This window comes from Rhinopithecus roxellana, chromosome 20 (genome assembly GCF_007565055.1).
Source record: "Rhinopithecus roxellana isolate Shanxi Qingling chromosome 20, ASM756505v1, whole genome shotgun sequence".
Classification (NCBI taxonomy): Eukaryota; Metazoa; Chordata; class Mammalia; order Primates; family Cercopithecidae; genus Rhinopithecus; species Rhinopithecus roxellana.
This window is the reverse complement of record NC_044568.1, coordinates 20,147,925-20,394,699: the sequence shown is the minus strand read 5'-3', so window position 1 is coordinate 20,394,699 and position 246,775 is coordinate 20,147,925. Positions and strand designations below refer to the sequence as shown.

Below are 246,775 nucleotides of genomic sequence, written 5' to 3'. Positions count from 1 at the left end.
GAAAAAGATAAAAAAGTTGTGTCACTCTCACTCGAGCTGGTTGGGAGAATACTTTCTTTTCTTTTTTTTGAAACAAAGACTCGCTCTGTTGCCCAGGCTGGAGTGCAGTGGCGCAATCCGACTCACTGCAACCTCCACCTCCCAGGTTCAAGCGATTCTCCTGCCTCGGCCTCCTGAGTAGCTGGGATTACAGGCACCTGCCACCGCACCCAGCTAATTTTTGTATTTTTAGTGGAGACAGGGTTTCACCATGTTGGTCAGGCTGCTCTCAAACTCCTGACCTTGTGATCCGCCCACCTTGGCCTCCCAAAGTGCTGGGATTACAGACGTGAGCCACCACACGCAGTACTTTCTATAGAGGGAAATTTGGGAGTGTCTATCAAAAGCCTAATTCTCTTTGACTCAGCAATTCCACTTTTGAGATTTCTCTAAGGAAATAAGAATATATGCTGTGTTATTAGCCAGGCATGATGGCACATGCCTGTAATCCCAGCTACTTGGGAGGCTGAGGCAGGAGAATTGCCTGAATCCAGGAAGCGGAGGTTTCAGTGAGTTAAGACCGTGCCACTGCATTCCAGCCTGGCGACAAAGCGAGACTCGGAGACTCCATCTCAAAAAAAAAAGGAAAAAGAATATATGCTGTGTTTTGGCTACACAGTTGTTTACTATAGCTTTAAGAGATAATAACCAGTGCCGGGTGTGTGGTGGCTCACGCCTGTAATCCCAGCACCTGCGGAAGCCAAGGTGGGAGGATTGCTTCCTTCAGGAGTACAAGACCAGCCTGGGCAACATAGCAAGACTTTGTCTCTCCCAAAAATCAAAAAGATGAGCTGGGCGTGGTGGTGCGTGCCTGTAGTCTCAGCTACTCAGGAGGCTGAGGTGGGAGGATGGCGTGAGCTCAGGAGTTTGAGGCTGCAGTGAGCTGTGATGATGCCACTGCACTCTACTCTGGGTGACAGTGTGAGACACTGTCTCAAAAAAATGATAATAGCCAATATTGGAAATAAGCCAAACGTCCAGCAGATTTGTTTTGGTAAACACTGTGCATCCACATGGTGGAACAAAGTGTGTGTCACCGGTAATGATCACGGCGTGTATTTTTTGTTTGTTTTTGTTTTTACTTTTTGAGCCAGAGTCTCTCTCTGTAGCCCAGGCTGGAGTGCAGTGGCATGATCTTGGCTCACTCTAACCTCCGTCTCCCAGGTTCAAGCGATTCTCCTGCCTCAGCCTCCCAAATAGCTGGGACTACAGGCGCTTGCCACCACACTCGGCTAATTTTTTTTTTTTTTTTGTATTTTCAGTAGAGACGGGGTTTCACCATGTTAGCCCAGATGGTCTTGATCTCCTGACCTCATGATCCGCCCGCCTCGGCCTCCCAAAGTGCTGGGATTACAGGCTTGAGCTACTGTGCACGGTCCCCTTCAGGTCCTTCATAAGGCCGTGTGCAGCATAAATGAGATGAGGCATCTTCCGTCCCGCTCAGAGCACCAGCGTGGAGTTGAGCAGGCCACCCTCTCTCACTAGGCGAACCTGTCATTATTCTGTCATTTGGAGCAGCTGCAGGGGAGCAGCAAGGCTGCAGGGCGAGGAGAGGGAACCTGGGGGACAATCCTTCGTTTTCAGATTGTGAGGCGAGTCTCCCAGTGCAGGGATTTTGGTTTTCATCTCAGCAAAATGCAGGAGTGAGGGCCTGAGCAGATCCTTGCTCTTCCTTTCAACTCACTCTTTTTCCCAGGAAAACGACTTACCTGGTAAACCCTGTAAACCAAAAATAAAATTCTAAGGGATGCTCCAGCCATCTAAACAGATTTCCTCCTCAGCCAGGTCTCCTCACATTTAACCGGAAAGACTGGTTCGGGCCAGGAAGGGAAGTGGGGGTCAGAGACCTCTCCAGCACTAACACCAACACAGACTTGAAGTCTATCAGACTTAAAGATTGACATTTTACAGCCTGTTCTCTTTGAAGCCTGCTAGCTAAAAGCTTCATCTGCATGATACAACTTTCATCTCCACAGCCTCACCGTAACCCAAACATTCCTTTTTTTTTTTTTTTGAGACGAGTCTCGCTTATCACCCAGGCTGGAGTGCAGTGGAGTGATCTCGGCTCGCTGCAACCTCTGCCTCCCGGGTTCAAGCGATTCTCCTGCCTCAGCCTCCCGAGTATCTGGGACTATAGGCACGTGCCACCAAGCCCAGCTAATTTTTTGTATTTTTAGTAGAGATGGGGTTTCATGGTGTTAGCCAGGATGGTCTCTATCTCCTGACCTCATGATCCACCCGCCTCGGCCTCCCAGAGTGCTGGGATTATAGGCGTGAGCCACTGTGCCTGGCCCCCAAACATTCCTTACTACTGATCCCAGGTCTTTTGTGTTTTTTTTTTTTTTTTTTGAGACAGAGTCTCGCTCTGTTGCCCTGGCTGGAGTGCAATGGCACGATCTGGGTCACTTCAACCTCTGCCTCCCAGGATCTAGTGATTCTTCTGCCTCTGCCTCCTGTGATCAAGTGATTCTCCTGCCTCAGCCTCCCGAGTGGCTGAGATTACAGGTGCCCGCCACCACGCCCAGCTAATTTTTGTAGTTTTAGTAGAGGCCGGGTTCCACCATGTTGGCCAGGCTGGTCTCGAACTCCTGACCTCAGGTGATCCGCCCACCTCGGCCTCCCAAAGTGCTGGGATTACAGGCGTGAGCCACCGTGCCCAGCGATGATCCAGGTCTTTAGACAGACTCAACCAATTATCAACCAGAATATGTTTAAACTGACCAGGTGCGGTGGCTCACACCCATAATCCCAGCACTTTGGGAACTTTGGGAGGCCGAGGCGGGCGGATCGCGAGGTCATGAGTTCAAGACCAGCCTGGCCAATGTGGTAAAACCCCATCTCTACTCAAAATACAAAAATTAGTGGGGCATGGTGGCAGGTGCCTGTAATCCCAGCTACTTGGGAGGCTGAGGCAAGAGAATCGCTTGAAAGTGGGAGGCGGAGGTTGCAGTGAGCCAAGATCACGCCACTGCACTCTAGCCTGGGTGGAAGAGCGAAACTCTGTCTCAAAAAAAAAAAAAAAAAAAAAAGAAGAAGAAAATGTTTAAATTTACCTCTAGCCTGCGCTAGAGGTAAATTTACCTCCCGCTTTGAGTTGTCCCACCTTTCTGAACCAAACCAATGTATTTTTAAAATGTACTCGATTGATGTCTCCTGTCTCCTTAAAATGTATCCCAACCAGTTTGGGCCCATGTGGTCAGGACCTCCTGAGCCTGTGTCATGGGTGCGCCCTCAACCTTGGCAAAATACACTTTCTAAATTAATTGAGGCTCAGATTTGCTGGATTCACAGCCCTTAATTGAAGTCAGGCTTGCTGAGGCTGCCTCACACCTGTGAGTCCCCTGCCGGGCTGGTTCTCAGTTGTAGGGGAGAAATGTCTGCGTCTTTTAACATAACAAGGGTCCTTGCTTCTTCCAGAGGTTTGTTTTTGAAAGCCGTGCTTTTGCTATGCTCAGAGGTTAGCTTTCCCTGTCTGCATGCTTAACAAGGTGGGGCTGCCCTGAGTACAACCAGAAATTCCGTTCTGTTTCCTAGTAGACAGGTGTGTAGGGCAGCCACTCAGTGAGTGTTCGGCCTGTGCCAGGCCTTAAAGACTCTTGCCAGTCACGGAAGATGACTGAGGCAAGTCTCCATCATTTTAGGTTTAAATGCCAACATTAGGGACGCGCACCTGAGAGACTGGTCTGTGCCTTTATCTGAAGATGATTTTGAGGGCTTCAATATTGAAAGGGGGAAGGGCAGGATATTGGGAAATACACAATTTTCATGTAAGAGGGTGGAGGAAAATTCACATTTTTGTCTGGTTCAGTGACTCTGCGGTTTTACATAAGATACCCGAAGACAGGGCGGCGGAAACAATGAGATATGCATTTGCCTCAGGTAGGCGGAGGGACAACTCAGTTCTGCCCCTTGTCCCAGCACATGTGAAGATAAGCTATCAGCTCACATTGCCAGGGCGAACTTTAACAGAAGCGCTTTAGGGTGAAGATCTTGAAGCCCACAAGGAATTTCCTTATGGGCAAAATGTGAGGGAGGTGTGCAGCTTTTCATCTTTTTTGTTTTTTTTTTTGAGATGGAGTCTCACTCTGTCGCCAGGTTGGAGTGTAGTGTGTCAAGCTCCACCTCCCAGATTCAAGTGATTCTCCTGCCTCAGTCTCCCAAGTAGCTGGTTTCACAGGCACCCGCCACCACACCGGCTAAGTTTTGTAGTTTCAGTAGGGATGGGGTTTCATTATGTTGGCCAGGCGGGTCTGGAATTCCTAACCTCAAGTGATCCACCCGCCTCGGCCTCCCAAAGTGCTGGGATTACAAGTGTGAGCCACCAAGCCCAGCCAATCTTTTCATCTTTGTAGGTATTTGTTCCTCAGTAATTCGGAACCGAAACAGGAGGCCGGTTCCCATGACACAGTCGCTAGCTTCACTTTTCCCTTTGGTCAGCGAGTGTGAGGTCCCAGGATTTATGTTCCTTTCACGCTCTCTATGCCATTTAATTTTTGTAGCAACCGTAGTTAGTCCTCATTTGTGGTTGGAGAAAAAGGGCAGTTCAGTAAGTGACCAAGCCTGGCTTCAGACCCAGGGTGGGCCTTTAATCCTCGTGGCAATGCTGATGGCCACAATGACGGTGCCACTTACATAGGCAGCCAGATTCATAAGCATGTGAATTCTCCCAGTTAAAAGAGAACTTTGGCCGGGGGCGGTGGCTCATGCCTGTAATCCCAGCACTTTAGGAGGCTGAGGTGGGCGGATCACAAGGTCAGGAGTTCAAGACCAGCCTGGCCAACATGGTGAAGCCCCGTCTCTACTAAAAATACAAAAGTTAGCCAGGCGCGGTGGCAGGTGCCTATAATCCCAGCTACTCGGGAGGCTAAGGCAGGTGAATTGCTTGAACCCGGGAGGCAGAGGTTGCAGTGAGCCAAGATCGTGCCACTGCACTCCAGCCTGGGCAATAGAGTGAGACTCTGTCTAAAAAAAAAAAAAAAAGAGAGAACTTCATTTCAGCTGCTCCTGGTGGCACCTTGAAAGCCTCATTGCCTCTTCACTGGAAACATCCACCATTCTGGTTAGAGAAAAGACACTCATAACTTTCCTTCACCAAATCCTTCTAGCTTCTGAAGTTCGTATGGCGGAACGGTAAACAGTGGCTATGCCTGCAAGTAAAATCCGAAGCCCTGCGATTGCTCAGTAACAGTTAGAAGCAAGGTTAGAGATTGCAGGGCCAGATTTTTTGCTTAGGTTCAACTAGATAAAATAAAAATAGACTTTGTGTGCGTTTCAGGCACTGTACTGATGACCAGCCACCAGGGAGGGCTCCACCCCACTTCTCAGCTTTTGTCCTAAAGCTAGTCTTTTTTTTTTTTTTTTGAGGCAGAGTCTCGCTCTGTCGCCCGGGCTGGAGTGCAGTGGCCGGATCTCAGCTCACTGCAAGCTCCGCCTCCCGGGTTTATGCCATTCTCCTGCCTCAGCCTCCCCAGTAGCTGGGACTACAGGCGCCCGCCACCTCGCCCGGCTAGTTTTTGTATTTTTAGTAGAGACGAGGTTTCACCGTGTTAGCCAGGATGGTCTCGATCTCCTGACCTCGTGATCCGCCCGTCTTGGCCTCCCAAAGTGCTGGGATTACAGGCTTGAGCCACCGCGCCCGGCCTAAAGCTAGTCTTGTTGCTGCTCTCAGACGTGCTCAGACGTGCTGTGGCTCACGCCTGTAATGCCAGCCCTTTGGGAGACCAAAGTGGGAGGATCTCTTGAGCCCAGGAGTTCAAGACCAGCCTGGACAACATAGGGACCCCATCTCTACAAAAAAAAAAATACAAAAATTAACCCGTTGTGGTGGTGGTGCACCTGTAGTCCCAGTTGCTGGGGAGGCTGAAGTAGGAGGATTACCTGAGCTCGGGAAGGTTGAGGCTGCAGTGAGCTGAGATCACGCCACTGCACTCCAGCCTAGGCAACAGAGCGAGACCCGTCTTGGAAAAAAAAAAAAAAAAGATGACATGGAAGCAACAGTAGAAGTCGGGGTCAGAGTTCAGGCCCGTCCATCCGTGGATGATGGATAAACCCAGTGTAGTCCGCCATCCCTTGGAGCATCATTCAGCCGCACACAGGAAGAAGCACTGCAACGTGCAGGACCCCTGAAAACACTGGGCTGCGTGAAAGGGTCAGTGACCACGCGTTGTATGATTCCGAGTGCACGAATGTCCAGGACAGGTGGATCCAGAGAGACGTACGAGATTCGTGGCTGCTTAGGGCTGGGGGCAGGGGCAATGGAGAGTGAGGGCTGAGTGGATGGGGTCTCTCTTTGGGGTGATGAAATGTCTTGGAACTAGATGATGGGGATGGTTGCCCAACACTGGGAGTGACCACCACAGATCTGTACGTGTTTAAATTACTAACGATTAATGTTATGTTATGTGTGAACTTTACATCCAAAAACTAAAAGCAGTTCAGGCCTAGAATCGAAGGGTCCTGGGTTCAAATGTCACCTCTACCACTTGCTGATTAATGTGGCACCAGGCAAGTGACTCAGCTCAGCTTTCGAAGTCTCAGTTTCCTGTTCTGTGAAGCAGGGAGACACCTGTGCCTGCCTCCTGGGGACCAGCAGGTAGAAGACCCTGAGCCGCTGGCATTGCCATCACTGCAGAACTGTGCTACCAGGGCCAGCTAGTGGAGGACCCTGAGCTACTGCTGTGTCCCTGCCACTGCAGAACTGTGCTCCCGGGGCTGGTGGGTGGAGGACCCTGAGCTACTGCTGTCATCTTCACTGCAGAACTGTGCTCCCGGAGCCAGCAGGTGGAGGACCCTGAGCTGCTGGCATTGCCATCACTGCAGAACTGTGCTCCCGGCGCTGGCCGAATGCCCGGCTTCTACCCTCAGGCTTTCTTTCCAATGTGTGCGGAGGGGTTGGTGGGCACAGAGTTGGGGACGCAGCAGTGTATGGACAGCCCACCTCTCAGCAGGACAGACAAGTGTCAAAAAATGACAGCTCCATTACTTCTGGGCACCGCTGTGTGCCAGGTGCCATCTGGGGGCTCAGTTCAGGCTGAGGAAACAGGAGGAGCAGGTGTGGAGCAGGTGGTGTAGGGCCAGTGGGGAAGGGTGCCCTCAGGACCATCAGAACAGCCACGAGGGCCCTGGGGTGGGAGGGGGCCGATATCCTGGTCGGCACAGAGTGGGCTGCCAGGAGAGGGCGGGGGCGGGGGGACAGGAATGTGAATTCTGTCCCAACGGGGCAAGGCTGAGGGGATTTAGCTGGGCACATGGCCTGCTCTGAATTGAGCTTGGTTCTCTGGAAGGTCAATGGGAGGACGTGCTGGGGACGGGGAGGAAGCCGGGGAGGAAGCCAGGGAGGAGGAGGCGGCGGCTGGGAACAGGCGATGCTTCTCACACACGCGTATCTTTATTAAATGAGAAAATAACATAAAAGCAAAGGGAGGAAGCCTTGAACCTTAAAAGTTGGGCCAGAAATTCTATAATACAATTGGAAGCCGCAATCTGCTTGCAGGGCGAGTGTGTCCGGCACAGCCACAGACATTGGCTGCTGTCGCTGGGGCGGGAGGGAAGCCTCCTGTTTGTTTTTTGTCCCGTTGCTTTGAGGGTTGGAATCAATGTCTTTTCCTCTGGGTGTGTTTGTGGTTTCATCTCAGTGTGTCCAGGCTCGGCTGGCTTCCCGGGAGTATCTCCACATCTCAGGATTAGCACCAGTTTTTAAAAATAACGGACAAAGGCCATTTTTCGGGAGACAAAGATGTTCGTGCACGCAGAGGGCCCCCCGTGTTGATATGGAAAATGAAGGTCAGCCACTCCCTGCTTCTCTTGGTGTCTTGTTGGACACGATGTCAACGTGGGGCGGGTAGAACTGGAGCCCAGGGCCCCTCTGGCCTCTCGCACCTTTCTGTATCCCCAAGTCCCCATGGAAATGGGCGGCCCATGGAGAAAGGCTGTATAGCTGCTCTCTGCCCCCAACCCAAGCTCCAGATTCAGAGACCACCCCCTCCATTGACTGTGTCACCCCTTCCCCACCAGAGAAGCGGGCTGTTCTCATACTGCTGCAGGCAGCTCAGGCAAGTGCCTTCCTCTGGCCACTGCTTCCATCAGTGTGAACTGCCCAGCATTGTAGGATAAGCTTTCTCCTGGGTTTTAAAGTTCAGGACTTTCTCTCTTTGCTGCACTTTTTGCTTGACTAATTGCACAAACCAGAGAAGGCAAGAGTAAAATGCTGCCTATCCCTTGGCCTGGGGGGTCAGCGACAAGTTTCTCGACTTCTCAAGTGAGCCTCAGTTTCCTTATTAAAAACCAGGGATGATTTTGTAGAACTTGTCACAACTCAGTGGGAGTGCCGTGGCCCTTATGCCCAATGACACCATCCTGTCACTTTGGGAGCTTCCTAAAACACCGTTCCCCAGACCAACGGCGCTGCGAGCTTCTGGGGCGTGGGCTGGGCCCAGCATGTCAGCATGACCCACAGCGGGACTGGAGCTGCTGAATGCGCACAACACACTTCACCCCAGGCCTGGTTCAGGAGCGGGCGAGGCAGCTGTACACACTGTCCTTCAGCAGACTCCTCTGGATCTATGGATTCTAAGTCAGGAGCATCAGCTTAGAGGCAGAACTGAAATGTGCCCGTTTCCCAGCTTGGTGCTTTCCCACTTCCACTTTGACTCCTTCCACCCAGCCCTCCTTCACCCAGCATCACCACCAAATGTGACCTCCTATAAAGAGCCAGAAACTTTAATTTGGTGGGGGCAGGGGGTGGAGTCTCACTCTGTTGCCCAGGCTAGAGGGCAGTGGCACAATCTCAGCTCACTGCAACCTCCACCTCCCGGGTTCAAGAGATTTCTGGCTAGTTTTTGTATTTTATTATTATTATTTTTTCTTTTTGAGACAGTCTCGCTCTGTCTCCCAGGCTGGAGTGCGGTGGCCACCATCTCGACTCACAGCAACCTCTGCCTCCCAGGTTCAAGCAATTCTCCTGCCTCAGCCTCCACAGTAGCTGGGATTATAGGTGTGCGCCACCACGTCCGGCTAATTTTTCTTTGTATTTTTAGTAGAGACGAGGTTTTACAATATTGGCCAGGCTCATCTCAAACTCCTGACTTCATGATCTGCCCACCTCAGCCTCCCAAAGTGCTGGGATTACAGGCGTGAGCCACCGTGCCTAGCCTGAGTTTTTTTTTGTTTGTTTGTTTGTTTGTTTTGAGACAGAGTCTCACTCTGTTACCCAGGCTGCAGTGCGGTGGCTCAATCTCGGCTCACTGCAACCTCTACCTCCAGGGTTCAGGCATTTCTCCCTGACTCAGCCTCCCAAGTAGCTGGACTACAGGTATGTGCCACCACGCCCGGTTAATATTTTGTATTTTTTTAGTAGAGAAGGGGGTTTCACCATATCGGCCAGGCTGGTCTTGAACTCCTGACCTCGTGATCCACCCACCTCAGCCTCCCAAAGTGCTGGGATTACAGGCATGAGTCGCCGCACTTGACCTAATCTACTTATTCTTTATCTCCCCAGAATGAAATGGCCTTTATCACCTTTGGAAACAGATTAGCATCTGTTTTCTGTGCTTATTGATTGCAAAACTTTCTCTCTTCTGGCAGGAGTATTTTTTAATGCTATGAAAATAAAAATACTGGGCCAGGCCTCAGTGGCTCATCCCTGTAATCCCAGCACTTTGGGAGGCCAAGGTAGGCAGACCTGAAGTCAGGAGTTCGAGAACAGCCTGGCCAATATGGTGAACTCCATGCCTACTAAAAATACAAAAAAAAAAAAAAAAAAAAAAAAAAAAAAAAAAAATTAGCTGGGCGTGGTGATGGGCACCTGTAATCCCAGCTACTCAGGAGGTTGAGGCAGGAGAATCACTTGAACCCGGGAGGCAGAGGTTGCAGTGAGCCGAGATTGTGACATTGCACTCCAGCCTGGGCAACAGAGAGAGACTCTGTCTAAAAAAAGGAAAAGAAAAATACTGTACTGATTCAGATTTTTTTCCAAGCAAGTAATAGGTAAAAAGAAACCCAAACTGGCTTACAAGAAAGAGCACCTGTTGGCTTGCGAAACTGATCAGCTGCAGCCATTGGTATAAGCTTGATCCGGACCGGGCGCAGTGACCCCTGCCAGTAATTCCAGCACTTTGGGAGGACGAGGCAGGCGGATCACCTGAGGTCAGGAGTTGGAGGCCAGCCTGACCAACATGGAGAAACCCCGTCTACTAAAAATACAAAATTAGTCAGGCGTGGTGGCACACGCCTGTAATCCCAGCTACTTGTGAGGCTGAGGCAGCAGAACCGCCTGAACCCGGGAGGTGAAGGTTGCAGTGACTCCAGCCCAGGTGACAGAGCAAGACTCTGTCTAAAAAAGAAAAAAAAAGGGAAAAAAAAAGGGTGAAAGGCAGCCCCAGAGTGGGAGAAGAGATTTGTAAAATGGGCAAAGGCCTTATCATTGGAATATACAAAGAACTAAAAAATCAGTTAGAAAACCACAGACAGCCCAAGAGAAAAATGGGCAAATGTCTCAAGTAGGTATCTGGTGAAAGAGGAGATGCGGATGGCCAATGAATCTGCACACAATGCTCATCATGGTTAATCATTAGGAAAATGTAAATGAAATCCGCAGGAGACACCTGGGCACACCCTCCAGAATGCACACAGTGACCAAGTGGCAAGGACAGGAACGACCACTTTGGAAAACTCTAGCAGCACAGCCAAACCTAGCCTCCCCACTAAAAATGCCCTTTGCTCAGAACCCAGCAGCAGCTCCAAAGTCTCCACCCAGCCTGTGGTGCCCCAGTAACCACCCTTGCCTCCCAGGCCTCTCTCCTCACCCCTGCATTTGGCTGCCCTCACCCTCTGGCTGTACCTTGAACATCCGAAGGGCACTCCTGCCTCCAGCCTCTACCTGGAATTTTCTGCCCTCATGTAGCCATGTGGTTCTCTCCTCCCTTGGTCTCTGCCCAAATGGCCCCTGTAGAAGAGACCTCCCCACTCAGCCATGTCCTCTCCCTGTGACTTGCCACCCCAGACTTTCTGTGTTTATGCATCATTGTCTACCTCCTTTCATCAGAGTGTGAGCTCCGCAGGCAAAGGCTCTTCAGACCTGAGGCAGTCTAGGCTCCGTCCCCAGAGTCTAGAATAGAGCCTGCCACATAACTGGCGCTCAATAAATGTTATATAAATTAATGGAAACTGTCCTGGCGCCAGTGGTAGCTCTCTTTCCACCAAAGGAATGAGCTTGCCAAGAGAGAGACAACATCATGAGAGAAAGACAGAAAAGTCACGCTCAGGCCCATCATTGAGTTCTGGATCAAGTCTTTTTTTTTTTTTTTTTTTTTTTCAGACGGAGTTTCACTCTTGTTGCCCAGGCTGGAGTGCAATGGCGCGATCTTGGCTCACTGCAACCTCTGCCTCCCGGGTTTGAGTGATTCGCCTGCCTCAGCCTCCCAAGTAGCTGGGATTACAGGCATATGCCACCACACCCGGCTACTTTTGTATTTTTAGTAGAGACGGGATTTCTCCATGTTGGTCAGGCTGGTCTGGAACTCCCGACCTCAGGTGATCCAACCGCCTCGGCCTCCCAAAGTGCTGGGTTTACAGGTGCGAGCCATCATTTCCAGCTCCTATGTTATTTTTTAGGAGCTTTGTTGTTTTACTTTTCATGTTTAGATCTATGGTCAGTCAAAAATTAATTTTTGTGTGTGCTGTGAGGTAGGGGTGTGAGGTATGGTGAGAAAAAAGATTCATGGTTCCCCATTTGGATATCCAGTTGGCTGGGTGGGGTGAGTTATGCCTGTAATTGCAGCACTTTGGGAAGTCAAGGCAGGAGAACTGTTGGAGCCCAGGAGTTCAAGACCAATCTGGGCAACATAGTGAGACCCCATGGATCGACAGATGAATTGGTCGATCAATCGATAGATAGATACCCAAATTATCCAAAACTGTTCACAGAAAAGCCCATCCATTCCCTACAGCATGACTCAGGGATCACTAATTTGTGGAAGCTTCTAGACACACTATCCATTTCATTGGTTGATTTGTCCTTCTCTGACAGGTACCACATTATCTTAATTACTATAGCTTTTTATTTTTATTTATTTATTTATTTTTTGAGACGGAGTCTCACTCTGTCACCCAGGCTGGAGTGCAGTGGCATGATCTCAGCTCACTGCAACCTCCGCCTCCCGGGTTCAAGCGATTCTCCTGCCTCAGCCTCCCAAATAGCTGGGATTACAGACGTGCACCACCACACCCAGCTAATTTTTGTGTTTTTAGTAGAGATAAGGTTTCACCATATTGGCCAGGATGGTCTCGATCTCCTGACCTCGTGATCTACCCGCCTTGGCCTCCCAAAGTGCTGGGATTACAGGCGTGAGGCACCGTGCCCAGCCAGGAGTTCTCACAAGGAGGAGGCAGAAGCTGTAAAGGCAAGGAAAAGGATCCTCCCCTAGAGCCTCAGAAGGAAGCAGCCGTGCGGACATCTTGGCGTCAGGCTTCTGGCTCAATGAACCATAAGAGAATCAATCTCTGTTGTTTTAAGCCACCAAGTTTGTGGTGCTTTGTTACCGTGAAACTAAGCACCCTGCAGCTTCCTTGGGTGCCATGACACACCCTTCCATCCAGCGTTATGTTCCCCATGGTACTTACACATCTTTCTTTCACTTGCAGCTGAAAAGTGTATCAACTAAAGCAATAATCCCATTCTCTCTTTTTAATTTCAGAAGTCACGTACGATCACATTGTGAAACCTGGGGAACAATGCTTCCTTCTTTCAGAGTCAGTTCTGCTACTCATGTGGACCTAACGTCTCAAGGATCTTGTGCCCTCATTAGTGGTCTGGAAGGATGCCCAGACCTTCCGGTTCATCAGGGGTTGAAGAGGGCGATAGTTGTTCACCATCATCTTCTCCTCTTCACCAAGTGCAGAAAACAGGAGAGTACGAAATGCAGAGAGCTGGAATAGAGGGCAGCCAGGGTGAGCTTGGTATGAGTGCAGAGTGAGCCAGCCCCTGGGTGTCCCTCAGGCCTTGTGTGGTCCCCTCTCATGCTGAATCAGGATTGCCCGAAATGACCAGTAAACATGGTGTAAGTGACGGTGTGTGCAGAGCCAGGTTATAAGAGGCATTGCCGCTTCTGCCTTGGTCTTTAGGATCACTTGCTCTGGGGGGAAGCTGGTCGCCATATTGGGAGGGTACTCAAGCAGCCCCGAGAAGAGGCCCATGGGGAGAGGAACTGAGGCTCCCTGCCAACTGCCAGCACCAACTTGCCAGCCACTTGAGAGGGCCAACCTTGGAAATGAATCCTCTAGCCCTAGTTGAGCTTTCAGATAACTACAGTCCCAGCTGACATTGGGCTACAACTCATGAAAGATGGTAAGCCAGAGCCACCCAAATTCACAACCCATGGAAACTGTGGGAGAAAACAAACGAGTGGTTTGTTGTTGTTGTTGTTGTTGTTGTTGTTGTTTGATACAGTGTTTTGTTCTTGGTTTCCAGGCTGGAGTGCCTTTGGCGAGATCTCAGCTCACTGCAACCTCTGCCTCCTGGATTCAAGCGATTCTCGTGCCTCAGCCTCCTGAGTAGTTGGGATTATAGGCACGAGCCACCTTGCCCTGCTACTTTTTTTTTTTGAGACGGAGTTTCGCCCTTGTTGCCCAGGCTGGAGTGCAATGGTGTGATCTCAGCTCTCAGCAACCTCCGCCTCCCAGGTTCAAGCAATTCTCCTGCCTCATCCTCCCGAATAACTGGGATTACAGACATGTGCCACCATGCTTAGCTAATTTTGTATTTTTAGTAGAGATGGGGCTTCTCCATGTTGATCAGGCTGCTCTCAAACTCCTGACCTCAGGTTATCTGCCTGCCTTAGCCTACCAAAGTACTAGGATTATAGGTGTGAGCCACCGCGCCCAGCCTAATTTTGTATTTTTAGTGGAGACAGGGTTTCCCCATGTTGGTCAGGCTGGTCTAGAACTCCTAACCTCAGGTGTTCCACCCGCCTCGGCCCCCAATGTGCTGGGATTATAAGCATGAGCCACTGCACCTGGCCCAAATGATTGTTTTCTGAAGTCACTATGTTTTGGAGCTATTTGTTACACAGCAATAGATGACTGACACATATAATATAAATGCTAAAGTAACATTTGAATTTACTTTTCACTCAGGGAACTAAAAGACTACTTTTTATGACTGGGCACGGTGCCTCACCCCTGTAATCCCAGCACTTTGGGAGGCTGAGGTGGGTGAATCACCTGAGGTCAGGAGTTTGAGACCAGCCTGGCCAACATGGAGAAACCCCATCTCTACTAAAAATACAAAATTAGCTAGGTGTGGTGGTGCATGCCTGTAATGCCAGCTACTTGGGAGGCTGAGGCAGGAGAATCGCTTGAACCCAGGAGGCGGAGGTTGTGGTGAGCTGAGATCATGCCACTGCACTTCAACCTGGGCAATAAGAGGGAAACTCCATCTCCGAAGGGGGAAAAAAAAAAAAAGACTTTTTATGTATCATCTCACTTATTCACAGAATATACTTATGAACTCTGTGAGGTAACTCACGCATTCAATTAAATTCAGAAGTGAGATTATGTCTACATGCTGATAGCGTGAAGTGAGATTGTGTCTACATGCTGATAGCGTACTGAGCCAGTTAACCCTGCGCGATGATCACGTGCCCCCTAGAGTTGTGCTGTGCATGGTACATGTGGTCTTCTGGGCCCTGACCACGGTGTGCTCATCCACATTTGTGGTCTGCACATTTGTTGACTGTCTCAGAGAGGCAGCCTTTCTCCTCCCCTGGAAAACTCCCCGCCTTCCAGGACGTGTGTACCCTGCCTCCCTAGCTCCCTTGCTCAGGACAAGGGGCTCCTGCCCTGCATTTTTATATGACACCGGCCACCTTGGCTTAACACTATTGGCTTTGCTTCTACTTTCCTGCCAGACCGCAGTGTTCTGAGACGAAAGCTCTGTTCCTGTGCCACTCCTCCACACCTGCCCCCTCCCACCCTCTCCTGGTGGCACAGACCCAGAATGGGCACTCGTCACATATATGCTTGTTGAGTGGCATAAGGGTCTTGCTGACAAGGGGCCACCTTCAACCAAAGCCTTCCCCATGTCCGACGTCTCTGCTTCGGAGGCAGGCAGATATTCTGCATCCCACATCTCCAAGTGCAAATGACATCACGCCGTGATGAGTAAACGAGGGAATATTTTCGCAGACCCAGGACACTGAAAGACCCTCACCTGCAGCCCTCGGAAAGCGATGAACCAGAGATGCTAAGTCCTGCTGCGACTGCTGAGAAGCGTCTGCTGGGTGGGGGCGGGGCATGTAGGCAGCACACTTGTGGTTCTAAACTGCCTTGGACAGACAGCATTGTTACAGATTCTTAAGATTTCCAGAAAAAAATGATAGTATAAACTTTTATTTATTTTTGTTTATTTATTTTTTTTTTGAGACAGAGTCTCAGTCTGTCGCCCAAGTTGGAGTGCAGTGGTGCGATCTCAGCTCACTGCAACCTTCGCCTTCCAGGTTCAAGTGATTCTCCTACTTCAGCCTCCCAAGTAGCTGGGACTACAGGCGCCTGCCACCATGCCTGGCTAATTTTTGTATTTTTATTTATTTATTTATTTATTTGAGATGGAGTTTTTGCTCTTGTTGCCCAGGCTGGAGTGCAGTGGTGCAATCTTGGCTCACTGCAGCCTCCACCTCCCAGCTTCAGGTTATTCTCTTGCCCCAGCCTCCCAAGTTGCTGATATTACAGGCATGCACCACCATGCCTGGCTAATTTTGTATTTTTAGTAGAGACAGGGTTTCACCATGTTGGTCAGGCTGGTCTCGAACTCCTGGCCTCAAGTGATCTGCCTGCCTTGGCCTTCTAAAGTGCTAAGATTATAGGCATGAGCCATCACACCCAGCCCAACAGTATAACTTTAAAAAATGTATACAAGTATTATTAACTAATTTTTGGGAAAAAAAGCAATGAAACTATTTAGATAAGAAAAAGGAGGGCCGGACGCAGTGGCTCACGCCTGTAATCCCAGTACTTTGGGAGTTCAAGGCGGGCGGATCACGAGGTCAGGAGATCGAGACCATCCTGGCTAACACGGTGAAAACCCATCTCTACTAAAAAATAGAAAAAATTAGCCAGGCATGGTGGCGGCGCCTGTAGTCCCAGCTACTCAGGAGGCTGAGGCAGGAGAATGGTATGAACCCGGGAGGTGGAGCTGGCAGTGAGCCGAGAACGCGCCACTGCACTCCAGCCTGGGCGACAGAGCGAGATTCCATCTCAAAAAAAAAGAAGGCCGGGCTCGGTGGCTCATGCTTGGAATCCCAGCACTTTGGGAGGCCGAAGTGGGAGGATCACCCGAGGTCAGGAGTTCAAGACCAGCCTGGCCAACATGAGGAAACTGCGTCTCTACTAAAAATACAAAAACTGGCTGGGTGTGGTGGTAGGCGCCTGTAATCCCAGCTACTCGGGAGGCTGAGGCAGGAGAATCGCTTGAACCTAGGAGGTGAAGGTTGTAGTGAGTCGAGATTGTACCACTGCACTCCAGCCTGGGCGACAGAGTGAGACTCTGTCTCAAAAAAAAAAAAAAAAAAGAAAAAGAAAAAGGAAGAAAACAGAAACTATGCAGACCCTGGGACAACTCCCATGAACGCCTTGTGTCTGCGTGTGATAGATCCGGGCGCTGCTCAGAACACGCTCGCTGTGATCATTGGAACCCCTGTCCTCCTATGAACGCTTGTGTCTGTGTGTGATAGATCCGGGCGCTGCTCAGAACACGCTCGCTGTGATCATTGGAACCGCTGTCCTCCTATGAACGCCTTGTGTCTGAGTGTGATAGATCCGGGCGCTGCTCAGAACACGCTCGCTGTGATCATTGGAACCCCTGTCCTCCTATGAACGCCTTGTGTCTGTGTGTGATAGATCCGGGCGCTGCTCAGAACACGCTCGCTGTGATCATTGGAACCGCTGTCCAATCTCAACAAGCTCCTACTTCGATTGGAAATTTTTTCTTGTGTAAGAGCGTCCCAAAGGCATGAAAGAGTGTAACTCCACAATGCTCTTTTTTTTTTTTTTGAGATGGAGCCTCGCTCTGCCGCCCGGGCTGGAGTGCAGTGGCTGGATCTCAGCTCACTACAAGCTCTGCCTCCCCGGATTCACGCCATTCTCCTGGCTCAGCCTCCCGAGTAGCTGGAACTACAGGCGCCCGCCACCTTGCCCGGCTAGTTTTTTGTATTGTTAGTAGAGACGGGGTTTCACCAGGTTAGCCAGGATGGTCTCGATCTCCTGACCTCGTGATTCGCCCGTCTCGGCCTCCCAAAGTGCTGGGATTACAGGCTTGAGCCACCGTGCCCGGCCACAACGCTCTTATGCAGCATCTTAGTGATGCTGCCAAGCAAGAGAGACACCTTCCATGAAGTGCCATCATGCCAGTTACGGGCACAGCTCACCTGGCTTGGGGCCACTTCAACGGGCTCCTTCTGGATGATCCAGGTGACTGACTCGGTCAGCGGTGGGGTGGTGAGTGAGCCCGCGTAGGTCCAGTAATCCCGGCAGGCTGGCAGCAGACTGGAGGGGTCGAAGGGGCCCATGGCCGCCCGCGCGTCCTGAGAGACCGAGAAGCACAGGCCGTGTCAGTCCTCAGGCGAGACTAGGAGCTTCCATCTTATCTCAGCATGTGAGGCCTTCACGGCGCTTGGAAGGAAGTGCTTTCTCCGAGATAAGGCCACGAGGCCACTGCTGTCACACTTGGAAGCAGTGATGAGAAAATATGACCCTTCTCCCTTCTTTTTTTTTTTTTGAGACGGAGTCTCGCTCTGTCGCCCAGGCTGGAGTGCAGTGGCCGGATCTCAGCTCACTGCAAGCTCCGCCTCCCGGGTTCCCGCCATTCTCCTGCCTCAGCCTCCCGAGTAGCTGGGACTACAGGCGCCCGCCACCTCGCCCGGCTAGTTTTTTGTATTTTTTAGTAGAGACGGGGTTTCACCGTATTAGCCAGGATGGTCTCGATTTCCTGACCTCGTGATCTGCCCGTCTCGGCCTCCCAAAGTGCTGGGATTACAGGCTTGAGCCACCGCGCCCGGCCCGCATTGTTGCTTTTTAAAATTTTTTTTCTTTTGAGACAGAGTCTCGCTCTGTCACCCAGGCTGGAGTGCAGTGGCGTGATCTCGGTTCACTGCAAGTTCCGCCTCCTGGGTTCACGCCATTCTCCTGCCTCAGCCTCCCGAGTAGCTGGGTCTACATCCACTCGACATTGCGACTGGCTAATTTTTTATATTTTGAGTAGAGACGGGGTTTCACCATATTAGCCAGGATGGTCTCGATCTCCTGAGCTCGTGATCCACCCACCTTAGCCTCCCAAAGTGCTGGGATTACAGGCATGAGCCACTGCACCCGGCCTACCTGAAGACATTTCTACTGCTACCTTACCAATGAGGGTATCCAGTATCTCCATGATTACCTTCATCTGTCCCCAAAAACTGTGCCTGCCACCCTGCGCTGCAGCCATCCAGAGATTGGCAGCCCTCGGCCTAAAGGTCTGGAGGGTGACTGACCTGCAAGACTCACAAGAGGGGAGGCCGACAGAGGTACCTGCAGATGGAGCGCTGTGCTCCTGGTGCCGACAAGAAAGCCGAGGCTGGGGCTGGGTCAGCAACCGAATTCCAGTTTAGAGGCGGATTTGCTCGTGGATGTGGCCAGCCACCTCAGTAAAATTAGAGAGGATTATTTTGCATTGAATACACTTACGGCCAAAAAAAAAAACTTAAAAAAAAAAAGAGTCAGGGTCTTACTTTGTCACCCAGACGGGAGCGCAGTGACACCATCAGAGCTCACTGCAGGCGCTAATTCCTGGGCTCAAGCGATCCTCCTGCCTCAGCTTCCCAAGTAGCTACGACACCACACTAGGGTTTAAAATTAATTGTTGGTAGCCAGGGGGTCTTGCCAACTTGCCCAGGCTGTTCTCCAACTCCTGGGCTCAATCGATCCTCCTGCCTTGGCCTCTCAAAATATTGGGATTACAGGCATAAGCCACTGTGCCCAGCCAGCTCTTTTGGATATATACCCAGAGGAGTGTGATTGTTGAATCATAGGGTAGTTCTATTTATTATTTGTTTATTTGTTTATTTATTTTGAGGCAGAGTCTCACTCTGTCTTCCAGGCTGGAGTGCCGTGGTGTGATCTCGGCTCACGGTGGTTGGAACTGGCCGCAACACAGCCCTCATCAGTGTCCCAACCCAAACAAGCACAACTCTGCATCTGTCCCTGGCTGTGGGACAAGAGTCCAGCCAGAAGTGACAGAGTCTCTGTCCGCAAGGAAGACGGCCTCCCTGCTCAACCACAGCACATTGACTTTGTTGGGCCCTGGCCTTCCGAGGTGGAAGCCGGCAACCCAGATGTCTTGGGCTTGTCTCCTAACATCAAGCAGTGAGGGTCAGGGTCGGGAGAGGCGGCTGAGCTACCAGAAGGAAGCCCAGTAGTGTCCACGCTGACAGACACATGCATCAGTTCTGGACACACATGTTCACGTAATTATCCAGCTAATTTTTTAAAAACAGCATTATAGGCTGGACGCAGTGGCTTATGCCTGTAATCCCAGCACTTTGGGAGGCCAAGGCAGGCAGATCACCTGAGGTCAGGAGTCGAGACCAGCTTGACCAACATGGCAAAACCCCGTCTCTACTAAAAATACAAAAATTAGCCGGGCATGGTGGCAGGTGCCTGTAATCGCAGCTACTCGGTAGGCTGAGGCAGGAGAATCGCTTTAGCACAGGAAGCAGAGGTTGCAGTGAGCCAAGATCATGCCACTGCACTCCAGCCTGGGCAACAGAGAGAGACTGTCTCAAACTACAACAACAGCAATAAAACCCACAGCATTATTGTGATAGAATTCACATACCATGCAACTCTCCCATCTAAAGTGTACAACCTGGTTGGACACAACGTCTCATGCCTGTAATCCCAGCACTTTGGGAGGCTGAGGTGGGAGGACTGCTTGAGGCCAGGAGTTTGAGACTAGCCTGAGCAACATAACAAGACCCTGACTCTACAGAAAATACAAAAACTAGCCAGGTGTGGTGGCACACGCCTGTGGTCCCAGGTAGTTGGGAGGCTGAGGTGGGAGGATGGCTTGAGCTCAGGAGGTCGAGGCTGCAGTGAGCTGTGATCATGCCACTGCACTCTAGCCTGGGTGACAAAGTGAGATCCTTTCTTAAAGTAAGTACATAAAAATTGAAGTGTACAGTTCTATGGTTTTGGGTATATTCATGGTTGTGCAGCCATCCCAAGTCAATTTTAGAACATTTTCAACACCTCAAGGAGGAAGTTTGGTACTTTTTAGCTCTCGTCCCCACCCCCGCCCTGCTGCTTCTGTCTCTGTGGGTTTCATAGGAACTGAGTCATGTAACATGTGGAACATTTGTGTCTTGCGTCTCTCACTTAGCATGGTGCTTTTGAGGCTCACCCACACCACAGCGTGAGTTAGACCTGTGTCCTTTCTGACTGCCAAATAACATCCCGTTGCACAGTCTAGCGGCGTTGACATCCCATTGCACGGTCTAGCTGGGCTGCGAAGGAGCAGGCTGCTTGTGCACATGGGTAACAGGCGGGTGTGCAGTGAGATGGTCTGTGCCCATGGGTAACAGGTGGGTGTGTAGTGAGGCGCTGGTCTATGCACATGGGTAACAGATGGGTGTGTCCTGAGATGTCCGTCTCCTTCTGCCTGCCACACGTCCTCGCTCCCAGGGCATAGATGTGCCAGTCACTTTCTGAGCAACTACTTCAAATCTTCAGAACAACCCTTCGAGAAGTATTTCTAGTTTACTGATGAAGACAGACAGACAGATATAAACAACTTGCCCAAAGCCATGTTGCCAGTCAGGGCCACTGAGGCCTGGCCCGTTCCGAGGTGTGGGCTCTTCCCTCCCTCCCCAGGGCTGCAGGAATCAGTCAGGGGAGCGGCAGGCCCCAGACATTCCTCTGTGTGCAGGTTTCTTGCCAATTAAGCTTTCTAGTCTTAGGCTGGGAAGAGGATGTCTGTGTGTTGCATCATCATCCCCAGGAGCTCCTGTCTTGTCTGTAAGATGCATGAGGGCTGCCGCAGCTATGTGGTTACAGAAAGTTGCTCTCTCGGCCGGGCACGGTGGCTCAAGCCTGTAATCCCAGCACTTTGGGAGGCCGAGATGGGTGGATCACGAGGTCAGGAAATCGAGACTATCCTGGCTAACACAGTGAAACCCCGTCTCTACTAAAAATACAAAAAACTAGCCGGGCGTGGTGGCGGGCGCCTGTAGTCCCAGCTACTTGGGAGGCTGAGGCAGGAGAATGGCGTGAACCCGGGAGGCGGAGCTTGCAGTGAGCTGAAGTGAGCTGAGATCCGGCCACTGCACTCCAGCCCGGGCGGCAGAGCGAGACTCCATCTTAAAAAAAAAAAAGAAAGTTGCTCTCCCCCGGGGCCCCCAGAGCGAGTCAGGGCCCTTCCTTTATGTGTGTGGTGAGCCCAGTTGGCTAGGATGGGACACTGGTGAGCACACCAATGAGCCTGAGACCATCACATCTATTATCTGAGCACGGATGGACCAGCTACCCGTGGAAAGCACCACAGCCTTTGCTGGTGGAAGTGGGTTGGTGACTTGTTCCACTTTTCTTTTATTTCTTTCTTTTTTTTTTTTTTTTTTGAGACGGGGTTTCGCTTTTGTTGCCCAGGATGGAGTGCAATGGCATGATCTCGGCTCACCACAACCTCCGCCTCCCGGGTTCAAGTGATTCTTCTGCCTTAGCCTCCCGAGTAGTTGGGATCACAGGCATACGCCACTACACCTGGCTAATTTTGTATTTTTAGTAGAAATGGGGTTTCTCTGTATTGGTCAGGCTGGTCTCAAACTCCCGACCTCAGGTGATCTGCCTGACTCAGCCTCCCAAAGTGCTGGGATTATAGGCATGAGCCACTGCGCCCGCCCTATTCCTTGTTTTGTCTTCTTTCTCTTAAACAGGACCCCACATCTTAGGAGCGTCAAGCCCCACCCAGCGTAACTCCATCCTTGCGTTGTCCTTAGAGCCTCAGTTTCCCCAGGTGTATGATGGGCGCATGGTGGCTGTAACGGGCTTCCGTCAGTCCCTGCCACACGGGTGTGGGGCTCAGTAGGTGCTGCCCCTGCTGCTGCCAAAGCTGAAAGAGCCTCCACAAGGGCATAGAGCCGTTCCCTGGATCCCCTGGACCTGGTGAGCTGTTTCCAGCTCCACAAGGCAGCCAATTCCCCTGTAGCCCTGACTCTTGTGAAGGCAGGGACGAGGGGTTCCCCAGCAGCCTGAGGAGCTTGCAGCTTGTCCAGGCATGGAGAGTGGGGATCCTCTGTGGGCAGTTTTGGCCAAAACTTCTGACTACGGAGAGAGGGTCAAAGGTGAAGCCTCGAGGTCTCCATTCTGGGATTGTCTGTCTAGGGTCACCATGGCCACACTGGGGCTGTGCCTGCATGCTGGGAGCTGAGTGCACAGTGACAGGTGGGCACTGGTAGGGGCCTATGCAGATGGGATGGCGCTGGGAGTGGGGGGTCCGGGCTTCCGGGCAGCACCTGATGTGGTTTTGGTTACAGACTCTGCCCGTGTTTCCCTCTAAGCTGCTAAAAAGTTCAGAAATGTGCAGCAGGGGCTGGAGCTCAGCCTGAGTTCTGACTGAATGTGGGAGGTGGGCACTGGGACGGTTGGGAGTTCAGGCTGCATGAACCCACTTCCTGGGTTTAAAAACGGGCTCTTCAGCCGGGCGCGGTGGCTCAAGCCTGTAATCCCAGCACTTTGGGAGGCTGAGACGGGTGGATCACGAGGTCAGGAGATCGAGACCATCCTGGCTAACACGGTGAAACCCCGTCTCTACTAAAAATAAAAAAAAAAAAAAAAAAAAAAAACTAGCCGGGCGAGGTGGCGGCGCCTGTAGTCCCAGCTACTCGGGAGGCTGAGGCAGGAGAATGGCGTAAACTCGGGAGGCGGAGCTTGCAGTGAGCTGAGATCTGGTCACTGCACTCCAGCCTGGGTGACAGAGCGAGACTCCGTCTCAAAAAAAAAAAAAAAAAAAAAAAAAAAAAAAAAAAAAAAAAAAAAAACGGGCTCTTCACCTGCCAGCTGTGTGCCCGGGGCAAGGCCTTCTTTGCCTCTCTGAGCTTTTTTTTTTGAGACAAGTTCCAGACCAGCCTGGAACCAGGAGAGATGAGGGGGACTACGTGACTCTGGTCTTTCCTGCCCTAGTTCAGGACAGTTTGTTCCTTAACTGCAGGAAACCAGGAAAGTAGCCCAGAAGCTGCAGTGAGCCTGTCCCTGGGTGAGGACTGCTGAGTTCTTGCGGGTGAGTGGCAGAGCTGGGATTTGAAGCCAAGGCCATCTGTCCTTGAGCCTGAGGCCACCACAGCCCCGTCCTGCCCTGCACTGTCCTCCAATAAGGAGTTAGATTCGACCACGCTTCTAGCATTTTCCATCACAAGGCCATCATTCTAAAGTTTCATGGACTCCCAAAAGGTAATAGCTCTCTCTGGGAATCAGCTGACTGAAAGCACCCGTAGCAACAAAAAGCGATTTTAACCTGGTGGATTTTCGTTTCGTGACGGGCGGCAGCAGCCTGTGTATTCCACAGCAGATGTATGTGTGTGAGTGCTGGCCACAGCTGGGCCTTGAACTCAACTGCACGTTTAACCAAGAACCAGACATGATTCTTATTCCATTACATTGTGAGAATGCTTCTCTAGTGTGGATTTTTTTAATTTTAATTTTAATTTTTATTTTATTTTATCTATTTTTTTTGAGGCGGAGTCTCGCTCTGTCACCCAGGCTGGAGTGCAGTGGCCGGATCTCAGCTCACTGCAAGCTCCGCCTCCCGGGTTTACGCCATTCTCCTGCCTCAGCCTCCCGAGTAGCTGGGACTACAGGTGCCCGCCACCACGCCCGGCTAGTTTTTTGTATTTTTTAGTAGAGACAGGGTTTCACCGTGTTAGCCAGGATGGTCTCGATCTCCTGACCTCGTGTTCCGCCCGTCTCGGCCTCCCAAAGTGCTGGGATTACAGGCTTGAGCCACCGCGCCCAGCCTTTTTTTTTTTTTTGAGACGGATTCTCGAGCTGTCACCCAGGCTGGAGTGTAGTGGCGCCATCTCGGCTCACTGCAACCTCCGTCTCCCGGGTTCAAGCAAATATCCTGCCTCAGCCTCCTGAGTAGCTGGGATTACAGGCATGTGCCACCATGCCCAGCTAATTTGTGTATTTTTAGCAGAGATGGGGTTTTGCTATGTTGGCCAGGCTGGTCTTGAACTCCTGACCTCAGGTGATCTGCCCACCTCAGCCTCCCTAAGTGCTGGGATTACAGGTGTGAGCCACCACGCCCGAGCTACTGTGGATGTTTAATATCTCCATTTCACAGGTGAGGAAGCTGAGGCTCAGAGGTGCACAGCTCAGCAGTGGTGGATCAGGGCTCTGGACCCGGGAGTCCAACTGTAGGGCTCTCTGATACACTGTGCTATGGGAGAAGCTCCCAGAAGTCCTAGGCTGGGAGCCTCTAGACAAGAGCGTTGTTCAAGTCTCTTCCCACTCCCTGACCCATGAAGAAAAGACTCTTTCCCCCCAGGCTGGGCCTTTTACCTCCTAAGGTCTTTTTTTTTTGAGACAAGTCTCGCTATGTCACTCAGCCTGGAGTGTAGTGGCACAATCTCGGCTCACTGCAACCTCCACCTCCCAGATTCAAGCAATTCTCCTGCCTCAGCCTCCCAAGTAGCTGAGATTACAGGCACCCGCCATCATGTCTGGCTAATTTTTGTATTTTTAGTAGAGATGGGCTTTCACCAAGTTGGCCAGGCTGCTCTGGAACTCCTGACCTAAGGTGGTCTGCCTGCCTTGGCCTCCCAAAGCGTTGGGATTACAGGCGTGAGCCACGGCACCCAGCCTCTTAAGGTCTTTTAATTTATCAAGGGTCTAACTCGGCCAGGTGCGGTGGTTCATGCCTGTAATCCCAGCAATTTGGGAGGCCAAGGCAGGCAACTCACTTGAGGTCAGGAGTTCAAGACCAACCTGTCCAACATGGTGAAACCCCGTCTCTACTAAAAATACAAAAATTAGGCACATGGTGGTGGGCACTGGTACTTCCAGCTACTCGGGAGATTGAGGTAGGAGAATCGCTTGAACTGGGAGGGCGGAGGTTGCAGTGAGCCGAGATTGCGCCATTGCACTCTAGCCTAGGCGACAGAGAGAGACTCCATCTAAAAAAATAAAATAAAATAAACAGTCTAACTCTTTATTTTCAGCTGAGGAGATGAGCCCAGAGATCAGCATCAGGACCAGAGCTGAGTCCCCAGTGGCACTTCCTCCCCTGTCCCTGACATCATTCCTCCCCTGCGGTTTGCCTAAAAAATTCCGACTTACCCCATGGGGAAGAAATGCTCCAGAACCTTCCCCGGGAGGAACACAGCCCTTGGGTAAAGGGTCCTTCACAGCCAACTCTTTTCTTTCCCATCAAGAGGTGGGACCACCTGGAGTGGGAGGTGGCTGCTGGCTGGGAAAACATCCCCTCACCAGGTTTCCTCCGGCTGTGGAGCCGCGCAGAGGAAGAGGATGGGGCGTCAGAGCTCTCAGAGCCGTGGCCTTGTGGAGTTCCTGAGCAGGCAGATGGGGCGGCAGGGGGTGATCTTGTCCCAGTCCCAGGAGGCCGCCCCAAAGCCAGCATCAAGGCGAAGGCCACGCACAGATCAAAAGCCTCCTTGAACCGCGAGGAAGGGCTGGCCCCAGCTCCAACTGGACCAGCCCGCACCATTGTTAACACAGGTTGAGGCCTCATCCGTCCGCACATCTGAGGCTTGCGTTGACTCCCTCTGCCCTGGAATTCTTTTGTTTGCTGCTGAATAAATAAACTACGTTTCTTTGGAATTTCCCCTTCTCCCTCAAAGCCTTTTCTCAGCAGATCTTGGAGAAACGCAACACTCTTGTCCCAGCCATCTTTTCGAGCTGTGCTGGATGCCGGGAAGCATATGGAGAGATGGACGGAGAGCTCTGGTTTGGGCAGGTTTCTCTCTGCCCTTGGGCTTGGAGTGGGATAAGGACTGTTTTAAGTTCCTTCCCAAGGAGAGCCTGGGTGGTACACGGGTCAGCATTCGCATGTGACCACTTAGAGATTTGTTCCAATATGTTTTACAACAAATTTTATCATTAGTGAATATCATTACCCAGAACAAGGCTAAAAAATTTTCGAGCTAATCAATTTAAAGAAAAATATAGGACCGGGTGCGGTGGCTCAAGCCTGTAATCCCAGCACTTTGGGAGGCCGAGGTGGGTGGATCATGAGGTCAGGAGTTCAAGACCAGCCTGGCCAAGATGGTGAAACCCCGTCTCTACTCAAAATACAAAACTTAGCTGGATGTGATGGTAGGCACCTGTAATCCCAGCTACTCGGGAGGCTGAGGCAGAGAACTGCTTGAACCCGGGAGGTGGAGGTTGTAGTGAGCTGAGATCACGCCACTGCACTCCAGCCTGGGTGACAGAGTAAGACTCCATCTCAAAAGAAAAAAGAAAAAAAGAAAGGAAGAAAGAAAGAAAGAAAAATATTAAATAGATAGGCCGGGCACAGTGGTTCACGCCTATAATCCCAGCACTTTGGGAGGCCAAGGCAGGTGGATTATCTGAGGTCAGCAGTTTGAGATCAGCCTGGCCAACATGGTGAAACCCCATCTCTGCTAAAAAATACAAAAAGTAGTCAGGTGTGGTGGCACACGCCTGTAGTCCCAGCTACGTGCGAGGCTGAGACAGAATTGCTTGAAACTGGGAGGCAGAGGTTGCAGTCAGCCAAGCTCACACCACTGCACTCCAGTCTGGGTAACAGAGGGAGACTCCTGAAAGAGAGAGAGAGAGAGAGAGAGAGAGAGAGAAAGAGAAAGAGAGAAAGAGAGAAAGAGAGAAAGAGAGAAAGAAAGAAAGAAAGAAAGAAAGAAAGAAAGAAAGAAAGAAAGAAAGAAAGAAAGAAAGAAAGAAAGAAAGAAAGAAAGAGAAAGAAAGAAAGAAAAATATTCAGTAGAGAGTAGTCCCATCGGCAGGTAGATATGTCAAACGTTTTCAGTATCCTGCCTGCATGGCTGAATTTTGGGAACTTCTATCGAGCCCAACACCCTTATTTTTTGAAGACGGAAACAGGGTCCCAGAGCAGTGGTGATGCATTCGAAGTCAGAGAGAGCCAGCTGTTGACACACGAGCATCAGCCCCGTGGAATCATGTTTCCAGAACTGGAATCACGGCCCCTCGGCGGGGCTCTTTCCACTGCGCCATTTCTTTTTCCTTGTAAATGAATCACTGCACTAAACAATTTTGCTTGTCACATGATGCTGATTTCTTTCTTTTTTTTTCTTTTTTTTTTGAGACGGGGTTTCACTCTTGTTGCCCAGGCTGGAGTGCAATGGCGCGATCTCAGCTCACTGCAACCTCCACCTCCGGATTCAAACGATTCTGCTACCTCAGCCTCCTGAGTAGCTGGGATTGCAGGCATGCGCCACCACGCCTGGCTAATTTAGTATTTTTAGTGGAGACAGGGTTTCTCCATGTTGGTCAGGTTGGTCTCAAACTCCCGACCTCAAGTGATCCACCCGCCTCAGCCTCCCAAAGTGTTGGGATTACAGGCGTGAGCCACCGCGCCTGGCCTGCTGATTTCAGATATGCAGCTTACCTTATGTTTTATTTTCGGCAAGATGTCCACCAGGCTCTGCAGCGTCTGATGATGGACCCCGAGCTGTGTGGCAGACACAAGAGGTGTTAGCTGAAAAGGCAGTGGATGTGGGGGAAGCTCAATCCACTGTAAATATACCACAATTTAAAAGCAATCCTTGGCCAGGCATGGTGGCTCACACCTGTGATCCTAGCACTTTGGGAGGTCGAGGTGGGCAGATCATCTAAGGTCAAGAGTTCGAGACCAGCCTCCCCAGTATGGTGAAACCCTGTCTCTATTGAATATACAAAAATTAGCTGGGTGTGGTGGCGCACTCCTGTAGTCCCAGCTACTGGGGAGGCTGAGGCAGGAGAATCACTTGAACCCAGGAGGTGGAGGTTGCAATGAGCCGAGACCGTGCCACTACGCTCTAGACTGTGTGACGCAGCGAGATTCTCTCTCTCTCAAAAAAAAAAAAAAGCAATCCTAATGATGGATCACCACTGTTTTCATTAGGAGAACTACACCACAGCAAACGATTACCTTTAAAAACACACCTATCACAGCCAAGCCGTTCTCTCCCACGACAGCTTCCTTGTAATTTCGGTATTTCACAGAATTCCAGTGAACCAAATGCAGCTGAAACACAGTGGAAAGAGAACTTAAATCGATCAGCAAGAAGTAAGACGGTCCCTTCCCTTTCTGAATGGCTGCCCTATGTGCCCACTTAATCATAATGAAAGGGCCGGGCGCGGTGGCTCACGCCTGTAATCCCAGCACTTTAGGAGGCCGAGGTGGGAGGATTACGAGGTCAGGAGTTCGAGACCAGCCTGGCCAACATGGTGAAACCCCGTCTCCACTAAAAATATAAAGATTAGGCCAGGCACGGTGGCTCATGCCTGTAATCCCAGCACTTTGGGAGGCCGAGGTGGGCGGATCACAAGGTCAGGAGATTGAGACCATCCTGGCTAACATGGTGAAACCCCATTTCTACTAAAATACTATATATATATGTGTGTGTGTGTGTGTGTGTGTGTGTGTGTATATATATATATATATATAGAAAGAGAGAGAGCTAGGCATGGTGGCAGATGCCTGTAGTCCCAGTTACTTGGGAGGCTGAGGCAGGAGAATGGCATGAACCCGGGAGGTGGAGCTTGCAGTGAGCCGAGATCGCGCCAATGCACACCAGCCTGGGCGATAGAGCGAGACTCCATCTCAAAAAAAACAAAACAAAACAAAACAAAAACAAAGATTAGCTGGGCATGGTGGTAGGTGCCTGTAATCCCAGCTACTCAGGGGGCTGAGGTAGGAGAATCACTTGAACCTGAGGGGCGGAGGTTGCAGTGAGCTGAGATGACACCACTGCACTCCAGCCTGGGCAACAGAGTGAGACTCCGTCTTGGAAAACAAAAAAACAAAACCAGAGGCCTCCAGTTAAGTTTGAATTTCAGATAAGCAGTGAATAACTTTGTAGTGCAAATATGTCCCAAATATTGCATCTTCCTGATGTCAAGGCACTCGACCTTGACCCTCATCCATGTCTGCATTTGACACTCTGCCTTTGGTTTTCCTGTGGTGGAAACATGGATCTGGAATCGTGTTCTAGTCTCTGTGTCAAAATTGGCCAGGTGACAGGGATTTAAATCGGGGTCAGCACAGGCTGGGGAAGGGGCTTTCTGAGTTGCTGGCAAGCAAGAGGCAGAACTGTGATCTGGGTCCGGTTCCCCGGCTGGGCGTTCCTGTGGTGAGAGCGTGGTCTTGCCTAGAAGGGGCCTGGGCACCTGTCCATGTTTCCTTATAAGCACAGGGGATGTGGGGCAGCCTTTTATAATGGGTGCTCCAAGCCCCAAGTCCACCAGGATGGGGCACAGCAAGCCGTTGGGCTTCTTGTCCACCATTCACCACACTGCTGGGGCTCTGGGACCAGGGGCCCCGTGGAGGGCATTGGGGCCAGTGAGAACCACACAGCACCTCGATGCCAGCAGGTTCACGTGCTTCCAGATGCATCTGGGCCAGTGAAGGTGGGTGTGGGCTCTTCCTGCCACCTGTGGCTCCCCTGGAATGCCACACCTGAGGCCCCACCGTAGACCCCCCTCCCCCTCCCCCTCCCCCCTCCCCCCCAGGAAACCACACACTGCAGCATGGGCCAGACACTCAGCCAGGATGGGGGCCCCAGCCCTTGCTCAGCCCGAGTCAGGGAGGTCCCTGGGGGCCCAAGCTTACTGGTCTCCTTTCTCTAGGAATACATTGCAACAACCTTCCTCCTTTAAAATATCTGCTCATCGGCCTGGTGCGGTGGTTCACACCTGTAATTCCAGCACTTTGGGATGCCAAGGCAGGTGGATCATGAGGTCAGGAGTTCAAGGCCAGCCTGGCCAAGATGGTGAAACCCAATCTCTACTAAAACTACAAAAATTAGCCGGGCACGGTGGCAGGCGCCTGTAATCCCAGCTACTCGGGAAGCTGAGGCAGGAGAATCACTTGAACCTGGGCGGCAGACGTTGTAGTGAGCTGAGATCACACCACAGTACTCCAGCTTGGGTGACAGAGTGAGACTCAGTCTCAAAAATAAATAAATAAATAAATAAATAAATAAATAAATAAATAAATAAAATATCTGTTCATCAAAAACAAAGTTGCAGATAGACACATACTAAAATAAAAGGCATGTTGTTAAATGAAGAGAAACACACGGAAGCCATTGTTGCGCTCATTCTTGGAGCTATATATAAATATGTGTACAATTATGATAATAGATATCACTCCCTATTTAAAAAACGGCCCAAGGTCACCTCTGGGTGTGTGGTTAAAAGCAATTTTCATTTTCTGGTTTGGGTGGACTCTAGTTCCATATTAACTGCAGTGTTACTTTCTTTTTTTTTTTTTTTTTTGAGATGGAGTCTTGCTCTGTCGCCCGGGCTGGAGTGCAGTGGCCGGATCTCAGCTCACTGCAAGCTCCGCCTCCCGGGTTTACGCCATTCTCCTGCCTCAGCCTCCTGAGTAGCTGGGACTACAGGCGCCCGCCTCGTCGCCCGGCTAGTTTTTTGTATTTTTTAGTAGAGACGGGGTTTCACCGTGTTAGCCAGGATGGTCTCGATCTCCTGACCTCATGATCCGCCCGTCTCGGCCTCCCAAAGTGCTGGGACTACAGGCGCCGCCACCTCGCCCGGCTAGTTTTTTGTATTTTTTAGTAGAGACAGGGTTTCACTGTGTTAGCCAGGATGGTCTCGATCTCCTGACCTCGTGATCCGCCCGTCTCGGCCTCCCAAAGTGCTGGGATGACAGGTGCGAGCCACCGCGCCCGGCTGCAGTGTTACTTTCATAACAACAAGTTCGAAAAACAGAAAGAGTCCTCAACTTGAAAAAGCGTCAAAAGTCAGGTGGGCGGGTGAGCAGAGGTGTGATAAAGTAAACATGGCAGAAATGGTCGCCACAGGATTGAGACGTCAAACGCGTGGATTCTTCTCGTTCATTTCTTTTCATTTTTTTGTATGTTGCAAAAATTTCATAATAAAATATTTGGGGAAATCTATAAGGCATCACCAAAATGGTGGTTTTTATCACCCAAAAAAACTACAAAAACCAATTCCCAACATTGATCCACACTCATTTTCTCTACTGACTCCCACTTTGGAATGTTGAAAATAAGACTGTTTTAAGAAGATGATCTCGGCCAGTGCCGTGGCTCACGCCTATAATCCCAGCACCTTGGGAGGCTGAGGCAGGTGGATCACTTGAGGTCAGGAGTTTGAGACCAGCCTGGCCAACATGGCGAAACCCCATCTCTGCTAAAAATACAAAAATTAGTAGGGCCTGGTGGCAACCACCTGTAATCCCAGCTACTCGGGAGGCTGAGGCAGGAGAATGGCTTGAGCCTGGGAGACGGAAGTTATGGTGAGCCAAGATGGCACCAATGCACTCCAGCCTGGGTGACAGAGTGAACCCTGTTTCAAAACAAACAAACAAACAAACAAACAAAAGAAGATGATCTTTACTGCAAAGATGTGCAAAGATGTTCAGCTTCTCAGCAGAGGGCCTTGTGGATCTGCTAGTCCCTACAGCTGCAAGCACACAGCTGAGTGAAGCACGGCAAAGAGCTGAGGCTCTGACCTTGATCCCAGCTGTCTGACTTCGGCAAGTTCCATAACCATTCAGAACCTCAGTCTCTTCTTCCGTTGAATGAGAGTGCTTACAGTGCCTTCTTCATAAGAGCAGGGTGTGAGTAAATGGGTGGGGTGGCCGACTGTTCTGGTATGAGTACTGACAGTCCCAGGTCCCAGAAGACCCTTCACATCTGAGCAGCAGGCATGGCTTGTTCACCCCCCACCATACAGCCAGAGACATAGAAAGTGTATAGATACGTGCCGTTAGGCCACGTCTACAAACCTCGGCGGGGTACGCGTGGCCATCCACTGTGTGCTCCGAGCCCCCCTCGTTCACTGCTCCCCAGTGGAAGTGAAATTGCTTCAGTCTGTAGTGGTTTTCCAAGGGCCCACCACTAATTCCTGGAAATAAAGGCAGCAAGACATGTGTGTCATTTTGTCTGTTTGTCAAGCTGTGGTGTTACCTGAGGCATTGTCTACGCTAGGGTTGTATAAGCTCACTCACAAGGGGTTGCTATATGGTTGACGTGACAAGCCAAGGTGGGCTCCGTGAAAGGTGGGCTCTGTCTGTCCCATTCGCTCTGCCCCACCACCAGCCCAGCGCCTGCCCAGAGGTTCACAGTAAATGCCGAATGAGGGCAGGGTCCCAGTGCTGCCACTGGGTGCTGGTGGGGGCCTCAACTCCTTGCAGACAGAAATCGGTAAAGAATGTTTCTGAGATGCCTGCCTGTCCTATAAGATTTCCTGATTTCAACTAAAAAAAAAAAAAGATGTCTTCCAAGTATTTTTTAAAAGCAGCTTAAATCCTATCACCAAATAATGTTATAAAATAACACACAATGAGCAATGTTTTTGTTTTGTTTTATTTTATTTTGAGACAGAATCTCACTCTATCGCCCAGGCTGGAGTGCAGTGGCATGATCTTGGCTCACTGCAACCTCTACCTCCAGGTTCCAGTGATTCTCCTGCCCCAGCCTCCCAAGTAGCTGGGATTATAGGCATGTGGCACCATGCCCAGCTAATTTTTGTATTTTAAGTAGAGACGGGGTTTCACCATGTTAGCCAGGCTGGTCTCGAACTCCTGGCCTCAGGTGATCCACCCGCCTCTGCCTCCCAAAGTACCGGGATTACAGGTGTGAACCACTGCACCTGCGTGAGAAGGTTTTTAAATAAGCAGACTCTGGCTAGCGTCAGTCCTGATCTCTGGCAGTCCCTGCTTAATCTAGGCCCACCACAGGGCCAGCTTTTATTGGAACACTCCTTCCTTCCTTAGTCACCCTGAACACTGACCTTGGAGTCAGCGCTCTCCACCTGCAGGCCTCGGGGTGCCCTTCTCCATGGCACAGTGCCAGGTGTGGCCTCCCAGGAGCTTGGTTCACCTGACATGAGGGACTCAGCCATGAGCATTGCTCACCGAGGCCTCTGGCTCTGCCCTGCAGAGTCATGGCTGCCGTTCCCAGGTCCGAGTAGTGCTGGGAGTCTGCCTTTTAGTGAGCTCCCCCGGGGGGTTCTGATGTGGGTGGCTTCTCCTGTGCCTAAGCACTTTGTCACTAACAGATTTCCATCAACAACTGCATCAAATGTGGTACCTGTTCCACACGTTGTTTTCACTGAAAGGAGCACAGTATGCTCCCGGGATGGCTGGGCAAGGCTGGAAGGCACTGGCAGAGCTAGAGCACTGGTCACAAATTCGGGGTGGCCCGAGTGCCTCCCATAGCTGTGGAGGAGCCTCGTGTCACCTGCCTTGCTCATGTCACCTCCTGCTGTGGCAAAAGCCAGGAAAGCACTGGGCGCGCGATGAATGCCCTGGGGAGCTTGACACTGCTGACTCCTGGTGGTTTCCCGACACCAAAAGTATGTATAGTTGGGCTGGATGCGGTGGCTCACACCTGTAATCCCAGCACTTTGAGAGGTCTAGGCGGGTGGATCACTTGAGGTCATGAGTTCGAGACCAGCCTGGCCAATGTGGTGAAACCTTGTCTCTACTAAAAATACAAAAATTAGCTGGGCGTGGTGGTGTACGCCTGCAATCCCAGCCACTCAGGAGGCTGAGGCAGGAGAATCACTTGAACCTGGGAGGTGGAGGTTGCAGTGAGTTGAGAACGCGCCACTGCACTCCAGCCTGGACAACAGAGTGAGACTCAGTCTCAAACAAACAAACAAAAAAAGTACTCATAGTTGGAGGCATCAAGGTGTAAACTGGAAATGGAAAATGGATTCGGCTCTGGTCCAGTCAGGGGCTAGGCAAGTGGTGGACCAAGCCACAGAGTTGCTCACTGCCCCTCTTCACTCAAAATCTCAGTGTTGGTCTGGAGCAACCTCGGAGTCACACCTAGCTTTAGAATTCTACCATTATGAGCAAGTCTTCTAAGCTGCTTAAATATGCACAGATGAATTACATCTCAATTTGTTTAAAGACACAGAAAGAGTCCTTCCCACAATAAGCACACAAAATCACTTTGTTAGGCCAGCCGCAGTGGTTCACACCTGTAATCCTAGCACTTTGGGAGGCCAAGGTGGACATATCACTTGAGGTCAGGTGTTCGAAACCAGCCTGGCCAACATGGTAAAACCTCATCGCTACTAAAAATACAAAAAATTAGCCAGGTGTGGTGGTGGTTGCCTGTAATCCAAGCTACTTGGGAGGCTGAGGCAGGAGAATCGCTTGAACCCGGGAGGTGGAGGTTGCAGTGAGCCGAGATCGCACCAATGCACTCCAGCCTGGGCGATAGAGTGAGACTCTATCTCAAAAACAAAACAAAAAAACACTTTGTTGCTAACAATCAGGTCTTGTTCTATGGTGGCCCACAGTGCTGTGAATGAGAGGGAGAGGTGGGGAAGCCGAGGCATGAGGAAAACCTCCCCGCTGGGTCACATTGCAAGAGTTTCATGGTGATTTTCTGGCTTTGAAATTACAAGAGAGATGAGTTTTTTTTTCCTTTGAGAGGGAAGAGTATAAGAGTCAATCGGCCTTTGTGGTTTTCTGTTCTATTTTAATTTCCAGGGAGAGGTTAAGCAGGTTGCCAGCGGTGCCTGAGGTATGCCAGTGGGAACCAGGATTCAAATCCAGGTTTGACACCAAAACCCACGCCTTTTCCACTTTGTCCTTCAAAGTACAAAACACAATCTTTTTTTTTTTTTTTTTTGAGACCGAGTCTTGCTCTGTTGCCCAGGCTGGAGTGCAGGAGTCCGATCTCGGCTCCCTACAACCTCTGCCTCCTGGGTTCAAGAGATTCTCCTGCCTCAGCCTCCAGAGTAGCTGGGATTAAGGCACCTGCCACCAAGCCTGGCTTTTTTTTCTTTTCCTTTTTTGTATTTGTATTTTTTTTTTTTTTTTTGAGACAGAGTCTCACTCTGTCGCCCAGGCTGGAGTGCAGTGGCCGGATCTCAGCTCACTGCAAGCTCCGCCTCCCAGGTTCACGCCATTCTCCTGCCTCAGCCTCCCGAGTAGCTGGAACTACAGGCGCCCACCACCTCGCCCGGCTAGTTTTTTTTGTATTTTTTTAGTAGAGACGGGGTTTCACCGTGTTAGCCAGGATGATCTCGATCTCCTGACCTCGTGATCCGCTGGTCTTGGCCTCCCAAAGTGCTGGGATTACAGGCTTGAGCCACCGCGCCAGGCCCCTTTTTTGTATTTTTAGTAGAGATGGGGTTTCCCCCTCTTGGCCAGGCTCATCTTAAACTCCTGATCTCAGGTGATCAGCCTGTCTCAGCCTCCCAAAGTGCTGGGATTACAGGTGTGAGCCACTGTGCCTGGCCTCCAAAACACAATCTAAGGAATTTACAGAACCACAAAATGCAAGCACGGTGAGCTCTGTGCTCGCTTCTGCCTCAGCCTGTGTCCGAGGTGGAAAGGGGGTTTGTAGCTGACTAGCCCCAGGGGCACCAAAGTACATTGATTGGTGGCTGAGGGTGGAGCCTGCCAGGGGGTCTGCCTCTTGCTCTTGGGATGGGTTCACTCATGATGAGTTTACTGTATGGAAATTCATGCATGTCTGTATCATCTCTTCTAGAATAGAAATGCCTAGAAGGCAGGGATGTTGGATGCTTCATGGACAAATTAGACTGGACCCAACCTGGTAGATGCCATTTGTAAGACTCTGAGTTAAGTCCTACCCAGTTGCACTCTTAGGACAGAAGGTGTTTCTAGGCTGGGCATGGTGGTTCATGCCAGTAATCCCAGCACTTTGGGAGGCCAAGGTGGGCAGATCACCCAAGGTCAGGAGTTCAAGACCAGCCTGACCAACATGGTGAAACCCCATCTCTACTAAAAATACAAAAAATTAGCCAGGCATGGTGGCAGGTGTCTGTAATCCTAGCTACTTGGGAGGTTGAGGCAGGAGAATTGCTTGAACCTGGGAGGCGGAGGTTGCAGTGAGCTGAGATCATGCTACTGCATTCTAACCTGGGCAACAAGAGTGAAACTCCGTCTCAAAACAAAAGCAAAAACAAACAAAAAAAGAGGCTGTTGGGCCGGGCGCGGTGGCTCAAGCCTGTAATCCCAGCACTTTGGGAGGCCGAGACGGGCGGATCATGAGGTCAGGAGATCGAGACCATCCTGGCTAACACGGTGAAACCCCGTCTCTACTAAAAAATACAAAAAACTAGCCGGGCGACGAGGCGGGCGCCTGTAGTCCCAGCTACTCGGGAGGCTGAGACAGGAGAATGGCGTGAACCCGGGAGGCGGAGCTTGCAGTGAGCTGAGAGCCGGCCACTGCACTCCAGCCTGGGCGGCAGAGCAAGACTCCGCCTCAAAAAAAAAAAAAAAAAAAAAAAAAAAAAAAAAAAAAAAAAAAAAAGAGGCTGTTTCCATCTGGACCATCACTGTATCAACTTGACTTAGTGCAGGAAAGGGTCATTGAAGGCACTCAATGAACCCTCACGGGATGAATGAATACAGGAACGAATGGGATTAGTCAGTTCATTGATTTATTCATTGAATCACTCGATTGGTAAGCAGCTCTGTGTGTTGCAGTGGAATCTAGCCTTTCCCACAGCAGTTTGGGAACCGCTGGGGATTTCTAGGAAAGTCCACGGAACATAGAAATAGTTAAAGACCTGGATTTGCAACTTAGCTCTGCTTCTAACTTGCTCTGTGACCCTGGGCAAGTACCTTAGCCTCTCTGAGCCTAAGCCTCTCTACCTGTCAAATGAGAAGAGCGGGCAGGATGAATAGAGACAAGGCAGGAAGCATTTTGTAAAATGTCTGATGATGGCGGTGGTGGTGATTGTGCGTTGCACACCATTTGGGGGGCTCTGCAGCTTCATTTGTGTAAAGTGAGTTACTACACATTTCTCTTGGTCCCAGCTCAAGCACCCTAGGGTTCTACATAGGCACATAAATAGGGTCCCAAAGAGAGCAATGCCAACTGCGTAAGTCCACTGACAGCTGGATGCCTGCCGGACCTCCACCCACAAAACCTAGTAGAAAAGTCACCCTCCAGACTGTGGTTAACTAACGAGGGCCAGGAACGGGAGCTGCTGGGTCCAGAAGGGACTTGTGAGCCCTGAGCCTCTGCAGGGTAAGGTGCTATGCTAACTCTGAGGCTAGAAGACTTTCCCAAGGCCACCTTCCCAGCAGGGCTGGAGCTCCTCACCCTTCCTGACCCCGAGCTGTTCCAGAAGTCTTTTATTTTTTTTGAGACGGAGTCTTACTCTGTCGCCCAGGCTGGAGTGCAGTGGTATGATCTTGGTTCACTGCAACCTCCGCCTCCTGGGTCAAGTGATTCTCCTGCCTCAGCCTCCCAAGTAGCTGGGATTACAGGCGCACACCACCACACCCGGCTATTTTTTTTTTTTTTTTTTTTGTATTTTTAGTAGAGACGGGGTTTCACCATATTGCCCAGGATGGTCTTGATCTCTTGACCTCATTATCCACCCACCTTGGCTTCACAAAGTGCTGGGATTACAGGCGTGAGCCACTGTGCCCAACCTGTCCCAGGATTCTTTACTGCAGCAGCCTGATGGGCTGGATCCCCCGCCTCTCTACCCATGGGAGTAAGAGAAGTCAGCCCTTTCCAATCTGCCCCTGAGGGGAACCACGAAGCCCTCGGAACACGCGGCGCCTCCTCAGGCTGGCTCGGGGCATCTGCACGCCTGTACCTGAACAAGGGACTTGCTTGAAACGGCGACCACCCTGGGCTGGGGACCAAGCACGCTCAGGGGAAAACCCGAAGAGGCTACTGTGTCTCACTGGCTCTGTGATACGCAAATAAGGAGGGAAGCCAAACGTTCGTTCTTCTAAGAGGGTAACCGCAAAGGCAGGCTGGGCCGCTGCGTTTTCGGGAACGGCAGGTGCAGGGGCCGATGGAAAACTCGGGCTGGGCTGGAGCGGCCCCTGGTGGCAGGTCGGTGGAGAGACACCCGGCGCCTGGCCACGTGGCCCTCGCGGGGCGCGCGCATTTCAGGAAGACACAGAGGCGGAAGGAAAAGCTTGGCCTTTTCATTGAAAGTACAGTGCGCATGGATTCCACAGGAGCCTCTTCAGCATCAGTCTAGTGTGGGATTCATACACTTTGAGCCGCTTTCAAGGTGAAACACAGAATCTCACTGCACATTTTAAATCCCACTGTAAATTCCAAAATTAGACCTGCCCGGCGAAGACCGCCCACCAGCAAAATGCCAAGCGTCTTTCTTGAAAAACTGGAAAGCCGTGTTTCGTTGCTCTTCCTGTAGACAACACAGCATGGGGTCAGGAGTGGGGTCTGGAGTCGGACGCACGTTCAGGGGCTGGGGCCACCGCTCCCAAACTGTGTGCTCTAGGTCCAGCTTTTGCACCCCTCCTAGCCTCAGTTTCCCCATCTGTAAAGTGGGGATTATCCTTTAACCCCCACCATAGGACTGTTGTTACCATTAAGTCACATGGGAAATATGAAGTCCTTAGCACAGTGCTTGAAGTAAAGGAAGCACTCTAAAACAAATAATCGAACAAAAACAACCAACCGGAAGTCACTGAAGCCTTCATGGGGTGAAACAGCGGATTAAGGGGCAAAGGCTCTCGCTGGCCAGGTTCTGGCGTGTCCCGGGCACCACGCATCCTGTCCATGAGCTCATGTCGTTGTCGTGATGGGGAAGGCTTGGTGCACGCCAGGAGTACGGCAGAGGAGCTGGTGTTCACTGGGCACCTGTTCCTGCTGGGCATTGTGAGGTAACTTTATGTTCCCACCAGGATGAACTCCTCACAACGGCCCTACAGAGCAGGTCCTGTGAGCCCAACTTTGAGATGAGGAAATTGAGACGCAGAGAGGTTCGGTCACCTGCCCCAGTTTAGCCGGCAACCTCCCCCAGGTCTGATGGTCCAAGACCTCAGCTTTTGGAGCAGGGCTCAGGCCAAACTCTGCTACTTGCCTTGCCAGTAAACTTAGGGACCCAATTTAAGGCTGCAGACCTGGATAAAATAATCTCAAAGTGACCTTTATTTTTTAGGTGGAGTCTCACTCTGTCATCCAGGCTGGAGTGCAGTGGTGTGCTCTCAGCTCACTGCAACCTCTGCCTCCCAGGTTCCAGTGATTCTCCTGCCTCAGCCTCCTGAGTTCCTGGGACTACAGACGCGTGTTACCAAACCCAGCTAATTTTTGGTTTTGTTTTTGTTTTTTCTGAGATGAGCCTCGCTCTGTCACCTAGGCTGGAGTGCAATGGCTCGATCTTGGCTCACTGCAACCTCCGCCTCCTGAGTTTAAGGGATTCTCTCACCTCTGCCTCCCGAGTAGCTGGGATTATGGGCACCCACCAGCATGTCCAGCTAATTTTTGTATTTTTAGTAGAGATGGGATTTCACCGTGTTGGCCAAGAGTCAAGAGGTCTTGAACTCTTGACCTCAAGTGATCTGCCGCCTCAGCCTCCCAAAGTACTGGGATTACAAGCATGAGCCACTGTGCCCAGCCTACAGTGACTTTTTATAATGACAATACAATGTCAGGGTATTCTCCTTAATTAAAAAAAAAAAAAAGGCAAGCCCCATTCACAAAAAGGGGTCTTTAAGCTGCCGGCCCTCATCCCCCAGACTCTGCTATCAGCAGGGCTGGTCCACCGGGCAGCAATGGCCACTGTTGCCTCAGCATCCTGTGCAAGCAGGTGCGTCAGAACCGGCTTATGGAGATATAATTGAATGATTGCCTCTGCGCGTGCCAGACCCTGCAAACATAATAACAGATGACGTTTGGGGCCGGCTCCAGGCTGTGACGTGCTGGCCCCAGAGAATATTGTCTCTGCTATTACAACAGATGCTGTTAATAGCCATCTATTTGTAGTTCCGGGCTTTTACCAAGATAAGCAGGCTTTTGGCAGGCATGGGTTGTTCGTAGGCTTAAAATTAGTACAAGAGAAGTTTGAGATGTTCTAATTACTTGTAACTTCAAATAACACAATGCTGCAAGGGACCAGCCTGCTTCCGGTGCCATTCTGGGAGGTGATGCAGGTTCCCAAGCTGTAAAGGGTGATGGCTGAGGGCTTCTGTGTGCCACCTCCCCAGGTAGGCAGGGGCCGCAGCCACTGCAAGCCCCTGCCCACAGAACTCCGTGACGACAGAACCTAGACTGCTCCCTGGAAGTTAGCCTCTGAGACCATCACATATTGGCACTCGTTTGAAAGCTAGGCAAACGTGGGCTCCAATCATGGCTTCACACGGTGGGGCTTTGCAAGTTGTTTTATAGGTCTGTGGCCCAGACTAGATGTTTGTAAAAGGATAATGATGCCTACTTTAGGGGCCCATGGCAAGGACTGAGTACTGTGATGCTTACAAAGTACCTCCCTAATAGTCCCTGGCATGCAGTGAGAGCTCAAATAATGATAGCCACTTACTTTTATTATGACTGGTGTTATTGTTATTATTAAAATTACTATCATCACCCAGGCGCGGTGGCTTACGAATCCCAGCACTTTGGGAGGCTGAGGTGAGCAGTCACTTGAGGTCAGACGTTTGAGACCAGCCTGGGCAACATGGTGAAACCCCGTCTCTACTAAAAATACAAAAATTAGCTGGGCGAGGTGGCATGCGAATGTAGTCCCAGCTACTTGGGAGGTGGAGGTTAGAGAATTGCTTGAACCCAGGAGGTGAAGGTTGCAGTGAGCCGAGATCGCGTCACTGCACTCCAGCCTGGGCGACAGAGTGAGACTCCATCTCAATAAATAAATAAACAGTAAAATAAAATAAAATCGCTATCATCATTGCCATCGCCATCATCTCATCATGGCAGAGATCTGCAGTCCCCGGAAACAGATACCATGAGTTTCAAGGTAAGACCTGCACATAAAGATGTCGAAAGATAAATATGTCTGGAGAAGACATGTCTTCTCATGTCCATGAGAAGGGGCTTTGCCAGCCATGCAAGCACAAAAGAAGAAAAGTCCCTCATTCATCCGACAACATCCACTGAGTTTCTCCCGTGTGCCAGGCACCACGCTCAGTATGGGGGACAGAGGGAGGAGGCTGTGGGCTCAGACTTGCCCTTGCAGAGCCTGGAATCCAGGAGGGTCACACGGTGGTGGAGATAAAAAGCTGTGTGTCTGGGAGGTGAAGGCACGGGCTTTGGGGCCGTAAACTTGCTGGGGACACCCCTATGGAAGCGGCATTTCAGCCCTGAAGATGAGTTTTTCTGATTGTCAGGTGAAGATAATGGCGGTTGCAGGCAGAAAGGGATGACCAGTGGAAAGGACCCTGGTGACAGCAGCCACCACGACAGAATAGGTGGAAGCACCAGCCAGCAGAGATGTTGTCAGGGACAGCGGGAGATGGGATTGGAGGGGCAACGGGGTCAGCGCTGGTGGTGGTGAAAGGAAGGGGGGCCTTTGCCAACAAACACCAACGGGGTTTTTGTTTAGTTTTGTTTTTTTGAGACAAAGTCTCACTCTGCACCCAGGCTGGATGCAGTGGTACAATCTTGGCTCATTGCCTCCTAGTTTCAAGCAATTCTCCTGCCTCAGCCTCCCGCATAGCTGGGATTACAGGCATGCACCACTACAACTGGCTAATTTTTGTGTGTTTAGTAGAGACAGGGCTTCGCCATGTTGACCAGGCTGGTCTCAAACTCCTGACCTCAGGTGATCTGCCTGCCTTGGCCTTCCAAAGTGCTGGAATTATAGGTGTGAGCCACCACACCTGGCCCATCAACAGGTTTTGAATGTTCCAGTCTTTTTTTTTTTTTTTTTTTTTTTTTTTTTTTTTTTTTTTTTTTGAGACAGGATCTCATTCTGTCACCCAGGCTGGAGTGCAGTGGTGCGATCATGGCTCACTGCAGTCTCAACCTCCTGGGCGCAAGCCATCCTCCCCTCTCTGCCTCCTGAGTAGCTGGGACCACTATGCCCAGCTAATTTTTTTTACAAGACCACTGTTAAAAGCCCGGAAGAATCCTGCAGCTTGCCGTGGTGGGGTGTTCTGCATGTACCAGAGTCTGTTCAGCATTTCAGACAGAAAAACCTCAGCATTCCTCTTCTGTGGGTCTCCACCGTAGCTCCTTTGAAATCTCTGTTCTTTCTCTGCACCATGGCCCTCCCTTCCTCTCCAATACAAAGAGTCCACACTCAGCTCCCCTCCCTCCTCCTCCACCCCACACTGCCCTAGCACCTCACCCTCCCGGTGACTGACTCGTGCCCGGTTTTGCACACACCTGGGAAGCGTAGCTGGCCTGTCCTGCACACCAGCCTTGCAGGCTTGGTGAGTAGATCATCCTTGTTTGCTCTTGCCAGGTGCAGCTGTGTGTAGTAGCCCAAGAGGGGTCATCTGGGAGGGCACCAGGAAGCGTGACATCCACTACGAGAGGCGTGGGGAGCTACGGCAGCACGTTCATCCACTGTGCTTGATGTCGTTTTTCTCCCCAGTGACCTTTTCCTGGACTTCCTAGCTGGATCTCCGTGAGTGCCAGGGCTGCTTCTGGGAAGGTTTTTGGACCCAGCACATCACCTGGCACAGTCAGGGTTTGCTCAATATTTGCCGAGAGAAAACGGCAGCCACGTCACAGATTCACAATAGGAGCTTCTTGTATGGAGCAGAAATGTCCATTTGTTGCCTGTGGCTTTGCAGGAGCTCCGAGCAGTGGCGAGAGGAAGTCATGGGTGACCACGGTGGGCGTTACCACCTCATGGGGTTGCCGGCTGGTCCTGAGCTCATCACTGTCTATCTCCTCCGTCCACAGTGATTTCTATTAAGTGCAGCGTTTCATCAGGCAACCGCCCACGGCACTGAGGGGTGGGGCGATGGCAAATTGACCCAGATGCTCAGTGGGTGCTAACCACGCGGCAGGTGCAGATGCGGACCCCCAGCCCCACGAGCTTGGAGTGCCGTTCAGCCCCACGGCACACCCGTCTGTCTCCAAGGCTGAGGAACTGGGGTGGGAGGAGGAGGCACAGAGCCGTCTGAACACAGCTAGGGCCACTCACTGGCCCCTGCAGGGGAGCAACGCAGCAGGGAAGCCAGGAGGGAGGGAAGGTGCAGTTGCAGTGGGTGGGCACGGGGGCTCAGCTGCTGGCACAGAGCAACACGAGGGAACCAGGGAAGAGCAGGAGGGAGGACGCGGGGGTGGGTGTGGGGCTGGAGGACCGGGCGGTCCACAAGGTGGTCAGGACCTCAGCGTGGCTGGTGGCTGGGCATGGGAGGGGCTGGGATGGAGTCGCGGGCCACCGTCCCCAGAGTGTTTCCCCAGGCAGGGTTCTCATTCCCCTTGTCAGGGGAGGGGACGGGCACAGAGAAGCACAGCAATGAGCCGGGAACAGACCTGAGATGAAACCTCGGCCTCCCTTGTCCTCAGAACGAGAATTAATCCACAGAGGAGCCAAGGAAAATGCAGGGCACCGAGGTGACGGTGCGGGGTGTGAGCGACGTGGCCAGTGTGGCCGCCCCACCACCAGCTCCATCCTGAGCGCTTCACAGACGTGGCCCCCTTCATCCGCACAACTGCCCCGGGAGCCACTGAAGGAGGCTCAATGAAACCTCAACTCGCACTGCAGCACACATCCGACCACAGTCACCTTTGATCACTTTTGTCATCCGGGGTCCCGCAGTCAGGGCTTTGTGTCTGCAGCGGTCCCTGGGAAACAATCTAAAATTCGAAGCTCCACCAGACTCACTCAGAGTCACAAAATTTCTATCACTGACTGCTTTCCTCCGAGGCCCAAACTGGATTTATCAACTTCCAAAGAAAACTTCATATTGAAAAAGTGATGTACCCACAGTACTGTAGAATGACATTTACCGAGGAAAAACGGGGCTGGGTGTGGTGGAGTGAGCCTGTAGTCCCAGCTACTTGAGAGGCTAAGGTGAGAGGATGGTTTGAGCTCAGGAGAAGCTTGCAGTGAGCCCAGATGCATGTCAGCCTGGGCAACAGGGCCAGATCCTGTGCCAAAAATAATTTTTTTTTTTTTGGTAGCTCATACCTGTAGACACAGCTACTCAAGAGGCTGAGCTGGGAGGATCAATTGAGCTCAGGAAGTCGAGGCTGCAGTGGGCTGTGATTGCACCACTGACTGCAGCCTGGGTGACAGAGCAAGATCCTGTCTCCAAAAAAAAAAAAAAAAAAAAAAAGGTAAAACTATTGTTTATGCCATCACCACCCAGTAAACATAGTTACTGATATTTTTACTCCCAGTGTAACTTTCTGGTCCCTTCCCATAACCACATGTATTTGGCAAGCTTTTCTTTTTTTTTTTTTTTTTTCAAAATAAGCCAGTAACATTTAATAAGTAACAACAGTGTATTAGTCTGTTTTCATGTTGCTGATAAAGCCATACCCAAGACTAGGATATTTACAAAGAAAAAGAGGTTGAATGGACTTACAGTCCCACGTGGCTGGGGAGGCCTCACAATCATGGCAGAAGGTGAAAGTCATGTCTTGCATGGCGGCAGGTGAGAGAGAGTGAGAACTAAGAGAAAGGGGTTACTCGGGAGGCTGAGGCAGGAGAATGGCGTGAACCCAGGAGGCGGAGTTTGCAGCGAACTGAGATTGCACCACTGCACTCCAGCCTGGGTGACAGAGCGAGACTCCGTCTCAAAAAAAAAAAAAAAAATCAGATTGGCAGGGTGCAGTGGCTCACACCTGTAATCCCGGCATTTTGGGAGGCTGAGGTGGGTGGATAGCTTGAGGTCGGGAGTTCAAGACTAACCTGGCACACATGGTGAAACCCCATCTCTACTAAAAATACAAAAATTAGCCAGGCATGGTAGCACACACCTGTAATCCCAGCTACTCAGGAGGCTGAGGCGGGAGAATCGCTCGTACCTCGGAGGCAGAGGTTGCAGTGAGCCGGGATCACACCACTGCACTCCAGCCTGGGCGACAGAGTGAGACTCTGTCACAAAAAACAAACAAACAACAAACAAACAAACAAAAAACCCATCAGATCTTGTGAGACTTAATCACTACGATGAGAACGGTATGGGGGAACTGCTACAATTCAAGATGAGATTTGCTGGGGACACAGACAAACCATATAAAACAGCTACTTGCTAAATTACATCCCTAGGCCACGCATGGTGGCTCACACCTGTAATCCCAACACTTTGGGAGGCCAAGGTGGGCGGATCACCTGAGCTTAGGAGTTTGAGACCAGCCTGGCCAACACGGCAAAACCCTGTCTCTACTAAAAATACAAAAATTAGCTGGGCATGGTGGCAGATGCCTGTAATCCCAGCTACTTGGGAGGCTGAGGCAGGAGAGTCATTCGAATCCGGGAGGTGGAGGCTGCAGTGAGCTGAGATCACGACACTGTGCTTCAGCTTGGGCCACAGAGCAAGGCCTCATCTCAAAAATAAATAAATAAATAAATAAATTACATCCCTGGCCTGTGAATATTACCACAAAGACTGACCCGCTGGCATAAGCCCTCTCGGCATCCTCAGTCCACTCCCTCCACACTCTCCTACACTCAGCCACTCTGCCTGTTTCCTGAACCTGCCAGGCTTGTTTCTGCCCAGGCCCTTGGACTTGCAGCTGCAGTTAGAGAATAGTCCTCAGAGAAGACACAGGACTTCCAGTTAAGTTTGAATTGCCAAGAAAGCAACACATTTTAGTGTAGATCCCAAATATTTAGCATAAGTATGGTTTGTGTAATATTTAGGATGCTCGTATTTTAAAACGGTGATGCGGGAATGCTTCTCCCCACTGTCATGAAGCTGACACTTTCTTACCAGCTGGGACTTGGGTCCAGCGGGGTCTTTTCTGACCATGTTGTGTAACGCTCACAACCTCCCTCAGTGGAGTCATCTCTGGCCCATCACCTGGTTTCATTTTCATCATAGCACTTACTGCTATCCAAAACCATCTTCTTTCTTATGTACATATTTGTTTATTTTTCTGTAAACTTGCATAGAGAAGTACCTATTTACTAATTAATGTTTATTAATTTTCTTATCCCACAAGAACACAAGCTCCTTGGGAGCAGGGGTTTCCCTGTCTTGATTGATCCTTTGTTCCTATAAAAGACCACACAGCACACAGGGGTCACCGTGCACCTGGGAAGCATCCGGGAAGCTGGACGATTAGAAACGGGCTTTTGGATCCAAATGATAACAATAGTGGCTCCACTGCCTGACATTTCGTCCAACATGATCCCACCCCTGGCCACAGTTGATTGGACAGGGATGGGCACTCAAACCATGCTGGACCAATCGGAGCCCCTTCCTCAGTCCTGCTCCTAATTAGTGCAGGGCTGGGCCAATCAGAGTCACTGCCCTGGGAATTTGGAATTGGAATTGAGCAAGAACAGGAACAGTGGCTCCCCAGTGGCCAAATCTCTAACAGGTAAACTTTGGAAGCTGTTGGGTACATTTTCATTTTTCAGTCTCAAGGACCAAAAAAGCACAGAAAACATCTGCAGAGAGAGACTGGACACTGACTTCTACCTAACTTCCCCCAAAATATTCACACCCAGGCCTGAGGGAAGGAACAGGAGCTACATATAGAATGGAGATGAAAACACACGTGTGCACACATGCACACGACACATGTGCACACACGAACACACATGCACACATGTATATACACGTGCTCACACAGTGCACATGTGCACACACGCACACAAACACACATACACACAAGAACACATACACACACATGCACACATGCACAGGAACACACACGCACACATGTATACACACATGTATGCACACAGTGCACACATGCACAGGAAAACACACACAAACACACATGCACACACACATGCACACACGTAGTCGTTTTAGGAGCTAGACTGCCAGTTTATGAATTTGCAATGACAAATAACTTTCCCAGGTTATAAGCATGATGGTCACATCCTTTCATCTCAGTCCAGGGGTCGTCCTTGAACCGCACAGCCACAGTCCCAGTCCTGACAGTGCCAGGATTCCCCTCCAAGGAATTCACTCTTCCCCTGCCTCTCATCTTGGAGCTGCCAATTTGTGTCCCACCAGAGGAGCCAAAATGTTCCTAGAGCCTCCTCCTCTCACGGGGACAGCCCGGCAGGCACCCACCCCCCAACCCCGGGCTCTCAGGCCTCGTTTGGATTTATTTTGAAGGAAGCTATTGTCTACTAAATGCTTAATTCTCCCAGAACAGTGCCAAGCACTTCACACAGCCCTGCCCAATGAGCTGGGCCCTCCCGCACCTTTAGGGAATGAGCTGAGCTCTCTGCGAGGGCACTCGAGGTGGGACAGGCACAGTGTGGCAGCACGTGGATCCAGCTGCTGTTTTCCTTTGCGACTGGCACCTCTCCTCTCCCCCTTCCTTCCTCCACCCGCTTTGCTCCTCCCCACCCCCTGTCCCCCACAGCTTTTCCTCCTTGGCCTTCAAGGCCATACACATTCCCTGGAAAGAGCCTTTGCCGCCACCTCTGTTACTCATCGTCCTTGGCCTGTGCTGACTCCAAGTGCTGGCACCCCCAGCTCCTAGGAAAACTGCTGGCAGTGTCCGCAGACGGAAATTTCCTTGGCCTCCCCATTTATTCCGCTTTGTTTCTGGCCCTGCCACGGTGTGGTCCAGGCCTCCGGAGCCTGTCTGTGCACAGCTGTCTGCACCTCGTCTGCTCCCTTCCTTTCCTCTCACCGGCACTGCCCCTCCTTCCATCCAGGGTTTGCTGTGTTTTCGTCTTATTCTTCTCTGTTTCTCTCTGAAAACCTTTCTCTAGCCCTACCTGTCCTTCATCTGAGGTTCTCATTCCCTCTGTCCCCGTAGGCTCCTGATTCCCAATCGGGGTGAACAAAGAGGACAGAAAATCTGCGAAGCAGAGGACCGAGAACCTGGAAAAATCGGCTGCAGAGATGCGGAGGGGACCGGGAGCATGTGAAGCTGAGTAGGAGAGAAAGCAAAAGGAAACTGGGTTTCGGAGAAAATGACAAATAAAGTGAAACCAGATTGGCCCGTGTGGACGGGAGCCAAGGGAGGGATGACCCAGCTCATTTCCATGGCCTGGGAGAGACACCGGATCCTTCTTTTGGTCTGTGGCAGGAAGCGGCGAGATCCTTTGAGCAGATGTGAAGCCGGTGGAGAAGCCAAAAGTGAGGTCGGGACAAGGTCAGAGGCTGACCCTGGGAGACAGACAGTGGCAGTGGCCTTGGACCTGAGAGCTACCGAGTCAGGGAGGGGCCGAGGTCAGCTTGGGGTCCACAGCAAGGGCGCACGTCCAGTGAGGAGGGTGCCCCATCCTCACTCTGGGAACAGCATCCTCAGCTGTCCTGCGGGAGTGCTGCTGTCCACTCTCCGAACACACCTTGCTCCGGGCAGGGTCGCCCTCGGGCTGGGCAGACAAGCGGCCAAAGCCGGGCCCCTGAGAATCAGCCCTGGGATGGTGGCTGGAACTGCCGGGAAAGAGGAGACATCGCTCCACTGGAGGCCAAGTCATAGCCTCGGGCGGCTGCCTTCACCCCATCGGGGAACACCCATGAGTGTCCCCTGGGGAAAGCAGAGCCTGGGGGAGCCCTCAGAGGAAAGCAGGGACTGGGGGAGCGCTCAGGAAAGCAGGGTCTGGGGAGCACTCGGAGGAGGAAAGGGGAGCCTGAGGGAGCACTCGGAGGAAAGCGGAGCCTGGGGGAGCACTCGGAGGACAGCGGAGCCTGGGGGAGCACTCGGAGGACAGCAGAGCCTGGGGGAGCACTCGGAGGACAGCAGAGCCTGGGGGAGCACTCGGAGGACAGCGGAGCCTGGGGGAGCACTCGGAGGAAAGCAGAGCCTGGGGGAGCACTCGGAGGACAGCGGAGCCTGGGGGAGCACTCGGAGGAAAGCAGAGACTGGGGGAGCACTCAGAGCCCTGGCAGTCATCGACCCGGGCACCCGGTTGCAGCCCAGACTCTTTAGGATCAGAGCCGGCAAATCTCCCCCTTCTTTGCTTATGCCAGTTTGAGGTGGGGTTCTGCCAGGTACAACCAAAAAGAAGTCTTAAGAAGTCTTCATGGAATTCCTCACTTGGAGAGCAGCAGTGAGATCCCAGGCTGCAGGGACAAGAGGGAGGAAGGCAGCGGGCAGTGGCGAGTGGGAGATGGCTCATGCTGACTCTGGAGCTGACTGTGCAAATCTCTTCCCAACTCCACCATCAGTGACTGTACCTTGGAATCTTGAACTCGGCCGTGCAGGAGTGTTTGTACCACGGAAAGTGGCGAACACCACACATGACCGCTTTTGTCCTACCCAGCCCCGGAAAGCCAGCTGCTAGGCCTGTACCAGCATTCCCCACCCATGGACTCAGGAGGGCCGGGCTTACCTGGGAACACTTCTGAAAGCTGCACCAGGCCCAGCTTCCCCAAGGACAAGGCTGACTCCCGGAGCGAGGACAAGGCTGACTCACAGAGTGAGGACAAGGCTGAGCTGCAGTCGGCACAGGTGGAGTTAAACAGGCCATAGCCAACTCACCCCTCGCCCAGGGTCTGCATAGACCCCACCTGCAGCCAAATTACATTTGAGCACACAGTAAAAGGATTAAAACTGATGATCCTCCTGTTCTCTCCTTTCCATTTCTTTGCTCTCAGTTTAGTCACTGTTTTTTTTTGTTGTTGTTTGTTTTGTTTTTTGTTTTTTGAGACAATGTCTCACTCTGTCGCCCAGGCTGGAGTGCAGTGGTGCGATCTCAGCTCACTGCAACCTCCGCCTCCTGGGTCCAAGCAATTCTCCTGCCTCAGCCTCCCCAGTAGCTGGGACTACAGGTGTGCACCACCACACTCGGTTAATTTTTGTATTTTTAGTAGAGACAAGGTTTACCCATGTTGGCCAGGTTGGTCTCAAACTCCCGACCTCAGGTGATGCACCCGCCTCTGCCTCCCAAAGTGCTGGGATTACAGGTGTGAGCTACTGCGCCTGGCCAATTTAGTCACTTTTATTTTATTTTATTTTTGAGACTAAGTCTCACTTTGTTGCTCAGGCTAGAGTGTAGTGGCGTGATCTCGACTCACAACGTCCACCTCCCAGGTTCAAGTGATTCTCCTGTCTCAGCCTCCCCAGTATCTGGGATTACAGGTGCTTGCCACCACACCTAGCTAATTTTTGTATTTTTACTTTTTTTTTGAGACTGGGTTTCACTCTTGTCACCCAGACTGGAGTGTGAAGGCACAATCTCGGCTCACTGCAACCTCCGCCTACCAGGTTCAAGCAATTCTCCTGCCTCAGCCTTCCGAGTAGCTGGGATTACAGGCATGCACCACCACGCCTGGCTACTTTTGTATTTTTAGTAGAGATGGGGTTTCTCCATGTTGGTCAGACTGATCTCGATCTCCTGACCTCAGGTGATCCACCCGCCTCGGCCTCCCAAAGTGCTGGGATTACAGGCATGAGCCACCGCACCTGGCCACTTTTATTTGTTTGCTTGTATCAGGACTCTTGGAAGCAAGTGATAGGAACTTAAACTGATTTTAAAAAGAGGCTTATTAGTACAGGGGTTAACTGGGTTTCAGGTACAGCTACATTCAGAGGCCCTGAAATTGGCTTGGGCCTTGATTTCTCCCCTTCTTGGCTTTGCCTTCCCGCGTGGACACTTTCTCAGGACGGCCCTCACCTGCTGTGGGGCACAGCTGACCTTTGCCCAGCCACGGAAATAATCTCTTTAAATACGTCCTAGAAAAAAAACTCCTTGGCTCTCATTGGCTGGTCTTGAGTCACGTGCCCATGCCTGGACCAATTGCTGCAGCCAGTGACAAGGCTGTTGAGAGGCCACACCCAGGTCCCCACCCACTCCTGTCTCTGGACCCCCTGAATGGGAGTTGGAGATGGGCTCCCAAGGAAAACAAGAACGTTGGACCCAGGAGGCAGGAGGATGGAGGCCAAGCCAGCAACACAGCAGATGCCCTTACAAAACCATGGACTGTCGGGATCAGCGGCACCTGGGAGCCTGCTGGCATGAGATTCTTGGCTCTGCCTTGCACCTGCCAAGTCAGAATGTCTAGAGGAAGCACAGGTTGTGTTCTTTTGTGTGTGTGTGCATGTGTTTTGAGAGACAGGATCTCGCTGTGTTGCCCAGGCTGGAGTTAAGTGGCACAATCCCAGGTTACTGCAGCCTCAACCTCTTGGGCTTAAGCCTCCTGCCTCAGCCTCCCGAGTAGCTGGGACCACAGGCATGCACCACCACGTCCGACTAATTTATTTTTATTTTTATTTTTGTAGAGATGCAGTCTCGTGACCCTCCCGCCTTGGCCTATCACAGTGCTGGGGTTACAGGTGTGAGCCGCGGGCTGGGCTGACAGGAGTGTGTGCTCTAACACACTCTCCAGGAGATGTTGATGCAACTGGTGTGTGAGAACTGTCTGTCAGCCCCCCACTAAAATTAGCATTTTATTCACTGATGTGAATATCCTCGCCAGGACCAGGTGCAGTGGGGAAGGGGAGGTCCCAGGGAAAGTTGCGAGGCTGTTTCTGGAGAGGGTGTGCCACACAGACAGGCACGAAGGTGGAGATTCTTGACCTAAAGCAGGCTTTGACTTGTGATCCTGGGGGATAATTACCATCTGCGGTTTTCTTGTTTTCCAGCCTAAAACCTGAGCCTGAGTTCCCTTGGGAATACAGAAACATCTAGATTCCAAGGCACACATGCTGCCACTAGCTAAACAAAAAATAACAAGTGTGCCCTTAAAGCACCGCAGAGATGTCCCTGCACCACTGCCAACAGTTCTTGTTCTTGCCCTGGGGGGTGAGGGACGGGCCTCCTGCGCAGACCTCAAGGCCTACTGGACACAGCCTCTGCTGGGCTTGAGCCAGAGGCCCATCTGGGCCCTTGGCCGGCTGCCGGCTCTCCTGGGGACCGACTGTGACCTTGGCCTCACTCACCCAGGGTGCTGGTGCTTCCTCTCTGTGTGGAGCTCAGCTCCTGGTGGCCTCCTGCTGGATTTTTGTGGATGTTGGATGCAGATTTTTTAAGGGTGCCTGCTCCCCAGATTCCCTTCTTTGCAGAGCACAGAGTCCCATTGGGAGGCCTCTGTGGCCTCTGACCAAGGAGTTCCCCAAGCCTCCTTTTTCACATCTGTAAAATGGGGACTGGTTTGTGTCTCCCACGACCGTTGAAAGACTGTAGTTTTGCAGGTGAAGCCCTTGGCGAGAAGTGAGTTGGTGACAGGCTAGAATCTGCAGTCAGAACGGAAGCCAGCTCCTCGCACTGGGTCACTCACCCTTGGCAGTCGCCCCTTCTCTAAGCCTCCATTTCTTCTTACATAAAATGAGGGTCCCACAATACTCTCTCTAGTGGCTTCTGTTTTGTGCCATGCTGCTATTCATGGATGGCAGCGCTTTTTTTTTTTTTTTTTTTTTGAGATGGAGTCTCACTCTGTCGCCCAAGCTGGAGTGCAGTGGCTCAGTCTCTGCTCACTGCAAACTCCACCTCCTGGGTTCTAGCGATTCTTCTGCCTCAGCCCCTCCAGTAACTGGAACCTCAGCTGTGTGCCACCGGCTAATTTTTGTATTTTTAGTAGAGATGGGGTTTCACCATGTTGGCCAGGCTGGTCTTGAACTTCTGACCTCAGGTGATCCACACACCTCGGCTTCCCAAAGTGCTGGGATTACAGGCATGAGCCAGCTCGCCCAGCCTGGCAGTGCTTTTAAAGGGGGTCCATCCACATACCTTCCTCCTCCTAGTAGTATCAGGATTCCCCTGGCGCCTCCTGCTCCCCACTGCATGAGGTCTTGGTGAGGACATTAGCCGGGTGCCTGATGCTCCAGCAACTGAGGGCTGGGTATTGGCTCAAAGTAAGATCCCCAGGCATGTGGGACTCACCTGGGAGGAGGCAGATGGGATGCCTGCTGGAGAGGACGTGGGGCTGCGGCTGCGTCGGGGCCCCCTGGGTTTGATGATTCCCCAGGAAGAGTCACCGGGTCCAGCACAGAGCCACCCTCAGAGCTAAGCTACATTCAGCAGAAGGACGCAGAGCGAGATCAGCCACGCGAAGAGGTGCCTGGGCTGTATCTGGAGGACTCCAGGCAGGAGCTTCTGGAGTCCTCACCAGGGGAGACACACAGGACAGACTTAATTCTCCCCTAAACCAGCAGCGACAACACATGTGACGTGTTCTGTACCAGGGCAGTTCACTAGCGACTCAATGCCCAAAGGTTTATTGGGAGCTGTTCACATAGGCACCTGATACCCAGCACGTGGCCCAATTCCAGACTCGCAGCAGGAGGGAGAGCAGGTGTTCGGCATGAAGGCGGCTTATAGTGCCACCAGCCGGTGCTGGGAAAACACCAGGTAGGACCTGACAGCCACCCTGATAAAAATGCAAACATAATAGGCATAGAGAGAACCTTCTCAAACCTCAGAGCATCCTCCTGGAACTTCCGAGAATCATGGTGAAGGTTTGATGAGATGATCTGCAGAAGCCCTTGGCCAAGCGCTGGAACCCAGTAAGGGCTTGGTGGCTTCCAGGACCTCTCAAGTCACCTCCCAGCCCACCCTGTTCCTCCACCACCGTCTCCCACCTGCAACTCCCCGGACCGCCTCCTATTTAACCCCTGCTCCTCTCCAGGCACCTCCTCAGTCTGTCCTTCACAGCAGCTGGGGGGTCCATTTAAAAGGTCAGCCAGGGCTGGGCGTGGTGGCTCATGCTTGCAAGTCCAGCACTTTGGGAGGCCAAGGTGGGCAGATCACCTGAGGTCAGGAGTTCGAGAGTAGCATGGCCAACATGGTGAAATCCCATTTCTGCTAAAAAATACAGAAATTAGCCGGGCGTGGTGGCAGCCACCCGTAATCCCAGATGCTCCGGAGGCTGAGGCAGAAGAATCACTTGAACCCAGGAGACAGAGGTTGCAGCGAGCTGAGATTGCGCCACACACTCCATCCTGAAGGACAGAGCAAGACTATCTCAATAAATAAAATAAAGGTTGGCCAGGTCACCACCTGCTCAAGCCTGCAGTGGTCTCATTTCCAGGCTCCCGACACCCCGGCCCTGCTGTGGGCCCAACTCCCTTGCAGGCCTCTGCCTAGATTATCAAGGCCAGTGTGGGTGTCACAGCCACCACTGCTTTCTGTCCTCCACCCCGTTCTGAGTTCCTCTTCCGACGTGCAAAGTGTTCGCATTTCGCTTCGCTTGTCTCTTCCAACCCCTGCAGAGCGAGCCCTGCGGGACGGGGTTTTTCTTTGCTAGGTGCACCTGTGTGCGTGCAGGTGCTGGCGGCATTCTCATCTGTAAAGTGAGCACCAGGCTCCGGTCCCCTCGAGAACCTTCGCACCATCCCCCGGATGTGTCCTCCCCCTTCCTGCTCTCCTCCCTCTACTCCGCGAAGACCCCGATCCTGCTCCCAGAACAACAGGAGAGGAGAAAGGCCTCGAGCCCCAGCTGGCACTTACCTGATGCCTCGGTGACATCGTCAAATTCCACCTGGAAGAGGTAGCCAGTGTTCCAGACGTACAGGCAGGATACTGCGTCATAGGAGACCCTGAGTGGCTTTAGCCGGGGGTCGTAGATGCTGTCCTTCCACTGGATGTTGATGGGAGACTGCCGGGTGCCCCCTGGCACGGAGACTGGGCCCGTCCGGAGTGGGTGCACTGCAGGGAGAGAGGAGACCCTGAGTGAGGCATCAGCTTCATCCTGTGTTTTGGACGGACAGGGCAGAAACCCGGCCGCACGAGACCCCACAGGTCTCGGCTCACGGGAAACTGGCACGTGGGGGCCCCTGGGCAGCTGGACATGCACCCGCAGGGTGTTCGCCTTCTCCTCTCTTTTCCGCACCACCTGGGGACTTTCTTTCCCACCCGGAAGCAACTCCCTCTCGGCCCGTGCTGCCCGTGTTGATGGGTTTTTGACTTCTGTGTTGCCGTCGTCGTCACAGAGTGGCCAGAAGTACGGAGAGACCTTGGGGAGGGCAGGTGGACGGAGGAGGGCGCTGTCCAGAAGGTAGGCTGAGTGCAGTGGGGCTCTTGTCTCTCCAGAAGGGTTTGAAACCTCCCTTCCTACTCACAGGAATCCCACCTAATGGGTCCTGTGGAAACTGGAGCTGCTTTGGAAGTCTTACCCTCCAAGCCCTCTGGCAAGGAGGAAATGAAACCTCGGCGTGGAGAAAATTAAGCAGAGTGGCAGCCCCTCTACCCACTTCCTCGAGGCTCGTTTCAAACTGCTTCGATTGTCCTTTTTAAAGTAAGAACCACTAATCAAAAACAGTTGAGAGGCCAGGAACAGTGGCACACGCCTGTAATCCCACCACTTTGGGAGGCAAGGCGGGCGGGTCACCTGAGCTCAGGAGTTTGAAACCAGCCTGACCAACATGGTGAAATCCCATCTTCACTGAAAATATAAAAATTAGCTGGGTGTGGTGGCAGGTGCCTGTAATCCCAGCTACTCGGGAGGCTGAGGCAGGAGAATGGCTTGAACTCAGGAGATGGAGGTTGCAGTGAGCCGAGATCACGCCACTGCACTCCAGCCTGGGGGACAGAGACTCTGTCTCCAAAAAGAAAAGCAGAAAAGTTTATGAGTGAAGCAGCAGCTGTCCATGATCGCACCCCATGGTGTGTGTCTGCCCCGCCTATTCTCTGTGCAAAGCTTCATTCGAAGACAGAGCTGGATTTTTTTTTTTTTTTCTTTAAGAGACAGGGTCTGAAGGCTCCTTGGGATATCCTGCTCTCGAAACCTGAGAGCAGCTTCCAAATACAGAGTCTACAGGGTCCCCTTGTCTGTGGATGTCACCCCAGAGGCCTGGCGTGCCCTGCGGCTCCTGTCCTCACCTTCACAGGCCTGAGCTAAACCGGCTCAGGTTCTTAAAGGGAATTAAATGGAATGGTCTTTTTTTTTTTTTTTTGAGACAGAGTCTTGCTCTGTCACCCAGGCTGGAGTGCAGTGGCGCGATCTCGGCTCACTGCAAGCTCCGCCTCCCGGGTTTACGCCATTCTCCTGCCTCAGCCTCCCGAGTAGCTGGGACTACAGGCACCCGCCACCTTGCCCGGCTAGTTTTTTGTATATTTTAGTAGGGATGGGGTTTCACCGTGTTAGCCAGGATGGTCTCGATCGCCTGACCTCGTGATCCGCCCGTCTCGGCCTCCCAAAGTGCTGGGATGACAGGCTTGAGCCACCGTGCGCGGCCCTGGAATAGTCTTTTTTTGAGATCAGGTCTCGCTATGCCACCCAGGCTGGAGTGCAGTGGTGGCAATCACAACAGCCTCGAACACCCAGGCTGAAGTGATCCTCCCACCTCAGCCTCCCGAGCAGCTGGGACTACAGGTAAACACCACCATGCCTGGCTAACTTTTTCATTTTTTGTAGAGACAATGTCCCACTATGTTGCCCAGGCTGGTCTCAAACTCCTGGCCTCAAGCGATTCTCCTGCCTCTCCCAAAGTGAGTCAGGCATCTCCCAAAGTGCTGGGGTTAGAGGTGTGTACCACCACACCAGGCGAGGATTTTTTATTTTAATGAACAAGGTTTTTACTATGTATATTATCTTGTAAATTGCCTTTTTTCATTTAATATTGTGAACTCATTTTGTCAGTGAAAAATATATATATACAATTCTTTTTAATGGTGATACATTTACATTGTACAATTATGACACAATTTTTAAAATCCATTATTTGGTGATGATATTTAGGTTATTTCCAAGTTCTTGCAGTTAAAGCTGTGATGAAGTTGCTGTTCTTTCTCTGTATCTCATCTGGATTATTTTTTTCTTACAAACTCCTAACCACAGAATTGCTGGGTCAAAGGGTGTGGCCAGCAGAAGTCTAGAAAACAAGGATAAAGATGGATAGCTCTGGCTGGGCGCCGTGGCTCACGCCTATAATCCCAGCACTTTGGGAGGCCGAGGTGGGTGGATCACCTGAGGTCAGGAGTTTGAGACCAACCTGGCCAACATGCTAAAACCCTGTCTCTACTAATAATGCAAAAATTAGCCAGGTGCAGTGGCTCATGCCTGTAATCTCAGCTACCTGGGAGGCTGAGGCAGGAGAATGACTTGAACCTGGGAGGCGGAGATTGCAGTGAGCAGAGATGGCACCATTGCACTCCAGCCTGGATGACAAAAGCAAATTCAATCTCAAAAAAAAAAAAAAAAAACTATATAGCCCTGATGGAAATGCTTCCCCAGCCGAGTCGAATGGTTAGCGCACTGCTGTGTTTTGTTCTTTGATGAACTTGAAAAATTTTTAAACTGTTATTTAATAAGTAAACCATCAGAGGTCAGTACAATGTATAATACATGTTTAAGTTAAAAAGTGCAGAATCAGCCAGGCGCAGTGGCTCCCGCCTGTAATCTCAGCACTTTGGGAGGCTAAGGCAGGAGGATCGCGAGTTTAGGAGATCAAGACCATCTTGGCTAACACTGTGAAACCCTGTCTCTACTAAAAACACAAAAAATTTGCCAGGCTTGGTGGCGGGCGCCTGTAGTCCCAGCTACTTGGGAGGCTGAGGCAGGAGAATGGCGTGAACCCAGGGAGGTGGAGCTTGCAGTGGGCCAAGATCGTGCCACTGCACTCCAGCCTGGGTGACAGAGCGAGACTCCGTCTCCAAAACAAAACAAAACAAAACAAAACAAAATTGCAGAATCACAGAAGAATGTTTGTTCTAAAATCGCATCTTTTCTACTCATCAGTGTTAAAAAGTCCTATGGGAGATAATGGTGATAATAGATAGTAGGTTGGTTGTGTGCCTGTTTATTTTAATTTTCTCTCTTGGTTTTTCTCTCCTCGGTCAACATGCTTGGTAACATCTGCTAGGGGTCTGCTGTCTGTGTCGTCAACCAGAATCTAAGAGGGGCTTGGTCATTTTGCTGGCCTGTGCATTCCCATGCTTTGACGGCATCTGGCACTATGAATGTTTGTTGAATGAATAATCCCTAGTGTGGATTAACTGGCCCTGCCCCTTACAGATGAGAAAGCAGAGGGCCAGGGGCTGGAGTCACTTTTCCAAGACGTCCAGCAAGCTCACTGCAGTCTGAACTAAGATCCTGGCCTCTGGGAGTCTCCACTAGAGCTTCTGGCTGCTCCAGGCTGTTGCCCAGGTCTCCAGAGTGTTCCTGTTTTTTGTAGATCAGTGGGGAGGACACCCCTAAGCCCTTCCCCAGTGGAACCTGAAGCCTGAAATCCCATCAACATCAGACCTGGACGCCTGGCTTCCCTATTAAGGTGGACGTGTTGTGAGGGCAGCTATGGGCGACGGGCCCTCCCTGGCAGGCTGGGCGGGCAGGAGGGAGCGGTGGGGACTGTGGCATGTGGAGAGCACAGGGTGACTCTGACAGGGTCTGCTGCTACCCCGCTGGGCAGGAGAGGGAGGGGAGGGAGCCCTCCGCTACCAGATCTTTGAATTTCTCTCTTTTTCTTTTGAGACAGTCTCCCTCTGTCGCCAGGCTGGAGTGCAGTGGTGCAATCTCGGCTCACTGCAACCTCCAACTCCCTGGTTCAGGCGATTCTCCTACCTCAGCCTCCCAAGTAGCTGGGGTTACAGGCACACACCACCATGTCTGGGGAATTTTTGTACTTTTAGTAGAGACAGGGTTTCATCACGTTGGCTAGGATGGTCTCAATATCCTGACCTCGTGATCCGCCCGCCTTGGCCTCCCAAAGTGCTGGGATTACAGGCGTGAGCCACCGTGCCTGTGGTGGATACTTAAAGAGAAGCTAGAAATACAGATGTACAGGTAGAGTATCCCAATGTTCAGGTGTTGTCAAGTAGTTTTTTTTTTTTTTTTTTTTTGAGATAGAGTCTTGTGCTGTTGCCCAGGCTGGAATACAATGGCGTGATCTCAGTTCACTGCGACCTCTGCCTCCTGGGTTCAAGTGATTCTCCTGCCTCAGTCTCCTGAGTAACTGGGATTACAGGCACCTGCCACCACGCCTGGCTAATTTTTGTATTTTTAGTAAAGACGAGGTTTCACCATGTTGGCCAGGCTGGTCTAGAACTCCTGACTTCAGGTGATCCACCTGCCCCAGCCTCCCTCCCAAAGTGCTGGGATTACAGGCATAAACCACTGCGCCTGGCCTTGCCAAGTCATTTTTTAAGTTTTACTCATTGTGCAGCGGGGAAGACACATCAGTGGGCCAAAACCCCAGCTCTCCCCACTCACTCTCCGAGTTACCTGGCATGTTATTTACCACCTTCCCCCAGTCTCAGTCTCTGCATCTGCAGGAAGGAGAATAAGGGAGTAGAATCACAGCAGCTTTGCTGAGAAGATAAGCTCGCTGGCACCCGCGAAGGCCTGGAATGCCTTCCCACATGTTATAGACAGGGAAGATGCGTTTTCCTGCCCCTGCTTTACAGCCACAACGCCGTGGTCACACACGTAACTCGCTAAGTGCTCGAAAGCCGGCGCTGGGAAGCAGTGGGCCCTGCAGGGTCCTGCAGATGCGTTCTGTTCTCTCTCACGTGATGGACAACTACGGACGCGGGAGCCGGCGGGCTCTCTCCAAAGAGCCTTTCTTTGGAGAGGCCGGGTGTGGTGGTGCACTGCCTGTCATCCCAGCTACTCAGTTACTCGGGAGGCTGAGGCAGGAGAATCCCTTGAACCCAGGAGGTGGAGGTTGGAGTGAGCCGAGATTGCGCTATTGCACCCCAGCCTGAGCAACAAGAGGGAGACTCCATCTAAAAAAAAAAAAAAAAAAAGCCCCTTTGAGGCCTCACACATCTCCCTTGCGTCCAACGGGAAGCAGGATTCAGCGCACTCTACCACCGTCCCACGGCCGCTGCCTCCGTTCCTCCCTGCTGGGCAAGGGGAGTTTAACACAGCAGCACAGGCCTGAATGTAGACAGAACCCAAAAGCCACTGATGCCACAGAGGAGGCGCTCATCTAGGCAGGAGACGCAGGCTTCCCTGGCTCACAGAGACACAGGACGCGGGAAGAGCGGGTATTTTTAGGTTCTGTTTGCTGAGCTGCACCAACGGGCCCACTAACAATGAAACACCCGCGGTGAACTCTGTGTGTGTCACCCAACAAAGGGATGGTGCTCATTGCCACCTGCATGGAGGTGACGCCACCTGAATGCTAAATCGGCTTCCAATCTCCGCACAGCCAATCCTGGTGCACAGCAACGTGGGTTCTATGCTAATTCAACTAGGGCTCCGATGGGAGGTAATACAAACATTATCCTCTTTTTCAATCAGTCAACAAATATTTACAGAGGTGCTCCTATGGGTCAAGCCCTGGCCCCAGTGCAGGAGACATGGAATCAAAGACCCAGGGGGCCAGGGTTTGCTCCTAATTCACATGGGGGCAGTTTGGAAGGAGACCCTCTCTCTCCGATGCATTCTCAGTCTCCAGGTTTGACAATGGTTCAGCAAATCTCCAATTCCTTCCCCCTTGACCTCCAAGGGAGGAGCTATCACCTCCCCTGTTGTCACTAGGCTTGGCCACCTGGTGACCTGCTTTGACCACCAGGACATGAGCAGACGTGATGTGAGCAGTAGCTTGGAATACACGGGCACCACTGGCCTCACCCTGTGAGTGCCTGCCCTCCGCTGTGAGAAGAACAGGTCTCAGGTGGCTGCGGAGGGAGGATGAGAGATGCAGTGAGCAGGCCTGGACCCACCAGAGTGGGGAGTCCAGCCCAGCCACACTCAGCCAGGGGGAGCCAAACCCAAGAAGACTTACACACACCTGAGCAGGAAATACTCGGTAAAATGTCCAAGAATGTGCAGCGGTGTGCTGGTTGGGGTTTAATAAGCCATTCTCCCAGGAAATTAGAATCTTTGATTTCTAGTGTTTGCCAATTACTGTGGTGTAAATACTTTCACCACGGCCAATTTTAAGTTACCAATGTAATGTTGCTGATCACACACTTAGGAATAGATGGGCACTGCCAGTGCACACCCTGAAACGTGACTGGAAAACATGATTAAATGATTCCTAAAATTATTATTATTATTTTTTCTTAGGGTCTTGGTGTGTAACCCAGGCTGGAGTGCAGTGGCCTGATCAGGGCTCACTGCAGCCTCCAATTCCTGGGATCAGTGATCTTCCTACCTCAGCCTCCCAAGTAGCTGGGATGACAGGTGAGCGCTACCATGTCCAGTTAATTTTGTAATTTTTTTTTTTTTAAGAGATGGGTACTTGCTGTTTTGCCCAGGCTGATCTTGAACTCCTGGCCTTGAGCCATCCTCCCACATCAGCCTCCCAAAGTAGTGCTGGGATTACAGGTGTGAGCCCCTATGCCTGGTTCTAAAATTATCACTGAACGTTTTGTAACTCTTTGACTTGTCTCTCAAGGCCAAACCACCAGTGATTTTTCAATCATTTTTAATAACAATATTCTTTTCCGAAATGAAATAACCTTCAGAATGCCCATAAATAAGATACCAACATAGAAGGATGAATTCCTTATGATGTTCCAATCTTCCCCGCTTGGCAGAATATTCTGCTCTTTGTGGAACTCTGAAATGATTTGGCAGAGCCCTCTGTTCACTGGGAACAGATTGAGGACCACTGGGGTAAATGGATTTAGGTGCTAATACAGAATATGACTCTCTAACACAAGACGTAAGAGGACATGTTGCCATAGTAAGAAATGGGATGCTACCTGTTGCCCACTGACAGGGCAATGCTTAAATAGACACAGGGCGCCCACCGCTGCCTGTGTTAGCAACAGCAGCAGCTGGCGTCGAGCGAGGGCTTCCTGAAGCCATGTGCTGTCCCCAGCCTTTGCAGGTCCCACCTTGGACCCTTCTCCCAACGACACCGTGCAGTAAGCACCATTATCAACCCCCTGTTACAGACGACAAAACCAAGGCTGGGGGAAGTTAAGAAAGTCACAGAGGGGACAGCCAGGCACGGTGGCTCACGCCTGCAATCCCAGCACTTTGGGAGGCCAAGGCGGGTGGATCACCTGAGGCTCGGAGTTCAAGACCACCCTGACCAACATGGAGAAACCCTGTCTCTACTAAAAATACAAAATTAGCCGGGTGTGGTGGCACATGCCTATAATCCCAGCTACTTGGGAGGCTGAGGCAGGAGAATCGCTTGAACCCAGGAGGCGGAGGTTGTGGTGAGCTGGAGATCGCACCATTGCACTCCAGCCTGGGCAACAAGACTGAAATTAGTCTCAAAAAAAAAAAAAAAAAAAAAAAAGAAAAGAAGAAAAAAAGGAAAAGTCACAGAGGGGCAACAGCCATAGGGCAGTGGGGTCAAGATTCCAATCGAGGCAGCCTAGCACTCTTAACGGTCATTAAGAATAAAAGACGGGGGCGGGCGCGGTGGCTCATGCCTGTAATCCTAGCACTTTGGGAGGCCGAGGCAGGTAGATCACTTGAGGTTGGGAGTTTGAGACCAGCCCGGCTGACATGGCGAAATCCCATCTCTACTAAAAATACAAAAATTAGCTGGGCGTGGCGGTGCACACCTGTAGTCCCAGCTACTCGGGAGGGTGAGTCAAGAGGATCGCTGGAACCCAGGAGGCAGAGGCCACAGTGAGCCGAGATGCACCACTGCACTCCAGTCCACAGGTGTGGACCCCAACAGAGGGAATGAGTGCAGCTCACTGAGAATCTGGAGAGGGCCAGGCTTTCTACATGCATCACGTCATCCTTCCATGGCCCTGGAAAGCCTGGCCACCCCCATCTCGAGATGAGGACATGGAGGCTCGGGGGTGAAGACTTGCCGAGGTTCCACCTCGGCCAGTGTCAGTGGCACCGCATGCCTGGGGTCCGGCTCCTAAGCCCATCCTCTTTTGATGGCCCAAACACAGAACGTGTGGAAGATCTGAGTTAGAAGAGAACTTGGCAGCTGCCAAAGCAGGCTCTCATTCTGCAGAGGAAGCACCTGAGACCCAGAAAGAGGAAGGGACTCGTCCGAGGTCACAAGGTACTGACCATGCAGCCAGGAGGGGCTGGCACGGGGCAGTTTCTTGGCAGAGCTGGCTGAGTGGTTTATTTGTTACAGGTTTGCTTGAAAGCGTTCTTTGCCGAAAAGTTTAGGAGTGATCGTGACTGGTTAGTGCAGCCCATTCCACCGGGTCTGGATGGTGAGTCATGCCGGTATGTCCTGTGGGAACACGGACTACCCGCCTGCTCCCAGCATCTCACCCTCCCCAGGACCCCTGAAATGGAGGCTAAATGATTCACCCAAGGTCACCAAATACAAGAGAAACGGAGTGTGGTCGGGCATGGTGGCTCATGCTTGCAATCCTAGCACTTTGGGAGGCTGAGGTGGGTGGATCACCTGAGGTCAGGGGTTCGACACCAGCCTGGCCAACATGGTGAAACCCTGTCTCTACCAAAATACAAAAAATTAGCCGGGTGCGGTGGCGGGTGCCTGTAGTCCCAGTTACTTGGGAGGCTGAGACAGGAGAACCACTTGAACCTGGGGTCAGAGGATGCAGTGAGTCGAGATCGTGACATTGCACTCCAGCCTGGGCAAAAGAGCAAAACTTCATCAAAAAAAGAAAAAAGAGAGCCGGGCGCTGTGGCTCACGCCTGTAATCCCAGCACTTTGGGAGGCTGAGACAGGCGGATCACGAGGTCAGGAGTTTGAGACCAGCTTGGCCAACACGGTGAAACCCCATCTCTGCTAAAAATACAAAAAATTAGCTGGATGTGGTGCATGGGCGCCTGTAGTCCCAGCTACTCAGGAGGCTGAGGCAGGATAATTGCTTGAACCTGGGAGGCAGAGCTTGCAGTGAGCTGAGATTGCACCACTGCACTCCAGCCTGGGCCACAGAGCAAGACTCCATCTCAAAAAAAAAAAAAAAAAAAAAAAAAAAAAAAAAAAAGAGAGAGAGAGAAAAGAAAAAAAAAATAGAAACAGAGTGGAAATCTGAATCCATCTGGCTCAGACGGTCTCTCCTCTCCCATCTCGAAAGACCCCATTAGCTAAGACAAAGATCCAGTTGCATCTTGGGAAATTTGAGGCTCTACTTACAAGTGTTAGTGCTGGTTTGCCGTGCACAGGACTGCTGAGAACACCATCGCTCTGGCTTCATCGGACGGCTCCAGAGGGGGGCCCACATCTGCTCCACCAAAGAGAAAGCTAAGGTCTTCCAAGCATTCCTCCCCGACATCTTGGGTCTGTTCCCACTGACTCCAGCCCGAAGAGGGTGATATTCCCTGCTGTCCTCTTGGTTGATCAGGACCTCTGTGGACTGGCGTGTACCCACCTCTTTTTGTAGAAACTCATCCCAACCCCTGAGCCGAATGGTTAAAGTTCAACCCATGCCTTTCCCAACGGGATGGGTCCACAGGGACAAGTGGCCTCTGCTGGGGACAGGCCACTCAGGTCACTGGGCTTTGATCTGGCAAACAGCGGCACAAGTCTGCCAGGGAGCTAGAAAAACTTTATGGTGGGGCTGTGTGAGCACCAGGGGATTACGCGAGGGGCAGGGGCGAGCGGATGAGAGCAGAGTCCCTGTTTCTCTCGTGGTGTTGACCCTGTGGTTTGGGGCTCCGGGACACTCAATAGCAGACACAAAGCCATGGTGTGCATGTGAGGAGGGACTGGCAGGCTCAGACGTACAGGAATGGGACTGGCCAAAGTGCTGCTGGGTGGACGGGCTGGGGGAAGAGTCAGCTTCTGTCCACCCACCAGGGCACCTGAAGTCACAGAGCACTTGCATGCTACAAAATAAGTGCGATTTCATTCATCCTATCTGGAAGCAAGATGCTCTGTGGCTTGGCACACTTCCAGGTCTTGCCTGCTGTCTTGGCATAAATATTAACGGGGCTACCTTTCTCTCTGTTTTTTTTTTAGATAGAGTTTCACTTTTGTTGCCCAGGTTGGAGTGCAATGGTGTGATCTCGGCTCACCATAACTTCACCTCCCAGGTTCAAGCAATTCTCCTGCCTCAGCCTCCCAAGTAGCTGGGATTACAGGCACCCACCACCACGCCCAGCTAATTTTTTGTATTTTTAGTAGAGATGGGGTTTCACCATGTTGGCCAGGCTGGTCTTGAACTCCTGACCTCAGGTGATCTGCCTGCCTTGGCCTCCCAAAGTGCTGGGATTACAAGCGTGAGCCACCACACCCGGCCTCTTTTCTTTTTTCTTTCTTTCTTTTTTTTTGAGATGGAGTCTCGTTCTGCTGCACAGACTGGAGTGCAATGGCGTGATCTTGGCTCATTGCAACCACCGCCTCCCAGGTTCAAGCGATTCTCCTGTTTCAGCCTCCTGAGTAGCTGGGATTACAGGCACACACCGTCACAACCGGCTAATTTTTTCCATTTTTTGTAGAGACGGGGTTTCACTATGTTCCCCAGGCTGGTCTCGAACTCCTGAGCTCAGGCAATCCACCCACCTCAGCCTCCCAAAGTGCTAGGATTACAGGTGTGAGCCTCTGCGTCCAGCCTCTTTTCTTTTCTTTCTTTCTTTCTTTCTTTTTTTTTTTTTTTTGAGGTGGGGTCTTGCTCTGTCACCCAGGGTGGAGTGCAGTGGTGCCATCATGGCTCACTGCAGTCTCAATCACCCAGGCTCAAGTGATCCTCCCTCCTCAGCCTCCCAAGTAGCTGGGACTATAGGTGCATGCCATTATGTCCAGCTAATTTTAAAAATTATTTGTAGAGGCAGGTTCTTGCCATGTTGCCCAGACTGGTCTTGAACTCCTGGGCTCAAGCAATCCTCCCAGCTTGGCCTCCCAAAGTGCTCGGATTACAGGCATGAGCCACTGCTAATGGCCTGGTACCTCCCTTCATGCCCAGGGTCCACATGGGGACAGTATGTTAGCTGGTGATATTTGCGGATGCCAACCCACGAAGAACCCTTCTTTGGGTTCTTTGAGCGGCACGGTGGTTTATTCACCCAGACACCTTTTACCTGTGAGATGGAACCTACGGGATTGGGATGCACCAGTTTGTGACTTCTTGTTGTTGTTTAAACTTATAATCTTTTAGGGGGCAGGGATATCATAACTTTTCATAGAATCCTAGAATCTTAGATCTAGAAAAGCCTACAGAACACAGGTGTTGAAATGTGAGTCCACTTGTAGGCTCCCAAAAGCCCAAGAATCCCACCGAAATCCCGCATACAATGGATGGGGTCTGCGGCTTTCGGCCATTGCTCTGATCGGCCCAAGAGTTTGCTTGCATTTGTTTTGAGCAACAAAAACCAAGTCTGGATGATATGTTCTCTCCTTCCCACACAGTCATGGTGGAAATGCACCCACCCTTGAGAAGTCTGATTCATTCACTCACTCATTGATTCACTCACTCACTCATTCACTCACTCACTCACTCACTCATTCACTCACTCATTCATTCACTCACTCATTCATTCACTCACTCATTCATTCACTCATTCACTAACTCATTCATTCACTCAATCATTCATTCACTCACTCATTCATTCCCTCATTCATTCATTTGCTCACTCATTCAGTCACTCATTCACTCGTTCACTCATTCATTCACTCATGCACTCATTCATTCACTCATTCATTCATTCACTCATTCATTTACTCATTCATTCATTGGCTTTTGCCTTCATTTCCTTATCTGTAAAGTAGGGAAGATTCTAGGATTCCATCATACATGATAATGGCACTTCCATTGCTGCAGGCCAAGCTCCCACCCCAGGCCTTGCCAGCCCCATGTGAGCTGTGGCATCTCCTGGGGATGCTCACCTGGGCAACTGATGATGCCCCACAGGCTCCTGGGGCATGTCCTCTGCCATCCTCAGCTGTCCTGCCCTCTTCAGCCTGCCTAGTTTAGGTTGACTGTGTTGCAGCGGTACCCATGGGCTGGGGGTCTCCCTCTCTTCCTTATCTCCCTGCTGCCCCATGGCAGGACTCTGCTTTACTTACAGAATATCACCAGCCCCAGTGTATTAGTCAGGGTTCTCCAGAGAGACAGAACCAATGGGACAGACAGACAGATAGATAAATTAGAGAAAGAGAGAGAAGAGAGAAAGAGATGATAGATAGATAGATAGATAGATAGATAGATAGATAGATGATAGATTAGAGATAGATGATAGCTAGATAGGTAGGCAGATGATAGACAATAGATAGATAGGTAGATACATAGCTAGATAGATGATAGATAAAGTATAGAGGAAGAAAGATGATTGGTAGGTGGATGGTAGGTAGATGGATGGTAGGTAGATGATAGCTAGATGACAGATGATAGACAGATGATAGATGAAAGAGACATGTTACCACATGGAAAGTCTTAATTTTGAGTGGTCCAGGTTCTTGGCATGTTAAAGAATTGAGCAAAACACACAAACAAAGCAACAAAAGAACAAGCAAGTGACTCAAGAGCCCTGATGACAATGTTCTGATGACAATGTTCAGGCCAGCCAGAAATCTCTCACATATGTATTCTCTTTTTAAATACAGGAAAGAATTATGTATAGAGGACATGCACATATAGATACGCATATGTATGCCACCTACTAATTTATCTGGAATAATTTTTATATCAGTGTATATAGCTCTTCTCTTCTTTTAGAGAAATAACTACAAAATATTCCACTGAAGGCCGGGCACCGTGGCTCATGCCTGTCATCCCAGCACTTTGGGAGGCCGAGACGGGCGGATCACGAGGTCAGGAGATCGAGACCATCCTGGCTAACATGGTGAAACCCCGTCTCTACTAAAAATACAAAAAACTAGCCGGGCGAGGTGGTGGGCGCCTGTAGTCCCAGCTACTCGGGAGGCTGAGGGAGGAGAATGGCGCAAACCCGGGAGGCGGAGCTTGCAGTGAGCCTGAGATCGCGCCACTGCACTCCAGCCTGGGCAGCAGAGCAAGACTCCATCTCAAAAAAAAAAAAAAAATTCCACTGAAATACGTATCATAATTTATTAAATTAGTTCTCTTATAGATGGTGTACATAGCTCTTCTTTTAAAGAAATAACTACAGAATGTTCCACTAAAATAAGTATCAGCTGGGTGTGGTGGCTCACGCCTGTAATCCCAGCACTTTGGGAGGCCAAAGTGGGTGGATCACTTGAGGCCAGGGGTTTGAGACCAGCTTGGGCAACATGGTGAAACCCCGCCTTTACTAAAAATACAAAAATGAGCCGGGTGTGGTGCCGCACACCTGTGATCCCAGCTACTTAGGAGGCTGAGGCAGGAGAATCACTTGAGCCCGGGAGGCGGAGGTTGCAGTGAGCCCAGATCGCACCACTGCACTCCAGCCTGGGTGACAGAGCAAGACCCTGTATAAAAAAAAAAAAAAAAATATATATATATATATGTGTGTGTGTGTGTATCATAATTTATTAAATTAATTATAGTGTTTTTCCTTTTTTTTTTTTTTCCTGAGACAGTCTTGCTCTGTCACCCAGGCTGGAGTGCAGTGGTGTGATCTGGGTTCAGTGCAACCTCCGCCTCCCGGGTTCAAGCGATTCTCCTGCCTCAGTCTCCCAAGTAGCTGGGATTACAGGCGTCCCCCACCACACCTGGCTCATTTTTGTATTTTTAGTAGAGACAGGGTTTCACCATGTTGCCCAGGCTGGTATCAAACCCCTGGCCTCAAGTGATCTGCCCGCCTCGGCCTCCCAACATGCTGGGATTACAGGCATGAGCCATTGTGCCGAGCCTGTTTTTCTAGTTTTTCTGTTTTTTGGTTTTTTTTGGTCTTATAATTAACACTGCACTGAACATCCTTGAATGAAATTCCTAGATTTGACAGACATAGGTCAAAGGGTAAATCCATTGAACTGCTGATAGATGTGCCAAGTTACTCAATCAAGGAATTGTGTTCTCACCTGCTTACCTTGTATTCTGGGCCAAAATGTCTCATATGTATCCAACCCAACACTTTTTTTTTTTTGAGACGGAGTCTCGCTCTATTGCCCAGGCTGGAGTGTAGTGACCGGATCTCAGCTCACTGCAAGCTCCGCCTCCCGGGTTTACGCCATTCTCCTGCCTCAGCCTCCCAAGTAGCTGGGCCTACAGGTGCCCGCCACCTCGCCTGGCTAGTTTTTTTGTATTTTTTAGTAGTGACGGGGTTTCACCGTGTTAGCCAGGATGGTCTCGATCTCCTGACCTCGTGATCCACCTGTCTCGGCCTCCCCAAGTGCTGGGATCAACCCAACACTTTCTTTTTTTTTTTTTTTGAGAAGGAGTCTCGCTCTGTCACCCAGGCTGGAGTGCAGTGGCCAGATCTCAGCTCACTGCAAACTCCGCCTCCCGGGTTTACGCCATTCTCCTGCCTCAGCCTCCCGAGTAGCTGGGACTACAGGCGCCCGCCACCTCGCCCGGCTAGTTTTTTGTATTTTTTTAGTAGAGACGGGGTTTCACTGTGTTAGCCAGGATGGTCTCGATCTCCTGACCTCGTGATCCGCCCGCCTTGGCCTCCCAAAGTGCTGGGATTACAGGCTTGAGCCACCGCGCCCGGCCCACTTTCTAATTTCTTAGTTTCTACCTCCCACAGAAAACACCAATCGGTGGGCTTCCTATGGTCTGTAACTTTCCGCCAGAGTTGAAAATGTCTGATGCGGAGTCATGATGGTTACTTTTGTCAACCTGGCTGGGCCATGTGCCCAGATATTTGGTGGACCATTATTTTTTTTATTTTTTTTTTTTTTTGAGGCGGAGTCTCGCTCTGTCGCCCAGGCTGGAGTGCAGTGGCGGGATCTCAGCTCACTGCAAGCTCCGCCTCCCGGGTTCACGCCATTCTCCTGCCTCAGCCTCCCGAGTAGCTGGGACTACAGGCGCCGCCACCTCGCCCAGCTAGTTTTTGTACTTTTAGTAGAGACGGGATTTCACTGTGTTAGCCAGGATGGTCTTGATCTCCTGACCTCGTGATCCGCCCGTCTCGGCCTCCCAAAGTGCTGGGATTACAGGCTTGAGCCACCGCGCCCGGCCTTTGGTGGACCATTATTCTAGATGTTTCCATGAATGAGTTTTTTTGAATGTGATTAACATTTATACCTCAGTGAACATGGAATAAAGCAGATGGCTCTCCACAGTGTTGGTGGCTCCCATCTGATCAGCTGAAGGCCTTAATAGAAGAGACTGACCTCCCTCCCTATTCCCCAAACCCCCTCCTGCCCCCCAGTGAGAAGGAATTCTGCCAGCAGGTGCCCTTTGGACTTGAATCGCGACTCTTCCTTGAGTCTCCAACCTGCTGGCCACCTCGTCAGATTTTGGGCTTGTCAAGCCTCCCCAGTTGCATAGGGTAATTCCTCAAGATACATGTGACAAATCTCCCTCTCTCTCCCAATGTATAGATAGATAGGTAGCTAGCTGTAGGTTTACTTACACACACACACATTCACACACATCCTGTTGGCCTGTTTCTGTGGAGAACCTTAAGTAATACAGGAGTTAATAAAAATTCATAACTAAAGGAGATTTTTTCATTCTTTTTTTTTCTTTTCTTTTTGAGATGGAGTCTCACTCTGTAGCCCAGGCTGGAGTGCAGTGGTGTGATCTCGGCTTACTGCAACCTCCGCCTCTCGGGTTCTGGTTCAAGCAATTCTCCTGCCTCAGTCTCCCGAGTAGCTGGGATTACAGGTGCCCGCCACCATGCCCAGCTGATTTTTGTATTTTTAGTAGAGACGGGGTTTCACCCTGTTGGCCAGGCTGGTCTTGAACTCCTGACCTCATGACCCACCTGCCTCAGCCTCCCAAAGTGCTGGGATTACAGGCGTGAGCCACTGCACCCGGCCTTCATTTCTTAAATTAGAAGGTAAGAGATCAAGAAACTGCTCCTCTGTCTGTTTACAAACATTCTTCATATTTGAACCCAAAATGTTTAAGTCAAACCTTCTTTAATTGATTTTTTCTAAAATGGACCCTGTGTACACAGATAACCCTTCCATGTGCAGAAGATTGAAATTTCTATTCTTATTTTTTCTCACCTGTTAAGATTTTCTATTTTTCATATGTTCCGCAGAGCACACACTACATTAGTACCTAACACACAGATATAAATTTACATATATGTATGTTCATGGCAAGTGTGTGTGAAAGGCTTTTTACTGGAGTGAGTGAGAGAAGCCTGGAGCCCACCATTCTCTGAGAACCCTCAAATTTCTCTGCATCACTTTTTGAAATAGGGCTTTATTCTCATGTGATAGAAATTGAAAGTCATTTCTTTTTTTTTCTTTTTTTTGAGACAGAATTTCGCTCTTGTTGCCCAGGCTAGAGTACAGTGGTGTGATCTCGGCTCACTGCAACCTCCTCCTCCTGGGTTCAAGTGATTCTCCTGCCTCAGCCTCCCAAGTAGCTGGGATTACAAGCATGAGCCACCACACCAGGCTAATTTTGTATTTTCAGTAGAGACGGGGTTTCTCCATGTTGGTCAGTCTGGTCGTGAACTCCCGACCTCAGGTGACCTGCCCACCTTGGTCTCCCAAAGTGCTGGGATTATAGGTGTGAGCCACTGCGCCCAGCCAGAAATTGAAAGTCATTTATAAATGCACTGACTGCTCTCCATAGTACTCCGTGATGTCAAAATGATACACTGTCCATGAATAAATGCTATTTTAGGTGAAAAAATCAAATAGGAAAAACTTGCAATGGACAAAATCCTTGAAAACACATGAAAGTTTCTGCACAAGTTTTGTTCACAGTAATTTCTTTTGCTGAGCCACTGGACTTTTTTTTTTCTTCATGGTTTGTGTTTTACTCTTTGAAGAATGCTTCTAAAACATCACACTAAGTCAATCTGAAAGGTAAAGTTTAAAATCTTTTTACAGGATAAGTTATATGTAATGACTGTTCACTCTACAAAATCTTACTCTTAGCGCTTATGATACACCCAGCCGGCAGGACCACCCAGGTTTTCCAAATAGCCAGTTACCACTTCTCTCTTGTCTGCACAGATTTCTCATTAGCTGTCTTCTGTTTTGTTGTATGATCTCAGAGCCCCCTGCTGTCTCTGAGCGGTGGTCAAGCTATCCTCTGTTCTTCTTCCCTGCTAATTTCCTGGGTTTTCTTCGTGTTTTCTGGCAGGCAAGTTCTCATTGATTTCCACGGGCCATGCCGACCACTGACAGAGCCTGGAAGAGAGCGAGTTGGAAAAGCAAGGGCTCCCTGGCACGCTGGGCTACTGTCACTGCCACTGGATTTTTTTATGGGTCCATTTCCTGCAGGTGTTTTTACTGATTGCATGGATTTGTACACCTGTTTCCCCCACCTGCTTCATAGCAGCAACTTCTCATTAATAAGGACTCGAATGCCCAGTAGCCCCCGTTGAGATGCTAATCAGCTGTCTGGCTTGGGCGACCTGGATTCATTGCACCATACGCAGCCTCTCCTGGGGAGTTTGCATCAACAGCTGCTCCCATTCTCAGACAGGACAGAGCTGCCGCCCGACAGAACGTCATTGCTGACGTCAGCATTCACGCAGGCAGGAGGAGAGCCCTGGGGGACCCCGCTGGGGACCGATGCTGTTTCTGCTTGCACACACCCAGCTCTTCTCCCTGGCAGCTGCTGGGTTTGCTCTGGGAGACCAGCCCTCCCCACCCGCCCTCCATGAGGCTGGACCAGGCTGACCCTTCCCCCGGACATGTCTCAGGACTGGCCACTCGGAGTGATGGTCATTGCGGGGTACACAGGCTGGCCAGTAAGCGTTGCCCCGGGAGTCTTGCTGGAATGATGAGGAAAGAGATCCTCTCTCTCCCAGGGGATGGCTGAACTGGAAAAACCTGTTGGTAGTTGCTGGGACCCCTTCGGGAGATCCCGCTCAAGAATGGAGAAAAACCAGCCAGGCGAGGTGGTTCATGCCTATAATCCCAGCACTTTGGTATGCCGAGGTGGGAGAATCACTTGAGCCCAGGAGTTCTAGACCAGCCTGGCCAATATGGTGAAACCCTGTCTCTACTAAAAAAATACGAAAATTATAGCCAGGCTTGGCGGCAGGCGCCTGTAATCCCAGCAACTCGGGAGGCTGAGGAAGGAGAATCGCTTGAACTCGGGAGGCGGAGGTGGCAGTGAGCCAAGATCGCGCCATTGCACTCCAGCCTGGGTGACACAGCGAGACTCTGCTTTAAAAAAAACAAAAATGGGGAAAAACCAAGCCCAAAGATGAGAAGGGCGGGGTGGAGAGAGAATCAGAGAGAGTCAGAGACAGAGATGAGGGAGTCTGTGCTGTGGACTCCCGGGGGTTTCTGGAGCCGGTGAACCTGGCCCCAGTCCTGGAGGGGCAGGCTTTGGTGTTTTCAGAGGGTCTCACATCAGCCCAGATTGAGAACCGACCACGAAGGCTGCTTGGCCGTATGTTTGTCTGGACAAGACAAGTCAGTCAAAGTGCTAGGCCAAAGCAAGGTCTCGGTCTCTCGGTCTCTCTCTCTCTCTCTCTCTCTCTCTCTCTCTCTCTCTCTCTCTCTCTCTCTCTCTCTCTCTCTCTCTCTCTCTCTCTCATGCATGTTACTACGCAGAGAGTAAGGGCCTCTGTGACCTTTGCAAATGGCCTAGCGCACACACGTGTAAGTGGCCCCCATATCTGAGCCTTGCTGACCCCACTCTACAAGGGAGGAAGGCACAGGAAGCCTAGGGTGTTTCTCCAGTTTCAGAGGGCACCATATCCACACAGCAGTGACTGGGTAGGGCCCTGGTCTCTCTCGACAGCCCGGAGTGTGTGGCCTGTCCCTGGAGCAGGTGGGATCCATGCCAGGTGGGGCTGAGTGCTGCTGATGGCCACCCCCTCCTGTCACCTCTGGATCATCATGTTTCCCAATGGGGTCTCCTTTCAGGGCTCTAGTTCACCCCAAAGCTGACCTCTTCCGGTGAGACCTTCAAACCCTTACGGTGCCCCTGCATGAAGTGGCAAAGTTGGGGGGATGGGGAGAGTGGAGGGCGAATTACAGAAGGAGCCCCCCCGAGGAACAATTGCAAAGATGTTTTTTCAGGGACAGTCCCCACGACCATGGGCGGTGGCCATGATGTCTGGTTTCCCACTTCCAGGAGCTGTGCGTCCACCATCCAGTATGGCACCTGGACACCCCCTCTCCCTTGGCCGTCCCCAGCACTGGACTCATGGGCAAGTCCTGTGGATTTCACCCCGTGGAACCTCTCCAATCTGTCCATTTCTCTTCATCCCGTCCGCACTGCAGCAAGCCTCTGTCTCTCTCCGTCTCACTTGGAGCCTGCCACAGTGTTCTCCACTGCTCTCCCCAAATTCATGCAGGATAATATATTCCCTCCCCGCATTCCTTTTCCAGGGCTCCAGCCAGACAGGCTTTTGTTTTTTTTTTTTGAGACAGAGTCTTACTCTTGTTGCCGAGGCTGGAGTGCAGTGGTGTGATCTTGGCTCACCGCAACCTCCACCTCCCGGGTTCAAGCGATTCTCCTGCCTTAGCCTCCCAAGTAGCTGGGATGACAGCCGTGCGCCACCACACCCAGCTAATTTTGTATTTTTAGTAGAGATGGGGTGTCACCATGTTGGTTGGGCTGGTTGCATACTCCCGACCTCAGGCGATCTGCCCACCTCGGCCTCCCAAAGTGCTAGGATTACAGGTGTGAGCCACCGCGCCTGGCCGCCAGATGGACTCCTCAAAACACAAATCTGATCCTACCCACTCTGGCCCCAAACTTTGCGAAGTCTTCCCCGTTGCCGCAGGAACAAGACGACACCCCTTCCTCGCTGACAAGGACGCAGTTGCACCTTCACTCCCTTTGCTGCCACATCTCAGCACCTGCCTCCTCTCCTCTCTACCCCCACTATGGCTGTGTGACCCCAGGTGTACCACTCAACCACTCTTATCTTCCCGTTCTTCACAAAGAACCGGGACTACAGTGATATGTGCCCAGCTCGTGGCCACTCAGCCCGTGGTAACATGAGCACATCTGGAATCAGACCCTCTACTAAACGCTTCGTCACCTCCATGCCATGGACCCCTCCCAACATCCCTGTGAGCTGTGAGATCTGAACACCAGTTCCCAGAGTGGGAAGCCGAGGCTTGAGAGCCTCAGCAACTTGCCAAGAGAAGGCTGAGACTCTAAGCCCTGGCCGGGCAAACTGCAAGTTCTCACACTTAAGGGCAGCCAGGCTCAGCGTCCCAGCATTCCACTCGGCCTCCTAGGCTTTTCCTGGGCCACTGAGTGCATCGTGGATAATTTCTCTTTCTCCACCCTAGTGACATTTTCAGAGACAGGAACCGTCGGAAGGTTTCAGAGTTTTCTTGACGTGGGTGTTTTGAGGTGTTGACGAAAAGACCTCTGTGACCTTTACGAATGGCCTAGTGCACACATGTTAAGTGGCCCCCATAGCTGGTGCCACACAGGCCAGAGCGCACTTCCCGCTCCTCTTATAACGCCCTCACTAATGTGACTGTAACTGCATTAACTCCAGGGGACCAGATTGGATCCTTGTACCGACTGGTAAGTGAACCTTCACTATACACAGCTGTCTTTGCTGATGACTAGCTACTTCATTTTTAAAAAATTACAGTGAATCAACTATATGCCAATATGGAACAGTGTCTTCCTCTATTTTAGCTTCCCGAGCAGCAAAATAAAAACTAAATCAAAACCATCAAAAACAAAAACGTGTAGTAGCTCATGCCTGTAACCCTAACATTTTGGGAGGCTAAGGTGGGAGGATCACTTGAGTCCAGGAGTTCAAGACCAGCCTGGACAACGTATTGAGACCTCTAACTCTACAAAAAACAAAAAAATTAGGCAATGATAGTGGTGCGTGCCTGTAGTCCTGGCTACTCCAGAGGCTCAGGTGGGAAGCTCACTTAAGCCCGAGAGGTGGAGGCTGCAGTGAACTATGATTGTACCACCACACCCCAGCCTGGATGACAGAGCAAGACCCTGATGCAAACAAAACAAAACAAAACAAAACAAAACAAAGCAATCAACAACTGCAGCATAGGCACAATTATAGTTTTGATTGGCTTCATTTCTGATCATGACCTAGTCAGCAGTGGCCTTCAACAAATCTCACTGTAGCTTGTTGGATGGTCACAGATAGATTCACCTTTGCCCCCAGGTTCCTTCTCTCGTCCACTCACACCTGTTCATGACGCTGGGCCCAGCATTGCACAAGGCCTGGGGATAGGGAAAAGGCAGCTCCAGACACAGACTTGGGGATGTTTTGAAATAATACGAACAACATCACCCTAAGTTGGTCTGTTTTCGAGCCAGATATTCAGGCATGGATGCTAAGAATTCTTTTTTTTTTTTTTTAGACGGAGTCTCGCTCTGCCGCCCAGGCTGGAGTGCAGTGGCGCCATCTCGGCTCACTGCAAGCTCTGCCTCCCAGGTTCATGCCATTCTCCTGCCTCAGCCTCCCAAGTAGCTGGGACTACAGGCGCCCACTGCCATGCCCGGCTAATTTTTTGTATTTTTAGTAGAGACGGGGTTTCACCGTGTTAGCCAGGATGGTCTCGATCTCCTGACCTCGTGATCCGCCCGTCTCGGCCTCCCAAAGTGTTGGGATTACAGGCGTGAGCCACCGCGCCCTGCCTAAGAATTCTTACATGGGCAAGTATTAATATTTGAATGCAGCCGTGATTGAGGTGGAGGTGGAGGTGGAGACAAAAGGCGTGTCTCCCTAGAACATGTTTTGTCCCCACTGCCGGAGGGAATATTCCGTGGCAGCTCCCGCATGCACCCTTTCCCTCCATGTGAGTGGACTCCACACTCTAAGCAAGGTGTTCTGTATTGCAAACTCAGCTTGTGCCTCTCTCCAGCCCTGTGGCCTCGCTGGGCAATTTTTCTAATCTCTTTGGAGCCGATCTTCATGTTGAAAAAGGACAGGTCCTATCTTCAGATAGACACCTGTCCCAGTGCCGCCATTCTGTCAAGGCTCCTCCTTGGAGTGTCTGTAAGTCACTTTTACTGCGAAGTAACCCAGCCACCGGCCTCAGTGGAACCTCCGAGCCTAATTCTAGAGGAGACTTTAACTCGGTAAGGTTGCCCAAGGTCGCATAGCCCATGACTGCGCCAAATCCTGTTTTTATTATTGGCAAAAGGGAGTTGGGCAGGAAATTCAAGGTAAAGCATTTTGTTTTTCCCAGTGAAAATAGCTCCCTTGCCCTGTGTTTGGGAGATCAAAGGCTTTCTTGCTCATTGCAAATAATTCAGAAAACAGAGGGAGTATAAAGAAGAAAATGAAAGGCAAGGTAATTCTAGATAAGCAGAGGGAGATAACCAGGAATGACATTTCTGGGAATTGCCCTATAGTTTGGGAATTTTTTCCTATGATTAACCAAAAATGCACATTTATTCTACATAAACGATAACGTGTGCACATTCACGCCATCACTTTTTTTTTTGAGACAGAGTCTCGCTCCGTCGCCAGACTGGAGTGCTGTGGCGCGATCTCGGCTCACTGCAACCTCCGACTCCCGGGCTCAAGCGATTCTCCTGCCTCAGCCTCCTGAGTAGTTGGGATTACAAGGTGCGCGCCACCAGGCCAGGCATAATTTTTGTATTTTTAGTGGGGGGGGGGGGGGGTTCGCCATGTTGGCCAGGCTGGTCTCGAACCTCTACCTCAGGTGATCCACCCGCCTCGGCCTCCCAAAGGGCTGGGATTACTGGCGCGAGCCACCGTGCCCGGCCGCCATCACTTATTTATATTATGTGTTACCTGTAGGACACATCTAAGACCATAGTCACTGCTGCGCGTGCTAACTCCTGCGCGCGTGCACTCAGGCCCCTCTCGACAGACGCTGGGGACCCCTGACCACTTATGTCTGGGAAAACGCCACCAAGCGCTCCGGAACCTCAGGGCAGGATCCGCCGCAGCAGCAGGCAGGACCCGCTGGGGGCGCACAGCCCACCTGAGACATTGTAACTACAAGTCCCAGCAACCCTTGGTGCGGGGACAGGACGGACTACCGGAGTCCGGAGAGACTACAAGTCCCGGCAGGCATGGCCCAGACGAAGGGACTACGAGTCCCCGAATGCATGGCTCCTCGCCTGCGCAGGGCACCCTGGGAGGTGTAGTCGTTGAGGGAGCTAATGCCTATTCATTCCGTCTCAAAGAAGATGCAAATTCCTCACACGGTCCACTGAGGCGATTTTTCTCAGGCAGGCCAGGGGCCTGGGCGAAAAACGGGGAGAAAAAGCCCTGGGAAGCCGGTACCGTTGCGGAAGAAGGCCGCCTGCGCATGCTCACCGGGAGGCCGAGCGGGGAAAGCGCGCGCAGCTGGCCTCGCTGCCCGCAGGGGGGCCTCGCCCCAGCCCCGCCCCCGGCCCCGCGCGCCCGGTGAGCCTGCGCGGAGGGCGGGGGCAGAGCGTCGCGGGGAGGGGCTCGCGGCGCCTGCGCAGAGCGGCGGCTTCTCTCGCGAGGACGGACGCCATTATCGCATCTCCCCGACAAACACCACGAGAATTCCGCAGCCCACACGGTAATTGCAGCTCCCGCAGCCGGTCGCGCCTCCGCCTCCCCCTTCCCGCGGGGCGAGAGCGAGAGCGAGATCTCCCTCCTCCCTCCTCCTCCCGCTCGCCGGGCCGCCCGCGCCGCAGCCCCGCCGCCTCCAACCACCCGGGCCGGGCGAGCGCCCCCCAGGCCCCGCTCCCCGTCCCCGGCCGCGCCCCGGAAGAGGGGCTCCCGCTTCCTCGCTTCTGCACCCCCGGCCCCGCCGCGCCCCGGCGTCCGTTGAGCCGCGGCTGCCGCAGCCCGGCCCGGGGGCCTCGCGCTCCCGACCTCTGCCCCGGGCCTCGTCCCGCGGGAAGGACCCGGGGCCACGGCGGGGAGACTGGAAAGGCCTAGAACCGCGCCCGGGCTCCTCTGGGGACCGAGTCTCCCAAGGGGTCGCTCCTGCCAGCCAGCCAGGAGCGACAGGCACCGTTTTTGTGCCTCCTCCGTGGCTGTGGACTGGAGCCCCATAGCCCGGGACTCGCACACGCAAGTCTCTGGCGAGGCAGCGGAAGGGACGATCCCGGGGCGACCGCCGACCCCGGCGAGGACCCCAGCCCGTTCCCCTAGGGGCCCCGATGAGCGAGGACTTCGGGGTGCCCCCTCCCCAGCACGTTTGTGCGATTTCTGTGATCTAGTCCTTAAGAAAGGTGGCCGTTTTTTTTTTCCCCCTAGGATGCAGAAAGTAGATGACATTCCATCCACACTGTGTGAGCAAATTGGAGAGAGTACCTTGATAGAGGACTGATGTTTTTCACTGATGAGATAGTAGGGGTTGCCTTGCTGTTGGAGAAATACGTCATCCCTGAAGAACTGTGAGCAAGTGGAGCGAGTGTGGGCTTTGAAGGGTAGCGAGCTTGCACCCTGACCGGAGAGGGCACGGGTCACACAGTTGTTGATGTGGAACAGGTAATTGCCCTGTTTGGAGTTGCCTGTTCTGCTCGGGAATGTACTCCAGGGCCTGATGGCGATGGCAGAACTATAGTAAATAAAAAGAGGAGGCAGTCGTAGGGGCCACTTTTAGCTGGAAGTTCTTGGGGGACAGAAAAATAACTTGGGAGTAGTGAGTGGTTCTGAGTAAGCTTAGGAAACATCAAAGAAAAACTGGATCTGGTCATTTAACACGCAGCTTGCAAATATCCAGTGCTAGAAGAAAACAGCAAAACGCGGTAAAATTCTGTATGTAGGTCCACTTCGCGTGTCTGGCAATTAAAAGAAGAATATATTCTTGCGATGTTGGATTCTGTCATCATTGGCTTTAGTATTTTTATTTTTTGGAGATAGAGGTTTCACTCTGTCCCCCAGGCTGGAATGCAGTGTGGTGATCTTGGCTCACTGCAGCCTCGGCCTCCCTGGCTCAAGTGATCCTCCCACCGCAGCCTCCCGAGTAGCTGGGACCACAGGCACCACCACCCCTGGCTAATTTTTGTATTTTTGCATTTTAGAGGGGGTTTCACTTGTTGCCCAGGCTGGGGCTTTAACCTTTTTTAAAAAGAGCTTCCATTTGTGATTCCACGCTGCGCGGGGGCAGCTCAACATCTCCGGTGCTTCACCATGACCCAGGAGGCAGAGGCTGCCCCCACTTTATAGATGAGGTGGCCAGGCCCGCAGACACTAAGGGACCTGCTCAGATGTACAGAGCCAGGGTTCAAATTCATTCTGTTTGAAGCCTATAGATTTAGTATTTTAATTAATATAATGTATACAATAGGAACATCAATTAAAGACTTAACAGTGAAAAGCAGTGGTCCCCTGCCCCACCTCTCAGCCCCATTCTTCAAAGAGGTTTACATCTTGAATGGTTTCTTTAGGTCATTCTCCATAGCTCTAAGTAAGCTGATCTTTCTCCTTTTTTTCCTGAGATAGGATCCCCAGATGTTGGCCAGGCTGTACTTGAACTCCTGAGTTCAAGTGATCCTCAGCCTCCTTAGTAGCTGTTAATACAAGTGTGAGCGACTGCACCTAGTTCTAAGCTGATACTTGGTTTTACACAGCCTTGACTTTCTGTTATGATGGGGTGATGGAGCCCTTCTGTCATGTCCCACCTCTTCTATCCCTTGGACTGTCTGTGTCAGGCCTATGTAAATACTGTTCTCTTCACAGACAAATTGTTTCTCTTCCTGTACAGCGTATTTTTTTTCCGTTAGTCATGGCTTTTCTCTTGGCACTTTCTGTTCCCATCGACTCCTTACATTGTTTTAAATGATCTCAAGGATAGTGTCAGGTCCCCTTCCTCCTTCAGCCCCTAACCTTTTTCTCATCTGGATGGGTTATTCTTTAGCCTGCAGACGAGCCAACCTGATACTTTCCTTTCTTCTACGGCTGGGTGTGTTCGGGAATATTTTCATCTCGGCTTTGTTCATTTCCACAGGACCCTCTGGCAGGTGCTCTTCCTCTGTGGAGAGCCTTCTCCCTCCCTGAATGCTCTTGGATCCTCTCTTTGGTGTTCGTGACATTTTACCATGTGCTGAGGTGTGTGGATTCCTACTCCGGGGACTCTTTGACTCTGGTGCCTTGTCCTTCAGCTCTGGGCAGTTCCCTTGTTCTGTCTGAGAAGTTCTTCCTCTCCAGCTCTGCTCTTCTGTCTTAGGAGTTCCTGTTAGTTTGTGATGGGCGTTCTAGATGGACCCCGGAGTTGCGTCTTTATCCTTCCTTCTGTGCCTTGTTCACTCTCACTTCTGGGAGAGGGCTTTAATATGTCTTCACAATCAAATTTTTAATTTCCAAGCATGTATTTGTTGTTCCTTTTTCATAGTAGCTTATTGTTTTACAAACGCCTCATCTCCATGACTCTAAGGAAACTAATAAGGATTCTTTCCAGTCCTCTTTGTTCTGATTTCTTGTTTCCACTAATGTCACTTAAAAAAGACTGTTGGCTTCTTGCTCTGTATGGCAGGTCCTCCTCAAATACTGATATTTACTGTTGTCTGAGGCAGGAGGAAGCTGGCGGAGAGCCCCGGGTCTGTGGGGTGCTTTTGAAAGAGTCCAGTTTTCCCTTGCGTGATTGGGAACCTGTCACTGTGGGACCTGGAGTGCCAACTTGCAGATACTTTCTCTGGGCTGCTCCGCTTCTTTGGGAAGCCCCTTTGCTGGCCGTGGGGGAGTTCTCTCTCCTGTGTGGGACCGACTTGGCAGGTGCAGGTTTGGCCTGTCCGCAGGGCTCTGTGAGGCCTGGAGCCCCACGCCTGTGCCCCCAGTGCTTTCCCTTTGCCCTAATTGGGTTCTCTGCATCTGTCAGGAGTGTGTTCTTTCTTGTGGGTTTATAACACTCTATTAAAGATGATGTTAATGCGGTGGGAGGAGGTCACCCGTGTGGCCAGTCACTCCCCTTGAGCAGCAGTTTGAAAGCCCGTTCTATTCACCCCACCTTCCCGCTGCCTCGTGGCCTTGGTAATTGCTCACAGTCGATGGGATGAGGTGCCAAGCCACTGTTCCACAGCTGCCTGCGAATTGAGGCGTGGGCTGGTGGCTGTGGCCCTGTGGCCTTGGAGGGCTGCCAGCGTACCTGGGCAAGGCCTGGCAGACCCGTATGGTAGCAGAGATCCTGACTTTGGCTCCTCGCTGGGTCAGTGTGCCAAGCGGGCTGTCTGCCCTGCTGGTTTCCAGGAGGGCCTGCAGTGAAGCAGTGGCGAGCGTACTGGGAGCATGATCTTGCTGCCTGGTAGCTGACTGTCACTGGGAAGTTGTGAGTGGTGAGGTGGGCTCTGTCTTCTGTCTGCCAGAGCCTTGCTAGCAGAGCGGTCCAGGGGCCGGCAGCATCCATCAGTGTCACTTGGGTATTGGTGAGAAACACAGACTTTTCAGACCCCACCCAGGTTCTCATGCAGAATCAGACTGCAGCTTGGTTAGCTTTTAATTTTCAGGTAGTTTTTGACTTTACAGAAAAGATGGAAAAAATATTTCACTGAGCTTCCCTGTTCTCTTCATCTGCTTCCCCTAATGTTGACATCTTATGTAACCAGGCGTCCATATAAATACCAGAAAGTTCACAGCTTTATTGCCTAAATGACAGACCTTATTCGAACTTCGGTTTTGCACCAGTGTCCTCTTGCTGTTTTGGGATCCCCTCCGGGACCCCACACAATGTCCTTCTGTCTGTGATATTTACATAGTCACAAAGTATCTCCCCCAGGATGTACATCACAAAGGGAGAAATAAAATTGTAGCCTCTCGGTGGAAAAACCCAGCAGATATTGCATGAAGCAAGTGATCAGGGTAACACCATCAGTCATAAGATGTTGACACCAAGGACCCAGTGAGACACATCGCTTCTCTGGCAGTGTTGCCAGAAATGCAGTCTCATCATGAGAAAATGCTGCACTCAAACCGAGGGGTGCTCACCACAGTCCTTGCCAGTGCCTCTCAAGTGTCCGGGGCTCGGAAGACAGGGAGGCTCCGAATGTCTTGCGGGCAGGTGGCTAGGTGATGTGTGCACCCTGGTCCACACGGAGGGGCTCCCTCAGCCTTGAGGGAGGTGAAGGAGTAGGGGTTGGGGGCTCCAGGCACAGGTGCTGGGCGGTGGGCCTCAGTGGTCTTGTAGCTCCCCTGTCACGCTTGTTAGCCTTTGGGTTCCTTGTTGTCTTCGTTGATACTGTACAAATCCCAAAAACTCTGGTTATATGATTAAGTGATTTGCATGACATGGCGTCGCAAGGCTGACTTGAAAATGTCCGTGTAACTCACAGCACCAGTTTAGCACTGAAATCTAGAGAAACTAAACATTTCCTCATTTGGAAGGAAAGCCTTCTGGGGGAAAGTAAATTCGAGGGTCTCAATGAGAATGTCTGAGATGAAAGCTTTAGAAAGCCCTCCCTGTGCCTGAGGTAGATAAACATCTATGTTTTCTCTTCACACGGGTGATGGGGGTGAAAGGATGACATCATTTGGCTTGGTCAGCAGAAGTGCTCTGAACCATCCGGAACTTCGGGGGCTGTGGGAAGGAGTTTCAGGAAGTTGAAAACATGATTGGGTGGAATTGCACTGTTGCGGTTTGCTCTGAAAAAGCTACACTTGTTTTGTTCGTCAGCTGCACCTGGGGCCCATCAGACCTGGCAGGAGAAGAATGGGGCCAGCGATTGGTACACGGCCTTCCCGGCCGCAGAGCTGCCTGCGTTGGTTGTAATCGTAGGCAAGCTCAGGTTGCCGCGTCTGCACGTCCCGGTGGGCTCGCCTGGGACTCCCCTTTGTCTGCTGTACAAGACTCGACTCTGCACGCCCCTTTGGGAGACAGGATGCCTCCATCCTCAAGGAGTAGAGAAACACTCTCCCCCATCCTCCATCCTGACCCCCATGCAGGGGATGAAGCGCGTTCCAGACGCCCTCTCTCGCGGGTGCCATAAGTCTCAGAGAGGAGCACCCCGGGGCCTCTGTGACAGGAGCCTGTGAGTGTCTTTGGTTAAAATGTGTAGGAAGTGTTAACTCCTAAGCTGCCAGCAGATGGCGTGCCGAGATACTGTGAGGTCACATGAACTTGATGCCTGTTGTGAAAGAGCCGCTCTGCCTCTTTTGCGACTACACTCAGTCAAGAACTGTCCAATTTGATGAAACGTTTTGGATTGTCACCGTCCATGGTGGAGCAGGCTCCAGGACTCGCTGCTCCCATGTGAGGTGTCTCTCTGGGGAGGGGGTCAGTGGTGATGGAAGATGCCGCAGTGCTCCAGTCGGAACCCACAGGTTACCAGCTTACAGCGTGGGAGCTGTGGAAGGATACATGGAGAGGAGGCTCCAGTGAAATACCTGGGAAAGCTGGGCAGAATGGAGTGGGGGTGGATATTGGCCATGGTCACCTCCCCTCTGCTCGTCTGTGTCCACGTTCTGTCGTCGTTGAGACCAGATCCTGTGTGGACCGGGTGGGCCGGTGTGGAGTCCTGTCAGGCGACCTGGGGCGGTTTTGAACCAAGCCCACGGAGGCCTGCAGCAGGGCCCTGCACTAACAAACTTTTCGCTAATAACCAGTTGCCTTCTGTGTCTGAGAGAAGGCCGTTGTGGCCTGTAGTGATTTTCCTTTTCCCTCGAGATGAAAAGTCATCAACTATCTGGAAGCAAAACTTAATCTTTCTGAAAGTAGAAACGTGTTTGCATGGAGCCGGGAGGGAGAACTTGGTGCGTGCTTGGCATTTCCTTGCTGGTGTGAATGCACTTCCCGTAAATGTGACAGAACGTCTTCACCGTTCACCAAAAGACGCGGCAGGGGGGAATTGGGCCATGGTCCCTACTGTCATCATGGCACGCTACAAGCTCCGTGGGTGGTGGTGGCCAGGGTGCGGACAACCACTGCCAACGCGTATCCTCATGTGAGCTCAGCTCTTGTGTCGGTGAGAGCTGGGGTTGGGTCCCTGAGCAGAGTGTCGCCACCGCCAGCCTGCATTTTGTGCTGGAACGCTTCCCTAAGATTCAAAAAGTTCACACCCTACGCGTTTTCAGACTGAATCTGACACAGAAGACTGGGTGCCCTGTTTCCCAGCTAACAGTTGTTGTGGCTGTCAGTGGGCAAACACAGTTTGCAATAATTGCCCTGTTGTCTCATAATTTCTGGTTCTCCTCTTTGTGGTGTAGGTCATGTTAGGTGGTGGTCCTTGGTCACTTGTGCCACATGCCCTCGTGTTCTTGAATTCTGAGTCCCTAGAAACAGGCACTGGTCTTTGAGTGCATTATTTTTCAAACTTTGGGTCTGAACCCAAATCAATTGAGTGGGCCATGGCCAGCATTAAGAATACTGGGTAAAAAGGAACGTGTCTTGGATAAAAAGGAGCGTGACTCGGAGTGGCTAAGGGGTAGGTATCGACTCAGGAAACTTGCAGTGATGAGTGTATGAACTTATCGTAGCCCCAGTCGAGAGCGTGGAAACCACTCTTCTGTGATGTGTGTCTACTAGCGGATAGTTACGCACAGCATTTGACTGAATTTGGGTAACTCTGGATGTAGTGTATAAAGTATTTTTTAAAAGACCATTCACTGGGCCAGGCGTGGTGGCTTATGCCTGTAATCCCAGTGCTTTGGAAGGCGGAAGCTGGAGGATCACTTGAGCCCAGGAATTGGAGGCTGCAGGGCTGCAGTGAGCCGTGATTGTGCCACTGCACTCCCGCCTGGGTAGCAGAGTGAGACCCTGTCTCAAGAAAAAAACGAACAAAAGCTATTCCCCTGAAGCCACTGGCTTAGGGCTGGCTGTAATTGAACATGTGGCCTCTCATCCAAGTTCATTTTAATCTGTGGTGATCAGACTAGGAACCTCGCAGTAGAAAACCCACCAGCGAGCTCAGCGGCACACACTCACAGCCCAGCAGTGTTTGCAGAGGGGAACTCACAGCCCAGCAGTGTTTGCAGAGGGGAACTCACAGCCCAGCAGTGTTTGCAGAGGGGAAGGCCCAGAATGCTTGGGGGCTTCGGGATCCATCCTTTGCCGAGAGAATTCTCACAGGGGAGGGAGAACCTTGCGGCTCCTTGGGAGTGAGAGGAGCAACCTCAGCATGATGTTCGCACGTACCCCGGGGACTGGGTGGTGACACCATGCATGCCCACGAGGGTGGGGATCTTTGTGGAGTTCACGGATGGATCCCAAAGGCCCAGAACGGTATGGCACCCTTTTCTGCGAGGGGTCAGAGTGTGTTTCTGGCCGTGTGGGGCGTGGGATGTCTCATGCCGCTGTGAAGCCGCTCGCTCTGCTGTCGTGCTGAAAAGCAGGCATCTTATTTGTGGACACTGACATTTGAGTTTTATGTAATTTTCTCATCATGAAATGTTGTTCTTTTGTTATTTTTCTGTTTTAAAATGTAAAACCCATTCTTGGCTCACAGGCTGCATAGAAGCAGGTGGAGAGCTGGGCTGGGTTGTGGGCCCTTGCGTGCCACCCCCTGACCTAGAGCGTGTTTGCCCTGGGAAGGAATAAAACGAGGTTGTGTAGCGAGGCAGTGGCTGAATGGGGAGAGGCCTGGGCCCTGCACAGAGGAGCTGAGGTGTGAGGCTGCCTGCAAGGGAGGTGGCTGACCAGGCTTGGTACTAGCAGGCTGTCTGGGGAGGAGGCCCTGTGGGGGAACAGCGCTGGCCTCAGCCGCAGGAGGGCTTGGCAGCTATGGTCTTCCTGCTGCAGTCTGTGTGATTTTGGGAGGGATGCACAGAGCACTGGGGGACAAAGAGACGGCCAGATCGGAGTGTGTGTGGCAGAGGGGTGATGCCTCCCTTCAGAGCCATGAGCGTCAGGGTACTTGGTGAGAGGCCAGGTCCCAGGTGAGGGGGTGGGCCGAGGGCGAGTCAGGGAGGGAGAAGCCTTGGGATGCGGAAGGGCAAGAGGAGAGCAGGGTGATGAGGGCGGGGCCGCAGGGAGGTGCCCTGGTGGGACTTCTGGTGGTATTCTTGGGGAGAAAGATCGCGGAAGTGAGGAGGGTTCAGCTGTGGAGGTGCTGGGATGACTGATCCGAGTGACCATGGCCTAGATGGGGTTTTAACCCTGGACTGAAGAAAGTGCCGGTGAGAGGTCAAGGCAGGAGATGAAGACCTGGGGGTGACAGGTGCCCCTGGCACTTCCTACCCCCAACCTGGGAGATGGTCCCCAGGGGCACCTTCACTGCGGGCTGGCCCTCATGCACGTCAGCCAAAACCGCTGCCCACCTTCTGGGGGCTTCTGGAGCAGAGCAGAGGCCCCGGGGACCATGAGGATGGCTGCAGGGAGGGGAGGTGTGAAACACTTGCCAAGTGCAGTTGCCCACGCAGCCAGGAGCTTGCCTGTAGGGCTCGTGTCTGACACCTGGGAGATGAATTTCCGTCTGACGGTGGATCTGGATCTAGATGGCTTGCTTGGGATTCAGCAGTGAGTGGGAAGAGACCGCACTTGAGGTTGGGCTTAGGTGAGGGTTTGGAACATGCCTGAAGAGTTTGGCAGGCAAGGATTTGGTCGTAGCAGGTGGCTCACATCGTGTATTGGGAGGGTTTTGCTGTTTTTATCCTAAAGACATACTTATTTGCAAACCTTTTATTTTGGAACAGTTTGAGATGTGTACATATGTGGCAGAGAGAGCGTAGGGAGTAGCCCAGTTTCTCCTGTTGTTGACAAGACGCCTGACCGCAGTTCCCGGCACAGCGTTGGGCATGCCCAGCTGACTCAGCAGGTGAGCTGTGTCACGAAGCCAGTGATTCTGCTCTGATAAAACGGAAAGTCCACGGAAAGCACTTTCGTTGTATTTTGAAGTTGGTGATTGTTGAGGGATTATTTGAGTTGCTAGTGGAACTAGCTGCTTTTTTCATGCAACACTGTAAGAGAATAATTGACGAATTATTGACGTCTCTTACTAAATGAATGAAGTTAGCCTGTGACCTCAAAGAAGTCAACTAACAGTGTTTGTTGCCAGTGATAAAGTTTGAGCTGTCAAGTAAAGTTGGAATTTTGGAAAGTTTGTCTCTGCCACCATGAGCCCGAGAGCTCCCAGTAAAGAGGATGCCAGTGCTAGTGCTGACGGACTCTATGCCTTTGGTATTAGAGACTGAACAGAATTCGCAAGAGCTGCCTAATTCGGTGAACCAGCATTTTCCAGACGATTGATGCAGGATCATGCCTGGGTAAAAGAACCGTTTACACTACAAGTCAAGCCAATGGATTTTAAAGCCATAAAGTGCAGAAGCTCATGGATACAGTTCAGATTCCACATTGCAAACAGCCTTTAAGGAAAAATAAAACACACTTGTTGCGTTTTGGTGTGGTGTTAAAGAAGAATCTCCACAATTATTTGAAGAGGCTGTTAAAATACTTTTCCCTTGTCAAACTGCATCTCCTTGTGAGGCTGCATTTTATTTTGTTTTATTTTGTACTTTTTGTAGAGACAGGGTTTTGCCATGTTGCCCAGATTGGTCTTGAACTCCTGGACTCATAGAATCTGCCCCCCGGGCCTCTCAAAGTGCTGGGATTACAGGCATGAGCCACTTTGCCCGGCGAGGCTGCATTTTTGTCATACGCGTCGACCAAAACAAGGTATCACAGCAGACCACAAGTGGAAGCAGATCGGAAACTCTAGTTGTTTTCAATTAAGCCGGGCATTAGAGATTTGTAAACATGTAAAACAGTGTCCCTCTTCTCACTACGGTTTTGTTGTTGTTCTTTGGAAGCTATAGTTATTTTTCATAAAACTTGTTTTGTATGTCTTATGATTGTTTGTCCCCTTTCAAACTTGTGTTCAAAGTTGGTCCCCAGTGTCACAGTGTTAAGAGGTGGGTCTGTTAAGAGGTGATTGGATCCCGGGGGCTCAGCCCTCAGGAATGCGTTAGTGCAATTATAGACTAATGAGCTCTCCTTGTGGTGGGTTAGTGATCATGAGAGGGGGTCTGTAATAAAAGCCAGTTTGGGTGTCTCTTGTATCTCCACCAGCAGGAAGGCACCCCAGATGGGGCCCTGGGAGCTTGGACTTCCCAGCCTCCTGAACTATAAGAAATACATTTCTTAGGCCGGGCACAGTGGCTCATGCCTGTAATCCCAGCAGTTTGGGAGGACGAGGCGGGCGTATTAGCTGAGGTCGGGAGTTCGAGACCAGCCTGACCAACATGGTGAAACCCTGTCTCTACTAAAAATAAAAAAATTAACCTGGTGCAGTCACATGCACCCGTAATCCCAGCTACTCTGGAGGCTGAGGCAGGAGAATCACTTGAACCCGGGAGGTGGAGGTTGCAGTGAGCTGAGATCATGCCATTGCACTCCAGTCTGGGCTGCAGAGCGAGACTTGATCTCACAAAAAAAAAAAATAAATTTCCTTCTTTTATGTAATAAATTACCAGTCTCAGATATTCAGTTATAGCAACAGAAAATGGACTAAGGCAGCGTTGATATGTAATGTGTTGATTTGTATGATTTTTAAATGAATTAACAAATATTCAAACATTTTTTGTTCTAATTTCAAATATGGCAAATATTGATAGGTATAATTTATACAAGTACAAGCTCTTCGGGACCCTCAGTAGCTTTAGGATGGTGAAGAGGACCCTGAGGCCGGAAAGTCAGAACTACTGCCTTAGAGCCTACACGTTTCTTAAGATGTATCCCTAGAAATTATGCATGCTCAGGTGAAGTTATGCATGCTAATATGTTCAGGTTTGGAATTTGACCACTCACTTACACATTTGAATTTTTCTCCCCTTTCCCCCGCAAGCACACGTTCGGAGGGCCGTCTTAAAGAAACAGCCACGCTGCCCGAATGATGCCAAGAATAAGTGGAAGCCGTCGGGAGAAATGTTCTTGCTTCTTTCTGATTGCCTGCTTACCTAGTATCTAATCGGCCATTTCCAGTCTTCTTTCCTGTTATTTCCCATCTCATTCTTGTACGTTCCACTTCAGACTGATTTAGGGCAAAAGAAGTAAGCTGAGACTTTTTCACGTATCTCGGTTTAATAAAAATTGACTTCTTCGTGTCAGTTCATCCTGCCTTTCTCATTATTTCTTTGTTTCTAGACTTACATCCCAAGAGGATTTGACTAAATGGAATGATTAATGTCTTGGCAGTTTCCTCGTTTCTGGAGATTTAGCTTTTTACCAGGTACTGCTCAGTCTCGTCTTTAAATGGGAGTTCCTGTCCTGATTTTTATGGCTCTTTGGACTTGCCATTCCAACTCAGGTGGCCTGGGAGTCTCCACACGGGAGCCATCCGAGGAGAAGGGCGGTAGGACGAGCTGGGGACGCGCTGGGAGCTTGGTGGCTGTGGTCCCTCCTTGTCACTTTACTGTGGTCCCTCCTTGTCACTTTACTGTCTCAGGCATCTTCCCTCCCCGGTCGCAGGCACTGTGACTGCTTAGGATGGCGCCTCACTCGTGCATGTTCCTGGGCGTTCCCCACTCAGTTCCTGAGTGCAGTGCGGGCCCTGTGCTAACTTTTTGCCAGCAGGGAATATACTCAGTTCATATTTTTGTCATCCATAAAGTGAGGTAGGTCCCTTTAAGACATGTAAGGAGTATCAATGGCTGTGGAATGCATCTTTTTAGACTGGCTGCTCTGCTTGGATCTGGTGACGGTAGGTACTGTGATTCACACCACGTCAGAGCCCCGCTCTGGGAGGTGACACATCTGGGCTATATTGTTCCACTTCCTGTGGAAATAACTGCGTCCAAGTCAGATGCAGCCTTAGGGCTTTTCTGAAGGGTTGATAGAAGAAACAGCTCTATGAAGAATGTCTGCTCTAAAAGTACTGATGGGAACAAACCCGTTACATTATAAGAGCCCCTAATGATGCCTGTGATGTGGCTTAGACAGCGGCGGAGGAGATCCTGGTGTTGAAGGAGGCCCCGGTGTGGAACACAGGGAGCCTTGCTTGACTTTCCTTGCCGCTGTTTTTCATGTGATACTGATAATCTATAGCAGTTTGTTTTTAACTTTTACTGTTAAAGCCAAGTTTTATGCCCAGTTACAGTGGGTTTCCTTTTATTCCTCTTCTAATGGCTTTGTGGTTTTGTTTTATGGGTGTCCAATATTTTTGAAATAGTAATAGCAAAATTCAATACCTTTGCAGCTGTGTGTTTCACCAAATGACCAGCTGCCGTTAGCCTTCGCTGACAGTGGATGGGCACTGTCAGGTGTGTCAGTCACACTGATTCCACGTTCATGAACTGAGCAGTTAGATTTGTCACTTAATTATAGCACAGTCCTTACTGAAATCAGGACATGGGCACAACACACTTTGAAAACCTTAATCCTTGGTTTTTAAATAGAATTTCTGACATTCATCATTGTGCGTTGGGGAATGACGTCAGTGGTGCGTTCTCACTGGACTCATCACAGACATATTCACTGGGTGTGGTGCAGGCCGGGCCCGGTGCCCGGCCGTGAACACAGCCATGCCGATTCCTGTCCTCGTGAAGCTCACCTTCTAGCAGGAGACACTAAGCAAGAGAAACCTTTCAGATGTGTAGTAAGTCAGACAGTAGAGCCGGAAAGGCTGTTTGTGCACATCAGTGTTGCCGAGGCATCCAGGAGGCGTGCAGGGGCAGCCAGCCCCGTGGTAGGGCCCTGAGCTGGGTGTGTCCCTGAGAAGCACGGTTCGGAGGCCCAAATGCAGGCGCCGAACGTGGCGGGGAGGAGAGCCCGAGGCACTGCAGAGGGCCCATGAGATGGGAAACCCTCAGAGGGCTTGGAGCAGATAAGGGACGTAGCCTGGCGTGTGTTTTTATTTTTATATGACGCCTTGAGCACTCTTTATTGTGATCACAGCAGAGGTGCAGGTGACAGTGAGATGGCCGCGTGTGAGCCAGGGGCTGGCCTGGGTCTAGGTTAGGAGTGCTGGGCTGGGAAGACGAGGCCGGATCAGGGTGAGGGAGAGGAGAACCCAGGAGGACTGAAGTTTTGGCCTGAACATCTGGGAAGTGGGTGTTGCTTTAAATTGAGGTGGAAAGTGTGGGAGAAGCAGGTTGGTTTGGGGTGGGTGCCAGGAGTTCAGTTTGGACATGTTAGAATGGAGACGACCCCCTAGGGGAGACGCCTAGTAAGTGGTATGCTGTGTGGCTTGGAGTTCACGTGCGAGGTCTGAGCCGTATGCGCCATTGGCGTGGAGATGTATCTGAAGCCACAGGTTGATGAGCCGCTGGGTCAGTGCTGACTGAGCAGAGGTCCCAGGGCCATGCCCTGGGTATCCTCAAGTTAGGAAGTGGATGTGGGACCAGCAGAGAGAGTAGAGGAGTGGGGGCCAGGCAGGGAGGACAGCATGGGGAGGAGCTGGAATGAGACCCTCAGGCCTTGGGGTGGGAGAGTACGGGCAGCATTTGGCCTGGAGCAGTGTTTGGGGAGTAACTGAGTGACAGCCCGAAGCGGGGGATCTTGAGGGGATGTGAGCACCGAAAATGGAGACCGCAAGTACAGGTGGGGGGTGTCTGAGGAATTTTATCTGAAAAGGAACAGCGAAATGGGGCCGCGGCTGGAGGGGCAGGAAGGAGGGCGGCAGGCAACGTGGGGGAAGGGTGTGTGAAGGTGATGCTGAGGGACCAGGGGGAGGGGTGCTGACTGGGTGCGGGGCACATGCCGGAGGAGCGTTCTTGGGAACTGAGAGGGAGAAGAGCAGGATCACCCACTGAGCCTGAGGCGCAGAGGGGTCCAGGAGCAGGGAGAGTTTGCAGGGCTGGGCAGGGCTGGGCAGGCTGGGCGGGGCTCGTGGCATCAGGCACACCTGAGGTTGATTGGCTGTGGATTCTCTCCCTATCCCTGCCCGGATGTGTGGGTCCCCATGCCTTGGTGGCTGAGAGGTGGATTTAAGGCCAGGTTAAAGGTGGTTCTGTAAAGTTTATCAGGATTTGATGTCGTTGACCTTGTCTGTAGACACATCACTTTGTTTTAGAAACAGTTTCACAGGTAATAAATAAATAAGGCCTATGGAAAGCTCAGCAGTCCAGGAGGGCGGAGTGGACAGGAGAGTGAGGCTCGCGCGGTTGGAGCTTCCCTGCTGTGGGTAGCCTGAGGTTTGCTGTTCGTCATCCCCGACTGTCTTGTACGTGTTTGCACACATGGACAGATGACCACACGTGGACACCATGTTTTGGAAGCAGAGTTGGGATCATATCGTCTGCACTGCTGTGCAACTTTCCACTTGTATGCCTTCCTGTCGCTGTCATATTCTGGAGACCTTTCCTTTTGTTTCACGTGATGACATCGGTCTCATCCATATGAATGACTCTGTGGAGTCTGGCAGTCTGGGTGGGCATGGGTTCTTCACCACTCCCGTTCTACTGGACATTCAGGGTGTTACTCTGGGCTGTAGGCCCTGCTTTTCCATATGTGCCCTGAGCCCTGCACCTTTTGGTGGACTTGGTAGGGTTCTGAATAGTCGTCACAGTAAGAGGCTTGCTTGAGCATTAGTCTCAGTCCAGCTGTTTTATTGTATTAAGACTGGACTATCCCCAGGACTTCTGAGAAATGGCAAATTTAATTTGCCAAAATAGCAACCACAGGCATTGCTGTGTTCCAGTTTTCTTGGGCTTGTTGCCCTAGTTTTTTCTATTGAAATCTTTACTGTTAGCAGAATTTTAAATGACTCGATCCTGGCAACAGAGGCGTTCTGAGTAAACAACTTGAATAGTGTGTGGTGTCCTCATTTGGAAGAGGTTAGGATTCAGGATTTTATGGTGAATGCAGAGTAGTTTCTGAAGCTACTTGCAGAGCTTTTAGAAACTAGAAAAAAGCTTGAATTGGACATTTAAAGCTATTTCCACCAGCCCCTTAAGGGAGGCAGGACTTTAACCTGGACTCTGGGGACCCAGGGCCAAATGTTTGTGGAAGTGCCTCAGGGCATATCCTTGGCTTTAGTCTGGCTGCGTGTGGTGGGCTCCAGAATACCCTGTTTTGAACCAGGTGGTTGGTTGGTTTCCCGTGCTTTGAGGAAGTCCAAGGCAGACAGCCTGGGCCTGTGTGGCAGCTCCCTGGATGGGAGAGGCCTGGGCTCCTTCCTTCCAGGGCTTTGCTCCTCGGTGCCAGCTCCTGCTGTCTCTTTCCGTGCCTGGCACCAGTGGGAGGAGGAGCAAGGAAGAAGGGGCAAGGCCAGAGGCCAGGGCCCCTGAAGGAGGTTTCCCGGGGGCTTCCGTGTGCCGCTTCCAGGCTTGTGTCGCAGCCTGCTGTGGGACAGGCTGGCAAGGGAAGCCCATGTCTGATGCCCCGCACACCTAGATGTCAAGTGCTCTTCCATGCGCTCTGGGGAGAGCAGTTACTGGCACCAGCAGCCAGGAGTCTCTGGGATTAGGGGAGCCTCTGAAACTGCAAAGTTTTGTCTGTACTTTTTCCTGGAAAAGGTTCTTTTTTTTTTTGTATTTTAAGTAGAGATGGGGTTTCACTGTTAGCCAGGCTGCTCTCCAACTCCGACCTCAGGTGATCCGCCCACCTCCTCCTCCTAAAGTGCTGGGATTACAGATGTGAGCCACTGCACTCGGCTGGCAATAATAATATAATTGTACATTTTATTTTATTTTATTTTAATTTTATTGTTTTTTGGTTTTTGTTTTGGTTTTTTTGAGACAGATCTCGCTCTGTCAACGAGGCTGGAGTGCAGGGGCACGATCTCGGCTCACTGCACCGTCTGCCTCCTGGGTTCAAGTGATTCTCCTGCCTTGGCCTCCCGAGTAGCTGGGATTACAGGAGTGCGCCATCACGCCCAGCTAATTTTTGTGTTTTTAGTAGAGACGGGGTTTCACCATGTTGGTCAGGCTGGTCTTGAACTCTTGACCTCATGATCTGCCTGCCTGAGTCCCCCAAAGTGCTGGGATTACAGGTGTGAGCCTCCGCGCCTGGCTTTTTTTTTTCTTTTTTTTTTTTTTTTTTTTAGTAGAGATAGGTTCACCATGTTGGTCAGGCTGGTCTTGAACTACGACCTCAGGTGATCTGCCCACCTTGGCCTCCCAAAGTGCTGGGATTACAGGCGTGAGTCAGCACACCTGGCCCGAAAAGGTTCTGTAGTGTTTTTTTTTTTTTTTTTTTTTAAGGTTCTGAAAGCAATCTGTGACCCCAAAATGTTTTAAATGCACCAATGCCAAGGTTGGTTGGGTGGTTTTTGACTGAGGACTACTGGTTTCATTAAGAAGTTTAGTTGGCTGGGTACGGCGGCTCATTCCTATAATCCCAGCACTTTGGGAGGCCGAGGTGGGCGACTCACCTGAGGCTGGGAGTTCGAGACCAGCCTGATCAACGTGGTGAAACCCCGTCTCTACTAAAAATACAAAATTAGCCAGGCGTGGTGACGCGTGCCTGTAATCCCAGCTACTCGGGAGACTGAGGCAGGAGAATTTCTTAAACCCAGGAGGCGGAGGTTGCGGTGAGCCGAGATCTTGCCATTGCACTCCAGCCTGGGCAACAAGAGTGAAATTCTGTCTCAAAAAAAAAAAAAAAAAAAAGGTTTAGTTTTATCCCTTTAATAATCTTTGCTTCTGGTTCTTAATTTGGAAAAAAGGCAGCTGTGTTGGTGACATGTAGCTTTGATCTTCAAGCTGACTACCAGCGACTCTGAGCTGAAAGGTCCTCTTCAGAGGACACAGGTGTAGCGTCACCACATAAGTTTCACGCTAGTTGCGCCTGCCAGGGCACCTCAGTCAGGCCGTGCGGCTTCTGCTTCCCTGGAGCAGCTCCGAAGGCTGAGCACGACCCCAGTGTTGATCTTAGCACCAGTGTTTGAAGAACGTGAGCGTGCGTAGGTGGAGTTGGAATGGACCCTACCCCCACAGCTTAGATCTGTATATTTTCCTGTCCGATCCTTTTTTAGAAGTATACTTCTTTTTCTTTTTGAAAAGGTAATAAATGCACATGATAAAAATGGAAACATTATTAAAGGATGAAAAGTGAAAAATAATTTCCTTTCACCCATGTCCCAGGCTGTTGTTGGTCTTGTATATCTTAACCCAGAAATACTCTGTGCATATCTAACATACTTCTTAAAAATAAAGCATGTCATCTGCACTGCCCTCGTCCACACTGCCCTGCCCTGTTGATATTCACAGGATCCTGCACCTTGGGAGCCACTTCTCAGGGGCTCTTGTTGACACCTGAAGATGTGCGTGGTATGTTCCTCCTTAGCTGTGCAATGCTGACATCCATTCTTTTGCTGCTAAAAACAATGCCTTAAGTTGTTCTGTCATGGCTTTTTGGATGTAGGTCTTTGCACACGTATGTGTCTGTCATGGCTTTTTGGATGTAGGTCTTTGCACACGTATGTGTCTGTCATGGCTTTTTGGATGTAGGTCTTTGCACACGTATGTGTCTGTCATGGCTTTTTGGATGTAGGTCTTTGCACACGTATGTGTCTGTCATGGCTTTTTGGATGTAGGTCTTTGCACACGTATGTGTCTGTCATGGCTTTTTGGATGTAGGTCTTTGCACACGTATGTGTCTGTCATGGCTTTTTGGATGTAGGTCTTTGCACACGTATGTGTCTGTCATGGCTTTTTGGATGTAGGTCTTTGCACACGTATGTGTCTGTCATGGCTTTTTGGATGTAGGTCTTTGCACACGTATGTGTCTGTCATGGCTTTTTGGATGTAGGTCTTTGCACACGTATGTGTCTGTCATGGCTTTTTGGATGTAGGTCTTTGCACACGTATGTGTCTGTCATGGCTTTTTGGATGTAGGTCTTTGCACACGTATGTGTCTGTCATGGCTTTTTGGATGTAGGTCTTTGCACACGTATGTGTCTGTCGTGGCTTTTTGGATGTAGGTCTTTGCACACGTATGTGTCTGTCGTGGCTTTTTGGATGTAGGTCTTTGCACACGTATGTGTCTGTCGTGGCTTTTTGGATGTAGGTCTTTGCACACGTATGTGTCTGTCGTGGCTTTTTGGATGTAGGTCTTTGCACACGTATGTGTCTGTCGTGGCTTTTTGGATGTAGGTCTTTGCACACGTATGTGTCTGTCGTGGCTTTTTGGATGTAGGTCTTTGCACACGTATGTGTCTGTCGTGGCTTTTTGGATGTAGGTCTTTGCACACGTATGTGTCTGTCGTGGCTTTTTGGATGTAGGTCTTTGCACACGTATGTGTCTGTCGTGGCTTTTTGGATGTAGGTCTTTGCACACGTATGTGTCTGTCGTGGCTTTTTGGATGTAGGTCTTTGCACACGTATGTGTCTGTCGTGGCTTTTTGGATGTAGGTCTTTGCACACGTATGTGTCTGTCGTGGCTTTTTGGATGTAGGTCTTTGCACACGTATGTGTCTGTCGTGGCTTTTTGGATGTAGGTCTTTGCACACGTATGTGTCTGTCGTGGCTTTTTGGATGTAGGTCTTTGCACACGTATGTGTCTGTCGTGGCTTTTTGGGATGTAGGTCTTTGCACACGTATGTGTCTGTCGTGGCTTTTTGGATGTAGGTCTTTGCACACGTATGTGTCTGTCGTGGCTTTTTGGATGTAGGTCTTTGCACACGTATGTGTCTGTCGTGGCTTTTTGGATGTAGGTCTTTGCACACGTATGTGTCTGTCGTGGCTTTTTGGATGTAGGTCTTTGCACACGTATGTGTCTGTCATGGCTTTTTGGATGTAGGTCTTTGCACACGTATGTGGATGTATGTGCTGAATGCTGTGTGGGGCGTGACCAGGTTAAGGGCTGTGGCCATTTAGCGCTTTGATAGCTATTGCACTTCAAAGAGGTCGCACCATCTACACCCCCAGCAGAAGTGCAACAGCCATGTTTTCTGATATCCTCTGGCTAAGTGTATCATACTTTGTGGTTTTTGCCAGTCTGATTGGTGAAAAATGGTGTCTTATTTAAATTTTTTTAAAAAAATTACACAACAGATTGACTTTCTTTTTTTTTTCTTTTCTTTTTTGAGACGGAGTCTCATCCTGTTACCCAGTCTGGAGTGCAGTGGTGCGATCTCAGCTCACTGCAACCTCCGCCTCCACGGTTCAAGTGATTCTCCTGCCTCAGCCTCCCGAGTAGCTAGGACTACAAGTGCGCGCTGCCACTCCCGTCTAATTTTTTGTATCTTTAGTAGAGATGGGGTTTCACCATGTTGGCCAGGCTGGTCTCGAACTCCTGACCTCGTGATCCGCCTACCTTGGCCTCCCACAGTGCTGGATTACAGGCGTGAGCCACCATGCCCGGCCTGACTAAATTTACATAACTTCTTTTTCTGGAATTTCATTTTCATTTCGTTATGCTTATTTTTGATTAGGTTGATTTTTTTTTTTTTTTTTTTTTTTTACGGAGTCTCGCTGTGTTGCCCAGGCTGGAGTGCAGTGGTGCGATCTCAGCTCACTGCAACCTCCGCCTCCTAGATTTAAGCAATTCTCCTTTCTCAGCCTCCCTAGTAGCTGGGATTACAGGCGTGTACCACCATGCCCTGCTAATTTTTGTATTTTTAGTAGAGACAGGGTTTCGCCATGTTGGCCAGGCTGATCTTGAACTCCTGACCTCAGGTGATCCACCCGCCTTGACCTCCCAAAGTGCTGGCATGACAGATGTGAGCCACCATGCCTGGCCGAGTTTCCTAGTTTTGATTTTGATTGTCATATTTGCATTTCTGTGGTGTAGTTTAGCATGTTCTTCTGGCCTCTGTATTTCCTGTCACTTAGAAGTATTAGGATTCTAGAAGCTTAATTAGATTGAGCATTTTTGTTTGTTAGTTTGGTAGGGGAACCTCCCACATAGATGGTGTTGAATTCTTCATTAATGAAGGCAGGGTAGTGTGTGTTTTTCTTTTTCTGATGGTAACAGCTGCCTCTGTTACCTAGATTCTTGATTCATCAGGGATTGCAAAATGATGACTGTTCTTTTGTTGGAATACTTTTATACAGAGAAACATTCTGTTGCTTATGATTTGGTTTTTCAGTGATATGATTTGTATAGAAAGGCAGAATAAATGCTTGATTTTATTACCATTAAAAAATTAAAGGCTTAATAATATTGTGAGCTCATGATTTTAAAAATATTTCCCTTTCAATCCAGTGAAGTTGTTACCGTTATTGATAGTCTGCTTTCCTTGTTCACAAGGGCATCAGGGATGACAGAATTGCACACAAGGCAAGGTGTTCTCAGAAAGAACTCTACCGGCCGGGCACAGTGACTCACGCCTGTCATCCCCATCCCAGCACTTTGGGAGGCTGAGGTGGGCGGATCACCTGAGGTTGGGAGTTTGAGACCACCCTGGCCACATAGTGAAACCCCATCTCTACTAAGATACAAAAAGTAGCCAGGTGTGCTGTTGGGCACCTTTAATCACAGCTATTCGGGAGGCTGAGGCTGGAGAATCACTTGAACCCGGGAGAGGTTTCCTTGAGCTGAGATCCTGCCACTGCACTCCAGCCTGGGCAACAGAGTGAGACTCTTATCTAAAAAAAAAAAAAAAAAAAGAAAGAACTCTACCTTTTGGTATGGCCACTGAATGAACATTGTAACATTGGTTTTTGTTAGTTTTTGAAAGTTGTTACATTTGTTTTTTATATGTACTCCCAGTTCCTCCCAGTTTCAAGCAGTTACCTTGTGTCTGCGTTTAGCACATAGCCTTGCATACCGCTCCTTCATCTCCTCTGTCTCAGTTCTGTCTGGAGATAGGGCGCTCCGCTAGCCGCTCTTCCTGATGCCTCTCCAGTGGTTTGGTTTTCCGAAGCTTGTTTGTTGCTAGTGCCTTCACGAGGGGATTTTGGGAATATTGTCCTCTGAGGACTGGATGCTGCCTTTATACTTGAAAGTAGTTTTGTCTGGATATAAAATTTTTGGCTCACATTTCTTTCCTTGTGTGTCTTAAATATGTTAATTCTTTTTTCTGTTGGAGTTTGATAATCTAATTTTCTTTCCATTGTAAGTCACCTAATCTTTTGCTTGAATGGCTAAAGGAATTTTTCTTTAAATAATGTTTTGTTGGGCTGGATCTTGGTGTTGGTGATTCTGTTTTTGTTTTTTCCCCTAGGTTGTGGTGTATCCTTTTTTTTTTTTTTTTTTTTTTTGAGACTGAGTCTCGCTCTGTCACCCAGGCTGGAGTGCAGTGGCGCGATCTCTGCTCACTGCAAGTCCGCCTCCCGGGTTTACGCCGTTCTTCTGGCTCAGCCTCCTGAGTAGCTGGGACTACGGGCACCCGCCACCTCGCCTGGCTAGTTTTTCGTATTTTTTAGTAGAGACGGGGTTTCACAGTGTTAGCCAGGATGGTCTCGATCTCCTGACCTCGTGATCCGCCCGTCTCGGCCTCCCAAAGTGCTGGAATTACAGGCTTGAGCCACCGCGCCCGGCCGGTGTATCCTTTTAATGCGTAGTTTCAAGTGCCTTCCCTCCTGTTTCCTGGAGAGTTTTCTGGAATTACAGTTTTTAGTATTCCATTTCACTGCTTAGTTTTCGCCTGTTTTCGAGACAGGGTCTTGGTCTGTTGTCCAGGGTGGAGTCAGCCTTGCCCTCCCAGACTCAAGTGACTTTCCCGCCTTAGCCTCCTGAGTAGCTGGGACCACAGGCACGTGCCATTGTACCTAGTTAATTTAAAAAATATGTTGTAGAGTCAGGGCCTCAGTACATGTCCAGGCTGATCTTGAATTACTGACCTCAAATAATCCTCCTGCCTCAGCCTCCCAAAGTATTGGGATTACAGGCGTGAGGCACTGTGCTTGGCCAGTTTTCATCGTTAGCATCTCCTATTATACATGTGTTGGGTCTTCTTTTCCTGTCTTATGTGCTACTTTTTCTTGAGCTTTTTTCATCTCTTTCACTTCTTTTTTATTCTTGAAAATTTTGTCATTTTGTTTTTCTTAAGGCACCATTGTGTTTATTTGTTCTAAGGTTCTTCTAGTTTAGGCTTCATTTCTGAAGTTATTTTTTCTTTTCTTTCTAATATATTCTGAGTTCTAGCACCTTGTTTCTGAGTTTTTCTAATGCTGGTTTCTGGTTAATGGTATGTTATGTGTTTAATGTATTTCAGTTTGTTTTGAATTATCAGGATTTTTTTTTTTTTTTTTTTTTTTTAGTTTTCATCTTTTTGGGGGACATATGTTTCTAGAATGTTTTCATTGTCTGCAGTGATGTTATTTTGCTTCTTATTCTTTTAAGAAATATGTTATTTTTGCATGATATTTGGCCTCAGTACTTTCTGTTGCTCATTTTTATATGACTTTTTCTTTTCTGAATGCTCAGAACGGAGGCTTGGTTTAGAATCGTTTCTGTAATTTCAGTGTTTTGGGGTTCTTTCCTGTGTTGTTTTTTGAAAGTTTTAAAAATGCAGCAACTTATTTTCTCAGCTCCTAGGCTCCATTCTCCCCTCCCACCTTTCATTAGCTTTCATGTTCCTTGGTCTCTAGTTTCCATGCCCTGCACATTTTGTATTCAATTCCAGGCCGTTTCTTTTCAATGTGTTTGGCCTAAAAGGGAGCTTTGGATAATGAGTTTTGAGAGGGCTTGGGGTCCAGAACACTTGGGCCTCTGGGTCAGCCCCGCAGGCCCCTGTGTGGGTCTCCTGGTGGATCCAACAGCTGCTGCTCTCAGCCCGGCTCCTGCTTCCCTCTGCTTCCTCCGTCCTACGCCCGTGTGCCATGCTGACCTTGTGGCTTCCAATGTCCCCATCTGCTTGTGTTTGGGGTTCTTGAGGAATATCCTGTAACCTCGTTCTGTTGGCAGTATTGACCTGGATTTTGGTTTTGCTATCCTTGGAGCTCTGTGTGTCTGTATGGGAGGATTTAGGGAGATTAAACATCTGTCTCATTCCGTCTTTCTCAGCTGGACTTTTTAGAGGTTCAGCGCTGGTCCCTCTGAGGCTTTGTGTCTCCCCCTCCAGTTATTTGTCATCAGCTCTTTTTTTTTTGTTAAGGACAATTAATTTATGTTTCCTCAGTTCATCTAATCTTGTGTAAAGTTATAAGGTGGGAATAACAATACCTTTGTTATTTTATAGATCTTGTATTTGATCACACATTTGTGAAAAAATTGCCTTTACTAATAAAGGAAGATTTAAGACAGCACTTGGCTCCTTCTTCCACGAATTGTTATCCCCAAGAAATTCTAGAACTGAGGTCAGGTACAGTGACTCACACCTGTAATCCCAGCACCTTGGGAGGCCGAGGCAGGTGGATCACCTGAGCTCGGGAGTTCAAGACTAGCCTGACCAACATGGAGAAACCCTGACTCTGCTAAAAATACAAAATTAGCTGGGTGTGGTGGTGCATGCCTGTAATCACAGCTACTCAGGAAGCTGAGGCAGGCAAATCACTTGAATCCAGGAGGCGGAGGTTGTGTGGTAAGCCGAGATCGTGCCATTGCACTCCAGCCTGGACAACAAAAACAAAACTCCATCTCAAAAAAAAAAAAAAAAAAAAAAAAAAAAAAAAAAAAAGAGGCCGGGTGCGGTGGCTCAAGCCTGTAATCCCAGCACTTTGGGAGGCCGAGACGGGCGGATCACGAGGTCAGGAGATCGAAACCATCCTGGCTAACACGGTGAAACCCCGTCTCTACTAAAAATACAAAAAACTAGCCGGGCGAGGTGGCGGCGCCTGTAGTCCCAGCTACTCGGGAGGCTGAGGCAGGAGAATGGCGTGAACCCGGGAGGCGGAGCTTGCAGTGAGCTGAGATCTGGCCACTGCACTCCAGCCTGGGTGACAGAGCGAGACTCCGTCTCAAAAAAAAAAAAGAAAAAAAAAGAAAAGAAAAGAAAAGAAAAAAGAAATTCTAGAGCTGTTGCCATTTAAGCTGTAAAATTTAAACCTAGACAAAGGAGAGGAGAAATTGCATTTTTTATTGGATTTAAGGACACGAGTGAGGCCTGCGTTTGTGATTTCATTCCTGTTGGGACTCATCCATTAACAGAAGTTGTGAATAGACTCGAGTTGAAACCGTGTGACCTAAAAACCCCACTTTTCCTTCTGCAATGGGGTTTGGTTAGGGACAGTGAACAGACTCTTCCTGATGAAAGGAGCTGTGCTGTACAGAGCTGGGCACAGGGTTTCTGCGCTTAAGAAGTGTATAGTGTAGTTCAGGGAAGACAGTTTACTTTATACCATTTATGTGTCAATAATTAAAATATAAAGTATAATCTGATAAAAAAATATGGTCACATTCATTCCTCATTTCAACGACATCATATATTTGGAGTCCTATATTTGAATCTGTGTGTCCATAGACCATAGTTTGAATGATGCAGCCTCATTTTTACTTTGGAAAATAAGTTCTCTTGAGGCCTAATCAGAGTCACAGGAGCTGGGGGAAAGCCCCGACTGTGTTTCAGACACTGTGCCAGGCTCGGGGATAGCCCCACCCTGGACAGCACAGTTGTGGACAGGACAGATGGTTCCCCCTTGGACATGGTGGCACGATGCTGCTTGGGTTCAGGACAGAACCTGAGAGCAGAAAGAAAGCAGAACAGAGGTGCTGCCACTCCGCCGGCCTGTGGGGTAGCAGAAACGGAGTATGGGTTATAGTCTAGATGGAAGCGTGCAGTTGGGAGAGATTTGGGAGGAGAGATGACGTATCACCATGGAGACCAGTGGGGTCAGTTGGGAGAGATTTGGGAGGAGAGATGGTATATCACCATGGAGACCAGTGGTGTGGTGTGGGTGGGATGCTGCTTTCTGGGGTGTGGTGAGTGTAGCAGGGCTGAGGCCCCACGGGAGCAGGAAGTGACAGGACGTTTGCTGTAGGCAGTCAGGCCCCACTGGAGACTTGGGCTGAGGGAGAGGATGTTTCCCAGCCAGTGTTGGGAAGGTGGCTTTGGAAGGGCATGAGGAACGCACTGGAAATGGAGAGGCCCTGGTGACTTGTCCAGTGGTTAAGGAATGAGGCAGCAGGTGGCGTTTTCAACTATTTGTTAATTTTCAAAGAAACTAACCTTTTGGTGGTTTGAGGCAAGAAGAACCCTGCATGTAAAAATCCACAGACATTCACGGCCTTTTGCATACATGTGCACGGCTCGTGGTTTTCATCATTTCACATGTGGTGATGGTTAATGTCCTCTCCTCCTCCTTTGCTTCTGTTTCGTAGGTGACCAAAAGCCAGCCCCTCTTGGAGTTGAACTCTTGCGTGTTGACCAGCCACTCTCCTGTGCTCTGGATGATGTCTGAACACGACCTGGCGGATGTGGTTCAGATTGCAGTGGAAGACCTGAGCCCTGACCACCCAGGTACAGAGCTGTGGGACAGTAGGTGAAATATTATTCTCATTATTCTTGAAAAACCAAAAGCTGCTCCAGTTATTTTCTTTTCTTTAAGCAGAAGTCAAAGTAATGCATGCTGTATATGAAAAGTTTGAATCCTAGAGATGTGAACACTGTCGGCCCCTCCCTTCCCTGGCCCCTGCAGCCTCAGCCCCACGTCCCTTCTGGAGGGGGCCCCTGTGACACTTGGTCTCGAGGGCTGTCTCTGCTCCTGCTCCTTGGGTGTGTGTGTGTGTTCTACACCCTCTCCCCTGCACCATCCCTGTGTGCGGCATCATGGACCCTTACCATGTTGTGTGTGTAATCCCCTGTGTGCGGCGTCGTGGACCCTTACCATGTTGTGTGTGTAATCCCCTGTGTGCGGCGTCGTGGACCCTTACCATGTTGTGTGTGTAATCCCCTGTGTGCGGCGTCGTGGACCCTTACCATGATGTGTGTGTAATCCCCTGTGTGCGGCGTCGTGGACCCTTACCATGTTGTGTGTGTAATCCCCTGTGTGCGGCGTCGTGGACCCTTACCATGATGTGTGTGTAATCCCCTGTGTGCGGCGTCGTGGACCCTTACCATGTTGTGTGTGTAAGTCTGCTCTGTTAGCAACTCCACAGAATTCATTCACAGGTGCCCCCTCCACAGTTGACTTTTCCCTTCCATGGGGCTCCTGGCATAGTCTGTCTGATTTTTCCTTTATACACAACCCTATAGGGAAGATCCTTGCATATGTATCTTGGCAAATAGAGAAGTTCCCAGAAGTAAAATTGCTACGTGTGTTTAAAATTTTGTTAAGACACTGAGAGGTTCTCTAGAAATGTTTTACTAATTCTTCCACTGACAGTGCTTGAGAACACGTTTTTTTCTACACCTTTGCTAAGGCTGGTAATTTTTAAAAATGATGTTAAAGGCACATGTCTACTTTGAAATCATAAACTTGTTTAAAGGAGACCCTTGAGAAATGAAACCCTAAATATCAGGAACTTCATCTCTTCATCTGTGAAAACACTTTGTCCACACTTACTGTTTTAAAGAGATTTCTTCTTCTTCTTTCTTCTTCCTCCGCTTCTTCTTCCTCCTCCTCCTCCTCCTCCTCCTCCTCCTCCTCCTCCTCCTCCTCCTCCTCCTCCTCCTCCCTCCTCCTCCCTCCTCCTCCTCCTCCTCCTCCTCCTCCTCCTCCTCCTCCTCCTCTTCCTCCTCCTCCTCCCTCCTCCCTCCTCCCTCCTCCTCCTCCTCCTCCTCCTCCTCCTCCTCCTCCTCCTCCTCCTCCTCCCTCCTCCTCCTCCCTCCTCCTCCTTCCTCCTCCTCCCTCCTCCTCCTCCTTCCTCCTCCTCCTTCCTCCTCCTCCTCCTCCTCCTCCTCCTCCTCCGTCCTCCTGCCTCCTCCTCCTCCTCCTCCTTCCTCCTTCCTCCTCCTCCCTCCTCCTCCTCCTCCTTCCTCCTCCTCCCTCCTCCTCCTCCCTCCTCCTCCTCCTCCTCCTCCTCCTCCTCCCTCCCTCCTCCTCCCTCCTCCTCCTCCCTCCTCCTCCTTCCTCCTCCTTCCTCCTTCCTCCCTCCTCCTCCTCCCTCCTCCTCCTTCCTCCTCCTCCTTCCTCCTCCTTCCTCCTCCTCCTCCTTCCTCCTTCCTCCTCCTCCTTCCTCCTCCTCCTCCTCCTCCTCCTCCTCCTCCTTCCTTCCTCTCCTTCCTCCTCCTCCTCCTCCTCCTCCTCCTCCTCCTCCTTCTCCTCCTCCTTCTTCTCCTCCTTCCTCCTCCTCCTCCTTCCTCCTCCTTCTTTCTCCTCCTTCCTCCTCCTCCTTCCTCCTCCTCCTTCCTCCTCCTCCTTCCTCCTCCTCCTTCCTCCCCCTTCTTCTTCCTCTTCTTCCTCTTCTTCTTCCTCTTCCATAAAGTGGCATTACGTGTTTTACTGTTCTGTGAAGTTTGAAGTGACAAACCCACCACAGTGAAGTCACTGAGTGTTTCGGTTGCCTGGTTATTCTTTCAGGAATGTTCCAATCGAAATGCTGACAATTTCTTCCTCCAGAAGAGAGAATTTCCAGAAATCTCAAAAGGAAGTCTGATGTCCGTTCCTATGATCTGTTTGCTCTGTTAGTCGAGAAAACTACCTTTGGAGACTAGTTGTAGTCTGAAAGGGGAGGGAAATAGAAATAGTTTTGGGGTGAGGTGAGCAGTCCCAGGGGAACATGAAGGCAGCGTTTCAGGGAGTGCTGTTGGTTAGTTTTCCACATGATCACTGCACATTATTTTACAAATCCCTGTTTCTAGTTTAGAGGGCAAATGACAGTGTCTTTAGAAAACATACACTTAATCTTGTAAAAGAAAAGTGTTCCAGTTACATCATTTCCAGTGATTTCAGAACCATTAAAGTTCTGACAGCCTACTTCCCCAATAAATCTCTCTTTGTAGACTGTGGCCCAAAAAAAGCTTAGAGAAATAATTTCGAATCTTGATTTTATTCCATCTCTGTTCCTTAAATGCCTGAGAACTATGATTTCTTGAGTATTTGTTAAAAGCCTACTGTGCACAGAGCTCCTTGGCCTGCCCCAGTACAAAGCCTGCAGTCTCTGACCCGGGAGAAGGTGTGCACAGCTGCAGGCACCTTGGTGTGCCACGCATGTTTGCATTCATTGTGGCTTTAAAGTACTTTCCTCGTCTCGAAAGTATACAACTAATACAGTTTAACAGGATAGTCAAGAAAGTAGAAGAAATAAAAATTTTCCATAATCGTACTGGTTGTAGCAGCTTTTAAATTGTTGTTGTGTATGTCTTTCCAATTTCTCCTTATTTTTATTTAAAAGAAAGACTTCTAGGATCATCTGACTTGGTGTGTACCGACCATGGCTTGTGCTAACTCTACCTGTCTGAATGCAAAAATTGTGACTTGCATCAGGCCTGTCATTGCAGTTGATTGATTGTGATATCTTTATTTATTTATTTAAGACAGAGTTTTGCTCTGTCGCCATGGCTTGTGCTAACTCTACCTGTCTGAATGCAAAAATTGTGACTTGCATCAGGCCTGTCATTGCAGTTGATTGATTGTGATATCTTTATTTATTTATTTAAGACAGAGTTTTGCTCTGTCGCCAGGCTGGAGTACAGTGGTGTGATCTCGGCTCACTGCAACCTCTGTCTCCTGGATTCAAGCGATTCTCCTGCCTCAGCTTCCCGAGTAGCTGGGATTACAGGCGCCTGCCACCATGACCGGCTAATTTTTGCATTTTCAGTAGAGACAGGGGTTTCACCATGTTGGCCAGGCTGGTCTCGAACTCCTGACCTCAGGTAATCCACTCACCTCGGCCTCCCAAAGTGCTGGGATTATAGGCGTGAGCCACTGCACCCAGCCTGATTGTGATATTTTAAAAATGAACAAGGAGTTCTTTTAATTCTAAAAGCAATGCATACAAAATTATAAAAAGCAACACATACAAAAAGCAGCGAAGTACAAAGAAGAAAATCAATGTCACTTGCTGTCCCATTACCTGTGGAGTCATTACTGAAGTTACTGCACGCCTGTCTGCTGCCCTTATGACGAAACTAGCTCTGTGACCCCAGAGAAGTTTTGTAACCTTTCTGGATTTGTTTTCTTCTCAACAAACTAAAAGGTTAGAGTAATAAGTGCGAGGGTCTCTCTCTGTTCTTCCAGGCCTGGTGTGATGACCAGTTTTCAGTGAGAGTAAAGAGCCTTTGACTGAGGTCCTGAGAACCTTTGACTAACCACAGGCACTTGCGGGCATGGAGTTTGAAAAGTTTCATTACGTGAGAATTCATCTGCAGAGGCTTAGGTGGTGATGGTTGACACGCTCCCTGCCTCTGAGGAATCATGAGGCCGAAGGCAGGGCCATGTGCTGCTTGTGAGCCAACAATAGTCCTTGGCTTCGGATAATTTCCCACTGGGTAGATCAGATTTGGCTGCTTTTGCCTAGGACCTGTGAGAGGTTCCTGTTAGAACTGTGGGACAATTCTGCATCTTTAAGTTTCAGAGTTTTGAGCAGAATTATCTAGTGTGTACAGGCTTAAAGGCATGGGCATTCTTTTTTGTTTTCCTGTTAAGATCTTCTTCGGAATGTCAATCAATGTAATTCCGAGGGGAGTTGCTTTGGTGGAGGTGGAGGCAGGGACCAGAGAGGCCTCTGCACTTGGCTTTCCTCTAGCACCCGGAGAATCTGAACGCCAGCCAGGAGTGCTTCGCCCACATCTGTGGGCAGCCTTGCGTGTAAGGTGCTGGGAGGGTGGTCTGCTCCGGGGTGGGTGCTGTCACCTCGGTGGTGTCACGGTATAAAAGTATAAACAGGTGTGAGCTGAGGCTCTTCCAGGAATGGCTTCCCGAACAAGGTGGCATTTGAGTGGGGCTGGACAGAAGGTGGTTAGATTTCCCTGGTGGAGACGGCTGGAGGGTTGGTAGTATGGGAAGGGCTGGGGCACAGTCCACACCAGCAGAGTGGGGCGGGTGTCATCTGGCCACAGTGAGGTCATCCTGCTTGGCTGTGGCGTGGGTGCCTTGAAAGCAGATGGTGTGCCAAAGGTGTGCATGTGCTCAAGGGTATTCCCAGTGGCCTCATTCAGATATCGGATTTTTTTCTACCAGGAGCGTTACAGGAAACATGCTCATATGTATGCACGTATATAGCATCTATTCGTATATACTGGCATTCATTTTTGTAAATAGTCACACACTGGTATTACTGTTAAAAACTTAAAGCTATTAATATTATAACCTGGATAGTTCCAGCTACTCAGGGGCTGAGGTGGAGGGTCCCTTGAGTACAGGAGTTTGAGTCCAGCCTGGGTGACATAGCAAGACCTCATCTCTTAAAAAACAAAAACAAACAAAACAAACAAACCAAAAAGAAAGATTACTATTAACCCCGAGTCCATGTTTGTTGCTCAGTGAGGAGGAAGGCTGCAGACAGACCTGTTGATGAGGTAGATGGTCTCGCACCTCCCGCATGTGCCCTTTGTTTATCTCAATGTGAGAGTGTGTAGACTAGAGCGTGGTAGGAATGCACTAGACAGTTCACACTGTCATTTCAGGCAAGGAAATGAGAAGAAAAAACACTCAAGGCACAATGTACAATCTTTAGCAAGAACTGTTGACCTTAAACTTCTGTCTATAACTGCAAATATGTCAAGTTTTTAAAATTGACTAGGTGAAAGGAAAAGAGAGGACTAGAAGGGTGACAGACAGATAGACATGTGGTTTGCAGAGGTGAGGCAGTTGTGGCCGATTTTGGTCTTTGATTTTTGAGGTTATCTTTGACTTTTTGTAGTCAATTTTAGACAAAAGGAAGGAGGTTGGGACCGGACTGTGGCCACCCTGAGCTGGGGCCGAGTTGCTTATCCTGTGGGAAGCCGTGGTGATCACCTGAGGCTGGCTGTGTGATGGGGGCAGCTGGTCTCAGCTGTGCCGGGAGGGTTGGGGTTCTGTCACTTAGTGTGTTCAGGTTGAGACTGGTTTGATTATTAGCACCTATGACGATGTGACATTCAGTGTTGTTTTTCCTCTTTCAGTTCTGGACCTGCAGTTAGAGTGGCTTTGATTTTGGAATGAGGTGACCAACAGATACAGCTTTATTTTAAAGTGGGGAAGAAATCATTATTATCGATTGGGTTTTATCAAACCAAACAGGGCAGCCCCATAGAGCATTGAGTCAGAAGCTTGCAGATTTGGAATTAGGATTGGACTCAGTGGCACATTAATTGCCCAGTGTCTGGGCTTTTCTTGGGATTAAGGAGTTATCCTATTTTCTGCCTGATTGAGAATAAGTTTAAAAAGGTAAAATATGAAATAGGTCCTGCTATTTCTCATTCAACCTTAAGGTGTCAGCGCTGTTTACTATCTTAATGTTAAAATAATTCTGTACAGCTTTTCATGTTAAACATTTTTTTCTCTGTCACCGATTTCAGTTGTTTTGGAGAATCATGTAGTGACAGATGAAGATGAACCTGCTTTGAAACGCCAGCGACTAGAAATCAATTGCCAGGATCCGTCTATAAAGGTAAAAATCTGACTCTGTTCTGTAATGTGTAGTGCACTGCAGATTTCAAGGGCTGCTATAACAAATCACCATCAACGGGATGGCCTAAAAATGTAGCCTCTCAGCTGTGGAGGCCAGAGATCCAAAACCAAGATGCGGGCAAGGTCTGGCTCCCTCCAAAGGTTCTAGAAGGTGGATCCTTCCTGCCTCTTCCAGCTTCTAGTGGCTCCGGGCCTTCCTCACCTTGTGGGGCACCTTCCAGCTTCTGCCTTCCGCTTCATGTTGCTGCTGCCTTTGTGTGTCTGTGACTGTTTCCCCTTCTTCCTCTAGTAAGGGCTTGTCGTTGAATTTAAGGCCCACCCTAATCCAGGTTGATCTCATTGACTAAATTACATCTGCACAGACCCAGAGAGTTTACATCCAAATTACATCTGCACAGATTCCGAAGAGACCACATGGGTAGATTCTAGCGGTTAGGATGTGGATATACATTTTAGGATGTGGCTGTATCACCAGGCAGCCCACTACAGAAGAGTGTGAGCCATTTTTTTTTCTCTTGAGGAGCATGAAGAGTAAGAATTGTTTACCTTGAGATACTGCTGAAGGAGCCATCTTCCCACACACCTGCAGGCCCATTTTGGATGGAAGGAAAGTGAACTTTCTACCAGTGATGAATGACTTCTGTGTCTGCCATTTAAGTCACTTAGATTCTAAAGTTTACTGGATGGGGTTCTTCAGAACCCCTCATTCAGTTAATTATTTTTGGATCTTTGAATTTGCTTGATTGGTTCTAGTATTTGCAGAGTCACAGAGGTAAACACCAGCACATGTGAGAAGTTTATGAGCGCAACACAAAACCAAAGTCACTTTTCATATAATTCCTCTACTTACACAGGGTTTCTACTTGGTCATATTTAATTTGTTTTATTAACAAGGAGAAGCAGTGTAAATGTGTATGAAAAACTTAAAAATAAGTTCACAGTAAAATGCCCATTTCCAACCAGTCGATACGATAAGACTCTGTTAGTAAACACTGCGTTTTCATCCCCTAAATAAATGCAGTTGTAATTTTATCGCAGAAGACACACCTGTTACGCACAGCACAGAAATATATAAAGTGGGCAGGAAGCGGCCCCGCCTTTGTCCTTGTCCCACTGTTGAGAAGAGGTTGGGCCCCTGGTTGAATGCGACCTGCGTAGAGTCGTGTGTGGCTCTAGGTTGTTTTATTAGCATATAAGAGAGATTTTCCCCCAAACCCCAGGCAGAATCATTTGTAGTTCAGAATTAAAATAATGTGGGCGCACTGTTCAAAGAATTTGAGAGCCGAACATTTGATGTTCTCCACTTGGTGAAAATAGTGGGGTTGTCAGTGGCCATTCAGGGATTCAGCCACCCATTGTTGCTTTTCAAGACGACGCATGTTTGTCATGCCATGGACCGTGCTCATTTGTAGGTAAGCTGACTGAGCGTCATCCGTGGGCTTGGGTCCACCTGACACCGAGGCTCCTTCCCTCTGTCACATGAGCCTTCAGTGTCACATTCCAACAGAGAGTAGTCAGTCAGGGAGGGTGAATTTCACTTGGTTTCTTTAGCTCCTGTCTATATCAGCGCCTAGTGGTGGTGAATGTTGCCAGGAGAGGTGGTGACCTGAGAAAAGGTGAGTTGTTGGCCAATATGTGGATTTTCCCTCCTGCAGTGCTGTCCCTGCCACTATGTACACCAGGTTTCCATGCCAGCTTACATGATGTTTGATATCACTGTAATTTTGATACTCTGCAGATTCCCTTTAGATCAGAAAGGAGAGTGGGCGTAAGCAGTGCTGTAGGTCAGCCGCAGTTAGTGGGAAAGCCGTTCCAGCTCCAGTGTGGGCCGGCCTCCCACTCCCCTGCGAATGTGGGCCGGCCTCCCGCTCCCCAGTGAATGTGGGCCTGCCTCCTGCTCCCCTGTGTGCAAGCTCCACAGCCAGCTCTCAGTGGCTTCCGCAGTGCCGCCCCTGCTCTCCCGCGCCTACCTCCCCCTTCCTTCTGATGTTGTGCACTTTGGGCCCCACACTCTTTAGGCCGTGGGCAGAAAAGGAGAGAGAAAAGACGAAACACAAATTCTGTGCTATTTTTAGCTGTTGATTCTTAAGACAAGTGCCAGCCTTCCTGACTACTAAGCAGGGCTGGTGGGCACTCCCCCAACTTGCCCCTCCCTAGCCCCGAAGGAGTGTCCTTCTGTCTGCTGGTGAGACCTGGTGGAGGGTGTCTCTTTTGCCCAGTGAATTCCTGCGTGATTAACACGTTTCCACATGTGGTCCTGGCAGCTTCTGGCTGGGACAGCCGTTGGGGAAATGAAGTTCTTCCCTTTCTGCTTTGTGTGTTTCTCTGTTCCTTGGGTTTGGAGTCTGACACATCACTGCTCACTGGGGTTACTTGGAGTTAGGAATCTGGAGGAGACTCAGCCGGAAAGGTCAGACGTGGAGCCCGGCTTTGCCGACCACTAGGTGGCAAGCTTGCCGCTCAGGAGCCCCACGGGAGCCTCAGGACCGAATCCGTCAGGGCCACAGGGGATCCAATCACCGTTTCCGATTAGGCAGCTTCCGATCAGGCAGCGGGGTGTGATGTGAATGTGCATGGCCTGTGGCTTTTATGCTGTTTTGATGTTAGGTGTAATCTGTTTTTATTGAGAAGATTTGACTAGTTTTTGTGTAAATTTACTGGTTAATAATAACATATTAAAGTACATACTTTTTAAAAATTAAGTGGACTTAACTAAGAATTGCAACTGCACATAGAAGTGAAACCATGATTAAATCCTCACATCTCAAACAGGACGTGTGACTCGTGTGTAAAGTGGGAAATCGTTACTCTCATGCTTCTGGCTCATAGCTAACGAGCCAGTTCCAGTGTGGAGATCGTCCTGTCCGAATCGATGGAGTTGAGATCAGGAAATAGCTGTTCGGTGTTTCTTGGGGTTGTCTTCTTACAGTTCAGGAGATCCTTCCTAAAGCCGGTCTTTTTTCACTTCCAGTCATTCCTGTATTCCATCAACCAGACAATCTGCTTGCGGCTGGATAGCATTGAAGCCAAGTTGCAGGCCCTGGAGGCCACTTGTAAATCCTTAGAGGAAAAGCTGGATCTGGTCACGAACAAGCAGCACAGCCCCATCCAGGTTCCCATGGTGGCCGGCTCCCCTCTCGGGGCAACCCAGACGTGCAACAAAGTGCGATGGTAAGAACAGACCAGGGTGCCGGGGCCTTCAGGTCACTTGGGGAGAAGCGGGTCACCTCCTCGCCCAGGCCCGCAGCTTAGTAGCTCAGTTTGCTGGAGATGCGCGGTGTCTGCCTCAGCAGTCTCGGCAGTTTCTAACTAAAGCTGAGTTTAGTTAGACCGAAACCGAACATGTGGCATCCTGCCAGGACGACCTGAAGTCATCCTCACGTGTCCCTTCCACAAAAAGCAGACCCATGCACCTTTTCTTTGGAACTAACCCACCCAGTCTTAGAAGATGTTTATGTGCTTCTTTCCTTTTTCCTACTCTACCTGGCTAGTCTTTAGATATGTTTTTCTTCATATGTGGTGTTTATACATTTCACGTGACTATACCAAACTTTCCATTCAAGCCTGCAGTTTTTATTTTGCTTATTTTTAAAAAGTAGAGTCTAATCTTAGAAAGCTGTGTGGTAGTTTGTGAACTGCTTGAGTAGAACCTTTATGATGTCTTAGAAAGTCTCAGAGCTGCTTGGTGTCCGCTCATCCAAGGCTTCTTGTCAGATGCTCCAGCTGGCAACTTGTGCTGACGCTCAGGCTCTGGCGTTGCTAGCCTTCCCCACACCTGGCCAGAAAGAAGTCCTGCTTAAGGCCGTGGACACGGCATGGCTTTGTGCTTGACGAGGGGCCTTTTGACTGAGCGCTGCTGTCTTCAAGGTTCCCTGGTCTGGCCACGGCCTTCTGCCCAGTGTGTCTGGGAGGAGAGAGAATGATGGGACGGCAGCGGTGGGGCCGGGACATGTGGACATGTGGATGCCTGAGGGATGGGAGCCGCAGCAAGCCTGGGAGGACTGTTGGGACCTTGCCGCCCATGTGTGCTGGCGGCTGGCGCTGGGTTAGGTGCTTTGTGGACCTTGCCAGGGAGTGTGGGAAGAGAGAGCAGGGGCTCCTTGGCTGGCTGGGCATGGGATTTTCATGAACATACCCTAGTACCGAGGTGGCTGGCTGTCCTGGCTTGTCTGGGGGCAGCTGCAGATAATGGCTGCCGTGCTAGCTGAAGCACTGGTGCCTCTTGGAACTGTCAGGCGTGCCGGGGGTTTAGGAAACGCTGCCCCGCCCTCCAAGCTCTGCTGCTGGTGGTGGAATTGGCGTTTCAGTTCGCAGGCGGGAGGTGGGGAGCGTTCGCATGCTCTGCTGAGACGGGGCCTTCACTCTGCACATATGCTGTCACTCACGCGTTTCCCCCCAGCAGAGCTCTGTTTACCGTGCCCTCTGTGCAGGGATGCTGTTGGGCTCTCCGGTCAGCTGTGCAAAGCTGTTGGACCCAATGCCTTTTTTTTTAAGGATAGTTTTTTGGGGTAATGTCCTCTTACCCTAAAATGCAGTGTTTAGAAAATATAACTTATGTCTCAAAAAAGAAAAAAGAAAATGTAATTTGTAACCTAAAATGAATAGACTGCTCTAGCTATAGAGAATAAATGTGATAGTATTGTGTGATGAGACAATACATTTCAACATGGTGATGGTCGGCCGTGAAAAAGCCAGACGTCCCACCTGGTGTGTTGTGTCCTGGTGACCGGGGGGTGGTCCCTGCAGACGGACCCAGGTGTGACACTGGGAGTTCAGCCCCCCGCTGGTGATGGATTGTTACAGAATAGTGAGCAGTTGCTAATGAACTTTCAAATAAAGCAAACTATGATTTTTTCTAGACTTATGTTATAGTTGAATTCATGGAAAATTCAAGTCATAGTAAGACCGTGCAAAAATGTTTTGTGTGTAAATGTTGAATAGAGTAAGTTTCTGAGTTCAGAGAGTTAGAAGCCTGTTTTCCACTCATGAAGTTCTGGTTCATTGTAAGTTTTGTGCGTGGAGAGTTTTTGTTGGGTGAGACTGTCTCACTCATTGAAGGACGTCTCAACCTCCCCTACCTCTGCCTGCCAAATTCCAGTACTCTCTGAATCTTGACCACCAAATGAGTCCCACGGGATCTCAAAGCACCCCGGGCTGCATTGAGAACCATTGTTCTAAGGAATTAAACACAAGGATGAACAAACCTCTCCTGTCCCCGGAGCCTTGTGTGCCGGAGGATGGCTGCCCATCACGTGTCACTTGTCACTTTGTGCCAGTGCTGGGCAGGTCATTGTCACCACTTGGGAAAAGTGTTGACAGAATCGATGGTGAGATTCCACCACTGCCGACGTGTGACAGGGAGAGAAGCGCCTGTGTGGAGCACTAAAGGCTGGAGCATGGTCTCCGTCGTGGGCCGGCCGTGAGGGTGCCGTGGTTGGGTTCCATCTGCATGGGGTGGAGCTCGGGCCTCCGGCTGCTACAGTTGCCCTGACGGACACTGGGGTGACCTTGGCCAAGTCACGCATTCATTTCCATCTGAGTTGCTAGTTTCCTCATCTTTAAAAAGGAGATGAGAGGAAGAGGACCTGGAGCTCCTCTGGGGCTGCTTCAGCCCAGGGTCCTCCTGCTTTCTGAGGGTAGCGGTGTCTGTGCTTACGAAAACACATCCATGGGGCGGGTGTTAGCCATAGACCTGCCATGGCAGAAATCCCCCATGCTTCTCTCTGCGTGTCAACGAGCAGTGAAATAAGAGTAAAGTGGCCTAATACTGACTCAGATGCACAATCCAGTTAACCCAGATGTGTGAGATCTTCTGGTTCGAAAGCACTGTATTGGCAAGGCAAAATCAACCTATTGTAGAATATATTTTTTGTATATCGGCATGGGGGTTATTAATATTGCTAATAAAACCATTATTTGTAAAAATTAAGATTAATAGAAGAATCGTTCTTCTATTTTCTCATAGCTTTAAATAGGATAAAAATATATTCTATTTGAAATCTTATTTAAAATATATCCTATGCAATATCACAAGAAAATGGAGGAATGGTTTCCTTTTTTTTGAGACTCTGCTCTGTCACCCAGGCTGGAGGGCAGTGGTGTGATCTTGGCTCACTGCAACCTCTGCTTCCCAGGTTCAAGCAATTCTCCTGCCTCAGCCTCCCGAGTAGCTGGGATTACAGGCATGCACCGCGCCGCCTGCCTAATTTTTGTAATTTTAGAAGAGACAGGGTTTCACCACGTTAGCCAGGCTGGTCTTGAACTCCTGACCTTAGGTGATCCACCCTCCTTGGCCTCCCAAAGTGCTGGGATTACAGGTGTGAGCCACCATGCCTGGTGGAAAGTTTTAAATGTGGTATATTTGAATGACTTTTAAAGGAGGAGGCTGGGTGCCATGGCTCACACCTATAATTCCAGCACTTTGGAAGGCCAAGATGGAAGGATCACTTGAACCCAGGAGTTCCAGACCAGCATGGGCAACATAGTGAGACTCCCATCTCTACAAAAAAATAAAAGAATTAGCTTGGCACAGTGGCATCTGCCTATAATCCCTTAGGAGGCTGAGGTGGGAGGATTGCTTGAGCCTGGGGGGGGTGAGACTATGGTGAGCTGTGACTGTGCCATTGCACTCCAGGCTGAGCGAGGCCCTAACTCAAAAAAAAGAAAAAAACAACAAAAACAAAAAGGGTGTTATTAAGTCTGGCATTTCTTTCCATATAAGTTCTTTTTAAAAGACAGTCTCACTCTGTCATGCAGGCTGGAGTACAGTGGTGCAATCTCGGCTCACTGCAACCTCTCCCTCCCAGGTTCAAGTGATTCTCCCACCTCAGCCTCCCGAGTAGCTGGAACTATAGGTGCATGCTACTGTGCCTGGCTAATTTTTGTATTTTTTGATAGAGATGGGGTTTTGCCATGTTGGCCAGGCTGGTATCTTTCCATATAAGTCCTGAAAATTAGAAATAAAAATTGCCAACAGTTGAGAGCTGTTGACAGAAAATTGTGGGAGAGAAGTAGCAGATAAGAACTTACTCCCATTATGTCAATGAAAAAAAGTATGTTTAAATTAGAAAGTTACTAATTTGTAAACACATATGAGTGAATGAGAATTGTCTGTCTAAAATGTGGGCAGTGGAACTTTGAAAAGGAAAAGTCTCCGAACAAAGTTAAAAATCGGTTAGCATTCCAAATAATAAGGTGCTTCTATGGATTATTTATTTTGGGACTCAGATATTTTGAGATGGGAGTCTCGCTCTGTCGCCCAGGCTGGAGTGTAATGGCATGCTCTCGGCTCACTGCAACCTCTGCCTCCTGGGTTCAAGAGATTCTCCTGCCTCAGCCTCCTGAGTAGCTGGGATTACAGGCGCACGCCACCACGCCTGGCTAATTTTTTTTTTTTTTTAATTAGAAACGGGATTTTACCATGTTGGCCAGGCTGGTCTCGAACTCCTGACCTCGTGATCCGCCCGCCTCGGCCTCCCAAAGTGCTGGGATTACAGGTGTGAGCCACCACCCCCGGCCGGGACTCAGGTATTTTAAATGAAGATTAGGAGTATGTGAGTCACTGATAGTATTATATCCAAATCATATGCTGTTAAAATAGCCCAGGGTTCCCAGGGCTCAGTCCTTGCTGTGAGGGATTAGCTGGGAAATCCGAGTGTAATCTTACAGCACAGATGCAGACACCTTAAGGGGCTTTGAGTTGTGATGAGGCCCCCGGAGAAAGGGCGAGAAGCTACCCCCTGCGGTGTCACTTGCCCTTCTGTTTAGAGCGGCTGCATCTGCTCAGAGCCAGCCCAACCTTCAACGGCGGGCACAGCCTTGCAGCAGCAGGGCGGTCACTGAGGCCCCCTGTCTGTGTGTGGAAATCCACCCCACCTGTGGGTTATTTCTCATTAAAACTGACTTGCGCTAGTCTGTGCTATCAGTGCTGAGAGCTGATGAGTTTTTCCTTTTACTCTCTGGAACACAAAAAGGCAGTGGAGTACCGCTTGCCTTAGTTGGCATTTTGGATCCAGATTTTTGGGTTCTACACCTGAATGAGATTCTTTAAATAACTTCGAGAACAAAGGAAAGAAAAAGAAAGCTCTTTTTATTTGAAGCTAAAGTTGAATCATTGTAATAAAAACGCGAGTCACCTGGATGGGCCTCATCCAACAGCCATCATCCACTTGGGGGCAAGAAAAATGGTCTTTTAATTTTTGTAGGTAGGTGCTTATTTTCTTCCTGCAGGTGTGCAGAATTTTGCTTCATTGCAATTCTGGCGTAGCAGCCTGAGATTTTAACTTTAAAGATGTTTGGGCCTGTCCTCTGAATGCTAGTGTGGACAGGTCAGTTGGGGCATTATGTCACATGGCCTGCAGGGATCCAGGGCACGCACATGTTCACACTTATACAAGTAAATGTTAGCATCCTTTGTCTGTGTACTTCCAAGCTGGACAGAGACAGTGGTGTGAATAGGATGCAGCAGAGCATGGAGTGTTGCCCATCAGGGGATGCAGGCCTGCGTGGCTGTGCACATCCAGGACATAGGGCGGGTGACAGGGCTCTGTGTGCTCAGCACACCTGTGGAGTTGGCTGCTGGGCAGCTCAGACTGCAGCTCACAGCCCAGGATTTTCTGCTTTGTTTTCATTAACTGAACATACTGACTGACTCGCAAAATTATTTTTAAAAATAAAAACAAGCTAATTTTATTTTAGTTTAATTAAAAAATAGATTTTAAAAATCTGCTTTTTAAAGCCATAGATGTTTGTCTTTAAGAACATTAAAGAATTAAGAACTAGCATGTTTCTACAATTTTACAACAATTATAAACCATAGGCTTCTGTATAATACTAGTTCTGGAAATTTTTAAAAGTGTGATTTCTTTTAAAGTATGTCTTCCAGAGATGGGTCATGTAAGACTCAATGGGGGAGAAATTGTTCTTTTCCTCAGAACTGACTGTTGACCTGTGGAGAATTGAAGTATTTGCTTAAGGAAAGATTTTAATTCCCTCTAGTATGCTGGCTGCTGACTCTGTTTCATTTCCTAGAGGGTCTTTTATTTTGTTTTGTTTCCTAGAGCGTCTTTTATCTATTATGTGGATAGATATTCATGGAAAGGCTGCTGTGGTGTTGTGTAGAGCCAGGCCTCGTTCTGAGCATCTCTGTTCTGGCATGGGAGCACCAGAGTTCTTGGCCAGGGTCAACCAGTCTTTTCAATTTTGGGTCACTGACATTCCCAGTCAAAATTATAGCATTTCATAGTCTTTAGAATCTGACAAACTCAAGGGAGAGCTGCTTGAATTGTGAAGAAATGGTCTGGTCTCAGCTAAGATGGTTTTGTTTAATTCTTTTCTTATTTAATCATTGAATTTTGGTTGCTTGCATTTAATTTCGTGTACATGTGATTTCTCTTCCTGACTGGACTAGAGTACCTTGCACAGCTGCCTATTTTTGATGACCTAATTGTGATACCTTCTACATGCTCGGGCTGAGTACTAGCCAAAGAAAACATACAGTTTACATACATACAACTTCCGGAATTATTCACATAATCGTATGCTTTAGAGATACAATCTAATAACCAGACTAATGAGAAACATAAATTTAAATGTTGTAATGATAATGCACATTCTAATAATTTGGAGCACTTCTCTAGTTTTAGAATAACTCATAACTCATTGGGATTGTATTGAATCTGTGGATCAATTTGGGGGAATTGCCAACTTAACAGTATTGAGTATTCTGATTCATGAACATGGTATGTCTCTCCATTTATGCAGGTCTTTAATTTATCTTAGCAGTGTTATACAGTTTTCAGTGTTCAACTCCTGTACATATTTCGTTACATTTATCTCTGAGTACTTCATACTTACAGATGCTATCATAAATGGTATTGTATTTTACATTTCAGTATCCAGTTGTTCATTGGAAGGATATAGCAGTACAATAGATTTTTCTTTACTGACCTTTATCCTGTGCCATTTCTAAATGAACTTGTTTTATATTTTCTGTAGGATTTAAAAAAAATATATACATAATTATGTTGCCTTTAAATAGAGTTTTGCTTCTTCTATAGAATTTCTATACCTTCCCTTCCTTTAATGTGCTGGACATGATCTTTATTTCGGTGCATTTTCTTTATAACAATATTTTTGCCTTATTCCTGATCTTTGAGTGAAAGCATCCAGCCTTTCACCATTAGGTCTGATGCTGCCTGTACCTTTTTCCCAGATGCTGTTTATCAGGTTGAAGAAGTTTCCTTCTGTGCTTTGTTTCATGGGAGTTTTTCGCATGAACGAACGGACATTGGATTTTCACATGCCTTTTCTGTATCTTCCCAAGATGATGGTATGGTGTTCCTTTTTGATTCTTTTGTGTGTGTGTGTTTTTTTTTTTTTTTTGAGACAGAGTCTTGCTCTGTCGCCCAGGCTGGAGTGCAGTGGCCGGATCTCAGCTTACTGCAAACTCCGCCTCCCGGGTTTACGCCATTCTCCTGCCTCAGCCTCCCGAGTAGCTGGGACTACAGGCGCCCGCCACCTCGCCCAGCTAGTTTTTTGTATTTTTTAGTAGAGACAAGGTTTCACTGTGTTAGTCAGGATGGTCTCGATCTCCTGACCTTGTGATCCGCCCGTCTCGGCCTCCCAAAGTGCTGGGATTACAGGCTTGAGCCACCGCGCCCAGCCTGATTCTTTTGTTAAAGTGAATTACACCGATTTCGAATGCTAACCGAACCTTGCATTTCTAGTATCATAAACCTGACTTGATCTCCGTGTATTCTGCTTTTGCTATATTGATGTTTATACGTGTATATTTATATAAACTGTAAGCTCCACCTCCTGGGCTCACACCATTCTCCTGCCTCAGCCTCCCGAGCAGCTGGGACTATAGGCGCCCGCCACCACGCCCGGCTAATTTTTTGTATTTTTAGTAGAGATAGGGTTTCACCTTGTTAGCCAGGATGGTCTTGATCTCCTGACCTTGTGATCCACCCGCCTCGGCCTCCTAAGGTGTTGGGATTACAGGCGTGAGTCACTGCGCCTGGCCGATCAGTTTTCTAATATTTAATGAAGAGTTTTTGCGTCTGTTTGTGGGATGTGTTAGTCTGCACTGTTTTTTTTTTTTTTTTACCATGTCTTTGTTTTGTTATCAGGATAATGCTGACTTCAGCAACGGAGCTGGGAAGCTGCCCCTCATTGTCTATTTTCTGAAAATGTTTCTGTGGGATTTTTATTTCTTTTTAAAAATTTGATAGAATTTCCCAGTGAAGCCTAGGTTTTTAATAATAAATTCAATTATTTTAATAAATATAGGTGTTTTCTAATAAATATAGAAACACCACACACTGTTCCTCATGGTACACACTGTATGTTTTCATGTCTGTGGGTCCATGGGACGCTCCGTTGCCAAGCCTCCCTGGCTCCTCTGATCCATGACAGTTTCTCACACTTCCTTGTTTTTGGCGACTTTTTGAGGATCTTTGGGTCGGGTATTTTGTAGGATATGCTTCTGTTGGAATTTGTCTCCTGACTAGACTGGGGTCACGGGTTTTGGGGAGGAAGGACACAGAGGTGAAGTCCTTCTCATCACATCCTGTCCCGGCCAGCACCATCAGCAGGACTCAGTGCTTGATGCTGATGTGGATCACCTGGCTGCGGTGTGCTCTTCAGCATCTTCCACAGTCAGGTGACTCTTGCCACTTTCATCCTGTACTTTGGAAGGAAGCCGCTATGCCCATCACCCGGTTGTGGAGTGGTGAGTTGTGTGCCGCCTCCTCGAGGGTGGAGTGTCACAGATACTGTTGTTAGTCTACCCGGGAGGCTTGTCTCTTCTTTCCCAGTGATTCATTTATTCACTTGTCTGTTTCCATCAACGTCTGCTCATGGAGATGTACTTTACACTGTGGGTTAGAATCCAGTTCTGCTTCATTCTGGTGCTCACATCCTTCCAGCTTTGGCCACTGGCAGCTTGTCAGTTGGCTCCTGTGCCCCTTGACATTCCCTCCATTCCCTCTTCATTGTAGGTGTTTCATCGTTAGTGTTTTTTTTTTTTTCTTTTGAGACAGAGTTTTGCTCTTGGTGCCCAGGCTGGAGTGCAGTGGGACGATCTCTTACTGTAACCTCCGCCTTCTGGGTTCAAGCAGTTCTCCTGCCTCAGCCTCCCAAGTAGCTGGGATTACAGGCCTTGCCACCACACCCGGCTAATTTTGTATTTATATTAGAAACAGGGTTTCACCATGTTGGCCAGGCTGGTCTTGAACTCCTGACCTCAGGTGATCCACCTGCCTTGGCCTCCCAAAGTGCTGGGATTACAGATGTGAGCCACCATGCCTGGCCTGAGTACTTTTTACTTGCACAGCACTACCAAATGCTTCTCCCGGCTCATTGTGAGTGCCTTTCTCAGCCTAGAATCAGCTGTTTCTCTGTGAATTGAAAAATGACGTTAGAGACCAGGATGCGGTGCGCGGAGGGCCCTGGCGTTAGAGACCGGAATGCGGTGCGCCGAGGAGGGCCCTGGCGTTAGAGACCGGGATGCGGTGCGCCGAGGAGGGCCCTGGCGTTAGAGACCGGGATGCGGTGCGCGGCGTCCTCCGAGCATGCGAAAGGTCCTGGGTGTCTTTTCACCCAAACATGTTGCCTAGGAACCCCCCATCCTGTGCCGCTGCGGCATGCTGACTTCTGTGGAGTCAGTTCTGACGCTGCTTCCCTCTCTCACTAGTAGTCATTTCTGTAGCTTCTAGGAAAGAGAAAGAAAATATACACATCCTTGACCTGCTCGCCCTTCTGATTTGGGATTGTTGGGTTGAAGTCACAGATCTCTGTCAGGGCACAAGCATGGCTCCTTGGGGACAGCAGCGTGAGGAGTTAGATCTGGAGCCTCTCAAAGCCGAGTGATTGCCAGAAGCTAGACGCTTCTTTCTTTAGCAGTGACTTTTTAAGGGTTACTCCCATTTCTCTGGGGCAGTGGTTATTTGGAGAGTTGGCTTTATGTTCTGTTTTGCTTATTTCGTTAGACATTAGGAAGAAAATTTTAATGCCAATTTATTTTTACCCCTGGGTATTTTTTGTTAGATCATGTTTTTATGAGTTTTTAATCTTTAGCGTGGCGCAGTGACTTAGGCCTATAATCCCAGCAACTCAGGAGACTGAGGTGGGAGGATCACTTGAGACCAGGAATTGAACACCAGCCTGGGCAACATAGGGAGACCCCGTGTATTAAAATAAAATAAAATAAAAAACCCCTGGAACCTGCAAGCAGTAGAAATATACTTGAGTAAATGTTTGATTAGTCTGAATGCTGACAGTATTGATTGGGTGACATGAGCCATGGCAGTAGAGGGTCCCCTGGACTTGTGATTAGCACAGTGGGAGGGTGCATTTTGCTTGTTCAGGGGGCAGTTTGGGCGATTCTCGTCCTCCCACAGCTGCCCCGGGTGCCTCTGATGCCTGAGCCTTCTACCGTGTGCTCACCCTGTGGCCTTGGGGTCCTCAGCCTGGGGAGGGGAGAGACGTGAAAAGGTGCATCCTGTTGTTAAAAGCTGTGTCCTGGAAGTGACACACCTCTCGCCTGTTAGAGTCCATCGGTGGAGTCGGGCCACAGGGCCGTGTGTGCACAGAAGGGGGTTGGGAAATGCAGTCTGGATGTGCGGGGGCTCCTGGGACAGGCCCTGATGGCAAGGGAAGTGGGCTGTGGGCTGCCCTGGCCTGGGGGGCTTCGGGGGGCCTGCTTTTCCTCCTGCTGAAGCTCTGAGCAACTCCTCTTTTTGTAAGCACATTACATCAAACCAGTTTCTTCTTTTGTTTGGCTCTGGTCCTTGTGTGTTATGTAGGAGCATAAACATCCATGGGAGAAAATGTTCTTTGGGAACAGGTACTGGAGTTTAAAAGAGATCTGTCCATTTTTTCTTAATAAGTAGAAAGCAGAAAAAATTACTTAATTCTTTTTACCTTGCTGTTGAAATATTTTTCCTTGAGAGAATTCATAAAAATTAGAAAACTAATATCAGCTTTTCTAACCTGCACTTGATAATAATTACTTTGAATTATAAAAGGGATGCCTACCCGTGGCGGCAGCGTGTCACGTGGTGAGGCTGCGCTCGGTGGGAAGGAGACAAAAGCTCGTTTTTGTTCAAATATACGTCAGATATCCCGGTGGAGTTCCTCCTTTCCCTGCCATGAAAAACAGCCGGATATTGCGGCGTGCATGGGAGTGGTCGGTGACTGGACTCCACAGGTGATGAGCTCTGGGTCAAGATCTTGGGCTCCGCGGGGCGCCGAGGGGAAGCAGCATGCCCGGCCTTGTTCCCGCGGTGAGCTGGAGCGGGAGCCCCTGGAGGTTGGGGGTCCTGCGGTGCCCAGGGTGGGCTTCTCACTTGCTGAGTATTCAGCGCAGATGTGTTAGGCGCATATTTAGCGGGTTTGGCCCTGGGACATTTGAAAGTTGTTTCAACTCATCTTTGGAGGGTTGGTGCTTGCTTTCTCCTCAGATTGTCCTCTCGGCATCTCTGTGTGAGTTGAGGGTTAGGCGGAGAACAGAGTCGTGTCTCTTCTCCGCCCTGTGATCATTTGTGCCCAGGCAGAGGTGTGTGTCCAGCAGGCACCCACGGTGGTGTCTGGAGTCACCATTGCAGATCAGGTGACTCTCTCGCCTCGTCATTTCCGCATTCGACAGCTTTCATGGAGCCTAGCCCCAGTCTCAGACCGGGACCCACCCGGCGTCTCAGCTGCCTGAGCCAGTTAGTTGGAGATGGCTTCCGATGCTAACCTCTGCTGCGAGGGTTCTCGGGTTCTGCTCACTGGCTGCATGAGTCAGATGTTCTGCTGCTCTGAAGTGCTGGCTGGGCCCTCGTCCTGGGTGCTGGTGGGGCGCGGTCCTGAGTGTTACTGGGCCCTCATCTAGGTACCAGCTGGGTTCTGGTCCTGAGTGTTGCTGGGCCCTTGTCTGGTTGCTGGCTGGGCTCTGGTCCTCAGCGTTGCTCTCCTGTCCTTCCCTCCTTCCCGTGCCATTGTCTCTGAACCATTGCATAGATTTTCAAGTCTTCAAGTCTCTGCTTCATAATAACTTAGTTTTCATTTCCTTTTGTAATAAAACATGGCAAACACAAATTTGTGAAAATAGTTTAAATCTTGCATTTCTCAAGATTTTTAATGTTATGTCTTATCTTGGTGGCTTGTTTTGCATGTACTTGAACAAAGCCTCTTGATGTCTGTTCACATGTGTGGTCCACAAGCAACAGGGGCTGCCCTGCCAGTTGCCTAGAGCATGGGGCAGGTGCTTAGGGCTCCGAGATGAGGTGGTTCCCTGAAGCAGAAGAGAAGTGGAAGGCCACTTTATAAGCTTAGCGTGGAAAATGTTTGCCATGACAGCTTTCAGAGTGGAAGATTTTATTTTGTTTTATTTGTAGAAATGGGGTCTCACCGTGTTGCCCAGGCTGGTCTTGGACTCCTGGGCTCAAGCCATCTGCCTACCTCAGCTTCCCAAAGTGTTGGGATTACAGGTGAGAGCCACCGCACCTGGTTGAAGAGGTTTTGTTTTAAATCCATCAAAGTGAAACAGTTAAAAAACTCAAACACTGAAAAGGTGAGTTGTAGCAGTAGTTGAAATAGGATCATTGCCGTTGTTGTCCAGCAGGTGACTAAAAGCATGAGAAACACTTAGTTTTGAACACGGGTTCTGTCACCGGTAAGTGGTGAGACCTGGGACAGATCCTAATCTTTCTGAGCACCAGTGTCTTCATGGTAAAGCGGGTAAAATAGCCTGGATGGCTGGGAGCGAGACATGTGCACGAAGCACTCAGTACTCCTTGAGCTCAGCAGAATGAAGACTGTTACTTCCTGGTGGGTCCCCGAGTGCCCACTCCGGGCTGGGTCTCATGTTGGCTGCCGGCTCCCGCCAGTCAGCCCTCAGACTTTAAGTCACCTTTAGTTTAGCACCTCCTGGTGGAATTCAGAACTGACCCTGCACAGTGGATGAGAACATTCTAGGCTGCGTTTTGGCATCCTGCTCGGTGGGTTCTGCTCTGGGTCGGGATTCTCAGTCTTTGCTTTTGGCATGTAGAGCAGCAGCATGTGAACCAGCGGATCGAGAGGCATTTTACTCAAATGGGAAGCTCACTCTTGAATTCCTCCGTGTCCCGAACAGTCTTCAGCCGTGTCCTGTGCATTCTTCTAGGGACTTTGGGAGACACCACTGGATGAACAGAAGGACCCTGTACAGGGGAAGGCCACGTGGAAAACTAAAGCGTAGTAAGGAGATGGCAAAACAGATGAAAGGTGCTGAGGGCTGTGGGTCAGAGTGGTTTTGGTTAGGAATGTCAGCTCCTGTCACAGGAGGACTTTGGCCTCAGACCTGATTTTGCCTTTCACTGGCTTTGTGGCCTTGAGCAGGTTAATAGCTTCTCTGTGTGGGCTGCTGTCTGTGCTGTGAAGATGCTGCAGGGCCGGTCTCATGAGGCTCAGTGACCTGCTTCTCAGTTTCTTGACTGTCCTTACAGACACATTTCGATGCACACACATGCGCGTCTGTACTTACCTGTGTTTTTTGTCGCTTAGTATTGTTGTGGCACTTTTTCCACATCAGTCCTTAGTTAGGGACTTCATTCTCCTTACTGTTCCATAATTTAAAAAAAAATGTATTCTTTTGTGCAATTTGAGGTTGATTTAAATTGCGTTAGTTGAAAGCATGTAGTTTTTGGCGTTTTTTAAACATTAAAATAAATTACTTTTACAGCACATTATAGTATTGATCATTAAAAACAAAACTTGTTTATTTTTATTTTTTAATTTTTCCATTATAAGGTAAATATCATGATGCATTTTGAACGTCTCTCCCATAAGCTTTTGGCAGTCGAATGTTCTGTCACTTTCTGTTCTTTGAACTTTGCTTTCCGTTTCATTTCCCTCACAATTTCATCCTGTTAGTGTGGCTGTCGCGTGCCTGCGCAACAGAAACAGGGATGTAAATCGAAGCTGAAAAAGTTTGTGTTCCTAACCATAAGGCCCTAAGGGCTAAAAAACAGCCTTCTGGGTTGAGTTCCTACTACAATGGTTGAACAAAACAGCGTGACTGTGTCACCCACTTAGAACTAATTCTTGATAATAAAATACTGGGAATATATTTTTGAGTAGTTAGATGGGGCCTTTTGGTTAATTATTGTATCGATGGATGATTGATTATGTTTGACTGCTTAGACGAGATAGGATTCCACGTTGGTTCTGCTGTTTTTGGTTTTTGTAGCTCTAGGGTACTGGGAAACTCGGGTCACACCAGTAATATGTGGGAGAGGAAGGAGTCCTCAGCTTCCTTGAGTTATGTGCCAGGGCTCTCAGTAGTCCGTTCTCAGAAACTGTTTTTGATGATCTCCATCTGTTTTGTTGAAACCAAAGGATTGCAACCCAGCTGACTTACCGAGGGCTTTGTAGTCAGCCGGCGAGGCGCTGGTTTTGTCACACCCATGCCAGTGTTCGGGTGGCCCTGTGCTGGCTCCTGGGGCCTGCACCCTAGGTGGATGGTGCGTCCAGTGTGCTCAGAGCAGAGGTGGTTTTTTAGGTGGGAAAAGGGCTTTGTGGAAGGGAACACACACATCGAGATGCTCGCTCACGGAGAGTCCACTTTAAGAAACAGGACGTTCTGGAAGGTGGGGATCTGGAGACTGCGTTGCTGAGAGCTGTCTGCATCCATGAGCGCCCCAGAAAGCTGTGGGGCACCCAAGGGGCACATTATTCCAGCTGGGAGCTGGTTGCCTTAGAACATGATTTCCTTCACCTTAATAAGGATCTTCAAGGGAAAAAAGGTATATTGGTCAAATGACCTTGCCAAATGGTGGCCTGAATACATTTTACTCTGTTAAACTTTCTTCTCAGACCGTTAATGTGCCAGTGGCCACTGTGAATAGTCATGAGGGGACTGTTGGTCACTCAGCAGCACTGTCCTTCTTCAGTTGCTCATGGGGGGAGAGAGAGAATGAATGTGTGTGTGGACATGCTGTGAGCCTAGGATCCCGGGAGCACCAGCCTTCCCACATGCTGTGAGCCTAGGATCCGGGGGTACCAGCCTTCCCACATGCTGTGAGCCTAGGATCCCGGGGGCACCATTGTTCCATAGCCTCCACTTGGGGAACATACCAAGCTCGTGCAAGCCAGGTAACCTCTCCAGTTCCACATCTCTGAGGAGTATAGGACTGTCGCAGCCTGGACTGTGGTGACCGAACCAGCAGCCACCTGGGCTGCTTTTCATACCCGATCTGTAGGTCATTTATCAGGTTTTGTTGTGTTAACTTTAGGTGTCACCAATAACAAGTAGAGGAATTTTAAAAGTAGTATTTTTGAATGAAATGCAGTTGATTATACCTTTATTTTAGGAAAAAACCTGGTGGTCCCGTGATTTACTTGGGCATGGCATGGCGCTGTGCTTGCACTCAAGGTGGGGACAGTTACAGGGATACTAGGTTGGATTTTCCGGTGTGCAAATCACAGAAAGGCAGGCTTCCCAAGTTGGTTTTTGGAGAGTGAAGTTCAAGAACGGTGTTTATCCTCAGGTGATAACCACTTTGTATTTCAAGTGCTAGTTCTTTCTCTCCCCACCTTTCCACAACAAAGTGTACCTTAGATATCCCTTGTGACCAGAAAGTGCTAAGGCTTAAAAATGCACAGTTGAAATCTGTGGGTGAGTCTGCACTTTGAGATGAAGCTGTGTTAGCTGCCACCTGTCTGAACACACTAGTGCTTCCTCCAGGGTGGCACCAGGTTTGGTGGTTTCTGGGCCGTGGTTTGTTCTTTGGTAGAATTGTTTCCTTCAAAGCAGAACCGTTGAGCCCTTTGGTTGTGGCTCACACATGTTCCTGCAGAACCTGGAGGCAGCACGTGTGTCCTTCCATCCCAATCCAGTGTGATGTTTGCCCCTTTCTTTCTAGGGCGCTACCATTTTGGAATGATACCAACACTTACATGGTTATGAACATTAGATCTGTCCCATAGGAATTACTTGGGGTGGAGTGACTGAAAATGTCAAGCCAGTTTTCATGCAAGTGTGTCACCCCAGAAGCTTTATTAACTGGGTGTGATAACAGCTGGTGCAGTCACAGTCTATTCTGTGTCACACGTTCAGCATCCTCAGCCCAGCTGTCCTGAGCCTATCCAGTTGTGCAGACAGAACACCAACAATTAGGAAAGTTACACTCTGTTAAAAACCCCATCTCCAGTTTATTCTTCCTTAGCGTTTGGGGCTCCTCCCCCGCCCAGGACAGGTCCCTGGGAGTGAACTATGTTGAATGACTCTTAGGCCTCCCCCTCACTGCGGGTCCCTGGGAGTGGACTGTGTTGAATGACTCTTATGTGCTCTTACCATGAATGTTGTTGTTTTAAGGCCTTCTTTTTCTTTGTGATTCTTTTGTTCCCTAGCGTCGTCCCCCAGACTACAGTAATACTCAACAATGATCGGCAGAACGCCATTGTAGCCAAGATGGAAGACCCCTTGAGCAACAGGGCACCGGATTCCCTGGAAAATGTCATTAGCAAGTCAGTAGCACGGCACCAACCCCACCTTTCCCTGCCACTGTGAGGAGTCCCGTGAGAATAAGTCAACGTCCCCAAGCCAGGGCACAGTCCAGCACGCACTTCATCTCTGTGGTCACAGGGTTGAGCTTGGCAGGCACCGCCCAGCTCTCTGAGGTCGGGGAGGGCAGGCTGGGTGATGCTGAGTGCTGAGTCCAGCCACACCAGGGGGCAGCTGCCGCCAGGGACTTCTGTGTCTCGTGCTGGCTGGGGTTGTGGAGGGGGCTGGCTCTGTCTCCTCACAGCAGTCAGTGAAAGCATTCATCCTCCCACCTAGCTCAGTGGTCCTCACGTCTGTCTGTCTGTGCAGAGCGTGTCAGGCAAACAGATACCCTCTCCCACGGTTGCTAAGTGGTGCAGGCATGTTGAGTTTATGACTTTTTTCTTATGCCTTTTTCTCTTGAGACATTTTGAACGGAACTTGGGTCAGAGGTGGGAGTGGACAGGAGACACCATCCCTGCCCTGTGTGAGGGGAAGGCTGTGCAGTGGCCTCTGGCTGGCATCCGGGCCCTGCTGTCCCCAGGAGTGCCCCTTAGGGCTGCGTGAACCCCTGAGGATGCTGTTGCTTTTTCTTTCCCATCTGTGTCTTCACAAAGTTCTGTTTGCTTTTTCTCTCAGTCTCCTTTGTGGATTGCTCCTCCTCCAGCTTCGTCCCCTTTCCGTATTGTCTTAGCTCAGTTCTCCAGGGCCGCAGCTGTGGTCACGAGGGTCTGATACGTGGGGTGAAGGGAGAGGAGTTGGCGATGGGTGGTGAGGAGGTACCAGGGTCAGCTGTGCCTCGGGGACTTTGCGCTGAGGTCAGCCGGACACATAGCCAGTGTTGAGATCAGGTTCAGCATGGACAGCGCTCCGGAGAATCCAGGCCAGAAAGTGCAGCGTGCAGCCTCCTCTGGGTGCGGCCAGTGTTTTCAGCACCCCTTTTTTTGACTTTGCAAATAGAGAAATTGTGGTCCTTTCTCTTCTGGTGCATAGCAGTCCACGGTAGGGGATGTTGAAAGGGTCATTAAAAAAGGGAAGTAGTAAGTCTCTAAATCATCTTTTTTTTGAGCACTTGTGGAGCTGGCCTCGCCCTGCTTTGCTAGCGGTGTTCTGTCTTTCCACATCAGCAGCCCTTGGGATGATGGCAGCTCCGATGGGATCTCGGTGGGTTTTTTAAGCCCCTTCAGGGTTTTTTGCCTGTGGGCGTACTTGAGATGCTGCTTGCTTTGCAGAGGCGGAGCCATCTCCAGCAAGCTCAGCAGCATGGATTGAATGACCCAGGCCTCTGGGCACGGTCTTCTGATTTAGTCTTTCCTTTAACCTTGCCTGAAAAAAGGCTCTTACCAGCATTTTATAGGTTGACTGCTGAACTCAGAAGGCAGCATACTAGGACTGAGTCCCAGTGAGTTACGATTTTACTTCTTTTGGGATACAAATATTTTCTTTAAATGGTTAAGTTTTATTTTATACAGTTTCGTTTAGCCCCGGGCCATTTTCTCCTGTGGAGTTGCTATTAATCTTGGTAGAGAGAGCGGTATGGGAAGGCTGTGTGATCCACTGGTCCATGCAGAGTTAGATTTTGTGATAAGGAAAGCACTGACCTTCGCATGCTGCTTGTGGCTCTTACCACACTGGGTTGGTGTGTTTTTTTCCCGTTCAGCGCTGTGCCTGGGCGTCGGCAGAACACCATTGTGGTGAAGGTGCCGGGCCAAGAAGATAGCCACCATGAAGACGGGGAGAGCGGCTCGGAGGCCAGCGACTCGGTGTCCAGCTGCGGACAGGCGGGCAGCCAGAGCATTGGGAGCAACGTCACCCTCATCACTCTGAACTCAGAAGGTGCGTCCCAGGCGTCTTCTTTCCTTGGCCAGAGCAGCAGTAGGATTTTTGTTTGTTTGTTTTGCTTTTTTAGAAATTAATTTAGTTGTTTTTTTAAAAAGTGATACAGTGGCCATGTGCGGTGGCTCACGCCTGTAATCCCAGCACTTTGGGAGGCCGAGGCGGGTGGATCACCTGAAGTCGGGAGTTCAAGACCAGCCTGACCAACATGGAGAAACCCTGTCTCTACTGAAAATACAAAATTAACCAGGCGTGGTGGCAAGTGCCTATAATCCCAGCTACTTGGGAGGCTGAGGCAGGAGAATCGCTTGAACCTGGGAAGTGGAGGTTGCAGTGAGCTGAGATTGTGCCATTGCACTCCAGCCTGGGCAATACAGCAAAACTCTGTCTCAAAAAAAAAAAAAAAAAAAAAAAAAAAGTGATACAGTATAGGACAAGCGCGGTGGCTCACACCTGTAATCCCAGCACTTTGGGAGACTGAGGCAAGTGGATCATGAGGTCAGGAGTTCAAGACCAGCCTGGCCAAGATGGTGAAACCCCGTCTCTACTAAAACTACAAAAATTAGTCGGGCATGGTGACAGGTGCCTGTAATCCCAGCTACTTGGGAGGCTGAGGCGGGAGAATTGCTTAAACCCGGGTAGCAGAGGTTACAGTGAGCTGAGATCGCACCACTGCACTCCAGCCTGGGTGACAGCTCCGTCTCAAAAAAAAAAAAAAATAGTAATACAGTATAAAAATGAAGAATAAAGGGAAAATAACTTGTGATTCCACCATTCTGAGATCTCTAAACCTTTTTTTTTTTTTTTTTTTGTGCACATTTCATAAGATTTTATAACTCACTTCTTTCCCCTACACGGTAGAAATCTTCCCATGTTAGTGCAGATGGACAGAGTAGCTTTTAGCCAGTTTTGCTTATTTCATCAGGTCTGGATGCTTTCCAGGGATGGCCCCCTGTAAGCTTTCATTATTGAAACTAGCATTGGCCTGCTGTCTTTTCATGTCTCTTGGATCCGTGTCTGGACATGGCCTCTCAGAGGCAGATTGCTGGGCTAGAGGATGCAGAGGCAGGACACAGCTTCCACGGGGTCCATGACGCACTGCCCGTTTCCTCTGAGATCTAGAAGGATGTGACTCTCTCTGTCCTACTTGGACTCCTAGCAGGGGCTTCTGTCCTGCAGGGCTCTGAGGCACCCTCCCGCCTGGCCCTCGGCCTGCCCAGTGTGCCTTTCAGAGCCGTCTTCCCCGGAGAGCCTCTGTGTGCCCTTCATCCGTAAGTGACCAGATGACTGTCAGTTACTACAATGAGGAGAAAAGAAAACCAAACAGACTTAGTTTTGTGCGTGGAGTTGTAAAGCACGTGTTTTCCTTACTAGGAACATCTCCAATTTTTTCTTTTTCTGCGTCTGAGTTGTTGATTTTTCCTAGCAACTCGATGTTGATTTGTCTACTGAACAAAGGTTTTCCTGTTAGGAAGACTCATTACCCTATCTGAAACATTGAAAACAATGTTTTCCACAAAATTGACTTTTACCTCTAATACAGATTGCTAGGATTCAGATGGCAGAATGGCGGGAAGAGAGAAAGAGAGGTTGAGTTGATCTTTTTTTTTTTTTTCCAGTTGAGATCTAATTTATTTACCATAAAATTGACCGTTTTAAAGCATACGTCTCAGTGGTTTTTAGTATATTCACAAGGTTGTACAGTCATCACTTCAGACTAATTCTAGAGTGTTTTTTATTACTCCCAGAAGAAGCCCTGTGTCCATCAACAGTCACTTTCCATTCTCCCAGCCTCCAGTCCCGGCACCCAACTCATCTCCGTCCTTGTGGATGTGCCTGTTGTGGACCTTGACTCTAAATGGAATCCTGTAGCGTCACCTACATTGTAGCTTTTGCCCCAGCATTTGTTCCTTTTCATGACTGCGTGATATGCTGAGGTACGGATGGCCCATATTCTGTTGATCCATCATCAGTTGATGGACATCTGGGTTGTTTGCACTTTTTGGCTGTTGTCAGGAGTGCTGCTGTGAACATGGATGTGCAGGTTTTTGTGTATGTAGGAATTGCAGGGTCAGGGCAATGGAATTTTTCACACGTTGAATTTGAGGAACGGAGGGGTGCTCCTGATTTCATTTTCATGGAAATTGAAAATCACATTGCAGTAACGACAGACTAATTGTTGTAATTATTTTTCGATGTGGGTTTTGTGTAAATCCCCACATAGATCTGGCCACCCCTTTCAGGCCTGATGTTTGTTTGATTTAAACTGTGTTAGCTGAGGCAAAAAACAAAAAACAACTTGGTAGTTCTGGGGAGTCCAGGGTCATAAAAACAAAAAAATCTAAATGAACTTATGAGAAGATACCAAATTTGAAGCCTGCTTAATATTAATCTGTATCTATAAGGAAAAATACAAATTTTCTTTGTGTCTGAGTTTAAGTTCTTTTGATGTTTTGTGTAAGACATTTTTCTTTAGCAAAGGCTCTGAGCAGACTTTATAGCCGTTTTTGCCACTGATTGTCCTCATCAAACATAATTTTGTTGTACAGCACAGGTTGTTAGGATTGGGGTGAATTGCAGAACTTTTTCTCATCTTCACCTTGACTTTGTTTTGAAGGGGAGGTCATCATCCCAAGCCATTCTGTTTTCTCATCCCATTAGGAGGAAACATTTCTTGTAATAAATCTCTTTCACTGACTCTGTCCTTGGGAATGTCTATCCCAGTGTGGTCGGTGTTATGAAAATATCTGCTTGAGCCGCCTTATTTGGCATAGTGGCTTGGTGAAAATGACACACAGAGGAAGTCATCTTTAAATGATTGCTGTCTATGTAAATGTTGGAAAAATAGCCAGTCCATTAATGTCTTTGATGTCAGATTTACTCTCAAGCCGTAGTGATGTCATCTCTTCAGCATTTCCGTGGGGGTGCGAATGTGCCGAGAATGGGGCCAGCAGCTTCCTGCCTGTGCCCCTCTGTCCCAGAGCACCTGGGCAGGCGGTGAATCAGTGAGTTTCTACGAGGGAAAGCATTAGGAATATGGGAGGTGCTAAAGGGGGGTGCACTTGTCTTTCTGTTTAGTTGTTTTAGGCTCTGATAAGAGACAGGAGCTGCAGGAGACAGATTGTTCTTAGCTTCTCGTTTAAGTATTTAAGTGCCTTAAGTCTTAGAGAACCACAGATTTCAAAACGTTTATTTCTTAAGAATTCCAAATGGCTTGTGTGAATTGACATGCTGTTTTATATCAAATTTGGAGTCAGTTTATTATACTGCAAAGATACCATATCATTTTATTCTAATTTTTTTTCACTTAGGTAATGCTGTTTGTTATGACAGACACTCCACTGGAATAAGAAGGACGGTAACTCCCAGCTATTGAAAGCAGGGAACAATAGACTGTGTCTCATTGGAATAAAGACGGTAGCTCCTGACTGTTGAAAGCAGGGAACAGTAGACTATGTCTTATTGGAATAAGAAGGACGGTAGCTCCTGACTATTGAAAGCAGAGAACAGTAGACTGTGTCTCATTGGAATAAGAAGAACGGTAGCTCCTGACTATTGAAAGCAGAGAACAGTAGACTGTGTCTCATTGGAATAAGAAGGACGGTAGCTCCTGACTATTGAAAGCAGGGAACAGTAGACTGTGTCTCATTGGAATAAGAAGGACGGTAGCTCCTGACTATTGAAAGCCGGGAACAGTAGACTGTGTCTCATTGGAATAAGAAGAACTGTAGCTCCTGACTACTGAAAGCAGAGAACAGTAGACTGTGTCTCGTTGGAATAAGAAGGACTGTAGCTCCTGACTGTTGAAAGCAGGGAACAGTAAACTGTGTCTCATTGGAATAAGGACCGTAGTTCCTGACTGTTGAAAGCAGGGAACAGTAGACTGTGTCTCATTGGAATAAGGACCGTAGTTCCTGACTGTTGAAAGCAGGGAACAGTAGACTGTGTCTCATTGGAATAAGAAGGACGGTAGCTCCTGACTATTGAAAGCAGAGAACAGTAGACTGTGTCTCATTGGAATAAGAACTGTAGCTCCTGACTACTGAAAGCAGAGAACAGTAGACTGTGTCTCATTGGAGTAAGAAGGACGGTAGCTCCTGACTATTGAAAGCAGGGAACAGTAGACTGTGTCTCATTGGAATAAGAAGGACGGTAGCTCCTGACTATTGAAAGCAGAGAACAGTAGACTGTGTCTCATTGGAATAAGAAGAACTGTAGCTCCTGACTACTGAAAGCAGAGAATAGTAGACTGTGTCTCATTGGAATAAGAAGGACGGTAGCTCCTGACTATTAAAAGCAGAGAACAGTAGACTGTGTCTCATTGGAATAAGAAGGACGGTAGCTCCTGACTATTGAAAGCAGAGAACAGTAGACTGTGTCTCATTGGAATAAGAACTGTAGCTCCTGACTGTTGAAAGCAGGGAACAGTAGACTGTGTCTTTGTCCTTGTGCTTGCCTTTTGTCAGTAGTTTTGGTCTTAGTGTGCTCATAGCTTTGTTTTGTACTTGAAAGTGTGTGGGGCCCCATTGTTCAATGACTAAGCTGCCAGCTGAGTTAGAGAAACAAGTTGAGCTAAAATGGACCTAGAGTGGGATCTGTTTGTCCATTAAGGGATTTAGTTAGGTTGTTAATCAAGAGTTTAAATTCCTGCTGTGTATGCATTTGCTAATTCCTACAAAATGGACTAATCCTACACGTAAAATGTTAGGTACTTAATTTCAGTGGGGAAGGATTGTCATTGAATTCTAATTGAATTATTGCCAGGAATTGGTCCCATGGACCTCCCAGTCAGTAGAATGACTTACATGGTAGCCCTTGATGATGCTGGTGAAGGCTGGTGAGGCACAGCTGGGAGAGTTGGGCAGCTGTGAGAGTTGTCAGCTGCGGCCGTCCTTCAGCTGCTGCTGGCACGCCATGCTGTGTGGTCAGATTCCCAGACCTCGCTGTCCACGGAACGTCAGCCATGCACGTGGAAATAAGAACATGTAGCCACGCTGTGCTGTGCCGATTCACAGACCTCACAGTCCACGAATGTCAGCCATGCACGTGGAAAAGAGAATGTGTAGCCACGTAGCCATGCTGTGCTGTGTGGTCAGATTCACACACCTTGCAGTCCATGGGATGCCATCCGTGCACATGGAAAGAAGAACATTTTGCTACAAATATTCCTCAAACATTTATTTACAGAATTCATCTTATGTGGTTTCAACATAAGTGCTGTATGTGTGAGGTAACAGGGAAACAACTTTTTCATGGTAGTCCTAAGGTGATTGCTAATAAGAATAGGACTGCAGAGAGATGAGTGACCACAGTAAAACCAAGGGAAACAGGAGACAGCAGTGTGAGAACAGTCGTGGCTCTGTGTGCCACAGAGCGGCCAGAAGGGCAGTCTGGGTAAGTGAGTGGGGTTGATGGTGTCTCAGCAGCTTGGGTTGAGTTTCTGGATGCACAGCCTGTGCCCTAGGATGGAGGTGTCGGGAGCAGTCTTGACCCATGACCGTGTTGGTGCTGAGCAGTCAGGAGTTCACCCAGGCTCCTCCCCACCACCTCCTCCACCCGGAAAGACCCCCTTCCCATCCTGCCCTGTAAGACCAGACGCTTGGACAGCAAACTTCTCAGGCGCTAGAGGTGCTCAGCTCTCCAGAGCTCGGGCGCCGACTGGTGCTGGACTCGGGTTCTCTGCGTGACCCGGAGGCGCAGGATCCTTTTAACTCAGGGTTAAATTATTGTTCACTTGAAGAGATGTTTAAGCGTTACAGGCAAAATCTTTACAATAGAATTGTTGATGGAAAACAGCTCACTCAGAAAAAAACAAAGCAGCCCACACCAAAAAAGCATTTTGAAAGAAAATGGTACAGTGTTCCATTTCTAAACTGAAGTCTCTGTAATGTGTAGTTTGTGAAATGTCAGTGTTACAGATGTCTAAAATTCGCAAATACGATGTCACATAATCATAAAGTCCCTGATTGTAGAGCGAGGCCACCCTATCAGGAGCCCACCTGGTTTTCATAGTTGTCCTCCAGGCGCGTGGACTTTTGCTTCTCAGGACACCTCCTCTCTTCCCCTCCCCTCCCCTTTTGATCTTTCTGCTCCCCTTTTCCCATCCCAAATATTCATTAGGCATCCACTAGTACCTGATGGGAATGGAGGTTCTTTTGAAGCATCCATACGTGACGTAGACATCTAGCCAGTAGATGGCCAGAGTTGGCGTGTTTGGGACAAATGTGGCTTTACCTTTATGGGGTGTCCCTATCCCCCAGGATCCTGGCATACCCCAACACATTGTATTTTCTTGTGGGGCAAATAATGATGAGGAGCCCAACAGATGAAATGTCTCATGCGTTCCACGTAGAATTCTTACTCTCCACCTTGGATAGGAGAGATGAATTATTGACAGTTACGGTTAATCGTGTCCTGGCTCTGGAAGCATTTTGAGCTGTGATGTGTGTCACCACGCAGCCTGGGCTGCCTTTAGGTTTGAATTCTACGGGGGTTTGCTCTGTGTTATCCATTGTTGGAACCATTATGCAGAGTTGCTTTTGAAATTCATAAACAGCTTGAGTAAGCCTTTGCAAAAGCCAGTTGAAAATTAATTTTTGGCATGGGATGGCATATCTAGTATGAATCTGTTCTCTGAAGACTTACCTGGAGATGGTAAGGCTGACCTTGAGCTGAACTGACGTGGAGTTGGTTGTGTTGTGGAAATTAACACCATGCTCTAAGGCTTTGAACAACCCTGCAGCCCAGTGACTTGTAAAGGATGGCCTTCTGATTTGTTCACTGTCCTGCGGAGACGGAAATCCGGCATTTGTCACCTCTGTGACTACAGGGGACTAACGTGTGGAATCCCAGGGACAGGAATCCTGAGCCATCGCCTGAAAAATGACCGTAGAACTGTACTTCCCAGGGTGTTCGTGTGAAGTTAGGGCTTTGGTCTTGGACAACACACAGACTAACATTTATCGGAATTGTTTCATCTGCTCTTGGGAAGTCAGCATTCAAGTGAAAGTAGGAGAGAGAGGGATCTTAAAAAGACTATTTCAATTATTGGTTAATTCCTTTCTATAGACTGCCTAAGAAGAAAGGATAAATTAATAACTGTTCACTGTGGTCTGACAGTACAGATTCCAGGCTGGGATTTTTAAATCATTGTTTTGTTTCCCTTTTTACCCCCAGGAGGGCATTCTGAATATATAAAAGTCCAGTAATCCAGCAGATTATATCAGGAAGCAGATATGAGACAGTGCCTTCCATGTCAGTGCAGAAAAGGCATCATTTAAACTCAGAGTCTTTGAGGGTCGGCAGCTTTCTAGGAAGAGACACTGGAAATGTGTGAATCACTGGTCATTAGCAGGCAGGGACTTCTCATGGCCTAGAGCGTTTGCCTCCTTTCCCAGTCTGCCTCTCACTTGGCCTGCGACCTCTATCAGGGTCATTCATTTCTGCAGATGTGTGAGCACTTCTCCTGTAAGATGGATAAGTGGACTGGCTCAGCTGCTGGAGTTACTGTGAGGACTGAGGAAATGAGCCCTCTGAAGTGGTGGAGGTGTGGATTCAGGAGCCTGCCTCACAGGACGGGCCCTCCCTCAGTGCGGTGTGACGTGGGCCTGCCCCCTGCCTAGTCCTTAGACCGCTGCCCGCACCCGTCAGAGCTCAGCGGGCCTTTGTGTTCTCCTGGTGCAGGAGGCGGGAAGCCTGCCTGGAGTGGTATCCTTCATGTTCTCTCTCTACACACGGGGCCCTCCTCGTACAGGTGAGAACCCCCTTGCCTCAGAACCTCCTTGCTAAACAGGGCCCACCCCACAGCCTCTGATTGGTGGGGCCTGAGAATGAGTATTTTCAGCAAGTTCCCCATCACTGCTGATGCTGCTGGTCTGAGAACATGCCTGAAAATCTCTAGCACTTAGAGGAGTGAAGTGGGAGTGATGTTGTCAGTAGGAAATCCGTGGACACAGGTGTGGATGGGAACCAGTAGACGGGTGGGTCAGCACTGATAATGTGGCTGTGCTGAGCAGGAAGCACAGGGCGTGGAGCTGTGAGCCGCCAACACAGAGAGGCCGGCACAAGCTGGGTCCTGCTGGATGCTCGAGGGGGGAGATTCCTGGGAGGACTGGCCAGGTGGCCTTTGGGTAACTCTGGTGGAGGCAGAGTCTAGAGTCAGAGTCTCCTGCAGTGCTGAAAAAAGGTCAGGAAGAAGTGTTGAGGCCTGGACAAGGCCAGTGGTTGTGGAGCGAGGGCTCATTGTGACCTGCGGTGCAGGAGGAGCCACCCAGAGCTGGGGCAGCTCTGTGTGGGATGGAGGGCGCAGCCATCCTTGGGTGCACTGGGTCTGGACGTTTGCACACCAGCCCTCGGTGGGGCCTGAGCCTGCGAGAGGATGAGCTTAGCGGCTCCCCCCACATTGCCTCGAGGTGGGAGCCTGGGGAGGACGGAGGTGGCAGGTGGCAGCCCCCCCAGGAGCCGGCTGTCTCCCTAAGTCAGGGAGATTCTCGGTCTGGGCTTGGAGAGCCCACGTCATCCCTCCTGGAGGGTCTCAGTGACACTTTGACATGATTTCGACTCACTGCTTGAAAAACAACTGAACTCTTGTCCAGTGTTCACTTTAAAAATACTCTCTCACCACAGAGAGCTCAGCTAACTGCGTTTCAGTGAGAGCTCAGCTAAGTGTGTTTCAGCACTGTCAGTTCCTGAGAGAGGCTTCAGGATCTTTAGCAGCTTGGTGGCTACAGCTGAGAGCCCCTGCCCACTGTGCCCACACGGTCCTCACACTGGCCCTGCATGGCCCACGTCCTGGTGTGGGTGGGTGATGGTTGGGGAGGCCAATGACATAGGGTGCTGCTGCCCTTCCTGCTGCCTGCCTCGGGTCCTGTGTTTGGGATCTCCATGTCCTAAGTCCAGAGATGCTTGGTGTCGCTGGAGACCACCCTCATCTACCCAGAGTTCCCGTTAAATGAACCTCAGTGCTAGGAACGCTAGTGGGTCTCATTGTGAGCCCTACTGACCCCAGGTCCTCGGCCGTTCTTGGATTACTGAGCAGCCCTGTAATCAGCTGCCTGTGCCCTCTGCCCGTGCCCCCTGCCCGTGCCCCCTCAGCTTGTGTTCTCTGCCCGTCCCCTTTGCCCATGCTCCCTCTGCCCATCCCCTCTGTCCGTGCTCCCTCTGCCCGTGCCCTCTGCCTGTGCCTCCTCAGCTTGTGCCCCCTCAGCTCATACCCTCTGCCCATCCCTTCTGCCTATCCCTCTGCCAGTGCCCTCTGTCCGTGCCAGTTCAGCTTGGACCACGCTGCTCGCTGCCTAGGTGACTGGGCCCTGCTTGGTTCTCCACCCTTCCGTGTCCCTCCTCTGCCCTACGTTCCCTGCTCCGGCCACGCTAGTTATCTTACCTTCCTGGAGCACGTGGCCTCTCCTGGCCTAGGTCGGTGCTGCTCCCCACTCTGGAATGTTCTTTGGAGTTCTTCCCCTGGGTGGCTCCTTCCCCCTTCCCTGCTTGGGGTCACCCGTTCTCGTCTGAGGTCAGCTTTACCCCTGCCTGTCTCCCTGTTCGTTTGCAGGCCACTGTCCCTGGCACTTGGGAGTCAGGAGGAGCAGGGCCGAGGTCTCGCACGCCAGGAGCTACCGGGCGGCTGCTGTGCAGGGACTCAGGTACTCAGGTGCTCCTCCAGGGCCTCAACGGCTTTCACTCCATTCATGCTCCTTTACCTGGGGCTCTGTACTGGCGCTGCCAGGAGGCCTGGCTGGCCCGGGCTGGGAGCCCATGTTGAACAGCGTCTGCGTGGGATCGAGGCTGATTCCTGCAGCCCCAATTCACGCTGGATGGCATCTGAGGGTGTCACCCTGGCTTGAGCCCAGCCCGGGTGCAGGAGTCAGGGAGACCTTGCAGTGGGACAGTTCCCATTCACCAGCTAGGCCTGTGCGGCCTCTGCTTCCCAGCCACCAGGGGCCACAAGCAAATCTCTGCCCCTTGCCCAGGCCCCAAGGCAGAACATTTTTAAAAATCCTCCCTTCACAAGGACAGACACAGGGAAGGATTCAGCCCCTTAGGTTAGATCTGACCAGGAAATCTGTGGCATGGTCTAAGGTCAGCATGAGCAGGGAGCTGTGTCTGGGGCCTCCCATCCGTGCGGGAGAAGCACGTGGCGCTGGGAAATGCGTGGTGCAGGCGCCAGTGCTCCAGAGCTGCCTCGGCTGCCGTCCTTCCACATCTTGGGTTTCCCCTGCAGATTCCCATTTAAATCTTCAGTCCCATGGAGTCCATGACCCTCTGTAGCCATGGTGTGAGCAGCGTGTGGCGTCAGATCTCAGAGACTGGACCACTGCTGCCTTGGCTCACATGCCCCCTCTGTGCCGCCCTTCCCCTCCCCATTGCTTCCTGACTGGACTGCTGCTGGCCAGGGCCTGCACTGCTGTGTTCTATGGCATTGGCCTGTGACCCTGAGCACGGGCTTAGATGCCAAACTTTAGACCCAGTGCCAGGCACTTGGGTGTCCCATAAGGATTCGTAGATAAAGTGATAAAATACCCGGAGGTTGGATTCTCTTAGCTTTCTAACTGTGGCCTCTAGATAGCCCCTGCCATGAGACTCCGTTCATTAGTCTTGAGGTCACATGTTTCCATTTCGCTCCTCGTATACAGATGGAATGTAATAGAGGCTGACTGATAGATGTTCTGAAAAAATGCATGTCTGAGCATATGTTCCTAGCAGCATCCCTGTACTTCTGAACCACCTCTGAGCATCGATGCTTCTTACTCATCTCTGTCCTGAATTCCAAAAGTTAGAGCTGTTTTCTATCCTGAGCTACAGCCAAGAGCCCAGCCACACTGCCCTGCCTGTGACAGTGTGTGTGTGTGAGGACAGGGTGACCAGCCCTGCTCTGATATTTCATGGAAATCTTATGTTTCGGGGAATGGGAAAGGCTGCCCGTGGAGGGAACTGTGCACACTGGGAGCACCTGGCAGCCACCGGCTTCTTGGCTGTGCTCCAGGCTTCCTGGCCCGGTAGGCAGGGCTGGCTGCCCTTGTAGGAGCCGTAAAGTCAATATTGGGACATTTCAGAATAAAGCTCACAGACGTTCTGAGGCAGCGATGCCCAGGGTGGCATGACTGTAGCCGGCCCTGGGCCTTGGAGACTCCGGCATAGCATGGCGTCCCTCCTAGGTCCTGGCCCTGGGCCTCGGAGACTCCGGCATAGCATGGCGTCCCTCCTAGGTCCTGGCCCTGGGCCTTGGAGACTCTGGCATAGCGTGGGGTCCCTTCTAGGTCCCGGCCCCTCGTGGGGGGTATTTAGGTTTCCACCCTTCCACAGGGGAGGACGTGCCAGGGGTAGGGAGACTCTTGTAGCCTCACTTTGGTTCAACTTCAGGGTCGGAAGAGATTGTTTGGGAAGCTGCTGAGCTTCCAAGCAGGAGTGCGAGTTTTCTCATTTATGATCCTGTGTGGAGCTTTCTTCTGTCACACGGGGAGGCTCTGAGCAGGGAGTTTGACAAGCCACCAAGCCTTTCACATACTGTACTTGGTCAACCTGAGGACAACCCGGAGACGCTGTTACACAGAGAAGGAGTCTGTGGTTCAGAGAAGACCAGTGACTTGTGAAGGGTCCGCTAGGAAGCTGAGAGCCCATGCTTGGGAGGGAGGGAGGCAGAGAGGTATAGAGGGACTGGCGGGCGTCACTGCCTGGGCAGGCAGGTGGGAAGTCCCACTCCATCGCCACAGGAGTGTGCTTTGCTGGCAAGCTCAGGCCACTCCAGGTGCCTGGCCACCCTGTCTACTCTGTGCGGAGCGTGGGCCTGTCCACGGGTCCTTGCTGTGGCCTCACTGACAGTGGGAACATGGCGCATTCCCACACCTGAATGCACTGGTCTGGGCAACTGCATTTTAACTGCCCTGAGAATGCTGGCATCCGGGGCATGCTGTGACTTACACTCTGTGCAGAGGCAAGGACTGGCATCGTGTGCACGGGGGCGACGGCAAGCCGGCTGCTGACACTGGAGTCCCTTACCTCTGCGTCTTTCTTGGTGTGAGTGGCTGGCCAGTGGGAGAGCATGGCTGGCAGTGAGGTGTGAGGGGCCCCAGGGAAGGTTCCAAACGCTCTGCAGGTGGCTGGGGCAGGTACCACCTGTGTGCGAGGTATTGCTGGGGTCCCGGGTCCGGGATGAGCAGAGTGTGTGACTGTGTTGGCGCTCAGGTCCCAAGGCCCCGCAGCCCCACAGGCACCTGGCCCTGCTGCTCTCGTGTCCCTGCCGCTCTCGTGTCCCTGCCCTGCCTCCGGACGCAGCCTTGGCTTCTCCTTCTGTTTTTAGTAACCTTTGGGGTCCCAAGATCACAAGGGGTGTGTTCCATGTGGTTAAGGGACGTCTGTGGCAGGGAAGGAAATTTGGCTACAAGAAGGGGAAGGAATTCCAGTGCTCTGGGCAGGAGTTCAGAGCAGGTGCGGTGCACAGACCCCAGGCTCTCTGTGGAGCTGCCCAGCGGGGAGGCATGAGGCTTACAGAGCATGAAAGGGCGGTGACCCAGAACACTGTGGTGGCCGGGACTCTACGGGGAGGAGTGCAGAGCCCCTTGGAGCTCCATGTGTCCCACACAGCCATTTTCTCACGCCGGGCCGGGCCGACCCTCAACAGCGCAGAGGGAGCGGTAGAACGTGCTCGGCTCTTTGGACCATGGTGAGGGCCCAACAGCCTCTTCTCAGTGCAGAGTCCTCTAAACACAGGAAGGAGCATTGGCTCTCTGTTGTCCCAGAGACAGATGTGCCAAGTGGTCTCTTTCCAGATGTGGGCAAACATTGACATTTTTATTTTTTTAAAGCTTTTTACCCTGCTGGGGCTGTGAAGAGAACCTGGTGTGTGAGACCAGAGCTTGTTTGATGTCAGCTCTTCCAGACCTGAGGACGGACTTGGGCCTGTGCTCCCCCTGGGTGCTGCAGAGGCTCCTGCTGCTGGACACTCACCCACCAGTCTTCTGCGAGCAGCAGGCAGGGCCATCCCCGGGAGGTTCAGATGTGGGGGCGCTAGGTGTGCTGCGATCTGCTTGCTTCACTGAGTTAGCAGGGCGGGCTCAGCTCTGAGGGGCTGGCCTTCAGTGCAGAGCAAGGAGGATTGCCAGGACACGGCCTGCCTGCCACATTCATCCATGGGAAATGGACTGGAAGGACACCTCAGCCGCTTCTGGGGGTGGTGGGATCGTTTCCGCTCCTTGTCCGTTCTTTCTTGGGCAGCAGTCGGAGGCTCCAGTGCTCTTGGTGACTGCATCGCAAGTCAGGAGGGATCTGCCCAGCCCTGCGCGGAGCACCTTTCCTGGGTGTGTCTGAGCAGAACACTCTGCTGTCCTGAGTGTGAGCTTATGTGAACCTTGGCCATCTGAGGATCCTGTCTTCTCTTTTTCAGAGGATTACCCCAATGGCACCTGGCTGGGCGACGAGAACAACCCTGAGATGCGGGTGCGCTGCGCCATCATCCCCTCCGACATGCTGCACATCAGCACCAACTGCCGCACAGCCGAGAAGATGGCGCTCACGCTGCTGGACTACCTCTTTCACCGTGAGGTGCAGGCCGTGTCCAACCTCTCGGGGCAGGGCAAGCACGGGAAGAAGCAGCTGGACCCGCTCACCATCTATGGCATCCGGTGTAAGTCGGGCCCCGCCTTGGGGGACTGGGGTGTGCAGGGAGCCGAGTCAGGACCCACATTGCATCGCTGAGGACGCTGGCATCAGCAGTACTGGCACAGGGCTGCGTTGCTCCAAGCAGTTTGAAATCCTAGCCCGAGGATCAGTGCTCGAGGGGATGGACGCCTGGTTGACCCTGATGTGCTCACTGCGCCTGGCACGCCTATACCAAAATAGCCCACACGCCCCGTAATATAGATACCTGCTGTGCACCCCTAAAAGGTAAAAACTCCTCGCCTCCTGTCTGTAGGCCACTCTTGAGGAAGGGAGAGGAGGAGGAGAGCCGGGGCCTTCCCTGCCATCCTGGCCGTGCTGACCCAGGCCCTCCTGAACCTCTCCGCAGCGGGTGGAGTGCCGCCTGCCTTGAGGGCTGGGTCTCAGCAGCCGTGCCTGGGTCTCTGTGCTGACCTGGCTGGGATAGGAGCCAGGAGAGCTCCAAAGCCTGATGTTCGTGCCCAGCCCAGCCTGTGGCGTTTCCCTCCCTTCCGAAGAGCGGGACTTGCTCCAGTTGGCGATGGTGGTGTTACCCTTCAATGGTGTTTGATGGGCGCTCAGGTCCTCCTTGCCAGCATACAGGGTACATTTGCTCCAGAGCCCGTCTGCTTCAGAAGCTGTCCTGCTGGCTTCTGGCGAAGATGTAAAGTGAAGCAGCAGCAAACACGAGAGACACGAGGCCCCTGGCGGGAAGCTGTGGGAGGGGCAGCGGCCTCCGGCAGTCCAGGCTCTGGAGCGTCGCCACAGGGGAGCCTGAAATGTAAATCTGATCTCACAACAAGGCAAGCAAGGCGGAGCCTCAGTGTCCAGGATCTCACTGTGCAGAGGGTGTCCAGGGTCTCACCGTGCAGGGGCCACTGTTCTAGCAGGAAAGAGCCTTGCTCCTCTGGGAAGCATGGTGTGGCCCGTGAGCCTCTTGTCAGGAGCAGTGAGGAGGGGAAGGGCTCGGCTGTTCAGTAGCTGCTGTGAAAATGGGGTCTAAGTAAGACTAAGGGGGTCGTGCTGACTGCAGATTTTCCTGGAAGCTGCTGAGAGGTGGAGCCAGGTCCCACCCACATGCGTGTGAGCAGGTCATGGCATCTTCCCATGAGCCACATCTTGGCCCAGGCGTGTGCCCCAGCTCTCAAATACTGGTGGGCGCCCGTCCTGGACCCTGAGGGTCGTCTCAGATAACTGCCTGGGAGACCACACGTGGGGCCTCCTCACAGCTTCTCAGTGGTGGAGTAAAGCAGGTCACAAGGATCAGAGGGTCATGGGACGGGGTCACTTGCAGCCTTCTTCTGAAGGGCCACGTGGCAGATGTTTCAGGCTTTGCAGGTCCTGGGGTCTCTCTTCAACTGCTCAGCTCTGAAAGCAGCCACAAACGAGGTGTCAGCGCATGGCCGTGGCTGTGCTTCAGCAGGACACTGCCTTCAGAGGCGGGCAACAGGCCCACCGCCCTCTCCACCCTCTGCTTTAGGGCATGGCGTGGCCAAGAGCACACATCTGCGCCCCGACCATGTGATATGCTTCCAGCTTGAAAGCCGGGGGTTGCTTTGTGCTGGTGATTGGTGTGTGGATCACAGTGTAGAGTGTGCTGAGATGTATAGACGAGTGAGAAACGGCCCCGACAGCAGAGTGTGCAGTCAGGTAGATAGAAGTGTCTGTAACCTGAGAGGTGGCATTGGGGGGTGTCGCTGCAGTGTCAGTCTGGGCTATGAGTTGGAGGCGCAGCCTGGACAGAGGAGCGGGTACTCTTTGGAGAGGATGGTGGCATGTGGGATGAGCGTGCTGTGCTGTGTGGGGCAGTGGCTTTCTGGGCTGGGCCCTCTTCCCAGGTGAGGAGTCCCTGCTCCTCCAGGAAGATGACAGGGGCCTCAGATGTGAGGTTGGAGGCCGGCTGCTCTGCCTTGGAGACGGTGCCTTGGAATGTCAGGCTAAGGATTCTGGGCTTTCAGGGCATTGGCTGCGATTGGTCTTTTTTTGGTCGGGCACAGGGAATGTTCCAGCGAGGTGACAAGGACGTGGCAGGGCAATACTCAGAGCAGAGCCCATGGCGGTGGGGTGGCTGTGTCTGTACTCAGGAAGTCCATGTAGGGCGGTGGAAGGCCCTGTGTGGGGCAGAATGGGGCAGGCCCCAACTCCCTGTGTGTGATGGCTGTGAGCTGACCTTCCCTGCTGAGCTTCTCCTTGCTTGGGAAGTGCTGCCACCCTTGGTGGAGGTTTGGAAGCCGGAGAGGGGAGTGGGAACCTGGCATGGGCCACCACCCTTTCCACTGGACCCACTGGCTTCGGGGCTGGCCCCCAGACAGCTGAGGTCACTGGCTGTGTTCACCAGGCTGCTGGACCTTATGGCTTGGGGCCCATGGGCCCTGCCTCCCCAGGCTCTGAGCTGGGCTCTGGAGCACGGTCCCCTGGCAGGGGCGTCCACTAGCACTGTCATTCTGCTGGAAGTCCCTCCGGAGCGTGGCTCCTGGGCTCGCTTCCAGCGCCCAGCCCCTTGGAGATGCCCGGTGAATTCTGGTCTCTCGAGCAGAGCTCTGGGAGGGTCATGGTGGGGCTGACCTTCAGGGTGACTTTGTGTGAGGAAGGCTGACCTGTCCTCAGGGCCATGTGGAGGGGCCTGGAGCCACTGCTGGGTATGGACTGGGCTGTGCTGTGGAACAGGGGTGCCCGGGGTGCGGGGATTCTGGAGACGTGGGCAAGGCTTGGCTTCACAGGAACTCGAGAGTTCGGTCATCGCGGTGGGTTGTGGGAGATGGCCCATTCTGTATAGTGGGCACCACCTGCTGTCATACACTTCTGAATTCCACAGACAGTTGTGTTTACGTGAAGCCCACGTGGTGGGCTTGTGTGCGTTTTCGGCAGGAGGCTGTGGGGGTTGTGAGGGTTCCTGCCAGTGCCCGTGGGTGGGGTGGTGGCAAGCTCTGCGGACGGTGCTGTGTCAGCAGCCAGAGCTCTGTCACCTCACAGGTGCGGCTTCCTTTTTTTTTTTCAGGCCAAGAAACCTGTGCATTTTCTTAAAATAGAGGAATTCCTGATTCTGTGTGTATTTGCCATATTTGTTAAATAGTTCACAAAGCATGAATAAGTGTCTCAGAACGTTGAGATGCCGCATTCATGCTCAGGGCGTCATGGGGAGAGGTGCGCCATGCCCTCACTCGGCATCCATGCAGCTGCGTTGTGGGCAGGCAGGTAAGCCACTGTGCAGAGAGCAGGTCACGGGGCCACAGAGGAGGAGATGGATGTGGCTCGCTGCAGCCCGTCTCCAGAGCTCCACTGTGTCTCTGAGCTGGCGGCATTCACCCAGCATCCTGGACTGCAGCCCCAGGTATGTGGTGTCCCCAGCAGGACTGGTGACGCCTGGATGTGCTGGCTGCTTGGCAGGAGCTGTGTTGTTGAGCGACTGTAGAGTCTGTGCTGTCCAGAGGCGTGGGCAGCGTTCGTGGGGAGGTGGCCGCTGTGTCCTTGCCAGGTAGAGAGCTGGGCAGGCAGGTCCGGGCCTCTGTCTGTTACAGATATTTACAGTGGGTGGAGATTCCGAGTCTTCACTGTTGCAGGGGAAACCACCCTGGGCCTTCAGAGGGCCCAGCGAGTGGCCTTGTGGCTAGACAGTGTGGACGCGGGGCCAGCGAGCCATCCTGCTGGAGCTGCACGGCGAAGCCCCGGGAAGGGGGCGGGCAGGGCGGAAAGGAGCCTGGAGTCTGTGGGCCACACACTGCTGTCTGCTCACCTTTCCCCCAGGGTGGTAGCTTCTGTGAGCAGCTGGCTTTCTTAGCACTCACCTGCCCCCTTGGCAGCCTATGAGCAAAGCAGTGTCCTTTTTTTTTAAGATGGAGTCTCACTTTGTCACCCAGGTTGGATTGCGGTGACTTGATCTTGGCTCACTGAAACCTCCACCTCCCGGGTTCAAGCGATTCTCCTGTGTCAGCCTCGCACGTAGCTGGGATTACAGGCACCCGTCCCCATGCCTGGCTAATTTTTATGTTTTTAGTAGAGACGGGGTTTCACCATGTTGTCCAGGCTGGTCTCGAACTCCCCACCTCAGCCTCCCAAAGTGTTGGAATTACAGGCGTGAGCCACCATGCCCGGCCTCAAGGCAGTGTCTTGTGGGACAGGAGCAGGGGCTGACAGGGTTGAGTCAGCGTCTATAATTGTGGCCTGTGTGACCATAGGCCGTTGCTGTGCCTCCCTGTGCCCAGCTCCTCTGGTGTCCAAATGGAGAGGAACCTTGCTGTGTGGGCTGAGAGAGCACGACCTTCCCTCACAGCAGCCCTTGAGGGCGGCGGGCGACACCTGCCGGGCTTCCTTCCTCTGGAGTGAAATCTGGAGGGAGATTGGAACAGGAGCCCTTCCTTCTCCCTCCACCTCTGGCCAGGCGTACCTGTGTTGCTCATGCTTAGATGGAATTGTTGAAATGTTAAAAGCATTACTTTACCTTTTCTCTCTGTGGCCCAGTTTCATTCTTATTGCTGATTGTTGCTCAAAAAACCAAAACAAATCAAATAAGTGCATGGACCAAACCTCCCAGGCCCCAGCTTGAACAGTGGCAGGAGCGGAATTGGCTGCATCGCCCCAGCTCACTCTGCGTTGCTTCAGAGCCCGCGGTGACGCCTGTAGCCTCAGCAGTCAGAGGCCTGCGGCTGTCCTCACTCAACCCAGGCAGCTCACGAGGGAGAAGATTTTGATTTAAGTTTCTCCTTATTTGTCAGCAGAAAGATTTTCTTTCTTTTTCTGGAGGAAAAAAGGCTACGTTTTGAAACACGCAGTAGGTAATGTCTCTACCACCTTTTCGAAATGAGGTTATCGAAAGAGGGAGGTTATTGCTTTTTGGGGTGTTGGCTTTCTTAGGGTTCCCAAGGTTTGGTGGACCCCCCAAATTTGGGCAGCTAACCAAATTTGTGTTTTATGCAAAAGTAGCGTATTATTGCAACTTGGAAAACCTTGGGGCATTTTCCTAAGGAATGTGCTCTTAGGACAGCAGCATTCGCCTCTTTTCTCTGTGAAGAGAAGTTGGTTTAGTTCTTAGGATTTGTATCCACGGCTCACGTACGCCTCTGCTTGGACTGTGCATCCAAGCTGGTGACCCTGGATCTGAAGGCTTTTCTAAAAGATGCTGTCTACGGCCGTGCCACCTTGAAGACACCCGATCTCGTGTGATCTAAAGAATGCTACTGTGGATGGCAGATCTCCACGAGACCTCCTAGCAGTTACGGAGAGACCGGATTCACTTGCCCAGAGTAAAAAGTTGTGCATTCAAGGTTGACCTGTCAGATGATTGTGGTTCTTTTCAGATCATTCACTCCAAGAGCAGGTGGTCCTGGCCCCGTTGTGTCTTGCAGGGTGCCTCAGGTTCCTGTGGCCGCTGGAACAAAGCTCACAGTCTGGCTGGCGTGGAACCCTGCGCAGGTCTGGAGGCCAGATGCCTGGGATGAGGGTGTGGGCGTGGCCACGCTGCCTCTGAAGGCCTTTCCCTCTCCCGGCTTCTGGTGGTGGCCACATCCCTCCGATCTCTGCCCGCGTCCCCCACGGCTGTCTTCCCCGTGTCTCCCTCTGTGTCCCTCTCCTTATGAGGACAGTCACTGGATTTGGAGCCCCTTCTCCTGCAGGGTGACCTCCTTGCAACCTAAGGAATCACATCTGCAGAGACCCTAGTTCCCCTTCAGGTCACGTTCCGGGGTCCTGGGCCAGGACATGAGTTTTGTGGGACACGGGTGGTCAAGTGCTGTCTCTTCTCCAGGTTCTCGGTGAGGCTGCTCTGTGTGTGTCCTGAAGGGCAGAATGTGGACTCCACGCAGGGGCGGGTGTTTGTCGTGGGACATTGAGCGCCTCACGGTGACTGAGAGCTGGGAGGAAGGTGTGGTCAGTGTGGGCTGCAGGCAGAAAAGTGAGCGGAGCCGCCTCCTCAGCAGCTGACCCACATGCTGTGACCTGGAGGTGGTCCTGCAGGTGGCTGTGAGGGGTTCTGTTGCTAACAGACTGAGGACAGGTGTCACTCCATCGTTTTTTCTCATAAAGGAGTGAGTCAGCAGGCTTGGAGAAGGCGGTCAGCTTGGCCTGGAGGCTGGACATGTGAGGTGCTTCGGGTATGGGCTGCGTGTGCTTCCCCCGGGAGGGAGCGTGTCAGCTGGCTTCCATCGGGCAGAGGCTTTGAGACGCCTTTTGTTTTTCTAGGCAGCGCTATCACGTCGAGTCTGTGATTTCAAGAAATCAATTGTTGGCACTCAGTTTTGTGCTGCCTTCCCTTGCACTTGAGATTGCACTAGCAGGGGTGGTGCTCTTCATTCCTTTGTGACTGATAAAGCCCCGTGCCACCCACCAAGGCGCAAGATGACAAGCCCGCCTGGCTCTCTCATCTCGCTTCCCACAGTGCCTCTCATGGCCCCACAGACGGAAAGCTGGGAATCGGTTTATGATTTGAACCACCTAGAGTCAGTAACAGGGATTCTGGAAAGTGGGAAGGCAGCTAATGGGGTAATGGGGACTCTTCAGCTCTTTGGGAACTGCAGGACAGCTCATCAGGAAAATAGAGGTGTGGGCAGTGGCAGGGGTGCTGCCTGGCTGAGCCTGGAAGGCAAGCCTGTCCCAGCCTCGAGGGGCCTCGATGGGCGTGGTGTGGGGATATGGCGTGGAAGGCAGGGACTGAGGCCAGACAGGGTGTTCTGCTCCCGGGTGACGCCGCGCTGTGGGGATCCCATGAGCCTCAGCAGCTGGATGCCGAGCACTTCTGTTCTTCTTGTGTCCTGGGCACTGCTGTGGGGGAGACTTCTGCCTCGATCGAAGTCCGACTAGGCCTCCTGGCAGCAGGGGCTGCGGGTGCCTTGGGCTGAGGGAGCTCAGGACAGCAGAGGCACGTGTGCGGGGCTGCGCGTGTTCTTCCCATCTCCCCGAGTGCCTCTCATGGGTTCTCAGGATCCAGTGAGGGCCACTGCCTCTCCACCTGGGTGGGCCCGGGAAGCTTGCACTTTAAGGCCGGTGCTCAGTACTATAGCAATTGGACTTGGACACATCACTTCTCCTTTTTCTGGCTTTTGCCTCAAAACCAAAGTGAAAGTAGTGACATTCCTACTTTATGAGGCTTTAAAAAAAAATCCATCAAATAACATGAGATCAGATGCTTTAAGTGGAAAATGACAGTTAAATTCAAGGTGATCTTTTGATCCCATCATGATAGGATTTTTCCCTGCTCCCTCTGTTAAGTGCAGCTGCTCAGTGCTGTCACAAAAGGTAAAGGAATCTGAGCCCCTCACAGACCCTCAGAGCCCCGAGGGCTGCCCAGAAGCGGGCGCTTGCCCCAGCTGCTGTCCAGTAGCGTCTTCGGGCGACTCCTGCACCCATCTGTGCATGTTCAGATCCTCCCCCTCCTCACCTACCATGCTTTGCAGGCAGTGCCTGGGCGGCTGGTCTGTTCTCTGGATCTCCTTGGTGGCCAGCAGGGGGCATTTGCCCAGGCTGGGGCCTGGAGCGTGGATCAGAAGGAATTAGGTAATTTGATGTCTGAGGACAATGGAAACTCCGTGGCGGGTAACTAGATGAATATGTATTTTTTAATTTAAAAGGTATGAGTAAGGGTTTGAACTGGCAACTTGATTTTTACAAAGTTGAATTTAAATGTTAATGTTTTTACTCATTTCTCTTAGCTGTACACCTGGGTGTTTTAGGTATATTTTCTTTCCTGTTACTAACCTGTTCTTAAATTGCGTATGGACTCATTAATCCTTTGAGGTATATGGAAGTTTTCTCCTGGAGTGTGAAGGTGGGAGGGTAACAGGAGGGCGGTTCTGAGGACATTTCTTTTTATCGACTCGTGCTCCGAAGACATTGTCCTGCTGGTGGCATGGCTGTTTCTTTTCTTGTCTCCTGGTGGCAGCAGGTGGGCTGCTCTGCATCTAAAGTCAGTAGTTGGGCTCTCCTGAAACTGTTGAAGTGGAGTTTGAAAGCTGGGTTTTACGGTAACTATGGTGCAACCTCTGGCAGTAGCTGGGCTCTCCTGTAAGGATTTCATTGTGATTTTAATGGTTGGGTTCTCCCATGACCACAGCCAGTGGCTGGCTTCCTCTGTGAGTCACTAAAGTTGCTCAGCCTGGGGCTTCCTGAGGCGTCCCCGTCACCTAGCCAAGATTTGAGGGTGACTGATTGTTTTAGAGATGACCCGAAAATTGGAAGCCAAAGAGCTTGCTGCTTCACGTATGATTTCTTTTATGCGTGGGGATAAAAACGTGCTGCCTGAAACGACTTTAGGTTATTCTTCCCTCTGATCCTACAAATCCCACCCTCCTGGCTGGTTTCTTTTTGTCTATAGTACAGACAGGTTGGTTGTCATTATACAGAGAGTCAAACGTGTCTCAAGTATCTGCTGATAAAAAAGTCAAGAGGCAAGTTTCCAAAACCCGAGGGACTTTTAATAGCTAATAGAGTACTTAAAAAAAACCCAAACACTTCTTCCTCTGTTTCGATTGTTTCTACCATTTTAGTCTCAATGGGAACAGATTTTTAGGGTTTGGGCAGTAGAGTCCAGACTTGAGGCTCTTGGTAGTTGAAACAGGACACTTTTCAGCTTCATCTTTTTATTACTACAATTCTGGATTCCATCCGTGTATTTTCCTGTAAATTAGTGAAGTTGCATGAGCCAGCTAGAGAGGCCAGTGTGTTGAAGAGCCCTTCCCATGATTCCCACATTCGTCATCGCTACAGGGAAGGGGTCCTGTGGCCTAGTGGGAAGTGACTGGGCATGCAGCAGGGCACTGGCTCCATCCTGTCACCTGCTCCGCCCCCACATTCGTCATCGCTACAGGGAAGGGGTCCTGGGGCCTAGTGGGGAGTGACTGGGCATGCAGCAGGGCACTGGCTCCATCCTGTCACCTGCTCTGCCGTGGCCTTTGGATCCTCAGTTTTCTCCTTGTTGAATACAGGGCACCTCTGGATGCTACTCAGGGCATGCTGAGAGCTCTCTGTAGTGCAGGTTGTAGAGAACTGGGGGTCCCAGGACAGTTCTCTGCTGTGTGCACGGTGAGCCCCGGGAAGACGATGCACCTGGCTTTGGCCCCACAGTGAGAGTAGGTTGTGCCCACTCGGCTTGTGGTGTAGGGACTCCAGGGGTGAGGACACAGGCCCTGCCCGTGAGGAGGTTGTGCTCTGGTTGAGAAGGCATGATAGAGAGGTGTCGGGAATGACGTAAGCAAGCCCCGGTCTTGAGCAGCCATGGGAGGGTGTCTTACAGTCTGTTTTAATCACTGTTTACACGGGAGCAGCCACTGCGCACGAGAACGTTCTGGGTGCCTGACCCACATGGGTGGACACAACAAAGGCCCCTGTGTTTATGAGGGGGACAGAGTAACAATACATACGTGAGTTCTCCAAACTGTGTTTGTGAGGGGAACAGAGTAACAATACACACCAAACTGTTTGTGAGGGGGGCAGAGTAACAATACACACATGAATTCTCAACTGTGTGTGTGAGGGGAACAGTGTAAACTGCATACATGAATTTTCCAAACGCTGGAAGGTGGTCAGTGCTCTGACAAAACAAGTGGGAGGAGGGTGGGAGCCCAGGAGGGCGGGAGGGCTGGGTGGTTATCCAGAGGGATGGTGGAGCCAAGACATGAAGGAAGGGAGGGCGGTGGCCGAGCAGGCGTGAGTAAGCAGCGGACCGACAAGTTCTGGTTCAATTGTTGAGGTCCCTGATCTCAACTTCTGGGCATGCAGGACCTTAGGTGCTGCTGTGAGTTCAGGGCAGAGGGAAGTTGGAGCGTGGACGGTCTGGGAATCTTGTGAGAGCCCCAAGTGTGCGCCTGGTGTGGGCAGACCAAGTCAGAGGGATCGAGAAGTTAAACAAATGGAAAGAGCATGTCATGATCCCTTAGGGATCATTTATATCTTATGGGGAGCCCCGCCTGTGGGCCAGCTAAGTACCTTCTGTGCAGTGGGCCTTTCCGGACCCTTGTAGGAAGATGGGGCCAGCCTGGCCGGCTGGGGTGCCTGGGTGAGGCCTCTTCAGCGGGCCCCGGCTCTGCAGCCAGGCAGCTCCTGATGGCGTCCTGAGCAGGCCTCACCGCTTTTCCTTGGATGTGTCCTTCCAGGTCACCTTTTCTATAAATTTGGCATCACGGAATCCGACTGGTACCGAATCAAGCAGAGCATTGACTCCAAGTGTCGCACGGCGTGGCGGCGCAAACAGCGGGGCCAGAGCCTGGCGGTCAAGAGCTTCTCGCGGAGAACGCCGAACTCATCTTCCTACTGCCCCTCAGGTAGGCCTCATGCCACAGGAGAGGCCGCCCTCCCCTGCTTAGGGCAGCTGGCCTGGTGGCATTTTTAGGGGCAGCCGGAGTGTGGCCGGAGGCTCTAGCTGTTGCCAGGAGCTGAGGCCAGAGGCTTGTGTGGTGCACGCAGAGCAGTGGAGCCGCAGGACCTGTGCCTGGCCCTGTGCGCCCTTCACACAGACAGCCTCAGGCCTGCTCCAGGCTCCTCCGTGAGGGACAGAGGGCCTGTTGGACCTCCTGGAAGTCTTCTGGATGGGGGCAAGGAGGCCGAGGCCTTTGCGTGTGGCTGCCAGCCATTGTATTCTCATGATTTGCCTGGTGACTCCGGGTGAGGGGTGGGGTGGATTCTGAATTGTGCTTTATTTTTACTTTGAGTTCATGGCCTTAGTTGGATTTATCCACAAGATAATGGAAGCAGTTCTCTTGCAGTTGCCTCTCAGGCATCGCTGGGGGGATTTTTCTCCTTGGGAGAATTTTCACTAGGAATGACAATGTGACTTGATATTGCCTTTCACCCAAGACATCTCAAAATATTTTAATAAGTATTTGAATGAAAACTATTCTTTTAAAGCTCCCCACGGTAGCTGCATTGGCAGTGGCTCTTGGAACTTGAGCTCTGATTGGGGCTGGGGTCAGGATGCGAGGGCAGCCGTGGGCAGGGCCAGCTCTCCCGTTCAGTGGAGTCTTTGTCGGCCAGAACCCTTTGTTCTGGAAGGTCCTGCAAGTTACAGACCAGATCACCTGGAGTTCTCCCGGGGTCTCTTTCTGAAGCGGACTTCAGGAAGTGGTTTTCCAGGGCTGTTTTGGTAGTTATCAGATACTCAGCCTCAGTTGCTGCCCAGGGCCTCCAGGATGGGAGGTGGCTGGCCGCAGTGGGCCACACAAGTTGTGTCCCTAAAGCAGCACTTTCTTGAGTGACCTGTGTTGAAGAAGCTCTTCTATTCTAGGCCTTTCTACTACAATGAGGAATTCTGCCTTGGGACTTTAGAGAGGTAGCAGTCCTGGGGGAGGGGTTAACGGCATTCACTGAAATACCATGTAGCAACGTAACCTGTGGCTGTTGAAATGGGGCTGGAGGAATATTGCTCATGACTTGAATTCTGCTCTTGAATATTCATAGCTAGGCAGAGAGTGGGCGTGAGAACTAGACTTATGGTATGAGACCATTTTTTTATTGTAAATATATAGGTGTATGTGGAAGGTGATTAAACATTTATGTGTGATCATTTTTATAGTGCCTGTCTCTAGGTAGTAGGATAATTTTTATTTGTCTCTTTGTCTTTCATTGTAGTTTCTCAGTTAATTCCAATAAGCACTGCATTTGTTTTATAGTTTTAAAAAATGTTTTTTAAAAGTCAGAGGGGCCGGGTGTGGTGGCTTACGCCTGTAGTCCCAGCACTTTGGGAGGCTGAGGCGAACTGATCACCCGAGGTCAGCAGTTCGAGACCAGCCTGGACAACATTGTGAAACCCCGTCTCTACTAAAAATACAAAAATTAGCCGGGTGTGGTGGTGCATGCCTGTAATCCCAGCTACTTGGGAGGCTGAGGCAGGAGAATCACTTGAAGCCAGGAGGCGAAGGTTGCAGTGAGCTGAGATTGTACCACTGCACTCCAGCCTGGGTGACAGAGCGAGATGCCATCCCCCCACCCCCCCCCCCCAAAAAAAAAAGAGCCGGGCGCAGTGGCTCACACCTGTAATCCCAGCACTTTGGGAGGCTGAGGCGGGTGGATCACGAGGTCGGGAGATCAAGACCATCCTGGCTAACATGGTGAAACCCTGTCTCTACTAAAAATGCCAAAATAATTAGCCGGGCTTGGTGGTAGGTGCCTGTAGTCCCGGCTACTCAGGAGGCTGAGGCAGGAGAATGGCGTGAACCCGGGAGGCGGAGCTTGCAGGGAGCTGAGATCACGCCACTGCACTCTAGCCTGGGCTACAGAGCAAGACTCCGTCTCAAAAAAGAAAAAAGAAAAAAGAAAAATGTCAAGGAGAGGAGATTTCTGACTTTAGTCAGGCATAGTAGCAGGAACCAGATTGAATTCTCTTGCTATCGAAATCTGGAGAAAAATCTGTGAATCGGCTGTCCTAAGACATTAGACAAGCAGCAGCACAGGACCGTGATCCTGAGAGAGGGAACACCAGAGGAGGGATGGGGGATGCCAGGCAGAGCACAGCTGCATCACCATGTGGAGGAGGTGGGTTGGGGTTGAGAGAGGCTGAGGCAGCTAAAAGTGCAGTCAAGTTCTTAAGAGCAGAGGGTTACACAGGGGCATCCTTGGGTGTTTGGGGGATTCCAAGGCAGGCATGAGCTGAATGGTTCCTAAGCTCACACCAGGCTGGGTGGCGATTGGATTCGCAGCAGCCGTAGTGGAGAATGCTCAGTGATCAGTCACTGCACTAGCAGGCCACGCGCACTAGCAGGCCACGCCCACTGGCGGCTAACCTATCCCAGAGTAAAGGCGGAGCTTAAAACAGCCTGAGAAAGATCACACTGAACCACAAGTAACAACACTTTTAAAAGAAAGATAACAAAACATAGACACCCGACAAAGTAAAATTCACCATCTCCAGTATCCAGTCAAAAGTACCAGGAAGCAGGAAATTGTGACCTGTGATCAGCAAATCAGAAGATAGGAAGGGACCCTGTCTGGAATTAACTGACCGGGACATTGAAATTTATTAAATACAGGAAGGGACCCTGGCTGGGATTAACTGACTGGGACATTGAAATTTATTAAAATTACATTCAAGAATTTAAAGGAAAAAAGGAACATAGCAAGGAGAGAAATCGAAGACATCAGAAAGAACAGGGAACTCCTAGACTTGAAAAGCGAGGAGAGTGGTTTCCAGGCTTGCCTGCCATGTGTTCCAGGTACGTGCACTTGGTAAGGTTAGCGGTCTGTTTCATCCAATGGGGAATCAAAACCCAAGTTAAATTACTTGCCAGGACCTTAGTGAGCAAGAAGCGGTTGTTATATAACCTGACGACTGCCAGATATGTTGGCCTGCGTCATTAGGATACTAAAATCTTGAAAGGGTAAATTTAATGAGCTGAAATTTCATAGCAAGAAATGTAGGCTCAAAACATTTGCACAGGAGTAGACGGTGGTGTAGCAGTGTGTGAAGCAGAGTGTTGTGCTGGCTGCGCCGGTGTGCAGGACCTTCCTTGGAGCCCGTGCGGTTGGAAGGTGCACTCTGGAGCACACCCATTCTTAGCTTGTCTGCCCTGTGGCCCCAGTGGGGCGTTTTGGAGCCGCTGGGAGGAGCTCTCCAGGGACTGTCAAGGTGGCAGTGGGCTGGAAACCATTGTCTTTGGGGAAACAGTTAGAAATTGAGATTTCACAAGGTTTGATAATGGTTAGATGCCTGGAGAAGCAGCGCATCAGTGAAGAATTAGGCTGGTTTTGTAGGTGTTGAGAGGGTCAGTGGAGGAACAGCAGGTCCGCGGAGATGGGCTTCAGCCCAACTGGGATTTCGTCATTTTCTTCCTGGGGTCCACAAGTCTTGCTGGAGGACCTATGGTGCTGAGTGCTTTGTAACTGCTCAGGCAGACAGGAATGCACTGTGGAGCGTGCAGCACTGCCTGGGGGTGGTTGCTTTGGGACATGACCCACATCTGGAGGTTCTCAGGTGGAGTCAGGGTCTTTGGCTGGAGCCGAGCTCTCCACGTTCAACATGCAGGAGGACCACCTTCGAATCTCGTGAAATTCAGATTCTGATTTAGTGTAGCCGGGCAATTTCTAGCATATTGCAAGTATCAACATTTTATTATGTGACTGGGCACAGTGGCTCATATCTGTAATCCCAGCACTTTGGGAGACTGAGGCAGGTGGATCATTTGAGGTCAGGAGTTTTAAACCAGCCTGGCCAACCTGGTGAAATCCCTTCTCTACAAAAAATACAAAAAAAATTAGCTGGGCATGGTGGTGGGTGGCTGTAATCCCAACCACTTGGAAGGCTGAGGCAAGAGAATCACTTGAACCGAGGAGGCAGAGGTTGCAGTGAGCCAAGATCACACCACTACACTCCAGCCTGGGTGACAGAGCGAGACGGTCTCAAAAAAAAAAAAAAAAAAGCCAACATTTTATTGTTACTTTAAAAAATGTTTTCAGTGGAATCCATGTACTATGGCAATTTAATACCTACCATTAGCTATTGGTAAAAAATACATGGAAAGTTTTTCTTTTCTCCCCTTCCCTTTCCTCTCCCCCTCCCCCTCGCTCTGTTGCCTGGAGCTAAGTGTAATGGTGTGATCTTGCCTCACTGAAACCTCTGACTCCCAGGTTCAAGTGATTCTCCTACCTCAGCTTCCCAAGTAGCTGGGACTACAGGTGCGCGCCACCACACCTGGCTAATTTTTGTATTTTTAGTAGAGACGGGGTTTTACCATGTTGGGTAGGCTGGTCTTGAACTCCTGACCTCAGGTGATCTGCCTGCCTTGGCCTCACGAAGTGCTGGGATTACAGGTGTGAGCCACTGTGCCCGGCCCTTCTTACTACATTTTTATGCTTACAAGTTTTTTTTAATTAGTTATTGTAATTCTCTGCAACAAAGCTATGAGTATACATTGAAAATTAAAAAGTTTTTCTGCGCTCTTTTTTTTTCTGCGCTCTTAATATTCTAAGTGTTTACGAAAATTAAGATTGAGATATCATTACAGTGAAAATTAATACACAGTACATCAAAGCAAATGTATCTCATTTTGATTAAACACAGCAAGTGAAATTTGTCGGAAATGTACCTTTAAGTGTATGGATGAGGCTTTTGTCCTGTTAGTTTAATTATCCATGGACAAATATTGCCAGCCTGAAACAGCTTTTAATGTCCACTTGAAGAGTTTTATTCATTTAAATAAGTTGGGACTGGAAGGGGTTTTGTCACAGCGACATCACTCCACTCTCAGGTCCTTCTGCTTTCCGTGTGGGAAGCCTCAGTTCCTCAGACTCACTCGTAGCGATCTCTGCAGAAGAGGGGAGACGCAGCGAGTCGAGGAGTAAACGAAGCATTTCCTCTTCTCTGCTGTGGGAGTCAAGAGGGAGGGACAGGGGTGCACACACGCCGCAAGAGGCAATGCCTAAGAAACTTCTCGTTCACCCCGTTCACACCTGTCGCCCCCACAGAGCCGATGATGAGCACCCCACCTCCCGCCAGCGAGCTCCCGCAGCCACAGCCGCAGCCGCAGGCCCTGCACTACGCGCTGGCCAACGCTCAGCAGGTGCAGATCCACCAGATCGGAGAAGACGGACAGGTGCAAGTAGTACGTATCCTCTCCACCTGGCACCTTGGGAAAGGGGGCTGCAGGGCGGGCCTCGGCAGGGCCATGGCGGCTTCCACCAGTTCCACTGTTTCGGAAGCACAGTGATAGCTTGGGAGGAGGCACAGGGTCCCCATTTAAAGTAGAGGTCGTCATAGCCATGCGCTCTTAACGTTTCACAGGTCGGGGCGGCTGCTGCAGAGCCTAGGGGTTGAAGCACATGGTGGGGCAGGCGCCCAGCTCACCTCAGTCCTGCCAGCAGGCAGGCGGGCAGTCAGCTCCGAGGGTCAGGCTGTGCGGTGGTGCCTGTCCCAGCTCGTGCTCCTGGGAAGCATCAGAAATATTTCTCAGTTCAGAAGCGCAGGCCCCCTCTCCCTGAGGGAAAGAGTCATTTCCTTCTAGGATCAGTGGCAAAAGCTTGAGGTCATTGTTCCCATCAGCGTTTGCCTTGGAGTTACTCAGCACACCTAGGTTGGGCGGGCACTGCCCCAGCAGTGAGTCAATGTCCTGCCTTGCCCGTGCAGAGTTCTCTGTTGGGGTTTTGTGGCCCAAGCTGTGGTCAGCCTGATGAGCTCGGGACTGACTCCCGGGTGAAGTCCCTCTACAGACACCTCCTGGATTCTGTGGCGCAAGAGTAAGGGGTGGCTGAGAAGGAAGGAAGACTTTTCTGGAAGCTTTGCTGGGTGACTAGAAATTTTATGTGTACCAGTAGACATCGCCGATGTCTTTAGTGGCACCAGCGCCCTTGGGACCTCTGAAGACAGAGGTCATTGTGGGCCTCCGTGTCACCAGGGCTTTCTCCTGGAAACAAGGTCCTTCGCTATTGAGAGTGGGGCGTGGCTCTCATCTCAGTGTGGCTTCAGCAAGCTCTCTGGAAGAGGGAAGGCTTCCAGAAAATTCTGGGGCTTTTAGAGGGGGCATTACCCTTCCTCTTCCAAAGGAGATGAGACAGTTATGAATAGTGAATCTTATTTAATAAGCTTATTTATTAATTTGTTTGACATTCACAACGGCAATTCCTCTCATCTTGTTAGTAAGAAGTTCTTTGAAAGAGTTCCAGAGTAGATAACTTTGCCATAAGCCTTACATAGAACATTCTACAGGACTTTAAGATCCATTTTGACTAAGAGATAATTTCAAATAAGATAAGGAGTATTCATTTCATTTATAGGTTTATAGGAATTATTTGTCTGCCTGTATGTATAAACATTGGATTCTTTGACTTTTTTTTTTTGAATCACATTTATTAGTGTTTACTCAAACTGTTTAAATAGTCATATGAGTGTTTCTTTGATTTGAAAAACGTTGCCTGCCCTGTTGTGAGTGTAGGCACGTGAATAGCTCCCCTGCTCTAAGCCACAAGCTCCATGCGTAGCCTCCCAGCATTCCCAGAGAGCTGAACGGATCATTTGGAAAGAGGTGTCATTCTGATTTTCTGTTTCCCCTCTTTTCTATGTGTCAGGCACATTTTAAAATTTACTTGTTTAGTAACATTTAAAAATGTAAATATCTTTCCTGGGACCTATTGCTCCTTTGTGAAGTACTGGAAGATGTTCTGTGTATATTACACAGTAGCCCCCCCTTACCCATGCCTCACTTTCCCAGGTTTTAATTACCCATGGTCAACTATGATCGGAAAATATTAGATGAGAAATTCCAGAAATAAACAATTTGTAAGTTTCAGATTGCGTATTCTTCTGGGTAGTAGCATGATGAAATCTGGTCGTCCTGCTCTGTCCCATCCGGGACGTGAGTCCTTCCTTTGTCCAGCATGTCCAAGCTGTGTGGCACGTATGGGCAGGAGAAAGCATAGCATATACGGGGTTCAGCACCATCCACGGTTTCTGGTGTGCACGTAGTGGGGGGAGGGGCGCTTCTTGAAACAAAACCCTCATGGATGGGGGGACTGCTGTGAACCAAAAGCTTAACTTAAAGAGGTGACTACAGACTGTGTTGCACTATTCAGGATTCAGTTATCTTTTTGAATTATAAACAGATAAGAACAGACATTCCGGAAGACGTTTCTTGTTTCCTTTGCTTTTGATTTTCTTCTGATGCTTCTTGGTGTCTTCTCTTGCTGCGGATCCCACAGGGACACCTCCACATCGCCCAGGTGCCGCAGGGGGAGCAAGTCCAGATCACGCAGGACAGCGAGGTGAGTCACTTCTGGCCACAGCACTGTCCCTGCAGGCACGGTGCCCGCATGCTCTCGACCTTCATCGGTGTCACACTGCGAGGGCAGCCGGGAGCCCCAGAGGACGGGGAACGTGGGCAAGGGCTTCAGGACTCTGCTTTCAGAGTGCACGTGGCGGGCCTGCAGTCTCTGTGGCCTCACTGCCTCCCCTCCTGTCTGTTGGTCTCCACAGCGTCTGATCTGTCTTGGTAAAGATCTCCTGGGTTGATGTTTCTGCTCCTGGCTGGAAGTGCCCTCTGAGTACCCTTCTCTCCCTGTCTGGTCCTGTCCTTCCTGTCAGGGGAGGCCCCCAGTATGGCCGAGGTGTGGTCTGCCCCTGCACAGGTGACCTGACATACTCCCTCACCTGCCATGTGGCCCCAGCTTCCTCGTGGCCTCTGTGGGATTAGTGCCGATTTCATGGGACGGTGGGGTATCCCATGAGGTGATGCTGCCAGCTGGGAATAGCCCTTGACGCACCTGCCGGGTCTGTGATTATCTCAGTTGTCTCAGTTTCTGGAGCTCTACCTGGCCATGCACTCAGAAGTGTGGGCTCAGCTGCTGTTGGGGTCTGGAATGTGAAGGCAGGAGTGACAGTCTGAGTTCTTGGAAAGCCGAGGATGGCCGGATGCGGTGCTCCGTGTTTGCGTGCCACAGCAGGACTGTCTCCTGGGTGGCTGGTGACTGTTCTTCGACTCTGGGCTGTTTCCTGCAGCACGGGCAGCAGCAGGCGCAGGGCACTAAGCAGCGCCCACGTGTTGTACTGAGTGACCGTGGTGCGCCCTGGGGGATGAGGAACATGGCTGTTTCTAGGTCGTGACAATAGCATCAGCGTTGTGTTTGATGCACGATAGTGTGTCGTTACAAAGATCTCAGGTTTCCCCACACACACCAGCAGCAGAGTCTAGGAAGCTCGGATGCTGAGGTCGAGGGGACTCATGGAGATGTTAGCATGCGAGGCCTCCCGGGAGCTCGTGCTGGGTGCCAGGTGCTGTCGGGGAGCGGAGGAGAGAGAAGCCCTGCCTTCAGGGATTCACGGTGGGCGCAGAGGCTCCTGCCCAAGTGCCCGTGAGCAAGACTGTGGCACATGCATGCCGTGGCATGAGGAGTACCAGGGACTCAGATGTGTCTGCTGGCGGTGGCTTTAATTTGGACACCAGCAGTTCCCAGTGGGTTATCCTAAGAGAGAAGCACATGCATAAGCATTCCGAGGGTGGAATCAGGATGAGGTGAAAGGGGAGGAACGAATTCTTGTGGGGGCCGTGAGCAACTGGGAATGAGTGGGCTCATCCACACAGCAAGATGACCAGGTCACTAAGAAACATGTGATCAGATGGATGGATGGAAGGAAGCACTGGGGTGGGGGGCAGGTGGGGGACGGTCCCGGGAGGCCAGAGTGTCCAGGAAGGAGCAGGGCCTGGTTCTGTGTCTGTGGGTGGGTCAGGGACCGTCTCTGTGGAGATACCGGGAGATGCACCAGTCAGCTCAGTGAGGTCAGGGGCAGGAGTCGGGGGCCTGAGCGGCTGCGAGGTGCAGGATCCCAGCAGCACCTTCTAGTGCAGAAGCTGCCTTTGAGGGGCAGGGGAAGGTTTGCTTCTCAAGGCACAGACAAGTAGGGGCTGGAGGCTAAGCTCACTGTCAGAGAGCTCAGCCAGAGTTCTTGAATACCTGGAAGTCCATGCAGTTCGTCGGAATGCTTAATTTCCTTAGAGTCATTGGAAATGAAGGAAAATTGAAACAGCAGCAAAAGAAAAAACACACATTTGCTTTTTATAGTTTATGCTAAAAAATCTTGACTACTCAAATTGCAATTTTTTATTATTAGTTTTTCCTCTTTTCAGTTTTCAAAACTGAATCCATCTTGTATAGGTGATTGTCTTTTTTTTCATTAGGAATTGAATGCAGTAAGTTAGAAATTGCTGATAATGCTAACGATGGCTTTGTGATAAGTGACAGTATGCAGTCTCCTCACCGTAAATTCATACCGTGTTCATTCAAAATTATTTTGTTAAAACAGGATATCTGCAAGTAAACATTTAGCAGGGTCTAACAGACTTTAAACAGTTCCTTTTTACAACAACTGAAAGTGAATTTCTAGCTGGAGAGCTCTTGGTAGCTCTGCGGTTGAGTGAGTTGGTTCCTTGTGTGCGGCCCGTGTCCCGGCATGGTGATGCCGCACAGCTCAGCAAAGCATCCTCACTGGGGGAAGCTGGGTGGCACACACATAGGACCTCTCTCTGCTACTTTCTGTATTTTTTGTGAGTCAAATTCTTTCAAAATAAAAAATGAAGCCAAAATGACATTTTCATTTGGGGTCAGGGTGGGGGAATGGGTACAGTGCTTTTTGAGTTGTTTGTTCGTCTTTAAGATAATACATAGTACCTAAAAATCTAAATATTTTATTTTGGTGCTTTTGTTGCTACTAGAGGTTGAATTTTTAGAACCAGCATTTTTCTTGTTATTCTCAAATGGCCTGTAATGTGTCTTGGTGCATTTGCCGAGTCTACGGGTGTCTTGGCGTGCTTCTGCTCATGACCGTCTCCTCCTCTCATTCTTTGCAGGGCAACCTCCAGATTCATCACGTGGGGCAGGATGGTCAGGTGAGTGTCCCAGTGCGGGAGTTGCGCTGCTGAGGGGTGGAGCTCTCACAGGAGGGGGTGGGACGGTCAGTTGAGTGCCCTGGTCCCCATGTACATGTGGGCATTGCGCTGCCAAGGGATAGGGCTCTCATGGGAGGGGGTGAGACGGTCAGGTGAGCGACCCCAGTCCTTACACATATACACAGGCATTGCGCTACTGAGGGGTGGGGCTCTCACAGGACGGGGTGGGATGGTCAGGTGTGTGCCCTGGTCTCCACACACATGTGGGCATTGCGCTGCCAAGGGGTGGGGCTCTCACTGGAGGGGGCGGATGGTCAGGTGAGTGCCACAGCCCCCCTGTCACATACAGGCCATTGTGCTGCCAAGGAATGGGGGCTGCCACAGGAGGAAGCGAGGGTGCGAAGGCCTCTCAGTGTGAGCCCCAGAGCAGGACTGGCTTTCTTCAGCATGGCAATGCACAGGCCTGGAAGGGGGAGGGTGGCGCTTGGGGGGTCACATTTGCTGCTCTGTAGGGTTTCAGTAGCTTTTGTATTCTGGTGGAAACGTGCCTCCCCTCCGAGCCCAAACCCCACCCCGTGTAGATGGTTATTTTCTGCACACGCATGTGGATGGTGGTGGTGGTCGTGTTTGAGTAGATAGCTCTGGTAGCAAAAGGTGGTTTCAGTCCTGTGTATTGCCGTCAAACGCACACACTTGCTTGCTTTCTAATCCTTGACAAAAAGAGGGACCATTCGTTGAACACCCCGGTACGAATTGTCTTTACAAAATGATGTGCCCTGACAGTGCGGGTCCTGGGGAGGGCATTGCTATGCAGGACACAGTGAACTTGCTGGAGGTTTTGAGGCTGTGTGTTCCCAGGTCCTGGTGAAGACCCTTTCTATTCAGGAGACGGCTGTCACCTCTGGATCATTATTGAAGAGTCTGGGTGATCTTCCCGTTTCGTAAAACAGAACCTGGGAGGTTGGCAGTGAGAACCATAAACGCAGAGCTCACTGCGTAGAAAGATTGTACTCATTTTTCAAAACCACAGTGCACTGTCCTTTGAGGAACCTGCATGCGTTCCCTTTGCCAAGGCCAGGCCCTGCGGATCTCTGACCCGTCTGAGCCCGGGACACCCCCGGAGCGAGGTGCCTCACAGATGACGGGGACTGAGGGACACGTGCGTCCCGTGGGCTTTCCCTTGACCCCTCAGAGGCACCTTGGGAGAAGGGCTGCAGACCCTCCAGAACTGGTTTATGTCAGTGTTTCTTAGTTGGAAAGTTTCTTCTTAAAGATCAGCATGAGGTTTTCTCAGGTAGTCCTGCAGCATCGCTCGTCTGTAAGTATGCAGTTGCTGCTTTGGAGAAGAGCCAAAGGAATGCGCAGTTTTTAAATCCACACTTGTGGCTTTGCGCTCATTCCGCTGGAGTAATGAGGCTGTGGTCGGTGCAGTGCAGGTTGGTTCTCTGTGCCTTTCTCCCCCATGGTTCTCACAGTCACTGGGGCAGCAGAGGACAGGACTCCCAGCCGGTGGTCCGTCTTAGTTTTGTGCAACATAGTGGTTTATGGTTATGCTGGTAGTGGAACTGTATCATAGTTAAAACGCTGCTGGACTTTAATTCCTAGGAAAATTTTTGTAAGGCATGTCACCTTCGATATTCGCTTGTTCCTCTCTCTGCCCATGAACAAAATCCACTTGGAATTTTAAAGATAGAACCAGGCTTTTTACACTGTATTACTGCAGTGCTTCTGTCTATGGTTGTAGACAGAATCCTCCCAACTCTATTGTGAGGACAGAGATTCCAGCTTTTCTCAGCAGGCGTGGAGGCCCATTGACTCCAGCACAGATCTGAGTTCAGGAAGGACTCAGGGCTGACGGTGGAGGAGTTGCTGTGTGGAATCCTCTGAACAAGGCTCTGTTCTGGTGTCTCTCGTTCCTCCGTCACTGCTGCTGCCCCACATGTCTTTGCATTGCGAGCAGGGTCGCAACTGCTGCTCATTCCCGTGTCTGCCGTGGCCCCTCCAAGTCCCTACTCTAAGTGGCCTCACTGCAGAATGAATAAAGCTGTCGTACTACCACTTTTTATGTGAAACGAATAATAATTTATAAATCACCTGTTTTTTTTTCCCCTTATGAACTCTCCTATGTTCTTCCCACCTCCTGATTCCTATTATCAGTTGCATTTGTGGGACCTCAAATCAAAGACGGCTTCAGGAGAGGCCAGTGCTACCACTCAGGGTAGCAGGCAGAATCTCAGTAGATGGCCCCTGCTTCTCTTTGGAAGGAAACTGGTGTATGATTTAAAGAAACCGTTGTGTTATCTGAAGCTGCCTTTTCTGGTAAATCTGTGTAGCGAACCCCTCGTCTTCCATTTGTGGAAATTCTTTCTTTTTCCATCATTTGGCCAGTTCTCATTCCTGCAGAGCTTCACCCTGCTCATGCAGGCTTCGTCCTCCGGGCTGGCCACAAGTTTGGGAGACAGAAGGATGTTTCGAAAAGCACAGAGAAGCCCACTCAACTCCATGTTATCTACTGGGCTAAGAAGCCCCGAGCCATGTGGGGGGTCACACAGCCCATTCGCTCTCCTCCCCGCCCCTGTGCCCACAGGAGGATAGTGCACGTGGGTCTAAGGCTCTCTCTTCTCCAGCCAGACTTGACCTCAGAAGCATCCTTCATGTGACACTGCAGATGGCTCAGCTCCCCATCCTGTCCCAGAGGCCCTTTCAGCTCCCCGTCCTGTCCCGGAGGCCCTTGGCCTGCCCTGGTTGTGAGCACTGGCTTGATTGATGGGAGACCCTGCAGCCCACGCTCGCTCCAGGAAGCTGAGGGAAGACAAGGAACAGCACCCCAGCTGGAGTAAGAGAACACAAAGAAATGGATGCGGCTGCTTTAAGTTCCTAGATCACTGAGGATTAGCTTAGTATTCCCATCTGATTCCCTAGTTCCAGCTGCCATTTAAGAATGGTTATGTGGCAACAGACTCAGAATCTGACAGAGCAGCTAGAAATCCTCTCGGGAGGGTGGCCAGGCCTTCCCTCTTCTGGCCATTCGTTTTCCATCCTGGGGCCGGGGTCTGCGGCCTATGGCCTGCGCCCCGCGCCCCACATCCTGCACCCCGCCCTCTTTCTTTGTGCTGGGCTCACACTTGTTGCTGTTTTCCTCCTGTTCCACTTCTGAGATGATTGTTGCTGTTACTTCTTGCAGTTAATTGATTATTTTCTGAATCAGTGGACAGCTTCTGTGAAAATAGCCTCCGTTCTTTGTTCCATGGAGGGAGGGATGTGCGCTGTGCTTGTGGATTGCTGCTGGGGCGGTGGGTTTGAGGCCGTGTCTGCAGCCAGCAGCAACCTCAGTTCCAGGAGGGCCCTGGTGGCTATGGTGCTGGGAAGCGCCATTGTGCTGCGTTGTTGGTGTGACCCTGTGGCACCGGCTGCCAGGGGGCCATCCTTTTTGAGTCATGTTTTCTTCAAATTAAATACTGAGAGATTCTAGTCACATCCCATAGTTGCCATTTGCTGTCTGAATAGAAAACATGAAGAATTGCATGATTTGAAGCCATGTGGTCAGTTTCATGTCCATAGCGGCCTTGCTTTTCTTCCTTGCTGAGAGATGGAATGCCCCATCTGGTGCTGGGTTGCAGCAGGGTGGGACTCACAGCTGTTCGTTGACTCTGGGAGAGCTCCCCTGGCTGAGGCCGTCTGCTGACAGGTGCTGTGCAGGTGAGCGTGACCCTGCACTAAGGAATACTGATTAGAGTCCATTTCAGGCCCTGTTGGGCACACTGAGAGTGCACGGGAACCACAGAGCCTGAGACACAGTAGGAGGGTGGGAGACGCAGTAGGTGGGTGGGAGATGCAGTAGGAGGATGAGAGACATAGTAGGAGTCTGGAGCGTCACCTGCACCAAGGCCTCAGGACAGCAGATGGCACAGCTGTAGGGAGGGTGACTGCCTGTGCAAGGCCGGAGGCCGTGGGCACCCAGGTCCAGCGAGGTTGGATGGAGCCCCCAGTGCTCAGCCTCCTGTGACCAGTGTTGGGGGTAGCAGTAGCGGACGGTGCATCCCAAATGTGGGCAAGAGGTTTGGAAAGATTGGCAGAGCATCAGAGGCTTCATAAAGAGCCATTTGGGAAGATGAGGTTCAGGGATGGTGGCGGGTGCGCAGGTATGGGGACGTGCTGGCTGCATGGTGCCCGCTTCCTGCTCCCCGAGCTGTGCCCTCCAGCTGTGTCTCAGCCTCCCCTCCAGGAGCGCTCACTTCCTCCTCCCAGCTGTGGGCCCCTGTGGCCTCTGCTCTGCCAGCTGCCCAGCTGTGATGAGCAGTTTCCACTCCAGTCCTTTCTCTGTCTTTATTGTTTATTTTGACCTCTAAGTGCACATGCTGTCATTCCCCAGTGTTCCAGCATTGCTGGCTGGGAGAGGGAAGAGGAGGTGAAGGGATTCCTTAGAACACTGACATTGAAATTGCAGCTGAATCTTTAAAAAAAAAAAATATTTTGTGCTGGCTCACACCTGTAATCCCAGTACTTTGGGGAGGCCGAGGTGGGAGGATTGCTTGAGCTTAGGAGTTTGATGCCAGGCTGGGCAACATAGCGAGACCCTGGCTCTACAGAAAAAAAAAAAAAAATTAGCCAGGTCTGGTGATGTGTGCCTGTAGTCCCAAGCTACTCATGAGGCTGAGGCAGGAGGATTGCTTGAGTCCAGGAGGCCCAGGCTACAGTGAGCCGTGATTGTGCCACTGCATTCATGCCTGGGCAACAGAGCAAGACCTGTCTCAAAATAAATAAAGTCTACAATTCAATGTTTTTTTCAAAAAATTAAAATATTTAAAAAATTCTTTTGAACCACTTCAACTGGTTTCAAAGGTTGTGTATTTTCTTCCCTCCTGAATAACACCTTTACATAAGAACGAGCATTCTGGTCGCTGTGGGAGGCACCTAACGAGTCTCCACCTCGGGCTTTGTGGAGCGGAGCCCTGTGTGTGTGGACATGTGCTGCCCTGCTCGCCTCCCGCGCACTGCCGCGTCCGCGTCATTCCTCATTGTGCACCTAATCTGCTGCCAGGGAAGCCAAACAGCCACTGCTGTTGGAGGTGAAATTAAGGATGCAGTGGCTGGTTCTGGTCATGGCTCCAGGCATGGGTAGCTCCTTCGTGTGAGCAGCGTGGAGCTGAGCCTGGGCCTTTGGCTGTTTAGATGCGTTTGTGGCTGTGTTCTGGGTGCTTCTTCGTTGAGAGTGGCGTTCTGGAGAAATGGCTCCTTCGTAAGCTGATGGCACTGTGTTGATTTCTTTTGTCCCTCCCTCACTGGGGGTGCGAGGCATCCGGGCAGCATTTTCCTCTACTGGACAATCCCCGTGGTGTTGGCTTTGTTGCTCAGTGAGTGTTTGAAATTAATCATTTGCTGCCCTGGGCGTGAAGATCAAATAAGGATGTCATAGTAGAAATTTGGAATGATGTAAGTGGAGGTGTTACTGCCCATGTGGTTAAGGGATTGCAGAATTGGTTGGAATAGAGGACAGGCCTTGTATAGTAAATTAGACCAGAATCGGGGACATCTGGGATTCCCTGAAATTCCCTGGAGCTGGGAGAGGCAGTCTGGTGTGCCGGCGATTCACAGAGGGGAGAGTACGTTCAGAGTGTATGTATGCCAGGAGTGTAAAATAATTTCTTGTCTAAGGAATTGCAAGTTTCAGTTAGTGGTAAGTATAATAGAATCTTTAATTTGGCGCAGATTTTCAGAAGATTCTGAAAAACAAAAAAAGCCCTTAAAAATTAAGAGTCATAAGGATTGAAGTTTGCAGGGAGGTGGATGACTTTATTTTTGAGTGCATTTTAAATGAAAATTGATGACTTTTTTATGAGGTCATGGGAACTTTTGCATAAGGTGGATAGACCAGTTGGCCACTTCAGGGGGCTGGCAGGGGAACCACTGTTTGGTCATACCTGCATCTTGGTGCAGCTGCTTTGCTGCCATGGGTACCCTGAGCCAGTGCTGCATGACCTGGGCAGACTCCCTGTAAAGGCCAACTCTCATTCTGCAGCCGATGCTGCCTGCCTTGGGAGTGATGAGTGCACGCAGGCCACATGGCTGGACTCTAGCAGCATCTTCACAAGCCACAGCGGGAAGCAGCATTTCATTACAGCTCTAGAACCCTTCCCTCTCGCTTGTGCGTGTGCACACACAGTCAGAACAGGTCCACAGTACAACAGGCCACAGCAAGAAGGCAACTTTCCATTGTCGTTCCAGAGCCCTCCTCCCTTGCTCACGTGTGTGCACTTACATGGTCAGAACAGGTCCACAGAACGGTATTACTGTGTGCTGATTGCACTAATATTTTTTATTCTGTTTTCTGTTCTGCTTTTCTGTTTCTCTTCCTTTTTGCCTCTTTGAAAACTGGCTATGACATATTGCATTGATTTTGCAACCCACACTTTGAAAAATACTGGAATAGATGATCGTTAATGTCTCTTCCTTAAGAGCTTGTAGTTCTGAGTTGTAATTGAGTAGCTGGGACTATAGGTGTGCACCACTGCACCTGTGTAATTAAGTACTTTTTAAAAGCTTACAACTATATAAAGTTTACACTGCAAATATTAATATTCTTCCTCTCATATTTTGATAAATCAAAAGATTTTCTTGAATTGGGAAGTTTTTTTAAAAAATCACATTCAAGTTTAAGAAAAATGATTATAAACGTGCTAGTTAAAAAAAATTTTTAGCGTGCTTCTCAGGGCTTTTCATCTAGATCAGGAAAATTAGGATTATCCGTGTCACTTGGGCATTAGAATGAAGTATCCCTGAGAACTGCAGTCAGGTTTTTGGCATGGCTGGCTTTCTGTTGGTCATATGGTGGGTGTGGGACAGAAGATGGCGTGATGTTTGCTGTGGCTGTCCACGCCCCACCACGCCATCCACAAGCCTCTGACAGAGTTGTCCGTGCATGCATTTGAGTGTTTTTTGCAGAAGAGGCCGGGGCCAAAGGAAGGCTTCAGTTGCAGCTGGGCTGTACCAAGGGGCCTCAGCGGGAGCAGCTCTTGGGGGCCAGAGCCCAGCCTCTTCCAGCAACAGAAAGGACCTTTCTTCCCTCTGCAGCACCTGTCGGATATAACGTGCCTGACTCCCTCATTCATTCCTGGAAGAGAAGCGCTCCCCTCGCTCCCCACACAGCCCTGCTATGCTGGGCACTCAGACCAGCCAGAGGTGGGGGAGCCTGTGAGTAGAGTGGAGAATTGGAGGTGTGGTGCCACCCTGACCACAGCACCTTTCTTCTCCCTGAGGCCGCCTCCTCAGATACTCTTCTTGGCCACAGATGAGGGGCCTGGCTGTGGTTGGCAGATCTTTAGGGAGAGAACTGGATGGGTGGGGGGTGGGAGAGTCGCCACAGGTCCCAGTCTCGGGGCGGCTGCTCCCTCAGTGTCTGTCGTCTTGGGATGCGGCAGTGTCGCTTCCTCATGCTTCAGTGCCCTCTTCACCGCAGTGGGGTGGCAGTAGCAGCTGCTTAGGAAGTTGGTGGGCTTCGCTGGGCGCACATGGTCCACCTCGCACTCACCAGCCTCTGGGCTGCCCTTGGCGAGTGCTGTCCACACTCCAGCACTCAGGGAGGGGCGGTGCAAATCCTCAAAAACTGACCACACAAGCACTGGTGCCCAGGTGGTGAGTAGATGGGCTGTGGTCTGCAGACAGAAGCTTTACCCTGTACACGTGCGAGGAGTAACAGCTGCTCATTTGAGTGACATCACTGGACTGTGGCCCTTCGAGCCTCCTGATGCGGAGGTCGGCCTTTCACTTCTGTCTTTTGCATGTGTGAATGTGTGTGTGTGATTTTAGAGATACTGTTTTAAAACTGCATACTCAAAGCATTAGTTAATTAACTAGGAAGTATTCTCTTGTGAAAATGATCACCAGGACTGAACCTTTTAAAGCAGATCATCTGAACCTCGTCACTGTAAAGCAATCTGGACTGCAAAATTCATTCTTTCATGTGAATGAAACGATGTGGTAAAGAAACACTGAACGTAACGTGCTCTGGTGATCGTAGGGAGCTGTGAGCTCGTGCAGTCTTGGGTGGGAGTCGGCATTTATGTTTTTTTTAAATGTTTTTAATTTTTTTTTTTTGTTTTGAGATGGAGTCTTCCTCTGTTGCCCAGGCTGGAGTGCAGTGGTGCAATCTCGGCTCACTGCAACCTCCGCCTCCCAGGTTCAAGCAATTCTCCTGCCTCAGCCTCCTGAGTAGCTGGGATTATAGGCGCCCGCCACCGCACCTGGCTAATTTTTGTATTTTTAGTAGAGACAGGGTTTCGCTGTGTTGTGTTTGTGTTCTTTAAAATCCGTATCACGTTGGCCGGGCGCGGTGGCTCACGCTTGTAGTCCCAGCACTTTAGGAGGCTGAGGCGGGCAGATCACGAGGTCAGGGGATTGAGAGCATCCTGGCTAACATGGTGAAACCCCGTCTCTATAAAAAAATACAAAAAATTGGCCGAGCGCGGTGGGGGGCGCCTATAGTCCCAGCTACTCGTGAGGCTGAGGCAGGAGAATGGCGTGAACCCAGGAGGTGGAGCTTGCAGTGAGCCGAGATCGCACCACTGCACTCCAGCCTGGGTGACAGAGCGAGACTCCGTCTCAAAAAAAAAAAAAGACAACCATATCACATGAACGTGTTTTGGTGATCTTAGGGAGCCGTGAGCTCATGCGGTCCTGGGTGGGAGGTGGCATTGTTTGTATTGTTTAAAATCCCAAACCAGAGTTCCTGGGGCTGCTGGGAGTTTGGGCTTGATGCGCATCACATAATGCAGGACACCAGGGTGGAGAGGGGCCCAAAGTACGATATCACCAGGGTGGGGAAGGGCCAAGAATGCTTGCCCTAGTTCCTTAGCGAACACTGACAGTTTCTCCCCACATCTCCGTTAGGTAGTCAGAGTCTCAGTCAAGGCAGCATTTTCATGCATGTCAGTGAATGGCCCTTGCTCGTTCCCCCGAACCAGGAAGCCGAGTTTGGCCCCTCGCCTGGGTGTGCGTCAGTCAGGCTTGGTAGAATGGAACATGGCGCATGTCTGTTCTTTCAGCCCTCATTCGAGCTCAAAGATCAGTGCCCATGGGTGTGAGCTGGGATGGCTGTGGGTGGTGTCCTTATTCTAATCCAGGCTCTTCCAGAGCATGTGCAGGAGGGCAGTAATTCAGGGCGCCAGGCCTCGCTGGAGTCTGATGTTCTCAGTGGGAACAACCCTGGTGTACTCCTACTAGTCACCCAGAGCAGCCATTCTCCCCACAGAGCACAGACCACTCCTGCAGACCGTGTTCAGGCCCTCAGAGGATTTACAATACCAGTGAGCCAGGAACGTAGTACATGGTGGGCTCCTTCCTATGTTTGGTGTACTTGGCGATAATAATGCACCCAAATGTTGGGTGTGACTGTGCTTGCTTTTTACACTGCTATGACTATGTACTGTCGTGAAACAATTTTGAAGATTCTGTCTAAAGTTAACCCTGATTAACAGGGTCCGCAAAGGCTTGGCCGAAGCAAACGCTGGGACTTAGGGGCCGTCCCCTGGGGAAGGCAGGAAAGCTGATGGGTAGTGGGACACGCAGGGCCTGCTCAAAGACCACCAAGGCCTGCTGGGTCGGGTCCTCTGACTCGTGTGGCTTCAGCAGCTGGCCTTGACTTTGTCATAACAGTTTTTCAATTTGGACAGTGAAATGTGAGCAGAAATTTGGTATATCATATAGAGGATAGTCAGTTACCAGAGTTTAAATCGTAAGAGGTACATTTGCTATGATTCTGATTAATTTGATGTGATCGAAGACTTAGCCAACTAAAAATAATTTTCCAGAAGTATCTAATCATTTGGAGAAATAACGAATCTGTCTCATTGAGGAGATTGCAGCACAATTGTAGAATTAAATAAAGCGCAGACACCATATGGAGGTTGGATTTCAGTAATGGAGGAAAGAAGGGGCCAGAAGAAAGGACATCGATTCCAACAGTGTTCTGGGCATTGAATCAGCGGCGCTCACACAGATTAAAAGAAAGGAGGTGGTTTCCAATTCACACAGATTAAAAGAAAGGAGGTGGTTTCCAACAGTGTTCTCGGCATTGAATCAGCGGCGCTCACACAGATTAAAAGAAAGGAGGTGGTTTCCAACAGTGTTCTGGGTATTGAATCAGCGGCGCTCACACAGATTAAAAGAAAGGAGGTGGTTTCCAACAGTGTTCTCGGCATTGAATCAGCGGCGCTCACACAGATTAAAAGAAAGGAGGTGGTTTCCAACAGTGTTCTCGGCATTGAATCAGCGGCGCTCACACAGATTAAAAGAAAGGAGGTGGTTTCCAACAGTGTTCTCGGCATTGAATCAGCGGCGCTCACACAGATTAAAAGAAAGGAGGTGGTTTCCAACAGTGTTCTCGGCATTGAATCAGCGGCGCTCACACAGATTAAAAGAAAGGAGGTGGTTTCCAACAGTGTTCTGGGTATTGAATCAGCGGCGCTCACACAGATTAAAAGAAAGGAGGTGGTTTCCAACAGTGTTCTCGGCATTGAATCAGCGGCGCTCACACAGATTAAAAGAAAGGAGGTGGTTTCCAACAGTGTTCTGGGTATTGAATCAGCGGCGCTCACACAGATTAAAGAAAGGAGGTGGTTTCCAACAGTGTTCTCGGCATTGAATCAGCGGCGCTCACACAGATTAAAAGAAAGGAGGTGGTTTCCAACAGTGTTCTCGGGTATTGAATCAGCGGCGCTCACACAGATTAAAAGAAAGGAGGTGGTTTCCAACAGTGTTCTCGGCATTGAATCAGCGGCGCTCACACAGATTAAAAGAAAGGAGGTGGTTTCCAACAGTGTTCTCGGCATTGAATCAGCGGCGCTCACACAGATTAAAAGAAAGGAGGTGGTTTCCAACAGTGTTCTCGGCATTGAATCAGCGGCGCTCACACAGATTAAAAGAAAGGAGGTGGTTTCCAACAGTGTTCTCGGCATTGAATCAGCGGCGCTCACACAGATTAAAAGAAAGGAGGTGGTTTCCAACAGTGTTCTCGGCATTGAATCAGCGGCGCTCACACAGATTAAAAGAAAGGAGGTGGTTTCCAACAGTGTTCTGGGTATTGAATCAGCGGCGCTCACACAGATTAAAAGAAAGGAGGTGGTTTCCAACAGTGTTCTGGGTATTGAATCAGCGGCGCTCACACAGATTAAAAGAAAGGAGGTGGTTTCCAACAGTGTTCTCGGCATTGAATCAGCGGCGCTCACACAGATTAAAAGAAAGGAGGTGGTTTCCAACAGTGTTTCTGGGTATTGAATCAGCGGCGCTCACACAGATTAAAAGAAAGGAGGTGGTTTCCAACAGTGTTCTCGGCATTGAATCAGCGGCGCTCACACAGATTAAAAGAAAGGAGGTGGTTTCCAACAGTGTTCTCGGCATTGAATCAGCGGCGCTCACACAGATTAAAAGAAAGGAGGTGGTTTCCAACAGTGTTCTGGGTATTGAATCAGCGGCGCTCACACAGATTAAAAGAAAGGAGGTGGTTTCCAACAGTGTTCTGGGTATTGAATCAGCGGCGCTCACACAGATTAAAAGAAAGGAGGTGGTTTCCAACAGTGTTCTGGGTATTGAATCGGGGCTCACCACAGATTCTGACCTCAAAATTGAAGGCGCTAAAGTCAGTGTCTTCGTCAGGTGTGGGATGCGGGGTCTTTGAGACTGTGCGGCACACTGGACCCTCATGTCGGGAAAGCTCTGCTGACCACGTCTTTCCTCTGCTCTCACACTGTGACCATCGTCAACACACAAAAAGACGACAGGGACCAAATGTGGGTTTTTTCTGGACACAGCAAGCAGTGGACACCAGCTGGGTGTCCTCTAATTCAGTTCTGACACGGAGAGAGCGTCGGATCCCTCGGGTCGAGGACTCAGTCCCCGGGACTGCCCCCAACCACACCAGTCGCAAGTTCGGGCCTCGGGACTCCTGGCCGACCTGCTTCAGGTTGGGCTTCCTACGACCCGTCTTCGAGTTTGATTAATTTGCTGGAGTGGCTTGCAGAGCTCAGGGAAGCACTTTTATTCACTGTGTTTATTATCAGAAAGGATACTGCATAGGCTATAGATGTGGAGATGTGTCAGGCGAGGTATGGGGGAAAGGGTATGGAGCTTCCAGGCCCTCCCTGGGCACCGCCCTCCAGGACCTACCCCGTGTTCAGCTTCCTGGAAGCTCGCCGAACCCCGCCTTCTTGGGTTTTTATGGAAACTTCGTGACATCAGCATTCCTTCCCCAGGGTCTAGGGCGGGACCCTCTCATGGGAGGGTCTTAAGACCCACAGTCAGCAAGCAGGGGATCGTTAAGAGTGAAAGGAGGGTGAGAGAAGGTGAGAGCCTGCCCCTGAGGCCCACACACCTGGCATCATAACAAGAGACGAACCAGGGCTGTGGGAGTTACGGGCCAGGAACCAGGGACAAAACCAGTATCTCTCATAAACACCACAGCTCTTCATAGGGTTTTTCAGGTGGAGTCACGGGGGAGATGGCTGGGCTCAGGCACTCCGGGAATGGAGAGTGCTGTGGCCACACGCTCAGTGACACGCCGCCCTAGCCACACGGCATCCGATGAACACCATACATCTCTAACGCGTTTCAGTGGGAAACACTTTTCCAGAAGGAAAAGCGTTTCCTCCTCCGTCTGATTTCTTTACAGATAATTGTTTTCTTGGGGATTTAGATTGCATACAGTATAGGAAATGTGTTGTTCTAATTGGAGTACAGTATGATATTCTCCCAGTTAAGAACCCTCCTCAGGAAAGAGCTGGTGTGTGGGCGTGGCCGGCTGGTGAGCTTTTCAGTCACGTTCACAAGGATGGGAATCCTTGTCCTCCAGTCTTGTTCCTGACGTGTCAGTGAAGATTAACAGGGACGGATGCAGCTAAACATAGCCAAGATGCTGTCTGTCTGTCTGTCTGTCTGTATCTATCTGTGTATCTATCTATGTATCTATCCATCCATCCATCCATCTAATCGATGAGACATAGTCTCACCCCGTTGCCCAGGCTGGAGTGCAGTGGTGTGATCTTGGCTCACTGCAGTCTCTGCCTCCTAGACTTAGGCGATCCTCCTACCTCAGCCTCCCGGTGGCTGGGACCACAGGCTTGTGCTACCACACCTAGATGATTTTTGTATTTTTTGTAGAGACAGGATTTTGCCATGTTGCCCAGGCTGGTCTTGAACTCCTGGCTTAAGGGATCCACCTGCCTCTGCCTCCCAAAGTTCTGGGGTTACAGGCATGAGCCACCACGCCTAGCCTGACAAGATGGTTTTTAAACTAATAGCTGTGCCTCTTTAAGACACGTACTTGTTAATGGTTGTGTTGAGCATCTTGAACTGCAAGCGGCCTAAGTGGTGTTGCAGCCACAGGAGTCTCCAGGCATGAGTGAGCCGAGATTGTGTAAGAGCATCTGCACTCAGAAACCTATCATTTGGATAAGTGTGTATTTGCTGTTTTTTAATTTTAATTTTAATTTTTTATTTTTGGAGACAGAGTCTCTGTTGTCAAGACTGGAGTGCAGTGGTGCAATCACGGCTCACTGCAGCCTCTGCCTCCAGGTTCAAGCGATCCTGCCACCTTAGCCTGCTGAGTAGCTGGGACTACAGGTGTGCACCACCACGACCTGCTAATTTTTTTATTTTTATAGAGACGGGGTTTTGCCCTGTTGCACAGGCTGGTTTCGAACTCCTGAGCTCAAGCAATCCGCTTGCCTCAGCCTCCCAAAATGCTGGGATTATGGGTATGAGCCACCACACCCAACCTGCTGTTTTTCAACTGCTTGCTGGTAGTTTGCAGACATCCCAGAACTCCATAGAACACTAAACACGAGGGTGTTGTCCTGCACAGCCAGTTGAGCAGTCACTCTTGCTCCTGTGATCTCTTGCTGCCACAGCCAGGCTGTCAACTGCAGCCCCTGTGTAGTTGGGGGGCCTCACAGCATGAGATCAAGGCTCCCAGGACGGGGACTCCCTAGTGGTTTAGGGCTGAGGCTGCAGACCCCTCGAACCTCTGTGGAAACTGCGCTTCCCTTGAGGGATGGGGCAAAATGTCCATGCCAGAATCTTGAATTTGAAAAGACTGAGGTGTGGGGTGGCCTGTAGGGCGTGGGTGGGGTGCGGCACCTTTCAGGGCCTGTCGCTGCCCTGCATGTGTAGACGTGGAGCCCCTTAAGGGCAGGATCCGTGCCCAGCACGCAGTGAGCATGTAGAAATCATGGGCTTTGCAGGAGCCCATGCCTCCCTGGGGCTCGGCCTCGGTGCCCCACACATAGTAGGCACACGAGAAGCGTAGCCATTCCCAGGCACTGCTGCAGTGCCGAACGCAATGTGTTCCCACGCAGACACTGATTCGGTGAGCCACGCTTCCCTCTCTCCGGGTGCCTTTCCCTGCCACAGTTGCAGGTTGTGGGGCTGGTCTGTCACCTCCAGTGTTGTGATCTCAGGAAGACAGCAGCCCACCCACCTGGCATAAAAATCCACGGAGAGAAATTCAGGATTTCTCTTGATTTATTAATTGTGTGCTTTGTTGGGGGCAGCTCGGCAGATAAGTACATTTTTATAATTATGCGTCATTAAATAATAACTGCTAAATAGACTTAGAGCTTTCTTTCCTACATTAAAAAATCTAGATTTAAAAAATCCAGGTTTATACGACTTCTGAGGTATCATTTGATTTCCATTCATTGCATTTATTTGAGGAGTTTAAGAAAATAAAGTGAAGACCTAAACTTTTCCTCACATGACCAAGAAATAATACTCCAAATCAGTATGTTTCTGGAATTGGTAGCTGCTACTAGCTGACCTCAAATACCTCTTGGAGCACCGTATCTGGAGTTTTTACCCATTCCCGGACAGATGCTGGTGTATGTGTTGTTCTAGTTACTACTAAATTGTTACTAAAGAAAATCAAAACAAAACACAAGAAAGATATGTCAGAGGTCACTTCAGCTCGAATGCCAGCATATGGACATTCCCTGGCATACCCAAGTTGTCCTTAGAAAGCTGAAATATACCTTCTAAAGCATTGTCACAAGGTAGCGCTCTGCCTGCATTAACTCAGGAGCCCCTCTCTGAAGTTGGAGACTTGCTTTCTTCTATATCTTTACCTGTCGTGTATTTCTGAAGAGAAATAAGATTCAGTTCAGTGACTAGGTTGAGTGCTACTCTTACTTTGGAGATGAGGACAGTAGACAGGAGCTTTTCCAGGACCGTTCAGGGAGTTAAAGTCAGGGATACATCCAGAACTCAACTCTCATGATTCCTGAACATTGCCTGCAGTTCCCCCAGAGCTCTACCATCATCATCACCTCCACCTACCACCACCGCCAACACAACCACCTCTGCCACCTCCACCACTGTCATCTCCATCATCCTCACCATTATCATAATTGCCACCATCATCACAACCACCCTAACAACTGCTATCACCACCACCTCGACCACTATCATCTCTATCATCATCACCAACACAACCACCCTAACCACTACCACCACCACCTTTACCATTATCATCTCCATCATCATCACCAGCACAACCACCCTAACCACTACCACTACCACCTTCCCCACTGTCATCTCCATCATCACCAGCACAACCACCTCTGCCACTACCATCTCCATCATTATCACCAGCACAGTCACCCTAATAACCACTACCACCACCACCTCCTTCACTATCATCTCCATCACCAACACAACCACCTTAACCACTACCTCCACCACTGTCATCTCCAGCAGCATCATCACCAACACAGTCACCCTAACAACCACTACCACCATCTTCACCACTGTCATCTCCATCATCACCAATACAACCACCCTAACAACCACTACCACCCCCACCTCCACCACTGTCATCTCTGTCATCACCACCAACACAACCACCTTCACCACCACCATCTCCTCCATCATCACCAACACAACGACCTCCACCTCCACCACTATCATCTCCATCATCATCATCAACACAACCACTCTGACAAACACTACCACCACCTCCACCACTGTATCATCATCAATGCAACCACCTTAACAACCACTACCACCACCACCTCTACTGTCATCTCCATCATCATCATCATCAGCACAACCACCCTAACAACCACTGCCATTATGTCCCTCATCCTCACCACCACTACCAAGAGCAACTCATCTATCACAAGCATGACCTCTGCCGCCATCGTCCCTGTCACCCTCTCCATTGCCCTTACCTCTGCCACCGCCACCACTCCCAGGGCTATCACAGCCATCAGCAGCACCAGCACTGTCAAGGAGTCAAGTGAATTTCCTGATTATCCTGAGTTGTGTTCTAATCTGTCTTCTTATTGGCCTTCACCCTCTTCCTGTTGAGACTAAAAGGACAGTGCCTCCTTTGCCCAGCTCATAGGAATTTTTATGGAGGGTCAGTGGGCATGGCTTCTGGCCTTACTATGTGGGCCTTGAGTAGTGGCTTAGGTGTGATAGAAATGGAAGGCCCTCAGTGTTGCTTCAGGATAAAACTTCACAGTGTTGAATTTGGATTCTGCAGATTGAATCCAATGTGCAGTACATTTTGCACAGTTAGTACCGAACTCTGTTCCTAGGGGATATTATATCTATTGAGATGTTCAAATCTGGGTCAGTTCTTTCTCTGTATTTGGAAGATTTTCAGTCACATGGGAAACTTTTCAAGGCTTGAGTTTTAATCATGCTGCTTAGATCATGAATCATGAAATTATTTAGTACTGTTTCTAGTACATGTGTATTTTAACACTGGGATTTTTTTTTGCCCTTTTTTGCCTTTTTTTTTTTTTTTAACAGATATAGCTAATGTTATCTAAGATTTGCACAAAGAGAGCTTATATACGTTTATAGGCTAAACAATGTGAAATCCCTGGAAAAGCTAGGAGGTATTTTGTGTATGTTCTGGTAAACCCATCTCTAATGCATACACCCACCCACCCCCTCCCCCCACACACCCCTGAATAATTGAATGTGTGTACGTACACATGACACATACATAGTTAGCAAAGCAGTGACAGATCCAGGGCCTTCCCACTGCGTACATGTGTGATGACTTGACCAGGGTTCAGCTGACAGCAGATTTGGTGACCTTGAAGCTTTCCACCTTCTCTCCCATCTTTGGCATTTGTGTTCCTCCTGATACTTTGCTTAAGAGTAAGTTTCAGAGGCCTTCAGAATCTTTTTCCATGAAATAAGGCCTTCTAGACCCAGCTGGGAAAAAGATTAGAAGACACGGGAAATGTCCAACATTTTACGTGTAGGATTTTTTTGGAGAGAGTGAGGAGGAGGAGTGTGAGTGTGCAGGGTGTCTTTATCTATGGCTGAAAAATGGCCTCTTGTATTTCAAGGAGGCTTTAGGCTACTCTAAATGGTTTGTCACAGAGAGGAGGATCATCTTGCTTTCCTAGACACACACCCTGTGTCACTTTTAATAAAAATGCTCCCATCAAGAAAATATATTCCTGCATCGCATGCCAAAACACAAGCAGAAATCTTGGAGACTCTCAGTGGTTCAGGGAATTAATCTCTTATGGGAAAGCCTTCCCTACCAGAAATGGTGGAAAATGTAATTTAAACCATAAAAGGTCAGAAGTGGAGTGAGTTTGTTGTTGACTAGTCCCAAGAAACCCCCGGGAAAGGTGTGGCACTGCCTGCATGCCTCCTGCTGCCTTGCTGGGGGGCTCAGGCCACCTGAACAGTCTGCCCTTCAGCTTCCTTGCCCTGTCTGGGCAGTCGGGGCCCTGACTTACAAAGGGAGACCATGGTGTCTCCTGCCTGTGGCTCGGACACTGAAGGAGTCCTTGTGGCCCCATAGCAGGCTTGTCGTGTGCGGCAGAGTGTTCTGAGAGTGTGGAGTGGCTGCGGAACTCCAGGGACTCTCTGCTCCTTAGCTTCTTGGGTCTGTTTTGGCAAGCGGCAGGGAATGTAGTTTCAGGCTTGAGTGACGACTAGTCAGTGAAATAGGTGTACTATTCTGAGGGCGATCATTTTTGTCCTGTTGAATTTCTTGGGACACTGTCTGTGGTTGCAGCATAGAAGAATCTTTAAGTCAGGCAAGGGCCCAGGACAAGCAGGACAAGCTGGAAGCGTATTCTCGCTCTCCCTCTTTTTTCATAGAGAGAACATAGATGAAATGATGACTGAAATGTCCATTTTCAGTGTTTTACTCAGTTGAAACCATGGTGCCTTTGAAGGGCTCGCTGTTAGCTGAAGCTGAAGGTCTTCATCACAATCCCTGAGATGCTCCCGCCGCTCTGGCCACGCTTCACGCTGGCCCCTGCACCCCTGGCCCTTCTGTTTAGCCCCACATCAGACTCTGTGACATCAGAAGTGGTGGCAGGCCTGATGATTCGAAGATTGTTTTTGATCAATTTTACCATTTTCAAATATATATTTAAAAGGTTAAGTAAAAGAGTTTACATAATGTAAAACACAAATTTTATCCATTTCTGTTCCTCATCATGCCCGGTGTGGTGTACTTAGCAGTATCCATTTCTGTTCCCCCTCATACCCAGTGTGGTGTACTTGGCAGTAGTCATTTCTATTCCTCATCATGCCCGGTGTGGTGTACTTAGCAGTAGTCATTTCTATTCCTCCTCATACCCGGTGTGGTGTACTTAGCAGTAGTCATTTCTATTCCTCATCATGCCCGGTGTGGTGTACTTAGCAGTATTCATTTCTATTCCCCCTCATACCCGGTGTGGTGTACTTAGCAGTAGTCATTTCTATTCCTCATCATGCCCGGTGTGGTGTACTTAGCAGTAGTCATTTCTATTCCTCATCATGCCCGGTGTGGTGTACTTAGCAGTAGTCATTTCTATTCCTCATCATGCCCGGTGTGGTGTACTTAGCAGTAGTCATTTCTATTCCTCATCATGCCCTGTGGTGTACTTAGCAGTAGTCATTTCTATTCCTCATCATGCCCGGTGTGGTGTACTTAGCAGTAGTCATTTCTATTCCTCATCATACCCGGTGTGGTGTACTTGGCAGTATTCATTTCTATTCCTCATCATACCCGGTGTGGTGTATTGGCAGTATCCATTTCTCTTCCCCCTCATACCCGGTGTGGTGTACTTAGCAGTATTCATTTCTATTCCTCCTCATACCCGGTGTGGTGTACTTGGCAGTATCCATTTCTCTTCCCCCTCATACCCAGTGTGGTGTACTTGGCAGTATTCATTTCTATTCCTCATCATGCCCGGTGTGGTGTACTTGGCAGTATCCATTTCTCTTCCCCCTCATACCCAGTGTGGTGTACTTGGCAGTAGTCATTTCTATTCCCCCTCATACCCGGTGTGGTGTACTTAGCAGTATTCATTTCTATTCCCCCTCATACCCGGTGTGGTGTACTTAGCAGTATTCATTTCTATTCCCCCTCATACCCGGTGTGGTGTACTTGGCAGTATCCATTTCTCTTCCCCCTCATACCCGGTGTGGTGTACTTGGCAGTGCTGAGTGATCATCGAGTGAATGAGTACAAAATATTTGGGAATATTCTTGTTTGAGCCGTTTAAAACTATGGCTTATGTTCACCAGATCTTTAATCATAAAAACATACAGAACAGTACTGATTTAAAGCTCTAACTCAATAAGCAGAAAAAGTGTGACTTCTGAATAATTTTACATATCCTTTTGGTAGGATCCAAATGTGAGAAGTTTTTCTGAATAAGGTAGTTTTGGTGATTCTTTGGGTGTTTTGAGCTTTTCTATCACCGTTGTTGAACCGCGTCTGCCTTTTCTGGTGGGCAGGCCTGCCACATTGTGGGGGTTTAGCGACTTCACACAGCTGATGTGGGACGCTTCAATGTGGGGTGTAGGCCAGCACCCAAGAGCTTGCCTGGCGCGCCTGTTGCTGTGGGTGCCTCTGTGCAGGGCAGCTAATGGGTGTGTAAAGGACCCTTTTGCCCCAAAAATTATCTGCTAGAAGGCAGCAGAACAGCTGCTGACGAAAGGAAACCTGGCGTTACTGCTACACCAGGATTCCTGGCCTCTGGAGGAAGGATGGTGGCCTTCTCCAGGGGGATGCCCTGGAGACTCTTGGGGTCCCCTCCTCATGTTCATGTCGTCAGAATCTAGAAACAAGGAGTGGAAAACACCCCTCAGGTCACTTTATGCTGATTCTGTTTAGGCCCCGGCTTTTCCCTTGTGCAAAATGCACGCACTCTGGCCCATGTTGTGTAAAACTGGAAGAATGTGCTTCACACCCTTCATGTTGGCAGTGTTTGGGTCCTGATTCTTACATCCCAGAAGGGAAGTCCTGGCACCGTGCTAGACAATCTGACGTCTGACAAGTAAGAGAGATGGCGAGGGCGTCTGGGTGGGGTGGGGCGTCTGGGCAGCGGGGGCTTGCAGTGACTCGCGCTGGTCCTGTCCTTGCACTCTGGACTCCAGGGCGAGTGGTGCTGGCCGGATGCCCGCAGTGAGGAGGTGCGGGGCACGCAGGGAGCGCTTTCCGGACAGTTCGGTGCGGGGCAGCAAGTGGTCGCCTGTGTTCTGACAAGCCAGGGCGCCGAGGCTTGGTGTGGGCCAGGGAGCCTGACTGAAGTCACACTCCTGTCCCCTTAAACTATGAAATGGCGGAGTTACACAGGGGAAGAAAGGGTTCAAGCGTAATATAATTGCTTACCTTTTTTTCACTCTGCGAGTGAACCGCTGAGTGGCTGTTAAATTCATTGTGTATTTACGAGGAATCTTTCATCTAGAAATTGTAGATGCAGGACTGTGCTGGTGCCTGGTTAAAACGTTAAAGCTGGTGCTAAGAGTGTGTTGAGATGCCTGAAAGAGAAGCTTATGTTTTTTGATTCACTGGCCTTTGGGAAACTGAAGGACAGAGCGAACAAAGATCCTTTTCTTCCTCAAACGGGAGCTTGTGATTTGTCCGGTTTCACGCAGGTGGGCCCAAGGAGGACGGCGGGCAGGGCCGGGACGTGCTGATGTCAGGCGCCTTCATCGACCGAGCTCCCCCCTGGGCCCTGTAAGGTCTTAGGTATAGAAGTGTGGCTCGGTCCGCAGCCGGGCCCAGCTCCACGGCAGTGCTGTGGCTTCCTAAGCGACTCTAGCACAGGGGCCATTTCTGATCCACAGACCAGAGCTTCAGAGGGATTCCTCTTAAGTCTGACCACTGGACGGGCTGTTTCCTCTCACATAGGCAGTACAGGGGAACTTGGCAAAGTTTTAATAAAACCCACCACCGTCGTTGTTTCCATTTTCTCCAAGGAGTTGCAGCCCCAGATGAAACATGTGTGTCCTGCCCGGGGTTTGCAGGGAGCCTGTGGTATCCGAGACCATGGGACTGGGAGGCTGTGATGAAGCAGCAGCTTGGACCCATGGCTGCTCTTGGCTGCACTGCATAATTAGCTCTGGACATAAAATATGCATCAAGGGTAGAAAAATAACCTAGGAATTATTTTCATGTGTACACAATCTCTTATTTATAACATTCAGGGCATTGTTTACATTGACTCCCAAAGTGAGATCAACGAAAAGCCCATAAAGGGGCCCCTGTCGGCTTTTCCTTCTGCCTGCTGGTCAGCCCCTGAGCCGCTGCTCCTGCTTTCGGCAGCTGCTCCTCCAGTAGTATCCCTCACGCCCGGTGTGGATCAGCGATGTTGCCTGGTCAGAACCCCTGTACTGCAGTGCTGAGGACCGTGCTCCTGCTGGTGGCGGAGCATGACCTTAAGAAGAGTAGGGATGCAGCTGGGGGAGGCAGGGCGGGTGTGATGAAGCCAGAAGCACGGAAACCTCAGGAGGCCACACCTGGTCCTCAGTAGGTTCTGAGAGTGAAGGAGACACAGCACCTGGGTTGTTGAGGAAGGGCTGCTGCTGTAGGGAGGAGAAAGCTGGGCTCCTGAAAAGTCCGCTTAGCAGGGCAACTGGTTGGCGAGTCTGAGTCTGGCTCCCGGGAAGACATTCTGCTGGACCTGAGCTCCCAGCAGCGCCCCCAGGGTTGCTGGAGTACAGCCACAGGGAAACGTGAGTGATGAGCAGGTGGGCGGCCAGGAGCAGAGCGGAAGTGGAGTCACAGCCTCGAAGCCACGTTCCTCTTTCCACACCAGCTGAAGTAGCAGGGTTTCGGCTAAATAATTCTCCTCGCTGTTTCATGGGGAGATCTTTCTCCTCGCTGTTTCATGGGGAGATCTTTCTCCTCGCTGTTTCATGGGGAGATCTTTCTCCTCGCTGTTTCATGGGGAGATCTTTCTCCTCGCTGTTTCATGGGGAGATCTTTCTCCTCGCTGTTTCATGGGGAGATCTTTCTCCTCGCTGTTTCATGGGGAGATCTTTCTCCTCGCTGTTTCATGGGGAGATCTTTCTCCTCGCTGTTTCATGGGGAGATCTTTCTCCTCGCTGTTTCATGGGGAGATCTTTCTCCTCGCTGTTTCATGGGGAGATCTTTCTCCTCGCTGTTTCATGGGGAGATCTTTCTCCTCGCTGTTTCATGGGGAAATCTTTTTTTAAAGTCCAGTGAAGCTTTTGAAGTTTCTTAGAGACGTGTGTTGCTCTGTTGCCGTTCTTCCCCTTTTCCCAAGGTATCTGTCCTGGACAGGGAATGGCTCTGGCTGCCACAGGCAGCGTGCGCGATGGGTTGGTCTGGGGAAAGCTGGGGAGAACTGCACTCGAAGCCTCTTCTGCTTTGTTCTCGCCAGCTCTCCAATCTTGGGCACATAAGTTAGCCCCATTAACGGGACTCCATTTCCCCACTGGCAGAATTGGAGCTTTTTTGTTTGCTTGCTTGTTTGAGACAGAGTCTTGCTCTGTCACCCAGGCTGGAGTGCAGTGGCGCAATCTTGGCTCACTGCAGGCTCTGCCATTCTCCTGCTTTAGCCTCCTGAGTGGCTGGGACTATAGGTGCCCACCAGCAGGCCCAGCTAATCTTTTTGTATTTTTATTAGAGATGGGGTTTCACCATGTTAGCCAGGATGGTCTTGATCTCCTGACCTCGTGATCTACCCACCTGAGCCTCCCAAAGTGCTGGGATTATAGGCGTGAGCCACTGCGTCCGGCCATGCCTGGCTAATTTTTGCATGTTTAGTAGAGACGGATTTTCACCACGTTGGCCAGGCTGGTCTCAAACTCCTGACCTCAAGTGATCTGCCTGCCTTGGCCTCCCAAAGAGTCGGAATCACAGGCGTGAGCCACTGCACCTGGCCCCAAATTGGAGCTATTAATAACACCACAGGATAACCTCCATGCCAACCACCCAGCACCTGGGTCCTTCTAGCAAACCCACTGTGGTCCCTGCACCTGCTCATGTTAGGCTGAGTGATGCATCCATAGGGCTCACAACTGAGCTGTTAGGATGTGATCGGAGACTGCAGCCGGACGGTGGACCCTAGGCCTGGCACCCAGCAGGACACACACCAGAGGGCCGTGCTGTCCACGGTGGACTCTAGGCCTGGTGCCCAGCAGGGCACACACCAGAGGGCTATGTTGTCCATGCAGGGCTGTGCTCTCCCGACTCACATGTCTAAGATTCCCTTTTACGTGTGCACACTTGCTCCCCACCTTCCCCAGGCTTCCACTGTCAGGGCCTGTGTGGGGCAACTGCAGGTCTGCCTTCACACCTGCCTTCAAGGTGCTGGGCCTCACCTGGGCGAGGCCCCGCAAGTCTCACGCTGGCCCAAACGCTGGCCTTGTGATGTGGTCAGCAGCCCTAGCAGCCCTATGTTAACTCCCAAGGCTTTCCTCACCCAGCTCACGAGGTGCTCAGTGTGCTCACTTGGCAGAGGAGCCTGGCGTGTTTGGGTCAGTGCTGAGACCGCATGGGAGTGGACGGCAGGGGTGAGAGCCCCAGGCCCGGTCCGCCCCGCTCTGAAGCCCTGCTCGGGGCCATGCTGCTGCCGCTGTGTGACCCTGCTGAGCCCAGGGCCGTGCTGCTGCAGGAAGCAGGGCACCGTGACTGTGCAGTCAGCGTCCTACTCTCTTTCCTGTCATCTGAAGACTGAGGAGCGGAGTGCTGCACCCTCCCTGTATCGATGCCCTCAGGGTCAGGCAGCAGGCGGTTTGCAGGCCACAGCGCGAGGAGAGCAGGGAAGCCTGGCCGACACTCTCCTTTCTGTCGAGGGAGGACATGAGCCTCGCTCAGCCAGGGCCTGCGGGGCCAGGGCAGCGTCCGGGGTATTTGTGGAGGGCAGCTCATGGCTGGCACCACCTGCAGGAATTCCCCTCACAGTTCTGTGTGGGACGAGAAAGCCAACACCTTGGTTGCAGTATGAGTGATTACAGTCTTCACTACAGCATTTTACAAAATAAGCTCAGTTCAGATGTGTCCGTGCGTGACTACTTTAGCTTGAGCTCTCTCTGGACTGTGGTTGTTTCTGACTGGAATCACCATGATGAAGTCTGCTCCCCACCCCGTCTTTCTCACGGAGAGTTCCTTTTGGTTTCTTGTTTTTCATGCAAGTGTAAGAAAGTAATGGCTTGAAAGCAGCACCGTCTGGACGCAGGTCATGGGCGCAGCCACTTCCCCGCCAGCTCCTCCCAGAGGCGCCTGCTCTTGGCTGAGCTGTCATTGTTGCTGCTTAGGTGTTTTTCACGTGGAGAAAGTTTGGAGAAATGTTTTTAACCTGAAAAACATTTGCAGGGGTTTCTGACTCTTGGTATTGATTTGATAATGGCCACTTGCTGACCTCAGAATTACTTGCCAAGAACAAACTGAGTGAAGATAAGCAATTGTCACATTTAAACCAAGCTTTTCTTTCCCAACGTGAGTGTCTGAAGACAGCACATGGAATTCTAACAGGAAGGGAGGCCAGCGCTCTCCGCCTGCGGGGCTGAGGATATAGCTTGGGGTTTCTGCGGAAGCCAGCAGGTGGTGCGTTAAACGCGCTGCAGAGCCTGGACACCTCCCTGGAGATTGGCCTGTGAGATTCTCGCAGGTAACCATGACTGCAGCGGGAGAACCACGTCATCCAAAACCGAGCGCTCCCACAGGTGCATGAGCACAGGAGCCCCGGCGGGAAGGGGAAGGGGAAGGGGAAGGGGAAGGGGTCGGGGAAGGGGAAGGGGTCGTGGGCCCACATGTATTTTCTCAGCCAGCCCTGGGGCGCTGTGCATACCTGTGGTAGGGCCTCTGTCTGTGCCTCCTCCACACCCGGGGCCTGGGGAGCAGCTTAGACTCCAGGCAGGCACTCGGTGAGATGCCAGAGGGAGCCCCTCACTGTGGGGCAGAAGGCTCTGCCTGGCTTCGCTGCCGAGTCCTGTGAGAGGAGAGGTGTATCAGCCACACCTGTGGCATGCGTCCTCGGGTGGCCAGAGCTCTGACGGTTCCAGGAGAACCCACGTGAATCCTGCTCTGTCGGGCCATGGGGATGGCGCAGTCCTAGGGCCCTTTGTACACGCAGTGTTGACCACATGGTGCTCCCGCGGTGCGTCACCTGCAGGCCTCAAGGTTGCTGAAACGCTGGGGTGGAGCACCTTGCTGTGCGTGTAGAAAGGGGATTTTGGCCTGAAAACATTTTTGGCTATTCAGTTTCCATATGTCTCTCACCGTAGCTCTTGCCTAAATGTGGCATTTCTGGGATGTTGCCTCAGATAGAGAGGGGGCCCCAAGGCTGCGCTCCTTCCCGGAGGGTGGGTTGGGGCCCAAACCTCAGAGCTGCCCCTGCCTGTGCTGAGTTGGGTGAACGCCACAGCCCCTTGCATGTAGGGGACGGATGTCTCAGTCCTCCACAGCTGGGTCAGGCTACTTAGCAGTCCTTCTGAAGAAAGGGCAGGTTCTTCTGAGTTGGAAATTGGAGTTTGGCTTTCGTTTGTTTGTTTTTCGAGACAGAGTCTCTCTCTGTCACCCAGGCCAGTGGCACAATCTAGGCTCACTCCCAGGTTTAAGTGATTCTCCTGCCTCATCCTCCAAGTAGCTAGGATTACAGGCACACACCACCATGCCCGGCTAATTTTTGTCTTTTTTTTTTTTTAGTAGAGACGGGGTGTTGCCATGTTGGCCAGGCTGGTCTCGAAATCCTGACCTCCGGTGATTTGCCAGCCTTGGCCTCCCAAAGTGCCGGGATTACAGGCGTGAGTCACCACGCCTTTTTAAGTTTGGCTTTTTAAGCCATCTATGCTCGTTGTTTCTGAATGTTAGCAGCTCTTTTATTAGGATCCATGGCAGCGTCAAGCTGCTGCAGCTGTGCTTCCCTGTAGACCTGCTCCCGCCCCTGCAAGGGAGGAGTGGGAGAGGGTGTCTAGGGGCAGCTGGGAGGTCTTCAGATTCCCCTTTATGAGGGCAGGGGGCACTCCCCTCAGCTTGCTGCGGGGAGCCACACGTGGGAGGAGGAGGCCCTCAGGATGTTCTCAGGAAGCCATAGACCAGAAGCTTTGGCAACAGAGGACCAGGTGGCCAAGGGGCATGGGGTTACCGCATTCCCACTGAGGACCTGGAAGTGGGCAGACTGGGCCTGGGCTATGAGCCCCACCCCAGGGCTTAGAAATGACAGAAGTCCATTCCCTCACATTTCCAGAAGCCCCATGTCAGAAGGTGTGGGCAGGGCCTGCTTCTGGAGGCTCTGCTGTAAGGGCGGGGCGGTGGGTGAGGCGAGGTGGGGTAGAGGAGGTGTGTGAAGCTGTGGCGTGGGGGCATGACCTTCCCAAGCAGTGCTTGCTGTTCTGGGCTTGAGGCCACACGGCTCCAATCTCTGCCCCTTCTCTGCTTCTCTGTGTTCAGATCTGCCTCTTCTCATAAGGCCCCTGTCACTGGGGTAGGGCCCACCTGAGCCCAGCATGAACTCACTGTAACTCACATCTGCAGAGACTCCGTTTGCAGTTAAGCCCAAGTTCACAGGTACCAGAAGTTCTTGAGAGTTGCTTTTCAAGGGGCATGATTCAGGCCACAGGACCCTCCCCATCCCCATACCATCTTCGACAGAATGATGGCCGCTGCCTCGCCTGGGCCCCACGTTCCTGCAGGCATGTGCTGAGCCCTGGCTCAACAACACAGATGAAGCTTTTTGCAGGAAGATGTGAGTCTGGTGGGGTTCTGGGTGCTTTGGGGCTTCCTGACAGAGACGTGTGCTACTCCTTGCGTCCCATGCCCTACCAACCGCACTGTGGGACGTGACACACGCCAGGCCCCCTCCTCTGCTCCCTGTGTGAGACCGCACGGTCATGGACACCCCGCTGAATGCGCCTAGGTCACGTGCACTTGAGATGCGCCATTGGGGTGGAGTCACCTGGAGCCACAGCCTGGTGGGGAAGGCTCCCATTCAGCCCCCAGACCTGCACACACACCCAGGAGGGCTGAGGTTGGCACTTGGCGGGGCTCTCTGTGTAGTGTGTGGTGAGACTGGCTTGGCCCAGCCATCCGTCTCTGGACCTTCCTCTGCAGATGGTGGGTGCTCCGACTTACCCAAGTGAGGGATGGTCTGCTGCGGCCGAAGGTGCCGACGTGTGAGCGGCTCGTGTGAGAAGTGTACAAAGGAGCTGTTAGCCACCAGTGCATAGCGACCACCTGTCGGCACAGTGGCGAGGCTGTGTGTTTCTAAGCATAACACAGTTTGAAGTGTGTGCAGAGAGCACCATGCATTGCCCTCCGGGCAGAGCCCACCTGATGAAGGGTCTCTCTGGGTCTCCCCAGCCTAGCCTGGTCTGGCCTGCTTGTCATTCCTCCACTCGGATGGTCAGTGTGGGGCTGAGATTGGGAAGGCTGGCCCACCCTCTGTGTAAAAGCCGCGTTTTCCATCACAATTAGGAGGGAGAGCAGCTGACGTTGGACACGCGAGCGGTCCTGTGCGGAGGCTTCCAACTGAAGTGAGCTTAGCGGGAACGCTGGGTCACGTGTTTTTAGAAGTTCGTTCTTTTGCCCTATCGCAGTGGATTCAAACGTATTTTTTGTGCCATACAGTAAGTTTTCCAAGTTAAAGAAATGACCAGAGCCACGAGAGCGGTGCCATCTGGAGGGTGCATGGAGGCACACGGAGGTGGCCTCTTTCTGCGGGGAGGGAGAGGCCCTTCTCACCGTCATCTCTGGGCTGGCCTCTCAGCCCTCGAGGTGTGAAATTGGATGGCAGCCTGGCCGGGCTCCCCGACCTGCCCCCTCCCTTTCCTGGGGACGCCTGAGCAGCACCATGGCGATGGGAGGCTTGTGCACGCATCATGCAGATACATCCTTACTTTCTTCCCACTCTTCGTCATCCCCTGCCCACCCACCCTCCCTCTCACCATCCAGAAGCCAGAGACCTGTGGTCCATGGGGAGTGCCAGAGGCCTCGGGGTTGACTTTGGTTGTGTTCTTAAGTGTCCCCCACCCTGCCCCAGTCAGTCAGAAGACCCCAAGACACACACGTGGTTAAGGTCACTCCCAGGAGCACCGCCCTGCTGGAAGAGTGGAGTGGGCGGCAAGCACCCGCAGGCCTCCACTTCCCTTCCTTTGAGTTTTTAGCCTTTGTTTTGCCTTCTGCCAAGGCTGTGCTTGAGGTTCATGCTGAACCGCTGGAGCCAGCTGCGGAGCACTGTGGAGACTGCCGTGCGTGGGGGCTGCTGTGCCCAGTGGGGACTGCCGTGTGTGGGGACTGCTGTGCGTGCTGCTTGCCAGGAGGCACCTTTGTGTGACTGTGGGGTCCCCTGGGCCATCTTGCCATCGCTCCGGGCTGTAAATCTGGCTTATAGCTGTTAGTCTGTTAGCTTTGAAACTGAGCCTTTTTGGCCTGAAGGATGATTTTCTAAAAGGTTGGATCAGCTGACTTAAACCCTGAGGTCTCCAAGAAGCCTCTGTATGCTGTTTCTTGTTCTCGAGGAGGAACAGGTTTGCGCATTTGCCTGTGCTGGCCTGCCATGTGTGCTGTTTCTGACCAGCCACTAATGGGTGATTTGGTTTGTGAAAAGCATTAGAAATGGAATTTAAGGACACGTATTAGTATTCCCATCAGTGGGTTTAAAGTCTTAAAAATGATGATGTGGCCTTTTGGCATTTGCTGTAGGGACATAGGAGAAAGATTTTAGGCCAGTTGAGGGCATCACTGGGATGAGCCTCTTGTCTCTGAGCACCTCGTTTTTCTTTTCTTTTTCTTTTTCTTTTTTCTTTCTTTTTTTTTTTTTTTGAAGAAGTATTTTATTATTTTGCTGCAAAGCTGTTGCTTCACCATATAAAAATAGCACCAGCAAATGCAGTGTATTGCAAAATCAAGATAGTGGTGTGTCATCTGACACTGTACAAGCAACAAAAACCCCTTCACTCCCAGTTATTTCCAATGGAAAGATCATTAAGTATTTCATCCCAAATCCAGGGATGGATATATGCAAGTTACAATATTATATAAGGCTTAAGAATAACAACGTTATCTTTGAATTATGTAATTTTTAAAACTAGTTTTTACCATGGATAATTTAATGAATTCTGAACACTAGAGCCTAGTCTAAAATCTATAATCATTAGAAAGTTAAAGGGCATTTTCCTTCATTAGCAGCGTTAACAGTAGTTTTTTTCTTCTCCATCGGTAATGCTAAAAGTTGCTATTCTAAGTCTTCTATCCACCACTAATTTAAGACAATCTGCTGGGTTGCGGTATTTCATACTATTTAGGGGTTCCATTTTCACTCCTCAATAGATTTGATGTATTTCTCATATGCTTCTTCACTCATAAGTTCATCTAGTTCTGAAGGGTTACTCAGTGTCCTCTTGATCAGCCAACCATCTTCATAACAAGATGTGTTTACAAGTCCTGGATTTTCTGCAAGAGCTTCATTAATTTCAGTTACTTCTCCTGATAAAGGAGAATAGAGTTCACTAGCAGCTTTCACACTTTCCAAAGCACCAAACTCATCTTGTTTGTTCAATTTTGTCCCAACTTCAGGTAGACTACAGTAAACAACATCTCCCAATGCTTCCTGTGCAAAATTGCTGATTCCCACTGTTCCAATACCATTTTCTGTTGTTACCCATTCGTGTTTCTCTGTGAATTTACGCACCGAGAGCAGAGCGGGTCGCGTGCGCAGTGTCCGGACGGCGCCCGCCCCCAACTGCCAGGGCCTCAGCGGGCAGGGCGCGGCGGGGGACGGGACCGCGCGCAGGGTGCAGAGCAGGTCCCGCACGCACGCTCTGCACCACTCGCAGCGCCATGTTCGCAGGGCTTTTTTCTTTTTTTGAGACAGAATTTTTGCTCTTGTTGCCCAGGCTGGAGTGCAATGGCGCGATCTCAGCTCACTGCCACCTCTGCCTCCCGGGTTCAAGCAATTCTCCTGCCTCAGCCTCCCTAGTAGCTGGGATTACAGGCACGCGCCTCCACGCTGGCTAATTTTGTATTTTTAGTAGAGACAGGGTTTCTCCATGTTGGTCAGGCTGGTCTCGAACTCCCAACCTCAGGGGATCCATCCACCTCAGCCTCCCAAAGTGCTGGGATTACAGGCATGAGCCACCGCGCCCGGCCTGAGCACCTCATTTTTCTAGTATGAGGAAGCTACTTTTGAAATGAACATCTAAATTTCCTTCATACCTTAACAAGTTGGATTCAAAGCTGAATGACAAAAACAAAGGACTTCTTGGCTTTTCCAGCACACCTGTGGATTAGTGGTTTCATCCTTGTTTCTGTCCACACACTTCAACAGTGTTGAGAGTATATCCTTTAAGTGCGTGGGGGGTAGGGTTCTTTGGTTTTGCAGTTGCAAACCAACGCAAGTGGATTCTTGGTTAGATTCAGGATTTTGTATCTAAATAGTACTGAGAAGTCCTTGGGCTTCTTGCATTGACCTTAGAGTTACACCGGTTTAGCATGATCTCAGTTACGTATTACACAGAAGTTCTGCATTCTCAGTAGATAGAGGAAACCAGATGTGTGTGCTCAAAATGCAGTGCTTTTAGGCCGGGATTCCCTCAGTCGGCTGCTCCCATTCCTATCTTCTGCCACTTTCTTTTATCTGAAAACAACTGGCTCCATTTCAGAAATGTTCAGGGGAAACCCTCTGAATGGTAAAGTAGCACACGTCTCCAGCCCTGTCCCCAAGCCTCTCTCGAGATGATGAGGTGCTGCCCTTTGGGAAGTCTGCTTGAAGTTCAGCCGCAGGCCGGCGTCACTGGAGCCTGGGAGCCAGGACACTGTCCGTTCCCGTAAGCGGCTTCTGCATTCCAGAGCCGGTTTGGAAATGCCTCAGACCGGGGCCGGGCTGACATAAAGCCGGCAGGGAGAGGGAAGAAGGAATTGAACGTTCATTGTTGGGCACCAAGTGGGAATTCAGCCCAGCTTGCTCTACCCCTGAAGGCCTGCATCAGACTTGGGGTTCCTTTCATCTCGGGGCTCCGTCCTCCCAGGAGCAGGATCAACTGCGCAGATCCAGGGCACTCATCTTGGGCTGTGCAGCATTCTGTGGGGACCCTGGCACGACCTCATTTTTGCTGCTTCGCATTTAAGATCTGACCCCGAGTTTTACTCTTTGCCAATTTATTTTAAAGTCCAAATCAACAAATTATATCTCAGCCTCCCATGTGTTTTAAGAGGCTGCGCAGTGCATGGAGGTGCCCTCAGCCTGCAGCAGCGCAGCCAAGCGGAGGGCGCACCGCCGCCTTCTGCATGACTGTTCTCAGGGTGCGCCGCGCCTTCGTTTCTGCGCGTTTCACGGCATTGCCTTTCAGTATCTGCCCCTGACTCTGGTTCCCTTGTTTCCAGGCCCAGTGCCTCGGCTCTCACCTCTTGGCCCTTCCCTCCCCGACGTGGACGCTTTCTGCCCTGGCCTGGGTGCTGGTCCCGGAAGGAGGAGTTGTGTTGTCGTGGTCCTCCCTGCCCTTCTACATGGCCCGGCTTGGCGTCCTTGCTTAGTTAATAGAAATTCAGTGTTTCATTATGAAATCTACATATGGCAAAAATATGAAACAATCCACCAGGTCCATAGAGAAAGTGAGTCCCCTCCCAGCCTGGACTCTCAGCCCCTCGGTGGGGTGACTGTTGGTCATTTCTCATCTCGCCTTCTGTGCACAAGCTCCTGTGTTGGTTTTGTAATCACTTTACATTTTAAAAGATCTCTTGATAGATGAGTTTAAGATCAGATCACAGCTGTTCTTAATGAGACTTGGGAAACCGTGTTGCTGGTTTCCAAGACGGTTCTGCCGTCCTCTGGCTGTGGAAGGCACGTCATGGCATCCTGCCAGTGATGATGCTCCTGCCAGCATTGCCAGTGACATGACTTTTCACACGATCTATGCAGCTCATTACACTGGAAGAATTACAGTGTCAGAAACCTCAGAATCTAACTTTGCAGCTTTACAATAACAACGAAGGTAGGCATACCCAAGTGGTAAATGAAAATAAAAGTAGAAAATGTTCTCAACTGGGAATGCATTTGAAAAGTCGTGACTTTCAAATGTTTCTATGTTGATTTTGTCTTGATAAGTTTTTCAGAAATGAGCGAAGCACTTAACATACACGTAAGATTTGAAGAAAGAGGTACCGGGGCTTTTGTGAGGAACAAAGGCACAGACCTTGTTGCTGCCCTGGAACTCGTGTTCTCATGGGGGCCAACCACAAGCAGGCACCGGCACCGGGGGACCAGGGTCAGGGGGCTCTCTTCAGAGGCAGCAGAGCGTGAGGCTGGGGCAGGAGGTATCGGGGGCTTGAGAGGTGCAGGGGAGCAGGGGGAGAGTGGAGGGGGTGGACAGCGAGGTGGTGGATGGTGAGGCAGGCGTGCGTCCACAGCGGGGCCTGCCTCCATGGCGGCACTCCCACCGCCCTGTGCGTCCTTTGCACCCTTGCCCTGTGGTTACTTGTGGTCAGGGACAGTGGCTTCATCTCCCTTAGCACCCTTGGAAGCAGTGGTGGCATCATGGACCTGGGAGAGTGGCTTTTGTTTGGGGGACAGATATGCCCATTCACTTGGGGTTCAAGAAATGAGTGGGCCTTGAATGAGTAAAACAGCTCACCTGCCTCCCGTGGACAGATGCTCCTAGGAAGCGGCCAGGTGTCCAGGCCAGAATTGGGTTGGCCATGTGTCCCCTTGACTTTCCTCCACTCGAGTTTGCCGAGGAGAGGGCATCGCCAGGCTGGGCGCCTGTGTGGTACCACGTGGCACTCACTGAGGAGGCCTGGGGACCCCACCCGGACATGCCTTCCTCCCTTAAAAAACAATGATATTTTTGCCAGACACAGACTCCTGTGGAGGCCCCCATGGCTGGCAGTGCTAGATGGGAGCCTGGTACCTGCATGCGGGTGGGGATGCTGCCTCTCTTGCCCCCAGGGCACTCTTCTGGCTGGGACAGGAGACAGCCAGGACCCCACCTTCAGCTTCTGAGGGCCATGGCCCTCAGGCTGTTAGGAGGCCCTGGGAAGCAGCTAGAGCCCAGTGGCCACCAGGGGAACACGAGTCAGAGGACGGTTCATTTTTTTTTCTCCTCCAATTTTTGTTTTGGCTTTTAAAAACTCCTACAGTGCAAACTCTTTCTAATGGAAAAGAGTGGTTGCTCTCCTTGCAGCTGCCAGCCCGCCCTGAAGGCACAGACTGCCAGGCCTTTTGTTTCTGTTGTTTTTGCTGTTTGGGAATTTGATGTTTTAATAAAGAGCCCTTCGGGGACCTGGCTGGAGGCTCCTGTGGCTGCCGTAACAAACGACCACAGACCCCATGGCTTTACCGGAGGGCGTAAGCCCATCCTGGGTCTCAGTGGGCTGAAAGCAAGGCAGGGTTGGTCCTTCTGGAGGCTCCAGGGGAAAATTCGTTTTCTTGCCTTTTCCAGCTTCTAGAGGCCACCCGCATCCCCTGCCTCCTGGCCCCATCCGTCTTCAAAGCCAGCAGTGGCCAGGTGAGTCCTTTGTACATCTCATCTCCCCCACCCTCTGCGGCTGGGAGGAGCCTCTGCTTTTAAAGACCCCCACGATGACACTGGGCCCACCTGGCCATCCAGGGTCATCTCACCATGTGAGGTTGATCACTTGAGCCACATCTGTGAGGTCCCTTTGCCCATGTAAAGTCACACCACAGGGCCCAGGGATTGGGACCTGGGTATCTTTGTGGGGTGGGTAGCTCTACCTAGCACAGCCAGCTGGGGTGAGATGCGCTTGCAAGTGCTTTCTGAAGACATGACAGGAACGGGGGAAGGATTTCTCGCCATCTTTTGTTCAGAAAATTGATAGCACCGTGGCGATGGTTGCCTCAGGCTGAACTGGTCAACCTAGGAGGGAGGAGAACAGGGACCGGCTTTGCTTTTGTTTTTATTCAGGAGAACTGGGCTGGTGGGCAGGACCAGCTTGCATGCTTTCTCAGCTAGAGCACAAAGAAAGCGAGGTATGGAAGGGCACCCCAATCCCGGGAAGCCCGCAGGATCCCAGCCCCACGGTGTCGCCAGTGGAGCAGCTCCGCTCTGGGAGGACCCCCCGCCATGCTTGCCTTCTACCTCCTTCCTGTCCCTCCTGGGCCCACTGCCCAGCTTAGGGTTCTTGGTGGGGACGGGAGCGGGAGAGGGTGTACGCCTGCGCCTGCGACTTCTGCACACCTGGGACAGCGTCTGAGCAGCCTCTGCCATCCCGCTACTGCGGCAGGTGCAGGGCGAGCTGTGACCATGCGAGGTGGCCTCGGGGCAGACGGGGCTTCTTCCAGACACGTTCCTTAGAGCACCAAGGACTCAAAAGAGCCTTTCCTCACGAAAGGGCCCTCTGCCGGGGGACCCTTAGAGTACACAGCTTTTAGACTCTGAGATGAGGTTCATGAACTGCTCAATAAATGTATTAACAGGAAGTGAATGCCAGGGAACATTCCTCACCCCCAAGGCTGACATTACCAACGGGTGATAAATTTCCTTTGAGTGAAACTTGGGCGTTTGGTGTCATTTCTCTCTGTGGCACTGGTGCTGCCTTGTGGATTGCTGGGCGCTGCGGGCCTGGCTGCCTGGTGAAGGGCCTCCGCCACGCCCACAGCCAGGAGGCACTCAAGGAACCCCGCTTCGACGCGGTCTCTGACACTGTGGCCTCTGTTCCCAAAAACAAGTGCCTGCTGCTCTTTCTTCCTAAAATTCTGTTTATTTTCAGCTGAGCTGTGTTGTTCACGTAAAGTAAAACCACATTGCCTGGAAAAATGTAGTTTTGAGGCAGAAATGAGAAGATCCTACTCCATAAATCCAGGATTAAACTAGAAGTTTCTGTTGCTAGATTCTTGAAAAACTCAAAACATTGAATCATTTTGTTCCGTTTTTCTCCCCCCCAGAAAGATGCCAAACCTTGCCTACGTTGCCTGTGTGTGTCTTTGCCATTCGCCTTCAAAACGCCGCTCCCAGTGGTGCTGGGGCTCCCTCTTACTCCCTTGGGAGACTTGAGGGTCTTCCAGGGCGGAGGGGAGGCAGCGGTGCTGTCAGTGGCTGTGCGAGGCTGGGTGACTCTGCAGGGCAGAGGTCAGAGCCGTCGGCCAGGGCACGTTGCCACAGCGACCTGGACGTTTTTGGATGGAGGTACCAGGCAAATGTTTTGCTGAGTTTTGTACTCGCCTGGGAACCCAGTTGTAGGAATGCACGCTCACTCTTTTATTGGTGTTGGACACACAGCACGTGGCAGGGTCCTAGGGCCGAGGTGTGTGGGGGGAGCTGAGACCGCTGACCTTTAACCCTTTGCAGCTCTGTGCTGCCTGCCACTCAGTGTATTCTTTGCTTTGATGCCAGTGGAGTGGCCAACTGGCCTGTGTGGCTGGTCTCATGGGGCCGAGGGGGCCAGAGTCGCTGGGCTGGGTGTGGGGCGTCACAGCTCTTTGGCCTCTCAGCCCCCGGCCAATGTCGCCCAGGTGTCTTGCCCAGTGCTGTGTGGTTCCCACCTACACCACATCTGCGCCGGGGCCTCCCTCAGGGAGGAGACTCGAGCTGGAACCAGGCTGTGACCCTGTGCCCTGCTGCGTGCCGCCGCCCCCCCCGCCAAAGATGGGACCCAGGGGCTGTGTCCTGAGGGGCTGTAGGCCAGCCCCACCTCACCTGTTGTACTGCCACTGCTCAAACCTGATTTCTGAGATACTTCATGGGTATTTTATGCCAGAGTTTCAGAGTCCTATATTTCCTTGGCACTATTTCCAAATCTAAGGGGTCAGCTGCTGCTGCTTCCATTCAGAGCTGCTCCCCAGTGTCCGCCCCTCCCTGTGCCTCACAGCGCTCACCCTGCCGTGCTCCGGCCATCCCTGCCCTGGACGGCCAGCTGCCCCAGTCCTGGTCGCCCGCCCTGTCACTGACCTCGCCCTGCTCCACCCCAGGGTAAACCCCAGGTCTCCACCCAACCTGTCAAACTCCCCACTCCGTCCTTCCTGCCTGGTTACACCCTGAGATGAGGGGACCCTGGCAATGTTCCCAGCTGAACCTTGCTTTCCCACAGTTACACGTCGCTCGGGGCCTCCCTGTAGCATCCAATGTGTCAGTACCCCCTCCGTCCCCAACAGACGTGCCCTCCCCCTGTTGTCTGCCTGCTTGTCTTCAGTCCGTGACACGCCGCGTATGTGATGAGGAGGTGCTTGGAGTGGCACCTTTCCGCGTGTGGCCACGCACTTCGTTTCCGTTTTCACACGTGGTTTAGAGCTGGGTGTCCGACAGAGGTGCCCAAAGTGGAAAGCGTCGTGCACTCGGCCCACCTATGGCCCTTGCAGAGCTCCGGCTGTGGCACAGGCTCCCAAGAGCTGGGGATGGAGGAGGCGCGGGCTTGCCGTGTGCTCCTTTGCTGCTCGCCCAAGGCTTGGCTTTCCTGGTGGTCACCTGGTTGGCGTGAACCTTGGGCTTGCGCCAGGGTCCTCCTGCTGTCGTGGAGGGCAGGCAGGTGGGTGGACGCTTGGGAGTTACCAGTCAAGTCCCTGTGCCGCGCAGACCATTTCCTGAAGGTCAGGAATTTTCAAGGCCTCGGCCTGGTAGGAATAGTTGAGAAACACTGGTTCAGGCAGCTTGCTTTATTCACAGCCCTGAGACACCTTTGGGACAGCCCCTGAGGATATTTTTTCCGGAACTTTCTCGGGGTCTCTGTCGTGATGAGTGGGAAATGCAGTTTGGCAGGTCCTCATGGAAGAGCCCACCAGTGCAGGTGCTGGCTGCCACCTCCAGTGGGCACCAGCCCGGGGTCTGGGGCAGGAACGTGGGTGGCTGCGGATCCACCCAGGACAAAGCGACTGCCTCAGTGCATGGTGGAACTGAGTACAGAACTCCTCCCCTGCCCACTTTCCAAGTGCGGGCTTACCCGGCCTATTTCCAGGCATCACTGAAAAGTTACTGGCGGGTTTGCACATCGGTAGGAACGTCTGCTCTCCCTTCCTTCCTCGGGAAGAAGGTTCTCTCCAGGGGCTCCACCTCCCTGGGCGCCCTCGTCCCCAGCCTCATGGTCTTAGCCAGAGTCTCTGCGGCTGACAGGGCCTTCTCCCTCTCCTGCCCCGTCCCTGCACCCAGCCCAGCTGCGGCCCCAGGCCCAGATGCACGGCGCTCCAGTGGGCTTGCCCCGTCCTGTGAAACAGAGTCCAGAAACCTCAGTGTGCTTGTCGTCAGGCTGGGTTCCGAATGGCGTGCTGTCGCTGTGGGACCTCGGGAACCCAGGTGCTTCTGTATGGCCTCTGCCCCCACCTGCTGTGTGATGGAAGCCCAGCCCCTAAATGCCCCTACCCCTGCCCAGGTCTCACTTTCTCATCTGTAAATGGCACCTGGACCCAAGGGCCAGCAGCCCCTTTGTCAGCATTCTGATGTCAGTGCACGTACTTCACAATGCTCTGCTCTTTCTGTTCATCACCAAAAGACTAACGTTTGTTCCTTGGAAGAAGACTACAGTTCACCCTTGAACAATGTGGGTTTGAACCATGAGGATCCACTTATACGTGGATTTTCTTTCAATAAAATTTATACTGAGCGTGCCTCCCTCCTCTTCCACCTCCTCTCTATCTCTTGCCTCTGCTGCCCTGAGACAGCAAGGCCAGCCCCTCCTGTTTCTCCTCTTCCCCCCAGCCCCAGTCAGCATGTGGACAGTGAGGATGAAGGCCTGGGTGACGATTCACTTCCGCTTAATAAAGATCCACTTCTGCTTAATGAATAGCAGCCGTATTTCCTGCTGCCTGTGCCTTTCTGAATACCACGTTTTACCTCACTCACTCTATTAGAGGAATACAGTAGATGGTACGCAACACAGCACATGAAATACCCGCTCACTGACTGCTCTTGGTAGGGCCACTGGTCAACGGGCTGTTAGTAGTTAAGTTCTGGGGAGTCAGAGGCTGTACGTGACTTCAGCTGCACAAGGGGTCAGTGCCTCTAACCCTTGTGGTGCTGAAGGACCAGCTGCACAATGAATTAATCCCCAGGACCGCGCCAGGCCTGCGTCCGACACCTGGACTCAGAGGCCTCTGCAGTAGGGGCCGTCGGGTAAAGAAACCCCAGAGTCCAGCAGGACATTCTGACTCCGGCCATATTCCTTCTAGTATAGCATCTGTTTGAGACAACAAAATCCCGAGGCAGAAGGTTGACGCTCCTTGGGTTCATTCTGATGGCTTGGCTGGTCCCCCGAGGCTGATCCCCCGAGGCTGGTGTGCTCGCAAGTGGTGGCTGGCAGGGTTGCCAGGTTTGTCTGTAAAGGGACAGAGGGGATGGGTTTTCAGCTTTGGGGGGCACAGCTGGTCTCGTCACAGCTGTTCAGCATGGCCCTTGCTTGGGTCATGACAGGCCAGTACGTGGGGGGCCTGCAGGCCTGTGGATGCCCACTGAAGATGGAGGTTCCTAGAATTGTCATGTGGCACAAAATTTTTTTTGCCTTTTTTTCTGTCATTAAAAATCATTTAAAAGCCATTCTCAGCTCACAGCTGTACAAAAGCAGCCAGCAGGTTTGATCTGGACGCTGTGCTTTGCTAACCTCAGTGTAGAGTAAACTATACTTTGTGTCTTTAAAAGGCTTCTCTTCTAGCATTGCAGGTGAACTTTGCTTAGAAACATAACTATTTTTAAAAGCACATGTAGGTGAAGTCTAGTCTTTAAAGCACTTGTAGGTGAAATCCCTGGTCTGGGGCTGTCTCTGCAGTGTGTTTGCAGGGGCCATGCTTGCTCTGTGCAGTGCTGCTGTCATCCAGGGCAGGTCCCACGGGAGGGCCGCTGTGGCCAGGCTCCATGGGGTGGGGCACCCTGGGACAGGGGCTGCTGCTCTTCCCAGGGCCACCAGGGAGACTCTCAGTGCATAGAGTGCGGTTCTGTGTGGAAGTTGTGGGGTGCATCTCCTGGCCCTTCCATAGTGGGACGCAGCCTCAAGTGAAGACCCCACGGCCCATGGCAAGTGCCTCAGAGCTGGGGCCGCCCACCTGCCTGCCTGGGCCCTCTTGACACTGGAGCTGCCTGCCTGGCTGTTGGAGCACCCGGTGGATTCAGTGGGAAGTGGGCATTGGTGCTCACAGGTGATGGGGTCACCAGAGCCCACCCAGGGGCCCCTCACCTGTCCCCCATTCTCATCCCACACTCTGGGAGGCGGTACAAGGTTGGGAGGGCCAGCGGGACTCTGCCACCAGGACTCACTTCCGCCCGTCTTGGAACTGGGCCTTGCTTTCCTGCAAGCTTCTCCTGAGTTCTCAGTGCCCACTAGCAGCTCCTTTGCTTTCCCTGAGGCCTTGAGGTGACTCTGCCTTGGAAATGGGGAGGGTTTGGGTCTCAGCCTCCCTCGTGGTCCTGGTTTGGGTCTGAGCCCTGCCTGGCGCTCTGGGAGCCTGTGCTCTCCATGGTTGCCGTTGGGTTTTTCCAGGGGGCCCTGTGGCGTTGGCTTTTGCTCTCTGTGGAAGCTCTGCCTTGCTTTTTTTTTCCCTTTTGTCCGCTCTGTAGGTGCTTGAGGGGGAGTTACAGATCCAGCCGAGACTCAGTGGCACTCTCCCTGGATCTGACGCAACTCGAGAGTGATGGGGAGACAGGATGTGCCACAGAGTCCTCAGTGTGGCCCTGAGGCCGTGTCCCTGCCGCTCAGGGTGTGCAGTCTGCGGAGCCGCGTGGGTTGTGGGCCATGCCACTGACGGGCCTGTGTTTCTCCAGGTGCTGCAGGGCGCACAGCTGATCGCCGTGGCCTCCTCGGACCCCGCGGCGGCGGGCGTGGATGGATCGCCGCTCCAGGGCAGTGACATCCAGGTTCAGTACGTGCAGCTGGCGCCGGTGAGTGACCACACGGCCGGGGCGCAGGTGAGTCTGGGGCCCCGCGCCAGGACAGTGAAGTGATGGCACGGCTGCCTGCTGCTGCCACCGGGCACACGTGGCCCCGGGGCTTTCTCGTGCCTCCTCCCGTGCGGAGGGCGTGTGATCGGACGCGGACGCCCATCTGAGGCTCCACGTCTCCCAGCACCGTGAACGTGAAGGTGAGAAGGTAGATCCTACCCCAGTTCTACATTTCAGCTGATTCTGGAGACTGTCCTGCGTCAATGTTGGTAAATTCAGGGGCAGAAGTGAAGCTCTGCCCTGTCCTCCCTCCACAGAGCCCTTTCCTGTGGGCTGAGGAGCATGGGGCCCCTGTCAGCACGAGAGCTCCCTGCCCCTTGGCGAAGGCCTCAGCTTGGGGCAGAGCCAGCACCTCGGGCCGTCGTGACCCTAGCGTCCGCCGAAACAAAGTGCAGGTCTGCTGTGCTCTGTGGATGGCCTGGCGGGCTCATGGCCGGCATCTCCAGACCTCGCAGGCGGAAGCGCCTGAGGGTGAGGATGTGCTGACATGCCCAGGGTGGCCGAGGCCCAGACAAGAGCCCCGTGATGCCATGGGCTGTTTGCTCTGAACACAGGAGGCGGAAGGCAGCCCTGTGTCCAGGAGCAGTCTTGGTCCCGCAGCCTCCATGCCGCCTGGTTTGGGAACGTGCCCAACCAGGACTTTTCCTTGTTCTACCTCCAGCCTGGTGGTTGACTGCTGCCCAGCCCTTTGGGAACATTCTGGCTGCTGTCTCTGGGTCTGTTCCTCTCCTTCCTGTGGACCCAGCACTGGTGATCCACCTGTGTCTTGATGCCATCCATCTTCAATGCTTAGAATTAAAATCCTAGATGTCTGAGCAGCCTTTCCTTGCTCCCCGGGCGCTGCTGATGGTGGGTGTGCCCGTCAGCCCTTAGGAGGAGCAGAGTCCTCCTCAGGAGGCGCTTGCTGAAGAATTGGGCTCAGTAGAGTCCACGCTCACCAGGGTGTGCAGGTTGCCCGGCTGGGCAGTTCTGCAGCCCCTCAGCCGCAGCAGCCGTGTGACGGTGTCAGTGCTCACCTGACACTCATGTCTTCTTCACAGCAGGGCAGCTGTGGGCCCAGAGTTTAGGGGCCCGTGTCCCGTAGAAGGCCTGGCCCCTCCTCCAGCCTGAGCCTTCCTGCTGTGCTGATGGGCACGGTGGTCCCCGCACAGGCACGCCCTGTACTCTGTGCCCATGGGTGTGGTGGCCCCCACACGGGCACGCCTTGTACTCTGCGTGGTGTTTGGTTCTACACTGTCGCTGACCCCACTGGAGATGGGCTGGAAGCACATGAGGGTCATGGGCACAGAATGGGCAGGCGGGGGGTGGGGGGTGGGTGGGATGGTGAAGGCAAACTCGTTGAGCAGCGCTTATTTTATGTGGTGTGAACCTTGACCTGCCCATGAAGAACAGCCAGGCATGGTCAGCCCATGCTGAGGACGCATGGCGGCCCCTCGTGCTGTTCCAGACAGGCACGCTGCAGGAGGGCAGTGAGGTCCGCGCCTAGGAATCTAGATGTGGGGGCCATGCCTGAGAGCTTCTGCTGCATTATAAGTTTCTGGTCATTTCCAGATTTCACAATTGAAGAAACCTGTGTCCCATGGTTGGTGTTTACACCTCTAGCTTCCTGTAAGCTTTCCCTGTCACCATGCTCTCCCTGGCAGGCCCCAGGTGAATGATTTCATTAGGGTCCATTGTAACAGCGAAGGAAGACGGTGTGCCTAACGGGCCGCTTTCCCTGCAGAAAACCCCATTGGTTGGACTCGGTGGTGAGCAGGTTTGCCTGTCCGAGGCCAGACAGCTGCAGGGTGCGGTAGCTTGTCACCAGTCGCACAGCTCTCTGCCTTACCATCTCAGCTTGTCCTCAGGCTAGCTCTGCCCCACTGGGAAGTGACCGAAGGCCTTCATGGTGGCCCCGCAGGCGTGACTGCACCCAGCAGAGACGGGTTTCTAGTTGAGCCTCCTTATCCACATGAAGCCCCCACCCCAGCAACGCTCGGGAATGGCCTGGCATCTTCCGTTGGTCAGAGCAGGGTCACACACATGAGCTAATTCTTGGAAAACCTGTGGCTCGGCTGTGAGGGCCTGGCTCTGAGAAGATGAGGTTCCCTTAGGAGGGAAGGCAGGTCGCTGGCCTGTGGGGGTGGCCAGTCCTCAAAGTGGAAGTGGGCCTGTTCCCTGGAGCAGTGGATTGGAAAGGTAGGGGGGTGCTATTTGCAGGGAAGACACTTGTCTTAATGCAGGGTGGCCTGTGGGTGTCATAGGCTCCCTGAACCATCTGTAGCAGGGGCAGTGCCTCCACCAGCCTCTGCCTGGAACATGGGTCTGGCCACCATCCTTGGAGGGCAAGTGAGTCCCTCCCAGCCAGCCCAGACCTGTGCCCCACTGTCCTCACCCACCCTGGTCCCTAGCTGCCTTTCCAGCTGTCCGGGGGAAGGAGCTTTGCATCCCACGCAGTGGCCCCCCTACCCCAGCCTCCTGTGGCCTGCAGCCAGCCACCCCAGGGCCCTGGTGTGGTTTCTCCATTCCAGCTCAGGTTCACCCCTTCCCATTAGGCCTTCCCAGCTGTGGCCAGGCTCTCAGGAGACAGTCCCTGCACTGACTCCTCATCCTAACCTGGAAGGCCCCTCCTCCATCCAGGAAACAGTATATCGAGTGTCATTTGACATTTGTCTTGAAAAAGCACAACCTAGACCAGGTGTGGTGCTTCATGTCTGTAATCCCAGTGCTTTGGGAGGCTGAGGCAGGGGCGTTGCTTGAGCCCAGGACTTCAAGACCAGCCTGGGCAGTGTAGCGAGACCCCCATCTCTACAAAACGTAAAAAAATTAGCTGGGGCCAAGCACAGTGGCTCATGCCTGTAATCCCAGCATTTTGGGAGGCTGAGGCAGGCCAATCACCTGAGGTCAGGAATTTGAGACCAGCCTGCTCAACCTGGTGAAACCCCATCTCTACTAAAAATACAAAAATTAGCCAGGCATGGTGGCAGGTACTTGTAATCCCAGCTGCTTGGGAGGCTGAGGCAGGAGAATCGCTTGAACCTGGGAGGTGGAGGTTGCAATGAGCCAAGATTGCACCACTGTGCTCCAGCCTGGGTGACACAGTGAGACTCCATCTCAAAAAAATTTAGCCGGGCATGGTGGTGCGCACTGGTGGTCCCAGCTACTTGGGAGGCTGAGGTGGGAGGATCACTTGGGCCCATGAGGTCGAGGCAGCTGTAAGCTGTGTTTGCACCACTGCACTCCAGCCTGGGCAACAGAGCAAGACCCTATCTCTAAAAAATAAAATAAAATGAAGCAGGACCTTAACTAGAGTAGAAGTCACCAGGTGTCTTCCTCCCGTGGGCTTGGCCATGGGCTCGTGGCTTCTCCTGGCTCTTCCTTTGTGTGCCTCCAGCTGAAGCTTCTGGGAGTGTGCACCGACGCGCTGGAGTGGGCTCCTCCACTTGGGGCATGCTCCGTGTGGCTGAGCTGGAGGAGGAGTGACTCATTCCAAGATTGTATATTTTTCCTTTACTTTAATTTATTTATTTATTTATTTATTTATTTATTTATTTATTTATTTATTTATTTATTTATTTGAGACAGGGTCTGGCTCTGTTGCCCAGGCTGGAGTGCAGTGGTACAATCTCGACTCACTGCAGCCTCTGCCTCTTGGGTTCAAGCGATTCTCCTGCCTCAGCTTCCCTAGCAACTGGGACTACAGGTGTGCACCACCATACCTGGCTAATTTTTGTATTTATTGTAGAGACGAGGTTTAACCGTATTGGCCAGGCTAGTCTTGAACTCCTGACCTCAAGTGATTCACCCGTCTCAGCCTCCCAAAGTCCTGGGATTATAGGCATGAGCCACCCAGCACCCAACCGCCTTTAACTCATTTTAAGATAAAGCAGTGATTGTGTACTTCAGTCCTTTTAATATCTGTAACTCATTGACCAGACCTTATATTTAACTTTGAGGGAAGAAACATAGCTGCCCCGAAAATCCTTTGTTGAAACGTTGGGCCAGTGTTTATAGGAAGGCAAAATGGTCTCTGCAGCTTCAGGGAAATTTCTTAGGGAGGGCCAGGATGTTCTCTACTTTCAGGTTACTTCCCAGTGAGGCAGCGGGTTCCGGGTGGAGAGGCAGGAGCAGCTGCCGCGCCGGCCGGGGTGGCCGAGTCCATGTGGGGGGCGGGCCGGGGCCTGGATGGGCCGGAGCCGCCCTGTGGGCACGTCCTTCCGCTGGGAGCCAGGCGTTCTGTACCAAGTCGGGTGAGCCTTGGGGCGGTCAGGGCTCCTTCGCGCTCCTGTGTGCTGTTTCTGATTCTGCCTGAATGTTGCTGGCTGTTCATGACACCCCCTGGCCATGCAGTGCTGGGTATTTTTTTTAGAAAGTTCCTCCTTTCTCCCTTTTGCAGACGGCCGAGGCCCTGCAGCCCACGCTACAGCCGGAGATGCAGCTCGAGCACGGGGCCATCCAGATCCAGTGAGCAGTGCCTGCGGCACGAGGAGCGCCCGGCACCAGGAGCCCGTCGCTGGCTCCGCCCATGGCCCGGCCCCCATGCGCCCTGCTCTCTCGGCCTCAGCACAGGCAGCGGCTGCACGGGTTCTGCTGAAGTGTGTCTGAAGGCTGCTGCCTCCGCGGGGAAGAGCGCCCTGTCAACTGAAAGAGCAGCCGCCGCCGCCCCCAGCCGGAGACCTTTCGTTTGAGTCATGCCGTTGGTGTCGGAGGACGGAGGGGAGGCACAGTGCGGAGAGCGTCGCGTATGCGCGGGAAATCAAGAACTATGATATTTTTCTGTTTAAACAGCTTTTTTTAATTTGCTATGGTGTTTATAACAAAAAAGAAAATTTGAAAAAAAAAATCCCAGGGGAGTAGCAGGAGCCCTTTGCTGTGTGCTCTGTTCAGTGTCATGAGGCAGGTGTTTGCAAAGCCAGCTCTCGGTTCCGATGGGGTATTGCTGACCTACTTTTCTAGGGGAAATGCTCTCAAACACTGTAATTATGCATTTCTAATTAAATAAAATGTATTTATGACCACAACAGCCTTACGCTTTTCCTCCCGCGAGACGGTTCGCCAGAGTGCCTGTTCCTGGGGGGGTTGGGCTTGCTGGGCTCAGGCCACGCTGCTACCCTCTCCACTGTGCAGACAGTAGGTGTGGGCACCCCGGGACAGTCAGAGTTCTGTTTCCGTGTCATTGGAGCTGTCGAGGGGAAACCTGGTTTAGGACACAGCTGTGGAACGTCTTGTTCTCGTAAACCACAGAGCTCTGCCAGCTCCAGAAGGCACAGTCCTGGGTTCCTTAGAGAAAGTTACAGCCACAGGGGCAGACCCTACTATTTACAAATTTTTTTAAGGCAGAGAAAATACCTGCAAATAGAAGTTCCAGAGGCAGTTTGAATCCCTGGTGACCAGCCGGGCCTGGCCTGCTTCACCCACACCGTTGCAGCAGTTGCGTTGGGGGCTTGGGAAGGGCCTACGTGGAGTCGTGTTCGCCGACATAGAGCCGGGCTTCTCTGTGCTTTCTCTGGGAGGAGTTCCACGTTGCCATCCGGACGGTCGTGGCTCCAGCCTGCCCCACCCCGTCAGGATCCTGGACTGGGTCCCCTTGGGGGTGGGGGTCTAGGATGAGCTGCTCTCAAAAGGGGGCCTGTGCTCTTGGGCTCTGTGTCTCCATCGTTGGGGGGCCGCCTCTGAAGATGGCCGCCACAAGGAGCCCGGCCGAGGCCTCCTGGGAGGTCACCGGAGCTTGGCCACTCTCCAGGAGACAGAAGGGACCAGCTGGGAGGTGGGGTGTAGAATGTCAAATCCACACGCATCTGATTGGAATCCCAGAACGAGAGAATGGAGAAAACAGAAGGAAGATGCATTTCAAGGATTCAGGAAGTAGAACAGAACCCCAAGTAGGAGAAACGAACATCAGTCTCTGCTTCGACACGCGCAAGTATCACAGGCAAAGATCATTTTGACAGCAGCCAGAGAGAAAGGACAGATGCCTGTGATGGGATGAAAGCAAGGCAGCAGGCGTGGGCACCCACTGGGTGCTGAGTGGAGGAGGAGCCACTGGCGCAGAGGAGAGAGCTCTCAGTCTGGGGCTGGGTCTTCAGTGAACCTGTTGTTCAAGATGCTGGTGACACGCTACCAGCTGACCCAGCAGTTCCACTCGTAGGATCCACCCTGGAGCCCTCAAGACAGCTGCTCACGCGTGCGCCTATGCTTAGATGTGCCTAGCAGCACGGCTCATACCAGCCACAGGGTAGACGCAACCTGGGTTTCCATCAGCAGATGAAGGGAGAAACAAAGCTGACTGTCCAAAGAATAGGATGTCATCCAGCCACGTGAACAGAACACAGAGTGTGCTGAGCAGAGTCTCCAAAGAATGGGACGTCATCCAGCCACGTGAAGGAATGGAGCAGGGATGCGTGCTGCAGCCCGGCCAGCACTCGGAGGAGCTGTGCTGAGTGAAGCCGTGCAGAGGAGCACTTACTGTTTGATTCCATTGATATGAAATGTCCAGAAAAGACAATTGCGGAGAGACCGATTTGTGGTTGCCAGGGACTGGGGTGAGGCAGGATTGGAAGTGCCTGCGAATGGGCAGGGGGTTTCTTTTTGGGTGATTAGAATGTTGTGGAATTAGTGGTGACATGTGCACAACTCTACACTGAAAGTCACTGAATCCTTCACTTAAAAGGATGAATTTGTTGGCATATAAATTTTCTCAAAATTACAAAAATAAAGAATTAGGTGGTATGTAAACAAAAATTTATAAACAAAAATTGAGGCCGGTTGTGGTGGCTCACGCCTATAAGCCCAGCGCTTTGGGAGGCTGAGGTGGGAGGATTGCTTGAGCCCAGGAGTTAGAGACCAGAATGGGCAATATAGTGAGACCCCATCTCTACAAAAAAATACAAAAACAGTGAGCTGGGTATGGTGGCACGCACCTGTGGTCCCAGCTACTTGAGTTCCTGAAGCGGGAGTATCGCTTGAGCCCAAGAGGTTGAGGTGAAATGAGCTATGATTATGCCACTGTACTCCAGCCTGGGTGACAGGACAAAACCCTGTCCAAAAAAAAAAAAAAAAAGTCATTTCTGATGGCACCTTCTTTACAGGGAATTGTTAGGAATTTTCTTCAAGAGCAGGAATATGAATCCAGGGGAGGTGCCTATGGAGCGGTGGACAAAGAGAATAATAAACATACGTAAATCATTTCATTGAAACTTTAAAAACAAAATACTGGAAAACATTACTGTGTAACTTGGGCCATGGACAAAGGGAGGTGAATTGTTTTAAAGCCCCTGTACTGCCCTGCAGAAAAAGGCTGGAAGGACCGTGCAATTATTTATTTATTTATTATTTATTTATTTATTTATTTATTTTGAGACAGAGTTTCACTCTTGTCTCCCAGGCTGGAGTGCAGTGGTACGATCTCGGCTCACTGCAACCTCTGCCTCCCGGGTTCAAGTGATTCTCCCACCTCAGCCTCCCGAGTAGCTGGAATTACAGGCACACGCCAACACGCCCAGCTAATTTTTGTATTTTTAGTAGAGATGGGGTTTCACCATGTTGGCCAGGATGGTCTCAATCTCTTGACCTCATGATCTACCTGCCTCGGCCTCCCAAAGTGCTGGGATTACAGGCATGAGCCACCGTGCACGGCCTTGTGTTTTTTTTTTTGTTTGTTTGTTTGTTTTGAGACAGAGTTTTGCACTTGTTGCCCAGGCTGGAGTGCAGTGGTGCGATCTCAGCTCACTGCAGCCTCTGCCTCCTAGGTTCAGGTGATTCTCCCGCCTCAGCCTTCTGAGTAGCTGGGATTACAGGCGTGTGCCACTATGCCCAGCAAGGATCGTGCAATTTTAAGTCCTGGAATTCACTATGACAAACACTTCAGAAACAAGGCATAGAAAACGTTTGTAGAGATGCAAGGTACTGCAGCAAGGTGATGAACACCTTGATCCAAGCCATGTGTGAGGAATGTCACACCCAACAACCTCAGGGAACACGCTTTTCTCCAAATTGCCACCCACTAGAATGTGAATCCACCTCAACACCACAGGATGGCAGCTTGCAGAATGTGTTTTGTGACCAAATTGAATTAAGGCAAAAATTAATGAGAAGAAAAGTAGAAAATCCCTGAATGTTTGGGAATTAAATAACAAACATTTACATAACCCCCAGGTCAGATAAGAACGAACACTGGACATGGGAAGGTATTTGTAATTGAATGACAAATGCAAGTTGGTCAAAACTCGGGGAATATCGAGAGTTGTGTTAGAGAAAAGCTTAAAGACAAGGAAAAATTAATGAAATGAGGCACAAAATGTAGGATAGATACAACCAACAAAACCAGATAGGATTCTTTGAGAAGACTGGTACACTTGAGAAAGCCCTGGTACACTAGTCAGAGAAAAGAGAGCAGGGACAGATGACAATGTCAGAATCTACGAACCCTTCAGACATAAAAACTTGAGACTGTCTCAAAAGTCAGTTGGAAACGTTAGATGCAATTGACAAATTATTGGAAAAAAACTGCTATAAAAAGAAACAGAACATCTTACTAGCTCCTGTCTTTCGGAAATCTTACCTATATCTTGCCACAAAGAAAAACTCCAGGCTCAGCATTTCACTGTTACAAAAAAAAAAAAAAACAAAAAACACGAGACTCTCATTTCTCATCTTGTTTCATAAGGCAACATAACCCTAACACCAAAACCCGACAAGGATGTTTCAAAGAAAAAAAAGCCAGGCCAGTGTCTCTCTTGAACATCCTAAGCAACCCTAAACAAAATATGAATAACCCTGATCCAGTGACATTGATGATCTATCATGATCAGGTTAGGTCCAGGAATGCAAAGTTGGTATACTATTTTAAAAGCCAATGTATTACATCACACTAACAAAAGAGGTAAACTATATGGTTATCTTAATAAATGCAGAAAAGTAATTTGTAAACTTCAACACCCATGCATGATGAACTATGCCTAGTGTTCCATTATTGGAACGCCAAGCATGTGGGAGTTCTTTATATCCTACTGCTCGAGCTCATTGCCAAGCGGTAGACGACCTCAGGCAGAATGGGTTAAGAGAACCTTTAGCAAACCAGGAATAGAAAGGACCTTCCTTAGTTTGATCAAAGGTATCTGTAAGAAATCTACAACAAGCAGCCCATTCGAGGGTGGAAAGCGGAGAACTGCCCCCATCACCCCCCGCCGCTCCCTGAGATGTAACAGACAAAGATGGCTGCCTTCACCACAATGCGCTCGCACACCAAGGCACGAAAAGAGGCTTAAAAGGGCCGGGCGCGGTGGCTCATACCTGTAAACCCCAGCACTTCGGGAGGCTGAGGCACGTGGATCACCTGAGGTTGGGAGTTCAAGACCAGCCTGAGCAACATGGAGAAACCCTGTCTCTACTGAAAACACAAAATTAGCTGGGCGTGGTAGCACATGCCTGTAATCCCAGCTACTCGGGAGGCTGAGGCAGGAGAATCACTTGAACCCAGGAGGCAGAGGTTGTGGTGAGCCGAGATTGTGCTATTGCACTCCAGCCTGGGCAACAAGAGTGAAACTCTGTCTCAAAAAAAAAAAAAAAAGGCTTAAAAGGCTTTAAAGTGAGAAATGAAGCTGTCAGTATTTACAGGTGATATGGTTATATGTGAAGAAAATCCAAAGGAACTCACAAGCAAACCATTAATAAGTGAATTTACAAGATTCCTGCCCACAAGGCCAACATACAAAAAACTGATTATATTTCTAAATTCCAGAAACAAACAGTAATAATCACTTACAAATGTGATTATAGACACTAAGACATTTAAACTATGTAGAAACAAATCTAACAGAAGATGTCTGGGACAGAAAGCTATAAAATATTAGGAAAGTGAAGAAAACCTGAAAAGAAAAAAAAATGGAGGAGGCATGTAGCCTGTTGGTGAATGCAAGCCTCAATATCATAAAGATGATCATTTTTCTCTTAATGGTACATTCACTGCAATTTCAGTGAAAATCCAAGCAGAGATTTTTGTGGAAATTGCCATGTTTATAATAGAATGATTTATATTCCTTTGGGTATATACCCAGTAATGGGATTGGTGGATCAAATGGTATTTCTGGTTCTAGATCTTTGAGGAACAGACACGTGCCTTCCACAATGGCTGAACTAATTTACGTGCACGCGTATGTCGATTGCAGCACTATTCACAATAGCAAAGGCATGGAACCAACCCAAATGCCCATCAGTGAGAGACTGGATAAAGAAAATGTGGCCGAGGCGGGCGGATCACTTGAGGTCAGGAGTTTGAGACCATCCTGGCCAATATGGCAAAATACCGTCTCTACTGAAAATACAAAAATTAGCCAAGCATGTGGTAGGTGCCTGTAATCCCAGCTACTTGGGAAGCTGAGGCAGGAGAATCACTTGAACCTGGGAGGTGGAGGCTGCAATCAACCGAGATCGCGCCACTGCACTCCAGCCTGGGTGACAGAGTGAGACTCTGTCTCTAAAAAAAAAAAAAAAAAAAAAAAAATTGGTTATATATATATATGAGTTAATTTCTGGACTCTGTTCTGCCAGGAGCAGATACTAGGACCTCCTGATCCTCCTCAGAAGCCTGCCTGCCTTCATTGCTGCTGGGTTATCTAACAGTTAGTGAATTTTCCCCTCTACCAAAAAAAGAAAAAAGGCCGAAGACATGAAGAGTCACCTAAGAGAAGGTCCCCAAATGGCTGGTAAACGTGAAAAAGTGCTCAACTTCATTGGTCAAATTAAAACCGCCAGAATCCCTTAGGTGTAAAAGGCCCGCGCCATGGAGGGTGTGAGCAGCTGAGCCTCCTGCACACCCTGGTGGGGTGGAAGACGGTGCGGCGCCTTCTGCCAAGTGAGCCCAGGCCACCGAGGCTCCATCAGAAGCGGCAAGCGGGCTTCAGGAGACACTGCCAGGATGGCCTCAGCAGCCATGGTCAGCCCGATCCTGGACAACCTCAGACGCCCATCACCAACACAGAGTGGCTGCTCGTCCATGGAAGACTTTGCAGCAACCTAAAGGAGTGGCTCGCGGCTCCCACGGTCACACCAGCTAGTTGCACGTGTGTGGTGTGAGATACAGACATGCGATGTGATCCTGTCTGTGCCCCTTTCAGAAACTGATGAAATCGTCACTGGGTGAGACATTCTTCTTCTCCACAGAGCGAGAGGAGGCAGGGATGAATGAGCGAGGCAGGGGGCTTCCAGGAGGATCATCACTGGGTGAGACATTCTTCTTCTCCGCAGAGCGAGAGGAGGCAGGGATGAATGAGCGAGGCAGGGGGCTTCCAGGAGGCTGGCATTGTTTCCCAGTCTGGGCGTATTCACTTTGTGAGACGGCGTGCTATGATCTGCACACTTCACAATGTCATTCTTCAATGAAAAAAAATTTTAAACATAAAGGGCCAAAGCTGGCCACGGGCAGACCTGCACTAGGAGACGCTGTAAGACTGTACATGAAGCGGGAGGACCGCAGTTCCAGACAGAGGATCCGAGATGGGGAAGGGAGGAAGAATGAAGGAAGTGGTAAATAGGTGGGCAGACCAAAAACTGGATTTCTAAAAGAAGAGTCCTTGTGGGGCTTAAAAAGAGAAAAAGATAAAAATTAGCACATGTAAAAGAAACTTCAGGAAGATGATAGGAAGTTAATACATTTAGACTTGGCGCCATTGAGTCGTAATCCCTTATCCGTTAAAGGCTACACCCAGAGTATGTAACTTCCACGCTAGTAGAGGGGAAGCTACAATTAGAAAAATACTTGGTCCGTCCAAAAGAAGGCAAGAAAGGACAGGGGCCTGGCCTGGGTGTGTCTGCTCGGCAGTGCCGCAGGCCCTCCTCGGGGTCAACAGGAAAGCTGACTGAAACGTACAAATGTGCTGAGGGTCTCGGGGGAGTGCAGCCCTCCTAGTCAAGGGTCCGGGCAAGGAGAGTGCCTGGACATCGGGGCGGCCCCGGGGCTCACTTTTCTCCTGGGCTGGGGGCTGCCCTTTCAAGTGCTGCCTGGGTGGGTGTGTGGGGCCTTGGCCAGCCTCGCAGCCAGAGGGATGGGCACTGGGACCTGGGGCTGCCAAGGTCAAGGACCCCAGTGGACCCCTTCCCATTGGGCCGAATCCTGGGAGGGCTGCACCCTGAGTCTCCCGGGGCTGCCACTCGGCTTCACATCGCCCCAGTGACAACCCTGGACTGACATGGTCTTGCACAGCTGGTGTCCCCAGCTGCCAGGCAGAAGCAAATACTAATCCTTCTGGGAGGAAGATAATGCTAAATTATGTCCGTGAGCAATTTTGCATATACGGTGTCCAGCACACAGAAACAATCAGGCAAAGGAGAGAAAACAACACAAATGAAAACCTATGGAAATAACAGAGAATAGAAACAGACCGACAGCGATGGACTGGACACTTTAAAAAAGTACCAAACAGTAGCTCTGTCACTAGAAAATAGAATTATCAAAATTAAGAATTCAGTATATAGGTATAATACAGATTAGACACCTCTGAGGAGGGAGGAGGGGAACTGGAAAATAGGGAGGAAAAGATCCCAAATGACGTGTGTTCACCAGACACCGAAGGAGGAAACAACCCCATTCCTTCACAAGCTCTTGCAGGAAGCAGAAAGAAGTGGACATCCCCCAACTCATTTTTCAAGGCTAGCATTTCTTTGGCATAAAAATCTGAAGACATCAGCAGAGAGAAAAAAATTACAGCCTAATCTTACTCAGATAATTTTTTTTTTTTTTTTTTTTTTTTGAGAAGGAGTCTTGCTGTGTTGCCCAAGCTGGAGTGCAGTGGGACAATCTCAGCTCACTGCAACCTCTGCCTCCCAGGTTCAAGCGATTCTCCTGCCTCAGCCTCCTACTCAGATAAATTCTAAGCAAAATATTAGCAAACCAAATCTAGCAGTGGACGATCTCATTTGGTAACTAACCGTGGCTGGATTCAATCAGATGTCATATCTTGTATTCTATACCCTTGTTAAGCTCTCTTATTATTAATCATAACAGTTTCCAATAATACAACGATCTCAGTCCTTTAGATTTTCACCATGACACGTGTTTGGGCTGTGACTGCAGCTTGGCTTGACCTTTAGCGTATCACTCAATGTGACTCAACACACTGACAGATTAAAGGAGGAGAAATTCATGTGATCCTCACAGCAGAAGCAGACGCAGCTTTTGAGAAAATTCAGCATCCAAGAAAAAGGCTTAAAAAAAAAAAAAAAGGCTGGGCGTGGTGGCTCACACCTGTAATCCCAGCACTTTGGAAGTCAGGAGTTCAAGACCAGCCTGGCCAACATGGTGAAACCCCGTCTCTACTAAAGATACAAAAAAATAGCCTTGTGTGGTGGCAGGCACCTGTAATTCCAGCTACTGGGGAGGCTGAGGCAGGAGAATCGCTTGAACCCGGGAGGCAGAGGTTGCAGTGAGCTGAGATCACGCCATTGCACTCTAGCCTGGGTGACAGGGCGAGACTCCGTCTCTTTTAAAAAAAAAAAAAATTCTAGAAAATTAAAAAAAGAGAATTCCTTTGACTCGATCAAGAGATTCCACAGAAGCCTTGCAGCCGCAGCACGCGTGCCCAACGTCAGGAGCAGGGCTGGGTGCCGCTCTTCCAGCTTCTGTTCAACTGTGTGGAGGTCTTGGGAGCAGAGAAAGAAAAGAAAACAAGCCAGAGGCACACTGTGGAAACGAAAAGACAAAACTCGCTATTCTCAGGTGATGTTGCTGTGTTCTAGAAAACTCCAAACAGTTTCCAAAGGTAACCTAAGATATTTCCCAGGGATAAATATCAGAACTATGAAGAGACATCAGCACGTTTTTGGGGATCAAAGTCAATACACAAGGTGTCATTGCGTTTCCGTCATCAGCGGTCATGCGAAAAGGAAACTTTAAAAAGCCACTGTTCAAAAAGCTTTAAGATATAGAAATGTCAAGAAATAACTCGTTAAAGATGTGAAAGGTGTTTATGGGGAAAAAAAATCATAAAACTTTACTGAAAGAGGTTAAAGAAGACCTACATTAAGGGAGTCCCGTCCCACATCTGTGGACTGCAGAGCACATTGCGCTGACCCCTGCCCTGCCGTCTGCCCTGTAGCTGGCTCCCTTGGCCCCTCCTTCAGCGGGGCCAGGGGCTCAGACCCACAGCTCCCCTCTGCATGGACACACCCTCAACCCCTTCGCACCTCCGAGGACTCATCTAGACAAAGCCCCAAACTGAGATGACAGGAACCTTCGCCTGCCCTGGACCTGAGATCTGGAGAAGCAGCGCACACCTGGTTGCATTTTTGCTGTGAAACCACAGGCTTCCAGGCGACCTCTTCATGCCGCCTGGCGGCCCCACTTCCCTTCCCTTTGCCTTGAACCTGTGCATCGCCTCCCCACCTCCACTCCGCTGATGGGGACGCCTCCCTGTTTCGGCAGCCAGAGCAATCAAAAGAAACCCCACAGTCACCCCAGCCACATCCCCTTACCCACCGCCGCGCGTCCGCCTCCCTCTGCTCCCCCACATGGGCGGGGGTCCGCCTGGCTCCCCCAGCAGCTGGGCCGCGGGCAGATGGGCGAGAGCGAGCTCTCTGGGTGCTTGGCGGCAGGCGGCCATGGAAAGTGGGTCAGCTCAGCTGGTGGGAACAGCAGGAAGGTGTGGACGTCAGCCTGGCACCGGACAGGGGTGCCTCTCAGCAGAATGGCATGGGGGCTGTGACAAGCTCCCCTTCATCTCTGGTCCTGGAGTCAGACTAGACCTTGGCTGCATCCAGCTCGAAGGCTTGCCATGGTCTTTCCCGGGGTGTTTGATCTGAGACCATCAGGATCCAGCAGCCGTGAGTGTGATGGGCAAACCGAGACCAGTCACCCAGTGGGGAAACGACATCACACGTTTAAAGAACGCCAGGCATTTCTACACTCGGTGTGGGGAGGAAACCCGTCCTGATTTTAAACGTTGGCACAGAGGTGAAACCGAGGGTAGCACACTCTGTGCAAGGAGAGGGCTCCTTTCTATAAGTGGCCCTCCAAGAGCCGGAGTCCCGGTCCCGGGAGATGCGTGTCACGTGTGTGGCCTTGTGATAGAGCCGCTGGGGTTCTCTGTCCACTTCCGGGTCGCCCCTGTGTTGCTGGGTGGGCTCCCTGTGCCCCCACCCCAGGCCTGCAGGCTGGCTTCCCAGTGGACTCGGCTGTGGGAGATCCTGCCAGGGTGGGCCCTCCTTCCCCGCTTCCCCCACAGCCCCGTGACTACAGCCCCATCCCTGGCTCCAGCATCCTTGGATCTTTGCCCCTCAAGCCCCAAACCTTGCTGCTCTTGGGCTGTACAGAAACTTGTTTGCTGCAGGGACATACATTTAAAGTCCGTTAAAGCCTCAGACCCCCTGGGCGCACCTGCCTAGCCGTGTTGTGGATGAACAAGGGGCTGACGAAATGCCTGTGGAGGCTGATTTCACTGGAGTCAGAGGAAGTCTAAGCAAACAGCAGGGGCAGGGATGAAAATAACAGAACAGTGCCCCAGATAGCAGCCATGTGCTGGGGAGGCTGGGCCAAGCATTTATAGAAACTGCCCAAAGAACACCACGGGGCAGGCATTTCGGTCCATTTTACAGACCAGGAAAACGGGCAGAGAGGCTGAGTGACTGCCTGAGGCCACACACAGCTCTCCCGCCCTGTTCGCTTACGCACGTTGTTGGTCATGCGGTGAAGGGAGCTCCCAGCAGTGTCCCCGCCCGCTCTCATCCCCTTGCCCAGCTGAGCCCCTCCCTTGGCTCTCCCACCCGTGGGCCTGATAGCCGCAGCTGGGATCCACGGGACACTGCAGTCCCCCAGGCCTCGGGTCTATGCCTCCTTAGTCACCTGTGAAGTGCCTCCCATGTGCCAGCTCTGCCCGTCCAGGGAGAAGCAGCATAGCCTGGCCACCCGAGGCCTCCTGTGCGCTTCCCTGTCTGAGGTCCGTAATCAGAACTGCGGGCTTCTTCCCAGAGGTCAGGGCAGCAACAGGACAGCCTCAGCCTCTTTAGATGCTGCCTTCAGGGAGCAGTGGAAGAGGGAGGGAGAGACAGCACCTGGCCACGTCTCCCAGCCACGCCAGGCAGGTGGGCGGGATTGGTATGCTGGGTACCGCTCTGGCTATCACCGGGGCCTGGTGGTCTCTTGGAGTCACAAGCAGCCATCTGAGATGAGGTTTATCATTTTGAGCTAGAATAGGACCGAACCTCATTCCTGAGGGGCTGGCCGGGCCGGCTCTCCCTGCCCGCCGGCATCTCCGCTGCCTCTGCTGTCCTGAAGATCTTATGAGGGTTCACGTTACTAGAACGCCAACGTGGGTTCTCCTCTGGGCTCTGGCCCCAAGGCACCCCAACCTCAGACAGGTCACCCCCTGGGCCTACTACACATGGAGCCCGCAGTTCTCATGATGGGAAAATCTCTACACCATCATTCATTTGGGCTATAGAAGAAAAAGAAATTATTTTCGGCTGCAGCTTCATTTTTGGAATCTTGGCAAAAAAGTTAACAGTGGAGGGAGAAGGAGGCTGGGCACCCAGTCATGAGGCTGGTTCTTGTGGTCCTGGGCACCATCCGGTCACTTTAAAGAAGCAGGTGTCCCCGATGGTACACGCGTGCCTTGTCAGGGTGCACTGTCGGCCGCCCCCTCGGAGTTGGGACACATAAGAGGGCTACGAGGACCCGGGTGGGGCTGGCCAAGTGACTCCGCAGTGGTCCAGTGTGGTCTCTTCGCCTGCTGGACGGTGGCTCAGCCTGACGGCTTTCACAGGTATCGACAGGTCTGCGTCCAGAGCTGCCCCACACAGACGGCCCCTCCCCAGGTCCCGCATCAGCCAACGAGAGGTTCCTGCCCCCACCTCAGGTGACCCCAGCTGCGGTCGCTTCTGCCCGAAGGCAAATGAGCTTTTCCTAAAGTCCAAACCCAGTGGTCCCCACAAATCCGAGCAAAGCTGGAAATCCTTGTTCGTTCTGTGGTGGGCAGTGTGGGCGACTCGGTGGCTGGAACTGCTGTTTTCAGCTACTGTCAGCTGAGCCTTGCCTGGAGCCTCAAACCGCATTGAGGGCTTTCTGTGCTTTACCTTCAGGAATCCTGGCTGTGGCCTCATGAAACAGGTGCTGTTAAAATCAGCTGCATTGGAAACAGCCGAGTCAGGCGATGAAGGCACAGAGAGGTTAGACAACTTGTGGGAAATCACACAGCACCGGTGCCTCCACATTCACACTCCACCACCCCTCCGCGTGCTGCAATCCTGACCAGTCCCACGTTCTCCAGGACGAGCCACCAGCATCCCGGAAGGGGTTAATCCCTCTCAGGCAGCTCAGCTCCTGCCACTCTCCCGAAGTGCTTTTGCACATGGTCTGGTCTCAATGTGCCCAAGACGGCCCTGTGCTGGGGAGGAAAGCGCTTACATAATCCTCCGCGAGTGTTTTCTCTCTCAGGCGGTGCGCACACCCCACTTGGGTTGCAACACAGGCAAGCAGATGCCAGGAAATTCTGAGGCTGCTGCTGAGCTTGGGCTGGGTGAGCTCAGACACGAGACCCCCTCACCTGTGTGGGCCCTTGGCTTCCTCTGTGCCCCTCCCGAGCGGGGTCCCTGGCGCAGACTCTTGTTCAGGCCGTGCAAGGTAGGTGCGTGATCAGGAGCCCACGGCTCAGGACAGAAGTCATTTGGGGAACCAGCAGGACCTTCGGCGGCTTGGAGGAGGCTGAGTGGGAAGCACGATCCCACCTGGGCTGAGCACTTCACACGGGGGACTGGGCCGAGGGGAGAGCTGCCTGCCCTGGAGACCCCTCCCTGTCTTCCTGTGCCGGCACAGCCATGCCCGGCCTTGGCTGGGCAGCTTGGACTGAGGTTTCCTGGTGGTGACCCCTCCCCAGAGTGTCTCCCGGGGGCACAGGCCCTGGCGCCATGCAAGTCACCCGGGGGGTTTTTAACGGAGACCAGCAACCCTCCCACAGAGGACTGGGGAGCCGGCCTGTGGCTGGTGTGGGGGAAGCAGGCACTACCCAGCCATGCCGGGTGGACAGAGGCATTTTCCACAGCTCGGGAAACAGAGCCGGGCCAGGAAGGTTGGAGTTCAGCCCTTGGGTAAGAGCCGCGGGGCCCTGGCTGAGCCTCACCTGCTTTCAGAGCCCATTTCCTTTTCTGTCAAATTCACGATGGGATCTGGCCCCTGACTCCACCCCAGCAGCACCAAACACACCCGCTGCAGCAGGGCCTGGAGAGGGGCGGCGGGGCCCGGAGAGGGGCGGTAGGGCAGGTTGTGTGCCTGGGGCTGGGGGATGAGTGTTGGGGTCTGCCAGCGCTAACAGTGGGGTGAGGACCATGCCCCCTGGATTCCCTCCACCACGGACCCTCTTGCCTGGCGGGGCAGCCGGGAGACTGAGCATTCTCCGTGTCCTGAGGCGCTTCCTGAAACGGCCCCCAGGATCCTACGAGCAGGAGCCACACAAGGCCCAGATCAGCCTCAATCTCATCTCGAACTCCCTGACTTCTTACACAGGAAGGTGCTGGGTGCGGAGCTGTCACTGCGGGCGAAGGACCCAGAGGAGAGGAGTGAGCCGAGGCCGCCTGCCTGTGGCCAGGGGGTCTGAATTGGGCACGTTTCGCTTTCGGTGGCCCTCAGACCCTGCCGACTGCCAACTCTTGGAATAAGCGACAGGGCACCTCGGACCCAATAGCCTGAACGCCCGGGGCTGGGAGCTGGGCTCAGGTGGTGGAAACTGCACGTCCCTCCCGGCCAGGCTGCCTGTCATGGGAAATGGGCCACCGGAGCCCCTGCCCGGCAGTTGGCTGCCCCCCAGGGCTGCTCCAGCCAAACTTCTCCTAGAGGTCATGCCCTCCACCACATCCTCCCACCCCACTGGGGCCAGCCCTGCTGGAGGAGGGGGTGCCCCCACAGAGTCTGCCCCCGCCGCTGCTGGTGAGGCCCTCCGGGTGTGACCACACAGGGCCCGGGCTCCCGGCCAGGCCGAGTGGGCGCAGGGCACGGCTTCTCCGTGGAGTCCCAGGCTCTCCGCCTCCAGGGCCCAGGCATGCCTGAGTGAGGGCCTCATGCTGGGGGTTGGGGAGGGGTGTAGGAGGCGGTTCAGGAATTCCCCAGGATGCCCCAGGCCAGGCTGATCACAGCAGAGCAGCCTTAGTATCGCTTCCAGCTTCCCCCGGCCTTTGCCGCAGGTCTGCAATGGGGGCTTTTCAAAGCTGATCTCAGCGCAGTGGGCGTAGCGGATTCCAGGCCCGGGGCTGCTGACCCAGGGAGGAACGCCTGCATCTGCTCGTTGCTGGAGTTTAGCACAAGCACTGCAGATGGCAGTCCTGTGCCCCCGTGAATAAAGTGTGTTTCATCCCAGTGCTTCTCTCTCCAGCCAGGGCCAGGCTCCTAGAGGGGCTCACAGGGCTCCCCAGCTGGACTCCCTTCCCCAGCCCCTTCCTCTTCCCCAGCTTCTGGCAGAGCGGGGCTGTCATTTCACCAAGCAGCCATGGGGGTGGGGGCCAGAGCCTTGTGGGCCAATGTGGTGGGGGGAGTGAGATGGGTCCCTGCCCGTGGGGGAATGTGGGGGCCCTGCGGTTCTGGAACAGGAGGGTTTCTGCCCCCATGCAGGAAACACAAATCAATGTCTGAATGTTTCGGGTTGTTGCAACTGGGGAGGGGGTGATATTGGCAATTTGGGGGTGCAAGGCAGAGGAAGGAGGGAGAGAGGGAGGAGGGAGGGAGGAAGGAGGAGAAGAAGCCCAAGCCCCCATTCCCCAGGAGAGGTGGTGCCCAGGACTATGGTGCCCTTCGCAGGGCTAGCCTCCCATCTCCATGGCGTCGCTCTCTTCCCTTCTCGGGGACTTGGGGTGACCATGAGCCGTACTGTCGAAGTACTTACTGTGAAAGGTGGAAGAGCTGAGGAGGGCACCCGACAGGATCCCCTGGGACACCCTGGCCCATGCAGTACCATTCGAATGCATGAGATCGCAGGCCCTGTGCGGGGCCTGCCCATCCTGCAGGGTGCTGCTTAGATGCCTCGGCCCTGGGAGGCCCTTCCTCGCCAACCTGGTTCACTCTGGCAGGCCCGCCCCAGCCTGTGCCTTCTGCTGCGGCAGGGACTCAGGCAGCAGTGGCCAGTGGCCAGGAGGGCGCCGCTCAGGTTGGGAGAGACCCGTGGGGGGCTGCACCGTGGTCCACACAGCCAGGCTTTTTGGGGTGTGTTTGCTGCACACAAGGACATTCGCAAGCCCTCAGCACCGTCAGAATCAGGGAATGAACAGGTCCATGCGAGGCCGCACTGCAGCCTGGCCATTGTCCCCACGAGGTTCTGAGAGGGGAATCTGCGGGTGTCACGCCCTGCCCCAAGCCGCCCTCTCTCCTCCATCTCTGTCAGCCTGTTCTGGCTCCTGGCCCCTCCATGCTGTGAGCACTCGGGCTGCTTTGCAGGATACCCTCGGCTGGGTCTGCCTCTCGATTCCTGGTGATGAGATCCTGGGTGGGCAAGGACAGCAGGGGGTGAGGCTGCACTTCCGCAGGTGTCCTGGCGGGGGGTGTAAAATCTCACCTGGGCCGTCTCTGGTGACAGGAACGCCGACGGTTTTATCGATGCTGCGTCTGCAGGCTCCCCTGCAACGCTGTCCTTCCTCTCTATGATGATTAATCCGTGTTCTGTGGGGCGTCCTTTAAAGCCGTGGGAATGTCCATGCGCCGCCAGGCTTCCAGCTGCTTGTCTGAGCCTGAGCTGTAGGGCTGCTTGTGCCCCAGGCCATCTCCTGGCACCCTCGGCTCCCACCCCCCACACCCCCCACCAAGCAGGCTCCTGAGTGCTTGGGCACAGCCTCGTAGCCCCGGAGGGTCACAATCTCCTACAAGCCTCTGGTGTTTTCCCTTCCCAGACTGGAGCTTCGCCATTTCTCCCAGGAGTCCTGGCCACTTTGAATGGAACATGATACCGAGAAGCCGAGGTCTGGGTGCTGGGGATGCTCACACCCACGGAGGCTGGGGCATCAAGGGGCTTCCAACTGCAGCCTCTCGTGGGATGATAGAGCAGCCTGGGCAGGAGCAGAGCTGAGAACAGAATTTCACACCCGAGGTTCTCGGACTGGAGCTCCAGAGGAGCCACTGCCCAGGGGCATTTAGAGTGTCCTTTATGAAAACAAACAGTTGAAAACCCCAGATGTCTAACAATGAGCGAATGATTTGGCGAGCTGTGCTCGGGGTCTGCCACGAATTCTTGGCTCCTGGACGGTGGACTGGGGGCGGAGGACACCAGCAGGAACTCTTAGAGGGAAGCTGGGGGAGGTGGGGGAGAAAGAGCTTTGGAAAAACAGCTTCGACTTCCCTCTTGGTTGGAGGAGCCAAGGGGAGGGCACGCAGCCAGGGACCACGGGCGGCAACGCTCCCTCCTTCTCAGGATCCACGGGCGGCAACGCTCCCTCCTTCTCAGGGACCACAGGCGGCAACGCTCCCTCCTTCTCAGGGTCCATGGGCGGCAACGTTCCTTCCTTCTCAGGGTCCACGGGCGGCAACACTCCCTCCTTCTCAGGGTCCACGGGCGGCAACGCTCCCTCCTTCCTGGCGTCCATGGGCAGTCGGTGCTCCCTGCTTTCCAGGTTTCCGGGGGAAGTGCCACCTCCTGAATCTTGACTAGGATGCCGGGGAGTTGGGGAAGAGGTGGGACCCTCGAGGACAGGCCGTAGCGCTCATACCCAGCCACCCCTAAGGGAGTGCAGCTGCTCCACGCAGTGGAACTCTCTCTGCACAGAGAGCGCAGCCCTAATGCCTTCGGACACCCCTTCTTGCCGATGCCCTTTTCTAGCTTGACCTTGATGGTTCCTAGAGCCTGGGGGTAAAGCGTTCCCTGGCTCACTTCCTGTAACATCAACTGGAACTTTTCATTATGGTCTAAAAATAAGCCCAGCACTTTGGGAGGCCAAGGCAGGAGGATTGTTTGAGCTCAGAAGTTTGAGTGCAGCCTGGGCCACATAGCAAATCTTCACCTCTACTAAAAAAAAAAAAAATATCTGCTGGGTGTGGTGGCTCATGCCTGGAGTCCTCGGAAGGCTAAGGCAGGAGGATCACTTGAGCCCAGGAGGTGGACACTACAGTAAGCTACGATAGCACCATTGCACTCCAGCCTGGTGGACAGAGCAGACTCTGTCTCCGTCATCATCATCATCATCGTCAGCTCTCAAGCATCAATCAGACCTTATTCTATAATGATGATGGTCACACAACTCTGAATAGACTAAAGACTAGTGAATTGTGCACTTCACATAGGTGAAATGTATAGTATGTTAATTATATCCAAGAAAGCTGTTTATTTTTAAAGGGATTTATCATTCTAGTAACAAAAATAAGTGATAATTGTGTGACTCTTTGGCACTTTCCTGTTTGCTTTTTTTTTTGTTTGCTCCTTTGATCATCCGGCACACAGGTGGAAGGAAGGCTGGGTTTCGCTATCATCTCTGCCTTGCCGATGGATGAAGCCCAAACCCCAGGTGGGAAGTGCTGGGGTGGAGACTTCAATCCAGGGACTCTGTCTGGGGCCTGTCCCTGTGTCATGTTAGCAGGCCTTTCATCATCTTAGCCTGATCAGTCCTGTCTAATCTGGTCATTCTCAGGTTGAGTCATTGGAATCCCTTTGGCTCTGTCACTGAATCCCCCTCTGGGACAGCGCTGGGCCAGCTCTGTGGCCTCCAAGGTGAACCCACTGACCCATACCTCCTGGGGTTTTTCATCTTCCTACATTGACTCAGGGCTGATGCATGTGGAACATGGCAGAGCTGACAGCATGTGACTTCTGTGACTGAGCTGTACAAGGCACCACAGCTTCTGTCTTGGTCTCTCAGGTCATCCACTCTGACGGGAGCCAGCCACCATGCTGTATATTCAAGTGGCCTCATGGCAGGGTCCATTTGGAGAGAACTGAGTTCTGGCCAACAGCACCACTGGCCAGTGTGTGATGGAGTGACCTGGGAAGTGGCTCCTCCAGCCCCAGTCAGGCCTTCAAATGAGACTGCAACTCCAGCTGATGCAAGACTACAGCTTCAGGAGACTTCAGGCAAGAATGCTCAGTCAAACTCCACCAGAAATAGGCACTCTTATTCTATCAGCAAGACCATGGCCTGCAGTAATGTGGAAAGTGGCCCAACAAGCTGAATGATCAAGCTAGCAAGCTTTGTAAGAAGGGCACTGAGGGTAGCATATCTTGCACTTTATTTTATTTATTCATTTTTTAAAAACAGTAATATTATAAAATAGCGATGGGGTTTTGCCATGTTGCCTAGGCTGGTCTCAAACTTCTGGGTTCAAGCAATCCACCTGCCTTAGCCTCCCAAAGTGTTGGGATTACAGGCATAAGCCACTACACCTGGCCTCTTGCTACTTTTAAATAAAGTAAGAGAGGGAAGAGATAAACTAAAGGAAGGGCTGTTAAATATAAAAGAGATGCTTTCTGTCTGAAAACAATACTTTTTCTCATTCCCAGCCCCTCAAGGTGGCACATAATGCTGAGAATAGGAAACCTGGGGATGCAGGTCATTTAGGGAACAGGACGGGTGATGGTGGCAAACCTCCCAGATGGCCCCAGTGACCCCCCAACTCCTGTATTTGTCTATGTGTGCTCCCCTCCCACACAGCAGGGCTGGTCTATGTGGTCAGCATAGAGTACAGTGGTGGTCAATGTGTGACTTCCCCTTGAGGCTGGATTATAATGGCATTGCAGCCTCCACTTGGCCTGTTGGCTCACTCACTCTAGAAGAAGCCAGCCACCATGCGGTGAGGACACTCAAGCAGGCCCCAGAGAGTAACTGGGGCCCTCAGCCAATAGCCAGTGCCAGCCCACCCACCTTGTGAGGGAGCCACCAGCCACAGTTGAGCCTTCAGGTGATGCAGCCCTGGCTGACATAAAACCACATGAGAGACCCTGAGGAAAACCGCCCTGCTGAGCACTTCCCACTTTCTTGGCTAATAGTCTGTGAGAGATAAAAAGTGATTTTTTGCTCTCTAAGCCATTAAGTTTTGGAGTATGTAGCAGCACAGCAACAGATATAAAATATAGCAGCATATAAAAGACCTGCATGGAATTGCTATGGAAATGGGGATGCACCATGAATTTGGACCAGGGACAGACAATATCATCTGTTTTTCCTCCCTGAAACCCTTGTTAATGATCCTGGGGCCAGGGCACTCCCATCAGAATCAATGACCTGCTTTGGGTTTTAATTCTAACCAGCACTGGAATACCCCCTCCAACATGCAAGGTATCAGAAGGACTTGCTTTTGGTTACTTAAACACACCAGGCCATCTGACACCCTCACTAATGACAACCACTTTGCAATCTCACTGATTCTCACTTGGATGGCCAGTGTTTGGTGACGCTTCTAAAAAGCTGGGTGTGCTGTTACCCAGGGGTGTGCTCTGTGTCTGCCCGTGGAGGAAATGCTTTGTCCAAAATCCTAATCAGAGTCCTAGTGCCAACCAGGGTGTCAGCCTTGGCGGAGCCCTGGAGACACCTGGGAGCTCTGAACACGTGGCTGCCCATGCCACCCCACCCTGGGAGCCGCTGGGAGCTGGAGGAGGCAGGAAGGGGCCTCCCTGGGGCCCTCAGAGGGTGCACAGCCCTGGAACAACTGGATCTAAGACTTGGCCTCCAGTGAGGGAGAGGGCGAATTTCTGTCACATGGACCCCCCAGTTTGTGGCACTTTGCTGTGGCAGCCCCAGCACCCAGATGTAAAGTGGAGCTGGCATTGGCCCCACAGCCTTTTCTTCCTGCTTCATGGCCCCCAGGAGAGACACCCTGAGCTCCCGCTCTCCCACACACACTCGAGGCTGAAAACACAGGATTTTTACGCCCAGACCTGCTGTTTCTTTCAGTTATAACTTTTATCTTATGAAAACATTTCTGACCTACTGGAAGGTAGAAGGACAGGACTCATTGCTTTTTCCTCCTCTTTCTGCCCAAGGATAGAGAGAATAAAAGCCAGCCACATGGTTCCTGCAGGAGGATGCCATGTGGTCACTGCTGTCACCAAGAGACTGTTCAGGCTCCAGCCGTGCATGGGCGCCCCGAGTGTTAACTGGGCTCAGCCACAACCTCACTTGATGGCGACACACAGAGGCATCTGCCTGTTAAGCAGGTGGTCCCCCAGGGTCCCCTGAGTGCACAGCCAGGGAACCAGATGCCCACATTTCCTCACCCTCCTTCCATCTTCCCTCCCTCATCTTCCTCCACGTGCTTGAGTACTTACTCTGAAATCCAACCTTTAGTGATGATAAAGGAATGAAAAAGAATTCTCTCCACTTAAAGTGGACAGCAAAGCCCTTAATTCCTCTAGGACCCTCTGTCCTTGGTTTAAGTTTGTAAGAAACTTCCAGGAAATGTTGCTTCTATCTTACGTCAAGGCTTCTGCACAAATGACAGATGTCCACAGGATGACGGGGGACTCTCCCTGCTGCCCAAAGACACCCTGGCTTTCCTGAGGGTGATGCACCCAGCCAGCTCCCTGCTGCCCAAAGATGCCCCGGCTTTCCTGAGGGTGATGGGACCTGCCCAGCTCCCTGCTGCCTAGATCCCCTGGCTTTCCTGAGGGTGATGGACCCACCCAGCTCCCTGCTGCCCAGACCCCCCAGCTTTCCTGAGAGTGATGGAGCTGTCCAGCTCCTGGCTAGATGCCCTGGCTTTCCTGAGGGTGATGGACCTGCCCAGCTCCCTGCTGCCCAAAGATGCCCGGGATTTCCTGAGGGTGATGGGGCCCCACCTGAGGATGGCTGCATTTGTGCCAACTTCAGATATTTCATTTGACCCGACAGAGGCTCTAGAACTTGGAATCCACCAACGTTGACCAATACTGGGAGCAGCATCTGGAACTGCAAGACAACCTGATCACTCAGAGATCTCTCTTTCCCACCCCACCTTCTTCCTGAGCCATGCACAGAGAGGGTAGATGTTGAACAATGATTAGAAGCAACCCCAGGGTCCCTCCATGGGATTGAGACCAGGTGACGATGTGTGCCAGGTGTGTTCTTGGAAACGCTGGAGGAATAGGGCCATCTGGACCCGTTGAGAGGTGGGTGGTTCCAACTCAGACTTCAGGGGGAGCACTGTGGGTCGGGGTGAAAATGGCACTTCTATCTCTAGGGTTCCCCCAATGGCCAAAAGGTGGAGTCAACCCAGATGTCCTTGGATGGACCGATGCCTGCTTACCCAACATGAGGTCTCTCCCCACCGAGGAGTAAGACTCAGCCACAAAGGAGTGAGGGCCTCATCCATGCTGCGGTGTGGGCCAGCCTGGAGAATGTCATGGAAGTGGAAGAAGCCAGACGCGAGGGCCACACGTGGCCAGCTGCATCCCTGTGACATGGCAGAGCAGACGGGGGCCCATGGGTGGTTGTCTGGGGCTGGCGGGGATGGGCAGTCATTGGGTGGTCTTTGGGGATGATGAAAAGACTTTGGAAGTAAACGGAAGGCATAGTACAGCATGTGCCTCATGCCACCTACTGTGCCATAGTTGAAAACCTTAATTTTATGTGCAGTGAGTTTCCCCTTAATTTAAAAAACAGGAAGAGAAATACCAGAGGATGAGAATTCTTTACTCATGGTGTGCTCTGTGCATGTGAGATGAATGTCATACCCCACACACTTGCAGACTCCCAGTCGGGTGCTGTTCCTGCCCTCCTGGAGTCAACAACCTGTACGAAGTCCCCAAAAGAATGGGATGGTGCCCCGGCAGCCTGGGGCTTTGAAAGCGGAGGCCGTCACCCAGGTGGACCCTGCCAGACCCCTCACTTAGGGGCGGCTGAGGGTGCACCAATCGGTGTGCTGGGACTCTGTGTTCTGACCACCGTGCTGGGGCCCTTTCTAGAAGCTTCCTGGAAGTGAGAGTCAGTTTTTGTGTAGGTGCAGGGAACGCGGGCCGGAGGCCCCATAAGGACGGGCACATCTCCCTCCCGGGGCCTCACTGGCCACACCTGCTTCAGGGGAGCAAAGGGGGCTGCTGGGGCGCTCGGGCCGTGGGAGGTGCCAGTCAGAAGGTGAGTGTGAAGCTCGGGCTGTGGGAGGTGCCTGTCGAAGGGCGAGTGTGAAACTGGGGCGCTCGGGCTGTGGGAGGTGCCCGTCGGAAGGTGAGTGTGAAACTGGGGTGCTCGGGGCGTGGGAGGTGCCAGTCAGAAGGTGAGTGTGAAGCTCGGGCTGTGGGAGGTGCCTGTCGAAGGGCGAGTGTGAAACTGGGGCGCTGGGGCCGTGGGAGGTGCCCGTCGGAAGGTGAGTGTGAAACTGGGGTGCTCGGGCTGTGGGAGGTGCCCGTCGGAAGGCGAGTGTGAAACTGGGGTGCTCGGGCTGTGGGAGGTGCCCGTCGGAAGGCGAGTGTGAAAACAGCAGTGTGGAAGCAATGGGAAGGTCTTTCCAAGGAAGTGGGTCTGGGGAAAACGAGGGGTGGTCAGGACGGGCTTCTGAAACATTTTTTAAATGTCTGTTTTCTCGTTATAAAGGCAATACATGCTCATTGTAGCAAACTTCAAAAATACAGGAAAGTAGAAAGCGGGAAAAGGCGCTGCGAATCTGCTGTCCAGACCTAACTGAGAACGCAAGGTGTGCTGCTGCCCTCAGGGCACGTGCCCACGCCTCCTCCTGCGCCCGCCCTCACATCTCCCCATCCGGCATGAAGCCGCTCAATGGCTATTTATGGGCTAAATTTTGGCCATGATTAAATTCCTGTGACTCAGTTTCCCTGGAAGCTCATGAGAGCCCAGGACGCCTTAAGTGGATGGAACGGCGACTCGGGACTCAGGGGAAGGCAGGCAGGATCACTGATGCACCTGCACTCCACCTGGCAGTAGCCTGCCTCAGTGGCTGCGGCTCAGTTTTGGGTGCTGTTTATCTCCTACGAACGAGGAAACCAGAGCTCTGAAAGCACCAAGGCTGGCCGAGGGTCCCCATAGAGAATTGAGGAGTGGGCTGGAATCCCCCCAACCAGTGCCCCTTGCTGAGCCTGGAGTGGGGTCTGAGTGTTAAACTCTCCAGGGGAAGCCCCCACCGAGGGTGCCCCCCCAGAGACCAGAGGGCTGGACATCCCAAATCCCTTGGAGCAGGTGCACCCCTCTGCCGCCTGGGAGGAAAAAAGCCCAGTGGGTTAGGAAAAAGCCGCTCACCCTTGCAAAGCTGCAGCGTCCTGGGCCTTGGACGCTCGTTCTAGTTTATGGTGAAAGCCAGGTGGGGCCAGGAACAGACTCTGTGCCTCTGAGGCAGCTGGACGCAGCTCTTGACGCAGAAGGTTGATTTTGTCTGGATCCCTCTTGACCAGACAAGGTAGGGTTAAGTGTGTGAAGGGGGAGAAGGGAATGCTTGAAACTTCCCAGCCCAGAGCCAGCCAGTGCGCAGAGACACAGCCCCAGCACACTGCTGCTGCTGCGGGCACCTGGGGCGTGGAGCCGGACACGGGGCAGCAGTCCCTCTGCAACCACACGCCACAGGGGATGAGCGCCGGCAGACACGCCCGCTTGCTCCAGGGTAAGTGCAGTGTGCGGCGTCTGGGGCGGCTCTGGGCGCTGGTGTCAAGGAGGTCAGAAGTGAAGTGTTTTCACGCAGGCCGGATTCGATGCGATTGGGCCATCCAGATTGACCATGGTGTTGATCACGATGCCTTCGGACTCGCAACCGAGGGGGTGCACTCAGGGGAATGTGCCATCTGGGAACGTCTTTCAGGCAAAACAAAGCATTTTGCTTTCCAATTGATAATAGAGAGTGCTGAACCCAATGCCAAGACCTCAGAGGCGAATTAATTTGGTGGGAAGAGTCCGTCTGTGTCTTTGATCTGACGTGGTTAGGGGCGTCCTCCCCAAGTAACAATTTCTATTAGCTGCTGACTTTGCCTTTTCTCCTCTTTGTGGCACGCTCCAGGTGACAGACTTATCTCTCAGCGCCCAGGTTGGGATATGCCGTGGACAGACTCAATTAGCTAAACATGTTGTTAATTGTGCATCTCATTACAGCTTTTTTTTTTTTTTTTTTTTTTTTTTTTTTTTTTTTGAGGAAAGTAAAACAAAGTGTGGAGGCGGAAGGGCTGGGTGCCCCGGCCATCCAGGGGCAGGATGAGTTTGGGGCTTGCAAGTCCACAGTGAATGTGAGGCAGGCACCGTCAATAATGAAGTGTCTTTACGATATTTGTAAGCACTAGGCTCTCCTCAATCCTTTTATTTGAACACGTTTCAAAGCAGACCCCTTCCTGGCACTTCTGTGAGGTGTCTGTTTCCCATTATAAAGCGGGGCCATGAACGAAAGTGATAATCGCGGCTTCCAAACATAAACTTCCTGAAACTCCTTTAGGAGGTTCCTCCATGATGTGCAGACATAACCAGAAAGCTGTCACACTGGGAGGTCGGCCGCCGGTGCGTCTTGGCTCCGTCGTGATCCTGGTGAGGGTGGCAGGTCGGGATTGTAAACTGCAGGAGGGGACTTAAGCAACAGAACAGGGAAGAAAATGGCTGAGTTTAGCAAAAGGCCGGTCTCAGAAGTGACGTCCCCCCTGCCCCCTGTCCCCCGCTCAGTGTCCTTACGCTTTGTGCAGAAATCCGGTGTGATCTAAGATACTGGTGTGGAATTCCCATGTGATGGCGATTTGTCATGCCTTCCAGTGTCCTGAGCAGGAACAGGACAGAGGGCGTTGGTGGCTTTTTAGTTAAAAACATAGGGCCTCGGCCAGGTGTGGTAGCTCACGCCTGTAATCCCAGCACTTTAGGAGGCTGAAGTGGGTGGATCACCTGAGGTCAGGAGTTCGTACAGCAGCCTGGCCAACGTGGTGAAACCCCATCTCTACTAAAAAATACAAAAATTAGCTGGGTGTGGTGGCAGGTGCCTGTAATCCCAGCTACTTGGGAGACTGAGGCAGGAAAATCACTTGAACCTGGGAGGTGGAGGTTACAGTGAGCTGAGATCGTGCCATTGCACTCCAGCCTGGAGGACAAGAGTGAGACTTTGTCTCAGAAAACAAAACAAAACAAACAAAAACAAACAAAAGAACATGAGCAGGGCCTCTCCCCCCGTGGGGTGGCTTAGGGACACAGAGCTTCCTGGCCACCCTTCGGCTTTGGTCCCATCTGTCCTCACAGCGGTCCAGGGACTAAATCACAAGGTACCAACATCCCTCTTCGTCCTTCCTGACTTCAAGGAGAGTTTCTTTGCAGACCCAGTACTTGGATTGGGCTGTGAAAGAGGAGGAACCCTCCCTGGGATAGATGGGGGTAGGTAGGGGTAGGTGGGGGTAGATGGGAGTAGGTGGGGGTAGATGGGTAGGTGGGGGTAGGTGGGGGTAGGTGGGGGTAGATGGGTAGGTGGGGGTAGGTGGGGGGTAGGTGGGGGTAGATGGGTAGGTGGGGGTAGATGGTAGGTGGGGGTAGGTGGGGGTAGGGTGGGGTAGGTGGGGGTAGATGGGGTAGGTGGGGGTAGATGGGTAGGTGGGGGGGTAGATGGGGGTAGGTGGGGGTAGGTGGGGGTAGGTGGGGGTAGATGGGTAGGTGGGGGTAGATGGGTAGGTGGGGGTAGGTGGGGGTAGGTGGGGGTAGGTGGGGGTAGATGGGTAGGTGGGGGTAGATGGGTAGGTGGGGGTAGATGGGGGTAGGTGGGGGTAGGTGGGGGTAGATGGGTAGGTGGGGGTGGGGTAGATGGGGTAGGTGGGGGTAGGTGGGGGTAGATGGGTAGGTGGGGGTAGATGGGTAGGTGGGTGTAGGGGGGGTAGGTGGGGTTAGGTGGGGTAGAGGGGGGTAGGGGGGTAGGGTAGGGGGGTAGGTGGGGGTAGATGGGTAGATGGGGGTAGGTGGGGGTAGGTGGGGTAGGTGGGGGTAGATGGGTAGGTGGGGGTAGATGGGTAGGTGGGGGTAGGTGGGGGTAGGTGGGGGTAGGTGGGGGTAGATGGGTAGGTGGGGGTAGATGGGTAGGTGGGGGTAGATGGGGGTGGGTAGGTGGGGGTAGGTGGGGGTAGATGGGTAGGTGGGGGGTAGATGGGGGTAGGTGGGGGTAGGTGGGGGGGTAGATGGGTAGGTGGGGGTAGTGGGGTAGGTTGGGGTAGGTGGGGTGGGGGGGTAGGTTAGGGTAGGTGGGGGTGTTAGATGGGGGTAGGGGGGGGTTCGCTGGGGTTAGAGTGGGGGTAGTGGTAGGGTCGATGGGCGTAGGTGGGGGTCATGATGGGGTAGGGGGGGTAGATTGGGGTAGGTGGGGGGTGGGGTTAGATGGGGTAGATGGGGTAGGTGGGGGTGCTAGGTGGGGGTAGGTGGGGGTAGGTGGGGGTAGGATAGAGGTAGATGGTAGGTAGGTGGGGGTAGATGGTAGGTAGGTGGGGGTAGGTGGGGTGGTTAGGTGGGGGTAGGTGGGGGTAGATGGGTAGGTGGGGGTAGATCGGTAGGTGGGGGTAGATGGGGTGGGGTAGGTGGGGGTAGGTGGGGGTTAGATGGGTAGGTGGGGGTAGATGGGGGTAGGTGGGGGTAGGTGAGGGTAGATGGGTAGGTGGGGGGTAGATGGGGGTAGGTGGGGGTAGGTGGGGGTAGGTAGGGGGGTAGGTGGGGGTAGATGGGTAGGTCTGGGGTGTAGATGGGAGTAGGTGGGGGTGAAGATGGGGGTAGGTGGGGGTAGATGGGGGTAGATGGGTAGGTGGGGGTAGATGGGGGTAGGTGGGGGTAGGTGGGGGTAGTGGGGGTAGATGGGTAGGTGGGGTTAGATGGGAGTAGGTGGGGGTAGATGGGGGTAGGTGGGGGTAGGTGAGGGTAGATGGGTAGGTGGGGGTAGATGGGGGTAGGTGGGGGGTAGGTGGGGGTAGGTGGGGGTAGATGGGGGTAGATGGGTAGGTGGGGTGTAGATGGGGGTAGGTGGGGGGTAGGTGGGGGTAGGTGGGGGTAGATGGGAGTAGGTGGGGGTAGATGGGTAGGTGGGGGTAGGTGGGGGTAGGTGGGGGTAGATGGGTAGTGGGTAGGGGGTAGGTGGGGGTAGGTGGGGGTAGATGGGTAGGTGGGGTAGATGGGTAGGTGGGGGTAGATGGGGGTAGGTGGGGGTAGGTGGGGGTAGGTGGGGGTAGCTGGGTAGGTGGGGTAGGTGGGGGTAGGTGGGGTAGGTGGGGGTGGTAGGTGGGGGTAGATGGGGGGGGGGGGGGGGGGGGGTAGGTGGGGGTTAGATGGGAGGTGGGGGTAGAGGGGGGTAGGTGGGGGTAGGTGGGGGTAGTGGGGGTAGATGGTAGGTGGGGGTAGATGGGTAGGTGGGGGTATAGGTGGGGGTAGGATGGGGGTAGGTGGGGGGTAGATGGGTCGGTGGAGGGTTAGATGGGTAGGTGGGGGGGTTAGAGGGGGCAGGTTGGGGTAGGTGGGGTTAGCTGGTAGTTGGGGGTAGATGGGGGTAGGTGGGGGTACTGTGGGGGTAGATGGGAGGTGGGGGTAGAGGGGTAGGTGGGGGGTAGGTGGGGTAGGTGGGGTTAGGGTGGGGATAGATGGGGGTAGGTGGGGGTAGATGGGGGAGGTGGGGTAGATGGGTAGATGGGGTAGGTGGGGGTAGGTGGGAGTAGGTGGGGGTAGAGGGTAGGTGGGGGGTAGTGGGTAGGTGGGGGTAGGTGGGGGGGTGGTGAGGGTAGGTGGGGGGTAGATTGGTAGGTGGTGTTAGATGGGTAGGTGGGGGTAGATGGGGGGTAGGTGGGGGTAGGTGGGGGTAGATGGGGTGGGGGGTGGGTAGATGGGGGTAGGTGGGGGTAGGTGGGGGTAGATGGGTAGGTGGGGGTGGTGGATGGGTAGGTGGGGGTAGGTGGGGGTAGGTGGGGGTAGGTGGGGTAGATGGGGTAGGTGGGGGTAGATGGGGGGGTAGGTGGGGGTAGGGGTAGAGGGTAGGTGGGGGTAGATGGGGGTAGGTGGGGGTAGGGGGGGTAGGGGGGGGGGGTAGATGGGTAGGTGGGGGTAGGTGGGGGTAGGTGGGGGTTAGGTGGGGTGGGTAGGTGGGGGTAGATGGGTAGGTGGGGTAGATGGGTAGGTGGGGGTAGGTGGGGGGGGGTAGGTGGGGTAGATGGGTAGGTGGGGGTAGATGGGTAGGTGGGGGTGATGGGGGTAGGTGGGGGTAGGTGAGGGTAGATGGGTAGGTGGGGGTAGATGGGGGTAGGTGGGGGTAGGTGAGGGTAGAGGGTAGGTGGGGGTAGATGGGGGTAGGTGGGGGTAGGTGGGGGTAGGTGGGGGTAGATGGGTAGGTGGGGGGGTAGATGGGAGTAGGTGGGGTAGATGGGGGTAGGTGGGGGTAGATGGGGGTAGATGGGTAGGTGGGGTAGATGGGGGTAGGTGGGGGTAGGTGGGGGTAGGTGGGGGTAGATGGGTAGGTGGGGGTAGATGGGAGTAGGTGGGGTAGGTAGATGGGGGTAGGTGGGGGTAGGTGAGGGTAGATGGGTAGGTGGGGGTAGATGGGGGTAGGTGGGGGTAGGTGGGGGTAGGTGGGGGTAGATGGGTAGGTGGGGGTAGGTGGGGTAGGTGGGGGTAGGTGGGGGTAGATGGGTAGGTGGGGGTAGATGGGAGTAGGTGGGGTAGATGGGGTAGGTGGGGGTAGGTGGGGGTAGATGGGGGTAGGTGGGGGTAGGTGGGGGTAGATGGGTAGGTGGGGGTAGATGGGGGTAGGTGGGGGTAGGCAGGGGTATGTGGCGGTAGGTGAGGGTAGATGGGAGTAGGTGGGGGTAGATGGGGGTAGATGTCACTTGCTACCAAAGCGTCTGCTGCGGGGCCCCTGATCGCCGCCTCCCTGCCTCCATCCACCGGGACCTGGCCCCTTGGTTTTGCGTCTGTGGAGCCTCTGTGATGACGCGTGGCAGAGTGTGTGTGCTCATGGCTTTGGTTTCTCTGGAAAGGGTGTCCCAAGAGGAGGTTGTTCAAAGACTCTTCAAGGACAGGAATTGCTCTCCTCCAACTCTTTAGATGTGGATAGAAGTTTTGTTCTCGTGTTTTATGTGGTGCCTGACGTAATGTTATGCGATTCTTCAGCACCAAGAATGGGATCCTCATCAGTTGCTACAGCTGTCCTCGTGCATCCACTGCAGTGGCTGGTTTCTGGTGGATGCCCCTCCCAGCCCCTCCCCGCTCCCCACCCCGGCTGGAGCAGGAATAGGACAGAGGCTGTTGGTGGCTTTTTGGTTAAAAACATTGGCAGGGCCTCTCGCCCAGTGTGCTGGCTCAGGGACGCAGAGCTTCCTGGCCACGTTTTGGCTTTGGTCCTGTTTGTCCCCACAGCAGTCCATGGGCCGTGAGATCTCAAAGGCTGGGCACTGGAGGCTTTGCTCTCTGTCCTTCACACCAAGCTGGCCTGAGCTCTCCACCTGCTGGGGCTGCCCAGTGCTCCTTGGCTCAGAAACTCAGAAATGCTTCCAGCCACCGGCCCACGGGACCAGTGTGAAGACCCGGTGCTGGGGCTCCTGGCTGGTGCTATCACTGCTGAAGTTTGGGGGCCTGCCCTCCTTGTCTTCCCCAAAGTCCCCCCTCCCTAATCCCTGGGGGTATCGGGAGAGTAGGGGTTCCTAGTTGCATTTCTCCTGCGTGAATCAGATCATCTTCTCACCCCGCAGAAGCCTTGGGACACCGAGGCTGGGTGGGGACGGTGGAATAATCCTCCGTGGCACGGGGACGGTCACTGTGCTCATCACTCTTAGCTGCAGTGCGTGTGACCGTCGCCAGGGCTGCCGTGTGAGGACCGGGAGTCGGCTGCGTCTGCTCTGGCCCGGGTAGTTTATAGGGTGGTTTTTACTCCTTGCCGAAGCCCAGCAAGGCAAACAGTGTTTAACTCTTTTCACGGCTGAAGAAATGGGACCTCAGAGAGGTTAAGACACTGGCCGGGGGCCACCTGGCCAGGAAGCTTCCGGGCCTCACCTGCACCAGAACTGTCCGATGGGGACGTCATCTGCCTCCCAGATGGTATCTTAAAACAAACAAACAACAACAACAACAACAACAACAACACATGAGGGATTTATTGAGATACACTTCACGCACCGTACAGCTCACCCATTAGAGTGCACTTCCGTTGAGAACATTTAGAGATGTGTACCCACGGCTCCATCAACTCAGAAACTTTCGTTACCCCAGACCGAAGCCCCCAGCCTCTCGCCGGCCCCGCCAGCCACACTCTGCTTCAGTCCAGGAGTCGTCAGCTCTGGTCCTGTCCCACGCGCAGGTCACACAACGTGTGGCCCTTTGGGAGTGTCTCCCTCGCTCAGCGTCGCATGCTGGGGGCCCGTCCGTGTGGCCAGCACCACCCCAGATGGGAGCTCGGCTGTTCCTGTCTGAGCCTATGAAGGCTCCTCAAGAACGATGAGAAACTTCAGCTGCATTGGCTCCAGCCAGTGTGGATGCGGCTACGCTTCTGTATCCCGTTTTCTGCCTGTCCCCACAGGCTGACAAAATGTGCTACCCACCCCTCCCTTTCTGCTACACCTGGAGGCCTCCAGCTAGACTTCCTTCAGACCTGCGTTTCACTATTAGTATGTGGACCTCTGGGTATTTTTTTCCTGGAGAGGACACTACTTGGGTATTACGGGGAATTTTGGCCAGGCACACAGTGGCTCATGCCTGTAATCCCAGCATTTTGAGAGGCTGAGGCAGGAGGATCACTTGAGCCCAGGAGTTTGAGACCAGCCTGGGCAATATAGTGAGACCCTACCTCTACAAGAAACTATTTAAAAAAATTAGCCAGGTGTGGTGCTACATGTGTATAGTCCCAGCTAGTTGGGAAGCTGAGGCGGGAGGAACACTTGAGCTGTGGAGGTCAAGGCTGCAGTCCGAGCTATGATGGTGCCACTGCACTCCAACCGGGGCAACACAGTGAGACCCTGTCTCAAAAAAAGGAAAGAGGAATTTTGATCCTCAACACTATAAAGGCCTCTGTAACACATACAGCATTTTCTTTCCTTTTTCCTTTTTTTTTTTTTTTTTGAGACAGAGTTTCGTTCTTGTTGCCCAGGCTGGAGTGCAATGGCACAATCTTGGCTCACTGCAACCTCTGCCTCCCAGGTTCAAGTGATTCTCCTGTCTTGGTCTCCCAGGTAGCTAGGACTACAGGTGCCTGCGACCACACCTGGCTAATTTTTGTATTTTTAGTAGAGATGGAGTTTCACTGTGTTGGCCAGGCTGGTCTTGAACTCCTGACCTCAGGCAATCCACCTGCCTCGGCCTCCCAAAGTACTGGGATTATGGTGTGAGCCACCGTGCTTGACCACATACAGCATTTTCAAAGGGCCCAGGGGGACACAGTGAGCCCAGTGACCCCAGGCAGGATTAGTAAATAAGCGTAATTGGGAATGGATGAAGAGCTGAAAGCTTGAGTGCTAAGTTGTAAAGACTCAGAAGCCCTGGTGGGAGCTCGGTGGTTGATTGATGATGTCTGCCACAACTGGGTAGGGGGTTAACAGCATGTGTGCTACGTGGTGACATCTGGTACAGATTTGGTTGGGTGGGAGAAGTCCCTGGATTCCAGAAGTCAGGGTGGGCACACCCAGGAAGCAAGCGCTCATACCACCTCGTGTGTTGATGGCTGGCCTGGCTGGCCTGGCCCGGGAGGGTCTATCACAGTTGCAAGCTGTGGGCCGACTGGGTCTTGGTGTGGGCCCAGCAAGCTGCTTTCAGGGAGTCTGGGAGGAGCTGCCTCTCAGGTCAGCCACCTCTGAAGAGTGGAGGGTTTAAAAACAAGACCCCATTGCCCTGCCACACCTGCAACATCTGGCCCAGCACAGCGTGTGTCCTTTTTGGGTAGCCGGGTTCCTGCAGAGGGAGACAGTGTGGTTGGGCACCAGCAGGCGCCTCCACCCGCGCCCCCACACCCTGGAGTCAGTGCGTTGCAGGGCCGTGACGGCCCCTCCTCTTCCTCCATGCAGCCCCTGCACCCACCTCTCCCTGCTCGTGATTTACCTACGGGGCTCGGCACACGGATTCCTGAAGGAAATTTTCTCCATCGGCGAGGCCGTACGATAAACTCCCACAGATGAGATTGGCTGTCTAGCAGAGGAGACCCTGTGTACTCTTGTGTTCTAGAACTTTCTTTTGGTGTCATCTTATTTATTTTTGCAGCCTCCTACCTAATTTGTTTCTTTTGAAAGGTTAGGTTTTTCCCTTTAAAAAATGATTCAGACAGCAAATATGAACAGAGAAAGGAGCAGGCTGCCTGTGTCCACGGGTCTGGGCCGACCAGGGGCTTTTCCACGACACTACCCGAAGCAGCCCCCACTGTGGCCTTCACAGATGCTTCCTTGTTTATTCTGCACCACGGGAGCCAAGGCAGGCTGGGTGGGCCATGGCTGCTCTTGGTCCCAGCGATGACATTCAGGTGCAGGCTGGGGTGGGGGTGGCACCGCACTCTGGGCGTGGATGCCGCCGGCCACCAGCCTGGGATACCACGGATGGAGCTCAGCTCAGCCACCACCTCACACTGCCACACAGGCCAGGAGGTGAATTTAGGTGAAGTCATCGCACCCAGGTGGGAATCCCACTGACTGCCTTCAGGGAGGGCGGCAGCAACGCCAGCGTCTCCAGGGTGATTTTCGGTAGAAACAGACCCCTCTAGATCCCAGAAACTGGGCCCTCACCATGGCCGGCTCAGCCTCACTGGGGGAATAGCCATCGTAATAACCAAGTAACAGCAGCGAGGGTCACGAGTTCTGCCTTTGGGGTGTGCTGGCGGGTGGGCGGGGGTCTCTGTGCCTCGGCCCTCTCAGGCCTTTGCAGCAGGTGCCACAATTGTCCCAGGCTCCAGACAAGCTGACTGTGGCCAGCTGGAAAAGACTCCCCTAAATAAATGCCCCGATCCCCAGAACCTGTGCTTGATGCCTGGATTAGCTCATTTTCTTTTTCTTTTTTTTTTTTTGAGATGGAGTCTTGCTCTGTCGCCCAGGCTGGAGTGCAGTGGCACCATCTCGGCTCACTGCAAGCTCCACCTCCTGAGTTCATGCCATTCTCCTGCCTCAGCCTCCTGAGTAGCTGGGACTACAGGTGCCCGCCACCATGCCCAGCTAATTTTTTGTATTTTTCATAGAGACGGGGTTTCACCGTGTTAGCCAGGATGGTCTCGATCTCCTGACCTTGTGATCCTCCCGCCTCGGCCTCCCAGAGTGCTGGGATTACAGGTGTGAGCCACCACGCCCAGCTTGGATTAGCCCATTTTCACACTGCTATGAAGAACTGTCCAAGACTGGGTAATTTATAAAGGAAAGAGGTTTAATTGACTCACAGTTCAGCATGACTGGGGAGTCCTCAGGAAACTGACAATCATGGCAGAAGGCAAAGAAGCAGCAAGGACCTTCTTCACAAGGCAGCAGGAAGAAGCAATGCAAAGGTGGGAGAACCCCCTAAAACCATCAGCTCTCACGAGAACTCGCTCACTACCACGAGAACAGCATGGAGGAACTGCCCTGTGATTCAGTCACCTCCCACCAGGCTCTCCCTCCACACGTGAGGATCATGGGGATTAAGTTCGAGGTGAGATCTGGGTGGGGACCCAGAAACTGCCCATGTCACTGCCGTACACAGCACTGCTGGTGGCTGAGGGTCACGAGGCTAGGTCTTCCCAGATGATCCAGCTGGGCCCAACATAATGGCAGGGTCCTTTTAAGGAGGAGGCAGAGGAGGATTCGGCCCACACGGAGGCAACGGCCCTGGGACACAGATGTGGAGGCAGAGATTACAGGGAAGCGGCCACAAGTCAGGGCACACCTGACCTGCAGACTTTGCAGAGGCAGGAATTGCCCTCGGTAGAGCACAGCCCTGCAGCCCTTGGCTTTGTCCCCACAGGGCCCACGTTGGGCTCCGGCCTCCACGCCGCGTTTTAAGGCCCTCGGTTTGTGACGTCACGGCAGCCCAGGAGCCAGCGATGGCTGAGGGCTGAAGTACCCTCCCACGCCCTGCACGCAGGCCTCGCTGACCCTGGCTCTGAGCTCCTCCGTGTGATCTGTATGGCATTTGGAGGTGGATGCAGAGTAGAGAAGAGAATACTTTCTCGAAGATTTTTGTCCCCTTCTCCTTGAAGAAATGAGGCCATTTCCTTCTTTGGGACGTGCCCTCCCATCGCCCATCCTCAGCCTACACTCACTTCTGGTGGGTAAGAGGCTGCAGACCCCCCAGCCCACCTCTGCGCCTGCTGGCCAGTGGGAAGGAGGCAGAAGAGACCCCGGCTCTGGGGCTTTCCCTCTCCTGTCCCCGCCGGCACGTGCCACTGTGGTCTGGGAGACTCACTGGGCTCTGTTCCGGCAGAACTGTGGAGCCAGGGCTGGCCATCCCCCCAGCATCAGTTACATCTGAGCAATGGGCGCCTCACCTCCTGTGCCACCTAGGCTGGGCTGAGATGGGGAAGACGGGAGAGGCCGGGGCAGAGGAAGCTTGGAAAATTAATAGGGTGCAGTGATCCACACCTGAGCGGCTTCATGGAGCCTCACTGTGAAGAAGGGAGGGTAATTCCAGTTCTTCCTTGTTTAACCTGAGCTGCATGAAGACAGCATGACACGTGTTAGTAAAAACAGAAAAAGGCATGTGTGTGCAGGGGTCTCTGTGCGTGGGCACTTAGCATCACCCTCCATCGTCACGCGGCTCCACACACAAAGCTTTGGGGTTTTGGCTCGATTATGATTCAAGGAAACTCACCGGGAGAACGATGTTCCCAAGACTCGTATGTTTCATCCCAAGCCTGCCAGGCACCTGGGGCTTCTCTGCAAAGATGGGCCTCCTGGACTTTTCCTGGCCTTACTGTGCCCCGACGCCCGCAGGGCAAGGCACTTTGGGCTGGTTGGCGTCTGAGTGTCCTGAGGCTGCTGGAATGAGTCACTGCGAACCCACAGCTTGAAAGAGCAGCATATTCGTAAGGGCTTTGGGGCTGGGAGTGTGAAGTCAGGGCATGCGCAGGGCCGTGCTGCCTCTGAAGGCTTCTGGGAGGCTCCCGGTGTTCTTGGCTGTGGCCATGTCTCCCCGGTCTCTGTCTCCATCTCCATGCAGCCTCTCCTCTGTTCTGTGCCTCCAATCTTCCTCTGCGAGGACTCAACTCAGTGGCCCGCCCTAAGTCCAGGATATCCTCCTCTCAAGACTACGAACTCATCACATCTGCAGAGACCCTTTTTCCAAATGGAGCCGCGTTCAGAGATTTTGGGGAGTAAGGCGGGGACATTCCTGCTTGGGGGTCTCACCTTTCAGCCTCCACATCCCTACACTCAGAGTTGGGAATGGGAAGCAGAGTAGACTGTGGGGACGGAGGTGCATGTCTGTGGGGACACGGGGAGGGAGGTGCACGTCTGGGGACACGGGGAGGGAGGTGCACGTCTGGGGACACGGGGAGGGAGGTGCACATCTGTGGGGACATGGGGACGGAGGTGCACGTCTGGGGACACGGGGAGGGAGGTGCACGTCTGGGGACACGGGGAGGGAGGTGCACGTCTGTGGGGACATGGGGAGGGAGGTGCACGTCTGTGGGGACACGGGGAGGGAGGTGCACGTCTGGGGACACGGGGACGGAGGTACACGTCTGTGGGGACACGGGGAGGGAGGTGCACGTCTGGGGACACGGGGAGGGAGGTGCACGTCTGGGGACACGGGGAGGGAGGTGCACGTCTGGGGACACGGGGAGGGAGGTGCACGTCTGGGGACACGGGGAGGGAGGTGCATGTCTGGGGACACGGGGAGGGAAGTGCACATTGTGCAGAGAGGAGGTGTCCCTCCATCAGGGCCAGGACAAAGGCCCATGGGGGAACAGTGCGGCCGCACGCTGCTGTGTGGCCACATGGGCAGGGGCAGGGGCAGCTGTCGCTGAGGCTCCTCCAGTGTCTGGGGAAAGCAGATTCTCCTGGCCTGAGATGGGCACGTAGGTCATCACGGCCTGAGGCCTGCATTTCCCCAGTGCTGGGTCTGGTGCTGGCGCCGTCTTTGGACCAGGAGCTTTTGGCCCCCGCATTGCTCTCCTCATCTGTGAAATTCGAGTAGGGATGGAGCCTGCGTGGCTGTGCACGGAGCATTTCCAAACCCCGTGGCGTCAGCAGCAGCAGCAGCAGTAAGTGCCAGCCCGCGGAGCAAAAGCCCGTGAGGCATGCAGACCGTGGACCCCATGTGCCCCTCCCTGTGAAGTGGTGGAGGGTTCTGGACTCCGAAAAGCCAGAGACTGCAGGTGGCTCGGAGGCATGGTGCAGTCCTGGGGTCGCAGGAGCACGGAGCGTTCCACATTTGAAGAGTGTTTATGGAAACGTCCGCAGATGGGCAGGATCCGGGACCACAGCAGCCATGCCACAGGACGTCTTTCAGTGAGCCCTGCACCATCGCACTGTGGCCCTGGCTATTTCCGTGGGCCAGCACATCTGGGTCTGGCTGCTGGTGCAGCACATCTCGATTCTGGACTGAGACTCTATGGCCATGCCCAGTGTCTCCTGGGTGCAGGCAGAAGACAGGGCTCTGGGGTTGCTGCCTGGAATTCAATTGCTCTTTCCACCCTGAAGAAACAGGCTGTCGAATTGCACAAAACCGTGGTGACGGGGGCTTCTGGGCGTGAGGATCTTTGGGGGTTGAGTTGCTGATGTCCTAGGATCTTCTCCCCACCTCTGTTTCCCCAGAGAACTCTCAGTTCATGGGTCGCCACTTTGGCGTGATTTCCCTGAAAGCAGGTGGTGGTGACGCTGTAGGGTGTTGGCCTCCTTTCCTGGCACTCACCCTCTT

At 51.6% G+C, this 246,775-nt stretch overlaps 3 protein-coding genes, 1 long non-coding RNA gene and 1 pseudogene across 15 annotated transcripts; 1 reads left to right on the top strand and 4 right to left on the bottom strand.

Moving 5' to 3' along the window:
* Window positions 1-12,703: 12,703 nt before the first annotated feature.
* On the bottom strand, window positions 12,704-64,184 carry CA5A (carbonic anhydrase 5A). Its single transcript, XM_010355580.2, has 7 exons — window positions 63,957-64,184; window positions 54,475-54,672; window positions 32,045-32,163; window positions 28,199-28,294; window positions 27,677-27,739; window positions 17,457-17,612; window positions 12,704-12,963 (listed from the first exon to the last, which is right to left on the bottom strand). The coding sequence occupies exons 1-7, from the start codon at window positions 64,093-64,095 to the stop codon at window positions 12,811-12,813; spliced, it is 924 nt and encodes a 307-aa protein (XP_010353882.2). The 5' UTR covers window positions 64,096-64,184; the 3' UTR covers window positions 12,704-12,810.
* Window positions 64,185-78,200: 14,016 nt separating this feature from the next.
* Window positions 78,201-210,168, top strand: BANP (BTG3 associated nuclear protein). Of its 11 annotated transcripts, XM_030924700.1 has the most exons (14): window positions 78,210-78,281; window positions 78,968-79,201; window positions 103,659-103,815; window positions 109,720-109,811; window positions 112,803-113,002; window positions 129,209-129,325; window positions 131,002-131,177; window positions 144,556-144,795; window positions 154,886-155,053; window positions 160,185-160,321; window positions 162,402-162,473; window positions 165,053-165,091; window positions 204,992-205,135; window positions 209,544-210,168. In XM_030924700.1, exons 3-14 carry the CDS (start codon window positions 103,728-103,730, stop codon window positions 209,613-209,615), a joined length of 1,545 nt encoding a protein of 514 aa, XP_030780560.1. In that variant the 5' UTR covers window positions 78,210-78,281; window positions 78,968-79,201; window positions 103,659-103,727; the 3' UTR covers window positions 209,616-210,168. The 11 variants fall into 11 exon arrangements, with proteins under 11 accessions (XP_030780569.1, XP_030780564.1, XP_030780563.1 ...); XM_030924709.1 differs by lacking the exon at window positions 78,968-79,201 and having other exon boundaries at window positions 78,201-78,281; window positions 103,659-103,819; XM_030924704.1 differs by lacking the exon at window positions 78,968-79,201 and having other exon boundaries at window positions 78,204-78,281; window positions 103,659-103,797; window positions 162,411-162,473.
* LOC104655993 lies at window positions 194,589-195,142 on the bottom strand (annotated as a pseudogene). Its single transcript, XR_747051.2, has one exon. The product of XR_747051.2 is annotated as a glycine cleavage system H protein, mitochondrial pseudogene (transcript).
* Window positions 210,169-222,448: 12,280 nt separating the features above from the next.
* On the bottom strand, window positions 222,449-226,690 carry LOC104656052. Its single transcript, XM_030924437.1, is given in 6 exon segments — window positions 222,449-222,469; window positions 222,471-222,658; window positions 222,661-223,173; window positions 224,304-224,412; window positions 225,670-225,773; window positions 226,375-226,690. Coding segments are annotated over 6 exon segments (1,251 nt in total).
* Window positions 226,691-231,679: 4,989 nt separating this feature from the next.
* Window positions 231,680-233,532, bottom strand: LOC104655992. Its single transcript, XR_747050.1, has 2 exons — window positions 233,258-233,532; window positions 231,680-231,799 (listed from the first exon to the last, which is right to left on the bottom strand). It is a non-coding gene; the product is annotated as an uncharacterized LOC104655992 (long non-coding RNA).
* Between the last annotated feature and the right edge of the window lie 13,243 nt (window positions 233,533-246,775).

What these genes read in the sequence shown, in the direction of transcription:
- CA5A (XM_010355580.2), bottom strand. Translation starts at nt 64,095, where the DNA reads ATGTCGGGGAGGAATGCTTGGAAGACCTTAGCTTTCTCTTTGGTGGAG. An exon ending in GCAAACCAGCACTAACACTT is followed by an intron (nt 54,673 to 63,956) that starts GTAAGTAGAGCC and finishes CTCTCCCTGCAG; the next exon opens with TGCACCCACTCCGGACGGGC. An exon ending in TTGAAGTGGCCCCAAGCCAG is followed by an intron (nt 12,964 to 17,456) that starts GTGAGCTGTGCC and finishes CCTCTATTCCAG; the next exon opens with CTCTCTGCATTTCGTACTCT.
- BANP (XM_030924699.1), top strand. Translation starts at nt 103,728, where the DNA reads ATGATGTCTGAACACGACCTGGCGGATGTGGTTCAGATTGCAGTGGAA. An exon ending in AAGACGGACAGGTGCAAGTA is followed by an intron (nt 160,322 to 162,401) that starts GTACGTATCCTC and finishes CTCTTGCTGCGG; the next exon opens with ATCCCACAGGGACACCTCCA. An exon ending in AGATCACGCAGGACAGCGAG is followed by an intron (nt 162,474 to 165,052) that starts GTGAGTCACTTC and finishes CATTCTTTGCAG; the next exon opens with GGCAACCTCCAGATTCATCA.